Source organism: Phalacrocorax carbo, chromosome 16 (assembly GCF_963921805.1).
Source record: "Phalacrocorax carbo chromosome 16, bPhaCar2.1, whole genome shotgun sequence".
Classification (NCBI taxonomy): domain Eukaryota; kingdom Metazoa; phylum Chordata; class Aves; order Suliformes; family Phalacrocoracidae; genus Phalacrocorax; species Phalacrocorax carbo.
This window is the reverse complement of record NC_087528.1, coordinates 13,997,901-14,235,914: the sequence shown is the minus strand read 5'-3', so window position 1 is coordinate 14,235,914 and position 238,014 is coordinate 13,997,901. Positions and strand designations below refer to the sequence as shown.

The window sequence follows — 238,014 nt, the reverse complement described above, 5'->3', positions numbered from 1 at the left end:
CCACCCACCCACACTGCGTGGAGCCCCCCCGCCCCCCCCCCGCTTTCCCCGTCCCCACGAAGTTGCGCCACAGGCGGCGAAGGCAGAAGAATGAAGGCGTTCAAGTCACAGGCGTTGTTACAGCCTGACGGAGGGATTTTTTTCTGCATATTTCGGATTTAACTGTTACCTCCTCTCAAGCATGGAAGCTGGAGGCACGGAGAGCCAGCAAGGAGGGTGTCCCATGCCCTGGGTGCCCTTTACCCTGCATAAGGGCGTTACCTGGGCCGTGGGAACTGCTGCCGTACGCTCTGCACCAACGCACGCTGTCAATCTCACAAGGGATTGATAGTCCTCACAGTCACCAGAGAATCGCCCAGGCTTGTTTTTATTTCTTGTAGCTTCTACTTAGGGTTGGCTGAATATGACCAGGCCAAAGATCAGTGACATGCATGCTGAATTACTTGAAGCAAGCAATATCTCTGTTGGATGCACAGAAGTGTATACTGTGAGGAGGCCTGCTGCAGCTTTGGTCAGGGACCTCATTCCTCTGATTTCTAAATATAAAAAGGAAGGCAATGTAGGGATTATTGGAGCAATTGAATTATTTGTGGGGTTGCTTCAGGTCTGTGGCTATTGCATATATTCTGCCATATTACTGTTAAAGAACGAACATCTCCCAATTCTGCTGAAAGACCCAGATTCTTAATGTCGCTCTTGTCTGGCCTGTCTCTTCGGAGACACCAAAACGACTTTCAAAAGCCACTGGTTTTCAATAAGTGCCAATTTCTGGCCTGCCTTTATGAGGATGCTGGGTGCAAGACTGGGAGGAATGCAGCTGCGGCTGCCGGCTGTTCGGGCAGAGATCTTTGTGCACCTGCTGCATAGGAGCGGTCCCGCCCTGCAGCTCCCTGACTCACCTGGCCTCCAGTGTCACGGCTTTTGGCTCGCAGTTTGTTAACCTGACTTTCGGCAATGTCCGCTCGTTCTTCAGCCTCTTCCAGCTCATGCTGGGTCTTGCGGCATCGTGAAAGATTAGTGTTTGCCTGTTCTTCCTGAAAGTCATGTAGTGCCATCAGTGGCGCAGTCATGGACTGACATTGCCCCGGTACCGTTAACCCAACGCCCCGTGGCTGCTGCACCTCAGTAACATCACCGGCTAGTTAACCCTCACAGTCACAACCCCACATTGCCAGCACTCCGTGCATTTCTAGCTAGTGCTGTCAACAACATGGGCACTTAGCTGGGGGCAGAACAGTTAATCCTACTCAGTTCCAGCTGGGAAAATTGGCTTCTGTGGCTCCAAAAGTGCAACAACTCCAGGATAATTACAGCTGTGCGTGCTCTGTTGTGAGCCACAGGTCTTTACAAGGTAAGGAATATTCAAAGGCTGTGGCCATAGCTGCCTTGTCAAACTGAGTATTCAATTAGTTTAATGAACTTGGGAACTGTGGAAATCCCCACCCAGGGCCCACAGAGATTTAACGAATCCTGCACTCACAGCTTCCTCTGCCTGTTTCTTGTATGCTTTCACTTTTAACTGCAGCTTGTCCACCAGGTCCTGGAGCCGGAGAATATTTTTCTTATCCTCTTCAGACTGTGGGAAGTGAAAATCAAGTCAACCTCAAAGACGGACTGAGGTTTTTCATGTATGAGGGCAGAGGGTTTGAAATACCTGGTAAGTGAGCTCCTTCAGCCTTCGTTCATACTTGTGAGCGCCTTTAAGTGACTCTATCCCTTGTTTCTTCTCAGCATCAAGCTCATTTTCTAACTCATTAATCTGAAACACAGTATCATGGTGAAGACAGCAAGCTGCCAAGAGTGGCTGCTGATCATGTTGTAGGATGCTGGGAACCGGAGTTCTGCAGACTAAAGCTGCAGAGAAAGTGCAGGGCAGCTTCCTGCAGCTGCCTCTTGGGGCCAGACTAGTTCCACGCTCACCACGCTGTACTAGTAGTGACATGGCGTGTGAATCCATAGTTATTTATAGAATGAACTTAGCTGTGCATACCTGGGGCATTTATAATAAAAATTAGGCTTAAATCTGTCAGATAAGAGGAAATCAAAGCAGGGAAGGGAGGGTTCTGTTAATGTTCACCAGGTAAATGGGGAAAACCTGTTTCATTTGTGACCTCCAAGTCCAGCTTATCCTCATGACTAGCCCCTAACAACCTGTCATAGCTCCATGCCTCTTCTGCAGTGTATATAAGTCAAATCTGGACACCAATGGTTTTATTTCAGCCAGGATATCCCCTTTCAAAGCTAAAAGCACCTACTTCCCCATCAGCTGTGCTGTATGTAGGAACAGCTGAAGAGCGCAGCGAGTGAGTCAGGTGAATGGTCCGTCTAGTCCAGTGCTCTGCTGCGGGGGGTGGCGGCAGCATGCACTGTTTAGGGACAGCAAGGAAGCCTGGGCACTATCTACTCCCCTCACACTTGTCCAGCTTCCACAGTCATTAGATTAGAGGTGCAAGATGGCATACCTGTGCCTGTTCCCTTAAGTATGTCTATAAACCTGCTGATTTCTAATCCCTTTTTGAACCTCCTGCCATCTGCCTCCACAGCCTCCCATGGCAGAAGGTTCAGAATTTCACTGACCACTCCATAAAGTATTTCCTTTTATTTCTTTTAAACTGGTCTCCAGGTGAAGATATCCCTGCATCGTGTGTCCTCACTTCCCATATTGTGCATTTTGATGAATAACCATTCAGAATACATCTCGGTCACTGCTGTCATGATTCTGTAAACTCTGACCTCACGCCCCTCAGCCATTCCTCTCCAAACAGAAGAGTCCTAGCCTTGTTTGTCTCTCGTTATAAGGCTCCACCCACTCAGCTGCCATTCCCTGGCTGCTTCTCTGTCAGGTCCTTCTTGAGTTGGAGAGACCAGAACTGCACGTGGTACATTTAATAAAAGGGCAAGTGATGCTCTCTGTCTTGTTCTCAGCACCTTTCCTTATGAAGCCCCAAATTTTTTCTCTTTTGGGTTTTTGCTTCTACTGCACATTGAACAAAGAGTTTCTGAGGCCTGTCATGGATGATACTGAGGTCTCCTGGCTGAGCTGTAATTGCCAGTTCCAAGTTCAACCCCAAGTAAGTATGTTTTAAACTATTTTTCCCTAGATAAGTTACTGTATATGTCTGCCCTGATGTTCGTCTGCCGCCGTTTTTGGCCACTTGGTTTTTATGAGCTCATTCTCAAGTTCTTCACCCACTGTGCAACGCTTGATTACTCAGTGTAACTCTTGTCAAACCCACCGGAGATACCTGGGGTTGTCCCTGTTGTAACCTTCCCAAGAGGTTCCAGCAACCAAGGGCCCACTCAGGAGCTTGACCTTGGCCTACCCTAGTCTTCACCATACCCTCGCCTGTAGTTTCTGGAGTTGCTTCTTTCCACCCTTCAGTGCCAGTTGCTCGGCTTCATCCAGGCGGTGCTGCAGGTCCTTCACCGTCTGTTCCAGATTCCTCTTCATCCTCTCCAGGTGGGCGCTGGTGTCCTGCTCCTTCTTCAGCTCTTCGGCCATCATGGCTGCCTGGTTGTAGTGCACAGCTCTGTTACGAATATGCCTCCCTGTCCCTGGCAGTTCTGTGCCCTCCCTGGGAGCGATGCCCAGCTTCGCATTTGTGTACGGCTCCCCGCATCCTCAGCCAGTGCCCTTGGCTACGCTAAGGGTCTGTCGTGTAAAGAGGATCCCTCTTCCTCAGTGTCTGTATTTCTAAAACTACTTTACCTTGGAGGACAGGCAGGGTCAATGACAAGGAAAAAATAATTAAGGTGTGCAAATTTTTCAAGAGTCAGTGGAAATTAGGGGCATCCTGAAGTATCACCAGCTAGCACTCTGCATCTATGGGCTCCCAAATGATTTTTAATATCTGGCCATTTGGTGCCTGAACTTGCCAAAGAGTCAGACTCCTAAGCAGCTTTTGCCAGTAAAATAGCCCCAGGTATCTCAAACTACAATGAAAAGCTTGTGCCTGCTGACATCTTCAGCACCCGGCATGGGTGGCTGTCACCAGCGTGACGGGGCAGAGAGGGCAGAGAGGAGCCTGCGGTTCTGCCGCTGGCAGGAACCAGAACTAGACGCAGCACTTCAGGCCCAGGTGCACCGTGACTTGATGCAATAGTGTAATCATTTTCTGTTTAATTTCCATACACCCTTCCTAGATTGTCCTAAGATTTGTTTCTTCTGTGGAACTGCAGCCTTGTTTAAATGAAACATCTCTAGTCTCTCTTTTTATTTCTTACATGTCTAGCATTTGTATAGAAGCACGTATGATTTTAGTCTTAATTTCGGCTTTTCTGTGCTGTGCCTAAACAGTACTTGGTTCAGGCTACCCTTTTCCTGTTACAATTTTGCCACCATCTGTTCTATCCTGTCTATTACATTTATCCTGGAAGCAAAAGTGAGTGTGGGTATGGGGAAGGGGAGGCAGGATGCCTCTTCAGTACTGACTGCTGGCAGAACATGAGTAGAGGAGGTCTTCCAAGGCAAGCAGTAGGGCAGAGGCTGTGTGAGGCCCGTGTGGGAGGGACTGTGTGTCACCAATATTTTCTGTTCCTGCGTTAAAGAATTGGCTCTCCTCCACCTGATTGCTGCTTTTCTAAAGTGTAAAAGTGGCTACAGTATTATAAAATGAAAAAGAGGCAAGCAAGAGGACTCACATCTGTGATTGCTTTCTTTGCTTTCTCCTCAGCATTTCTGGCTTCCTGAATGCTGTCTTCAACTTCATTCTGTAAATGGGTAATGTCCACTTCCAGTCTCTTCTTGGTGTTGAGGAGGCTTGTGTTCTGTTGGGACAGTCCAAAGACAGGTCGTTCCCACCCCATTTCATGCCGCTCCCACATGCCTATTTTAAAGGAGATACCAAATACCTGTGAGTGGAGGAGCTGCACTCGCTCACTGGCATCCGTCAGCTCCTGCTCAGAAACCTTCCGGGCTCGCTCTGTCTGCTCCATAGCAGCTCGCATCTCCTCCATTTCTGTTGTTATCAGATTGTTCCTACGCTCTACCATAGCAAGCTGCTCCTTCAGGTCATCATTCTCTCTCAAAGCATCATCCAAATGGACCTGGGAATCCTTTAACAGTGAAAGCACTATGAGACTCAGGCAAGCAGAGCGAGTGGAAAAGACCTGTAGGACAGTAGCCCTTGTGGTTCCTACCTTGAGTTGCCCTTGCACGGATTTGAGGTGCTTCTGTGTCTCTGCTACCTGACAGTTGGCATGGTTCAGCTGTATTTCCATGTCATTCAGATCTCCCTCCATCTTCTTTTTCATCCTCAAAGCATCATTTCTGCTTCTGATCTCAGCATCCAGTGTGGTCTGCATAGACTCTAATACCCTCTGGTGATTCCTCTTCAGCTGTTGAATTTCCTCATCTTTCTCTGCACTCCTTCTATCAGCATCTGACTTCAGCTGGTTCAGCTCCAGCTGAACACGTAAGATTTTTCCCTCTTCATGTTCTAACGAGCCCTGTCAGGGTTGAAATAATATCATTTGTCTCTCTAGTGTCCATTACTGGGAAATGCCCATGCAGAATTCTGGCGCTCTGCAGGCAGTAACACAGATATATTTGCCTTACTGTGGACCTTTAGAAAAGGCCTAGCACTGAAAAAGCTGACTGCGATTCCCATACACAAGAGTCGTTATACCTCAGCTGGATAATAATCAGTGATTTAGGAATAAGACTCCTTAGGAAAATTCCTCTAATACCACAAGGCCTGGGCCCTGAGGGCTATGTTGACACTGCAGAGATAACAAAACATGTGAAAACATAAAATAGGACAGCCAAGCCTCATGCTCAGAAGAAGCTTGCCTTCTCTTGCAACTCCATGCTGAATTCTGCTTAGGGGTTCTGCACTTAGCCCTGCCCTGGTGACTGTGTGGGCATGTTCCCCTTCCATACAGCCTTTTCTCCCTGATGCTCATATCATCTTGCTTCAGATGTCTGGGAGTTAAAAGCCTGAGGCTGGATCTTTACATTCAGTGGACAGAAATAAGCACATCCAGAGAATGAAACAGTTGATGTAACGTTGGCATCCCTTTTAAGAACAGACCCTCCAGAGATGCCTGTTTCTCCTTTTTGACTCTAGAATGAGCCTATGGTGACTAATTCAGGATTAGATTGATGACATTTAGATGCATAAATTAAAGCAGATGGATTTGCCTGGCTATTATAACTCTTGCTCCTACTGCCTGCCCATCTAGTGAGATCTAAGGATTAGCGATGTCAGTTGTTTTTACTTTTTTTTCTACCTAAGGGGAGTTACAAGAGAAAATCAGGTGAGGCTCTTCCTGGTGGTAGTCAGCAAAAAGAGAAAAGGCAGCAATCAAAAGCTGATACAAGGCAAATCCTGACTGCATATACGGATAAAAATGTTTTCCCATGAGAATGATGCCGCACTGGAAAAGGCTGTCCAGCAATACTGTGAAATTTCCATCCCTGGAAATTCTAAAGCCTTCTTAGACCAGGCTTTGAGCAACCTAATGTAACTTTGAAATTAGCCCTGCTTTGAGCAGGAGGTTGGACTGAAGACCTCCAGAGATCCTTTCCAACCTAAGTTGTGTTTCTTTGAGCTATGCCCTAGGTATACCATGGGTAGCTCCATGAAATGCTCTCAGAGACATTTTGTAGAGAATTGGATATGGTCAGAGAGAAGTAATAAAGGCTTTTCCAAGAGACACTCAGGGCAGATAACAGAAGGCAGAACCCAGACAAGAGGGAACTGAAGGAACTGCAATCTAGCATAGATTGGGAAAAAAAGTAAGATTTAAAGTTACAAAGAGCTGAGGGGTAGCCAAAGACAGTAAGGAAGACTGAGAAATCATGGAATTGTGGGATCTGACATGCAGCTTGTGTCAGCAAAGCATGTCAGTGTACCAGTGGCACCTCCAAGGCTCAGCTGATCCCTAGCAACCTCTCCGTGCTCATCAGAGCCCATGTTCTGTGAAGTGACTCCTCTTTCGATGTCTCACTGGCTCCCATTCAGTGAAGCTGGAGGAACTGAAGAAATATAATCTTAATTCTCTTCAATGTTCAGCTTTCTTTGAACAGGAGGTGACATTGAGAAGACTTTTAAGTATGGATTAGACCTGCTCTGAAAACATACCTGAGTAATTTGACTAGAAAACAAAAACTGTCAGAGTTTTGAAATACAAATGACCTTTCCTCAGCCTTTCACAGGAGAAAATTCAAAGAGGTGGTGCAAAATGAGCTCAATTTTAGTCTGGGACTGAGTGTTTTTGTGCATGTTAACACAGCGAAGAATGCCACATTGGTACAGGAGAGGAGCAGTTCCTATGGCATTTGCTCTGCTTGTGCTCTTGTACTGCACCTTGTGCGTTGTGACAGTATTAGGATAAACAGGAATATATAATATCCAAATTTTGTCCATTCGTGGTCTCTCTAAGAACAAGCCCCTTTACTGAGGACACTTGCCTCTGCTTCTTCTAATGCTGCTTGAAGCTCACACTTTTCTTGCTCAGTTTGCTTCTTTGCTTTCTCCAGTCCATGGTTAGTTTTTCCAGATTCAGCAATCTGTTCAGTCAGATCAGAAATTTCTTCTGCAACACAGAAAACACACACACTTACCTCATCTTAGATAATGCTGTGTGGCAATGGGAGTGATGGAAGAGATAATGATGTAACATGATGCAGCAGCGAGGGGGAATAATAAGCCTTGTCTCATGTGCAATCATTATTTCTGATTATCTGGTATTTCCAGTTCAGTGTGCAATTTGAAAATGAGAGGGACCAACTGGAGTGAGCTCAGAGGCTAATATCAACTTCCTCTGGACAGTGGAATTACATCTCCAGAGACAGTCCTGTCTGACTGGTCTCCTTATCCTCAGATACTCCCCAGGAATCATTCAGCTCACTAAAGGGAACTGAGTTGTGTTTCCTTTATACAGTTCATTTGCATATTAAATGAAAATTTGTTGTGCCACAGCTGCACTGTTCTCTAATAATCAGGAGATAGACAACAGGCCTCCAGATTTTCTCTAATGTCAGTGACTGAAGTGGTCTGAAAAAATAGAGAGTCTGGTTTCATCATAATTTCTGTCCATTCAGTTAATTTAGTCCATATCCATGAATGGGATTATGATGGTGTGAAGGAGAGGGAATACCATGAGAAAGTAGGATGCTGTAATGAGCTGTAGGCATGTGCTTACGTGTGTGACTTTGTGATCAGATTAACAGGTAAGTCACCTAACCTGAGCTTTGTGTGAAAATCATAAAGACCAAGATCTTGGGAAGGGGCAGAGCTCTGGTAGCCCAGAAACGTGAAAGCATCTTAGGACTCATGGTTGATCCCAGCTGATAGAGATCTGAACTTACGCTGGAGGTTCTTGTTCTCCCGTCTGATAGTCTCAGCCTGGTCAACCATTTCCTCATAGGCATTCTTCATCCGGAAGATCTCAGTGCTAAGAGAGCGAGACTCCTTCTGGACAGCTTCCAGCTCAGCCTGACTCTCCTGGTACTTCTGCTTCCATTCAGCCAGGACCTGGCGTGACAGGAGCATAAGAATGACGCATTCTGCAACACTCCTGTCTCTGCATGTTTGCAGGACGAGAACCCAAGAGGCATGGCCTGTCTCACAGTCTTCTGCTTTGGACTGTTCTCTGTCTGTGACAATCAATTCACTGTGATACGTACTCTGGCTGTTTTGGTGGAAGCTACTTAAATTATCCTCTTCAGCCAGCACTGGTGCACAGCCCAAGCTCTCAGGCAGGAGTTTGGTTTGACACAAGCCTGGACACAATGTGGTTAGTCCAAATGAGGCTGTATGAGCCTTTTTACTATTGCAGGAGCCAGTGGTCTTGCACTCAGCCCACAAAGGTTGTGTTTTATGGGTTGTCTCCTGAGTTTGATAACACAGCCCTTCAGGGCATCTTTTTCATCACGTTCACCTAATCCACTCACACAAGGCTGGGCCAAGGCACAGGGCTGTGCAGTATCACCTGGTCAAACAGTGTTGGTTCTTTTAAATGTCACTAAAGGCAGTGAGGGCTGGAACTGTGTAAAGGAGTCTAAGGCTCTGCCTAGCCCAAACACAAGGCTGGCAGACTAGCACCAGGTAAAAGTCAGGGCTTGTTAGTGTGCATGTGAATACTTGGTTAGTCTGCTTGATCAAAGGAGGTATGGATCCCCCAAGTCTCCCTCATGAAGACTTCACGCTTTTTAAAACTATCAGAAAGCTACTTTATTGTTTGCTGCGGTCATCTGGGGTTACTCGCACTGTGACATATTATTACTATATGTCCTGTTATGTGCCCTTTACCATAGCTTTGCTTTGGATAAAATGTAATTTATCTCACTGTGAGTGCAGAACTTTTATAATTTCATAATTTGGCCTGGCCTATCAAACATCAAACAATGTTCAGATCTGGCAGGCTCTTTGAATGTACCTTGTCAAAATTCTTCTGCTTTTTATCAAAAGCTGCACAGGCTGAATTTGACCTCTCCACATCAATCATGAGGTCATCCACTTCCCCCTGCAGCCTCTGCTTTGTCTTCTCCAGTGAAGCACACTTTGAGTTGACAGCCTCAATCTGCTCCTCGGACTCCTGCAGGCGCTGAGCAAGCTTCTTTCTGCAGGATGAGACAATCAGCGCTGAGAGAAGGAAAATTCTGACATTCTAAGAAAATGTCAGGAGGGGAGTTTGGCGTGGGAGAGATGGGCAGAGAGAGTGACACAGAAAGCTGTGATGGTGTGAACAGAGAGCATCGATAGAAGCCTGGGATGACACAGCACACTGGAGCAGTGCATAGGCTGGGAGAATACTTACCCAAGGGGTAGACTATGCCAATGCGGAGGGGAACCAGAAACACACTTTGAATGTTGGCAGTGGCAAAATCAGAATGGTAAGTGTGATTTTTCAACTATTATGATTAAGTCCTTAGTTAATGCACCGGAATTCTCCTTTCTGTAGACACTCCCAAGCCTCTACTCCTTCTCCTCCTTTAAACCACTACTCGCTCCCCTTTTCAGACCTCTGCATATTCCCACTACAAGTATATTCTGTTTTCCTCCAGTGCCTTCTCACATTTATACTTAAATAACCTACTTGCTCCAGACCATCCCTCCACGTACTTGGCCTCCTCCAGCTCCTCCGTGCGCTGAATAGCGTCTGTCTCGTATTTGGTTCTCCACTGGGCCACTTCGCTGTTGGCCTTGGACAGGGCGCGCTGCAGCTCCCCCTTGGCTTCCTGCTCCTCCTCATACTGTTCCCGGAGCAAGTCACAGTCGTGGCGAGCAGACTGCAAGGCGTGGGCCAGGGCGTTCTTGGCCTGGGTAGTTAAAATTATACAAAATGTCAAAACATTAACAATTTGTGACTGGAATTTCTCACTGTATTTTTATAAAACTCCACACCTCACTGCCCGTGTGCAACAGCTGCTAGACTAACAGAAGGAGCAAAGGGAATAACGTTGGGGACTCTGTGTTTCAGACTTGATGCTATTAAAAAAGATCCCATCTCGTCTGGGATACTGTTCCTCAAACACGTCTGCACCAAGTGCTTAAGGCAAAGACACAAGAAATCCAGCAAGAGGCAAGGTGGGAATTACCTCTCAGGAACTTTCCCTGTAAGATTTTCAGGTAGAGTTTGATGTTTATCTGAATGTGGAAGGAACTTTAAACTGTTTTGTCGTATCTAACCCTGGGTACACCTGCACTCCTGCTCCCTTTCCTTTTTTTGGCTGCTGCTGTTTTCTTTGCCTCAGGGAATTCCTGTAGCAATAAGGTATGAACACAGAGCTATTTTCATTCAATTCTCTCATGTTTTTGAACTTCAGAAAGCTTGATGAGAAGGACTTAAACTGTATTCCTTACTTCATTTCTAATATCTCTATGTTATACTCCAAAGAATACTTCTAAAGTGTCACTGTTCTGATGCCACCACCTTCGTCTGAGGAGAAATCTTTATTGGTTTAGCTCATTGGTTTATTTTACAGTTTGTTGGTCTAAATTAAAAAAGTCACCTTATTTTCTTCCTCTAGTTGCCTCTTCAGCTCTTCAGTCTGCTGAGTGAAAGCATGTTTGCCTCGACTGCACTGAGAAATCAAGCACTCCTTCTCCTCCAATTGCCGAAGAAGTTCACCTAACAAGAAAACATTTATTTTTTTAGACAGAGATGTGAGACATAAAAAATGAGAAGAGCTAGCCACATGGAAAGTGGTTGCAAGGTATAACGGGGTCAAATGAAGGGAGAGTAACAACTTCCTTCCCACCAGTAGGAAAAAGCTATCAAAGAGAAATGTTGTACTGGCATCAAAGGAAAGGGGATGAACTGACCACAAACTCAGACATTCATTTTGATTGACAGTGCTTCTTTTGGTTTGGTTTTATCTTTCCTTGGGTGGCGTTTCTCTGACTGCCACCAGGAGGAAATTCTACAGTCTGAGTTTTGTTCAGATCACCCAGTGATGGATATATTACAAAATACCCAGGCATTCAACAGCATATTTAAGTACTTGGCATAGCACTATTACAGTTCATCTAGGGACACACCATTCTCAGTCTGTAGGTGTCTTTTCTGTGTGTTCAGATCATTAATTAGTCGCGTATGTTCATCATCTTTGGTTCTGACTTCATTGAACTGGTCTTCGAGAGCTCGGCACATCTTTTCCAGATTGCTCTGTTAAGAGATAGAAAGCATATCCTTCAGCTCACCCACTTGTTCAGAAGAACAATGGTAATGATTAGAAATGTCTCCTCCTGTGCAGTAACCTTGGCCTTGGAGATGGACTCCATGTTGCTGGCCAAGTCGTCAATCTCCATCTTCAGCTCACTCTTCTCCTTCTCCAGCTTCTGCTTCACCCGTTGCAGGTTGTCGATCTGCTCCCCAAGCTCAGCGGTGCTGTCCGCATGCTTCTTCCGCAGGGCGGCAGCCGTCGCTTCGTGCTGCAGCGTGGCCTCTTCGAGGTCGCGGCGCATCTTCTGAAATTCTGCCTCACGCTTCTTGTTCATCTCAACCTGAGCTGCCGTAGCCCCTCCTGCTTCCTCCAAGCGCTCGCTGATCTCCTCTAGCTCCCTCGAGAGGTCAACTCGTTGCTTTTCAGTCTTTGCACGGCTTGCACGTTCAGCCTCAATTTCTTCCTCCAATTCCTCAATTCGAGCCTGTGAAAGTTAACTGGTTAAATGAGGACTTCTGAATAGACAGATTTGGAATTATCCTTAAGGAATAAAGAGCAAAGATTCCCTTCCATTCATATCAGCATAGAGAGTGGAGGACCACTAGAAGTTTCACTGAATTGTGTCCTAGGAGATGCAATATTCAGTTTTGGAAAAACAGTGAATGTAAAATCTGACGTTTAATTTTTTGTTATAGCTCCGAATGGATTTATTATGTTAGGAAGGACTAATATTGCACTTTTCTGAAGAAATAGGGGATGTGGTACTGGAAAATGTAAAGGAATGTGAGTTTCTTAGAAATTTCCCAGAGGTCAGGCCAAAACAAAGTACTGTCCTCTCTCCATCAGCAAACAAGATGGAAGGAATCCTGCGATGAGCAACCGTGGGCTAACGGCACTGCAGAGAGCTGCATTTAGAAGGTGAGCTCTGTCCTGATCACGACAGATTATGTCACATTCTATTGTTTTCTTAGAAAAGTAATTCTCAGTGGCTTCACTACTGTTATAACACAGTACCTGATCCATTTTCAAAGCCTGCCATAAACTTCACTTAAGAAATTCCTTAGTTATGTATGATTAGAGGCCAGAGCTTCCGTTCCCTGAGATGGGAACAGCACAGGGCTGTAACAGAGCCCATGTTAACTGTTTTATTCATGTGTGGGAAAATATTTCTTTAGAGCAGTGTAAGAATAAATATCAATTAATTCTAAGGAACTTGTGCTCGGCTACTAAAAATATCAATAACTGTTAGACTTTACCTGAAGTTCCTTAATTTTCTTTTGCAACTGGGAACTTAGAGCCTGCTCATCTTCAATTTTACTTTGCAACTGGCTAATTTCAAAATCCTTTCTGTTAAAGAACAAGAATGCAAGTACAATATGGTTAAGATAAAATCTGAATTTTAGAATTCAGAGCATAAAAAGTCAGTGCAATACTTTTTTAGCCTGTCATCCATCTGTTGCTTATAATTCTCCAGATCCATGATGGAATCCTGAGACATTTTCAGATCTCCTTCCAGTTTTCTCTTTGCTCTCTCAAGGTCCATTCGCACTTTCTTCTCTTGTTCCAGAGATCCTTCAAGCTGAAATACATAAAACGTACTTTAAACACAGACATTATACTTTGAAAGTAACTACTCTTGATTTAAAAATCTGACTAGAGTTGGAAATTGATGAACAGAAAAAACGATCAGATCCTGCATATACGTCTCATCTCCACCTTTGCTACACTCACTGCACGATCAGAGCTGCCGTTTTGATTCGGTGTCAGACGTTAAGCTGTCCACATCTTGGCTGTGCACAGTTGAATGAAAATGTTCCAGTGGCTGCAGTTCCTAGCATACAGACTGCTAAACATTGACAAACTCCCAGTGTTCATAACTTCATGCAGTATATCCACAGTGCACAGTAAGAGACCACAAATAACTGCAGCAAACTTCAAACTGCCACAGTTAATTGGTTAAAATGGGGCACAAAAGTCTACAATGCTGAAACACCCAGTGATGAACATAGTTTAAATAGACAGAGAAAGATGAAAGGTGTGCCAGATTCCACAGCCTGTCAACCTGCAATGATTTATTAGCTGCAATTATTAGAGCTGGCTTGGCTGCTTTAGGTGTTGCTTATACTCCCAACTACAGATTACTAGTCTCTTCTAATCCATCAGAGCATCCACCTACACAACCCAAAACCTTTTTCTTACATCATCTACTTGCTGCTCCAGTTTGGTCTTGGTTTTGGTGAGTGTGCTGACTTTGTCTTCCTCAGCTTGCAAGTCATCCAGTGTCTGCTGGTGGGCTTCCTGGAGGGCCTTTTTCTCCTTAGTAAGTTTAGAAGTATTTTCATCCAGAGCTGCCATCTCTTCAGTAAGATTCTTAACCTGTTAGACAGCCAGCATCCGTACTATGAGGGCGTGCCTTGAGAAATGGCAGGCTGAGAACACAGTGAGTGCACCCTTGCAAAATCTTGCATGGATGTAGCTAAAATGCTCTCCAGTATTTTTCTCAGTGGTGGCAGTGAAGGGAACCTGTGGTTGTAATGACATCTCTGCTAGTATTGTCTCCACAGGAGGACTGAACGCTGTAACCACAGACGTGGGCTTTTGAGTTCTAACATATATCTCTCAATTCTGTCTCTTCACATTGATTGTTGAGATGTATGTGAAGAGACCTGTGCTTTTTCTGGGAGAAAATGAGTTAATGACCACCTGATATAGACTCTCCTTGCTACATTGACAGTCTGAACCTTAGAAGTCAGGAAGAACTCTCATGGTATCATCAAGTCAATGGAAGGAAAGGATGTCCATGCTAGCAGAGACCTGGGCTTCTTAAATGTAAGAAAGAGAATTATAAGGAAAAATTTGATATCTGCAAAATCAGTTCTCCTCAATGCATGTGAGAAAGGACCAGCCTAGCCATTCTGTGCTGAGCTACTCACAAGCATACTAGTCCTCCGTTACCCACAGGAGACACAGATATACTGGTTCTTTATGACTGCAAATAGCCAAATATAGAATTTCTCTATCAAGCACCATAACAACCTCTTAACTGTTTTTGCACTGTCACAGAAAATGTATTTTTCCTAAAAAGAATTTATGATTTTTACAAAAAAATTCTGTCAAAGGTGATTAAGTGGCAATACCGCTATCCTGCACCTTGGGGACATAACAACGCCATTCAGAGCACTTAGGAATGACCGCAACTTTCCACAAAACTGAAAACTCTCTGGGGTAGAATAATACCCTGACTCCTCTATCACCTTATTCTCTGTTGCATGCTTCTCCTTTTCCACTTTGGCCAGAGTCAGTTCAAGGTCATCAATATCTTTCTTCAGCTCAGAGCACTCATCTTCAAGTTTCCTCTTCTTTGCTGTCAGTTCGGCATTCGTCTCCTCTTCATCCTCCACTCTTTCACTTAGTTCTTTAATTTTAGCTTCCAGCTGGATTTTACTTTTGATGAGTCCTTCACATCTCTCTTCAGCATCAGCTAGATTTTCACTCTCCTGTCAGAACATATTGAAGGCACATTATATTTATCATAAAAATGACAAAGGCAACATAGGTTGTTCAAGCGCCATCTCTAGGAAACTGATTATCACAAATCAGGGCAAAATTTCCTATGCAAATCACAGTAATGCACACGATTCGATCATGAGGAAATTGTCCTGCTCAGTCATTGCTGGGAAAGTGGACGATAATCCCATGGTAGGGATGCTTCCTTTCAGCTGGCCAGATGGTTTGACTACAATACCATGCCACAGACTCACAGGGTTCTGTCAGAAGCCTGCAAGGGGTCAGTGAGATAAATCAGTAGGTAGCAAACTGGATTTCATGGAAGCATGATCTTAGATGTGGATTTGTAAAACATATAGCATTTCAAAGTCATCTTTCATAGAGTGTTTGATGATTCTACCTTTAATAAGCTCCTCCAACTCTAATGACACAGGTCAGACTGTGTCTCCCCAAACTTCTTCTCCCGTTTTATTCTCATGGAGCTAACCTGGCTCCCATCATTCTCTAACCTCTCTCTCAGCTAAGACAGTGTCAAGCTTGACCTAAATTGTAGCCTGCAAATTTTACTATAACTAGCATTTAGAGACACATGATTAACAGATGAAATTTTGTCTAAATTAATGCTACTATGGTGTATTGTAGGCAGAATCCCAGAAAAGGTATCTGTTGACTGCCAGAAGAGTTATGGCTGAAAACCATCACTGCAGTAACAGGAGATGGTACGTTTAATTCTGTCAGATTCTGACTGAAACCCATAGCGCAGTGAAAATCATGGCTAGTGAGTGTGAACCTCTGAGGACAAACTTGGAGAAGATGGTCCTTGAGGAATATTTCAAGCAGGGTTGATAAAAATTCTCCCAGGAAAATGGGACTTAGTGAGAAGTCAGGAACGACTCTTCCAATACTGAAAGAGTGAGAAACTGGGAGTTGAGAAAGAGTTAGACAACACACCTGAGGGTAATGGTCATATCTTAGGAGTTCTTTTGTGTTCTAAAAATCTGAAATATGAGTGCTTTGACAGGCATCCTAACCTGGAAGTTAGTTAATCTAGTTAAACCTGGGCTCTTGGGTTTTTTTGCTTACCATCCATGAATGGATTAAAGTGAAGCCTCAGATGCTTGTAAACTAGGTGGGTTCGGAAGAACAGAGCATTAATTACCAAGAAGGATACAAAGAAACTCAGAAAACTGGGTGAGGTTAAGTTGAAGTTCTGAAGAAGGATTCGGGTAATGAATCTGGTCTTCACCATGCACAGCTACAGCCTCACTGCTTGGAACAATACAGGACTCTTGTCAAAACCCAACTTGTTCAAAAACACATGGAAACCAGTGACAGGTCTGCTTGCATCAGACTGCCCTTGGCCACATAGTATCTTATTACCTTTTAAAACCTGACAGTATTCGTGTCTTATGCAATTTCAGTCTCTGCTCATCAGTATTCCAGAGAAAAGCACCAGTCTTTTTTCCACAGTTTCAGTCCTGTCTCTGACAGAAAAGCACCCCTGCCCTGGCTCTGTGTTATAATGGCCAGCAGATGTGGAAACAGCCTGTAACTCATCCAGAATCAGATACCATTGTTAGTAGCACACTGTATACACTGTGGAGCATCCGATTCTTCCACTAGTGATTGCTTAATAGTGAAGTGGGTTTACATAGGAGCCCAGTCAGAATTTTCTGTATTCCTACTGGTGGTAATGTTCTATATGTGCTTTGTACTCACTTTGCCTAGGTGTAAATGACAAGACCAAATACAAAGCAGTGGAGAATCTGGCCCTGTTACATGTGTGTTTATGAAGGATAATGGAAAAGAGAAGAGAAATAGCAGCAGAATAAGAGGAAATAAGGGGAATCTGAAAGTGGAGGTTACTCACAGTTTGAACCTGAAGCTGCAGCTCATTTTTCTCTTGCAAGAGGGTCACCATTTTCTCCTCCAGCTCCTTCCTCTTTGCCTCAGACTTTGCAAGCTCTTCCTTGGTTTTCTCAAACTCTTCCTTCATGTTGGCCATCTCCTTCTCAGATTCTGCACTCTTCAGCAAGGGCTTGATCTTGAAGTACAGCTTCATCCAGGGCCAGTGCTTCACATTCATGAATGCACGAACATTGTACTGGATGATATAAATGGATTCTCTGAAAACACATGAAAACATGGTTTATGAGGCTGGTGGAACAGTGTGATTATTGGCCATAAAGTATCAGCATTTTCCTCAAGGAACTTTTTCATGAGACTTTTTTCCTCACCTCCCTTGCTTTCATTAGTCATTTTAGGCCCTTGATTGCAGAATGGCTGGTTCAGTAGCATGAACAGTAACTATGTCTGGACAGAAGAGGGAGAAATACTCCAGAACAGACAAACTTCTCCGGCGTGTTACCTGGGAATCTCCAAGATTTTCCTCTCTGAGATTTTCCTCAGTCTCAAAGAAAGTGCAAGTGCTTGGGCCAATACCAGAGTGAAAACTGGCATCCTTGAAGTACTGCTGCTGAGATTGCAAATCTGGGAGTTACTGGCAAATGTGGGAGCAGCAGCTTGATGCTTTTTGGGTCACTCAAAATAGTAAATACCGTATTAGAAATTATTAAGACAGAAACTGAAACCAAAATTTAAAACTTTTTATGATAATAAATGCAAAAGGGTGTGGTTGATGCCATTAGTTCAAGGGGAGATTTGATAATTCCTTGCTGAGAAATCCAGTAAGAGCTATTGAATTCTTAGAAACTATCCCTACCTCAAGAAGCCCCTGAGCTACATACATTGTGCAGAATATTAGAAATAAAGGCAGCTGGTTGGAAGGGCATCCTATACGTTTATGCAGTCTTTGCTCCCCCTAGAGCTTTCACTTGTCAACGACATTTGAGAAAGTTTGTTTAGCTCTCCCAGTGCTGCCACTCCTACACTCTCAATTTTTGCGTGATTCATCCCATCTCAAAGGGAGAGATCTGAAATGGGAAGGCTATCTGGGATGGTCAAAAGTATGGAGTACCTTCTCTGTTTAAGGTAGAATTGTTCATCTTAGGTGATGGAGCCATGTAAGAAAATTAAAGAGAAGGAGAGCAGAGAGTGATTATATGCTGTTCCTTACAAACCAATGTAATCCAATGAAATTATCAGGCAACATGTTCAAAACAGACAGACCTTATCGCTTGTTCAGTTGGCTATCTCCATCACAGCGTTCTTTAAAGGTTGAAAACGGTAAGTGCATTCCTGGAGTAAAGGCTCACTGTTAAATACTAAATACCATGGTCCAGCTACATGGTCCAATTGCTAAATAGCCATTGCAGAATTTGGGAGACTATAACACAGGAACTATTTGTGCTTGCTCTGTTTCCCCTGGTCTTTCTCCAAGGACAGTTTTATTTTTTTGCCTGAGACAGTGTAGTGCATTGCTGGGATTTTGGTCTGACACAGTATGATTTTCTTATATTACCTTCTTTCATTCATCTTTTTAAATTCAGTTCTCATGAGGTACCCTCTGCATATAGCTTGTGTATGAGTGATGAGGCTCACAAGCTTCTCATCTCTCATCTCTTCTAGGAGTCCCAGGAGTCCTGCCTTGAAGAACACCTAGAACATAAAAGAGGGTTAAACAGTTTGAGGCTTAGGCAGGTACACAACCATTGGCAGCTGATGCAGGGCAGTTCAAGGCAGTTTTGGAAAAACACCTGCAGAATAAATGTTTAATAGATAGAGAAATTTTGTGGCAGTGTTGATATCAGTGTTCCTGTGATTCATGACAAGTCACTCTATGTATGAGCTAATCACATTATTGCAGTGTTATTTGATGCCTGCTCCAGCATAGCTTGTAGAAGATCTAGCTCATAAGTATTTACTAAAACAAGGAGTTAACTTTCAACTTAGTACTATATCCTACACTTTCTCTTCACTGTGCTCTACCCTTCTACATCAGGCTCAGGATTTGCTCTGTACACTGAATTAGAGGTGGCTTGAGAAGCATACATAATGATGACTTTTCAGCAGAGTAGGTGATTGGGTTTTTGTCCAGAGAGAGTACTGCCTTGGTCAAGCTGATCAGAGAATTAGTGTCCCACCTAACACTGCGTTGGATAAAGATAGACTTGTGTGTGTGCCTAAATCTCATGAAAAGTCTGACTGTCCAAACTTGTCTGAGCCTGTCTAACACGCACTGATATAAATGAGTTCAACTGGCAGGAGGAAGGTGCAGCATTACTTCTAGTTGCGGTCACGCTGGGTTGTCCTGGTAGTATGGTGTTCCCAGGACTGACAGTGCTACCCCTCACACACACCTCCAAAACCAGACAAGTTTTCTGTACTCCTTCTTGCTAGTGTGTACTTCCATTCTAGTCATTGCGAAGGCTGATTTCATATGCAAGAAATACTCTCAACAAACAAAAATTTTTGCCATTAACTATACCCACTCTTCCACAAGGACTTTACCTTGGTGTGACCAAATCTATATTGGTTGTGATCAACATCAATGGAGGAAAGAAGCTTTTCTGAAGCCTTTTTGCTGTCAATGAATTGGCCTTCTGGAATGGCTGAGGCATTAAGAATCTTGTACCTGTGGTAAGAGAGGTTGCAAACAGGGTGAAGAAAATAGGATCCATCATATATCATAAAATATACAGAAGCTGAGCTATCTGAAAGCGGCTGAATATGCCATCTGGAATTTAGACAGCCTTGGCTGAACAGAACGTGATGACAAGGGGACACGTCTATTCTTCAGAGGAATCTGTTGGCTGTGTAGCAACACAGTATGTTGTTACATGCAAAATTAATGTGCATACTTAAAGAGTGTCTGCAGGTCCAGGAATTAGGAAGATCATAGTGAGAACCTGTCAGCCTCTTCTCATCTTGTTTCATTGATCAGAGAATTAAAGTTGAAGATGACTTAAAAATGCTAACAAAGATCAGTGATACTCCAAAGGGAATACAGATCTTGCACAGCTCACAGTCTCTACAAGTTGTACCACTGAATCCTTGAGCTTGGACTAAAAATGTCATGGTATTATTCTGTAAATGCTAACAGCAGTCTTAGCATTTTGCAAGGTAACTTAATGATTGAGGTAATCCTGTGTCATGGACAGGACTACCTCATCCTTCTAAAGGGGTTTCTTCAGATTCATCAGTGAGCATGTGTGACTGTACACCGGAGCACTTCTTATTCTTGAGTCTACCTTGAAAAAGGATATGTAAACTCAGGATGGTGATAATGGTGCAGTGAATTTATTCTCTATTTTAGGCTTCCATTTTAGTTCCTCCTGAGATTCAATACATTTCCTTTGAACTATAAAGCACTTTGTTGTTCTGGCCATTATGGATAGATTTTTTCACCTGTCACATCGAATTATGATTTGACAATTAAGATCAGCTAATGCATTACTTAACATCAAGTTGCAGGGCATTTTCAGAGAGGTCTTGGGGCCTTTTCACACCGGTTCAACATGGAAGATGCTACTGTTATATTTAATTATAACAGCAGCCAGTTCTGATTCAGCACTTTGTAGCAACTGAGCTCACATGAACCAGTTTAATTGTCTCCATTTTAAAATGATGAAAACAAGGCACAGGATGCAGGCCAGTGACAGCCTTGGATTTTTAAATGCTTAGTCAGTGCGCTGCAAGGAGGGTGTGCTGACGAGTACCCTTTTTTTATCTATACTCTGGGAGACTTACAAAGAGCAGTCTATAATGACACTTAGTTCATTACACTACAAGAATTTTGCATCTCTTTCACTCACCAGGCATTGACCACAATTTAGAAATTATACTGGTTCTGTTGAATCAAGAAATCTATGGTCTGATCAAAGAGGGAAAGACTGGAGTGACCTAAGACAGTACTAATGACTTGGTTCCCTAAAAGCCACTAATCTAGTCTGATTCAGATGGTGTCTCTCCATGATGTCACCAGATTTATCATCTGAGTTGTGAGTTTACTGAGGCCTTATCTTAACAGACAGTAATAACTGAAGACCTACCGTTGCTTAAAGTCCGCATAAAGGATTCTGCTTGGAAATCCCTTCCTGCAAATTCGGATGCCTTCTAGAACCCCATTGCACCGCAGCTGATGCATCACCAAGTAATGGTCCATTTCACCTTAAACAAAATGCATCCATCAAGACTCTCCTTTTCTTCCAAAGAATCTCCATACGTATTAACATTCCAGAATGTCCTCCCTTTTTTTCATAAAATGCAACCAGTTATTGATTAAAGATGCAGGAAGTGAAGAAAGAACATGCCCTCATTTCATACAAGTTACAGAGAGCTGCTTCAGTGAGCTGAGCTTTACTAAGAATGCTAGGGTGGGCAGTGCTTGTGAATCACCAATGGCCAAAAGGCGTAAGGCCACATTGCTCAAAGATGGCAGGAGAGTGCTTTAAGACCAGCTGAAAAATCTTGAGCAGCATCAGCATCCTCATTTGATGCAGGTAGAGGTGGCACAATGTAGAGTGCAATACCGTCTAGACAATCAGCTCTTCATGTTAGGTAAGATTTTATGTTGGATCTGCCATGCAAGTATTGACCTTACTGGAACCTGATTAGATGTGATAGTTAGATCGATTCCAACACAGGAGTGGAGAAGCAGGTTGCTTAAAGCTCTCAGTCTGCCTGTAGAGGACAGTTGACTAAAATTGGAAGAATTCTCTTTCTCCTCCTAAAATATCTATTGGATATAATAATCAACTGTACTTCTAAGACTTATTCCCAAGTATTACAAAGTACAACTGGCAGAATAAAACCCTCTTGGAATCACTTTGTCATACAGAAATTCCCATCAGCTGCTGGAGACATTAATTAGTACTGAATGGTCCATACCCTTAACTTCAGCTTTTCAGTGTAAGCAATAAAGTTGTACCAAAGGGATAGTTAGAAAAGTCAAGCATAAGCAGCCTAAAATGAGCTAGAAATCGGAACATCTCCAGTTTCTCTTCCTTCACTTCATCATCCTTAATTGCGCTCACACGGTAGTACTTTACTTTTTCTTAAAAGGCAAAAGTCAAGGTTCCCTCTGAGTCATCTCTGTCAAAAACAATAAACTGAACATCAAAATGACAGCCGTATCTGGCAACATAATTCATTCAAATATGCTTTTCTATTTTAGTAGGTTCACTTAAATCCCTCTGTACACCTTCTCGACTGTCAGGACCCCAGTGGGAGTCCTCTTCCTTCACTTCAGGGTATGAAGTGTGGACATTTCCATTTGGGCTTCACTTATAGTCAGTGGAGTGAAAGAGTTTCTTCCAGGATGTGATTCATCTCATCCTAAGATAGATGTATGAAAAGGGCCAGATGAGCCATACCTTAAAATGCCAGCTTCTCTCCACTCAATATAAAAGGAGTTTAGAGGAGCAGCTGAAATGTGAATGTCGTACATATGTGTGTTGCTTAAATCGTGCTTGTGGTCTTCAAGGTTACAAAGAGAGACATGAACAGGAAAGGTAAGAAACATTCTGAAATTAGTCTTTTGTTTCCTCAGCAGATTAAGCAAATGCTAAGTTCCTGTTTCCTGGTTTTCCTGTTGCATCCACTACATTCTACCAGTATCTACCTTATTGTTCCGGTGGTATCAGACCTCATAACGGTTAGACTCCTAAAATCCACACAGGCAAGTCTCTCCCCAAGTATTTTAATTTAATGGCCATATGAAAATACTCCCAAACTTGACTGTTCTCAGAAACTAAACTCTTTGTGAGAGTTTAATGTTTAATTGAATAAAGGAAAAAAAGTAACTTTAGATCAGAATGCTTTCCAAGTGCTAGCAGCACCCAGAATTTCACAGAATTCTCCAAACGATATATAATTTCTTTGGCAGTTCTCCAGCTCAGTGAATCAGATCCTAACACTGAATATTTAAAAACTGGTAAGTGGTCTTGGGCTGAACCCAACAGTTCTGAGCGACACAGTTGTCCTTAAAGCTATGCATTTGTTAGGGATTTGCTAATGCCGTTACCCACAACAGACTATTTCATCAGCTGTAATCAATCCTATCTTTATCATCTTCAGCTCTGTACACAGATTAAGGAAAGATGGGTAAGTGTTGTGGGCCATGTAATACTCAAAATTTTACAGTCACAGCAAACAATACAAGAAGGTTTACTTGGGCACTGTTCTGCAGGCCAACCCCCATCTTCACATGCAAAGGGAGCAGTTCTGGAAGAAGTTGGTGTGGAAGCTAGGTAGGCCAATTCCTGTCAGCCCTTCATCTTTAGACTATAATGACAGACATACCAGGTGTCTTGGTCTCATTAGGAATCAGGCAACGCACAAAGTGAGGATGGGTACTTCTCAGGTTAGTCATCAACTTGTTTAGATTTTCCTGTGATAGAACAAAACATGGGTTTGAGCTTTGACCTACACAGCTTTTGCAGTTTTATTAAAATGCCAAGGTGTTATAGAAACACAGAATGGTTTGGATTGGAAGGGGCCTATGAAGATCATCAAGTCCAACACCCCTGCCATAGCAGGGACCTCTTTCACTAGGTCGGGTTGCTCCAAGCCCTGTGGAATATGGGGCATCCACAACTTCTCCGGGCAACTTGTCATAGTGTATCATCATCCTCTTTGTAAAAAATTTTTTTCCTTATGTCAAGACTAAATGTACTCTTTTTCAGTTTAAAACACTTGCCCCTTGTTCTGTCACTACAGGTCCTGGTAAAAAGTCTTTCCCTCTCTTTCTGATAAGGCCCCTTTATATATTGAAAGGCCGCAATAAGGTGTCCCTTCAGCCTTCTTTTCCCCAGGCTGAACAACCCCAACTCTCTCAGCCTTTCTTCACAGGAGAGGTGCTCCAGCCCTCAGATCATTTTTGTGGAAGCATGGATCATTTAAAAGGAAATTCACATACCCGGAACACAGCAGACACTGTCTGGAAAGAGCCCCCCTTCTTCTTAGCACCTTTCTTGCCACCACCATCACCTTGGACAAAGTAGATAGGAGGTGAACGGTTAGAGTAAGCAGTATGTTTTTTAGCCCTCACCTTCCTTTCTTTGCTTGTGGGCCAATAAAATAATTGCTTTTTAATTGTAAATAGTGACCCACTGCTGCATGAGAGTTTTGGTGAACTGCTGCTAGCTGGTTGTTGATCTGTGTATGGTATGTTTGGTCTCAGATGCATGATTCAGGTGGCATCATAATGTATATCGTTTTGGAGGCATGGAACACTATGACCTGACGTAAGTTTCATAACAGTGTACTCTGCTACAAGTCACACTGGTTTTACTTACAGATGTACAACCTTTTTTCTTTTTTTTATTAGGTGAAAGGTCACAAGAGTGTGGCTCTGCAGTGGACATTCGTCTATCAGTGCAGTGAGGTTTTCTTTAGAAAAGTCTCCTCACCCAATGTTCCATGTTCCAGGGATCTGTTCTGAGTTATGGCAGCCCCAAGGCAGGAGGAAAATGCTAGCCTCAGGAATACAAGTCCAAGCAGCTCAGTGCCTTTTCAGATTTTCTGCACCATTGAAGCAGATTAAATTGAGACTTAAATGGAGTCTTTGTGCTTTGAACTTCATGCCTTATCCAAAATTTTATCCCCACAGCCTTTTCTTCTCACCTTCCTTATATTGATGACACCTGCAAGGACTACAGCTGACTCATCCTATGAGCTTGCTCCTACGAGCTCTTATGAGCATACATTGGTATGTCATACAAACTGAACTGCAAGAAAGCCCCCATGCAGTACTCTCTTGAGCCTGAAACCCTGCTGTCCATATGCCTGATGGCTGAGTTGACTACTGCTGTATACTGCCTCTTCTTTTTTGCCCAGCTTCCAGGCTGCCAGAATATTGGGGGTTTTGGTAGAAATGTGTGTGGCCATTTTTGGTAAGGCAGACCTGTTGACTGTCCAACTTGATGGTCTTCAGCCACAAAAAAAAAAAACCCAAGAGACTGGACTGCTCTCTAGATGCCTTTAGAGGACTTCTAAATTATATTCTCTGTCTCTCCCATTTTCTCTTGCGACACCAAGACTGCTCAGCTATATATGCAATAGTTCCGTGGCCTTCCTTTAGTTCTTTCAGTTCACCTCAAGAAAAAAAATCTCTGTCCCCAAAGACTCTAAAGTGCTTGCTCTTTGCAGGTGTATTTGGCACCTGTCTAGAAGATGAGTGAGCATGCACATAATTCACAACACAGTAAGGCTGGAAACATACACCTCCTATTACTTTGTTTTGGACTTGCTGAGTTTTACTTCTCTGCACCACATGAAGGTGGTGTTTTCAGCAGTTCTGCATGTCGTTATCTTAGTTTTGGCGTATCTGGGTGCACACAGGAACAAGGTCACATTAGGAGATGATAGAGAGTCTAGAGTGTACCACAGAGAGGAGAAGCAGAAGTAGTCTTTAGTTGAGTCTTGCCTTATTGATCGTCATGAAAAAGCACTTACTTGTTTCTGCACCAGCATAGTTAGAGAAAAGGAAGGACAGCAGCTTCAAGGATGATTTCTGGTACAGCCCCACAACAGTTTCATTCAAGGGATCCTTGTTCTTGTCAAGCCAACCAGAGATGTTGTAGTCCACCGTGCCAGCATAGTGCACCAGGGAGAAGTGGGCCTCAGCCTTGCCTTTGACAGGCTTGGGCTTCTGGAAGTTGTTGGACTTGCCCAGATGTTGGTCGTAGAGCTTGTTCTTGAAAGAGGTGTCAGTTGCCTTGGGGAACATGCACTCCTCTTCCAGGATGGAGAAGATGCCCATGGGCTGGGAGAAATAGGAATACATGAAGAAAGAAAGTGGTGGGGAGAGGAAAAGTAAATAAAATGTCACCTTGCATATGATTTGTGGCTTATTTCAGCAGCTATAATTTGTACTGCACAAGTTCTTAATACATCACTAAGTTACTAAAATAATCAGGCAAACTATAATTAGTCTGTGTTGTTCAAGCTACTACCAGTGAACAGGGCAACTTGACAATACTATTTACATGCATCTTTGAATGAAAGGTTATATATATGTATATAAACATATAATAATTTTTTTCAGTCATCTTTATCCTACATCATTTGGAAACAGGTTTCAGCATCCTGTTTGCGGGACTGATGCTGTTGTGTATGTGTGTTACAGGCCATCAGGGTGCAATTTTCAGTGTGAACTTAATTTGATGGCTCCTCAGGAGTATGCACAGATAACTAATATCTAACACCTCCTGTTCTGTCTCCAGTGAATGTATATGATGGATCAGATTTTCCTCATCTTATATGGAGTGTAAATGGCACTTTAGAGTACCATAGACTTTTAATTTTTCTCAGAATTGTGTTTAAAATGGGAAGTGTTTCAATACAGAGAAGTAGGCACATTCTCAGCAACATCAGAGCTTTCATCTTAGCTACATTAGGTCTCCTCTGGTAGTGCAGATAAACATATCTTCTGGTTTTGCTGGAGACACTGATGTGACCTGCACTTCATTGGCGTAGAGAGAACTCTAGGAGTTCCTTCTTTGTATGAACCCCCCTTTTTAAATTTAATTTAATAAGATGCCATTAGATGTTCACGTCTGATAGGTGCCAGAGCTAGGAGCGGGGATCCTGCAGAGCAGTAGCAGCCACAGGATGTGGATGTAGGGCAGGAATGTCATGTTTTGGATAAAGATTTTGCCCTCTAGGTGTGGCTGCTGCATGAGAGCTCTGGGGTTACCATTCATTTTGCCTAACTGTAGGTGCCTATAAAACAGAATCTAGCTCTGAGTTAACTGTCCAGATTGCTCTTTTATAATGGAAGCATTATAAAGACATTTCACAGAATCAGGAACGTACTTTATAAGGTGATGATTTGCATCTTGGAAGTGTCTACTTCATTCCTGTCATTGCAAAAGAGACTACAGTATTAGATCAGTGTAGGTGTTCTGATTCCTCTGGCTCTAGTACTCTGTATTGCATAAATATGGGACACAAAATGTGTGGACACTGACCAGTAAGTGTGGATCTTGGGTGTTAAATATAGCAATAGGCAACAGGCACTAGCTGTGAATGGTGGAGCTGCCTGTAGATGCTGCCATGTGGTGGGAAGTGTGGGAGGTTAGCAAGAAACGTGAGGCTTGTGTGCAAAGGCATAACCATGGGTATAAATATTAAGCAGTGAATATGCACGTGGGATGGCTGAATCAGTCACTGGCCACTGGGCATGAATGACCATGCTGGAAGCAGATGCATGTATGCTCCTGAGAAGCGAGACTTTTGGGCACGTGCATATTGGATTTGCATGTGATACGTAAGTGCTGTGTACCACCACTAGACACTGGCTTGTAACATGGCAGTGAGAGGTTAATTCCCATGAAGATCCCCAGTGCAGTAGCAGTGGGCAGTGACAGAGGGGCCAGAAACTGTTGTGGTGTTGCTAGAACCAAGAACTTAATTCTATCTGTGACTGCAAGGAGTAAGACTTGAGGTTCATCATACTGTTAAAGGCATTCTTGTTAAAGGCACCAAATTAATACCATGTATCCCCTCTCCCTTCTACCACAGTCATGTTGTTCAGGAAATCATTGCTTGTGCAGAGGCAGCCTGTCATTCCAAAAGCTTTGTTTTTTATAAACTGCTACTTCATACGTGAGAGGGTCATTCAACAGTAATGTGTCAATTCATTAAGAATGACTGGACTAAAATAAATGATCGTGAAAGAAATGTGCTCTCCTAAAATGAAAACATTTCATCTACCTTCTCAATGAGCTCAATGCAGGCAGCCAGGTCCATCCCAAAGTCAATGAACTCCCACTCAATTCCTTCCTTCTTGTACTCCTCCTGCTCCAGCACAAACATGTGGTGGTTGAAGAACTGTTGCAGTTTCTCATTGGTGAAGTTGATGCACAGCTGCTCCAGGCTGTTGAACTGCAAATTCAAAATATAAAAAAATGCTAGTTAGTTTGGAAAAGTCATCAATGGGCAAGCATACCTACTGTAACTCACATCAAAGATCTCAAAGCCAGCAATGTCCAGGACACCAATGAAATGCTGTCTGGGCTGCTTCGTATCCAGCTGCTGGTTGATTCGAACAACCATCCACAGGAACATCTTCTCATAAACGGATTTAGCCAATGCACCCACTGAATTGTATACCTTTAAGAAACACAGCCACAGCAGTAATGAAAACTGAGTTAGCTTTAAAGTTGTAAGAGCTGTCTCAACAAAATGAAAAGCTGGTCAGCTCTGTAAGTACCTGTTGGACATTTTGTCCCTTAGTTACGTATTCATTCCCGACTTTCACCCTGGGATAGCATAAAGCCTTGAGCATATCAGCAGAATTCAGACCCATCAGGTAGCCAGCTTTGTCAGCCACTAGAATCAGAGACAGCAAATGAGTTCAAAAGAGACAAAGACAGGTGTCCTGGTCCTCTAGGATGTTTCTGTTACAAGGAGCCTACTTTCGGTGCTACTCAAATACACCTATTGTCAAGGGAAGCTTGTCTCCAACCCCATGGAGAATGTTTTCCTTTCAGCACAGGCAGTGTCTCAGCTGCAACACACTCCTGTCCCATGCCTGGAGGGCTGCAGCAATGCTTCATCATTACATCTCTCTGTTTCCTTGCGGAGACCAGATTAAATCATTGACTTCGTGGGAGTTACAACAAACTTAAAAAATTTAGTTTCTGGAAGGGATAATCATTCTCAGCGTGTTGGCACTGTATGGGACGGGGTTGCTGCCTTGTCTCCTGGTTCAGTTCACAAGCAAACTCTGCTGTCAACAGTACCTTCCGTGCTGTCCGGCTCTGCCTGCTCCTCCCGCTGCTTCTGCTTGAACTTCATGTTCCCATAGTGCATGACAGCCCCTGTCAGCTTGTACATCCCCACCTTCTCATCGGGGCTGAAGCCCAGGATGTCCACAGCGCTCTGCAGAGGCAACAGGCAACTTGGGGCAGGCCAGAGAAGCACAAGGGCTGAAGCAGAAGGTGCTGTTAACAGGCATGTGTGCTGCGATGGGAAGGTGGGGTGTCTCCCCCTTCCTCCCCACCACCCCGCCTGCACACCAGGCTGGCTGCGGGGTGGCCCTGCAGGTGCTCCGCTGTACTCACGTCCGTTGCCAGCAGCTCCTCGCTGTCGTCAATACTGGCAACAGTGACTTCTCCTTGGCTGACATAGGGGAAGTCGTAGGGGTTGGTGGAGATAAGGAGGAGATCTGCAAGTACACAGGATGCCTTTGGTGGCACTGGGGCAGGTTGCAGTGGAAAGAGAAAGCACTTGCTGAGCCAGCCCCAGCACCACTGACACGCACCAATGAGCTCCGGCTTCTTATTGGACATTATCTGGTAAAAAATATGATAGCTCCTTTCACTGGCCAGCTGGAAAGTCACTCTGGATTTCTCCAGAAGATCTAATTGAAAGAGAGATGCTGTTAGTCTCTTAGTAAGCCTGAGCTCATAAATGCACAAATTCTGCATGCACTGACTTGCTCCAACTCACAGGTTTCGATATCTGCAGAGGCCAGCTTGCCAGTTGTGCCAAAGTGAATCCGGATGAATTTTCCCTATCAAGCAGTACAGATCAGCCCATTGGTTATTGTGGCCAATGACTGAGACATGTATTACATGTCTATATTGCAACAAAGCTGAAGTGAACTCACAAAGCGTGAGGAGTTGTCGTTCCTCACAGTCTTGGCATTGCCAAAGGCCTCCAGCAGCGGGTTGGCCTGGATGATTTGATCCTCCAGAGTTCCCTAGTTATAGGAGAAAAAGCTTCTCATCAAGCTTCACTACTGGTTAATAACAAATATTGCAAAGGAGATATTACAAACAGATCATTTTTAAACTTCATATGTGATTTTAACCTGAAATTTAGCAGAGTTCTTACGCACTCATCAGCCATCGCTTATGAATATTGCCATTGATTTCAGAGGGAAGAGTGGTGAAAGACAGATCTGATTTTGTATCCTTCTTGTACCTGCTGACATATATTGGGTATCATATACAGAGTCACTACAGTGGAGCTCAGGGAGTTTGAAATCTGCACGAGAGAGGTGCTTCCACATTCCCATTCACAAAGGCCATGACATCTAAAGAAAATGTGACAATTCTGGGATTTTTTCTGGAGGTTACTCGAGCCCAGGACACACACACAGAGGTACAGCCTTTAGTAGGAAGCACCTAGCAAGGGAGAATATAAAGTTTTGCAAATGCATTCAAACAACCAGCAGCCTTTCAAAATGCAGAAATACATCTCCAGCCGTCCTTCAAAAAGAAGAGTGGGATAAGGACACAGCCTGAGACTGAAATACCAAACTTAAAAAAAGCAGAGAACAGAAACTCTTTGAGTTTTTTGCTGCATGACTACAGAAAGAATGATCAATGTGTAAAGTTTTGATATTGCATCACTCTTGTTAACTGCAAAAATATGGGAGGAAAGAAGCTTCTGTGACATTATGTCTCTCCTTTTCTGTGCAATACAGTCTGGGAAGCAGAGTCATCACATGTTGTTTTGAAATGCGAGAGCAAAGTTTTCTTGGGGTTTCTAGCAAAGTCATGACTGATCCCTACATAGGTCATGAAAGTGTTGTCAGGGATAATTTCCAAGACAGAGATGGAAAACAAAGAATGAGAAAAAAATAATCTGTTTTTATTCCTATGAAAGATTAACTGCACAGCTCAAGTTGCTGGATCTTTGTCCACGCTGTGCAGTGCAGCCTTTAACGTCTTGCAATGGAGAGGGAGCACCATTCCCAGCACTGCCTGCAGATGGCACAATGGGTTTAAATTAGTTTTTATTAGTCCCCCATGAAGGTGGACCCTGTAAAATCCAGGCAACACAGTAGCAAATAAAGCTCTATATGATTTTTTTTTTTAAATAAAAATCCCAAATCCCTAGAGTAATGCTCTCTTACATGTACCTTTCAGCTTTCTAAATGAACCTCCTCATTTAGGAGAAGAGGGGTGTGTGTCAGTGCAGCTGACTATACTAGCACCAAACCTCTTTTTAGTGCACAGCTGTGACCAGGGAATGCTTAAGGGAGCATCATGCATAGGGAACAGCATGGAAGATGACGTGCAATTCTTTATGCAGGTTCATTCTGGAGTCCTGTCTACAGGATGGGTGCCGGAGGCTGAGACGGCATTCTGGGGAAATGCTGTTACGTGCTTCCCTTATTCATATACTCTTGCCTGGTGTCTGATTTCAGCCTGCATCTGGGATAGGATAGTGGGCTGGATGGAACTATAACCTGAGTGTTTTATTTAATGTTCTTATGAAGAAGCACGTATTATTGTTACAGAGATTGTGAATACTAAAAAAATAGAGTACTTTGTGAATAAACTCAGAAGAGGGCAGGACAGGTTGTTGTCCGTCTGAGAGCTAGGTGATTTTCCTTATATCAAACATGGTCAGTACATCTCTCAGCTGTCACAAAGTTTTTCTGGGATGAGTCCTGGCATACTGAGCAGCTGGTGAAAGCTGAGCCCAGGAGATTCTGAAATTATGCTGATAGAAAGAGTGCTTGTGATGAACTTGCCTTGACCATAACAACCCATCAATCACAGACACCTGCCTCTGAGTGTGAAAAGAATATTCAGCCTTGGAATCTCCTTAGGCTTTGCTGTGCCCTTGGGTACTCAAATAGCACGCTGACACATGTCACCCGCTTTGATGCACATGCCATCTCACAGATAGTGGTGACACGCACTTGTGCCGCAAGGATGTTTGTTGCTTGCTCTGTGCTAGGGAATGAAGCCCACGCCTTGCAAATGCACCAGTGGGCTCAGGTTGCAGCAGCTGGGCTGCTCAGCAGAAAGGGGTATCAGAGTATGTGCTTTATTCCCTGGAAGGATCCTTTCTGAGGTTACCTGCTAACTGTCAGGCAAGTGGTCCCAGCTGTCCCAAACCTGTCCCTTTTCTTATGCTGACCCTTAGGCTGTTACGTTGACCGTAGGCAGGAGGACAAGCCAGGGGAAACTGCTACCTGATGCAACTGAAATGACTCTTCAACACAACCACTCTGGCGTTCAGAGTGTCTGCGCTTCCCCTGTCAATAGGAGTGAAACAGGAATAGGGACGGCACAATCGCGTGCCAGCGGGAACCGACTGCTCACTCAAGTGCTGTGGATGCGGCCGCTCTCATAGAACACTAATGGACAGGTACACAGTCAGTCAGCACAGAGGAAACTGCCACCTTACATTATCTTCCTCTTCCTGGTGAAGTCTTCCTCCATGTAAATGGAAACTGGAGAGAAACTGAGTCTTGGGCCTTTCCTACATTAATAAAATGTTTCTTTAAGTGGAGTTCCGCTAGTGTTCAGAGGGAAGGAGGCTAAGTGGCAGGGGTAAACGAGTGTAGGTGTGCTGCATCCTGACTGTCTCCTCAGTTGCACTATACTTGCTGCCTTTTGGTAGCCCTGCAACTCAAAAATATGCATTGATAGTTTCTGCTCTGCAGGCACAGTCTTGGGCAAACACTAGAAGGGGAGCCAATGACATACCTGCATTTTGCCAGGCTGTTGGTCTTTCTTCTTCTCGCCAGTAACTGCAATTGTTGCAAAGTACTGGATGACACGCTTTGTGTTCACAGTCTTCCCTGCACCGGATTCTCCACTGTTGAAATGAAAAAAATATTTGTTACAGGAAACAGTAAACGTTTCAACTTCTCTGTCAGCTTTGTCACACATACCAAAATATACTCACGTGATGAGGATTGACTGGTTGTTACGATCTGAAAACAAAGTAACAGAAAGAGATGTTCAAATGAGATGTGGAGGGCTTCTGTTCCTCAGCATAACTGACTGACTTCAAGGGAAAGAACTGTATTGTAACTGTATTTATCACTGTGTAACCAAGGAAGGTAAATTCTGCATTAGTCTGCACATGGGTGTTCTTGTGTGCAGAGGGATGGGGCAGCCCAAAATCTAACTCCAAACGGTGGTTCCTTATAAGGCTTTCCTCTACTGTTTGTTTTCTTTCATGTGTAGACCTTGGCTTAAATATTGTTTAACTGGAATCAGATTCTTTGCTGTGTTCTTTCTTTACTGCTTCTTTAAATTCCTTACTAGGAGAGTGGGCACAAAGCCATATAGCTAGCTACTGCCTTTCCTTCATTATCTGACAGCATAGAGGTCATTAAGATGCCACAGGCAGTCTCATGTTGAGTTGTGCTGTAGGACTATGGGAGCTGTTGCCATCAGGCACTGAGTAGAACAGTAGCTAAGATGCCTGAACTGTCAAGTGTTCCTTAACCAAACGCCCAGTTTGGTGTATATCAGGGCTTCCCATTCTTGCCAAATGACTCACCAGTCAGCATGAACTGGTAGGCGTTGTCAGAGATGGAGAAGATGTGTGGAGGGGCCTCCTGGCGCTTCTTGCCTCGGTAGCCAGCCACCACCTCCGGGTTGTACACCGGCAGCCACTTGTAGGGGTTGACAGTGACACAGAAGAGACCCGAGTAGGTCTGCGAGGAAGGGAGACACCACGTTGGCTTCCACGTAGCCTGGCAGAGCAGTTCCTCCCAGCTACACAAAGGAAGGCTGCTGCTGCTACTTACGTAGATCATCCAGGCTGCATAACGCTCTTTGAGGTTGTACAGCACAGCGGGTTCGTGGAGGTGGGTCATCATGGCCATGTCCTCGATTTTGTCAAATTTGGGAGGATTCATGGGAAAGACTTCATCATCCTTTACAGTCACAGTCTGACAAAACAAGAGGGGAACAACAGGAGATGAGATCTAAGCCAGGGAACTGCCTGAACAGAGTGGTCATGTATGAGTAACTGTTGGTATCACTTACTGTATCATCATATGTTTTAACTGTGACTTTACCACCTTCTCTACTCTGTATGGTACCTTTCACATACATTTGCTTTACATCCACTACAAAACAGGCTGCCTTGGCATCAAATGGGCGATTCTGGGCTTCAATTCTCTCCTTCTCAGGCTTCCGTAAATAGGGAGCAGCTTCTCCAAAGATTGCCATCTCTGCATCTGAACTCATGGCTGGAGTTGCTCTGCAGGAATTCAGAAAGGTTTCAGAGAGCCTGTGCATTTGTAATTTATATTTATCCAGAAAGTGGTCATGCTCAGTGACTAAAAGGAAGAAGAGGACTAATCAACATCAGGCACTTAACTTCTGTCTTAATTTTAAGTATCCACTAAAGAAGTCCTAATAAAGAAAGTTCCTTTTGTAGACAGAGGCTTATTGTCTTTGAAGACATCCCTCTGAAATGGGATGCCTGTGTGCCCAAGTGAGGGCAGAGAGAATATCAATCTAGAAGTCTTCAAAATCCTCTCCTGCTGTATCTTCACCTGCTATTCACACAGCTGCACAGCCATGTACTTCTCAAAGCCACACACACAAAGCCACTTAGATTGTTTCATTTGACATCTAAACATTTAGACACAAGTAAGATCCATAAATTAAGCAGATTGGCTCTCACACATAATTTCTCAGTGGAGATATTCCTGGCACCCTTCCACTTCCTATGTTTTAATATCAAGCAGGGAAAGTTCAACTAGTTTCTTCTGTACCAAGCACTGGAACAAATTGTGAGGGTCAGTCACCACCTATCTAAAGCCAAACCTGTTTCTCGTATGAACTAAATATAAAACATCTTTTTAGATCTGTGGCAAAATTAGTTAATAAAGGAATATAATGTATATTGATGGTAATAATTAATAGCATAGTATTATCTAGGTAAATAAGTACATGATATGACATTTCAAAAACTTTCAATTGCAAAGTACCTTTAGCATTAACATATTATATAGAGTAATACTCGTTATGAATCATTAAAAGACAAATAATGTGTACCAATATGTACCAGTTAGGGATTTGTCTAGTGAAAATATTTCAGAAAACTGCTTTATACTCAGTTTTGTTTTACATTTTTAGCAATATCTAGTAAAAATTCTTCAACACAAATAGATGCTACTGGTTGCTACAGCCAGAAGGACTGACATGGATCATTCAAGAGCATCTGGTAATAACACAGACAGAAGTAAGGTAGACAGGAACTAACATAAACAGAATGTTCTTCCCCAGGCAAGCTAATGTACAGGCTAGCAAAAAAAAAAAAAAACCAAAACCACCACCAAACAAAAAAACCCAACAAAATATTCGAAACTCCTGCGACTTCATGGGCTGTCTGATGCACTGTGGTACTAAAAAGGATCAAGAGACAGAATTGGACAACTCAGATGAATACTTCCAAGGTATCACGGTACTGAAACAATCAACATGGACTGATTTTATGTGCAAGAAAATTATTAAAGGAGTCTGCAGGTGTTTGTAATGCTGCTTTTGGATACAATGCTGTAGAAGTGCTGATCTCTCTCGGCAAAACCTTTCTGCTATGGGATATGCACCTTGCAGGATTCTGAGGCACTGCATCTCAAGAGTCTTTAACACCCAGGAATTTCAAAGCACAGAATCCAGAACCTTTGTCATGCTTTGAAATTGTTATTCTATGCATATAGAGCCCAGCATTTTTGCCTGTAGATTATCAGAAAATTTCTCGAGGGGCACGGTCTGTTAAACTACAGAATGTCTCTGATAGGAAATGGTGTAACATTTAGATCTTCATGCATTCACGAACAGGGAAGGCAGCCTTCTCTAGGAGAATAACCTGTACTTCCACCCCTTTCGGCTCCAATTTCAGCAAGCATTTTTTGGTATTAGGACGGAAGGCATACGTGTGGAGGGTTCCTTCTGTTGCTTTGGTGAACTTGCCCAGTCACTCAATCACTAACCTTCCCCAGAAAACCTAGAAACGAATGGCGCATATTAAGTTCTTCACGAAGGTGACTCCCTACATAAACAGACCTGTCTATCAGACAGGAGACAAGACTATCCCGAACTGTGTTCTGGTTTCAGGACCTGCATGTAAGCCGAAGTCAGCATATAATGCTCTAGACCTCTCCCCAGAGGTAACTAACAAGGCAGGATAAGCTTAGACCTTTCTTCAGTTGTAGTCTGAGCCTCCTCTCTGAACATAACCTCAGTTTCGGGCTTCCAGCAGTTGTGTAGATGGCAGGGGGTGAATTCTAATCATCTATAAATCCCAGAATCCCAGGTTGCACTGCCAAAAGACATTATTGTCACTGTCTCTCATGTCCTCTTGGCAAAGCTTGAGTATCTGTCACTTTCCCAGTAAATGGAGTATTTCCTACTGAGAACTGTGAATATGTTCATATTGATTGAAATAGCATGTATCCTTTTCAGTGAAACTGATTCTACAACATGGTCTTTTGCCAGCTGCCGTTGCCATTGTCTGGGTGAGCTTCACTCATTGCTCAGGATCAGTTAGCAAAACTACATGTCATTTACTAAACCCTTACCTTCAGAGAGCCCAGGAGGAAATCTGATTTCAGTATCTGTGTGGAATGGTTAAAGAAAGAACAGAGAGCGTTAAATCAAAAACAGTCCATTTTCTTGAGCATATGCTCTATCGAACCTTTATGCACCTTGTGTAGTCTCTCCCAACAGCCGAACTGTACACAGGGCCTTACAACTCTTAAGCTAGAGCCAAAGCCCACAGAAAATGTTTTCTCCCTCCCCACACTACCATGATCTGCAGAAAATAAATCTAATGTCTAGGAAAAGATCAGCTACATTACATATATTTTTCCAATCAATTTCAACTGCCTTCAAAATTAGTTTTCCTGTGCCTCTCATAGGGTTTGGAGGTAGCAAAGTTTGTAGAAGGCCTCTCCAAGGATTGGCATGGCATAGCTCCTCTGCTTCTGCTTGTGCTACCACACTGGAGTGGTTTGAGTCGTATCACCTTGACATTGCATGTAAAGCATGACCTGGAACGTTTGAAGCAGGGAACGAGAGGAAGATGCCCCTACATATTCAACCTCTTTGCAGAGCTGTGGAGATGCCATGGTCAGAGTATAAAGCAAGCAGATGGGACTTACCGTGAGATGCTGAGGTAACAAAGAACAAGGTTGCCTTCAGCTGTGGCTCTTTATATGTAACCTCCTGCCCACACAGCATTCAAGCGCTCTATTTTTGGTCAATAATAATCTACTCTTTAGTTGTAAATGTGTTGAAGCTCTGATCCCTCTGCTAATTACTCAGAGCCAGGATTGGTTTAAGGTTGTATGGAGTCAGCTGCACTGACCTGTTCTTTTCACATTGCTCTGTGCCAGGTTGGAGGATGCAGGAATCCAAAGACAGCTCTGATAATGCCAAATAAGGCCACACTTGGCTTCTGACTTCAAGAGCTTGCCTTAACCAACAAGATGGGCTTTTTTTCTAAATGTGCACAATTTTGTCTTTACAGACTATGATTTTAACAGATCCCATCATATCCTCTCAGTCTATCTGCACATGCTGGTAGTGAAGGATGAAGACTTAGTGAGGCAGAATTTTTCTCTCATTGAATTTCTTCGTACCACTGTATGGGGTGCTGGCTAGCCTGAAACCAGCCTCAAGCTTGGGACACAGTAAGACAACTTTTGTGGTCCAGCTTATGGACCACAAGGCAGACTTGCAGTACTGGCCTTTAGGTTTACAATACCTGAGGCGTGCAGGCATACTCAGGGTCTCAGCCTGTGGGAAGGAGCCTGGCTTCTGTGCCACTCCATTATCCTGCAGAGGATGCCATGGAGCAGCAGGCTGAATGTTGAAGCAGAATAAGTTTGACTTGCTCTGTAAGGGTATGTGGAAGGACAGCGTCTGCTCTTCTAAGGATTTCTGGTTAAGGACCTTTTTTGACACCAGAGGGACAGTAAGAAAGGGAGGAAGCCATAAATAAAAACATGCTGGGACACAAACCTGACAGGCAAATGGTAAGGGAGGAGGGGACAGGAACCAAACCTGGTCAGTCACATGACTCGATGAAGAGTGTGAAAATGTTTATTCCAGCAAGATTACTAGATCAGGGACATTGTCAGCTGTAAAGCTAAGGTAAAAAGGGGATCCAGAAATAATATAGACAGAGACACAGGCAGGACAAAACAAACATGGAGACAACAAGAAGAAGCAAACCTTGCCAGTCGTGCTAATTGATGGGCTATCAAGAAACTACAGGCATCACTTCCAGGAAGATCAACCTGGACTTCACAGCTGATAAGACTGTGAACCAGGGGAGATCCCAGACAGAGCTGGGGTGGGTGCAGGAACTGACAGAGCTGTACAAACCCATAAGGGAATGTGCAGGGGAAGGGGGAACAGAGAGGGGGGTAAACAAGAAAGGGTTCAAGGGGCCAATCGCATGTAAAATGGGGCCAGTCAGTGCGCTTGTCTGGCTGAGCCCTGCACCTGATCACCGCAGCCTCTCCTATCTTCTTACTGAATCTTTTCTTGACTATCTCTTTGTGTAATCTCACTCTCTATCCTGTCTATGCCTGTGTGGATGCATGGACTAAGTGCAGACTACTGGTGAGGCCTCTGTTTGTGTGAGTAAAAAACAGTGCCAGCTACTGGAGTGAGTCTGGGGTCACCCCTGGCCTGTGGTGTCAGCTGCTGGAGCCAGTGCTGTCTCAGCATCAGCTACTGGAGCAACTGGGGGTCTTTACCCATTTAGGTGGGAATGGTGTGTGTTGCCAAAAGCAGCTACTGGGGGACGTCAGGGTGAGTGAGAGGCTCAGTGCCGGCGGCTGGAGTGCGACCAGAATTAAAAACCCATGTGCCTGGTTCTGGCTGGTGGGGGGAGCTGAGCACCTGTGTCTTCCCCAGTCCTGGTGTGTGTGTGCATTCACCAGCAAACTTTAAGCTGGACCAGTAGGGGGGATGGTCAGGAGTGGGGCCTTGGGCCCACGCCAGGATATCAGGCAGGTGGAGGGTCCATGCTGGTATGTCCAGGGGGACTTGTGAATGTGGGGTGCCTGTGGGATAAGTCTGTGAGTGCTGCATGTTTGCAAGCATCAAGCTGGACCAGCCAGCAAGTAGGCAACTGTGGGGTGGGTCAGAGGGCTGGGGTCTGAGCAGGGGTGCTGCAGGGACAGAGGGGATGTTCTGGACTCAAGGGAGCTGCAAATGTGCACGTGCTTGTGAACCTGGTGAGTGTGTGTGTGTGTGCCTGCACTAGTGACCTCCTGCTCTGGCAGTCCCAGGGGATGAGGGAATGTGTCTGTGCTCATGTGATGTGGGTGCTGTTGATGGCAGCACCTTGGCTGTGGCAGTCTGTGTGACCACCTGTGTCAGTGTCCTCTGTGTGTGTCTGTGTGTCTCTGGGACACATACTCAGCTTTGCTGCTGGTTGAACCTACAAACAAGAAAGCGGCAGCTGCGTCTCTCACCCTGGGCAGAGACCCCAGGCCGCCATGCACCTGGCTGGGCACCAGTGGCCAGGCAGGGTTAATGTGCTGGAGTGGCTGGAGGAGGTGGCCACACGTTCTAACATCACTTAACATGCTCCATCACAGAGGTGCAATAGTTTTGGGAGGAGATGTGGGAGGCTTAAGTTTTTCACAAGCATTAACTGGACCCCTGGTAGATACCAGCTCGCTGTGTCAGGAGTGTGTAGGTGGAGACCTCATTCACAAAAAAACTCTAGTTGGACATGGTGATGGCTTTTGACTTGAGGATGTGCTGCCTGCCAAGTCATGAGTGTAGAGGAGGAAATTCCACTGTCAAGAATGGAAGAACATCCCCAGACAAGCATTACCTGCCCCTCAGAGGTGGCTGTCCACAACTGACACTTTGTCACTGCTGGGGGAACTTCCCACTTCACCACCAATACTAATAAGGTACAACCAGTGGGAGTTCACCATCATCTTTCCACTGCATCCTTGCCCTCTTGAAAGACTATAACTTATTTACTCTCTTTTTCCACCCATGCTTTTATTCTCCTTAATAATTCCTAATACAGAAGCAATCACACTGCTTTGTTTGCTATTGCTGTCCTTTAAGCCTTTCCCTGTTCATTCATCTCCTTTTGGGGTACATGTAGCTAGAACTGCATGCAGTATTCAAGCTGTGATTACTTCATGTACTTATACACTCATGTAATAGTTCCTCTGTGTACTCCATTCCTTTCCTAACAATGTAAAATTATTGATTTCCCTTTTTGAACCATTACCAAGCATAGAAACTAATGTTTTCAGAGGAATAGCTATTATATCTATTTTTTCTGACTAGTGATGGCCATCTTAGAACCCATCTTTTTGTGTAGAAATGGGATTAATTTTTTCTCATGGGCATCATTTCACATTGATTATTATTAATTTGGTCTGTAGCTTTATCACTCAATTACAAGATGGTTACAATGAGGAAAGCAAGGAATGAAACTCTCCATCCTTTTTCTTGAAACTACTTTTGTACAAAGAAAAATATTGAGAGAGTTTTGAGTTAGAACAAATACAACAGTACCAGAGATAACCAGAGCTCTGCAGGACCACCAGCAAGAAGGTGTCCAGTTATGCTATGGTTGCTTGCTATAAAATATCCAGAGGCCTTTGAATAAGGTTTAGCATGCAGAGCTAAACAGATGGATTTCCTAACCAGTAGGTTAGGAAGTCATCCCTACTTTTCTGCCTGTGTCCCAAACACTCCTGTATACCTTTCCCCGCCCCCCCCCCCACTTGGAGGGTAGAACTTCAGAAGGAATGTTGAGAATGTTAATCCACTCCCACATGGTCTTATGCATGTGCTGTGAGCTTGCCGAGAGCCATATAGCTATGGGAATGAGAGCTTGGGGTCTGAATTCCTCAGGTGACAGTAAGAGTTGATTTCAGGTCTCTCACAGCTTGGGTAAATGCTCTTACCATCAGATTATTTTCTACAGGAGGTGAGGTGGCAAAATAGATTTTTCATCATTACCTCATCTTTTCTTTATTTTAGAGGCAGAAGAATCATCTGCGAGAAAGTGGTTTAAACTTCAGAGGCCATGAAGTCTTATCACCTCTTTACAATATTGACCCAGCTCCCTATCTGGAAAGAGATGGATTTTCAGACGCATTGTTGTCATTGCTTCATGTTGGTTCAATCTAGGGAATGTCCTCACTTCATTTACACACTTCTCATTGGCTGCTTGTTTTGGATTATGGTCATGGTGCCTACTATTTAGGTGCACGGTATAGGAAATAAGGGCATCTGAGAGGGTATATTGGATTCTTCTACAGACAATGGACTCCTTCAAGTCTGACACTGCAACAGGCAGTGCTGAGACATGTCCTGTTTAGGCCTTTTCTCTTGCTTCTTGAGTCTTTTTTAGTATGTTTTTCAATGCTTTTACTACATTGGTGTGGGTTTTTTTGTTTTTTTTTTTTTTGGTTTTTTTTTTTAATGAGTTGTTGCCATTCTGTCACAGTCTGACCAGAAGTGTGAGGACAGACGCTGCGTGAAATGACAGTGATAACTACTCAGATGTGGAGATAGTATTATTATTGTATTTTTCTTGCTATCTTTCAAAGACTCAAATTAGCTGTGCTGGTTGCAGCACCAAACTTGTATGCACTTTTTCATTTTAGCAGTCTCAAGACCTGGTTTTGGTACCACGCCCCCAGTCTGTATTACAGGCTGCATTATTCATTATTTACTATATACACTTACATTTGCATTTTAATTATGTGTTTAACCATAGGGATAACAGAAGCATGATTACTCCTTGTCTTTTAACTGACTCATCTAATTCTTTTGTAGTAGAAGTGATTTTGCATTTTCTTCTGGGTATTTTTTTTTTAATTAAAACTGTTTATGGTGAAGAACCAATCCTTTCCAAAGGCACAGCCACACACTGGTGACCCTACACGTACAGAATCATCTTGACATCTGTCAATTAAGCAATTTTTCATCCATGTAGTGTGTACTGCTCTGGTTTTGTGGTGTTCTAGCTTACCAAAATACATAAAAACCAGTAACAGATCTTCATGCTATTATTGTTATTATTATTGTTATTATTATTATTATTACTTTTAACAGGAAAGTATATGAACTCATAAATATCAACACATTTTAAGTTACCTTAATAAGACAGTACAAATTACTGTATTTAGTTTGGTATATTAAGTATTCCAGTGTTTGCCTCAAATCAATATCTTGCTAATCTATTATTTACAGCACTAAATGTTACAAACATTTATAATATTTATAGAATTTTAAATTACTACCTGCCCACTGGGGGTTCCCCAATATTTCAAGAATTATTGAAAATCAGTATTAATGATGCTTTTGAAATATAGTGTCTGCTTGACAGATAGTCAGAACAAGTAAATTCAGAAGACGATGCAGAAAGAAAAAAGAAAATGACTGGTATGCAATAACCCCCACCTGAGGAATGACTAAGTAGACTTCGATTCTCCAGCTTGAAAAAGATTCAGTGGAGAAGGTAATATATCTGTATTATCTAAAAACTCCTAAGTGTCATAGATGTATTCAACATCTCTTTTATGTAAGAACTATGGAACAGCAAGTGAAAATAGTAGGATGATGGTTCAAAACAGATGAAAAGAGGTGTAATTCATTGCCAAAAGGCATGTGCAGGGGTCAAAGAGAATGACCACCCCAAGGGAGGACCTCTAGAATGAAGGAGAAGCAATAATCTTCCAGCATGGCTGGGAATTCACAAGTTATTAGGGGAGAACCTGGGCACATGAGAAACAAGGGACTGCAGGTGGTGCGGATGATGAGTTTCAGGAATAGAAGCAAACCATCTCCAGACTGTGCATATCTCCCCCAGCCAGGTTCTGAGATCTGCGTTATTCCCAAAGGAGAGTGTCCCCTGTCGATAGCCATCCAACAGGCCGGCTTTCCTGCAGCTGCAGGGCCATTACATTGAAAGAACAAGAGTATACAAAGACAAGGAAAGGTTGTATGTGTGTCCTTGAGCACGTTGGCTTTCTGGGACATCCCCATAAGGCACTGAGGAGTTAAATGACTCAGGGGTCCTGATACCTACCTTTCCTCCCATTGTATGAGTGGGGGAATAATGTCTCCTTTGGGCAAATGAAAGATAAAAGATTTTTTCTCTTGTGGCCAAGTAAAAATTTCTACTCCTAGTTAGATAAATTGAACCTTCAAAGCTTATTTAAGTTGAAAAAACAATGAACCAAATGGATTGCATGTAGAAACTCAGAAAACATTATGTACCAGGAAGATTTGTTGAAAGTACACTTTAAGTCAATTTAGGTAAACATACCAGGTGAGGTCTACATGTACTGTATATATGTATGCAGATATAGATATGATATTGCTGTGGTGAGTCTAGTGTCCATCTTGACTGATGTATGGTTGCTCATACTACTTATTTTCACAACGTATATGCAGATGTGGATTTATCAAAAGCATAAGTATGGCTGGAGTCTTTTACAGCAATATTTCTGTCAAGAAAAGTGCCACACGTTTATTTTGTCAGTTTCCAAAATGTGTTGTACCAGCTGATTCATCTGCATGGTTTCTATAAAATCTGCTATTCATGTAATTCTCTAAATTCTGCTGTTCACATGGGTTGATCAATGAAGGCACCATCACAAAAAACATCTTCATTAGTTCTTGTAATTCTATCTTTGTCAAACAATATATAAAATGTAAATGTAAGCCTGGCTTGGTAGCTGAAAGGTTAGATGCCATGCAAACCACAACCTGCAAAATTTGTGCATTTGATTGTCTTATAAATTCTTTGCTCTTTGTAGATAAAAGTGTGTTGGCTTTCTCTGTTACTGTGCTTCTGGCAGGACTCCTCAGTTGCTTGCATTTAGTGCAGGGGCACAACACCACACCTGTTCATGGCACTAAATGGCTTCGATCCCTCTACAGATACCCAGTATCTTTTCCATTGGATGCTCATGAAGAGATAATTTCCCAAGTGGCCAGTGATGTAAGCCTGCCTATACTAAGTCCCGAAACCACTGACTGATAAGCTGCTGTATCTGCAACTGCCTGACACTGTTGGGACAGATGGATATCTTGGTCTGAACTAATGTAGCTATTCTCATGTTTCACACCCAACCCCTTTTTCCTAGGCCTTTAAGCAGATACATATTTGTTCCTCATACCATCCACCTTTCAGACTTTTTATCACTGCATCTTAACAGATTATTTTGTTACTGTTATTGCAGTACACCAGGAAGAATGAAAGGGTAAGAGAGGCAACTATCTTGTTGTTGTCCCCCATAAATTTAAACAGCTTCTGAAAATACAATTTTTTTGGCTTAACCTTCATGTAGGTTTCTTCCATTACATCTTCAGTGATGCAAAGTTCCCTGGCCTTTAAGATCATTAATATGCACTGGTAATACTATGAGTCTGGACTGCATCCTTAAGTGTTCATGCAGGTCTCTGAAAGCCACAAAGATACTCTGTCATATACACTACTAGTGTTCGTTATGGGATAAAGCCTGTTCCCTGTGCTTTAAATTATATGTTTTCAAAGGTGTGTGGTACTGGTTCTGGCAAAAAGGCAGAAAAGAAACACCATCACAAGACGCAGAACTATGACATGACTTGCTGCATTTTAATGCCATGGTGACCCCACAGTTTCACTTGGTAATGTCCTGTTTATTGAAATCTTTTTGGCATACAGTCTCCTATTCCATGGGCAGAAGAGTGAGAATTCCTCCATAGCTCTTCTCAGATTAGACAGAATGATTTTTAGGCTCAAATGATCAGTGATGGCAGAATAAATGTGTATTCATGGAAAGATGTATTTTCAAATATGTTTTTGAACTCAGCAAGGGTTCCTGCATTTAATAGAAACAAATGTATTGAGCTTTGACAATATGTACTAAAAGTTCATCTTCTCAGCCTGACTTTAAATGACACTCTTTTCTAAAGAAAGCTGAAAGATAACTTATGTAGAGGGAAAAGAAAGTTAATCTAAATTTGTCAAAAGTGTATCATAATGCATGCTGATTTTCTGCATCACTGAGCATGAGTTTGACACTGCACCAAGGCCAAATGGAATTAATTATAATCTTTGAGGGATTCCTTTCTAAAAATATATTTGCAAGCTTTTTCCACAGCTGTCAACTGCGCCCAGTCTAGAAGAGCTTCTGTTGTAATACTGGAACATGGGCATTGAAGATACCTTTCAGCTAGCTACTGAATACCGCAAAATGGTCAATGATACACATCGTGTACTTTGGGGGAAAGGTGATCTCTATCCTAAATTTATTGTTCTATCTTTTTTCCCAGCATAAAGCAGTAATATGAACATATCTTCAGGTTGTTTCAGCAGTTCTAAAGTTGGCAGCAATCCATATTCTGTGCAAGTTACTGACAAGAACATAAATGACAGGATGTCTACTTCCCTTTGCCCTTCTCGAGGCAACCAAACTATAAAGCAATTCATTACCAGGCCATCATTTCTACCTTGGCATTGCAAAGGCAACAAACCACTTTTTCCCCAGGAAATTCTGGCAGCAGAAGCAGAGGCCGGAGCAATTGAAACAGTACAGATAATGTGTTCCCACTTAGAGCTGGTCTCACACCTCTACTGTCTCCTTGTACAACAGCAAATTATATTGCTTATTTGGGATGTTATCTAGTAGCAGCACAGAAAAAAAAAGGTGTGGGGAAAAAAACAGCTTGACTTCCATGCCATAATTGTTCAGCTAATAAAATGATGACGATTTTGTGTTCTGCCTGTTGCCAAATAGATAATATGAATAGTAACAAGTGGCCAAGACCAGAAGGGTTTTACGCAAGATTTCCAAAAAGGTGGGGGGAGGAAACAGCTGAAGTATGGCTGTGGTAGGTGAGCTCTTACTAAAACTGCCTTGCTTTTGCAGATCTGGAAGTTGTCTAGTACAATGCTATTTTTTAAAAAGTGTTTCAGGAAACTGTGGTCCAGTAAACCTGGTGCCTGGGAAAAGAGTAGAATTTGAGTACACACTGGTAAATGCAAATTATTAAATATAACATGCTGAGAAAAATCGCATTTGTAAAGGGAAGTCATATTGTACAGACCTAGTGGAGAATCAAAAATAGGTGGATAGGTGGGAGAACCAGCTGGTGTTTTTAAAAGCCACGTGAGAGGGTACATTACCCTTCTTAAAGAAGCTAAGTGTGTGTCTGTGTTGTTATATGAGATAGTTCTGAAAAGTGATCCTGGACAAGGACAGGCTGATAAGCGTTGCTGCAGTCATGGGTGTCCCTGGGGATGGTCTCCAAGTGTCTAAAGTGGCTTGATCTGAAGCAAATCCCAGGAGCAGCTTGGCGGAAAGCTCAGTCCAGCAGCTCTATTTATATATACATACATAGCATTAGAGCCCAGCACAGCCCTCCAGTACTGCCTCAAGGGGCCTTGTATCCGCACACTCCTTACATAACCTCACACCCCTCCTAAGTAATGTCCCATATACCCTTGCTGCCCTTCTCTGTAGAGCCTGCTAGCAGGTTATGAAACAGCTATCACTATTTTAAGTCATTAATGTACTCAGTAATGATCACCAGGGTGTCAGAAGGATCTTGCCTAGTGCTAAGGACTCCATGGCTTTTTGTAAAATACCTTCTACATCTGGGACATCAACACTGTGCTTTGCTTGAGCTGTTTCCTATTCAAAGTCAGCAGTAAAGACAGAGTGGAGAAGTGACCTTCTGCCACAGTCAAGATTGCTTTTCTTTACTGCCCTCCAGTTGCCCATACCTACCTCACCTTTCTCCTGTAGTCTTGACAGCAGTCAGCTGCAGAGACGCCCAGGTCACTGGGCTGACAGGGCTCTGCTCTTCTGGTGGCAACTCAGCACCACCTGGCCAGCCATCCAGTCCAAAGCCGCTCTCCAAGGCATCTTTGTGGATCCAAGTTGAATCCAGCTCCCTCAAAAACTGCTACTCCCCTTGCTATGAAAATATCTGGGATGGTAGATATAGGAAACAGTGGCGTTTGAGAAGTGTTCTGTAATTCTCTAGTTTTTAAAACTGGTTTCCTTTTCTTCCATATTTAATAGGGAAGAGCCTGCACCAACTCTTTTTAGCTCCCTTCCCCTTCTTCCTAGCTGAAGCCATTTGAAGGAACTCCTGGATACTCTTGTGACAGCAGTTCAGGAAGCCCAGGAATTTAGAGGAAAACGTAACATGCTGGATCCGATAGCCTGAGAGCAGCAAGACTGCTACAGCTTCATGCCCTCGGGTCCAACCAGTACCAAGGCTGCAGATGTGTTCCCAGCAGGCACACATGGAGCACATGTATATATCCCACGGTGGGATCGCACAGCTACACTGTGCACATTAGTGACAGTATTCACGCATACACTATCCCCATACTTACAGTACTTAGAGCTACAGGTTCCATTTCAAAGAAGGAATTAAAAAGGTGTGGTGTAGAGACAAAGGAGGTATGGAAAGGGCAAAAAGCACAAAATCCTTAGTAGGATGGTAAGGCTGAAATTTGCAACTTTCATACCTCTTAAAGGCCCGTAGTGTTCCTGTATGAACTGGAGCCCTATTACCAGACTTCATAAAATTAGAAACTTCAGTAAGTTGCGGACACTTGTTTGCAATTGTCAATACCTCTTGGTAACTCAACTTCCAACAAGTGTTTTGCAGAGAACCTGTGCCTAGCTTTCCACTCTCTACCTGCTTCATGGTCAAATACAGTTAGGACTCAGTTTATGGTAGTTAACAGTTTTTCAAAAGAAACCAACTTGACTTGCAAAGCTGATTTACACACTAGTCTTCACATACACAATATTGTGTATGTATTTCTCAGTCCCTCACCCTGGTTAGTCCAGGAGTTTCCCTCACAATATTCCAAAGGTTTAGTAAATCATTCTAACAGATAGAACACATTTGCAAAAGGACCAGTCCCCTCCCCATATTGGGAATATTGAATCTGGTATTTTGGGAATACTCACGGCTCAGCTGGCTCCTGATGACTATGCCATATGTTAAAGGAAAATACACCATCTGGATCCAACAACCTGAGAGAGGCAAAGCTGCTGCAGCTCCATGCCTCCAGATCCATCCCCCCGGTCCATGCCCCCATAGCAAGGTTGAAGATGCATTCCCAGGAGCCATAAACACACACAGAGCAAAAGTATATGCCCAGTGTATGTGCTTACATACATAAATACATCTGTACATATATAAATCTATATATACATACATACTTATGTACATATCTATGTACATATGTGGTCCTACAGATCACAAACAGATACTCAGAGTGCTTACGCAGACAAAAACAACACCAACAGCCTCATCCTGCCCCCCTCTCTGTCTGAGCAGCAAGGGGGTCTACTAGCGAGAATATAAATACATATGAACAACGTGGATCCCTCGAGCAGCTGGGCTCAGACACTCAGCCTGGCCAGTCACTGCCCCTGGATCACAGTCTCCCCAGTTGCTGGCACCTGGACATATAGACCCCGAGGCCACAGCCCTGTTCCAGTTGCTGGTACAGGCTGTCCCCACCCACAGGCAGCTGACCAGGGCTCCCTTGGTCCCACAGCCAACAACCCCCATGCTTTTGCCCCTCAAGACACAAGTGCTTCACAGCCTGGGCTGGCCCTTGGAGACCCACTCACCCCTTGCTCCCAGGCCATGTCACCTGCTCGCCAGCTGCTCTGGCTTGAGCGTCACTAGCTAACACACATCCTTGCAGACTCACGCTCGGCCCAGTTGTTGCATCATGGACCCATGGGTCCTCCAGCCCATGGTCTGACTGTGGGTGCTGCACTCACAGCTCATACACACCGAGTAGGGAACCCTCGCCCAGGACAGAGCTACTAAGGAGTTTAATAACAAGACAGGAGAGACTGCAAGGATCAGCTGAAGTGTACATACGGCCTGCAGCACTCCACAGCCAGAGGGGTTTTGCTGTACTTGCCACAGCACTGCACAGCCCTGTGACCACAGCAGCTGGTGTCCGTGGGTCATGACGCTTTCTCTGCCCCGCAGGAATAATGTTATCTGCTGCTGTCGGTGGGCTTACTAACTCCCCCTCCTGGCTGAGCTGCCCTGTTAGGTTGATAAAATGGGCCTGTCAGCCTTGGTGTCTGTAATGAACTGATACAGAGCCCAGAGTTTGGAGGGCTTTTGCAGCCCATGTTTTGTAATCCAGGGTTTAATCCTGTGTATACACTGCAAAGTAGATCGGAAAGATCCTGTTTAGAAGCAAAATCCTGCCTTTACACTGCCACGCAAGCAAAGCTATTTTCAAAGAAGGTAGCAACTATCTATAAAGTTTGTACCTGTGAACAGTAATGGTTTGGACTACAGTCTAGTTATAAGACCACATGCTTCCTCAAAGAAAAGGATGATCTGCTTGAGTCAGAGGCAGGAAAAAAATATCAGGAAAGGTAGGAAGTGGGGCTCCCAAAAGCCTGAACAGTTTTTTGGCAGGTAAGGGGGTTTCTCAGCAAGGAGACTTTTTACTGCTTTTTTACTGCTTTTGTATCTGTGGCATACATGATAACAGGGCTATCTACATCGAATAAAGGCTGCAAGCTGATTTCTCATCTTATTTTCTTCCTCTGAAAGGAACATGGTAGCAATCACAGGTGACAAACAATGCCACAGGCAATTTCTCAGGCGTCTGACATGTGACTCTGGGAACTGGTTTGGAGATACGGTGATGCTCAACTAGGACTGCAGTCAGGGGAAGCTGCCCTGTAAAGCTATAAAATGCTTATTGAAGCCTTGAAATCGAATGCTAAGTGTTGTGACTACTTTTGACAGTGATTACATATCAGTGATGAAGCAGTAACATACATCTTGTTACTGGATTGCTGCTGAAAAAAATAGCTTTGGAAACTTTATGTGTATGTGTTTGTGTATATATATACACACACACATAGATACATATGTATGCGTAAATTGCATACAGTAAATAAATAAGTAGTATTTCATACATGTATCTTATAACCTTGGAAAGCCTATGATGAATTTAGTACTTCTGTCTTCAAGCTGGGCTTGAATAATACTCATTAGACAGAAAATAAAGGGTGAAAAATCACTGAATAGCTCTCAGTCACTGAATGCTGTCTTTCATGTGTCTCAGATTAAGAATCAGACCTGTGGAAAACAACTAAAGGCTTTAAACCTAATACATAATCAGAAGTGACAGATTATGGTAGACTGAACACCAGCCATGATTCTGTCTTTTCCTAACCACTCCCTGGTTAGGAAGCTTAATAAGTTTATTTTTTTTTTTAAAGAGGAAACAGGAGGGTTGTGAATGACTGGAAACTACTTAGAATGATGATCAGTTCTGAGACCTGCAACATTATCTTGTCTAACCTGTGTTCCCTGAGAAGTACAGTGGCTGTAAGATTGGCCTGAGGCAGTGGTGTCTCAATGCCAAATGGCAGAGCTGTTGTGGGCTATATCGTTCCTCTCAGAAGAAGCCAAATGAAAAAACTACAGAAGTCTACAGTAAGGGAAGTGACTACACTGTGCTGTTTATCATATCCTTCTGCTCTGGACTTCAAAACACAGCAGACAGCACCACAGCCTCATTGTCCAGTTAACACTGGGATGTGAAAGGAGGAAGATGATATGAGACCTGAGAAGATGGGAGAGAGAGAAAGAAAGTTTTAGGGTATGGCCCAATTCAAAGTGAAGACAGTTGAATTTCCATGGTGCTTGGGAACTCTGACAAGTCATCAGGTTCATCGTACCAATCAAAGAAAGAGTTGGGTAGGCCCATGTAGCACTTGTGAACTGCCAGCCATTCAGTAGTGCCGAATTCAGTAGCAAATGCAGTCATCCTTTCCCCAGATGAGTATTTTCTCTATTATCCTACAGAGGCCATTTTGACATTTTGCACTGTAGATAATGATTTTTTTATTCCTGAAGGCATAGAAGTGCATCTTCAACAGGAATGGTTGATTTGGCTTCTCCATTTATCTTATTTCCAGGTGGAATATAACAATCCTAAGAAGGTCTCAGTGGATCAAATCTCTTCAGACTGTGGAAGGACAAGTGCTCTAAGAATTAGATTATGACAAAGTGACACCTATTTATCCTTGTTTTCAAAGAGATGAGCATGAATTCCCTGATGTATGCTGATATCTACAAAGAATGAAACCCTGCATTTTGAGTGAGGCCAACCTAGGCAAAGTTATCTGGATTACCCTGGAGACTGCATAGGAGCTAAGTGGCTGCTTGACCAGCTTAGAAGATTCAGGGAACTTTTGGGACAGAATACAGACAATGAACGACTATATGAGGTAGCTGGTTGTGCTGCCCTTGGAACATTGGTTTGCACATCACTTTCATGGATGGAAATTAAAAGTAGATCCCATTTTAGGTTTAAATGCCCTCTAAATTATGTTTTAATGTGTCTTGAGGGACTAAAGAAGTTTAACCCCAAAAACGGTCTTACTGCAAATAAGACACATGATTTAATAGAATAATCAATTATTAGACTGGATTACTGGAAGTTGCAATAAATTCTCATTCTTTGAACAGAACCTTCGAAAATTAAAATCTGTTGTATTCCTAAAGCAGAAGTTATAAGGGATAATTATGTTCTGTTGCAAAGAAATTATTTTCTCCCTTAAGGAAGTCTTAGATGAAATTTCATTGTGAGAATGAAGCAGGATATCTGATTAGACCACTTTACAGTGGCTGAAACTCTTTGAGAGTACCTGAAGCAAGATTTTTAATGGAATGAATTTAAATTTGTGAGGAAAAATGTAAACCTTAATTCAGGATAATGATTAAAATACAACAGTGAACTTCTCATTATTTCCATGGGAAAATCTCTACAATTTTTATTGTCTAGGCATAAATTATCTAGAGGCTGATGAAGAACTAAACAGTGATTACAAAATCAAAGTGATAGAGTTTCACATTTTGTGCAGTTCTCTTTCACTTTGCACCACTGGAGGCATTTACTCTTCATTTTCTGCCTTCTTGCCAATTTCACGGCTCTTTGCTCGGAGCTTGTTGACCTGCGACTCTGCAATGTCAGCCCGCTCCTCGGCTTCCTCCAGCTCGTGCTGGATCTTGCGGAACTTGGAGAGGTTGACATTGGACAGCTCCTCCTGGGGATAGGAAGAGAGTTAAAATAGGTTTTAAAATGTTTAATAATGTTCCTACTGTAACACTGCACTGGACATCCTGTGGTATTTTGCCTTTACATAATAAAAAAACCCCCCAATACTGTGAGCTAGTATGTAATTGTGTCTAATACTTCTAGGGGGAATCCAAAGAAACAGCTTAAATGCTAAATGTTTAGATAAATAATAAGATATACTAGGAATCCTCTCTGGATATGAAGTGCTAATGCACTTTGGATTTTTTGAATTATATATAATTAAAGCTGTTTCCATGAAATAATTTTTTATTTATTTACTGCTATAAAATTATGTATTGTAATTTTGGAAGTTTTTTTTCCCTGCTAGGCAGAAATATGAACCAAAGAAAGTAAAAGGAAGCAGAGACCTACCCCTACAATGCTGACATGAGCCTTCGCTGCTCTTCCCAGTGATGCAATAATGCTCACAGAAAATGTATTCTACACCCCTCTAGACCCCTGAACTGTTTAACCAAAACAGCTGTTCAGCAATTCATGCCTTAGTGCACAGCAAGAAAAAGACAAAAAAGGGTTCAAACAGAGCTACGCAGGGAAAAACACCAACACAGAATTCCACTTCCACCTGGATGGAGACTCTACACACAACAATACTTACAGCCTCCTCAGCTTGTCTCTTGTAGGATTTTACTTTCATTTGAAGCTTGTCCACCAGATCCTGGAGCCTCAGAACATTCTTCCTGTCTTCTTCAGACTAAAGAGAAGAACAAGAAAGAGAAGCATGTCTTTGCCCCTCCTCTTTAGATGCCCTCTATATGAAACAGAGAGTAACATTACTTATAGACCATTGCTGTCCAGTAGGACAGAGGTGATAAGCTGGATCTTCCTAACGTGACCAGAAAGACAATTTGTTCTGATGTTCTCAGACTTCTTTTTAACTGCGTGACTCAGGACAGAAAAAATCCCTAAGGACTACATTTTGGCTTCCCACGAGAGGGTATGTCAGCCCAAGGAGGCCTCCTGCCTTACCTGGTAGGTCAGCTCCTTCACCCTCCTCTCGTACTTGCGCACGCCCTTCACGGCCTCAGCGCTGCGCTTCTGCTCAGCATCAACCTCCCCTTCCAGCTCCCGCACCTGCAATGAGAGGCCCATCTTTGGAGCTTCCCCGCTGGCTGCTCACGTGACAGGCTTGCACGTGCACGAATACCAGCCCTACGCACTCTGGCCTCCAGCTTCTGGATTTGCTTCTTGCCTCCTTTCAGCGCCAACTGCTCAGCTTCATCCAGGCGGTGCTGCAGGTCCTTCACCGTCTGGTCCAGGTTCTTCTTCATCCTCTCCAGGTGGGCGCTGGTGTCCTGCTCCTTCTTCAGCTCTTCGGCCATCATGGCTGCCTGAGGAGAGCAAAGGGTCAAAGCCATTTTGGGGCTGGAGACGGTTTGGGGGAGAATACATCCACCACCAGCGACGAAAGGAGCCCCCGACTCACATCTGTGATGGCCTTCTTGGCCTTCTCTTCAGCATTGCGGGCTTCCTGGATCGTATCCTCCATTTCACCCTGAATTTGGGCAATGTCTGTTTCCAGCTTCTTTTTGGTGTTGATCAAGCTGGTGTTCTGTTGAACATCATCAGAGGTTTGTTTTTGTTAGCTCATTAAACCAAATCAAGAACATCACAGGACTGTGAATAATTTCAGACATAATTAGTTGAAAAATGGGTACCATGGATTTTTTCTGGAAAATTTGTCACTGGGGAACAATGCTTTCTTTGTCTCCAACAATTAATTTTAATTTGAATAAGAGTACTTAGAAATATAATCTGTGCCACATCTCATCCACCAAGGCTGGCATGGGAAAGTATTAAAAATAAAGTGAGGGAAGTCAGTGAAATGCCTTCTCTTCAACATAATTAGGGGAGAGTAATCCACTCTTGTCAATTGAAAACAAAAAATTTGTAATGTAGATAGGATGGATTCTTTCGTGAATCTTTTCAGCATTTGAAACCAGACACTTTTCAAAGATTTCAGCATTTGACTGCTGGAAGACTGCTATGCCATGTCACTTGTGTCAAAGTCTGCTTGACATGGCCTACATCAAAGCCTGGAGTTCATTCCCATTTTCTTGCTAGAGTGAACAAGCATATTTTTTAAGAAATATAAGGATTCCCTAGTGCTACCTTTCAACTCAGCAGGGAACGAATGTTGCTGTAGTCTCAGAGTTTCAGTCCCTGACTGCTCACATGGCAGATCATTTGTCATGTGTGACTAAAAATCTGGGCCCTGTGACTAAGTGTCTTTCCTCTGGAGATTATGTTAGGATGCAGAGAAGGTAGAAGAATGGGTTTCATGAAATGCAACCTGGGAATACAGCCAGCATACACTTTTTCAGCAAAGACCTCTTTTAGTCTCATGATGATTATGTAAGAAAAGATAACTTGCCTTTGAAGTCAAGCCTCCAATGGTGATTGGATGGAAGCATACTTTACCAAGAGTGCAATTTCTCAACAAGTGACCTCACCTGGGTATGGAGGAGCTGAACTCTCTCACTTGCATCCATCAGTTCCTGCTCAGCCACTTTCCTTGACCGCTCCGCCTGCTCCAGGGCTGCCCGTAGCTCCTCAATTTCAGCCTGCAACAGGTTTGCCCTGCGCTCCACCATGGCCACCTGCTCCTTCAGGTCCTCCTGTGTCCGGAGAGCATCGTCCAGGTGTATCTGGGTATCCTGTAAAGCCATTGAAATAAATTATAAGCAGATTCAGAGCTGTTTGGCACTGAAAATATCGGTTAAGGCATTTCTTTGTAGACAATTCCTCTTCAGCGGACCTTGAGCACCCCCTGTGTGTTTCTCAGGTTCTTTTGTGCCTCTGCAGCCTGGCGGTTGGCGTGGCTCAGCTGGATCTCCATTTCATTCAGGTCTCCCTCCATCTTCTTCTTCAGCCGCAAGGCTTCATTCCTGCTCCTGATCTCAGCGTCCAGGGTGCTCTGCATGGACTCCACAATTCTGAGGTGGTTTCTCTTCAGCTGGTCGATCTCCTCATCTTTCTCTGCTATCTTCCTGTCAATCTCAGACTTCACCTGGTTGAGCTCAAGCTGGAGGCGCAGGATCTTCCCCTCTTCATGCTCTAGGGAGGCCTGAATAAGAGAAAAACATTGTGTCAAGGAAGGGATTTCTTTCCTACAGCTGTTCTCTTCCAAACTACCTCCTACTCAGAAAAATGGGACTGTTTTGCTGTGGATGGTGTGGAAAGTGAGGCCTTGACTTTCCTTGACAGTCCCAAGCTTTTACCTCTCGCACTGCTCCTCAGTTCCTCTGTTTGGAAAACAACAATTTTGGGCATGTACCTCAGCTTCCTCCAGTGAGGCTTGGAGTTCAGACTTCTCCTGCTCAATCTGCTTCTTGACTTTCTCCAGTTCACGAATCGCCTTTCCTCCCTCCGCAATCTGCTCCGTGAGGTCGGAAATCTCCTCTGTGCAAACAAAGACCCACGGCACGGTCAGGCCCAGAGCAGAATGGGAAGGGCCCTGCCACACCACGGTGACAGGCATCTGTGCAGAGCTGGAGGCACAGGCCCCTGTGGAGCGGTGGGTAGTGGTGGATCGTGGGAAAGCCCTGCCAGCAGCAGAGGGCCAGGGACTTACGCTGCAAGTTCTTGTTCTCACGCTTCAGCGTTTCCAGGTGGTCCAAGGACTCCTCATAGGCATTCTTCATCTTAAAGAGCTCCGTGCTGAGAGAGCGAGACTCCTTCTGGGAGGCTTCCAGCTCAGTCTGAGTTTCCTCATACTTCTGCTTCCATTCTGCCAGGATCTGAAGAGAAGGAAGACCTTGGTACGGGATGTGGCAATCAGGAGGGGATGCTCTGCCCAGGAGCCCCACATCTGGAGCCCAACAGACCTTGTCAAAGTTCTTCTGCTTCTTATCCAGAGCTGCACAGGCAGCGTTCGATCGCTCCACTTCAATCATCAAGTCCTCCACTTCATTCTGCAGCCTCTGCTTTGTCTTTTCCAGGGAGGCACATTTGGAATTGATGGCTTCAACGTGTTCCTCTGCATCCTGCAGGCGCTGTGCCAGCTTCTTCCTGGGAGGTGGTAAGCACAGGTTGAGGTGAAGAAGCAATTGGAAGCCTGTGGTGTGCTGCCAGCATGTTTTTCACAAGAGCACACTTAGCCACTTGGTAGTGTGTGACACCCATTTAAACAGAGGTGTAAGACCCCTCCCACCCAGCCACTGTGATTCTATGTTTGAATCCTGGGGTCCAGCTATTCACTCTCTGCTATTCACTCTGCTGTGCGCATTGGCATCGCTCTGCTATTCTGCATCTGAAGGGCTTTGCTGGTTCTGCTTTTCCCCAGTTCACACCCGCTCTCGGTTATATTTTCTGTCTTCCTGCCATCCCACCCCAAAGTAGAATGTCAGCTTCTTCCTGACAATATCACAGTGGTCTCCTCCAATTTCTATTCTTAGTCTCTGCCAGCCTTCCCCATATTCGTCACGTACTTGGCCTCCTCCAGCTCCTCCGTGCGCTGAATAGCGTCTGTCTCGTATTTGGTTCTCCACTGGGCCACTTCGCTGTTGGCCTTGGACAGGGCGCGCTGCAGCTCCCCCTTGGCTTCCTGCTCCTCCTCATACTGTTCCCGGAGCAAGTCACAGTCGTGGCGAGCAGACTGCAAGGCGTGGGCCAGGGCGTTCTTGGCCTGTGGTAAATATAGTAATGCAACAATGAATGGAAATGTCCTGGGAAATCTCTGGACTGAAATGCTGATGGACGCTGGATTGTTCTGCTCTGGGAATGATAGCAAGCTATGGAATGAGGCAGGAAGAGCAGGGAATTTGCAAAAGAACTAATGGATAGGCTTTAGGGTAGTGGGTGCAAAGCTAATATGAGAAGAATTGCACTGCATTACCGAAATGGTTATTTTTCCTCCTCTCATCTTGTTGATACTGTAATTTCATGCATTTATGATAAGCCTTCTCACCTTTATCTCTTCCTCTAAGTGCCTCTTGAGTTCCTCAATCTGTTGGGTGAAAGCCTGCTTGCCTCTTGACAGCTGAGAAATCAGAACATCTTTTTCCTCCACCTGGCGTGAATATTCACCTTTGACAGTTCAGACAAGTAGAAGAACCTTTTTTATGACTTATTTAAACATGTTAAACTTGATATTAAATGCACATTAAAAAATTTTTTATTTAAACATAATTTAATTTCTTTCATGGAATCCTAATCACTGATACCTATCCATATCTCTGAGTATGCCGAAGTATTTATCTTAGAAGTGCATGAGGTACATCATGCTCTCTTGTCCAATACCTGAAAAGTCTTACTGTATGTTTGCACTAACTCCTGTGGTCACTTCAATCCTCATGCTTACAGAACAAGTACTATATTGTGTATGTGCTCAGGTATATCAACGTCCTCTCCTGAATGTCTCCTGGGGAGAAGAAGGATGAAGTCTAGGTTATGAGATAGATGAAGTCTTCTTTGAAACTCCAGTCATAGAATCATAGAACAGACCAGGCTGGAAGGGACCTTGAAAGGTCATCTGGTCCAACCTTTCATGGGAAAGGGACCCTAGATGAGACATCCAGCACCCTGCCCAGTCGTGTCTTGAAAGCCTCCAGTGATGCAGACTCTACCACACCCACAGGGGGTTGTTCCAGTCCCTTAAACATGTTATTGGTCCTGCTCCAGGATGTCTGTATCTCTCTGGTACTAGGGAGCATAGCACTGGACACAGCACTCCAGGTGTGGCCTCACATGTGCTGAAGAGGAGGAAGGATCATCCTCCATTAACCTGCTGGCAACACTTCTCCTAATGCAGCTCAGGATTCTGTTGGTGTTCCTTGTCAGAAAAGCACATTTCTGGCTCATGTTCAACTCAGTTTCCACCAAGACACCCCGGAATTTTTGACACTTTTTTTAAAGCCACAGGTCATATACAGTATTCTTGTAAAAAACACAAATGTCTTACCAGATTCTGTTTGTAGCCGAGCTTTCTGAGCACTAATGTCATTAATTGTGCGCTGATGTTCCTCCTCCTTTGTCTTAATCTCACTGAGTTGATCCTCTAGGGAGCGACACATCTTCTCCAGATTTGCCTGTTTGCATGAAAAACAGAATGAAAGATAACTGTGGTTCAACACATAATTACTGAGAAATGGAAGTCTTATGAAGGGAAAAAAAAAGAAGCCAATGATTTAGAAGAAAAGTCAAAATGTCTGGTTAACTGATATTTATCTCTATGAAATTTGCACCCCTACTTCCAAGATTTGTATAATTTATTAAAATACACTCCATTTTTCAACAGATGAAAAAGAAGGGACACTGTAACATGAGGAATTGTTTTAAATTTCTGTTGGCTCTTAGGGATTATGTCATTGAAGTATTTAAAGGAGGAAAAGAAAAATAGGAATGAAAAGGGAAGGGTAGGGTAGGAGTAATTGCTATTTTAGAAGAAACAAAAAAACTGATAATGTTTTTCTGTAAGGTGTCCTTCATTTCCCTATCATAATATTCCAAACCAAGCAATGAGACGCTATAGTCCTTTATGTTAGGTGGTTCGGGTGAAGAGTTTTAGCTTTCATGCAAAGGATATAATATATTATTATGCTAATACTGAAATGTATGAACTGAAATTCAAGCTGTAAAGTGTAAGTATTTATTATAAAGTATGACTAACTTAAACGTCTACATTAAAATATGAGTAGCTGGTTGTCTTTGAATTACTACAATGAAATATTTGCATACCTTGGCTTTGGAGACGGACTCCATGTTGCTGGCCAAGTCGTCAATCTCCATCTTCAGCTCACTCTTCTCCTTCTCCAGCTTCTGCTTCACCCGTTGCAGGTTGTCGATCTGCTCCCCAAGCTCAGCGGTGCTGTCCGCATGCTTCTTCCGCAGGGCGGCAGCCGTCGCTTCGTGCTGCAGCGTGGCCTCTTCGAGGTCGCGGCGCATCTTCTGAAATTCTGCCTCACGCTTCTTGTTCATCTCAATCTGAGCTGCCGTAGCCCCTCCTGCTTCCTCCAAGCGCTCGCTGATCTCCTCTAGCTCCCTCGAGAGGTCAGCCCGATGCTTCTCTGCTTTTGCCCGAGAGGTTCGCTCTGCCTCAATTTCCTCCTCCAGTTCCTCAATACGAGCCTGGGGAACATTAGGGACCCTTCGCACCCAGGCCCTCCTCCTACCTGAGTCGAGACTGGGTGAGAGAGGGGAAGGGACACAGACTTGCCTGCAGCTCCTTGATCTTCTTCTGTAATTGCATGCCCAGGGCTTGCTCATCCTCAATTTTGCTCTGGATCTGGCTGATTTCAAAGTCTTTCCTTTGGGCAAAGAAAGCCATGTTAGTGCCTGAACAAAACCACCCAAGCGCCCCAGCCCAGCACTCAGGTGCCCCACAGACACACTCACTTCTTCAGTTTCTCGTCCAGCTGCTGCTTATCATTTTCCAAGTCCATTATGGAATCCTGGTTCAGCTTCAGGTCTCCTTCGAGTTTCCTCTTGGCTCTCTCAAGGTCCATGCGCAGTTTCTTCTCTTGCTCCAGGGACCCCTCCAGCTAAACAGAACAAGACCATCGGTGCTCTGCCAGCCACGTCTCACTCCATACCTGTCCTGTCCTTGCTCTATGCCTGCGTGCTTACATCGTCCACTTGCTGCTCCAGCTTGGTCTTAGCTTTGGTCAGCGTATTGACTTTGTCCTCTTCTGCCTGCAGGTCATCCAGTGTCTGCTGATGGGCCTCTTGGAGGGCTTTCTTCTCTTTTGTCAGCTTGGCAATGGTCTCGTCCAGGACTGCCATCTCCTCTGTGAGGTTTTTCACCTTTGAGGAGAAGGCAGCAAGTGTAAAGAAAGGAAGTAGATACAGAAGACCTGTAACAGCACAGTGCTCTTTTTTTGGAGTGAGAGGGACAGGTTGTGCCTCATACCTTGTTTTCAGTGGCATGTTTTTCCTTCTCAACCTTGGCCAGCGTTAACTCAAGGTCATCAATATCTTTCTTCAGCTCTGAACATTCATCCTCCAGTTTCCTCTTCTTGGCTGTCAGCTCAGCATTAATTTCCTCCTCATCCTCGGCTCTTTCAGTCACCTCCTTAATTTTGGCTTCCAGCTGGATTTTGGTTTTGATGAGCTGGTCACATCTTTCCTCAGCATCAGCCAGACCATCAGCTTCCTGCACCATTCAGTCAAAATAAAGAGTTTTCAACAATTATCTTTTCTTACTGGTTTTCAGGCAAGGAATTATTCGTTTCAAGACAGCTTTACAATGTCTTTTTAATTAAAACTCATTATTATAAAGGTATGTATTTTTTTTTACTGCCTCCAGCCCAGAAAATAAAGGAGTATATTATAACACAATAAATGTAGGCTCTTAGCATTTTTTTAAAACTCTTTCACTGCTCATGCACCACAACATTAATTTGAAGATAGACTGTGGAATCAGACATGGCAGTATCTCCCCTGTATCTTTTCATCATTTTAGTTATGCTGCATTTGACTGGAGTGGAAACTGGCACAGAGTTATGCTGACGAGAACTATGTAGGCAGATTTTTTAGCATACAGTGTTTAAAATCTGAATGGTAAATATGCCGACATTCAGGTGAGAAAATCTTATTACAACTCCCACAAAACTGTTTACTGAGCATGAATTTAATTTTTGGTTTTGGCAAAATTTTGTGTTAAGATCACTGTTTCAAAGGCAGTAGTTGAATCAGGCATGTTTTAGCCCTTGCGGACAAGAAGAACAGTTTGGAAGGGAGACTGGTGTTTACCAGGGCAGTATCAATTACCTGAATCTACATACATTCTAAGATGCAAATTACTAAGAAGTGATTTTTATTTTCTACATACATATTGTTCTTTTCCTCTTTGTTCTAGTGAAGAGCAACGATACCATCCAGGCAGAAGCCTTTTAAAAGCTCAGAAAGATAGCAGGGTAAGGGTTTGTCTCATATAGATTTAGATACCTGCCATGATATCAAGATGCAGTCCATTTAATTAAAAGAAATGCACATTTTTGGACAAACTTTATCATACTATAAAAGGATGAGTTTCTCATTGCTGAAGATGAAGAGAATCTGAGGCTCAGGTGTAGACTTTTAGACTGTAGACATCAAAATGGGGTCAGACTAGTCCTAATCCTTGCTGGTAAAGACAGTTTTAAGGGGATTGTTGTTGCTACCTTTTTATTTCTAAGGAAAAAGGGGAGGACTACACTTTCATCAAAGTTTTTCCTGAGGAGACAGGGACCATAAATGCTAGAGGAATGCCTGACACTCTCAGCCCGTCCTACTCCACCTGAATCCACTTGTGATTCTCCAGATAAAGGGTGTTAATAGGACCTCCAGACTTCCTTCATTGATCAGATGATTACATATCAACATTATATAGTATATAATATATAATGTTTAATAAAGACATAATTGCTGCTGTAAGTTGCCATGTATGATTTAAAATATCAAACTGTAATCTGTAGTATTTACTAACCAGAAATTGATTACATCTCCCTTGATTTAATAGTGTAAGGAACCAGCTGCAATAATTCATTGCAAATTTATTAATATTTGTAGATTTCAGCTCAGCTTTTCTATGTTTTTTCTTCCTATTGTATAAAATATGTGTATACTTTTAAAATAAATACCATTTTGGGCTAAAGTGTCTGTTACTGAGACATTTGGGATCATTTTACACATGACATTACAAGCCAAAAACATTAGCAATACTCACAGCCTGCACTTGGAGCTGCAGATCATTTTTTTCCTGCAGCAAAGAAACCATTTTCTCCTCCAGCTCTTTCCTCTTTGCCTCAGACTTTGCAAGTTCTTCCTTGGTTTTCTCAAATTCCCCCTTCATGTTGGCCATCTCCTTCTCAGATTCTGCACTCTTTAGCAAGGGCTTGATCTTGAAGAACAGCTTCATCCAGGGCCAGTGCTTCACATTCATGAAGGACCGAACGTTGTACTGGATACAGAAGATGGACTCTCTGAAGGGTAATTAAAAATAGGTTATGTTACATATTTTCAAATTTGTAATACATATTAGTTGGTATATTGATATGTATAACATGAAGTTCTACATATAATACTTTATATAGTTCTGTATTTGTGTGTATACAAAGTATTTATTATATATTATTCAATATGTATTTATTAATAATATGTAGTATATTTAATATATATATATTAAATATAGATCTGAAGAAGACTCCCTAGTGTGATGCAGATTGTCAACCCCTATGGACAGTTTTGAAGTCCTGATGTTTGGCTCACTTTCATGGCCAAAGAAAAGTAACACTTCCAGAAGCCGACTTGGTCCCATGGATGTTATCCAAGGGAATAGGATATTTCTGTTTGCTACAAGTATCTGTTTGTCATCTTTGATTATGGTGACCTAAAATAATTAGCTTAGACTAGGTATCTGGTTTCTGAATGTAAATAAAAAATATCTATTTACTGAATTTAGCAAAAATTAGTACTAAGGGTGATATAAGTTAAGAACTATTTGTTTTTTTTCTAAATCTGGATTTTATACTGCTTCATCTACTGTCAGAGTGTACTCCCAAATACATCCAGACTGGTAAACTGAATTAATGTGAAATAAATGGAATTTGGCAATAAGCAACATATTTTCAGGTCTGTTCATGTCATTGGTATCTGATGAGGACTGGCCCAGCAAGCCAATTAAATATTTACCTCCTTTCCATCATTTTCCTGAACTCCACTCTCATCAGGTAACCCCTGCACATAGCCTGCGTGCGGGTGATGAGCTGTGCCAGCTTCTCATCCCTCATCTCCTCCAGGAGTCCCAGCAGCCCAGCTTTGAAGAACACCTTGAGAAAGGAATGTTGCAGCAGGTCACTGTCAGCTATTGCAAGCACAGTACATCAGCTGAGCAGCGTTTGTACCTTGGTGTGGCCAAATTTGTACTGGGTGTGGTCCACATCAATTGACCCAAGGAGCTTCTCAGAAGCCTTCTTGCTATCAATGAACTGTCCCTCTGGGATCGCACTGGCATTAAGCACCTTATACCTATGGGAGGAGGTAGAACGTGAAGAAGGTCAGATTTCTGAAAGCTCAGTCAACCCTGTACCAACTGATACCATTGTTAAGGTTCTTTGAAGGGGGAATCAAGAGTGGAAGAGAGGTGATGAAGTCTGAACTCTGTTCCATTGTTTAGGAATCACACTTCGATGGGTAAATAAGTTTTTAGGAAAAAACTTGCACTTTCCTTAGTCCAGAAAGTCTTAACACAGAATGGATACTGCTTTCCATGGGTAACTGCTGACATATTTCACATGCCCTATTATCTAATGCCTTGTCTCCAAATGAGAACTTCATGTGCAAGAGCAAAATATGTGGAGGGGAGAAGCAATTCTTCACCCAAAGTAGTGGCAGTACATACTATCTGAGTATTTTCCAGTCGATATATAACAAGAAGCAAGATCTTTTCATTTGATTCAGTTTTCCAAAAAGTTAGTCTAGACTATTTTGTAGCTTCTTTATTCACATTTCTGTGCTGATGGCTGCAAGTCATCTTATTTCTCTACCCAGAAGTTAACTAAGTCTAAACTAGTCAACATAATTTCTGGAGAGTTAATTAAAACATGCTTTATCCCATACCACAATATGAATCAAGGACAGGAATAAATTATTTCCCTTTGAAAATGCCTGTTCTTCTAGTTAGGTAGAGAAAGAAACTGGATGACTAACTCGGACAATTGATTTTTTTATGCCTAAAGGTAGGTACAATGAACCCTTCCCATAACTCCCACAGTAGATAAAAAAATTAGGAAATGCAAATTATTCAGCATTGGTGGATATGGTGGAGGGTGGATGACATGGAATCTGACCTCTGTTTAAAGTCTGCATAGAGTATTCTGCTGGGGAATCCTTTCCTGCAGATTCTAATCCCTTCCAGCACGCCGTTACACCGCAGCTGATGCAGCACCAGCTCGTGTTCCATAGCACCTAATAAACAACATAATGAATTGGTACTTCATTGTACTGCACAGAGAAGAACAGATTTATCACATCTTTGAACTTCAACAACTTACCAGGTGTCTTTGTTTCATTAGGAATAAGGCATCGCACAAAATGGGGATGTGTGCTTCGCAGATTGGTCATCAGCTTGTTTAAATTTTCCTTAAGAGCAAGAGCAAATACTTGGGTTTAAAAATGTCACTTACACAATCCCAATATTAGATGGAGTAAAAGCACTGCAATGAAATAATGATCAGTATTTTTTTATTACAGAACTTTTGGGCAGTTCTGAAAGAATACTTCCAAGGATTCAGTTAGAATCCTTCTTTATTAAGCAGCACATGGCTTTATCCTTTCTGAACATAAAGATTTTATATATTAGATCTATCTAAAGCTTTTCTGAACTGAATTTTCTATATTTTTTTCACAATGTGGTAAAATTTATAATGATAAATCTACAGTACCCGGAAAAGAGCTGAGACAGTCTGGAAAGAAGAACCCTTCTTCTTGCCGCCCTTCTTGCCACCGCCACCACTCTCTAAGCAATCACATTTTTTAAAAAAAGAAATGAACAAGAAAAGCACACAGTTAGAATCTGAAAAAATTTTGTGCATTTGTCTTAAAAAAATAGAAAATGTAACAATATGATAAAAATTTGCAGATGCATACAGTTTTTAAAGTTACAATGGGAGACTTGAAATTATCAGATGATAGAATGAAATCAAATTACTTCAAGCTGAAGTTAAGAAAAAGCAAACAGGAAATAAAATGTAGCGTTTTGCATAGTAAGGTATGTAAAAATTGAATAAATTGCTAGTGAATATACCAAATGCAGTCTTTACACATCTCTATATCTAAGGGTATGCACAACTTTAGCAGCATGTTGATACATTTGATTGTATTCCCTGAAGTATTTGGGAATGCCCCATATTGCAGAGATCTGGTTTATCAGCTAGCCTCTGTTAATGCTGTAGTACAGCTCTCTGGTCTTACAGCCTACAGATCTACTAAGGTCTCTAGGGAAATGTAATTCTTTTATGAGTCTGAGTGTCTGACTTCTGAAAAGTAGATGAGGTTTTGGGTTTTCAATTCTTGAAATGTGAATACTATTGTAAAATATTATTGTAAGATCTTTTTTCTGTAAGTTATAGTAGAACTGACTTCAAAGAAATCACCTGCTTCTGCCCCACCAACAGAGGCAAAGAGTAAAGCCAGTGTCTTCATTGATGATTTCTGGTACAGCCCCACAACAGTTTCATTCAGGGGATCCTTGTTCTTCTCAAGCCAGCCAGAGATGTTGTAGTCCACCGTGCCAGCATAGTGCACCAGGGAGAAGTGGGCCTCAGCCTTGCCTTTTCCAGGTTTAGGCTTCTGGAAGTTGTTGGACTTGCCCAGATGTTGGTCGTAGAGCTTGTTCTTGAAAGAGGTGTCAGTTGCCTTGGGGAACATGCACTCCTCTTCCAGGATGGAGAAGATGCCCATGGGCTGGGAGAAATAGCAACATGTGAACGAGAAAGAAAGTGTGGAAGCAAGAAGCAGAGAAAATTTATATAACAGAGGGTAATGGAAGATAAAAATTATACAAATGTATAATGTAATTCCTCAGAATGTGTGATATCATGTTTTTCCAGAAAGGGCATTTTGTTAGTGGCATTTTGTTTGTTCAGTTATATGAAAACAAGCTCACCCATAAGTTCCATGATTGTGAAGTAATAAAGAGCTACCATGTAGAAATTCACTACATGCACGTTAGTTGAAGATGGAAGGCAAAATTAATGCAATTAGCAGCATTCAGATGTAAGGAAGAGTTTACACTTCCTAAGGGCTTTTTCTTGGAAACAAGATAGAAAATTTCTTTAAACATATTAAAAAGAAGTTGCTCAGTGTATTTACTCGCTCAACACGCATTAAAAAGAATACACTCTTTAGAGTAAGAACTCCAGAACAGTGACTAGGACTGAAATTTTTGTCCCGGGTAAATCATACGTACTATGCGACAGAGTCCCACAGGCAGTGAAGGATCAGACATGTAAAAATGTCTGTGAAATGGTTGGAATTCAGAAAAAATCATGTTATGTGATGCTTTAAGTGTGAGTGCCAGACATTACAGTCATCTAATTTGAGCATAGATTCCTTTTATGTTTTACATCTGGAAAACTATTAAATATGTAGGGCCCAAGAACCTTCTCAATGAGCTCAATGCAGGCAGCCAGGTCCATCCCAAAGTCAATGAACTCCCACTCAATTCCTTCCTTCTTGTACTCCTCCTGCTCCAGCACGAACATGTGGTGGTTGAAGAACTGTTGCAGTTTCTCATTGGTGAAGTTGATGCACAGCTGCTCCAGGCTGTTGAACTACACAATTATGAATAGAGATTACCATGAATGTAAATTTAGAAAGCTAGGGATAAAGAACAGTGCTGGCTTTTTGTATCAAATAACAGGAGGATCTCTGAGTGTTCCTTCTTTACTCAGCCAGGAGTTTGGACCTTCTGTCAGTGTGTCTCTTTTGTCAAGCTAAAGTTTATCCATCGGTTTATGACCCCTAGAATCTTAGGCCACCTTAGTATTTCAGACTTGTCAGTTTTGATTTCTACTAGACTGGGCAGATTTCTACTAGACTTGTCAGTTACAGAAGAGTCCACAGCGCAACAGTTTATCCAACATTTCCAAATGCTGATTTCAAAACATGTCCCAGGTCTTCTAAGCTCAAATTGCTTCTGTGGAACTGGTGACTCTGCATTACCAAATGCATTACCAAATGGTACCAAATGCCATGTTACTCTACTGTTTGTAATCAGTTAAAAACTGCATTTATGGATTTCATTGGCATATATGCAACACAAAAAATCTATTCCCAGTTAAAAACGTGTGGAAATCATGATGGTTTAGATGCAATCTGAAAGGACCAAAACATTGCTGAAAAAAAAAAAAAGCATAGTTTCTTCTCAAGTACTTTGGCTTAACTAGAGTTAATTCTAAAAGCATGGTAATAAAACTGTGTTCCTTACATCAAAGATCTCAAAGCCAGCAATGTCCAGGACACCAATGAAGTACTGTCTGGGCTGCTTCGTATCCAGCTGCTGGTTGATACGGACAACCATCCACAAGAACATCTTCTCAAACACAGCCTTTGCCAGAGCACCCACTGAATTGTATACCTAAAACAAAAACAAAAAACACAGAAGGTGTGTAGTTATCATGCAGAGCAAAGGAGGAAGTCCAGAGGATTTGTCCACAAAACTGGGATTTTTGTTACCTGCTGCACAGTTTGACCCTTGGTCACATATTCATTCCCAACCTTGACTCGGGGGTAGCAGAGGGCCTTGAGCAGGTCTGCTGAGTTCAGACCCATCAGGTAGGCAGCCTTGTCAGCAACTGAAGGCCAAATAGATCAGTTGTTAAGGTATCAGCAGACATTAATGTCCATTTATAAGACATCTTAAAAGGCAATTCTAGTAAAGATTAAAAGATTAGTTATGATAAAAAAGTAATGTATTTGTAGTTTATCATAAGCAACACTGCCCAGTAATTATGGAACATTTATGCGGGCTATTTTTTCTTCACCTATTCTTAGTTTATTTTAAATTTTGAATGAAAAATCAGTTTAGAGGCACATAGGTAGGAAGACTTCTCAATAATAAATGCTGAAAAAGAAAAAAGAAAGATAAGCCTGGGATAAGATCAGGTTGCACACAATTGCAGATCCTCTTGGAAGAAAATACAGTGCAATTTGTTTCAGTGACCTGTGGTAGGGCAACTTTAAAGACACAATACTCAAAAAAGCACAATGCAGAGTTGTCAATTAGGTCTTTACAAATCTACAGCTAAACATAGGAGATTAAGGGCTATTTTTAGAAGTGCATCCTCAAACAGAAAGTTGGCATTTTTCCTTTTGCTATTGCTTTTACTATTGAATTCAAACTCTGCCAGCAGGCATAGTATGGGAAATTGTTTGTTCCAGAATGCTTATGTAATTCATATGAAATAATGATAAAAACGTATCGCAGATCGCTGCATGAATGTTGGGCATGACCTAACAGCCTGAAATTGTGTCAAGAGATATTTAGGCTAGAAACTGGGGAAAAATTTCCAGTGAGTAAGGATAGTGGACCTACATGGAATGGATTGCATGTTTTCCTCACTGTTTTCAAAAGCAGATGAAGAAAGAAAGATTGCACAGTAAATGGAGTCCACAGGGGGTGGTGAAGATCAGTTGCCACAGTCCTTTCCCTGCTTTATGAACAAATAAAACTAGCAAAATAACAGATGACTTTGCCACACTGAGAAATCTGTTCACAGGCTCGGAGTAATCCTCAGGATTACTCAGGAGAGGATTACAGCATCTGTGCTACAGGACTGATTTCAATGGCATCAGTGCCAAGTACACTGCTCCAAATGTTCCCAAGATTTGGTCAGCAAAATACCATCACTTATGTAGTCTCAGCTATTATTTGTAGCCTATTCTACTATTACTATTCATCATTATCAGTTTCATTGATATTGTATTCCTTCATTTATGTCTTAACTTTCCTAAAACACCCCAACCAAACCACACACACACAAAAAAAGAATTCAAGAAAAAATTGTTTATGATCTATGCAAATAACTCTCGTTTCATGGAAATGCTTCCATTAACTTTTAAAGTAATGCACTTTTGAACAATTCTAGGGAAAGCAAATGTGATAGACGTATCTTAGTTGTCTTATTTTTCAAACAGAAGTCCTGGGACATACTGAGACTGCAGAAAACATAGAACGTATTAGCCACAGGGGCAGTGCTAACTGATGTTCCTTTGTAACCTCCCTTGTAAAACGGAGTAGCACAATGATCTCAGTGCAGGCATTGTGAGTTGTCTCCAGAATATGGGATTTGAAGCAGAGTGGCTTCAGCATTCTGGCTTCTTGTCACCTGGAAACAACATCATTAGAAGGTGACTACAGCTGATGGTAAATGATAGTATCTACCTGGGTACAAAACCTTAAGTCAGTGAGCAGTGGCTCCCGGTTCTGTGCCATTCTGCAGAGCAGCAAAGCTTGCTTTTCTTCTGCCTGACTCCTACTGTGTCAGCCAATGGAAGTGTGCTTTAGGATTCACCGGACCTTATACTTGCATGGTCTAAAATAAGCTGCATCTTGCACTGTGCTGTGTTCTTGCAGCTAAGTCTTCTGGTTAGGACATGCTTATGTTCTACAATACAAGCCTGGGGAAATGCACAGGCTGAGTCAATATTTCTGACCCTGAATTACTGCCTGTATTAGTGCATGTTCCAGTATATACTGTGCTCCGGTATACACGTATAAATACCGGTTTATATACTTCTATATAGAGATGGTACTGGTACCTTCTGTGCCGTCCGGCTCTGCCTGCTCCTCACGCTGCTTCTGCTTGAACTTCAGGTTCCCATAGTGCATGACAGCCCCTGTCAGCTTGTAAATGGCTGTCTTCTCATCAGGAGTGAAGCCCAGGATGTCAATGGCACTCTAACAAAAGAATCACTAGAGTCAGTACCGTGCCCATTAATGGTCAGAGTCCACCTAAGAAAACTTCTGGGCATTACTTACGTCCGTGGCCATCAGCTCTTCCTGGTCATTAATGCTGGGAACTGTGATCTCACCTTGACTCACATACTGATAGTCATATGGGTTGGTGGTGATCAGTAACATCTCTGAAAAGAAGAACAAAGCACATAACGATCAAATGCAATTGGCACGTAAAGGAGTTAAATGTTGTCTCGTGACCTTTGTCTGCAGAAGTTAGTGATCTTTCCTACCAATCAGCTCTGGCTTCTTGTTGGACATGATCTGATAGAATATGTGGTAGCTTCTTTCTGCCTTGAGCTGGAAAGTGACTCTGGACTTCTCCAGCAGATCTGGCAAGGATGGTAGGTCAGAGTTAACACAAGAACTGAGGAAGGCTGGAAGGAAATGGATCAGTCCAGGAGGGTCACTTACATGTTTCAATGTCAGCAGAAGCCAGTTTTCCCGTGGCACCAAAATGGATTCTGATGAATTTACCCTGAAGGAAGCAGAAAAGTCAACCAAGATCAATTTACCAGTTCTCACTGCAAGAATATTTGAGTCAGTGTGCTGATACAAAAAAAGTAATTTTGTCCCAGGCAAAAACTTACAAAGCGAGAGGAGTTGTCGTTCCTCACGGTCTTGGCATTACCAAAAGCCTCCAGCAGTGGGTTGGCGCTGATGATTTGATCCTCAAGCGTCCCCTAAAATAGAAATCTTATCATCATGATATAGTTCATAAATAAATTTGGTAATTGCAAGTTTCTACCCCTAGGACCTCACCTGCATTTTGCCAGCTGGCTGCTGCTCTTCCTTCTTCTTGTCCCCACTCGCTGCAATTGTTGCAAAGTACTGGATGACACGCTTTGTGTTCACAGTCTTCCCTGCACCGGATTCTCCGCTGCCAAACCAAGAGAGAAGCAGAGAGCGTGTGGTCAGGCAGGAGGTCCCCTGGCACCCGGCAGCCCCTCAGGGACCCGAGCAGGGAGTGTACGTACGTGATCAGGATCGACTGGTTCTCGCGATCTGTGAAAGAGGCAGAATGAAAGATAGTGTTAGCGACACTAAGTAATCAAGCTGCCCATGTGTAGTCAAAAGAGTGGATTATACAGAATACTAATTCATTCTCTCCCATCCATGGAAAAAAGTAGCAAACAAAGTCAAGCAGTATTTCTGCAGTTGGAGAGTGTATAACTTTGTACAATGAAGTGCAAATAATACACAGTGCTGAGTCCATGCATGCTTCTGGGTCAGTTTCACTTGAAATTCATTCCTGCATAACTCGATCAAGTTCTCAGTCATACAGCTCTGTGATGTTTTTAGCTGGCTTGTCACAAGCTCCACTGAGATCAGTGGGCTATTTGGTTTAGATTGCTGTGAGGGAGGTCAAGCAACTCACCAGTCAGCATGAACTGGTAGGCGTTGTCAGAGATGGAGAAGATGTGTGGAGGGGCCTCCTGGCGCTTCTTGCCTCGGTAGGCCAACACCACCTCCGGGTTGTACACCGGCAGCCACTTGTAGGGGTTGACAGTGACACAGAAGAGACCCGAGTAGGTCTGCGAGGAAGGGAGACAGAACGATGATTTTGGAGATCTGAGGAGAACTGCAGATAAGGAAGAGGTGAATGATGTTCTGGGGAGACCAGGGTAGTGAAGGAAAATAAAGTGGAAGAATGACCTATCAGAGAATGGGTGAGATGTACCATATGACAAGGAAAGGTGAAATCGGGAAGTAAGAAGAAGGAGAGGATGTAGACAGCAAGAGGAAAACATGTGCAGGAAAGAAATAAACAGAAAAAGAAAAAGTCAGGTAGCTCTTGAGAGATATTGGAAGGTGTCAACTCCTCAAAAGCAGGAATCATCTCCTGCTGCTGCTACTTACGTAGATCATCCAGGCTGCATAACGCTCTTTGAGGTTGTACAGCACAGCGGGTTCGTGGAGGTGGGTCATCATGGCCATGTCCTCGATTTTATCATATTTGGGAGGGTTCATGGAGAAGATTTGATCTTCCTTCACGGTAAGAACCTGTGAAAAAGAGAAAAATACATATTTGCCATTTAAAAGTTCACTGTAGGATTAAATTATATTCTTAAACCTTAGATTTTTTTTTACTCACTTCTCCACCTTCGGTCTTGACAGTGACCTTCCCTGATTCTTTGCTCTGGATTGTGCTTTTCACATAGGATTCCTTTGCATGTACCACAAAGACTGAAGTCTTGGCATCGAAAGGCTTGTTCTGGGCCTCAATTCTCTCCTTTTCTGACTTTCGGAGGTAAGGAGCTGCCGCCCCAAAGATGGCCATCTCAGCGTCTGATGACATGGCTGCTGTTTACTAAGGGTAATGCAGCAACGATCTATGAAGGTAGAGAATACATTACAATAGTGCATGACTCCTACTGCATAGTCGATTCGATGATGCTCTGCTGTATGTATAAACTGATTGAACTGACTCTTTCATTTTTCTGCTAATTCAGAGCTCTGTTCTAGAATTTTCTTTCCTTTATTTCTGTTTTATGTAGCCATACCTCTAGGATTACTGGACAACTGCATTTACAGAGGAATGGTTTGGGAGGTTTTTTTTTTTTTTAAATTATTATTAATTTATTTTTAAAAATAATTTTTTATTTGCTAAATTAACAGGATAAACACATCCTTCCCAAGGTTCCAAAAACTGCACTCACTAGATATTCCCAATTCTGGAACTGTGAAATCCCTCTCATGTCTTTTTTGTTTGGTACCTTTCAAACTATGAGACCAGTTTACAATAAAACACTGGAAAAGGCACAGCACACTGGATATGCAGACAGGTAATATTATTAGCACTTCTCTTTAAAGACATTCCCTTGGGATTAAATAGCCCAAGTTGTCAAATATTTCAATTTTTGCACAGATCCAGGTACTAACAAAAAACCTAATATTCTCCCCTTTGATCTTTTTCATAACAGAAACTGAGTAATCTTGCATTCGTTCACTATTATTTAAAAAAGAATTAACAGTAACCCTGTTTATTATTGCCAAACAATTGTCTTGATTGAAAAGTTTCATGCAATTATGAAGCTGGAATTTAGGTATATTGTTCAAAAACTTAATACTGTTCCACATTTATCCCCTTTTTTTTAGCCTAATTTTATCTAGATTCATCATCTACAACTTGGGTTGTGAGTAGCTTTTCCAGATAGATTCAGCAGCTCGTTTCTCCATCAATACTTTCACCTATGGCAGACCTCCAGGTGAAAATCAAATAATTGGTTAATGTTTCCTTGAGAAACTGTTTCACTTTCATTGCAGGAAAGATATACTTAGAATATTTTTTTAAACTCTTTTCCGAACCCTTTCTCATTTAGCAACCTCAGTACTGCAGTTTGGTCATCTCAACAGAAATATTATTTCAATAATGATTACAGTATTTTTGTACATTATAAAACTCATTCCACTCGGCATTCCACTGCTTACACATGAAAAAAGTTGCTTTGCATTTGCTCCAGCAAAGCCAGACTTCATGACACAACTTAGTGTTATCAGTTCAAATGCATGGGTACAATCCCTTGACTGAGTGTTTTGTTTTTAACTACACGATTTTCCACTTCATTAACATGTTATTAATCAAATGAGACCATTTCACAGAATAGTTACATAAGATTGTAAAATGGATCCAGTCTTTCACCAGCAGTTTTATCATTGCCTAAAGTATCTCACATTCTCTTACAAGATTTCTAACAGGAACAATGCTAGCTTTTTATATCTATTAGTATATACTATGCTTGTATATATTACGTTAGTATATATTATAGTGTGTTAGTGTATATTATGTATATTGTATATTGTATTTTTAGTAGATATTTTATGCTATTATTATGATGTATCTTTATGGTATTATTACAATGTATAGTATATACAGTAGATTAGTATATATTATGTTATCTTTAATATATACATAATATGTAAATAGATAGCCTTTTTAAAGTATTTGATGACTATTTTGACTGTTTTATATGATTTTTCCTGAGATTAAGTCTATGCTAACTCTCCTCCACTTAGTCAAAGCATGCTAGTTATATTCTTTACACATGATAGCTTGGTGACATTTTATAATTTTGAGGGATATATTCCAGTGACAATATTTGATAAAATTAATATAAATTAATGTAAATAGTAAATATGAACACCTAATTTTCCTTGGTGCAAATATTTAAAACTTTGAATTTACTTGCTGTTCCATCTCTCTTTTCTCGTTATTCAAGTAGGTATCATCGTCTCTTCATTTCCCTGTGACTATTAATATTTGCTTATATAATTATATCATCATTGTGCAATATTTTCATAGGCACAAACAAGCATATAAGGAAGCTCAGACTGAAATACTTTCTTTTAGCACTTTGGTGTTTTGACACACAACATTCTAACCCCATTCCCCAAGCTTCCCTGTGAAAAAAAAAGAAAATATTAACATTATTTAAATACATATGCCTTTTCCTGTTGCTTCACAGCTAGTGGCTAGTGCCCGTGACCCTTAATGATTGAGGTAAATGAGGTCTTTGAGAATCTTTTGGCAAAGATATCACCAATCCAGACCAATTTTCATACTGTATTTCTATAATGGACATGAATATAAAGAAGAGAGGGATTGTCACCAGGCCTGTGTAGAAGTCCTACCTTAGAGCATCTCAATCTGTCCTAAAGAGTGGATAAATCAAGATCTTACCTTCTGTGAGACAAGACGAATGACTTGCAGACTGGAAGCTGGTCAGTACTGTAAAACAGAATTAGTGACTTCTTACTGCCGCACAGAATTCCAGAGAAAAGTTACAGACAGAAATCCTATGGATGCCTTGAAAGCAGACTGAAAATCCCAGCTGACACTGGCAGTCCCCCATTGAATGAATGTGAGTGTCTGTAGGAATGCACTGGTGCTTGTGGAATGCAGTGCCAGTTTCCCTTCATCCCCCACCTCCCCAGTCCAAAGTCTCTGACGCTCTTACCTTAGAGATTTCTGAGGAAGGACAAGACACACTGATCCCAGGGTACTTTTATAGGGTCTAATCTGCATACGTAGCCAACACCTCCTCTTTCTTAGGTCAAAACATTTTTGGCAATCTTCACTCCTTGCAGAATTGCCATTCATATTAGAAGTGAATGGATATAATTAGACATAACAGGTCTGTGAATCAATCTCCTATAAATAATTTTACAAGAGAGCTTGAGAAGGGGGGTGGGGAACAGAAGGGTGTGCTAAAGGAGATGAAAGGGGCTACACTGGTACTGTAATCCATTGGATGCTGACTCAAGCAGAGAAAGTGAAGAGTAAGAGCCAGTGTATTGTAATAGGAAACATGTAGGGATGAAGAGGAGAAGGCACAGGCTCGTGCATGCTGCAAGTGCTCTGAGTGTGCAGTGTGGAAAAGCATGAGGGGTCTTACTGAGATGCAGGATCACTGTTAGAGGGAGGAAATCCCAGTGAAGGAGGAAGCATCTGAATAGGAACAGAAGTCAGAGTGAGAAGCAAGGGGTGATATGAAGGACCAAGTAGTAAAATGGACCAAAGCTAAAGCAAGAGAAGGGGGGAAGAATGAGTCTGAAGGTAGTGATAAGGCAGGATATGTGATTAAGGAAGAGGAAGTAAATAAAGGTGTGATTCCACAGGGATAACAGCAAGTCACCAGGGTCACAAGGACCAATAAAAGGGCAAAACAAGTTAAGTCTAGAGTTGAAGACAGAAGCATCTAAGACTGAAGTCACGAAGTTAGATTCCAGAGAGTAGGCATAGAAATCCAGTTCTTGTTTCTGGGGCTGAAGGGTTTCAAAGATCATATGAACACGACTATGGAACTGTTGTACTGAATTTAAGACACGTTTCCCACTGGAAGCAGGAGAAATAGGTGCTGTCTCAACATAGGGGAGTCACTCAACACTACTTTTGCAGGATAAGTGTGCTAGATGGAGGGAAGGATTAACAAATTTACATTCTCTAGGAGAGAAACAGCCATGTCCTGTTTAGTCTGGAAGAGAGGCAGTTACTCTGCTCCAGAGCAGAGGAGCTGAACCCCATGCTATTATGTGAGAAAAACCAGTCTACTGTGGTGATCCCCGGGATGTTCCCCACCCAGATTAAGGAGGGGATTACACATATTCTGCAACAGCACAAGGAGAGGAGTGATGAAGAGGGCAGTGGAAACGTTCACTTTATTGAGAAACAATTTCATCCCCATACAACAGACTGTGATTTTGTTTTTTCTTCATGTGTTGGTCTTCACTGTCCGAAATACAGTTCCTGTGACAAACAAGGCAATCTGAACTGAGTCACATCTCAGCAGCTTCGCCTGATCCCATAGCATACTGCCTTCCCACTTACAACACCTGTTGTGCTCCACTCCCTCTTAGCATCACCTACTCAGAGGTCTGGATAAGAAAGTGGGGAAATTCCTTCCTCCTCTTCTTCCAGCTGACTGTGTCTCTGTGATGGCACTGTAATCCTGGGGGTGGGGAGGAAACCGGCAGAGGTCAGATTCACATTTGCAGTAAATTCACACTGAAGAGTAAGACTAAGTCCCATGGTTTAACCCTAGAGCTAGATCCTCACCTGAGTGTAAAACAGCACTTCTTTCATGTCTAAGGTAATTACACTGTCTGAGAACTGGAATTCCCTGTGAATTTCAGGTATTTCAATGACCCTGTATGTTACCTTATTTTTGCTATTGGCTACAAAAAAGAGAAAAACCTAATGGTTTTCCCAGAGTCATATGTAATTCTGGCATAAATCTGACAGGTGGTTAAAAGCCTTTATTTGCAAGAATTCTTTCAAATAATAATAATAATAAAAATCCATAACTTTCTGAAGACTCTAAAGGACTTACGAGAAATAACTTTTTCAAAGTGTTTGTCAAAATAATATTGAAATTGAAAATTTCCACAACCTGGTCTGTTTTCACTTATGTTTTTCCCTTGCTCTTGTTTGCATTTATGTTGTATAACAGAATATAATGTGACTACTGGTTTTCCATCTGTATGTACTCTTGCTTTTGCTTTTTCCTTTTTGTTGTTTTAAAAGCAAAGTATTCTTAATTTGGAAAAACTCTGTAGCAGTCAGAGAAAAACTGAAACTAAGACTTTGTGAATTGGAAAAACTTAGAAGAAATACAGACATGTAAAACCTGGAGGTAAAGAAACATAGATGTGTATGTGTGCCTGGGGGATTAAGCCTTGTATTTAATTTATTTTACCTCCTTTGGTAGTAAAAGAAAAAAAGTCATAATAATAATAAAAAAATAATGTTGGCAGCTCATAAAAAATGCAGTTTTTCCCTCCTTCAAAATGTCAGGAAATCTTTTGCTTTAATAAAATGGTTTTGTTTCAACCAAGCAGAATTAAAACAGTAATAAGTTTTTACAGCCTTTCACAAAAGGCATTTTAGCATTTTTTTGCCAGCTATAATATTCTCTCAGGGCCTCCCCTTCCCTACCAAATCCACTGCAATACCCTCCCTACTACCTGTACAAGTCAGGTCTTTCTACTGTATACATGCACTCCCCACTTGCTCAAGACTTCCACCAACAACCCATCACAACAAATGATACGCAGACATGCTGTCATACCTGTGAGGTAGGTGCCTGAGATCCCATTATCATTGACGGACTTGAGCTAATGGAGTCTGGAGAATGATTTGGTTGTCCTCCTTAGAGTGAACTAAAATGTCTACCTGACTCTAACAGTAGCATCTGCAATGGGAGTTTAGACATTCAGCTCACTCACCTATGTATTGATTTAGGCAGGAAGCCGACTAAATGAAGCTATTTAAGTTTGGAATGGAATCTCACCCACACATGTAACAAACCCAAACCTAGTACTGCACATGTATCCATCACTGAAATTCTTCTCTCCTTGTGGCCAATTCCTGCTCATTTTGCCCTTTTATTAATTCTGAGTGTCTCCATTTTAGCAACAGTTACTGAAGAGAAAATTGCTGTACTGCTGCTTGAGAAAGGGGAAGCAGCAGTTGTCTGAGCACAGCGTAATCTATAAATCCTTCTAGAGAGGCTGCAGTGAAACGGGAACCCTGAGCAGCCTCTTCAGCCAGCTCTCAGACCTGTTTGAAAGGTTGTGGCTTCTTCAAAAGAAAAATGTTTGAGGCAGTTATAAAGGATAAGTTTTGTTCACCATTAAAAATTTCTCCTTTGTATTATAACTAGTTCATGCTTTACCTTAATACCATGTTCACTTTGGGCTAACAATGCAGCTTTCCAAGAAGTCAACAATGAAAAATTGTAATCTCTGATATGTGTCAGCCAGAGAGCAATTGCAATGGATTGCTGTTGAACGCCTACTAAACAAAGTACCTAACTGAAAGGGCATAAAGACTAGCTGATATATGATACATTCCAGAAAAAAGAATAAATGCATATAGGGGACAAAATAAATCATTTCCTATTTTAGGCATACTCCAGAAGTTGTCTGGGTGTCTGTTGACATCACAGACACTTTCCTATCTACCATCACCAGTACTACACAGGCAATGTCATTTCCAACTGGTAGAAGAAAGGACCAAATAACCATCATGCCACTGTATTTTTCTTCATCCCCTACCTTTGACAGTCTCCCCCATGCTCCCCTCCTTCATCCTGCTGCCCCGACGCGGCAGTTGTAGCCAACCTGGGCAGCACCACGTCTGAGCAGAAGATCCCGGAGGCAGGGGCTGCAGTGTGACCGGTCTGTGGGCGTCCAGCAGAGTGAGTGGTGTCCATGTTGACATGCAGCACTGCCACAAGGACAGGCCTGACGCCGGCAGGGCCCTGAGCTTGCCGCGGGGCCCTTGCCCTGCCCTGCCCTGCCGCAGGCTGTGCCACGGGCGGGGAGACCAGGCCAGAGCTCAGGCAGACGCTGCGTGTGAGGCATCGGGGCAGAGCATGGGGTGACCAAGGCTGAAAAACTAGCGAAAAGAGAAAGGGAACTATTGAAATTCCCAGAGAGCTGAACAGACCACCAAAAGGGGTTTTAAAACCAGCTTGTAGCTGGCATTCACTGGCCTACCTCCCTGCACACTTCCCCTGGCAGAGCCCCTGCCCTCAAGAGCCAGCTAGGGTGGTGGACATTGCCCTACAGGATTGGGTGGCGTGAGGCACTGACAGAGGCTTCCCATCTCTCCTGCTGTGCTCAACCACCAGCTGCCTGCCTCCCACTGCTCTCCTCCCATGCCCTACTTCTCTGGTACGGGAGCTGGACATAGGTGAGCAGCTACAGGGAGAAATAAAAATGATCTCTCTCCTGGTGCATAGCCAAACAAGTGCCTTAGCAGAACAGCTTGTTCACCTCCTGCCACCCTTTCTGAAATATGGCTGTGTGGTGGGTTGACCCTGGCTGGACACCAGATGCCCACCAAAGCTACTCTATCACTTCCCCTTCTCAACTGGACAGAGGAAAGAAAATATAATGAAAGGCTTATGGGTTGAGATACGGACAGGGAGAGATCACTCAGCAATTATTGTCATGGCAAAACAGACTTGACTTGGGGAAATTAGCTTAATTTATTAACAATCAAATCAGAGTAGAATAATGAGAAATAAACCCAAGTCTTAAAACACCTTCCCCCCACCCCTCCATTCTTCCCAGGCTTAGGTTCACTCCCACTTTTTCTCTACATCCTACCCCCTCACCAGCACAGGGGAACAGGGAATGGGGGTTGTGGTCAGTTCATCACACATCTCTGCCACTCCTTCTTCCTAAGGGGGAGGACTCTTCACACTCTTCCTCTGCTTCAGTGTGGGGTCCCTCCCAGAGGAGACAGTCCTCCACCAACTTCTCCAACATGAGTCCTTCCCACAGCCTACAGTTCTTCACAAACTGCTCCAGCATGGGTCCCTTCCATGGCATGCAGCCCTTCAGGAACAGACTGCTCCAGTGTGGGTCTCCTGGGGGGTCCCAAGTCCTGCCAGAAAACCTGCTCCAGTGTAGGCTCCTCTCTCCACAGGTCCTACCAGGAGCCTACTCCAACACTGGCTTCCCACAGGATCACAGCCTCCTTTGGGCACCGACCTGCCCTGGCATGGGGTCCTCCATAGGCTGCAGGTGGATATCTGCTCCACCACGGACCTCCATGGGCTGCAGGTGGCACAGCCTGACTCACCATTGTCTTCACCACAGGCTGCAGGGGAGCCTCTGATCCTGCATCTGGAGCACCTCCTCCCCCTACTTCTTCACTGACCTTGGTGTCTGCAGGGCTCTTCCTTTCACATGCTCACTCCTCTAACCAGCTGCAATAGTGCAGGGTTTGGTTTTTTTTGTTCCCCTTTCTGAAATATGTTATCACAGAGGCACTACCACTGTCACTGATTGGCTCAGGCTTGGCCATTGGTGGGTCTGTCCTGGAGCTGGCTGGCATTGCCTCTATCAGACACAGGGGAAGCTTCTGGCAGCTTCTCACAGAAGCCACCCCTGTAGCCCCTCCACTACCAAAACCTTGCCAGACAACCCCAATACGGGCTGGTACCAAAACCTGTCATGTATTAATGGAGGTCTCTGATGAACCCTTAGAATAGTGGGCATATGTTAGCACACTGACAAATCCTGCAATGGGCGATGCTTCTTCTCACTGCAGCTGGGCTGTGCTTAGCATTACCAGTGTCGCAGGGACAACAGGTGCTGCTTGTACAAAGCATACCACAATAACCTGAAGGGTTCAAGGGGGCACTAAAAGCACCAGAGATGCTCAGCTAAGGTGGATCCTGACCTACCATTTCTAAAAAGAACATAGTAGAGTCTCTTCATAATTCCAGCTGTCTTCTGCTGCCCAAATGTAATTTACCTGTTTCATTAAGAGCCCTTATCTTTTGAAGGCAGTGCTTTTTACAGCACTTGAAGGCTTGCTGGAGGATTAGAAAGATATCCAAAAAGGACACACAAAGGTCAGCTAGGGATTGACAATCCTGGCAGGATGGCCAAAGATGTTTAGCACTTGCTTTAAATAAACAGCAAGTTTGAGGTAGCTGCTAAATCTTGTAACATATGCCAAAAATACCAACCAAGTCAATCTTGCACTCTTTCTCTGTGGCTTGGCAAAACCAAATCTATTTAACAGTAACAGGAGTCCCTATACAGAGTCATTTCTAATTTCCCAGAGCCCTTAGACACACTGAATGTATTCCCAGACCACCTACTTTACTCACCTGTCTGTGAAGTGTGATCAGTAGTTAGACACCTTATACAATCAATGCTGTACTTTATCTTATGTTACATTTGCAATCAACATGTAAATGTTGAATGTATAGTTCAGCTTCATACAAAATATTATGTTTTGAGTTAATAATTTGTTCTTAGGAAAATTAACAGGCCCAGTATGTTGACAGTATGACAATAATCAGGCAAGAGAGTTAGCCTGTAGACAGAGGAAGGTGAGCGGAAGGGGTGAGGAGAGGAGGGAAGAGAGAAGGCAGGAGTGCTGGTGGACCTAAGTAGGGCAGGCAGAGCCACTAATCCCAAGGCTTGAACTGGGCTCGTGGGCTAAGTAAAGGGTCAGCTCATTTTGCTCATAGAGGATCTTGTCATAGTGCGGCAGCCTGCTATGAGGGTAATGAATGCATCACCCCCTTCTCACTGCCTGATTTCTTGTGGATGGCTGGAAGCCTAACATTTCTTACAGCATGGTGAATCTGGCCACGGTGCTGGCCTTAGCTGTCAAGTTGTGGTAACAAGCATAGACTCCTTCCACCTAGTGTCAAGGCTTTGCCTTAATCATTCAGGGAAAAGAACTAAATTTTTTAAGCAACTGCCCAGACTGGAGGCTTCCCTGCACTGGAACTTGTTGTGTAGGTGGGAAGATAGTGGTGGACCTGTGTGGTAAGACAGTGGCACTACATCTGACAGAGAGAACCAGCTTGCTTGGCTGGCATATTCATCTAGAAGTGAATGATCAACAGCAACAGTCACTGACATGTCACTCCTCTTCTATGAGGAGGCAGCTATACTTTTGCTATGGATATGGACACCATTTCCTAGGACTGTTCTTGGACGGCTCTGCAATAGACTTTCCCTGGACACAGAGAGAAAGAGAGAGTAAAGACTCCTAGAAAAGTAGGGGAGGGCTTGACTCAAATTATAAATATATTAAATATACTGTGATGGTTAAATCAAAGGCCCACCAATTCTAGGACACCATTCAGTCCTCTAAACAGATTGTGAAATAAATGGCAATGCAGTGTGAAAAACAAATGAGGGGCTTGAGGAAAATCGCCCTGTTTTTTCTGCCCCTTATTTACACAGTGAGTCTTCCCTGGGGTGAAAAGGCTCTGAATCCAGAGGCTGTGGCAAGTATCACTCCTTTATCCAGCCTGGCTGTGCTGTGTTCCCACACAGTGTGGTAGAAAGAGCCTCCAGCCATGGTCACAATGTCCCTTATATTCTCCTTCAGAGAATCCCATCTCTGCTGGTCCACTACATTTTAGACAATAGAGGATATTTCAGAGTGATGACATTGGTTTGTGAGAGCAGGAGACTTAGGAGACTGTTCTGAGCAGGGATCTCCTTAAGGTGAGACTGTTCAGCTTGTAGATACAATTCAGAGAATAGATGTTCTCCCAGGAACCCTCCCTTGGTACTTTTCTCCTCTGGCACATTCTTTGAAGATGGCATTGCTCACTGCAAAACGTATTGCCATGACGTTTGTCTGATTTACTTCATGGTTTTTGGATGACAAGCCATGGTGACTGCCTCTCACAATTGAATGGCACAAGGCAGTTGTCCATTGAGCACCTTTTCCCTGCTTTGGTGGTACAGGCACACTACTACATGTGAGATACGTACTGTGTATATTTGATAGTCCTCACTCAGTTGTCCCATTAAGCTGACCATTCAGCTGTGTTTCTGTCCAATATTACAGAACATTACCATGATGTAAAAGCTTGAAGAAAGGATTGTTTTACTTAGGCCTTTGCATGAGATTCCTTGAACTTTGGCTGGAATCGCCTAGCAGTATATGTGAAGTTGTCTGGGACTTGGCCTGTGTTGAGAACTGGTCATGGAGCAGGAGGGCATGCACATAGGGAAAGAGGGGTAAGGTATGTTCTTATCTAGGAGCAGAGATTTTTTTTCCCACCTCAGAAAGTTTCTATTGCAAGGCAGAAATCTGCCAGCGTTGGCTCTAGTGATCTGCCAGCTTACTTCTCCCCTATTACATTCTTCAGTACCCCAACAGTCTGCCCTGTCTTTACCACCAGGTTTTGGGTCAGTGAGGTTCCTGAAGCTGATCAGTGTAGTTCCTCAGCCATGAGGTGCACAACATTGTCAATCATAGAATCATATAATATCTCAAGTTTGAAGGAACCTGTTAAGATCATTGAGTCCAAATCTCTGTTCCTTGTAGGACCACCTAAAAGTAAACCATACGACTAAGAGTGTCATCCAGACACTCCTTGAACTCTGACAGGCTTGGAGCCATGACCACTTCTGTGGGGAGCCTGTTCCAGTGACCCTCTCAGTGAAGAACCTTTTCCTATGTCCAGTCTGCATTTCCCCTGATGTAGTTTCATTCCATTTTCTCATGTCATGGTATTTGGGGGTCATGTTGAGGGCCATCTCTTGTAGTGTTCTTGACCATAGGGCCCTTCCCAAGATTTAGACCTGTGAAGATTAGTGTTGGGTGTATGACTGATCTCTCTCCTTTACTTCCAAATGAGGAAAGCAGTATTCTGTACCTAACAGTGCATCTTCTCCCAGGGCTGCTGCCCTGGACAGTGTCTGACTGTGTGGGCTTGAACTTTCAGGGAAGACCTATACTACTTCCCTCTCATTTCCACAGGCCATCTTTCTTCAGGGAGTCCTTCTTCTAATACAGGACTTCCTTCCGTTCTGCTTGTCCTGGAAAGGAAGATAGTCTTTCATCCCTCTTGATGTCCAAGCACAGACAAGTTGTCTGTGCACATCAGGACACAGAGAATATAGAAAATCCTGAAGAGTATGTCTGGTTTTCACAGAGGCTCTTTTGCAAGTCTCCCTACAGCAAGCACACATGCAAGGACTAGAAAAATAAAGCAGTGAGATGAGATAACTCTTGGATAGGTGTCTACTCTCCATGAGAATGTGACAGGTGAATCTCACCCGCAACATTTTATTTCATCATGAAACAATGCTTGATTCCTATAGAAGGCAGTTTTTAAAATGAAGTACATCAACAGAAGTAAAAGATCTCCATCCTCTGTTGATAGTTGCTGCACCTCTTTTGTTCTAAACTTTTATGTCCATAAATTTTTATGTTAAAAATTTCTTTACTGTCTAAAAAGGTGATTTAAGTAAACCCTGTGTATCCTTTCTTTTAAACTGAATCAACCATCTCATATAACTTATTATATTATTATCTTGCACTTAAATATTTGCTTCTAATATTGCTACTTAGCAGAATTGATGGTAGAGTGTGACCTCCTCTTGTTTCACAAAGAGCTTGCTGGAAAAATGCAGAACCCCCAAATCATGTGTCCTGGTTTGGCTTGGATAGAGTCAATTTTCTTCACTGTAGCTGGTATAGTGTGTTTTGGATTTGGTATGAGAATAGTGCTGATAGCACACTGATGTTTTAGTTGTTGTTTGGTAGTGGCTAAGTGTCCCTAAGTAGTCTCTATACTAGTCAAAGACTTTTTCAGGTGCCTATGCTCTGCCACAGACAGAAGAGGCTGGAGGGGAGGGGGCACAGCCAGGACAGCTGATCCAAACTGACCAAAGGGATATTCCATACCATATGATGTCCTGCTCAGTATATAAAGCTGGAAGAAGGAAGGGAGGAAGTTGGGAGTGATGGTATTTGTCTTCCCAAGTCACCATTGGGCATGATGGAGTCCTGTCAGCTAAGATCCCAGAGTAGGAACTCAACGCTGTTCATAAATCTTGCATTTTACCCACCTCTCCACCTTCAGTCTTGACAGCAACCTTCCCTGAGTCTTTGCTCTGGACTGTGCTTTTCACAAAGGATTCCTTTGCATGTACCACAAAGACTCAAGTCTTGTCATCAAAAAGCTTGTTCTGGGCCTTGATTCTCTCCTTTTCTGACCTTTCGAGGTAAGGAGCTGCCGCCCCAAAGATGATCATCTCAGAATCTGACAACATGGCTGCACTCTACCGAGTGCAGCACAGCATGGGGCTGAAGTGGAGAGACATACTACAGTGCTGAGTGAAGGAAGAATGCCTTTGTACCACACACCTGCCTCTCCCCAGAGCTCTACTCTGCCTATTCTTGTGATTTCCCTCTCTGTCTTATCTGCTTTTCACCCTAGATATCCTTTAATTTATTTAGATCCTAAAGAAGATAAGTGTCTTTGATTTACATTATTTTAACTTTTCCTTATACTGGTTTATATGTTCAGTTCTTTAGATCTAGTAATGTTTCAGTAGGCTATACAGAAGAATTGGATTGATTGTCACAATATAAAATTCTTCTATATGAAGCAGCTGAGATAAGAGAATTCATCTTACTGAAATTATGAAAGCCCACTTACAGCCTTTCTGTCTTGCACAATTTAGACCATGTAATTTGTATCATGGAATAACATAAGGAAAAAGATGGAAAAAAAATCTGTTATTCCATAACAGATGAAATAATATAAGGAAAAAATGTGGAGTAAGCTGAAGCACAGGTGTGAATTGTCTATGGAAAGCTTTTTCCTCAGAAATCAGAGTTTTAGCTTCTCCAGTTGTTCTGCTTTTTCTAGTTCAAGCTGATCCTTTAAGATTAACTTGGACCAAAAGGGGAAAACTCATTAAAAAAACAGAGGGATTTGACCAAATCTTTACTATGTATGTGCTGTTCATTCATCTCCTCTTTCCTGGATTTCTGTTTACAGACAATATCCTGTTAACAGTTCTATGTGGTAAGAGGTCAACTATTTCCCAGCAGGTACCAAACAAATGTGACCAACCCAGTGGTGAAAGGAAATTTGCTGGTTTAGGCAGGTAGAATAGCATTGCACTAGCATGCACAGATGTAAAAGGATATGGGAAGTGCCTGTCTTGGAGAGTCTATTTCTATGGAGTAGGTGAATCAAAGTCCTACCTCTGGTGATACCAGCTGGGTCTCAGGTTGGAAGCTGGTCAATAATTAAAAACAGAAATGACAGCTTCCTTCTTATTTTTGCACAGAATCCAGGGATATGTCACAGGGCAAAAATATGCCAGTGACTTGAAAGCAGAAAGAAAATCTTTACAGAAGGTCCTTTGAGGAAAGAGGTTCCAAAGGCAGCAGGAATGCAGTGGGATTCTGCCAGCACTCACCCCTCCATAGTCTTACCTTGAAGCTTTCTGTGGAGACAGGACAGACTTGTCCTACCAGCACTTTTACAAGTTCTGGTCTGCACATACAACTCCCTTCTCCTCTTTCTTAGGTCAGAAAATTTTTGGCAAAGCATTGTTTGGCAAACTTGACTAAGTGCATGACTCCCATTCATGTTCATGGATATATTTAGAAATATTTGAAGTCTTACTAGCTATGTGAATGAATATTCTATAAATACTTTAACTAGGAATCTGAAAGGAGGAAGTGGTGTCCAGCAAATAGAGCAGGACACAGGGACTTGGAATTGTTGGCTACTCTTCTCCTGACTCTGAACTGCTGTTTGACACGTAAGATTTGTGTGCCTCAGGACTCAGCAATAGTGAGAATGTTTACTATTACGAAGAGATTTGGGGAGTTTCTGTTCTGAAATATTATAGAAATAAAGAACAGGAACAGGAAGTTTGGTCAACCATATCATGCTTGTGTTACTGCACCTATTTACAACTCCTTAGCTTTTTGCTGGCTACTTTCAAAAGGTCAGAGAAGACTGTTTATCCACCTTGGTTCATACATTTAATTACATCTATTACTTCTTCTGAAGTATTGCCAATCAGCTACAATTTGAAATTGGATTTTAAAGGTATTGTTTTGCTGTTCTCCACATCTGGCTGTGCTGATTTGCTCAGATGTATGTCTAGCAGAAGTTTCAGTAAGGTCAAATTAGCAGTGATTACTGGCATTTTGCACCCTTCATCTTTTAGGTTTATTGGATGTTTTACCTTGCCAATTTGCTCCTATTGCAGAGACCTTGGACAGTGGCTATAGTTACCAAATGCAAGAATGGGGTTTAGATCACAAACACAGCTTTTCCAACCTTCCCAAACACAAACACAAACTCCACAGAAATTTAGAAAACTCCTGGGGGGCTCCAGGTGTTGACATGTCTAACCTATGGATGTAGACACAGCTTCTTTTTTTCCCCTTAGCAATTCAGTGCAAATCCTAGGTATTCTAGGTAGACTTATTCTGCCAGAAGCCTCATACAGTAGAAATTATTAACAAAAGTAACCTAAATCTCACCCTAAGATTACAAATTTATATCAAGAAGGGAGTTTTTTCTTAACGTTGAAATGCCTTCTCATTTCTAAAACAAACAAGCAAACAGAGAATCATTAGTTTAAGCAAAATTCATGAAGGTTTTGCATACTGATTACATACAGAAAGAAGAGCACTTGACTTGTTCTGATACATCGATGGCAGTGCATTGTGTGTTAAGACAGGCACGTTGTTTATCTATGTACAAATAGGTTCAGTTGTGCAGATAGCTTTTAAATTAAGCATGATCGTTCCCAGTGAAACTTGGGAAGATATGCATTAAGTAATTGGGAAAAGAAATCCACTCACATGGCTTTTAGCAATTCATAGGGCATTTTAAAGGTATGGCCACGTTAGGGAATGTGGTGTGGCCATATCCTCTGTTGCATCAGACAGCAGAAAATTTATAACATATCTTGTGGGAAGGGTGTAGGGGGAAAAGACACAAGTAGAACACTCCAGCTGCTCTATATAATAGAAGTTCGAGGTCCATGAGTTTTCTGGGAATGCCTTCTGGATCCTGCAGAGTTGTAATTTCCTTTACAAAATGTTGGGTATGATCTGCTATTTGAAGTTCTTCCATGGAGTTAGGATGAGGTGCTGTACTCTGTGCCACATTCTGAAGGCTCACGGTCTCTCTCAAATGTCTGGGAGGTGAAGCGCTGTAAGAAGGGACAGAGAAGATGATCAGTCTTCTCAACTCACTGCTTTAAAGAAATTTTGTATGTTTCCAACACTGCATGTCCAACTGAAACATCTGAGATCAAGTATTCTGATGCTGCCAATGTCTTTATGAACAATAAATGTAGAGATTTTATAGTTTCTGTTTGAAAAAATAATATTAAGCATTTGCAGAAATGTCATTGAAGAAAATGGAAAGGTCTTATTCATCTTCCAGGATGCAAAACAGGATAAAGGGACAGAAAGAAAGGATAGATTTTCCCTTCATCTTCTAATGTATTATGTAATTGTTTAACAAAGGACAGACTCGACTGTTCTTTCTATGACACATGAAATTAAATCAAAGTTGGATCCATAGTTTTTCGATAAACTTGTCTATGACTGTTGACATAGTGACTTCCAAGTTGCACAGGAACTGAAAGCTTAGCAGCTGAAATCCATATAGCTGTAAGAAACCTCTCATCCTTCTAATTCTGATTACGGCTCTCTTTGACCCTGGCAATATCCACTTTTACAGTTGTTACTGTGTTTATGGGTCTAGTAGTAGCTGCAAAATGATTCTTTATATTGCAGCTTCCTTCTTGGGTCCTCTGCACATGTTATTTAAAAAGGATGACTTGGAATCCAGTACACTGGTTCAAAGATCACACAGTATATCATAATCTCTGTCAGTTTGACTTGTATTTTGTTTCATCTCCCAGGGTAATGGGAATCATCTGGAAAGGCAAGAGATTTGAGAGGGAATGACAGATGAGTCGTTTTTCTGTCCCCTGTGTCTTTAACTTCCCTTGCTAGAAATCTAATGAAGGAACATCTTCTACAACATAAGGCTTTCGTCTGCATAGTTCAGGAAATGGTCCTAGTTCAGGAACACCTGGACACGGTCCTGTGCCCCCTGCTCTGGGTGTGCCTGTTCAAGCAGGGGGTTGGATGGGATGATCTCCAGAGGTCCCTTCCAACCCCTACCATTCATTGATTCTGTGATTCTGTGAAATAGGACCTCACACATATTGTCTCTGCAGTGAGTACACTGTCAGGTCCCAAAGCGTCCTGGGACCCTTAGTTCTTGTGGATTGCCTTCCCTCTCCATCTAGCTCAGAAAAGTGAGAATGAGGAGACTCTAACCAGTCTGGAAAGAGATTCTATCCATTATCTGTCTGGAAAGAGAACATGCCAAGGCAGAAGCATTTCTCCTTGCTTTGCTGTACAAGAGATGAGGTGCTCCTCTTACTCCTATCCTGATCCTCAGCCTCCTGAGGGGATAAAGAGCAGTAAGTGAGCTGTTCCTCCTTTGCATAGGATGATTGGGCCTAAAGCTCCCTCTTCCATCTGCTGAGTGAGACTGGTTATACCTGGGGTGTTAACCCCAGGCAGAAAACATAAAAGGAAGGCAGTCACAGAAGGCATCTTCAGTCCCAGCCAGGAAACACTTCCCTGGTCTTCAATATTGAATTTCCTGTTCCTGAGGAGACTCTTAGAGAAGCAAGGTTCTAGTCAGAAAAAGGCTTTCCTGAACAAGGTCCATACCCTACACTCAGCACTTTCTGGGTATAAAACAGCTGGTGGAATGGAAAGGCACAACTATCAAAAGTCAGTCTGGGAATTTTTAAAGCTCAAGCATCATTCTTATTTTGGTGGTACATTGATGTTTTTTCCCCCAGCCATCAACATAAGGATGCAATAGAGAATGAACAAATGTTATGGCAACAGTAGACAACATCATAATGCAAGTACCTGCAGAATATAAGTCAAAGCTGGCTGGATCTATAGTATACCCTCAAGTCTAGATTTTTATTGCTTGCATTAATCTCTCTAATCTTCATTGTCTAGAAAAGAAGAAAATAGCAAGTTGTTGTTACTATTACCAAAAATGTCAATTTAATGTTTTGTGAATTTTCTGAATAATTTTTCATGTTTATGACATTATCATGGTCCTGTTAAACTCAAGACTTTTTGCAGGGTTTGTTAAACTGGGATGGCATAATGTCAACTTGCACTTCAGCCACTTTCTGCTGTTTTCAAGATTTGAAAAAGATTGTTTAAAAATTTTTCACTTACGGATGGAAAAAAGATTCATAAACACAAGGGAGTAACTGTTCTAATTCTCCTGTGATTGATTGTAGAGGTGAACTTCATGCTACTGACCAAGTCATTGATCTTAATCTTCAACTCGCCATTCTTATTTGCCAGTCTCTGCTTGACACTTTGCAGGTTTTTGCTTTCCAGCTTCTGTCTGCAGTAGAAAAAGAATAATAACTTCACAGAACCACAAAAATGTTAGTGATAAAGGACCTCTGGAGCTCCCTAGTGATGTTTTCGAGTCATGAAAACATCCCACCTCTCAAAAATCTGTTGCCATAGTGCACTACCCTCTTTCTGAAAACTAATGTCCAGGCTGAACTTTCCAAGATGCTACCTGTGATTTCTCATCTAACACTACCACAAAGAGTTTGTCTTAATCACTTTTTAATGGCATGTCATGTAGTTATAGGCTTGTATACCAATCCCCAGCCTCTTTGCTAGACTAAACTCCTTGTAGGTTGTGTGTGCTGACCAACTTGGTAGCCTACCACAGCACTTTCCACTTTCCCCATATCCTTCTTGAATAGAGGGAAAATAATACCTTAATTCAGTCTGATGGTGACACTCTTCCTATTGTGACCTTGTCCTGGTTTCAGCTGGGACAGAATTAATTTTCTTCACAGTAGCCAGTATGGGGCTATGATTTGGATTTGTGCTGGAAACAGCAGTGATAATGTAGAGACGTTTTAGTTGTTGCTGAGTAGCGCTTACACTGGTCAAGGACTTTTTCAGCTCCCCGTGCTCTGCCAGGGGCACAAGAAGCTGGGAGGGGACACAGCCAGGACAGCTGACCCCAACTGACCACTGGGATATTCCATACCATATGACATCATGCTCAGTATATAAAGTTGGGGGAAGAAGAAGGAAGGCAGAGGGGAATGTTTGGAGTGATGGCATTTGTCTTCCCAAGCCACCTTTACGTGTGATGGAGCCCTGCTGTCCTGGAGATGGCTGAACACCTGCCTGAACATGGGAAGGAGTGAATGAATCCCTTATTTTGCTTGCATATGCAGCTTTTGCTTTACCTATTAAACTGTCTTTATCTCAAGCCACGAGTTTTCTCACTTTTACTCTTCTGATTCTCGTCCCCATCCCACCAGGGGGGAGTGAGCGAGCGGCTGCGTGGTGCTTGGTTGCTGCCTGGGGCTTAACCACAGCAAGCCTATTATATGGTTTGTTTCCTTCACAATAAGAGTGCACTGCTGGCTCATATTTGCATTTGTCATCTGAAGATTTGCCGAGGATACACCCCATACTGTCATTGTCCAAGGTACTGATGAAAATGGTGAAGAATATGGGCCGCAGCATTGAACCACTGTACTTGTTATTGACAGCTAACTGAATATCAAGCCATCCATTACTGACCCTTGAACTCAGGGGTCCAGTTAATTTTCAAGAAACCTAACAGCCCACCTATCCAAAGCATCCTTCTGAATAACATTGCTGTTGGGCACAATGTCAAAACCCTTACTGAAGTTCACTTCTTTTTTCTCTCATCCCCCTATCTATTTCTTTAATCATAGAAGCAATCTCTTCCAGCACATTTATTTTTCCTTCCTTCAGTTCACTTCACTAGGTGTTCTGTAACTTTTGAGTGTTTCTTAAATTTTTAAAAGTTACAGAGAGGAAAAAGAAAAATGACATAAACATTTCTTAGAAAAGATTGAATTCTCCCTAGCTTACAATGACCAGAGGTGGGGGAAAAAAAGGAGAAGGAACAGGGAAAATATAACCAACAATTGAAAATTAATTCATTTTCAAAGCAAAAGCAATTTATAAATGATTAATGGAGCTACTTTCAATCTAGTCAGCACTTTGTATTGGTTTTTCTGTTCTTCAGGTGACCCTGGATCTAGATGAGTGAAATTCACACAGATTGGAACAACCACATGGTTCATTATATTTTTTGTTTAATTTCCATTTTATCATGTTCTGTTTTCTAAAAATCTGATTTAAGTGATTTTCATCTTGTAGAAATAAAATGAATAAACATATAAGTCATAACTGACCTACAATTCAAAAGTTTGTAACTTAAATTTTCTTGGAGTTGTAACTACAGGTTATAGTGTTGCATGGACATTGTTCCAGGTTTTGCTTATCTCAGCAACCTGTTCCAGCACTTGAATGCCCTCACTGTTAAATTCTTTTGGTTTTATGTTTAAATGGGATTTCCAATGTTTCAGTTTGTGCCTATTGCCCCTTGTCACATCATACCAGAGAAAAGTCATTGTGATATGGTGTGACATGGTGATGATCTCAGGCTCCCCTCCTCAGCAGGACAAGGGAAGACAATAGGATGAAAAAGTTCATGTGATAAAGACAGGGAAGGACTTTACCAGTTACTGTGACAGTCAAAACAGACTCAGCTTGAGGAACAGTCATTTAATTTTTGCCACTTAAAATAGATTCAGTTAATGTGAAGCAAGGACAAAAATTAAAACACCACCTTCTCCCCAACACTTCCCAGACTCAACTTCGCTTCTTCATTCTGCCCCCTCCTCCAAGCAGTGCAGGTAAATGGGGAATGGGGGGTAGCAGTCAGTCTGTAACAGTTTCTCTGCTGCTCCTTCGTCTTCATACTTTTCCCTTAGTCAAGCATGGGCTCTCCACAGGCTGCAGTTCCTTCTGCTTTCCACCTGCTCCAGTGTGGGGTCCTTCATCAGCTGCAGTGCGGATATCTGCTCTACCATGGTCCTCTCCATGGGCTGCAGGGGAGTCTCTGCCCCGGTTCCTGGAGCACCTCCTCCCCATCCTTCTTTGACATTATGGAACACAAGATCAAAAGCCTTGCTAAGGTCAAATTGAACAACAGACACTGCTCTTTCCCTATTCACTAAGCTAGTAATTTCATCACAGAAGGGCATTAGGTTGATCAGGCATTATTTCTCCTGCTGAATACTCCCAACGATCTTCTTGTCCTTCAATGTATATGAAAATAGTTTACACCAGGATTTGCATCAGTTTCCCAGGAGTCAAGGAGAGGCTGAGTTGCATGTAGTTTACAACTTCCTGCCTTTATTGAAGGTAGGAGTGACATTTGCTGTATTCCAGTCCTCAGGAACCTCCCTAGTCACCATGACCTTTCAAAGATTATCAGTAATGTCTTTGAAATGACATTAGCCAACTCCCTCAGCACTTGTGTATGCATCCCACCAGGTCACATGGATTTGACTGTGTCCAAACTCTTTAATTGTCTAATTTAATTCTACTGTACTAAGGGTGTGTCTTTATGGCTCCATACTTTGCCACTGGGATTAGGATTCTGAGACTTCTGAAGATGTATCTTAACAGTGAAAATGAAAGGCTCTCAGTACCTTGGCATCCTCTATGTCCCCTGCCACCACATACCCTGCCTTATCCATCAGCAGACCCACATTTTTCCCTACTCATCTTTTGCAGCTGATATACCTGTAGAAGCCCTTCTTGGTCCCTTTGCCAGATTCAACTTGAGATGGGGTTTATCTTTCCTAACCTCATTCCTGTCTTTATATTCCTCCTGGGACACTTGACCTTGCTTCCACCTCTTGTGTGCCTCCTCTTTTCTGTTTGGTTTTAGTCAGGGGTTCATTGCTCATCTATGCCACTATGACTTTTCCCTGACTTCCTGCATGTCAGGATGACCCAGTCTTGAGCTTGGTGGCAGTGATCCTTGAAAATCAGCTCTCCTGGACCCTTCTTCTCTCCAGGACAGTCTCTCATGGGATTTTTCCAAGTAGATCCCCAAACAGGTGGAATTCTGTTCTTCTGAAGGCCAGGGTTGTGATCCTGTAATCTGCTTTTTCCCTCCTCCCAGGCTCCTGAACCCCAGTAGCTCATGGTCACTGCAACCAGAGCTGCCCCTGACCTCCACACAAAATTCTTTCTAGTTTCTAAGTATCAGATACAGCAGAGCACCTTCCTGTGTTAGTGCCTCCATCACCTGTGTCATGAAGTTATCATAAATGCCTTCAAACCTTCTCAACCACTTGTGGACTTGTATGTGCATTTGTATTTCTTTTCCAGTAGATTTGAGGGTGGTTAAAATCTCCCATTAACTTTATGTCAGTTGTCCTCTCCAGGTTCTTGTTTTGATCTCTATTTAAATATACAGCACAGACATTTTCTACTGCAAGAAAAAAAAACCAGTGGTATGTGACTTAACTCTATGTACTGGGCATCTGTGGCAAGGTGTTGGTAGCAGGGGTTGCAGGGATGGTCTCTGTGAGAAGAGACCAGGAGCTGCCTCTCTTCTGGACACAGTGAGATGGCTGGAGATGGCTGAACTCCTGCCTGCACATGGGAAGGAGGGAATGAATTCCTTATTTTGCTTGCATATGAAGATTTTGCTTTACCTATTAAAATGTCTTCATCTCAAGCCATGAGTTTTCTCTCTTTTACTCTTCCCATCCCACTGGGGGGGATTGAGTTGCCGGCTGGGGTTAAACCACAACACATGCAAATGTGAACATGGAAAAACAGCTAAAGGTCACTCGGTACCAATGAAGTAGTTTTTCTTGGAGTGCACAACTGAACTGTAGAAATAATCTTCCCAGAAAACTGTGAAGGTCAAAGGGTAAATGAGTTGAAAAGAATTAACAAGTTCTCTTGTGGTTTTATTTTTTTTTTAATTTAATAAAAATTTAGCAATTATTCATAGTAGTCCAGGTAGGCCATCCTGCTCAAATATCTAAAACACTATCTTTATTGCTCTCTCTGGGCCTTATCCAGTTCCGCTAGCTCCTCTTTCAGATGAGGGATGAGAATAGCCACTGTATTCAGGTGTTATAAACTTATATTGTAATGTGGCAAAAATCTGGGGACCTGTTTTGTTTTTTTCTGAATTTCCTTTTTGGATTATTTCTGCAGATTATTTTACCCTTTTACCAGTGCTGAGCAAGGGGAAGGATCACCTCCCTCGACCTGCTGTTGATGCTTTTCCTAATGCAGCTCAGGATGATCGACCACCTTTGCTGGAGGGCACATTGCTGTCCGCCAGGACTGCCGCCTCCTTCTCGGCAAAGCTGCTTTCCGGATGGTTGGTTCCCAGCCTGTGCTGGTGCGTGTGGCTATTCTTTCTCAGGTACAGGGCTTCACACTTTCCTTTACTGAACTTGATCTCAGCCCTCTTCTCCAGACTGCTGCTAAGGTCCCTGTCAACGAGTCCTTCCAATTGTGTATTGTGTGCAAATTTGCTGCAAGTGTGTTTTGTCCCATCATCCAGTTTGTTAATGATGATCTTAAACACTACTGAACCTGTATTTACTGGCCCTGTATTTCCTGTATTGCATATCTGCAATTTTGTCAGTTGCACCCGTGTGTTTTGTTAAACTAGGGGATCCCAAAGTTCTGTATCTCGGGGTTGTCACTGGATAGCACGCATAACATGGGACAATCCAGAGCTCATGCTATGGTAATACTTCTTCTGTGGGAGGATCAGGATGCCAGCTCGCCTGCCAATCTAAAACAGCCTGCAGTTAGCCTGCACCTTTACATTGCCATTTTCCACTCTCTGGATTCCTAGGATCTTTATACATCTCATCTCAGTCTGGAGCATGGCACAATCACTGCTTTCCTCTCTGGAAATGCTAAAACTTTCATATTAACAGCTTAGAGGAGATGCATGTTATTCTTTGCAGGGCCAAGCAGACATGATGGAGAAATTTGGTGATGTTTTTTGAAATTGTTGTTACTGTCAGCATGTCTCATTGTTTTGCTCCAGTATGACTCTACATATAGACATGGTACTTTGCTCCCAGAATACAATATGGAGCACACCACCTGGTTCTCTCCACCTGGCAGCTAAGGCCCAACGTCATACATTAGTTCACCCCAGGATCTGTTCCACACAGACAGTATAGCTACTGAACAGGCCACCTATAGCCTAATGCATTGTAATGCAACACATGCCTTCCTCATCACGCTATACACATTCGCTGTAGTGAGCTGTAGCTTAGTCCTCATCGTACTGAAGTCTGTGAACTGGAAAACTGCAAAAGAGCTACTGTATTTCAGCAACAGGGGAGCATCACACCAAATGCCATGCTATGTACCTACTTGATCCTGTTGGCTCTGCTATCACAACCAGTATTCAGAAACACTTTTCTGACCAAACCTAAAAAGAAGGTTAATTTGATAAAGCATTTAGGACTAATTTTTTTTTTTTTTACTTTAACACTTTAATAGTTCTAATTTCCCTTTTGTTAAATGAAGTGTTTTAAAGGGAAATTTCCAGACTGTCAGGTTCCAATACTCTCTGACCAGGCTTTTTTGGATATTCCACACAAATACAGCTTAAAGTTTTAACACCAAATTTAGCTATCTGAAGATATCTGACAATACATAGTATTTTGATTTAGCTGAGTGATACCGCAAGGTGTGGAAATCACAACACAAACATAATATAGTAATTACAATACACAGCTGAATCACAAGGCAAACATGATTTCCATTACCAGTCTCAAGATGCTCACCATCATGATGCCCCCATGACATGGCATCCCCACTCACTGGGAAAGAATATGTAGATTGAAGCCAGCCCAAGCCTATCGCTCCTTTTGAAGTTCATTTTGCTTATTGTTTGATTTTTATACTCTGTTTTGGCCTGAGTCACATACACATTTTCCCACCACACCTTCAACCCTCCCATGTGGTCTGACAGGCTCAGGAGGATTACACTTTCTACTGGTTGTTTTAGGGAAAATCATTTACATAAACAGTTGTGCCACTCAACTGATACACCTGTTTTTCTAAAGCAAAGGTCCCCTTTGTGTTAAGTTCACATAGTTGTGATCACTTCCCACATTCTTTTCTGAGCTTCCTGAGCACATCGTCATTGCTTACACCCTCTGAACCTTCTTCTGTTGTGGGGGTTTGTTGATTGGTCACACAGGCTTGTTACTTGAATTGATGTTATTTAATGTTTTGATTGTAGTGTATGCTTCTATTCAGAAGGACCTTGACAGGCTGGATATATGGGAAGACAGAAATTTCATTATATTCATCAAAGGGAAACGCAAATAATATGCACAGGTTAGTATCAGCTGGGTACAATCCAAGGGAAGTTGACGCTCCTGGGAGAGAGGAGTGGTGTATATGTTTGTCTGTTTTAACAAAAAAAAATCCCCCAAACCAAAACAAACAAATGAAACGAAACACAGAAAGTGTTCCTACAAAGACAAGGTGATTATGAACAGAAATACAGAATGGCCTCTGAAATTTACGATAGGATTGCATTCAGTCTGTGAATCCACATGCCATGTCTAATCAAGGTTCAGCTAGACGATGCAGAGAGATAGTCCTGAAAGAGCCAGAAATGTTTGGACACAAAAAGAAAAACAAGCAGGGTCCTGCCAATAATTGACTTTCTGCCATTTCTGTTTCCATCTATGCAGGGCTGGACTCCACTGGCACTAGAAGCAAAACACAGCACAGACAAACAAGTGATTGAAAGCCATCTCTGGGTATAGAATATCCTGCGCAGCGATGCGGTGTAAGCAAGGCACTGGAGTGCTGACATTCCATACAGATGAGGGGGGACTCGGGTATGCTGAAAATAGATCCTTCTTGAGATGAAGATCAGGCAGCTGCCTCACTCTCTGCCAGCTCTGAAGATATGACTTCCCTTCCCCCATGCTGATTGGGGCCAGAAAGGACAGACAGATAATTTCAGCAGTTCAGATGCAATAAAGTTTAAACATCTCAAAATTCTCAGTTTATGGCCTGCCCTTTCCAAGACCCCCGAAAGAAATTATCTTCCCCATGTTCATTCTGCTGTGGAGGTGACTTTCACATTTCAAGTGGGAATAACTGATATGAACAACACACTGTTCTTAAAGGAGCATTTACTCATAAGTGATACAATCTGCATGCTACTATCCTCATCCAATATTGCCTACTGATTTTAAGTTAGCACGCTAGACAGTCAAAGACAAAAAAGTCAGCATTACTGTAATGGTTGCAAGAAATCTGTGAAGTTTATCGATATGCAGGTGCAACACAATAACTCGTGCAGGCCCTGGTATGCCCGCAGTAATACTTTCTGAACTGTAAAATTCCCACTGAGTCATTTTGGTGCTTGGACTCTAGCTTATTTTAAGCTCTAATTCGTTAACGTATTAGGTGCTGTTTCCTTTTTCCCATGTCTGATGTTATTGCTGGACCTCTAGATTCTCCCTCTTGGGCTCTTCGTTCCAGACTGTAAATTCTGACCCTGCCCTTCACCGGTGTGATCTGAAGCTTCTCTACTCTGCCCAGTCTAACTGAGTGGATAATGTTAGTCATTGCCCAGGCTGAATCTTCTCTGGGCTGGCCGGAGTCTCTGCTTCCACCACAGCAAAACAGAGAATTCCAGCCTTACCAATGCTGCTGCCTTATGTGCCTTTGGGTCCTGTCCCTCCTCATCTCCATCAGCTTTGATGAACAGAAAGTTGTTTCACTTTGTTTTAGTAGGGCAGGATATTTGCACAGGACCAGTAACCATTACATTCCTTGGGGCAATCCGTACCATGTAGTGTCTATTAATGGTTAATCATTAAGTCTGCCAAGAGGGAAGGAGTTGGAGCTTGAGCCTATAAGAATGCAGCAGCATCTCTCAGCATGGGCTCAAGAAATATGCATGGCTGGTGTCCCAGGACAGGCAGCAGCTCTAATCAACTGCAAGTGGGCACTGCAAAGCAGCAGTAGGATATGTCTCTCTGGTTGGTATGAACAGGTTCTTTTGCTGACCTGTCATGATCAGACCAATACCATAACTTTGAGCATTTACTCTGACATGGATTCTTCATTTGCTTGACAGTTACCCATTGTTGTATCCAATTTTCAAAGTACTGGCATTAGTTCTTTCTTCCGCTGTTATTCCTTACTTCCCCAATCCATCACGCCCTCTCTGAACAGTGGAATTTGGCTTATATTTTCTTTGTGTGAGAATGTTTTATATCTGGGGGACTGTAAAATAGATTGTGCCATCTCTAGTGCTGGCTTGGAATGGGAAATGCACTGGTGATGTCCTTTCATAAACAGGATGAGGGAAAGATTTTAATGTTTTTATTCAGAATTTTCCACTGCTTTTGGGTGCAGCCAAAGACATAAAAGGACTTGAAGAACTTCAGTGAAGAGATTGGAAATCATGTTAAAGAAACTCATGCCCTCAGAAAGAGACGTTTTTTCATGCTATATAATTTTCCAAGACACAAAGAAGCAGTGACAGGAGTGGGAGAAAGGCAATAAGGAGAGGACCTGCCAGCAGCTGGTAATACCTAGTAGTCTGTACAGAGACTTGGATTGGAAGGCAGGAGAAAGCTTCTGTATGTGAGAAAGCAGCTGCAACATTGATTGGTGACCCTTCCTCTTCTTCTTCCTTGGCAGAGCCTTCAAATTCTACATTCCATCCCTCCAGACCATTTTCCATGTCCTCTTTTCCTCTCTCTCTTCCACTCCCCACTCCCATTAGATACAGACCCTAGAGAACCTCACTTCTGAGAGTGTGATGGTGGGACAGATATCACTTAGAAGATCTGTACCTACAGACCTTTTAATGTGGCTTTCTGGCAGAAATCTGAGCTTCTCCTGCCTGCACAATAGTTATTTGCATAACAAAACCCCACAGAACTTCAAAGCCATAGTAGACAGACAATCTGCACAAAATGATTTGCTAAAATACCCTTTGAGTTGCAGCCTTCTAGGTTTTCTTGGGCAGGATGAAAATGCAGTAATAGGCTCTGGTGGTAGTGATCCCTCTTTAGCTTCACATTCTCAGCCTTCATCTCTTGTTTTCTCCTTCTTCCACTAAATACTGTCCAACACATACTGGCAAACATGTCTCTCTCCAGGAAACAGAAGTCAGGTTTCAGACAGCCAAATACGTGAGCTATAACTATTCTGAAGATTTTTTACTGAAGAGAGGAAAAGTTTGTTCAAGTGGAAGAACACAATGTTCTTGCAGTTAAATGGAATTAATGACATTTCAAATGTGTTGAGGTAATTGCTTTTGTCAATTTTCCTCTTATAGCACTGGAAGGCCACCTGTATGTGTCCCCGGTCTTCTGATCCTTGCTTTACCAGTCCCTTTCAGGCTTTGCAAAACTCAAGTGCAATTGTGAATTCGGTCCTGAATTAGGAGGGGATAAAGAATATCCGCTAAAAGCACACCAGATATGAATGTGGTCGTAAATTCATGGCCACTAGTAGAATGATTATATGACATGGATTTATTTATGTGACCATTATGCAGTCACGCAGCAACTGCATTTCATATAGTGTCTTGTCACTGAAAAGTGCGAGAGTGGCTGTATGTACCAGGGTTTGGAGTCTACAGATTTTCATGGTAGCTATGATTAAGACTGAATCTCTCTCTGAATCAAGATGGGTTTTAATTGACCTCCTAGAGATAAAAACCAGGCTATTATCCATCCTTTAAGTCACAGTTACCAGTACATGCATTTGTTTAATTCCATATTTCTCAGTTACATTTCATTTCCAGTGAAAATTCACCTTAGAGGTGTGCCAGAGATTTGATTTGGGGTGAAGGGTTGAAATATGAATCTTATTAGAGGCCATCAGGAGCCTTGCATAAGATACTGTACACAAGGAGTCAGTGATCTTGAACAAGGCATGTCTACTCTGTTGGCCATTGTACTTAGGGCTTGAGAATTCCATATGTTATTGACATAATCTTTAACTTACAATATCTATGAGAGAGGTAAACTGTGTCCGCATCAAGGGGTGGAATGTCTAGATCCTGACCAGGAGCCCACTGTCCATGGAAGAGTCAGTGTTCCACGCCACAGTTAACCTGAGCACACCCAGGCCCATGCTGTGCCGTGCTGCCCATGCTGCATGGCCTTTGGGCTGCGCTGCGCTGCACAAACCCCTTGGCTGAAGGGCACACTTAGCCAGGTCATTTTAAGGGAGGACCCTGCAGGCAGCTCCCTCTCAGTGCTCATGATTACATCACCTGTGTGGCCTTGCCTATATCTAAAAGTGCAAAAAGAAATTATCATGTGGAGATCCTTTATGAATAGAATTGGCTTTTTGGAAGAAAGTTGTAGTAGCATGAATGACCTGAAAACAACGAACCTCTCCACAGATGGGGTCTGTGCAGCGTACCATGGGAAAAGCCACCCTGGGTCCATCTGATGCTGCACGAAACACAGGGTGCGCAGCATCTGAAGGGATATAAATTTACTTGGCATCTATGTTCCTCTTTTTATTCTGTCATATCCAACTGGATATTTTGTTAAGCCATTTGTTGTTGGACCTTTCCTATAGAGATCCAGAAAGAAACCTGCATTGTCTATCTCCTCCTGCCGGCCCCTGCAGTACACCATTGGACATCGAGATTCTGCAGCTTGTTGACACCTCATCTCAGGCCATGATTGCATCCTGAGATACTGTGGAAGTCCTCCTTTTGAGGGCTAATTAGAAAGAACATGTTCTTTTCTCAGGGTCAAAAAGAACTCTCTGAAAACCTTTTTTCTTTCTAAGAATGTTTCTACTACTCTTAAAAACAAAGGTGTGCTAGGACAGGTTGCTTAACTGCCTTTTCTACATCTGGTGGAAGTGAGTTATTGTATTAGGAAGTGGGAGCAGGATGAAATTATCTATATCTACCAATCTGAGTGCAGAAGAAGAAAGGGCTGTGGCCTTCCCCAGATGCTTTATGGTCTGTGGAAGATAAACTCAGATAAAATAAGCAGTGTGATCAGCATTTAAATCATGGCAGACTTCAGAATACAGTAGTTTGGCATTCCAAAAGCAAGTGAATTTCCAACTTGGTTTTCATCAAATTCTTATTCTTTCACATTCTTTCCTGTTGACCGAGGATCGCAGTGGGACTTGCCTCCTGTACAGATTCAGCAATGTCACCAGCTCTTCAGTAAAAATATGTCAAGCCAGAGCCCGCTTCCTTCCTATCTGTTGTGACAAGCAGCTTCCTCTCACCATGCCTACCCACAACAGATCCATGTGTGAGGACCTTCTATGAGATTATGTCAGAGATCAATACTCTTTGGTCCTTTTTGACACCCCACATGAGGAGGGTTTAATGTTTAATACGAAATTTACTTATTTGAAGATATTTGATGTTGCATGGGGTTTTGATTTAGTAATGATACAGCAGTGTAATGAAATCACAATACAAACACAATGAAGCACTTGAATATAGAGTTGAATCACAAACCAAATACGATTCCTGTTACCTGTCTCTACGTATTCACCACTGCTGGGTGGCCCCTGTCACCGGGAAGGAATACCTTTCCTATGCTGCTTACAGAGTTGTTTCCCCACTCTATCATGACCATCAGGGTATGATACAAATAAGTAAGAGCCTGGCTGAGCAGCTGGACTGATGGGCCAGTGGAGGTGGCCCAGGTGGTGACACTGTGAGTGTCTGTACATTTCCTCTGCCCTTTCCTGAAATGCTGTTCTGCCTCAGGCACTCTTCAGCATCACCCACTTGCACAGCTTTTCTGTGAGATTTTGCCAGATTTTAGGCTTGCACATTTTCATATTTTCCCAAAGCTTACTGGGTCATTAATGAGGAAATAATTTTGGTGTTAGAACACAACTTGTAGTTGGGTTTGAACAAGTTTATGACAGTGGTAAATAGTAAGCAGTCTACTCAATTCTGATCTTTCTTCACAAGATTTCTGAGAGAGTGGTCAGTTAGATGCTGTGTTATGAGCTATAACTCAGAATTTTCGTTATTCCCTTCTCCCAACAGTACATTTCCCACAGTTCTATTGCAGGCACATGAGTACCTTATGGGAGTGCAGTGCTTGGGAGCCTACACAGCAGCAGAGTTTCTTTTTTGGGGGCATCGTAATAGAATAGGTGATGTAATGGCCCCCAAAGAGAGCAGATCCTTGACACAAACTCAGGCTTTGTCTGTATTATTAAACTAAAACTGTGGCACAAGCCACCCAGAGGCCAACAATCTTAGTTGCAAAGCTTTGTTTTGTCCGTGACATCAAAGGAACCAAAGATACTCCAGAGGTCCTGCCTTGGTGTGCCAGAAATACTTGTGTGGGCAGCCCTACCCACTGATTGTCCCTGGTTCAGTTACGCTGTTGTTGTCTGAAATGTAAGTGGCAGAAGGCTCATGGCAAGAAGATAAATGTGTAAGCATTGTGTCCAGTGTTTTTGATTCTCTGTGATGCAGAGAGAAGCGAAACATTATGGAGATGGGAACAAATCTCAATACAGGGTGTCTTTTTTAGTTTTTCAAGCACTGCAATCCTGTCCCTTGTAAGGTATTGTTGTCACCTTTCTAGACATGATATAAAGAAAGAAGATGTACCAGCCCCCACCGTCCTAGGAAGTCAGAGCAGGACTATAAGTACTAGTATGATCTCTAATACGATCAGGAGTTTGAAATAGTTCTGGTACAGCTGTGGATATGTTAAGGCTGCTGTATGAGCCCCTTTAGAATACTGGATGTGGTACTTGCCATTTCTGCACAAAAAAAGAAACTTGTTCAGGCTGGAACCAATGCAGGAAAAAAAAGTGATCTGGAAAACAAACTACTGAGTTAAGAAGTAGCAAGTAAAAGAGCTTGGTTTCTTTAGTCTAGCCAAAGCCAAATCTTTCAGTGAAAAAGGATACATGAGGAGGGCTTATTCCAGTGGAAGGAAAGAATGTTTTGACCTAAAGAACTGCTTTTACAAAAGCACTGTAAAACTGCCAAAACATAACAGAGTCACATGTAACTCTACATGTGAGTTTGGTTTCTAAAGACTGTTTTGTAGTCTTAGGGCCACCAAGATGGTCAGGAGACTGGAATATACGTATAAGGAGAAGCTAAAAGAAATGGGTTTGTTCAATGTGATGAAAAGGAGGCTAAAGGGAGATCTTACTGATATCTACAGCTATCTGATATGAGAAAGAGCAGACACAAGCTGGAACATGGGAAAGTCAGATTAGATATAAGTGAAACTATTTTTACCATGAGAATGAGTCAAGGCAAGAACAGATTGTGCGGACAGACTCCATCTGTGGAGGTGTTCAGGACTTGACTGAACTAATCACTGAGCAAACTGATCTAATTAGGCCTGCCTTGAGTAGGGTGTGGGACTAGATGACCTCTCCAGGTCCTTCCAATCTCAGCTATTCTATATGATTTCATGATCCCAGCTGCAGAGCAGTCTAAACAGCACAGCAAGGCTCTTCTACTTAGGCAAGAAGCAGCATGCAGATGGTTCAGGCACCTCTGCATGGTATTGCAGACTGCAACGGGCATGCAGTAACAGCATGGCACACTGAGGTTAGCTTGTATCTTGCTAGTCAAATAGCATCAACACTAACGTTATGAGCCAGTCACTGAATTAACCTAGGGTCTATGATAAACTCCAGCAGCTTTGCTGAAAGCCTTGCTGGTGTGTCCCCACTGCCTGTAGCAGCCTGTGAACAGGATTTGCTCAGCTGTGAGCAGGACCAGCTGTGCTGCAGTTACTCCTTGGCATGAGAACCCAGTGAGCTTCTGAGGCTGTGGCTCAGTAGCCATGGTATGGGTGCACGGAGTGCTTTGCCTGCCAGGTGCAGGCTCTGCCCAGAGCCACAAGCAGTGGCTGCGTCTGACGGTGCCCGTGCACAGCTTGCCCGCCCATGGAAACAGAGGGGCATCCTCCCTCCCAGGGCCCAGAGGCTGCCCCGGCTCCAGAGCAGAGGCACGTGAGCTCCAGGCTCTCCATGCATGGCCTCTTTGCCAGGTGCTGACCCCGAGGGGGACCTACCTGCCTTGCTGCTGTGTGATGGCTGGTTGTGCCAGGCCTGTCAGGACATGGCAGTTGCTCTGGGTCAACCCAAAGGCCAACCCAGAGCAGTGTCTCCCTGGCAGCAGCTGGGAGCCTCGCTGGTGTCTGAGGCGGATGAAGTATGGGAATTATGAGAATAGGCAGATGCACTGAAGCTTTCCCTGAGCACTGCCCCATTCCCCCGGTGCTCCTGGCTCAGGCACTTCCCAATCCTGATATGTTTGTTCTTTGTGTGGTCAGGGGTTTGCACCTGTTTCTCCTTCTATGGATTTGTGTGGCAGCGTTTTGAATGAACGGAAACATTCAATAGCTACGCTAGTGGTGGTGAGGAGCTGTGCAGGTTAACTATGACTGGATTGAAGAATCCCATCTTTCTGTCTTTGGCCACCTGCTGATTCCACTTGATGACCCTACTTCCTGTGCAGGGAAATTCAGTCATCCATCCACCCCCTATTATTGTCCTCTCCTGATTTTACAGACTTATATCTGCTGCCTGCCTCCTCTCCAGCTGAAGGGCCCAAGGCATTTTCAAGTGCTGAAAAGATATTTCAGGTGCCTGTGCCAGACGACACTGAACACTTTTTCCAGTGGGAGGGACCCCTGCAGGGTGCTTGAAAATATGTTTGTATTGAAGAGATTAAAAAGTTGTCTCTCTCCCCAGTTTACATAAAATGTACAATGTTCTCCTCAAAATGAACTCGCTTATACTGGGAGAACCCAGTAGAGCCTGAATTGGTATGAAAATCTCCTCGCTCAGCAATTCCAACACAAAACCATCCCTGGGGACCCCAGCTGAAGTGCCTTTTTTATGGTTATTGATATCACTGCTCACAGTGGTCAAGTTTCAGAAGAAAGAATCTAATTTTTTGCTGACATTGTAAAATTTGAGGGGGAGTTTAGAGGTCTCTGGGGAGTAAGTGAACCATTTGGCTCAACCAGCTGCACAGGGAATATGATCTAGGCCAAATATAAAAACTTGCAAATTTATATATTTGTTTTAGGTGTTGGAAGTTCATTTGAAGTGATGGTTCTCCTTACAGCCATACTTACATACGCCTGTCCCACACCATTTATGGTATCCTAATGTTTCTCCCCTGGACTGGCCTTGCTGTTGCTGTGAAGAGTCTGAAGCCTTCCTAGGAGGGAATCTCTCGGTCAGTGTGTAGGCAGACTAGTTTTTCCTCAGAGAACTATGGACACTGTTGACCATTACCATGTTCAACTTTTCTTTCTGTTTCATCATCCCAGTTCTCCCATAGGTATATGGAACAATATTCATACCTCTCTCTGGTAAGAAAAGAGATTCTTGCACGCCAGAGTAAACATTTTCATCTCCTATGTGATAAAATTGTTCCACGGAGAGAGATTTCTCCTCTGCTGTTTTTGGACTGGGAGGTGGACCAATTTCCTTCTTTGGCAGCAGAATTGTGACTGTGAAACCACAGAAAGAGTCCTTATATCCTATTGGCCTAACACTTACCTGCTCGCTGTGTCATACAACAGGAAGGAGGTCTCCTATGTGGCATCAGATTTCTGTAGGGAGCCAGGATCATCATGAGTTGGGCTCATGAGAGGTGCCTGCAGCAGCGTCTTCGTCCTCCGAGTCTTCAATATCAAGGGTCTTAAGAGGCACTAACTCAGAAAAATTATAGGGGAAAGTTTTATCCTCCATGTTTGCATGTTGTCATGGAAGATTTCACTTAAGAACCTACTTGATGCTCAAACGAGTTCTGTCCTCTTTCTGTTCAGCCAGGAATGCTACATCAGTGCCAGAGGAAACAGCATGTGCTCAGTGGTCACAGAAGTATTGCCGGAAATTGGATGGCATTATCAGGAACTTGACAGTGTACCACAGGGACTGGAGAAGACCAGGCTGTTGTTGACAGTCGCTTGCATATAGCTCAGGGAAGGTGCTAGGCTTCCATCAGTTCATTCTTGCCAAAGCAGCAGTTCCCTCATGTCCTCAGCTGAGATGTCCACGTGGCAGTCCTGCCAGCAGCAAAGGGCTTGTTAACATGCCCAGGAAACAATCCATGCATGCAATGGCTACTTGGATTGTTTGGGAACAGCCTGTGGCATGGCATCTACTAAACAGTGGATTATCTGCATAACAAGGAAGTTTGGCACCTTAGAGTTTGGCTTCCACATTATGCAAAGCATTTGGACTGCTTCCAGCACAGGCCAACCATGCAGTGCAGTAGGAGGGAGGCATGCACAGGGCAAGTACTTCAGAGCCAGGACAGGGTACAGACTGGATGCTGGTACTAGCACAGCTTTGTCTTCTCAGAAAGGACCTTAAGTATGCTAGAAAGGTGTTTCTTAATTGTGACTGTCAAATTGCAGGTGACAATGAAGCCTTTCTAGGCTGCATACAAGTGGGCAATAAAGTATGTTTATGTGCGAGTGTGTTTGTCTCTGTGGCAATGTACAGGGGTTCCCCCAAGCACCTGCATTTTCTATTGCCTTGAGCCAAATGCTGTGCCATCTCTCCTGCTGGGAAATTTCCCAGATGGCCAAGGATGGTTGGCCTATGGCAGAAGGCTTTTACCAATAGTCCTCTGAGTGCATACTGGGCTGGACACTTTGTCACAAACATGCCATTTTGGTTGGTGCCTCTTCTTTTTATTTTGATCAGTTTACTTTCCATCAAGCTTCCTCCTTGTCAGCACAGAGCAAGTAACTCATGTGGCTCATACAGAAAAGGAATAGTGAGGTTTGTGCCTTCCCAGCCAGGTCAGCCAGAGGAACTTTCCAAATATGCTCATCATTCACTTGTTAGCTCAGACACTGCCAGAATATTTTGAGCAGCAAAAGCCCTGGCAGCCCTGCCAGCTGAAGGGGTTCAGCTGGCAGGCTGGCTCTCTGGTAGGGAAACACTCCTTTCCCCACCTCACAATTCTCAATGTCTGACTGTTTTCCACTTTAGCCACAGTTTCTCTGCTGCCTTTGATCCATGGCAGGGAACAGGGCTGAATATGGCAAGACTGCCCTGGTTCCAAGCCCAGGTCCAACCAAGTAGTGAGGCTGAGCAAGTATTCCCAGAGGCACATGCACACAAAGCACACATATGCATCACATATGTACATATGTACACAGCTGGCCACACAGATCAGCGTGGGTGAACACACTCAGCACTTGCACAAAGAGCACAAATGGCATCATCCTGTTCCCCTCTGACACTTCAGGATGAAGGTCCAGTAGTGGCAATATAGATACACATATGTGCACTATGAACCTGCCAGTACCTGGTGTAGACACTCAGTGTGCCCAGTAGCTGTCCCTGGATCCCAGTCTCCCCAGGCCACATGATGTGTTCCTCATGGCTTGTAAGAAGGCAGCTCTGGAAATCCTTACTGAAGAGGGACTGGAGAGGTGTTAGGTGTCTGAAGGAATGGGAGGACTTTCCATCTTTCCTTCAGGTAGCCTGTGTTTGACTACCTACTGCTGTCATACAAAACAATGTTTTGCTGCTTTGTTTACAGATATAATTTTTAGGGTGTGGCTTAATGTTTTCTCTTACAGTTCTGTTAACAACCACTGCTTTTATTTTCTCTTGTGCAAAACACTGGCTTCCCCAGCTCCTTTGAGTTACACCTTGTTGAAAACTGCAGCCTGTGATTTTTCCAGAGGTGCTTTTTATGCCTGCATCCCAGCGGCTCCAGTTATCTGATGAGTGTATTTTTTTGCAGTTGTCACCACATCTTTCATTGTTCTGGGCATGCCTTTCTAGAGTGAGGATAGGTGTGTTATTGCTTAACTGTACTGCATGATGGGTCAGTTGCTGTCATTCATGTGGATAAAACCCTTCCATGTTGTTCAGCAAGCTCTAGATGACTGGATCATGCAAAGGAGCAAATGAACTGCAGTTGAATATTCCTTCCCTTGTGTTGGGCTTGGCTTCAGTGCGTACATTCCCGATGGAGGTCAGTCCTGCCATTTGGAAGCAGGGTTGGTGCCTGATGTGTATTGGCATCTGTCTTGTGCCTGATCCCCAAAATACTACGACATTACTCATTTCCTCAGTTCAGAAAAGGAATTGGACCACCTGGACCCTGCTCCATTCACAGATCTGAGTTAGAAACTACAGCCTTGGGCCATGCCTGCATGGGTATCTCATGGGATTTTCTTTCCTAGGTCTTTTGTGATAATTTTGTCTGGTTGCAGGAATTGTATAGCAAATTCGTGCTGTGGCTGCACTGTGCCTAACAAACCTTTCCTTGGTATCAGAAGGTCGTTTGGCATTGTAAGCCTATGCTGCTCTTCAACCCAGAGGCTGTACTGACTCATCTTTAATTTCTGCCTGGTTTAATTTCATAGAGTCTAATTCTCTATTTTTGTTTTATTTATATGACTTCTGTTTCAATTCTTTTCTTAAGGTGCAGTTAATTTCGATTTCTCACTGTACCCTACACTTCTTAGTGTGGACTCTGTCCTTTTTATTTTTTTCTTTTTTTTTTTTCCTTTCTTTCTGGGATACTTATACCTATATCCTTTCTGAGGTTGTTTTGCTGGGAATCCATTCCTGCCAATCTTTCCCATGTGCTTATTAGGATAGAAATCGCTGATAATGTAAGTAACATTTATTTGAATATAACTGAGGCTGATCCACACTCAAGACTGATTAATTCTGATAATAGTTGTGAGGTGCTTCAGTAGTAATACTCGATAAGCAAATCCTTATGCCAAGCTTCTGCCCTCCTATGCAGAGGAAAGCAGCTCTTTCTGATACTGCACATGAACTTATTAAAGGAACAGACAAAATTAAAAGTAATTTTGCCAAAACAAGGGTGCCTATCTCTCCTAGCCTCTTCTACTCTGAACTTTCTTCACAACTGAACTGCCTACATTGAATCCTATTGTCCCAGGCAAATGGAAGAATCTTAGATCTGAGATGAAAGTAACAGTGGTGTGGACAAATCTTTCTCATCTAAACAGAGGGATGATGAGCTACCATCAATAGACAATTCTGTTTGATAATATTTTTTAATTTTTAAGAATCTAAACAGGCATAGCTCTGCACTGGAGTGGATCTGGCCTCAAGCCGAGCGGTGGCAGTAACCTTATGTTACTGCCACTAATTTTTTCCACCAGATGCATAGTTCCAGAAGCACTGACTAACAGTGACCTTCCATGCCATGCACTGCTCTGATTTGTATGCCTACCTTAGTGGCAGAAAAGTGAGAGCAGTAAGGGCTTACTGAAAGCTGGTGTGCCAGTACTTGAAGAGTATGCAAGGCACAAGGCCAGCCTGTATGGATTTAGAGGTTTACTAGTGAGTCAGAGAAGGGCAATTTTGTCTTTACCATATCTAAAGGCACCTTCACAATGACCCTCCAGCCAATATTACACTGCACTGTGAACATTTGAGGCTGCTGTGATGAGATCACGTTGATGACGCCCCACCCACATGCAGGTGCCTATCAATACATGCGGTGATAGAGGAGCAAGGCAGTCTTAGCACTGCTTCAGCCTGAGCATTGAGGCGCCACCGTTTTGCACACACTTGCTGGCTTGTAAGGCATGACTTTATTCTACAAAAGCTGTGCTGGTATTTCGGCAGTGAATTTTCTTTCTTCCTTTTTTAGAAGTATCTGTTGACATAGAAATCACACCTGCTGGGATGTGTTTTCAGATTCACTCCTGAGTGTCTTTTAAAGTCTGATGTTACACTTGCCATTTCTGTTTCTCTGGCATTGATTTAAGCACTGGTTTTATGCCGCAGAAAATAATTCAGTTTCTTCAGGTTTTAATTCATTTAGCAATATCGGGTGCATGCCATCTATTTCTGTTGAATTGTTACTCTTCTATTTATTCCAAAACCTCTTGTATAAAAAAAGTGGGAAGATCCCAATTGTTCTGTAGTGAAAAATCAACTTTACTGCAGAGGCCTTATTTTCTCCTGTACACTTTTTACAGCCTGATCATCTGTTAGCTTTTTAAATGCTCCTGAAATCTTCACTGCAACAAAAAAAAAACCACACATAAGCAACTCCCATGGGGTTTCTGGTAATATAAAGCTAGCTCCACAAGCTGCTTTCATTTAAAAATATTTTTTCTCTTAATCACATCAATAAAAATTATTCTTGGTGCAGCACCTTGCTATCACAGCAGAGTAGGTGTCTATGAATGGTCTACATAAGAACCAATATGTCTTCAAACAGCCATTTCCAACCTTACTGATGGAATCAATTTTACTCCACCACTATGAACAATACTTTTTCATCTTCCCACTTAGCTCTACCGGACATAAATCCTGTCAGATAAAAGAACAAACTGTGATTCATAAGGAACTAAAACTCTTAGGATCTCCAGAAAAATAACAAATTAAGTGGCCAGATCTTATAAATCTATGGAATATTCAGTACACTTTATTTGAGAAACATTCCCCATGAGATTTGCAACTTTCAGATGCTGTTATCGGCCACGGTCTCAGTATGAGCAGGGCATGCTGGAGGGATCAGTGCGCCCTGTGGACCTCTGATGAACCATCTGACAGGGAATGCCCAACCTCCACTGCAGCAGCATTTCTGCTGCCCTCTGTGTAAAATGAGATCTCCCAGGAATGTTAGCACCAAAGAAACAGAATTGCTGAAACGCCGATTGTTCAGAGCAAGACTTCTCATCCCAACACTTCCCAACACTAAGATGCAGCTGGGCATAGGACTCTGGAGATGGTAGGATGCACTTTACTTATTAAAACCTCTCTTTCTCCTGTTGACTAATGAAATGCATGCTTTTAACATTCCCTTCCAGAAGGGTCTAGTCCAAAGTGGTGTTGTGCTATGTAGTAAAAACCAAATCCTTTAATGAGCAGGAGATAAGACTAGAGGTATTAGCTGATTTTCAAGGAAAACAGATTGATGAACAGAACTACCAGAAACTTAAAAATTTTCAGGGGGAGATATACAGAGTGTGTACAGGGCAATTTTGGCCCTTCATGACATTGGCCATGGCAAAGGTAAGCCAGCATTTCTGGGGATAGAAGTTACTTGTAAAGACTGCCCTGTCCCACGCACCAAAGCACGGAGAGACTGTGAAGATCTTTCTGGCTCCTAATTGTACTCTCTTGACTCTGCTCCATGGTTAATTTTTGCAATGCATTTGTGGTATATATTAACGGAATAGAAAAGTCTGCCACATAAGAACGTAAAATGTTTCACACTTATCTTTCAGAAGAGAGAGCAGGAAGAGAGGAACTACAACTCCAAAGGTAGCTCAGCACCACTTAACTGTGAAGTGGAGAAGAAGGTAAAAAATAATACCTGGGCAGGTGCTGAATGAATGTCAAAGTTGCACGATTACTTAGGCTCCTACTCTCCAGCAAGCATCAATGGAAGACAACTGGAGAGTGGGTCCTGAGAGAGGACATGACATTAATAATGTCCTTTCCCATCACTCACCAAAGCAGCTGAGGAGCTCCTGTTACAGAGCAGGTGAGTAGGGTGAGAAGGCTGGGTGGTGTCTGGGTAGAACAGGCAAAAAGAGAGGCAACAGGTGGTAGAAGGAGTTGAAGAAGGAGCATGATTTGGAGCAAAGGGAAATCATACTTACTAATATAGTGTAAGCTTGAGAAAGTGACTACTTCTCCAGAAAAGGTCTGAGAACATGCTGATCAGTTGCAAATGCTAACAGATAGCAGAGGTGCCATAATGTCAGCCAATTAATATGGTTTTGTTGCCTTGATTTTGAATGTTGTGAATAGCAGGAACATACATATTGTCCTTTGAGCCGTGGCTACATTCTTAGGTCTAGCACAAATTACTTGTGATCCAAACAACAGTTTGTACACACAGAACATCTCCTGGCAACAGATTAAGATGCATGCAGTTACATACAGAACTATTGTGGGTTATCTTGTATTATCGTTTTCATGACCATTTCCTCCTCAATTCAATGAGGGTTCATCCAAATTCTCAGATCACCCCTTGGAAAACTAGATTTTTCTCTGTGTTCATCCTAAGCCCTTCCTTGTTTGATTTCAGTGGTTCCATATTGCAACATGGAGGCATGGACATAATCCATCCTTCATTAAAGCCATATTTTTGGCTACCCAAGGCAGGTTTCCTTCAGGATAAGGCAAACATTAAAAAGCGTTTTGGAATACAGTGATTTCACATAACAAGAGAGAAGGAAACTCTGAACATTTCCAAGACCACTTAAGGATGGGAAAAATTCCCGCCTAGCTTAAATTCTAATACTCTTTTCACACACTAGACACACTAGTCTTCCATGAAGATCATCACATTTTGGGACTCTGTATGTAAAAGCATTACCAGCATACAAAGTAGTAGAATGTCATGCAATGCCCAATGTGTAAACCCACTGTCTCAGCTCTCCCAGGGGTGCCCCACCATCTACCTGCCCTCCCAGTCCCCACCAGTACCTCTGCTTTCCCTAGGTACACCTCCCTTCAGTGTTTCCAGCCATTTCTTTTGGCACCGTTGCTCACAAGGCCTTGTGGTGTGAGGAGGCACCTGACACGGCCTCCCTGATTGTCCCTCCTGCAGTGCCAGGACAAAGCAGACATTCAGAAACCAGATCTGTTTCCCAAGGCACTCTTTTACCAAGCGAGGCAGGCATTGAGGTACTAAGGCAATGGGTATGAAATGGGTGGGTGGACAGTGGGTTCACAAGAGCAGCGTGGATCCCCCTTCTGGAGTGTATGTACAGCTGTTACAGTCACTCCCAAGGGAGTTCCCTACATCCCTGTGTTCTTATCACACCTCTGGCCACTGAAGCCATGGTTCTGCACCTAGGAATAGCAGCTACCTACACCGTGACTCAACTACTTGAAGAGGGATGATGGTGTAACTAGCAAATGTTCTCACAGATGATCAAAAGCAGCAGAGTTCAAGTCCAGAACAACAGCTAGGTGATGCTAATTTGGTTGTCCCCTTCCTTCCTTCCTTCCTTCCTTCCTTCCTTCCTTCCTTCCTTCCTTCCTTCCTTCCTTCCTTCCTTCCTTCCTTCCTTCCTTCCTTCCTTCCTTCCTTCCTTCCTTCCTTCCTTCCTTCCTTCCTTCCTTCCTTCCTTCCTTCCTTCCTTCCTTCCTTCCTTCCTTCCTTCCTTCCTTCCTTCCTTCCTTCCTTCCTTCCTTCCTTCCTTCCTTCCTTCCTTCCTTCCTTCCTTCCTTCCTTCCTTCCTTCCTTCCTTCCTTCCTTCCTTCCTTCCTTCCTTCCTTCCTTCCTTCCTTCTCCATTTTTTTCTCTCAGTCTCTCCCCCTGCCTTACCTCCATCCTTTCTCTCTTTCACTCTCTGTCGCGCTGTTTCTCTGTCACTGGGGAGGAAAGCACTTGACCATAGGGTCAAGGCAATGTTTCTGGGTCTGAAGTGTATGGCTTGGAAGTGCTTGGAAAACAGCAGTGATGAAAATTATTATGACAAGATATTGACAAGTCATGTCTGATAGTAATCATGTTTTTCCCAAGATCAGTTACCTTTGCATCAGCAGTTCTCAGGTCACAAGCAGTCTGACTCCAGAAATAATGTGTCAGTGCAAAATGACTCCTGCCCTCCGTCTAGCGCAGCAAATCTCAAAGTGAGGAGAAATTCATTTTCCTTACCCCTCCCATTAATATTGTGCTCTGATTCCAGGAAGTTGCTGATCATGTTTTATGGGATGGCTGCTGGCAAGGCCAGGTCAGCCCAGTACAGTGTGTGGGACTCCTCTCTATTTCCCACACCTGCAGTTTGAAGTAGATAATCGGACCAAGATGTTGTCATTTAGGGAACCTGCAACGCTACCTTTCTTCACGTTGCGCACTTAGGAACAAGTTCTGAAGCCATAATTTCTTACAGGTGAGAGAAGAGTCCCAGCATTTTTAAGTGCTTCAAGTGCATCATGATTCTTCCACAGTCAGGCCAGCTTGTTAACTTTTGATGGTCATTGTAATATTGTCCAAGGGGAACAGGGATTTTAGGCATCAAAAATTGGTCCCCAAAGTTGTTGCGCTATTTGCTAGTCAGTCAGCAGGTTTAAAAAGGTACCCGTGAAGCTGGAAATACTTCTCCACGCTTTTACTGAGCCACAGTTGCAATGCACTAACTTTGGAATTAAGCTTTTGTGTTTGGCATTGCTTGTTCATTTGTACGTTTAGAGAAATATGTGCTTTAGTACAAACAGAATCCTTTTGCTCCCTTTCAAGGTGTGGAAACAAAGGTTATGCCTGGAAAGAAAGAATCCCACCTATTCCTTGGGAGCATACTGTGGGAAGGGAGAGAGCAGAGGGGTGGTTTCTCTTCCTTGGTGCCCAGATACTGCTGGCATTGATGCAGATGTCACAGCTTCACACATAAGGATGCTGTCTCTCAAGAGCATCACTTACAAGGACACAAGAGTCAACACAGGCTGTCATCTTTTCTTTAAATATATTCAGCTGCTGCTTAGAAAAGTACTTCCATATTTAGTTATAACATGGGTGTATTCCTTGGGTGTAGTCCTCAGCGTGTTTGGGAGAGGGAGGGCCTCCTAATCCTGAATGCTGTTGCTGCAAACACACTTGGTCAGTGCTTCCTGCTGTCTCCTCCCCACCTCCCCTCCAGCAGCTTCAGATCCCTTCCCCAGCAACTTCACGGCTTCTTGAAGTACTCCCTGGGAATGTTGCAGTGTAGGGCTAGCCAGGAACCTTGAGGGACCCATGAGTGTGCCTGTAGTGACAGAGAGCCAAGTCTCCTTTACCATTCCTGACATCTGCTTGTAGAATCTGTCCTTAGTGGCTACACGATGGATGCACCAGGGTCAGTGCTGCCAGAACGGCTCTTGCGTTTTTTAAGGTTCAATGCTGCTTCCTGTGTAGGTAATTAGGCAGCTGCCTTTGTTAAACACCTATTCAAGATAAATGAGGCACTAATGTTACTGTAATTGTTATCTCCTAGTGGGTACAACGCTCTTTGCTTCAGGGTAAGGTCACCAGTGGTGTACAGACTTGCCATTTGCTCAGACTGCACAGCCCCCTCACGGGTGGGTTCAGCAGCCATCCTTTCTGCCTTGAAGCTCTTCTTCATGGCTTTACCTTGCTTTTATCCTACCCATACATTATATTCTGATTTTAATTGTTTGCATTGTTACCCCTTGAGGGATAAAAAGTCAGTGACTGTTGACTACTTCTTTCCACCCAGTGTTCAGTTCGCTTATACAAAAAACTCATCCATTGCTGCAAAAGTTGCTGGCAGTGTGAAGCTTCCATGTTTAGTCTTTCCCTGTATTCTCCTAGTGTCAGACTCAGATATTTCTTCCATGCTATCATGTTCTCAGAGTTGTTCTCATTTCCAGTTTTAGATAATCAAAACCACTTCCTCTTGATAACTACCCTTGTAAACCTTGTAAAACATTAGTTTACAATTTCTTTTCTTATAAAAAATAATTCTAACTCCAGATTACAATTCATTGCTGGGAAACACTGAAGTGTAGTGCAAAAAAATGTGTTTGCTGTGATGACTGTAACTGTTAGAGTACCTGGAATAGTACATTTTCTGGATCTTACTCCAGAAAATAAATAGATTTCTGGAGCTTCCTCTTGAAATTAATTGTTTAAAAACAACCAGAACATAAGTAACTGCAAAATTGAACTGTAACAACCAAAAGTACTGCTTATGCTTTCTATGCCAAGGAATCTACAGTCTTTATTCTCTAGACATTGACGTGGGTACAAAGACTAATAACATAAGAAAGTGACCAAGAGGTTCACATTTTGTGCAGCCCTCAGGTCACTTTGTTGCCTCATGGCATCCTCACTCTTCCTCTCCAATCTTCTTGCTGTGAAACTCCCGGCTCTTCACTCGGAGCTTGTTGACCTGCGACTCTGCAATGTCAGCCCGCTCCTCGGCTTCCTCCAGCTCGTGCTGGATCTTGCGGAACTTGGAGAGGTTGACATTGGACAGCTCCTCCTGTGAGGGGAGAGGGAGTCGGTGGTGAGGAGCCCAGGGCACGGGTTTCACTCCTCCCGCACCTGGGCCTCGCCGGGCTGCAGCCCTTCCCTGGGGGAAGGCACAGATCTCCAGCCCCCACCCACCACTGCTTACACATAAGCCTCACACAGACCTCCTCATCCTCTCTTATTCAGGACCCCACTGTGACCACCTTCACCAGTACTGTGTCATGCCTGAGAAGCAATTTTGCCCCTTGGATTTGTCATTTGTCTAATTATTCTCCCACTTATTTGGTGCTCAGGTATTAGGGGGGTTTCTCTGGATGTCAAGCCCCTAAAACCCTTGATTGTTAATCACCAGCATTTTCTAAACCTGTGATATTTATCTCCTCACCACCTGTGTGACACCTACAGAAAGCAATGCTTGCCCATTCTCCAAGCAGTACTTACAGCCTCCTCAGCTTGTCTCTTGTAGGATTTCACCTTCATCTGCAGCTTGTCCACCAGATCCTGCAGCCTCAGAATATTCTTGCGGTCTTCCTCAGACTAAAGCCGTTGGCAAACAGGAAAGAGAGTGAATTTTTGGTTTGCCACCATTTAAGGTCAACAGCTCCTCTTGGGGCTGGTGAGTGCAAAATTTGTCTTGCTGTGAGAAAACTGGGTCAGCCCAAGGAGGCCTCCTGCCTTACCTGGTAGGTCAGCTCCTTCACCCTCCTCTCATACTTGCGCACGCCCTTCACGGCCTCAGCGCTGCGCTTCTGCTCAGCATCAACCTCCCCTTCCAGCTCCCGCACCTGCAATGAGAGGCCCATCTTTGGAGCTTCCCCGCTGGCTGCTCACGTGACAGGCTTGCACGTGCACGAATACCAGCCCTACGCACTCTGGCCTCCAGCTTCTGGATTTGCTTCTTGCCTCCTTTCAGCGCCAACTGCTCAGCTTCATCCAGGCGGTGCTGCAGGTCCTTCACCGTCTGGTCCAGGTTCTTCTTCATCCTCTCCAGGTGGGCGCTGGTGTCCTGCTCCTTCTTCAGCTCTTCGGCCATCATGGCTGCCTGAGGAGAGCAAAGGATCAAAGCCATTTTGGGGCTGGAGACGGTTTGGGGGAGAATACATCCACCACCAGCGACGAAAGGAGCCCCCGACTCACATCTGTGATGGCCTTCTTGGCCTTCTCTTCAGCATTGCGGGCTTCCTGGATCGTATCCTCCATTTCACCCTGAATTTGGGCAATGTCTGTTTCCAGCTTCTTTTTGGTGTTGATCAAGCTGGTGTTCTGTGCAACAAGAACAATCACAGTGTTTCCCCAACGGCTTTATATCACATTTAGAAAAAACAAATTGCTTATTTTAAATTACAGATTTATTAATGTTTTACATGAAGAATATGCAGTGCTGATTAATAGTGATGATAACTACAGAAGAGAGTGACATATAGCTGTTAAAAATGAAAATAAACTTGATGATAATGTCAGTTTTCTAAGAACTGTAGATATTATAAATATTCAACCCTAGAATTTACCTGAGTGTGGAGGAGCTGAACTCTCTCACTTGCATCCATCAGTTCCTGCTCAGCCACTTTCCTTGACCGCTCCGTCTGCTCCAGGGCTGCCCGTAGCTCCTCAATTTCAGCCTGCAACAGGTTTGCCCTGCGCTCCACCATGGCCACCTGCTCCTTCAGGTCCTCCTGTGACCTGAGAGCATCATCCAAGTGTATCTGGGTATCCTGGTAAGAGAGAGAAGACAGATTGTGAGGCATATATTTCCGATTTTATTTACTCTTTTCACATCAATATAGAACTGATAGAATTGTAGCACAGGAAAATTTTTCAGGTTTGGTTCAGAACCCAGTGAGCACATGTTTCATTGTGCCATACCTTGAGCACTCCCTGTGTGTTTCTCAGGTTCTTTTGTGCCTCTGCAGCCTGGCGGTTGGCGTGGCTCAGCTGGATCTCCATTTCATTCAGGTCTCCCTCCATCTTCTTCTTCAGCCGCAAGGCTTCGTTCCTGCTCCTGATCTCAGCGTCCAGGGTGCTCTGCATGGACTCCACAATTCTGAGGTGGTTTCTCTTCAGCTGGTCGATCTCCTCATCCTTCTCTGCTATCTTCCTGTCAATCTCAGACTTCACCTGGTTGAGCTCAAGCTGGAGGCGCAGGATCTTCCCCTCTTCATGCTCTAGGGAGGCCTGAATAAGAGAAAAACATTGTGTCAAGGAAGGGATTTCTTTCCTACAGCTGTTCTCTTCCAAACTACCTCCTACTCAGAAAAATGGGACTGTTTTGCTGTGGATGGTGTGGAAAGTGAGGCCTTGACTTTCCTTGACAGTCCCAAGCTTTTACCTCTCACACTGCTCCTCAGTTCCTCTGTTTGGAAAACAACAATTTTGGGCATGTACCTCAGCTTCCTCCAGTGAGGCCTGGAGTTCAGACTTCTCCTGCTCAATCTGCTTCTTGACTTTCTCCAGCTCACGAATCGCCTTTCCTCCCTCCGCAATCTGCTCCGTGAGGTCGGAAATCTCCTCTGTGCAAACAAAGACCCACGGCACGGTCAGGCCCAGAGCAGAATGGGAAGGGCCCTGCCACACCACGGTGACAGGCATCTGTGCAGAGCTGGAGGCACAGGCCCCTGTGGAGCGGTGGGTAGTGGTGGATCGTGGGAAAGCCCTGCCAGCAGCAGAGGGCCAGGGACTTACGCTGCAAGTTCTTGTTCTCACGCTTCAGCGTTTCCAGGTGGTCCAAGGACTCCTCATAGGCATTCTTCATCTTAAAGAGCTCCGTGCTGAGAGAGCGAGACTCCTTCTGGGAGGCTTCCAGCTCAGCCTGTGTTTCCTCATACTTCTGCTTCCATTCTGCCAGGATCTGAAGAGAAAGAGGACCTCGGTATGGATGTGGCAATCAGGAGGGGATGCTCTGCCCAGGAACCCCACATCTGGAGCCCAACAGACCTTGTCAAAGTTCTTCTGCTTCTTATCCAGAGCTGCGCAGGCAGCGTTCGATCGCTCCACATCAATCATCAAGTCCTCCACTTCATTCTGCAGCCTCTGCTTTGTCTTTTCCAGGGAGGCACATTTGGAATTGATGGCTTCAACGTGTTCCTCTGCATCCTGCAGGCGCTGTGCCAGCTTCTTCCTGGGGGAGGTGATAAGCATAGCTCACTGTTAGCAAGCAAGGACATATTTTTACTGTGTTGCTTTTCTCAACAGCATACTTAGCCACTTCAGAGTCTGTGGTCCACATCCTCTTCTATTTGCCTAAATACTACATGGTTTCTATCTGCTATTCTCTGTCTCCTGCACATATGTGCCTCTTTTTTTTTTTCCTTCCAACTCACATGCATTACATGATGAATTTCCTATCCTCCTGCCATCCCACCCCAAAGAAGAAAATCAGCTTCTTCCTGACAATATCACAGTGGTCTCCTCCAATTTCTATTCTTAGTCTCTGCCAGCCTTCCCCATATTCCCACGTACTTGGCCTCCTCCAGCTCCTCCGTGCGCTGAATAGCGTCTGTCTCGTATTTGGTTCTCCACTGGGCCACTTCGCTGTTGGCCTTGGACAGGGCGCGCTGCAGCTCCCCCTTGGCTTCCTGCTCCTCCTCATACTGTTCCCGGAGCAAGTCACAGTCGTGGCGAGCAGACTGCAAGGCGTGGGCCAGGGCACTCTTGGCCTGCAGCAACAGAGTATTGGGGCAATGCATGGAAATATCCTGGGAAATCTCCTGACTGAAACGTTATTGGATGCTTTTTTATACTTCTGTGGACGTGATAATCGATTCATTGGGGAAATAAGCTGGGAGTGAGGAAAAAAAAAAAAAGGATAAACTATGGGGAATAGCTAACTTATGAAGACTTGAGCTGAATTACCTAACTAGATTTTTCCTGTCTCATCATGATAGTTCTGTACATGCATAAATGTCTAAAACACTTATTAGCGAGGAAGGATAAAATGGAAAAGACACAATATTGAAATCCTTCTCACCTTTATCTCTTCCTCTAAGTGCCTCTTGAGTTCCTCAATCTGTTGTGTGAAAGCCTGCTTGCCTCTTGACAGCTGAGAAATCAGAGCATCTTTCTCCTCCACCTGGCGTGAATATTCACCTGGAAAAGTTTGCAGATACACAAGCCTTTTATTGCCATTTGTGACAGTATTGTGAACATTTAGGGCTGTTAATTATGTCATTAGCAGACCTTGCAGAAGCTTATGTTGCCATTTCAAGCATTTCTCATTACAGGGGAGACAAAGTATGCGGGAGAGATCATTGCTCAGAAGGGTCATTTCTGCAATAACTCACTGACATTATTCATTTGCAAATAAGAGCTGTGTATGTCTCACCTGATTCTGTCTGGAGACGAGCTCTCTGAGCATTGAGGTCATTGATCATGCGTTGGTGCTCTTCTTCTTTTGTCTTAATCTCACTTAGTTGATCTTCCAGTGTGCGACACATCTTCTCCAGATTTGCCTGTGTATCAACATAAGGAAGGGGAAGTATTAACCATTCACATTCTTAATAATAGCAGGTGGAGGAAGTTGCATTCTATAGAATTCTATTGGGGCAGAATTGTATTTGGTATAAAGTATTTGCGTACCTTGGCCTTGGAGACGGACTCCATGTTGCTGGCCAAGTCATCAATCTCCATCTTCAGCTCACTCTTCTCCTTCTCCAGCTTCTGCTTCACCCGTTGCAGGTTGTCGATCTGCTCCCCAAGCTCAGCGGTGCTGTCCGCATGCTTCTTCCGCAGGGCGGCAGCCGTCGCTTCGTGCTGCAGCGTGGCCTCTTCGAGGTCGCGGCGCATCTTCTGAAATTCTGCCTCACGCTTCTTGTTCATATCAATCTGAGCTGCCGTAGCCCCTCCTGCTTCCTCCAAGCGCTCGCTGATCTCCTCTAGCTCCCTCGAGAGGTCAGCCCGATGCTTCTCTGCTTTTGCCCGAGAGGTTCGCTCTGCCTCAATTTCCTCCTCCAGTTCCTCAATACGAGCCTGGGGAACATTAGGGACCCTTCGCACCCAGGCCCTCCTCCTACCTGAGCCGAGACTGGGTGAGAGAGGGGAAGGGACACAGACTTGCCTGCAGCTCCTTGATCTTCTTCTGTAATTGCATGCCCAGGGCTTGCTCATCCTCAGTTTTGCTCTGGATCTGGCTGATTTCAAAGTCTTTCCTTTGGGCAAAGAAAGCCATGTTAGTGCCTGAACAAAACCACCCAAGCGCCCCAGCCCAGCACTGAGGTGCCCCACAGACACACTCACTTCTTCAGTTTCTCGTCCAGCTGCTGCTTATCATTTTCCAAGTCCATTATGCTGTCATGGGCCAGCTTCAGGTCTCCTTCGAGTTTCCTCTTGGCTCTCTCAAGGTCCATGCGCAGTTTCTTCTCTTGCTCCAGGGACCCCTCCAGCTAAACAGAACAAGACCATCGGTGCTCTGCCAGCCACGTCTCACTCCATACCTGTCCTGTCCTTGCTCTATGCCTGCGTGCTTACATCGTCCACTTGCTGCTCCAGCTTGGTCTTAGCTTTGGTCAGCGTATTGACTTTGTCCTCTTCTGCCTGCAGGTCATCCAGTGTCTGCTGATGGGCCTCTTGGAGGGCTTTCTTCTCTTTTGTCAGCTTGGCAATGGTCTCGTCCAGGGCTGCCATCTCCTCTGTGAGGTTTTTCACCTTTGAGGAGAAGGCAGCAAGTGTAAAGAAAGGAAGTAGATACAGAAGACCTGTAACAGCACAGTGCTCTTTTTTTGGAGTGAGAGGGACAGGTTGTGCTTTATACCTTGTTTTCAGTGGCATGTTTTTCCTTCTCAACCTTGGCCAGCGTTAACTCAAGGTCATCAATATCTTTCTTCAGCTCTGAACATTCATCCTCCAGTTTCCTCTTCTTGGCTGTCAGCTCAGCATTAATTTCCTCCTCATCCTCGGCTCTTTCAGTCACCTCCTTGATTTTGGCTTCCAGCTGGATTTTGGTTTTGATGAGCTGGTCACATCTTTCCTCAGCATCAGCCAGGCTATCTGCTTCCTGGTGGGGAGACACTGATTTTGTGTTTTAGAATACTTGAAAGTTTCTCTTCTTTGTGTTTTATCTTAGTGAATTGACATATGTGACAGCTATGTGTGAAATAGCCCTTCCATTGCAACAGCTCAACAATGTCGTCAATTTTTCTGTGTGGGAAGTATTTATGAAGTAGTTATGCAAAGTTTGGAATGAGTTCATTTTCCTTTCACTCTTTTCAAAATATCTCTCAGAGTTTGTAGGTGTGAGATTATGTCATGCACTTACAGGCATCCAACGAAGAGAGCATTTCTGTTATTAAGTTTGCACTGGAATGAACTTGCGAGCTTTTTGCTTCATATAGAATAATCAGTGGCTTCCCTTTTGTAAGTCGTGCTGTACCCAGTGTTACATGAGGAAGTAAAGGGTTTATTACTCTCAAGAGAAAAACGTATATAAAAAAGAATATCACTCTTCTACGTTCATTAAAATTACTGCACATAATAAAGACATATTGGCTTTTGAAACACATGCGTATTTGTCACATTTCCAGCATATCTGTTGGAGTTTTCAATGCTGATTTCAGCCGGCTTTCTATTCCTTCAGTCTTTGGTATTTCATTTGAATAGCTTTGTCATAAAGGAGTTTAACTGAGATACCTTTATAAGTAAGGAGACCAAAATCTGTGTCTAATTTTCTCTTTTAGACTGAGGAAAAAACCCTAGGTTTCCCATTTTCTAATTGAAGACTCAAATCACTATGTAAATAGGGGAAACGTGAATAATGTATTTGGTAATTTCAATGCTTTCAATAATTTTATGGGTAATTTAGAATTGCTTTGTAAGATGGGCTTTGAATATCAAATATCGTTGGATTATATTTTAAAATAATAATGTATTTTTATAAATTTGATGTGCCTACAAGGTTCATGGGATATTGTTAATAACACATTTACCACATGACATATGATGAAAGTCCAGGTTTCAGATGGAAATCACTGCATTACTCAGAAATGAAAGATTTTGCTTGATTACTCACCTGCTTTTTATTCTGCGTTGTACTAAATTATGTCTAAATAATACAGAGATGTGAAGTGCCTACCCAGAGATGGTGGTTTAATATTATTATACTTACATATGATCTCCAAATTTGATATACACATTTTGCATTTAAGGGTTATGGATTAAAGCAGGATGGGCAGGACTCGGGCAGCCATTTCACCAGGGAGGTTCAACATCTGCCTGTATCAGGGTGTATCTACCTGTTCCTTTTGATCTTACATGGCAATACTAAGCAGTCCTGAGAACAGCAAAAGACCATAGAACAATCCCGGAAGATGAGACTTTTGTTCAGAAGCAGGAACTCTGGATTAATTTCTTTTTAGATTGGGAAGAAATTGCAAACTGTATTTCCCACATCCTGAATAAACAATCATACATTGGTTACTAAGTGGCTGAATTTACAAGCATCAATTTGAATTCTAGGTTATATTTACTGTCCAAAATGAATTAATCCTCATGAGAAAGAGCTACTGCCTGCAGGACTCACCTGCTCAAAGAGAGCTGGATCTTCAGGCACAACACTCTCCTGAGTATTTCATCTTGGCTACCTATAGACAGCTTCTTCCTCAGAAAGCAAGTGCACTGACTCCCACTTGGAGGTCCCTACCTCTTTGGACTTGCTGTCAGAAGGCTCACCATGCTACTGTGAGACACTAGTTACTTCAGATTTGCAGTCAATATGATGCATAATTCAACAAACAATTGACATTTGGTCATCTAGAATCAGACCTTCTGCTTTTGAAAGAGCAGTGTTTATGTAGACTCCTCTTCTGAGTGGGAAATAGTGATACTCACAGCCTGCACTTGGAGCTGCAGATCATTTTTTTCCTGCAGCAAAGAAACCATTTTCTCCTCCAGCTCTTTCCTCTTTGCCTCAGACTTTGCAAGCTCTTCCTTGGTTTTCTCAAACTCCCCCTTCATGTTGGCCATCTCCTTCTCAGATTCTGCACTCTTCAGCAAGGGCTTGATCTTGAAGAACAGCTTCATCCAGGGCCAGTGCTTCACGTTCATGAATGCACGAACATTATACTGGATGCAGAAGATGGACTCCCTGAAGCATAGTTAAAATGTACGTTGAAAATTTTCAGTATGATAAGTGCCAACACTTTCCCCCAAGTACAGTGACTTTAACTGAAGATGAGGAATGCCTACCTCCTCTCCACCATTCTCTGGTACTCCACTCTCATCAGGAAGCCCCTGCACCTGGCCTGTGTGCGGGTGATGAGCTGTGCCAGCTTCTCATCCCTCATCTCCTCCAGGAGTCCCAGCAGCCCAGCTTTGAAGAACACCTTGAGAAAGGAATGTTGTAGCAGGTCACAGTCAGGTAGAGCAAAGCACAGGCACACAGTGAGAGAGTCAGGGAGGGTTTGTACCTTGGTGTGGCCAAATTTGTACTGGGTGTGGTCCACATCGATGGACCCAAGGAGCTTCTCAGAAGCCTTCTTGCTATCAATGAACTGTCCCTCTGGGATCGCACTGGCATTAAGCACCTTATATCTGTGAGGAGAGAAAGAGGAAGAGAAGGCTGGTTTTTCCCAACCAACACACACGAGCTACTGAAACCCACCAGCTCATTTATAGCTATTTTTGACAACAGAGTCCAGCACGTATGGGTCTGTATGAATGAACCAACATTGTTTTCAGTGATGCCGAGAAGTGCAGTGCTCTTACCTCTGTTTGAAGTCAGCATAGAGAACTCTGCTGGGGAAACCTTTCCTGCAAATTCTGATGCCTTCCAGCACACCGTTGCACCGCAGCTGGTGAAGAACCAGTTCATGCTCCATGGCACCTAGCAATTCAGAGCATAATCAAATACCAGTTTCCAGTGCGGAGAGGAATGGCTGTATCAGAGGAAGTTTTCTTTCTTTTCTGCTTGAGCGTCTTACCAGGTGTTTTTGTTTCATTTGGGATGATGCAACGGACAAAATGGGGGTGAGTGCTGCGTAGATTGGTCATCAGCTTGTTTAAGTTCTCCTGTGGGAGCATGATTCAGTGTGAGTTCATATGAAAATACAGGAAAACTAACTCTTTGAACTTTGCATAAAAAGCCTATCAATGGAGATGCACTGGGCTGAAAATTATCAACTGATAATACCTCAGTCAATAGGTCAATCCCCTCTGATTCAGAACATTGAACATCACCTTTTAGGATAAGATAAAAAGTTGCCATGAACCCAATGAGAGATAGAGGGATGAGTACTTAATAGCGTTTTATGGGTAAATTGTTTATTTTAAGTGTAAGTTTAGGACTTTACAGTGTCGTTTCTTCCTATATTTTTTTTCTTTTTTCATGAAGCTCTGGACAAAAGTTCTTTGTTTGTTTTGTTTTTCCTTTTTTTTGTTTGTTTGGTTGGGTTTTTTTTACTGTGGCTGAGCCGGTTTAAAGTGCAGTTTAATTCTAATTTGCATAGTTGAAAAGATAAGGTGTGCACTTACCCGGAAAAGAGCTGAGACAGTCTGGAAAGAAGAACCCTTCTTCTTACCACCCTTCTTGCCACCGCCACCACCTCCACTGGCCTCTGAAATAGTGAAGATAATGAAACATTTATGGCTTTGGTGTCCATTCATGATTCCACAATTTTGCAGAACCACTGTGCAACAGAGAGATGACATTTCAGAAAGCTGACCTGCCTCTCCTCCAGCAGAGGCAAAAAGTAATGCCAGTGTCTTCACAGAGGATTTCTGATAGAGTCCAATGACAGTTTCATTCAAGGGATCCTTGTTCTTCTCAAGCCAACCAGAGATGTTGTAGTCCACCGTGCCAGCATAGTGCACCAGGGAGAAGTGGGCCTCAGCCTTGCCTTTTCCAGGTTTAGGCTTCTGGAAGTTGTTGGACTTGCCCAGATGCTGGTCGTAGAGCTTGTTCTTGAAAGAGGTGTCAGTTGCCTTGGGGAACATGCACTCCTCTTCCAGGATGGAGAAGATGCCCATGGGCTGGGAGAAGCAGCAAAAAATAACAGTGATAAAATACTGATCTGCCTTCAGAAGGAGCCTGCAGTAAGACACAGGAAACTGAGAAAGGGATTAAATTTTTGGATCAAAAGTGGGACAAATCTAGGTTAAGTTTTGCACATACAGTTCTAGGGAAAATATGAATTTGTCTCTGAAAATAATACATTTCAGAACTGATAGTGTCACAATGATCATACAAATTTTTCTCAATAATTTAGAGACTCTGATGAATCAGAAGGATTTTTTTTTTGCATTAATGCCTTCCCAAAACACATAATCTACAAAAAATAAATTTGTGTAGATGAAGGAGTTTTACTAAAATTGACCTTTGTTCAACAGATCAATGGATCTTTCAGCTACCTACTGAAACCTTATTTTTTTATGAGATATTGCTGTCTTTTCATTCCTATACAAAAGGATGTTACAAAAAACAGTGTCAGCTCATAGTGGTGATTCCATTCATCCCTGTCCTCCAGTACCTATTTTCTTTATACATTTGTGATTCTATTTAGAAATTGTGTTTCAGAAATCACAGTATTACTATTGAAAACATAATCATAATACTGAAAATTGTGTCTGGCTTTCTGAAAAGAGGTCTTTCATCTTTGTAGACTAGAAAACACACCTACCGAGAATCCTTGACATCAGATTATGTGTGATCACACTAATTCTTCTATTGCCAAACAAAGAAAATGATAGTTAATTTTTAAAAAATGCATAATAATGTAGTTAATGTGTAGCCTAAAGTTACTTCATTTGTAGCCTAATCACAAAGCTCCTTAGATATCTCTTTCTGAATACATACAATATTTGAAATGAAAAGGTACTTTTTGAATAAAAATAGCCAAGAACATAAAAGGATAATAACAGGTAGGTTTGTGAAGCACTAGGGCAATAAAAAGTAAAGCTTAAGAAAAATCCTACAATTCCTTCATAAAAAAGAAATAACAAAATCTTAAATGTAACAGCATACTTTTTCAATGAGCTCAATGCAGGCAGCCAGGTCCATCCCAAAGTCAATGAATGTCCACTCAATTCCTTCCTTCTTGTACTCCTCCTGCTCCAGCACGAACATGTGGTGGTTGAAGAACTGTTGCAGTTTCTCATTGGTGAAGTTGATGCACAGCTGCTCCAGGCTGTTGAACTGCTTAGTGCAAAGAAAATATTTGCTTATTCTCATGATGAACTGCCTGCATCTCTTTCTCCTGTGCACTCAGAATCCCATGGAGGGGTGCCCAGTTAAAACAGAGAATTTTGAAATGTTAAAACATCCCAGTAACTATTTTTAAAGACATTGGGGTATTTTTTTCTCTTTCTGTTTTTTTTCCTCCTGAATGATATTTATATATATAATTTATTTTTAAATCAAATCCCAAAATGATTTGGAAGTCTTATCCCTATCAAGGTGCAATTTACATCACTCTTTCTCTTGTATTATGTAAATTTTCCCATTGCCTTACAAAAACTATTAGATGTTGTCAGTGTTCACCAGTCCTGGTTTGGACTCCAGTACTTTCCCCAACTGTCTATAGAACTTGTCTGTCTGCACTAAAAGCAGCCAACACATTCTTCATGTTGGAATCACCCTTTGGCTCTTCAGAAGCAAAGGATAAATATTGCCAATTTTCCTAAGTCTTGGCACAATTTTGAGTGGGACTTAACTCTACCTTTCTCTTTCTACACCCTGTAATACTGTATCTTTGGTATTTGTGTGCTATTTTTCAATGGTTTTTTTTTTAATATTAAGCTAAATTTATTGAAAATCTACAACATTTGTGCTAATTAGGTAAAAGGCAGCTGCTTTTCCTTGTGTATCACACAAAGCTATTACATGCAGATTCATTGAAGTTCATGGATTGTGCTGGAGAAAAAAGCAGTGACATATACAAAGAAGGAAGTAATTTCCAGAAAATAAAAAAGTAAGCTTTTTTTTTTTAAAAAAAAAAACAAAAAACAAAAACAAAAAAACACCCAAAACCCAAAACACAAAGCTTGATATGAAATCGCAATCAAATGGAATGTTTCCAAAAAAATTGATCATAATTGTCTAGTCTCTCTTGAGCCCTAATTGCCTTTTCAGGATTTTACTATGATTTCTGTGGTACTTGCATCAAAGATCTCAAAGCCAGCAATGTCCAGGACACCAATGAAGTACTGTCTGGGCTGCTTCGTATCCAGCTGCTGGTTGATGCGAACAACCATCCACAGGAACATCTTCTCATAGACAGCCTTTGCCAGAGCACCCACTGAATTGTTCACCTAAAATAAAGAAGAATGCAGCAGAAGAAAAAACAATATCTGGAGCAACTAGTAAGTGATACAAGCCAGAGGTTCCCAGTCACCAGCTGGTTGTTACCTGCTGCACAGTTTGACCCTTGGTCACATATTCATTCCCAACCTTGACTCGGGGGTAGCAGAGGGCCTTGAGCAGGTCTGCTGAGTTCAGACCCATCAGGTAGGCAGCCTTGTCAGCAACTGTGCACAAAAAGAGAGAGAGACAGTTCCAGAGGAGAAGTGACCAGTGTAAGCGGATGTCGTCTAAGACGTAGCTGCAGGTTTCAGCACTGCAATCTTGTCATAGCTTGAAGGGAAATTGAGAAGCGTGAATATTGTGTAAGCAGAGATTTATGACTTTATGAAAGTAAATTGGAGCAAGATACCTGAATACCAACTGCCAGCTCTATAACTGTTTCCGTTATTAGGAGTTCTAGATTTTGTTAATACCTTCTGTGCCATCGGGCTCTGCCTGCTCCTCACGCTGCTTCTGCTTGAACTTCAGGTTCCCGTAGTGCATGACAGCCCCTGTCAGCTTGTAGATGGCTGTTTTCTCATCAGCTGTGAAGCCCAGGATGTCGATGGCGCTCTGGCAACAGAATTAGTCAAACTTCTAGGCCATTAAATGGAACTTTCACCATACCAATATGCTCTGTTTCACTTACATCTGTAGCCATCAGCTCCTCCTGGTCATTAATGCTGGCAACAGTGATCTCACCTTGACTCACAAATTGGTAGTCATATGGATTGGTGGTGATGAGGAGCATGTCTGTAAAGAGGAATAGGACATATCCGGGCATAGGAAAGAAGATATAAATGTTAAACATGTTCACGTTATATCAAACAATTTATAATACTTCCTACCTATTAACTCTGGCTTCTTGTTGGACATGATTTGATAGAATATGTGGTAGCTTCTTTCTGCCTTGAGCTGGAAAGTGACTCTGGACTTCTCCAGCAGATCTGGCAAGGATGGTAGGTCAGAGTTAGGCCTAAGAAAGTACACTGAGGTGGAAAGGGAGGAAGCAGTGTGATCAGGTCAGGAGGTCTCTTACATGTTTCAATGTCAGCAGAAGCCAGTTTGCCTGTGGCTCCGAAGTGGATTCGAATGAATTTGCCCTTTAGAAAGGAAAGAAAAAAGGCATTTTGAAATTTCATGAAGACTGTAAGTATGTAACCTTACATTCTCCATAGAGGGCAGGATCTAAACTTAGAAGAGGTTTAAATTCTTTTTTTTCTTATTTTTCTTAAAAAAACCAAAACAGAGCAAAATTACTTCAGGAAACTGTCTCTACTGGCAATACTATGTTATTTTTTGGTGGATAACCTGAATGCAAAGGAACAAGAAAACCACAAGCAAGCCTTTTACTAGGTCATTTCAAACAAGTGGATGTAGAGAAAGTCAAGATGTAGCCTTTTCATTTTTTAATCAGATAGGATGCTGTAAAGATAGATTCTGGTGGTGTAAATGTTAAATGAGTTTTTCTGATCTTGCAGAAAAACAGAAGGCAGCTGTTATTTTCTGAATCGTGTGGACAGGGGCAACGCACCCAGAACATAGAACTTAAGGCTGAGACTGTGTACTGGTATTGTGATTTCTCAATGACAATCAGAGCTCATCTAATAAAATTTTTGAATGGCTTTTTGCACTAAAATGATCAAAAGGACAGGTCACAGAGTAGTTTGGTTTCTGAAAGGAAGTCTTGAAAACATCCTTGTCCCTATTCCTTCCCACACAACTTGTATCAAGGTCTGAACAGTCAGATTAATAGATCTGCTCGTTCCTTGTCTAAAAAACAAGATATTCGTATTTTTGCTGATCTGATGCAAACAATTTCCATCCTGTCTGTCTTTTCCTCGTTCTCTCTCTACATCCCTTCCTTTTGCATTTATCAATTTATAGAAATCTGTATCTACAGTATGCATGACAAATACCAGGAGTATGTGTGTATATTCATATTTATAAATATATGCATATTCATAATTATTAAAAACTATATATTTATACGTATTTACATGTGTAAACACTTTTGTAAATATGTTTGCTGTACTACACTTTTAAAGTTACATTCTTAATTAGATAATATATTTAGATACTTTTTAGTTGACAAAAATATGAGGAAAGTATTAGTTCAATGAATAAAATCACCTGACCATAAACTTCAGAAGTGAGAGCTTCTGCTCTGACATTCATGTTCACTTGTAAATGTCAACTAAACTGATCAAAAACTCACAAAGCGTGAGGAGTTGTCGTTCCTCACGGTCTTGGCGTTTCCAAAGGCCTCCAGCAGTGGGTTGGCGCTGATGATTTGATCCTCAAGCGTTCCCTGCGGGATGACAATTATTCAGTTACAGCATTTAGCTGACATGGCAATTACATCGCAAGTGGTCAGTCTGTTCTTCCTGACTCACCTGCATTTTCCCTGACTGCTGCTCCTCCTTCTTCTTGTCCCCACTCGCTGCAATTGTTGCAAAGTACTGGATGACACGCTTTGTGTTCACAGTCTTCCCTGCACCGGATTCTCCGCTGCCAAAGCAAAGAGAGAAGCAGAGAGCGTGTGGTCAGGCAGGAGGTCCCCTGGCACCCGGCAGCCCGTCAGGGACCCGAGCAGGGAGTGTACGTACGTGATCAGGATCGACTGGTTCTCGCGATCTGTGAAAGAGGCAGAAAGACACTTTGTAAATGAAGAACATAAAAAGACTGACAATGCAGTAAATGTAAGTTATGACAAGAAAAATTTCTGCATGCTTTTCACTTTGTTTACTAGTAATAGTTTTTTAAAATTCAAATCTTTGCAAAGTAATGCTTTTGTGTGAACAATGAAAATCCTTGAAAGGCTTTTCAAAGTAACATTTACTTCTTCCCTGCTGCACTCTTTACAGTATTTTTGCTCCGGCATACAGTAAATTCTTCCTGATTTTATTGCTTTAATTTTCTGCTACACACACTGTATTTAGAGCAGCAGTAGAGAAAGGGATAGTAAGAACCTATAACAAAGGAATCATGAGCGTGGGTAATAATTCTGAACTGATGGGCACAGAGGAGGAAAAGAAGGAGAGGGTGGAAGCAGAACTAGCAGCAATATGCAATTCTGATTGATTTTTTCATGTCATGGTTTTATCAAGACAAATCTGGACATTTCTGATATTGATGTTTCCTGTAGCCCTTTGATGAACTAACTTCACAACGTTAGAAAGAATTTTCACATCACATATGGATCTCATACTATGTTCACTTTCACTCTTTCATTATAGACATAATTATATTCCTTGCTCCACCTGATCCATTTGGCTTATTTTTTTTCCTGACACACTGGCTGCCTGTAGTAGCATACTTCCCTTTTAGAAATACTGATGTGAAAAAATCCTGTTAAAATTAACAGTGATTAATGCCATGGCTGAAGTAAAACTCTAATGATGTGCTAAAGAAAATATCAGCATATTTATCAGGGAAAATGTGTGATTACTTTTAAAATGTCTTTTTGATTGAATCACTCTGACAGCCACTCACTCACTGGCTAGCATGAACTTAAAACAAGCAAAATGCCAAAACCCCTCACTGAATACAGGGGAGTTTTTCATTTAAATAATATGAACATAGTAAAACACACAACACTATGTATGCATCAGAACCAAGAAAGATTTGAAAAAGTCTCCTGATATTGCTGAGTCAGAACATCCCTGCTGAGAATTTCATGGTACAACCCTTCTGAGGCAGATGGAGCCACTCACCAGTCAGCATGAACTGGTAGGCGTTGTCAGAGATGGAGAAGATGTGTGGAGGGGCCTCCTGGCGCTTCTTGCCTCGGTAGGCCAACACCACCTCCGGGTTGTACACCGGCAGCCACTTGTAGGGGTTGACAGTGACACAGAAGAGGCCCGAGTAGGTCTGCGAGGAAGGGAGACACCACGTTGGCTTCCACGTAGCCTGGCAGAGCAGTTCCTCCCAGCTACACAAAGGAAGGCTGCTGCTGCTACTTACGTAGATCATCCAGGCTGCATAACGCTCTTTGAGGTTGTACAGCACAGCGGGTTCGTGGAGGTGGGTCATCATGGCCATGTCCTCGATTTTGTCATACTTGGGAGGGTTCATGGAGAAGATTTGATCATCCTTCACTGTCAGGGTCTGTCAGACAAAGAAAGTGATGCATGTCATCTAAGATCTCAGAGTGGGAAGTCAATGATGTTCATAAATCTTGCATTTTACCCACCTCTCCACCTTCGGTCTTGACAGTGACCTTCCCTGATTCTTTGCTCTGGATTGTCCCTTTCACAAAGGATTCCTTAGGATGCACCACAAAGACTGAAGTCTTGGCATCAAAAGGCTTGTTCTGGGCCTCAATTCTCTCCTTTTCTGACTTTCGGAGGTAAGGAGCTGCCGCCCCAAAGATGGCCATCTCAGAGTCTGATGACATGGCTGCGCTTTATGGAGTGGCTCGTCAGCAGAGATCACTGTGGAAAAGCAGATATGTTGCCCAAATGAGTCAATGTTTTTTGTTGCCACACAGATTATTGAAAAACTTAAACAGTCATGGAATGTATGATTTGGGAAGAATCTCAGGCAGGTCTTTAGTCCACCTCCCCGTGCAAAGCAGGACAGCTACTGGATCAAGTTACCCAGTGCCTTTTCTAGTGAAGTTTTGATTATCTCCAAGAATGGAGATTCGTCAGTCCCTCTGCATCCCTCTTTATTGTCTGACCACCCTGATGGTGAAATTTTTTTCCTAATACTGGATGCAAATTTCTATTGCTGCAATACCTCTGTTGTCCCTCATGCTTTCATTCTGGACATCCAAGAAGATTCTGGCCCTTTTTACTCTATAACCATACACTTTATGTTGAAGATGGCGATAGACAACCACTTTTTCTTTTTTTCTCCAGAGTGGACAAATCCCACCCTTTCAGTCTCTCCTCATACATCATTTGCTCCTGCCGATGTTGGAATCTCTCCACTGGACTCAGTCCAGAATGTCAATGTATTTCTTGTCACCAGGGCACACCAAAGTAGACACAGTGCTCCAGATGTGGGAGCTGAATGCCAGGGAGGAATCACTTCCCTTTACCTGCTGACTACACTGCTACGAGTGCCTGACAATGTGCTGTAGGCCTGCATTCCCCTAAAGGCACACTGCTGACATATGTGCACCAGTGCACATGACCCTTTTCTGCAAAGGTGTTTTCTAGCCAAATAACAGCCAGCATGTCCTGTTGTATGAGGCTCTTCTTTCCTACATGCAGGGCTTCAGAGTCTTTTAAAATTAATGAGGTTTTGTAAGCTCCAGGCTGAAGTCTTTTGGGAGTCCTCTTAAGGGTAACGTCTCTGTGTAGCGTATTTGTGAGTCCCTTGGTTTGATCTCATCTGCCCAGTCCCTGAGGATGCATTTCATCCATCATTTGGGTTGCTAATGGTGATGATAAATATCAAGCTCCTAGAACTGACATATTTCTAGCACTGATGTGTTCTATAATGTGATTCAAATTTTGAAAAGTGTCAACTGAAAATTTGTATCACTTTTTACATTTCTAGACATCTACATAACTTTGGAAAATGACTGTGTCATTTATGCCTTGTTAAGCTGAGTAGGACAACTTCTACATTCTTTTCATATTCTGTATTGAGGGCTCCCAACCCCCCCTCAAAAATGTTATTTTTCCAGTTAGATTGATAGGCCACAGAAGACTGGAGCCTTCACCAGGAGAATTTAAAATGAAAGCACCTGTGGAGGAACGCCATAAGGATCCTGTGATTGAATGTGGCACAAATAAAGCACTTGCAATTTTGTAAGCTTTAAAAGCATGCTGTAAATGCTTTGTGACCTTCTGCAAGTAAATATTAAGGAATGCGTTCCAAAGCAGAACCGAACCATCGCAATGAGGAACCCTGCCAGAGGAAGAGGATGTTCACACTACCTACCTGGACTTACCAAACCAAAAAGCCCTCATTAAAAACCTTGCTTGCCTATACACAGAAGAGAGGTAGGTGAGTCCAGAAGGTGTTCTGAGGACTAACTAGTGCATGATGTCTTTTGCTGGTGGTCTGAATCATTCACTGGAGTTGTTTGCTTCTCATTGCAAACAGTTTAAGCAGCCCAGATCATAATATCAGTCTTTGAAATAAGGTGTGCGCCTTCTCACTCCATGTCACTCAAAGGGGAGTTTTGGGGGCCAGAAACACCAAGGGCATATTCTAAACAACTTCACACTTACAGCAACTGCCAGCCTATTTGTTGTCCTGCCATACTGATGTGTGTTGCCTTCTTGGTGGCACATCTCCAGCAGAAAGAAAGGACCTGTGATGAAGAATGCCTTACGGCCTTGTGGCAGGGGCAATTGTCCAAGGCATGAATGGTGCAAATCAAACCCCCTTAGGCTAAAGGAAGCTTGAATTCCAGCCTCCTCATTTTTTTAGCATAGGTTCTGATTATAAAGTGGGGTTTAGGTGTGTACAACTGCTTTCCTACTGTTAAAACCACCTGTGAATGTTAACTGTGCTGTAAGCTGTACTTGTCAGTACTAGCTGGGCCCCCTTTGCTTATCAAATTGTGTCCTTTAGGTGTCTTAGAGATACAAACAAATTGTTTCTGTGTTTAAACAGAGAGATATGCCCAGGTCTATATTAGAAAGAATCCTGGGTGTAGGCAATAGAACAGTTTCAATGATCACAGAAGGTCATACCGGAAATATTAGAGATCTATTCTGTCTGAATGAAATAAGACTTTTTTCCCCCCATGTTCCATGGTCCAAGAACTTAGACAGTATATGTTGTAGTTAAATTCTTATTTGATCTCATGCTTAAATTTTAGTGTGGCTTTCAGCTTAAATCAAATGCACTGGTATTTCCTTGGCAATGGCAGAAATCTGTTGCAAGTGACTTAATTCAAGGAAGTAGTACGTGAGCAAATGGTATATAAGTAGAGATATTACAGTAAGTTAAAATACTGCATCACAAATTATTTCTTTGTATGCTAATTTTTGTGAAAATAATTCTATGCAGAGTTAGAAACCTTAGTTCAAGAATTTACAAATCAATTCTGGATATCTAAATGCAGTACATGTCCAGTAATAGAAGCATATGAGTTCCTAGGAAGTTAGACAAACAGGCAACTTATTTAGATGTTGTCATGACTTTCATAACTTTTAGTTACCTAAATAAGACAACCAAATATTAACATTTGCAACAACTCCTAGTATCATTCAGATCCTCCACTCTGTTTTGTTTCAGAGGAATAGAAGCAGTACATTTTTTGTTTGTTTAGTTGGTTAGTTAGTTTTTGCATTTTACCATGTTTCTTAGTATGACACCCACATGCAGATTATAACCCTGCAGTATCATCTGAAAAGTATTTTCACATAAATTTTCAGCCAGTATCATATACAGTATTACATACAGTTTGTTACAAACCTTTAAGATTTTGCAATACTCTGTGCTGTTGGCTGTCTCTATGTATCTGGACTTTGTGCCAGAACAGATCATTTACCTCACTGATCCATAATTAAATATGAGGAATCTCCAAGAATCATTTCCTGGCATGACATCAGTGGCTAGTGGCTTCAAGCACAGCCACTTTGGAAAGCTTGCTTGCCATGAACAGCCTACACAACCATCAGCATGTTGTATTTACCATAGCAGAGCAGCAGCCAGGAATATGTGGGCATATAGCAATTGCCCACAAAATTATACAGAAATTTGTCATAATGAAGAAATCTGTTCTACAGAAGTCTACCACCTTTTTGTCTGTCCGTTTAGTGTGAGTAAATTAGGCTCTTACCTCTTAGGATATGAGAAGATGCCTTGCAGGCTGGAGGACGATCAGTGCTGTAAAGCAGAAATGGCAACTCCCTCATTACTGCTGCACAGAATTCCACAGGCAGGTCACAAAGTGAAAATGCCAATATGCTTTATCTTACAGTTGCAGACACAAATACATGCTTTATCTTATCCTTGCAGACACAAATACATACACCAGGAGAGCAGGGCTGAAGTGGGACGTATGGAGTGCAGGGACACTGTGCCTTTCTGCCAGCCACAGACATGCACTTACCATGAAACTTTCTCTGCACAGCCCAGATTCAAGGAGTCTTTTATAGAGTCTGGTCAGCACATGCCACAGATGCCTCCTCTGTCTTTGGGCAAAGCATTTTTGGCAAACCTTGTTTTTGGCAAAGTATTTTCTGGCAAACTGAACTAACTGAAAACTGGAAAGTGATGTTACTAGATATAATTAGAAATTTTTGGTCTCTCATTAGCTATGTGAATAAATCTCCTATAAATAATATGAGAAGACTCCTAAGGAGGGAATTTCAACTAATGCTGACTACAGGGATGAGGGTAACTTCTAATAACTGTAGGCCATAGATGCTCCATGAATCTGAGCTAAGATAGCAGGGACAATCATTCACTGGGCAAGCATGGTGACATTTGGGTGCATACCTTAACTTTTTCTGAGGCCACAGTAAGTCTGATGACAGCTGTCCTTTTACAGAGCTCTCTACTTACAGACCTCGGATATGAGATGTGGATTTTACTGTTGTCTGCACTGCTTATCTTAATCAGATTATTAAATATTACTCTGCTTCACTTCTTTCACTTGTAACATAATATAGCACAATGTATCAAGAAGAATACAAACTAAGTGTTCATTACATTGTATTGCATGTCTGGATATAAATATAAAATAACATTCATTTATATGTCTTCCAATATTCTGGAAATCTTGAGTTTGGAGATTCACAGGAGAATAAGTGACTGTGTTCAAGAGCCTTTGTTAGATTTTTGTTCTTTTGGTTTAATCAGTTTAGGACCAATTTTACTTTTTGATGTCCAAAGAAGTCTCTGGCAATGACATTTATAGTTTAAAATAATTTACTGAAAAATACTTTCTTTACTTTAGTGCTTCTTATTTCCCTAGCAATCCCTAGTTTTCTATAATAGAAAAAAAATCAGTAATCCCTCTCCACATAACAAGGCAAATAGCACTAACCTATCTTATTTCTCCTTGTATGGAAATCATTATTTAGTTCTTTTTAGCTTTGACATTCTCCCCTATAATTTTCTAGTTCTACCTTCTCTCTCTCAAGCTCTGATGACATGCAGTGTTAATACTGCACCTCCATAATCTGAACATTGTCCATCACTATATTTGTTAGGGTTGCTTTTCCTGTGTACATTACTTTGCACTTATCAACATTCTTTGCCCAGTGTAAGTATCACAAAATTCTTTCACAGCTCTTCTCAGTTCACTTTTTCCCACTGAACATAGTTTTGTATCATCAAGGACATTCCTGAGATAACTAGACATGCTTTTCCAAGGCCAGAAGTATTTCATTCTTAGCTGACAGAGCTCTAACCCATAAGCCTCAAATATATGAAACACCATACATAACAACAGGTAATTTTAGTGTTCGCCTTTACTGATGCATATGGTCAGGATGGAGTAGTAACTGAGATAAAGAAAGTGCCAGAAGGACTGCACGGATCAATAAGGAGCTCATAGCAAAACTCAAGATGCAAAAAGGCAGCACACAGAGGATGGAAGCAAGGACAGGTGACCTGGGAGAAATAGAGAGACACTGTCTGAGCATGCAGGGATGAGGTTAGGAAAGCCAAAGCCGAAATGGGGTTGAATCTGGCCAAAGATGTCAAAAACAGCAAGAAGGGCTTCTATAAGTACATAGGTGACAAAAGAAAGACTAGGGAAAATGTGGGCCTATTGCTGAAGAGATTGAGCATATGACGGAAAAAGCTGAGGTACTGAATGCTGCTAGCAAGACCTTCATGAATCCTAGGTCCCAGAGAGCAGGGAGAAAGTCTCAGCAAGGCAGACATACCCTTGGAGGAAGAGGATCAGGTCAAGGAATACTTAAGCAAACTGGACATACAAAAGTCCATGGGCCCTGAAAAACATCCACAAGTTCTGAGGGAGATGGCTGGTGTCACTGTGAGGTCACTCCTGATAATGTCTGATGAAGCATGGTGATCAGCAGAAGTGCCTGAAGGCTGGAGAAAAGCAATCGTCACTCCTATCTTCAAGAAGAGCAAGAAGGAGGGCCCAGGGAACCACAGGCCAGTCGGCCTTACCTTGAAACCTGGAAGGATTTGGAGCAACTGATCCTGGAAATAATTTCCAGGCACCTGAAGGACAAGAAAATCATCATGAGTAGTCAGTATGGCTTCACGAAGGGGAAGTCATGCTTGATCAACCTTATCACCTCTATGATGAAATGACTGGCCTGGTAGGTGAGAACAGAGCAGTGGATATTGTCGACCATAACTTCAGGAAGGCCTTTGAAACTGTCTCCCATAAGATCCTCATAGAGAAGCTGTTGAAGTATGGGCTGGATGAACAGACAGTGAGGTGGATTGAAAACTGACTGAATGGCCAGGCTCAAAGGGTTGAGATCAACAGTGCAGAGTCTAGTTGGAGACCAATAACTAACAGTGTACCCTAGGGGTCAGTACTAGGCCCAGTCATGCTTAATATCTTCATTAATGATTGAGATGATGGGGCAGAGTGCACCCTCAGCAAGTTGACTGATGACACAAAACTGGGAGGAGTGGCTGATATACCAGAGGGTGAGGCTGCCAACCAGAGGGACCTTGACAGGCTGGAGAAATGGTCTGGCAGGAACCTCATGCAGTTCAGTAAGGAACCTGCACCTGTGGGGGAGGAACAACCCAGGTACAAATATTTTCCAGGGGTGGCCCAGCTAGAAATCAGCTTCACAGAAAAGGACCTGGTGGTCCTGGTGGACATCAAAATGAACATGAGCCAGCAATGTGACCTTGCTGCAAAGAAGGCTAACGGTGTCCTGGGCTGCATTAGGAGAAGCGCTGCCATCAACTCAAGAGGTGATCTTTCCCTTCTGCTCAGCACTGATGAGGCCACACTTGGGGTACTTGTGCAGTTCTGAGCTCCACAATACAAGAGAGATGTGGGCATACTGGAAAGTCCAACAAAGGACTGTGAAGATGATTAAGGGACCGGACCATCTCTCCAATGAGGAAAGGATGAGAGAGCTAGAATTGCGGGATCCTGGAGAAAAGAAGTCTCAGGGGGGATATCATCAAAGAATATAAATACCTGGAGACAGGGTGTAAAGAAGACGGAGCCAGGCTTTTTTTCAGTCATGCACAGTGGCATGGACTAGAAGCAATGGGTACAAACTGAAACACAGGAGGCTCCATCAGAACATTGGGAAACACTTTTTTTCACTGTGAGGATGACTAAGCACTGGAATAGGTTGTCCAGAAAGGCTGTGGCATCTCCACCCTTAAAGATAGTAAAAAGTCATCTGGCCATGGTCCTGGACAGCTTCTAGGTGCCCCTGCTTGAGCAGGGGGACTGGACCAGATGACCTCTAGAGGTCCCTTCCAATCTCAGCCATTCTGTAATCCTGTGATTCTATGAATGATTTTGGGAAAGTGAGTTTTCATACCTGACAAGCTGGTTAAATCTGTAAAAGCTCATTTTATGGAAATAAGGATATACAAGGAAAAATATTTTTACAGTGACGGTGGTGGAACACTGGTCCAGGTTGCACAGAGAGGTGGTAGATGCCCCATCCCTGGAAACATTCAAGGTCAGCCTGGACAGGGCTCTGAGCAACCTGATCGAGTTGAAGATGTCCCTGCTCACTGCAGGGGGTTGGACTAGATGGCCTCTAAAGGTCCCTTCCAACCCAAACCATGCTATGATTCTATGATCCTATATAAAAGAGAAGGACATTTTCCTTACAGAAGAAAGCTATGCTTCATAAGAGTGTGTTGGTTCTTTTTTTAAGGAATACACAAGCATAATCAAAACATCTTCAGTGAAGTCCCTCATAATCAGTTAAAGAACGAAGCCATCAGAAGAAAGGTTATTCTCAGGATTTATTACATGTAAAATGTAGGAAACAATGGATATATATCAGAATCCCATAATGGCAAGGTTTGTAAGGGACCTCTGGACATCATCCCATCTAGCCCTTGCTTGAGCAGGCACCCCCAGAGCAGGGGGCACAGGACCGCGTCCAGGCGGGGGGTGAATGTCTCCAGGGAAGGGACCCCACAGCCTCTCTGGGCAGCCTGTGCCCCTGCTCTGGCACCCGCACAGGGAAGGGGTTTGTCCTCATGTTCAGGTGGAACTTCCCGTGTTCCAGCTTGTGCCCGTGGCCCCTTGGCCTGGCGTTGGGCACCGCTGAAAAGAGCCCGGCCCCATCCCCCTGACACCCACCCTTCAGATATTTATAGGCACTGATGAGATCCCCCCTCAGCCTTCTCCAGGCTGAACAAACCCAGGTCTTTCATCCTTTCCTCACAAAGGAGATGGTCCAGCCCCCTGATCGTCTTGGTAGCTCATTATAAAATCGGATTGAATTGGTTCTCACAGTAGAGGAACTTTTTCAGTAGAATCCCATAGTGAGCTGTGCTGGAATATGTGTTGTTACGTACTTATTTATAAATGATAAGTAGGTAAATAGTGAAATAACAAATTTTGCTCATGACAGAAGCGTTCAGGTTACCCATAAATAAAGATTATGGTTCATTTGCTTGACATATAGCTGAATGGAGTGGCCTTCAGTTGCCTTCCATGACTGCCCAGTCTGGGGAAAATAGGTGCCAGGCCAAGAACAGAGGTGTCAGACATAAGCGCCCTCAAGAAGACCATGGATCCTGCTGTACTCATGAGTATTTGAAGCATTTTTCAGTGCATCCAATACTCGTGTCCTGATGGAGGAAAAGTGCTCATATGTATATGACATATCCATACAAGCAGCTGGACTGCTTAAGTTTCATGCTCTACTGTGTCATTTGTTTATTCCTCTAACATTAGACAGGGCCTGTCTCTATGGAACAATACTTGGTGGTGGTTGCCTTGACTGCTGAGCAGTTCAGCCAGTCATGACTGGCCTTACTGACTTTTGACTGGTGCTTGTCTGGTCCACCAAAAGCGGAAGAACCAGTTGGAGCTTTTTCTTATTTTGTGTACTTGGACATTCCCTGTTGGGTAGGTGTTCATCAACATTGTTCCAGACATCACTCAGCTATCAACTACAAAGAATAAGTGCAGTTTTTCAGATCCCTTTGGCCCACAGTTTGATCTAAATACAGTGGAATTTCAATGTTTTTCAATACTTGCATTAGCCTGACTTTTTTGCCCATGACCATCTTTCATAACGTAAGAGTCAATGCCACTCTTGTTCCTCAACATGAACTACAAGGTTAGAAGGTAACATAATATGTCTCTCCTAGCATCTAGGCACCACATCCAGCCATTACTTAAGGTGCCAAAAAATAGGGAACAAGAGGCTAGCTCCTGACAGTGAGGGATGTAGGGAGCAATAGGTTCATTCTCATGTTTTGCATGGAAGGCCTGCAGGCTTTGGAAAGCCTCAGAGATAGAGATAACTGGTGCTTGAAGAATTTTGGCAGATGGTGCAATAAAAATTGATATAAACAATATGGATAAGATGGATTACCATTACTGGTGTCCTGAGGTTCAAATTACCTGGAACTGCTTCTTCCCAAGGAAAGGGAAACTCTTCAGGTGTGCCCTTCAAAGCCATAGAAGTACAAACATTTTCAGCAGAGCAACGGACCTCACTAAGGAGTTTCCTGTTGCATGAAATATGCACCCTTTCAGCTATCAACGCTATATGCTACCATCAGCATTCACTCCTTGTATCATACCCCGATATATTATTTATCCAGTCTAGATAGGAATTGTTAAATTTACCATCACTATGGTGTTTTCTGCTTTGCAATGTCTTTTCCCTCTCAGGATGTTATAGTTGGCATCATTTTGGTTAAATGAACCCAATATCACATTTTTTCAATTTCAATTTCAATCCCAAGGAACTTTCTGTTGACATGTCTTTTCTTCACAGGGTGTGACTCTCACCTTCTGTTTCCTGCTTCCCTGGTAATACAGGCTATGCCAGTGCAGGACCCTTTCTTTTTCCTGTCTTTAGCAGAAGTCCAGGAATTCCTAAGGCCTCTCATATGAAGGACTACAGCTTTCTGTTATTTATGCTTGAAAAAGTGACTGTGGCTTTCTCTTCTTATCCTCAGAAGATTCAGTCAGATTGTTCAGCAGAGAGCTATAATAGCCGTTATCTGTCACTGTCACTCTCGGTTTACCTCCCCATTGGATAAACTTAAAGTGTTGCTAAGATAATTGTGGCAGTTTACTGAATCACTGGAACAGCTTACTTCTGACCAAAAAAAAGGTTTTGTTCTCCTTGTTCTTTCCCCTGCTCTTCATTTTTGTTCATTCCTGGAAGGGGAGGAATTGGAGAAGAGAAGTGGCATCTCCCACTGTATGCAGACAAAATTTGCCATTAAAACTCACTTCATCTTGACAAGCTGCTTCTTTAGGTTCAGGTAAAATTTCAGTGTTTACAAATCTCTGCCATTTCAACTTTAAGCAGCTAAGTGAGTTTGAAAGGCCAAGTGAGTTCATTTGTGAACGCTCCCACTGAAACAGTAAGCATTTAGGTTTTTTCCTAATCCTACTGAAAAAGAAAAAAAAGTCAAACATTTATCACTAAAACTTATGCATTCATTTGAGCAATGTTTCCTTCCATCTTTCAGTTTTGTTAAATAGAGGACTTAAATTCTGTTAAATGTTTAAGAGGACTCTGCACTGTTACTACAATGAAACGTAACTACTGCTGCTTGTTCCTGTTTCCACACTTGTGTAATTTGATTGAGTAGAGTGGGATAGTACTGGAGAAGCACTGACTTGCCACATTTATAAAAGGCATCCAGGTAAAGGGTGACCAGACAGGGCGTCTGCCCTCTGTTATGGGAAATATCTAATGAATGAAACAAATTTTGAAGCAAAAGGAAAAATGAAGTAGTTCCTGCCAACCATTATTTTTCTGTCATTCTTGTTTCCAGTCAGCTCTGCAGGGCTGGACACCACCAACACTGGAAGCAAAACAACACAGCTGAAGGAGAAGCAGCAGATTAAAGACAACACTGGATACAGAATGTCCTGCACAGCAATGCAGCTTGGGCAAAGCATTGGAGTGATGATATTCCCCATGGAGGAGATGGGATTTAAACATGCTGAAATAGATCTTTCTTGAGAAGATCACAGAATTACAGAATGACAGAGTGGCTGAGGTTGGAGGGGACCTCTGGAGGTCATCTGGTCCAACCCCCCTGCACAAGCAGGGCCACCTAGAGCCAGTTGCCACCTAAAGCCAGATGAGGCAGCTGCCTCACTTTCTGCCACTCTGTGAGACAACTGCTTCTCCTCCATGTTATGTCATTATTGGAAAGAGCCTGAAAATGACAGGCCATGTTTTTGTGCAGTTTTAGTCATGGAAGTAAGTGGAAATGTCTCAAGAATGCCTATTTCTGACCCCGTGAAACCCTCCATCACATATGAATCCTAGTCGTTGCTCATATGATGTGAATGAATATCTGTATCAGGATCTTCCTAGCCCAGGATTCTGTCTCTGCCACTTGCCAAGAGGAGATTCCCAGTTGGAATACGTGAACAGAGCAGGTGCGTAGTGATCTTGCTGAGAATACTCCCACACTCCCTCTGATTTGTTGCTTGGAGACATTGTGAGCTAGCCATAGTGTCTTTGTATTTTACATCTAAAACTAATTTGTATTCTATGACTTTGTCCATTTCCTGGCGCTGGGTGGCTGTATACCAGAAGGACACATCGTACGTCACTCTGGTGCAAAACCCGATGTATTTTATAGCAAAAGATCTGGTTAAGAAGAAAAAGAAAATCACACTTATACAGTTTCAGCATGGTAAAGAACATGGAGCTTTGACTGAGATGAAGAGATACGGTTATATCTAGCAACGTTATTGTTTAAAGCCCCAGAAGACATGGTGGTCATCAACAGTAAAAAAGATTCTGCCACTATGGGTACAATGAGGGGCCACTGCACAATGTGTTCAGCTAACCCTGGAAGTGAAGATGTGATTGGATCCATAGGTGACGTAATTCTGAAAAACTCTTACCCCAGATATCATATACTGGAATTGTCACTTAACCTACTAATATCCAGCTCATAAAGGTATTTCTGAAACTCTGAGGCCTACAAACATGTCTTAAATAAAAAAGAAAAAAAATTAAGAAAAAAGGAGGCAGGTATTGCTGTTGGAGAGCTGTATCTGAGCTTCCTGCTCTAAATGACAATAAGAAACATAAACAATAAGGTCACATATGAGATGAAAACCAGGAATTATTTTAGGGCAAAATGCATAAATATATGCATATATGCATAAATAAATGCATAAATATGCATAAAGCTCCCTTGAGGGAGAAGCCAGGAAGAGTTCAACTTAGCAAAGGCTTACTATTGCAGGGCAAAAGTTGAGGTGGGAATAAATGCTGTGAAGAAATCTGTACAACTCTCCTAACAGCTCTTGTCTGGTGCAGAAAAGCTTAGGTCCATGCCTGGGGCAGAAAAGCTCAGGTCCACCCCTGGAGATCACTGATGGGTTCCTGTTTGCTGCCCTGCTCAGGGAAACTGAAGCTGTGAGTGAGCTCCCACACCTGCAAATGACTATGCCAATGCCCAAGCAAACAAGAGCTGCGTGCCAGGGAGAGGAAAGTAGAAGAACGTAAAACACCTGACTCAACCGTCCTGAAAGAACAGGTGTAAGCTTACTGAGACAACTGGGAGAAGACTGTGATGATTACCCTATGACTAAAATAACAAATACACTCCTTGTAATATGTGATTGCAGGCCAAGGGACACGTTACCTGGCCTGACAGGAGACCAGATAGCCTTGAGGAATTATTTTAGGGCAAAAATGCATAAATATATGCATATGTGCATAAATAAATGCATAAATATAACCATTTCAGATTCACAGAGGTCAACACTGACATTGTTTTTGCAAGGAACTGGAACAAGTTAATGTCAAGAAATTCAGAATCCCAGACATGGTCACATTACCTCCAGCTTGAAATGAGGACATGTACGAATTGTGTGATTCTTATTAAGGTATTAATCTGACTTCAATATCTGGGATAAGAAAACAGGTAATTTTTCCTGTTTCCCAGGAACTGGGATACTGACAGTCACTGTGCCTGAAGAGTATGCTGGCTTAAATAAAGCACAAAAATCTTCATAGAACCAAAATTCTGGTTTTCCTGGCATGTGCATACGCTGAAGGCTAAAATGAGAGCTGAAATGATAACTTGATATTTGATCCATGTGAGCTGTGTGACACTGGGTAAATACTACTCTCCTGTATCAGTTCTGAGGTAGAATGAGAGCTTGTTGGCAAGAATGCCCGAGAAACCGAGTTCAGAGCATCAGTGGAATCACAGGCGCGCTGGAGGCTTCACAAAGAGGCAGAATGATGCTGAGTGCATCAGATGACATTTGGAAACTGCTGGCACAGCAGTAGTGGCACTGCATAAAACCCTGATGACCATCTCAGCCACACATACTGGAAGAACGAGACAGCCTTGTGCTTCAAGTGACCCCATAGAGGAGCTGCTCAGCAAACCCCTGCTCAGCTCCAGACCCAGGGCAACACGCTGCAGGGTCACCACGTCTGCCCAGCTGCCACACACTCATGCCACCATACTTGCTCCTGCCTCTGTCTGATATGGCACTTTGGTGGCCCCTCAACACCCTCAAAGGCAGGTGAGCATGTCTCTGGCCTGCCGTCAGTCTCAGTCATTCGGCTCCCACTCTCCATGATTTGCCAGCACAGTGTTCTTCCTCCGGAGCTGCTCCTTTGCTTCTGGGTCTTGGGCAGTGCCCAGGAGGCACTGACAAGGCAGCCACCTGCTTTCAGGTGGGACAGATCCTGCAAAGCAAACCCATGGTGTGCTGCCTCCCTGGGCTCTCTGTCTCACGCACTTCATCTCAGTGGCTTGCCAAATTCGAAACCAACAGCAGCCTGGAGCCAGTAACACTGGGCACGGCACAAGCTGTCTTGCCCAGGCAAGAAGGTGGCCCCAGCAAGTCCTGGCTCCAACAGCTTTCCATCTACTCTAAGAATGCACGGAGTGCTTTGCCTGCCAGGTGCAGGCTCTGCCCAGAGCCACAAGCAGTGGCTGCGTCTGACGGTGCCCGTGCACAGCTTGCCCGCCCATGGAAACAGAGGGGCATCCTCCCTCCCAGGGCCCAGAGGCTGCCCCGGCTCCAGAGCAGAGGCACGTGAGCTCCAGGCTCTCCATGCATGGCCTCTTTGCCAGGTGCTGACCCCGAGGGGGACCTACCTGCCTTGCTGCTGTGTGATGGCTGGTTGTGCCAGGCCTGTCAGGACATGGCAGTTGCTCTGGGTCAACCCAAAGGCCAACCCAGAGCAGTGTCTCCCTGGCAGCAGCTGGGAGCCTCGCTGGTGTCTGAGGCTGTGTGGCAATGTAAAGCAGTGTCTGCACACTTTTCACATATTTTACTGCCTTGAAACAAATGCCCTTCAATTCCTCCTGCTAGGTACACTGCCACCTGAGGGTGAATTGTGTGTGCAAATGCATCTGAATTTCACTCAGGAAATTACATTTTACTGTGGTTTTCCCTTTGAGTGCTTGTTCTCCTCCTGTGAACCTGTGAAATATCCCAAGTGAACAAGTCTGGCCACCCTATGCCAAAATCATATACCAATAGTTCTCTCACGGCATATTGGGCTGGACACTTTGTCACAAACACGCCATTCTGGTTGGTTCCTCTCCTTTTTATTTTGATCAGTTTGCTTTCCATCAAGCTTCCTCCTTGTCAGCACAGAGCAAGTAACTCATGTGGCTCATACAGAAAAGGAATAGTGAGGTTTGTGCCTTCCCAGCCAGGTCAGCCAGAGGAACTTTCCAAATATGCTCATCATTCACTTGTTATCTCAGACACTGCCAGAATATTTTGAGCAACAAAGACCCCTGCATTCCTGCCACTTGATGGGATTCAGCTAGCAGGCTGGCTGTCTGGTAGGGAAACAGCTCACAGTGCTTAATACCTGACCATTTTCCACCTTAACTGTAGTTTCCCTGCTGGCTTTGTTCTACAGGCAATCTGTTGTTGTCCAGCTATTTCAGAAATGACACAGCTCCTTTGCCTGAACACTTGGGTGTCTTTTTATCTAAGGAAGATGACAGGTTAGCCTGTCTTGGCTTGCCTTTGACTAACTGCCTTTCATCCACTTTTCCTTGTAGTGCAGACTGTATTGCTGACCCTTACCTCTTGCTGAAGGCCAGAGTATGTTCTTCAACCCCCTGCACAATTATTCCTTTCCCAGACCTTGTCATTCCTAGGCCTTGCTCCAAACCATGCATGGTGTGTACATGGTCTAAGAAAGCAGCTTTGGAAATTCTTCCTGGCAATTTTTTAAAAATTAATTTGGAAATGTGATGTCATAGTTTAGCCCCAGTCAGCACCTAAGCACCACGCAGCTCACTCCCCTCTGGTGGGACAGGGGAGAGAATCAGAAGAGTAAAAGGGAAGAAACTCATGGGTTGAGATAAGGACAGTTTAACAGGTAAAGCAAAAGCTGTGCATGGAAGAAAAGCAAAATGAGGAATTCATTCACTCCTTCCCATGGGCAGGCAGGTGTTCAGCCGTCTCCAGGAAAGCAGGGCTCCATCACGTGTAATGGTTACTTGGGAAGACAAACACCATCACTCTGAATGTCCCCCCCTTCTTTCTTCTTCCCCCAGCTTTATATACTGAGCATGATGTCATATGGTATGGAATATCCCAGTGGTCAGTTGGGGTCAGCTGTCCTGGCTCTGTCCCCTCCCATCTTCTTGTGCACCTGGCAGAGCACGGGGAGCTGAAAAAGTCCTTGACCAGTGTAAGCGCTACTTAGCAACACCTAAAATGTCTCCACATTATCACTGTTTCCAGCACAAATCCAAAACATAGCCCCATACTAGCTACTGCAAAGAAATGTAACTCTATCCCAGCTGAAACCAGGGCATGTGGATAAATGCTTTTTCACTTCTTGATATTTTAGGGAGTATTGAAAATGAAGCAAAATGCAGTACCTGGTAAACAATGTTAACTTTCTAAAGAGTATTCCTTCACATGGGCAGGTGTCACCTCAAGGTATGGTTCCACTAGAACAAAAGTTCTCCCTACCTTGTTATCTGGCCCCAAAGAATATTGAACTCTGGCCTGGCCACTGTAATGGATACAACAGGTCCCAACAGGAACACAGCACTCCAGCAAAATGAGTTTTCAATGGGCAACACTTAGACTGTCTCATGATTCACAGAGGCATTGAAGGCTGGCATGACTGGTGGGAGAATCTTCTCCAACTTCACTGAGAATTCCTTGCCCTTCTGGATCATTTAGGAAGTCTGTTGTACATTTCAACCAGAATGGTATTCAACCAGAACAGGGAATGTAGAGAAACTTCTGCCTTTTTGCCTACAGGCAGGCAGTGAGATTTGGCATGAGAAAGAAGCTGCCTTTGTTATCCTCAGAGTTTACTTATATTTTTGATGGGGAGCTTTCACTACATATCCCTGAGCCTTGAACTTTATAACTCTTGGCCCTGAGATAACTACCAGAGGTAGAATGTGATTATTCTTAAAAGTTGTCAAGGATCAGTGAACAGTAATGTTTTGTTTGAATGAGAAGCAGATGCTATGTCTTGCCAGGGGAGGAACCATGTACGTATGTGTAAGTTAGGGGCTGATGTCACAGAATCCCATAATGTCACGGGTTGGAAGGGACCTCTGGAGATCACCTCGTCCAACCCCCCTGCTTGAGCAGGCACACCCAGAGCAGGGGGCACAGGACCGCGTCCAGGTGGGTTGTGAATATCTCCAGGGAGCAAGGCTCCACAGCCTCTCTGGGCACCCTGTCCTGTGGGATTAAGGTGTTTGTGTTTAGTGTGGATGCAAAAGAGACTGTCCTGAAGGAAGATTAGTGTTTAACATACCCTAGGCAGGCTAAGCTCTTTTTAGTAGCACATCTCCAGTGCACTGTACTTTGTTGTGTAAGGTTTGTTTTTGCCTGAGCCATATATTTACATATGCTGCATTATCACTTGTGTCCTATCCTTGGAACCAAGGCTATTGGTAGAAGGGGTAGGAAGTAACAAGCAGGTATTCTGGAGGGTCTTATCCCACTGTTTACAACTCTTTCTGCAATACCTCACCTGATGATGTAAGTGTCACAAACCACTAGTGGTGGTAAGAACTCACTAGGACCTCCTGGCTAGGAAACGCAAGGTATGTGCATCCTTGGCCTGTCATGCCTTGTTGAAGGGACAATGCCTGTTTTGGTAACTCCATATGTCTCGGGGAAGGAGGGGATATGTGCTAACACCACCACCAATTGTGGCACTCAGCAGTTGCAGGGGCTGCAGACATTCTTGGAGGAAGGTGATGTTGACGTATTTCTGGAAGAAGTTGATCAGATGACACAAAGCATTGTTATCATAAACTTAGCTATTCAAGGTAGTTGCATCAACCATGAATTTTCTATAATGAACAAAGGCCGTATAAAATAAGATAACAAAAGGCCTTTCACTTCTTTACAAGAACAAAGTGACAGTGCTGCAAATGTAGGAGTAAATCCCACAGTGGAGGAATCCTTTCTAAGTGAAGCTCCTGACAAACTCATACACACCACAGGAGAAAGTATGGTCTGCAAGATGTCGGCCACCAGCAGGCTTATGATGAACTTGTTCATCCAGTTAGCTCAAACAGGTTGTTGTGAGTGGCTCCAGAGGAGAACTCACATTTCCATGGAGAATTCCTTGTGTTGCTCATACCATGTCTATAGTCTCAGTGCTTGTTACTTTTCCTTAATAACAGAGGTCTGAGTTGTGTTGCTGCTGGCAACCAGGCTGTTAAGACCACTGCTGGACTAGCCATAGGCCACTGCATGAAGGTGGTCTTGAATCTAGTCCTCAGTGTTACTGGCTCTCTATGGAAAGCAGTAGATAAGTAGGCAGCAAAGTGATACAAGAAGTGCTAAGCAGAAGCTAGGATTTGTTTGGGAATTCACCCCTTTTGCAGTGAATGCTGGTGTGCTTGTGAGTTAAGTGGCAGAAAAGTCATGTGCACAGTGTGCAATAAAGATCAAGGTTGTGCAAATCCAAAGAGGTGTCACACCACAGTGTCCTGCAGCCCATGCACAGAAGGAAGACAGTAGACCATGCTCAGAGGCCACCGCTCATGAGCCACAGCAGTGGTGTTACCAAGGCTGCACCACATGCTCCTGTGCCCAAGATGTGGTTACAAAGATCTTGGTTAAAAGATAATGTAGATGTTGCTGTTGAGTAACCACTCTGAGGAGGCAGTATGCTTGAAGAGCGGTCTTCTAGGTGCATAGCTGGGCCATAGGTTGTTAGGATACATCCTGTTGTGTCTCCCACAGACACTGCGGTTTAGCACTGTGAACTGTCACATAAGGAGCTGTTTTATGTGTGCCAGGTGGCACAGGAAAATTTATGTGCTGTTCCCTCATGTAGCAGCTGACAAAGAAATGCAGAAAGGCATTAAGTTTACTTACCACTGCTTGCTTTGCTTCTACACACGACACTATTTATCTTCCCCTTCTCCACACAGCTGTTGATTTTATAGATGTCTATCACATCCTCTTCTTCCATCTGAAGAGATCTTTGTATGGGAGCAGTTCTCTGTCTCCGATATTACTTGAGACCCTTCTCTGCACCTTTTTGGGATGGCTGCCAAAACTAAATTCAATACTCAAGCTTTGGGCGCATGAAGGATTTATACCACGACATAACGATATAGTCTGATCTGTCATCAATGTCTTCTTTAAAAACGGCTATTTTTCCATTTGTGTTGTAAGGCTGCTTTTGGGATGACAATTCAGAGAACCATCAAAAATATAGAATCGTAGAATCGCAGAATGGTTTGGATTGGAAGTTACCTTTAGAGGCCTTCTAGTCCAACCCCCCATGAAGCGAGCAGGGACATCTTCAACTAGGTCACGTTGCTCAGAGCTGCATCCAATCTGACCAATCTGTGTGGCCTCAACAACCTCTCTGGGCAACCTGTTCCAGTGTTTCACCACCCACATAGTAAAATTTTTTTCCTTATACCCAGCCTAAATCTACTCTCCTTTAGTTTAAAACCATTACCCATTGTCCTGTCACAACAGGCCTTGCTAAAGAGGTTACCCCATCCTTCCCATCATCCCACTTTAAGTACTGGAAGCATGCAATAAGGTCTCCCCACAGCCTTCTCTTCTCCAGGCTGAACAACCCCAACTCTCTCAGCCTTTCTTCACAGGAGAGGGGCTCCAGCCCTCAGATAATTTTTGTGGCCTCCTCTGGACCTGCTCCAACAGGTCCATGTCCTTCCTGTGCTGAGGGCTCCAGAGCTGGACACAGTACTCCGGGTGAGGTCTCACCAGAGCAGAGGAGAGGGGTAGAATCCCCTCCCTCACCCTGCTGACATGAGCCAGCTTATAGTCCACCAGTACCCCCAAGTCCTTCTCCACAGAGCTGGTCTCCATCCCATCATCCCCCAGCCTGTGTTGATATTGGGGGTTGCCCTGACCCAGGTGCAGGACCTTGCACTTGACCTGGTTGAACCCCATGAGGTTCTCACAGGCCCACCTCTCCAGCTTGTCTAGGTCTCTTTGGATGAGATCCCGTCCTTCTGGTGTGTCAACTGCACAGCTCAACTTGGTGTTATCTGCAAACTTGCTGAGGGTGCACACAATCTTGCTAAGTCATTGATGAAAATGGTAAACAGCACTGGTCCAAATACGGATCCTTGAGGGACACCACTTGTCACAGGTCTCCATCTGGACATTGAGCCATTGACCACTACCCTCTGGATGCGACCATCCAAGCAGTTCCTTATCCACTGAACAGCCCACCCATCAAATCCATATGTCCCCAGTTTAGAGAGAAGGATGCTGTGGCAGACTGTGTCAAAGGCCTTACAGAAGTCCAGATAGATGACATCTGTAGCTCTTCCCTTGCCCACTGATGTAGTCACTCCATCATAGAAGGCCACTAGGTTGGTCAGGCAGGACTCACCCTTGGTGAAGCCATGCTGGCTGCCTCAGATCATCTCCCTGTCCTCCATGTACATGGCTTCTAGGAGGATCTGTTCCATGATCTTCCCCTGCACAGAGGTGAGGCTGACAGGTTGGTAGTTCCCCAGTTGTCCTTTCTACTCTTTCTAAAGATAGGCACAATGTTTCCCTTCTTCCGGTCCCCAGGGACTTCATCCGACTGCCGTGACTTCCCAAATATCATGGAGAGTGGCTGGGCAACTACATCAGGCAGTAACTACATCTGGGGCTCATCAGGTCCCATGGACTTGTGTATATCCAGGTTCCTCAGGCAGTCATGAACCTGATCTTCCCTTACAGTGGGAAGGTTTTACCACCCTTGGTCTCCATCCTATGGTCCATTGACTCAGGAGGGGTGAGGGGAGAGGTTACCGGTGAAGACAGAGGCAAAAAGGTTGTTGAGTATCTCAGCCTTCTCCTTGTCTGTTAATGCTGGGTCACCATTCTTTTTCATCGGGGGGGGGTATGCTTTCTTTAACCTTCCTTATACCAAGACCTTTTTCATGAATAAACAATGTCTGCGTTGTAGAGAAATGACTAGTTTATAAATGTTAAATACAAATAACCTAAATTTCAGCTGACCTGTTAGGCAGTCATCCAATTATTCTACGTCATGATATTCCATGCAATTTTAGTGTCACAAGTAGATCCTGCCATGATTTTGTAATTTTTAAAGTCCTTTTTTTCCAGGCCATTTATGCATATTTTGAACTGCACAGGTCCTAACTCACATTTCTGTGGGACTTTGGTGGTGGCTTCCTGCCTCAGCTAAGCACTTATTTCCATGTTTCATGTCCTGTCCTTGAATTTACAAGGTAAATATTTCTTTCCATTCAAAGCAACTTTTGCCCATGTCATGTGGGAGCATGCGTATACTTTTCAAAATCTCATCATGCTGTATTGACTAGATCATTTTTATCCATGTCCATGTTGATTCCCTTGAAGTCAGATGTATTATGAGACATGGCTTTCACGTTCAATTTCTGTTCTTATTGTGGTTTCTACCAGTTTGTCTTACGCAGATGTCAGATTGACAGATCTAGTCCACAATCAGGAAAATTTTAGAAGTCTAATATCACAGGTAGAACACTTTTCCCCCTTAAGTATTAAGCATGATTTAAAAAAACAGGTCACTTCGACAACAATTCAATCGGCTTATTTTGGGGTGTTTTTTAATATTCCTGTGTATATAAAATGTGCTGCAACAGATGTGTTACTGTTCAATATATTATTTTCTCCTACAATCTGAAGTATCTAATGGAGACCTCAAGTTAACAAGTTTCCTCACATTTTTCCTTATTAATAGATGTTCTTTCTGGACACTTCCTCCTTTTTGAAGTAAAAACCAGCACAAATTTTTTAGCTTTTCAGCTTCTTTTCCTTTATACTTAAATTCTAACTCTTTTTAAATGCATTCTTTCACACAGCCCTTCTGCTCATAAAATGCTTAAAATAATAGACATATAAATATATAGACACATATTGATGCTTGAGATGAGACCATCTGGATCATCTTTTAGAACCTTTTCTCATATTGGAGTAGATTAGTCCCAATGATGCAGTTAATGGGATCACTCTTCAACGATAGTTTTCGTTACTTTCAAGGTTAAATATTGAAGTTGTCAGAAATGTTGTAGCAAATACTGTAACACTCAGACATGCAGAAACATATCTGCTATGATATAAGCTACATTAAAAAGCTCACAGATAACACAGACAAACATACCAACACTTCTAGATAAATTGAGTTTTGTGCTTCTTTGGATTATCTGATACTCCAGATTATTTTATTCAAAAATGTTCTCCGTGGGATTTGTGGTTTGCAAGTGCTGTTTTTGTCCGCACTCTCAGTATGAGAATGGCATGCTGGAGACATGAGTGCACGCTGTGGACCCCAATTAACTGCCTGACAAGGAATACTCAGCTTCTGCTGCAGCAGCATTTCTGCTGCCCTCCGTCTAAAATGAGATCTCCCAGGACTGTTAGCACAAGCCAAAAAGAAATGATGATGCTCTAATCTCCTACAGCAAAACTTCTCATCCCCACCGTTCTGCTAAGATGCAGCCGAGTACTGGACCGTGGCAATGGTAAGGACATACTTTGCATATAAAAATCAGTAAGAGTTAGGTCAGATTAAATTAAAGTGAGGGAATCTTTTTGTATTTCTTGGAGGATGTTTGTGTCATACTGTGGCTGGTATGATGTGTTGCCTGATAAGGAAATGTGTTTTAGAGATCTGCTTTGTCACCCCTAATAGGCAATTCCATGCTGGTGCAGTAAAAAAAGTGGGAAACATGAACTGACCTCTAGAAGAAAGTTACTAATGATCATAACTAATGACGGAATTGATCGCATCCTCTAGGATGAAAAGCAGTTCAGGATGTTCATTGCATGGGCTATGAGAGATGCAAAGTAAAATCCATGGGGCTAGAGCATAAGCCCCAGGATAGTGCTGCTGGTGAAGGCTCGGGGAGTTGTTGGATTGGTTGGTTGGTTTTTTTTTTGTATGAATGGCTGGCTCTTCTCTCTCCATGTCCTGTGCCTCTATTCTTAGTGCTTAGTGTACTTGTGATCTTGCTTCTATTCATTGAAATCAAAGTGGTTAATTATGCTGGTATGGAATATCGGAAGTTGCATTTTTGTAAAGGTCATGCCATTCTTTTCCAGTGTGGATTCCAAGCAGTTTTCTGATAAGCTACAGTGACAGATAACCTGCAGTTAAGTGGAAGGTATAATTTCACTGAGCAGTGGACAGGAAGGCAAAAACTATGACTTGGGGTGTTAGTATAAGCAGTTCTTGAGAGTGCATCAGAGTTCGCTAATTATTCTCATCTTACCATTACAGAAAACCTGAGAGGATGACATCTTAGCAGTGTTTTAGATGAGGGTGATATAGAGGATACTTCCTTCACCACACACTAGAGCTCCAGTTACAGGGAAGATGAGTAGGGTGGAAAGACTGAGAAGTTAATAGGAAGAAGTCTGAAAATGTCTGAGATGTTGGAAAGTGAAGCAGAAATGACAGAAATCAGTGCTCAGAGTTCAATATTAGAAAAAGCAAATGACCATCTTGTAGTGAGAGACAAAAAAAATATGAGGATGTATGATTCATCTACAGTAGAAAATTAAAGATCTTTGTATGGAAGTATATCAACTTCATTTTAAAACCTGACTTCTGAGGATATAAATAGAAGTTATACAGACATTGCATCTCTTCTGATACAAACTTTTTCATCAAAAATCTCAAAAATCATAGAACTGTGCAACAATCCAGGTTGGCAGAGACCTCAACAGATCATCTGGCCCAGCATTTCATGGGAAAGGGAACCTAGATGAGATTATTCAGCATCCTGTTCAGCTGCATCATGGAAACCTCTAGTGATGGGGACTCCACCCATTCCCCTGTGGAGGTCATTCCAGTGAATAACTATTCTTACTGTAAGAATTTCTTTCTCACATCGAGGTGAAACCTCTCCCAGTGCAACTTGCACCTGTCATCCCTTATCCTCTCCATGTGGCTCCTTATGAGGAGGAAGCCTCTGTCCTCTTTGTAGCACCCTTTAAGTACTGGAAAACTGTGACAAGGTCACCCCTGCCAGCCATCTCTTCTCCAGGGTGTAAAGACCTAACCCCTCCAGCCTTTCCTCACAGGGCAGGTTCTCCTGTCCTGGCAAGTGCTGAGTAGAGTGAGATCATCACATCTCTAACTCTGCTAGTAATGCCCTATGGATGCAGCCCAGGATTGAATTTGCCTTCATTAAAATGGAAATTTCAATATTTTCTTAGCTCACACAGGGCTTCAGGTCTATTTGCTGGGATATAGTGTAGCTGCCCTGCACAATATACCTATGTGAGCAGGATGGAGCTGTAAGGGGAAGGACCATGACCTTACTGCTCTTTCCTTCATAATCAGTTGCATGATGGTCACTTCACACTAACTGTATCTCGAAGAGTTACCTGCTTATAAAATAACATCTCATGCAGGGCTTAACGTGCCATCTCAGCTCTCCCAGGGGTGCCCCACCATCTACCTGCCCTCCCAGTCCCCACCAGTACCTCTGCTTTCCCTAGGTACACCTCCCTTCAGTGTTTCCAGCCATTTCTTTTGGCACCGTTGCTCACAAGGCCTTGTGGTGTGAGGAGGCACCTGACACGGCCTCCCTGATTGTCCCTCCTGCAGTGCCAGGACAAAGCAGACATTCAGAAACCAGATCTGTTTCCCAAGGCACTCTTTTACCAAGCGAGGCAGGCATTGAGGTACTAAGGCAATGGGTATGAAATGGGTGGGTGGACAGTGGGTTCACAAGAGCAGCGTGGATCCCCCTTCTGGAGTGTATGTACAGCTGTTACAGTCACTCCCAAGGGAGTTCCCTACATCCCTGTGTTCTTATCACACCTCTGGCCACTGAAGCCATGGTTCTGCACCTAGGAATAGCAGCTACCTACACCGTGACTCAACTACTTGAAGAGGGATGATGGTGTAACTAGCAAATGTTCTCACAGATGATCAAAAGCAGCAGAGTTCAAGTCCAGGGTCAGGTAACAACAGCTAGGTGATGCTAATTTGGTTGTCCCCTTCCTTCCTTCCTTCCTTCCTTCCTTCCTTCCTTCCTTCCTTCCTTCCTTCCTTCCTTCCTTCCTTCCTTCCTTCCTTCCTTCCTTCCTTCCTTCCTTCCTTCCTTCCTTCCTTCCTTCCTTCCTTCCTTCCTTCCTTCCTTCCTTCCTTCCTTCCTCCTCATTTTCTCTCACCCCCTCAGTCTTTCTTCTTAATCATTCTTAATCTCTTTCTCTCTTCTCATCTTTCTTTCTTTCTTTCTTTCTTTCTTTCTTTCTTTCTTTCTTTCTTTCTTTCTTTCTTTCTTTCTTTCTTTCTTTCTTTCTTTCTTTCTTTCTTTCTTTCTTTCTTTCTTTCTTTCTTTCTTTCTTTCTTTCTTTCTTTCTTTCTTTCTTTCTTTCTTTCTTTCTTTCTTTCTTTCTTTCTTTCTTTCTTTCTTTCTTTCTTTCTTCCTTTCTTTCTTCCTTTCTTTCTTCCTTTCTTTCTTCCTTTCTTTCTTCCTTTCTTTCTTCCTTTCTTTCTTCCTTTCTTTCTTCCTTTCTTTCTTCCTTTCTTCTTTCTTCTTTCTTTCTTTCTTTCTTTCTTTCTTTCTTTCTTTCTTTCTTTCTTTCTTTCTTTCTTTCTTTCTTTCTTTCTTTCTTTCTTTCTTTCTTTCTTTCTTTCTTTCTTTCTTTCTTTCTTTCTTTCTTTCTTTCTTTCTTTCTTTCTTTCTTTCTTTCTTTCTTTCTTTCTTTCTTTCTTTCTTTCTTTCTTTCTTTCTTTCTTTCTTTCTTTCTTTCTTTCTTCTTTCTTTCTTTCTTTCTTTCTTTCTTTCTTTCTTTCTTTCTTTCTTTCTTTCTTTCTTTCTTTCTTCTTCTTTCTTCTTCTTCCTTTCTTTCTTCCTTTCTTTCTTCCTTCCTTTCTTCCTTTCTTCTTTCTTTCTTCTCTTTCTTCTTTCCTTCCTTTCTTTCTTCTTTCTTTCTCTCTTCCTTCTCTCTTTCTCTCTTCTCTCTCTTTCTCTCTTTCCTTCTCTCTTTCTTTCTTTCTTTTTTTTCTCCATCTCTCATTCTTTCCTTCCCTTTTCTCTTTCTCACCCTTCCTCTCTCCCTCCTTTTCTCTTCCTTCCTTTCTCTAAGCCTCTCCTTTCCTGTCGTTGGAGAAGAACACACTTTTGACCAAGGCAATATTTCTGTGGCCTGACCAACATGGCCAGTAAGTACTTAGAGAACTGGAAAGACGAATCTGGCATTTTTGGCAAGAAATCTCTGTACGGATCCTCTTTTTGAAGGTTCAGAAATACTTTCCTCGTATCTTAGTGCCTCTTACAGGGCTGTAGCTTTTGTGTTCATGAGACACACCACAGTCTTCCATGCCCAAACTGTTTAAGGTCAGAGAACTCCATAGTCCATATGTCATAGCAGCTCTAGTGGAGCTCATCAGCTGCATCTATTTTAAACTTTCTCTTAGAGATGTTTATTTATTCCTATTATGGACCCATGTTTTTCCCAGATCAGTTACCTTTGCATCAGCACTTCTCAGGTCACAAGCAGTCTGACTCCAGAAATAATGTGTCAGTGCAAAATGACTCCTGCCCTCCGTCTAGCGCAGCAAATCTCAAAGTGAGGAGAAATTCATTTTCCTTCCCCTCCCGTTAATATTGTGCTCTGATTCCAGGAAGTTGCTGATCATGTTTTATGGGATGGCTGCTGGCAAGGCCAGGTCAGCCCAGTACAGTGTGTGGGACTCCTCTCTATTTCCCACACCTGCAGTTTGAAGTAGATAATCGGACCAAGATGTTGTCATTTAGGGAACCTGCAACGCTACCTTTCTTCACGTTGCGCACTTAGGAACAAGTTCTGAAGCCATAATTTCTTACAGGTGAGAGAAGAGTCCCAGCATTTTTAAGTGCTTCAAGTGCATCATGATTCTTTCCACAGTCAGGCCAGCTTGTTAACTTTTGATGGTCATTGTAATATTGTCCAAGGGGAACAGGGATTTTAGGCATCAAAATATGGTCCCCAAAGTTGTTGCGCTATTTGCTAGTCAGTCAGCAGGTTTAAAAAGGTACCCGTGAAGCTGGAAATACTTCTCCACGCTTTTACTGAGCCACAGTTGCAATGCACTAACTTTGGAATTAAGCTTTTGTGTTTGGCATTGCTTGTTCATTTGTTCATTTAGAGAAATATGTGCTTTAGTACAAACAGAATCCTTTTGCTCCCTTTCAAGGTGTGGAAACAAAGGTTATGCCTGGAAAGAAAGAATCCCACCTATTCCTTGGGAGCATACTGTGGGAAGGGAGAGAGCAGAGGGGTGGTTTCCCTTCCTTGGTGCCCAGATACTGCTGGCATTGATGCAGATGTCACAGCTTCACACATAAGGATGCTGTCTCTCAAGAGCATCACTTACAAGGACACAAGAGTCAACACAGGCTGTCATCTTTTCTTTAAATATATTCAGCTGCTGCTTAGAAAAGTACTTCCATATTTAGTTATAACATGGGTGTATTCCTTGGGTGTAGTCCTCAGTGTGTTTGGGAGAGGGAGGGCCTCCTAATCCTGAATGCTGTTGCTGCAAACACACTTGGTCAGTGCTTCCTGCTGTCTCCTCCCCACCTCCCCTCCAGCAGCTTCAGATCCCTTCCCCAGCAACTTCACGGCTTCTTGAAGTACTCCCTGGGAATGTTGCAGTGTAGGGCTAGCCAGGAACCTTGAGGGACCCATGAGTGTGCCTGTAGTGACAGAGAGCCAAGTCTCCTTTACCATTCCTGACATCTGCTTGTAGAATCTGTCCTTAGTGGCTACACGATGGATGCACCAGGGTCAGTGCTGCCAGAACGGCTCTTGTGTTTTTTAAGTACTACTTCTTGCCCTTCAGGAAACAGGCTTTCATTTGTTTAAAATTTCAGACCATCACACACTGTGTGGTTGACTTGTTTATTCTCTGTTCAGCCAGGACGCAGTTAGTATCTACATTCCAACTCATCCATTGCCTCAAGAGTCAAACAGGTAAGGTGCAATCTGGCATTACCATCTATGCTTTTTTTCCTCTGTAGAGTGCTATATTTTGTGATTTCTTTAAAGCTGTAATGCTCCCAGAATTATTCCCTCTTGAAGGCTTATCTTACATGATCAAAACTAGTTCAATGGGCTTTTTGTATTTATACATAAGTCCACATTATCCCTGGCAAAAAACTTATTATAGTCTTATATTAATATTTCAGTATTGGAAAACTCTGTACACTACTGTAGCAGTTCCTAGCTTGTTCTGGTGGCTCTACACCCATAGTAAGTCCTTGTTCACACTTACATCTATCAATCTGTTTATCAATCTCTATTTGATTTACAACAGGAGAATTCTGTCTTAATATTGGCTGTTCTGCCTAAAAGAGAAAGTAGGGAACTGCAGTGTCCTCTTATTGAAATACATTATTTGTTTTGCTTTTGAACTGACTGTTAATAATTTCTTCCATAAAAAAGCTCTGTCTGCTCTTTAGTTTTGCTCAATAAAAAGCCAAATTGTAGAGCTGGTGATCTTTACCTGCCTGTTCAAGGAGGGCAAGACCTCAGTCCTTACAAAAGTTCCTCCATGAGGAATCAGAGCCATCCAGATGTCTTTGGGGCTCCAGATATTTTTTAATGTGGCAACTAGCCTATAAATCCAACTTGCCAAAGTGAGATGGGGCCAGCAAAGAGAGCTTCTGTATACTGCACCCATTTAGAAACAGGAATTCCCAAGGCAGAAATATTTTTCCTGCCCCAGGACAAAGAACCTCTACCATATTTGTCCTGATCCTCTCCTGTTCCTGGTATCATTCCCTACCCAGTGATGTAATAGAACACAGTGGAGAAATAGCAGAGACAGGATAATTAAAGTTCTACTGGTATTCAAAGGTTGAAGTGAAACAAAATATTTAATTTGAAAATTAAAATTGATGAAAATTTGAAAATTAGTTTGAAAAAGAACTGCAGAATTGAAATGTAACAACCGAAAGTACTGCTTATGCTTTCTATGCCAAGGAATCTACGGTCTTTATTCTCTAGATACTGACATGTTTACAAAGACTAATTACAGAAGAAAGTGACCAAGAGGTTCACATTTTGTGCAGCCCTCAGGTCACTCTGCTGCCTCATGGCATCCTCACTCTTCCTCTTCTATCTTCTTGCCATGAAACTCCCGGCTCTTTGCTCGGAGCTTGTTGACCTGCGACTCTGCAATGTCAGCCCGCTCCTCGGCTTCCTCCAGCTCGTGCTGGATCTTGCGGAACTTGGAGAGGTTGACATTGGACAGCTCCTCCTGTGAGGCGAGAGGGAGTCGGTGGTGAGGAGACCAGGGCACGGGTTTCACTCCTCCCGCACCTGGGCCTCGCCGGGCTGCAGCCCTTCCCTGGGGGAAGGCACAGATCTCCAGCCCCCACCCACCACTGCTTACACATAAGCCTCACACAGACCTCCTCATCCTCTCTTATTCAGGACCCCACTGTGACCACCTTCACCAGTACTGTGTCATGCCTGAGAAGCAATTTTGCCCCTTGGATTTGTCATTTGTCTAATTATCCTCCCACTACTTGCTGCCCAGCTACGAGTGTGACTTAGTAGGTTGAGAAAGCCCCTGAAGCCTTCTGCTGCTGATTACTAGCAGAGATTCATGAACTTCAGTTCACTCCAGTCAGTGCATGCGGCTCCTGGGTTGTTTAGTGTGACCTCCTGTAGAAATCAGGCTGCAGAACTTCCCTCAGTTCATCCCTGACTGCGGGGTGCCTAGAACTCAGCCAGGCGTCATGACATGACAGGAGAAGAGGATGGCCAAGACCGTTGTGTCTTGGGAGTTTCTTTCATGCTCCTTTCCTGGTATTCTTACTCGTCTCAATGAGTGTGTTACTTACAGCCTCCTCAGCTTGTCTCTTGTAGGATTTCACCTTCATCTGCAGCTTGTCCACCAGATCCTGCAGCCTCAGAATATTCTTGCGGTCTTCCTCAGACTAAAGCCGTTGGCAAACAGGAAAGAGAGTGAATTTTTAGTCCCCCACCATTTAAGGTCAACAGCTCCTCTTGGGGCTGGTGAGTGCAAAATTTGTCTTGCTGTGAGAAAACTGGGTCAGCCCAAGGAGGCCTCCTGCCTTACCTGGTAGGTCAGCTCCTTCACCCTCCTCTCATACTTGCGCACGCCCTTCACGGCCTCAGCGCTGCGCTTCTGCTCAGCATCAACCTCCCCTTCCAGCTCCCGCACCTGCAATGAGAGGCCCATCTTTGGAGCTTCCCCGCTGGCTGCTCACGTGACAGGCTTGCACGTGCACGAATACCAGCCCTACGCACTCTGGCCTCCAGCTTCTGGATTTGCTTCTTGCCTCCTTTCAGCGCCAACTGCTCAGCTTCATCCAGGCGGTGCTGCAGGTCCTTCACCGTCTGGTCCAGGTTCTTCTTCATCCTCTCCAGGTGGGCGCTGGTGTCCTGCTCCTTCTTCAGCTCTTCGGCCATCATGGCTGCCTGAGGAGAGCAAAGGGTCAAAGCCATTTTGGGGCTGGAGACGGTTTGGGGGAGAATACATCCACCACCAGCGATGAAAGGAGCCCCCGACTCACATCTGTGATGGCCTTCTTGGCCTTCTCTTCAGCATTGCGGGCTTCCTGGATCGTATCCTCCATTTCACCCTGAATTTGGGCAATGTCTGTTTCCAGCTTCTTCTTGGTGTTGATCAAGCTGGTGTTCTGTTGAGCAACAAAATATATTGTCCAGCTAGTTCCAAACCTGAACACTTATGTTAGAAATTTACTGTTTAAATATAAAGTTATAATTTATATATCCAATATTAGCAATGTCCTTCAGATGATGCATTTTTCAAGTGATACACAGTTAGATAGTGGAGAGTGTGCTACGCTTTAAGAAGCATCTCTGACTACTCTTAATGTCATCCTACTCATTTAGCTATAATCCAATTCTTCATACAAGGGTAATAACTCTTGTTCATGTTATTACAAGAGATGCTTTAAGAATGTGCACCAATGAAAAATATGGAATGGGAAAAAACCCCTGGCTTTTGAGAGTCTCAATGTCATGAATCTAACCTGAGTGTGGAGGAGCTGAACTCTCTCACTTGCATCCATCAGTTCCTGCTCAGCCACTTTCCTTGACCGCTCCGTCTGCTCCAGGGCCGCCCGTAGCTCCTCAATTTCAGCCTGCAACAGGTTTGCCCTGCGCTCCACCATGGCCACCTGCTCCTTCAGGTCCTCCTGTGACCTGAGAGCATCATCCAAGTGTATCTGGGTATCCTGGTAAGAGAGAGAAGATAAATTCTAAGGCTTCACACACTGTTGCACAATGTAAATTACCACCAGTGTAATAATTATTATGGTTGTATTTTATATATATGTTTATAGATATATTATATATTTATATGCAGAATTAGTATGTCAGTATATGCATAGTATCTAAGAATGCGAGTAGGAGATTGATACATGGTATTTTCTGCTGTCCCAGGCTGAGTGACAGCCCTGCCCAAATTTAAGGCTGTGCCTGAACTCCAGCTGACACTGGTAGCTTAGAAGATGTAGCAAACTAGACCTTTGTCTCTTCTTGTGGCAGAATAAGGAACCTTCTACCATCCTAAGTGCCCCTATATAACAGACACAGTGTTCTGAGGTTGAAAAATCAAGACCACATGAGTAACTGACAGGATCCAGGAAAATCAACCATGTAAAGTTGGTCTAACCATCCACTTGCATTAGAACCAGAACCACCAGAAAAGCACATATTAGTAATTTGAGATCCCTCACAGAAAGGCACCAAAACACCCATTTACCATCCAGACAATTTCTCCAGAGGTTTGCTGCCTACAAGAAACTTGCATTTGTGATGTCAATGAGAGGCTGCCAAACCCAGTGAACCTTTCAGATTATCATCTGCTCCTACTATTCTATGTAGGCTTTAATGATATTACAACAAGGCAATTTATAACCATCAGAAGAAACTGTATGTTCCTTGGGGAAACGTTAAAAAGATCTGGAACACATGTGATGTTCTCCTTTATCCTCCCAGTCAAAGGAAGGTGTCCAAGAAGTAGGAGGAAAATTGAACAGGTGAATGCCTGGTTATCTAGCTGGTGCCATATTCAAGGTTTTGGTTTCTGTGATCATGGATCTACCTTTGAGAATCTCGGTCTGTTGAGAGCTGATAGGATTCACCTGACTAAGTGGGGCAAGAGGGTCTTTGCCAACAAGCTGACCAGAGCTTAAAACTACAGATTAGTCTGGAAAAGAAGAGGCTGAGGGGAGACCTTATCACTCTCTACAACTACCTGAAAGGAGGCTGTAGTGAGGTGGGTGGTGGCCTCTTCTCCCAAGTAGTAACTTGGGATAGAACAAAAGGAAATGGCTTCAAGCTGCGTCAGGGGAGTTTTAGATTGGATATTAGGAAAAATTTCTTCACTGAAGGAGTGGCCAGACATTGGAACAGGCTGCCCAGAGAGGTGGGGGAGTCACCGTCCCTGGAGGTTTTCAAAAAAGATGTAGATGTGTCTCTTCAGGGCATGGTTTAGGAAGCATGGTAGTGTTGGGTTGATGGTTGGACTTGATTATCCTAGAGGTCTTTTCCAACCTTGACGACTCTATGATTCTATGATTTTTACACTTAGAACGGGAAGGGAATGGAGTTTTGAGTAACAGATAAGAGCCTGGGGCTGCTGTTGGGTTATGAAGCAACAGGGGAACATCTATTAAATGCTCCACAGGAATTAGGGTTTTTTCCTCTAAAAAGGAGATATGGTTGATAGCCCAACTGAAGTGTCTCTATAGCAATGCACGTTGCATGGGTAACAAACAAGACCAGTTGGAAGCCACTGTGCAGCTAGAAAGCTAGGATCTAATCATTGTCACCAAAACTTGGTGGGATGAATCACATGACTGGAGTGCTGCAGTCAGGAGCTATAAACTGTTCAGAGGGGACAGACAAGGAAGGAGAGGTGAGCAGGTTGCCCTCTATGTAAAAAATGGATTGATTGCACGAAGTTGTCTTTGAAAAACAGTGATGGCCCACGTTGAGAGTTTATGAGTAAAATTTAGAGGCTAAACCAACAAAGGAAACATCATGGCTGGTGTGTATTAGAGGCCACCTGACCGAGGGGAGCCTGTTGGCAAAGTATTTTTACTTCAGCTATGGAAAGTATAACAGTGCAGGCTCTGATCCTGCTGGGGACTTCAATCACCCTGACATCTGCTGGAAAAGCAGCATAGCAAGCTGTAAGCAGTCCAGGAGAATCCTGGACTGAATCAAGGATAATATCTTCATCCAGGGGATAGACAGACCAACTGGAGGAGAAGCATTACTGGACCTGTTGCTTACCAACACAAATGAACTAGTTAGAAATGTCAAGATTGGTAGCAGCCTGGGCTGCAGTGATCATGCCCTGGTGGCATTCAGAATGTTGAGGTATACAGGCCAGATGAAGCACAAGGTCAAGGCCCTGAATTTTAGGAGAGTGGAATTTCAGTTCTTTAAGGAATTACTGGTTGGGACCCCAGGGATAAAGAAGAAGAAAAGAGTTTGCAGCTCTTTAACATTTTTCTTACAGTGCAAGAGCTCTCCATTCCCATGTGTAATCAATTAGGCAAAGAAGGCAGGAGAACAGCATAGCTGAGTAAGGACCTCCGGGTCCAACTAATGTGTAAGAAAAAAATGCATAGGCAGTGGAACCAAAGACGTGTATCCTGGGAAGAATATAGGGATGCTGCCTGGATGTGTAGAGATTGGATCAGGAAAGCTATGGCACAGCTGGAGCTGAATTCCTGTTGTATTAAGCTTTTGTGTGGCTTCACCTTGAGTATTCTGTGCAGTTCCAGGCCTCACAGTTTAAGAAGGATGTTAAGGTACCTGAATGCACCTAGAGGAGGCCAACAAAGCTGGTGAAAGGGCTAGGAGCTATATCCTCTGAGGAACAGCTGAGACACGAGGTTTGTCTTTTTTGGAGAGAGGCATGCTGAGGGGAAACCTCATTGCTCTCTACAGCCTCCTGAGGAGAGGACGTGAAGAGGGAGGTGCTGATCTGTCCTCCTAGGTCTCAAGTGACAGGGCATTGTGGATGCCCCATCATTGGAAGTGTCCAAGGTCAGGTTGGACAGAGTTTTGAGTCCCTTCCAAACCAAACCATTCTATGAGTCAATGATTCCATATTAGAAAAGCAAGCCACCTGTGTTTACATCCTTAACCTAACATACCTTGAGCACTCCCTGTGTGTTTCTCAGGTTCTTTTGTGCCTCTGCAGCCTGGCGGTTGGCGTGGCTCAGCTGGATCTCCATTTCATTCAGGTCTCCCTCCATCTTCTTCTTCAGCCGCAAGGCTTCATTCCTGCTCCTGATCTCAGCGTCCAGGGTGCTCTGCATGGACTCCACAATTCTGAGGTGGTTTCTCTTCAGCTGGTCGATCTCCTCATCCTTCTCTGCTATCTTCCTGTCAATCTCAGACTTCACCTGGTTGAGCTCAAGCTGGAGGCGCAGGATCTTCCCCTCTTCATGCTCTAGGGAGGCCTGAATAAGAGAAAAACATTGTGTCAAGGAAGGGATTTCTTTCCTACGGCCGTTCTCTTCCAAACTACCTCCTACACAGAAAAATGGGACTGTTTTGCTGTGGAAAATGAGGCCTTGACTTTTCTTCACAGCCCTAAGTTTTATTTCTCACACTGCTCCTCAGTTCCTCTGGAAATCAACGATTACAGGCATGTACCTCAGCTTCCTCCAAGGCAGCCTGGATTTCAGACTTCTCCTGCTCGATCTGCTTCTTGACTTTCTCCAGCTCATGAATCGCCTTTCCTCCCTCCGCAATCTGCTCCGTGAGGTCGGAAATCTCCTCTGTGCAAACAAAGACCCACGGCACGGTCAGGCCCAGAGCAGAATGGGAAGGGCCCTGCCACACCACGGTGACAGGCATCTGTGCAGAGCTGGAGGCACAGGCCCCTGTGGAGCGGTGGGTAGTGGTGGATCGTGGGAAAGCCCTGCCAGCAGCAGAGGGCCAGGGACTTACGCTGCAAGTTCTTGTTCTCACGCTTCAGCGTTTCCAGGTGGTCCAAGGACTCCTCATAGGCATTCTTCATCTTAAAGAGCTCCGTGCTGAGAGAGCGAGACTCCTTCTGGGAGGCTTCCAGCTCAGCCTGCGTTTCCTCATACTTCTGCTTCCATTCTGCCAGGATCTGAAGAGAAAGAGGACCTCGGTATGGATGTGGCAATCAGGAGGGGATGCTCTGCCCAGGAACCCCACATCTGGAGCCCAACAGACCTTGTCAAAGTTCTTCTGCTTCTTATCCAGAGCTGCGCAGGCAGCGTTCGATCGCTCCACATCAATCATCAAGTCCTCCACTTCATTCTGCAGCCTCTGCTTTGTCTTTTCCAGGGAGGCACATTTGGCATTCACAGCTTCAACGTGTTCCTCTGCATCCTGCAGGCGCTGTGCCAGCTTCTTCCTGGGAGGTGGTTAGAAGAGCTCATAACATGAGGACTGAAATGGACATAGTTTATTCATTTTCAGCACAGGGCTGAGGCCCTTGGTAGTAATTGGTCCCCATGCACATGGTGCAGAACCTATCTCAGTCAGTCAGTTTTCTTCCCTTTTTCTTTCCCCAGGGCCTAGCTATCTGACTGCCCACACCACACATGGCCTTTCTCCTGCATTTTTTGACATGCAATTTCTTTGCGTTTTTCAAAAACCACACCCCTAATAGTACATATTCCTGTTTCATATAACTCCTCCTCAACCCACTACTAGGCTTTCACATCTCAGTATCTCAGTGGTCTCTTCAGATATCCCTTATTGATTTCTGCCAGCCTTCCCCTTATTCCTCACGCACTTGGCCTCCTCCAGCTCCTCCGTGCGCTGAATAGCGTCTGTCTCGTATTTGGTTCTCCACTGGGCCACTTCGCTGTTGGCCTTGGACAGGGCGCGCTGCAGCTCCCCCTTGGCTTCCTGCTCCTCCTCATACTGTTCCCGGAGCAAGTCACAGTCGTGGCGAGCAGACTGCAAGGCGTGGGCCAGGGCGTTCTTGGCCTGGGTAGAGAGTGGTATTGGGACAAGGAATGGTAATATCCTGGGAAATCTCTTCCAATGGATTAATATAACACTGCAAACATGACCACTGGAAGGGAGTAGCTGTTTGCAGTGAAGGCAGAAGTAAGCCTGGAGTAAAAAATCCACTAACTGCATTAATCATGAGGTTAAGAGCGTTTTCACTGGCCAGCTGTAGGAAAAGTCATCACCTTTATCTCTTCCTCTAAGTGCCTCTTGAGTTCCTCAATCTGTTGGGTGAAAGCCTGCTTGCCTCTTGACAGCTGAGAAATCAGAGCATCTTTCTCCTCTACCTGGCGCGAATATTCACCTAGGCAACATATAGACAGGATATATATTCATTGCATTCATGAACCAAACAAACTGGTATAGGATGCTCTCCCATTCCACGGCACAGAGGAGTCTCTCACACCTGATTCTGTCTGGAGACGAGCTCTCTGAGCATTGAGGTCATTGATCATGCGTTGGTGCTCTTCTTCTTTTGTCTTAATCTCACTCAGCTGGTCTTCCAGTGTGCGGCACATCTTCTCCAAATTTGCCTGTGGAAATTACAGAGAAAGATCAGTGTCTGGGCACACCCTTATTCTGAACACCATGATCCTCACTAGAAAAATTTGAACACGTGCAAGCTATGTTGCTCATTGGTTTCAGAAGGTTAGAAATACAGTTCCATATAGACATAGAGAGTTATATTGTAACCTGACCATATTTTAAAAGATGTGTTTCAACATTAATTATTTTTAAGTTGTTTTCAATATATTTTTCAGTACCTTGGCTTTAGAGACGGACTCCATGTTGCTGGCCAAGTCGTCAATCTCCATCTTCAGCTCACTCTTCTCCTTCTCCAGCTTCTGCTTCACCCGTTGCAGGTTGTCGATCTGCTCCCCAAGCTCAGCGGTGCTGTCCGCATGCTTCTTCCGCAGGGCGGCAGCCGTCGCTTCGTGCTGCAGCGTGGCCTCTTCGAGGTCGCGGCGCATCTTCTGAAATTCTGCCTCACGCTTCTTGTTCATCTCAACCTGAGCTGCCGTAGCCCCTCCTGCTTCCTCCAAGCGCTCGCTGATCTCCTCTAGCTCCCTCGAGAGGTCAGCCCGATGCTTCTCTGCTTTTGCCCGAGAGGTTCGCTCTGCCTCAATTTCCTCCTCCAGTTCCTCAATACGAGCCTGGGGAACATTTAGGGACCCTTTGCACCCAGGCCCTCCTCCTACCTGAGCCGAGACTGGGTGAGAGAGGGGAAGGGACACAGACTTGCCTGCAGCTCCTTGATCTTCTTCTGTAATTGCATGCCCAGGGCTTGCTCATCCTCAATTTTGCTCTGGATCTGGCTGATTTCAAAGTCTTTCCTTTGGGCAAAGAAAGCCATGTTAGTGCCTGAACAAAACCACCCAAGCGCCCCAGCCCAGCACTGAGGTGCCCCACAGACACACTCACTTCTTCAGTTTCTCGTCCAGCTGCTGCTTATCATTTTCCAAGTCCATTATGCTGTCATGGGCCAGCTTCAGGTCTCCTTCGAGTTTCCTCTTGGCTCTCTCAAGGTCCATGCGCAGTTTCTTCTCTTGCTCCAGGGACCCCTCCAGCTAAACAGAACAAGACCATCGGTGCTCTGCCAGCCACGTCTCACTCCATACCTGTCCTGTCCTTGCTCTATGCCTGCGTGCTTACATCGTCCACTTGCTGCTCCAGCTTGGTCTTAGCTTTGGTCAGCGTATTGACTTTGTCCTCTTCTGCCTGCAGGTCATCCAGTGTCTGCTGATGGGCCTCTTGGAGGGCTTTCTTCTCTTTTGTCAGCTTGGCAATGGTCTCGTCCAGGGCTGCCATCTCCTCTGTGAGGTTTTTCACCTTTGAGGAGAAGGCAGCAAGTGTAAAGAAAGGAAGTAGATACAGAAGACCTGTAACAGCACAGTGCTCTTTTTTTTGGAGTGAGAGGGACAGGTTGTGCTTTATACCTTGTTTTCAGTGGCATGTTTTTCCTTCTCAACCTTGGCCAGCGTTAACTCAAGGTCATCAATATCTTTCTTCAGCTCTGAACATTCATCCTCCAGTTTCCTCTTCTTGGCTGTCAGCTCAGCATTAATTTCCTCCTCATCCTCGGCTCTTTCAGTCACCTCCTTAATTTTGGCTTCCAGCTGGATTTTGGTTTTGATGAGCTGGTCACATCTTTCCTCAGCATCAGCCAAAGCATCAGCTTCCTGGTGATAAAATAAAGGAAATGTTATTTAATGCTCAAGTGATAGATGTGTATCACTAAGACCTTTGAGATTACTTTTGAGGAAAAGTTTACTGTGCAATTACATTACAAATTATAAATTTAGAAGAATTTTTATGATTTCTCTATTTTTTTTTTTTGTCATCAGATACTGTGTCTAGCTCCATTTCTTTTCACCTTGTTTACTTCAGGTGTGTCAGTGGACTACTTGGATTTAATTGATGTTTCCCTTTACTTCTTTAGAAAGTGAATGCATTTTATAATGTACCATATTCAAATTTATGTGGAAGTATTGAGACATGTAAATAATTCCACCACTGAGAGAATAGTTGAGGCTCCCATTTGTAATTTTATACCCAGCAAACATAGTCAGTGGACACTGGAACAAGATTGATCTTGACCTGAAATGGACACTTCAGCTCAAGAGTGCTACCTAAGTTTCCAAGAGGCCAAATGGCATTGGAGACAAACACGCAAAGCTTATGTCATAGCATAATGGGCATCTATGTCTTCTGGAAGCAGTAGCTGTGCCATAAGAAATGGCACTAGGCTCTTCATTCCAATAACTGAATTAAGGCAGAATAGTTGGTCAGCTGAATCACTGCCACCAATCTCCTAAATACACTACAGTGACTATAATGAGACTTTATGACATGAACTCACATAGAGCTATATATATGTAGGCATTAAGACTAAAAAGTCATTCTTTAGCTTAAACTCTACTTTGTAATAGTGAGTCTGCGTGGGGAAAGAACATGGCCTGAATTTCCCCTTTATTTACATGGTATTCAGATTAAAATATTTTTTAAGGACATTTAGTGTGCAATTTGAGAGTTCTGCAGTATGAAAGAACAGTTAGATCTTATTTACTCAGTTCCCCTCTAAAAAAAAATATAAAATATTACTCACAGCCTGCACTTGGAGCTGCAGATCATTTTTTTCCTGCACCAGTTTCACCATTTTCTCCTCCAGCTCTTTCCTCTTTGCCTCAGACTTTGCAAGTTCTTCCTTGGTTTTTTCAAATTCTTCCTTCATGTTGGCCATCTCCTTCTCAGATTCTGCACTCTTCAGCAAGGGCTTGATCTTGAAGAACAGCTTCATCCAGGGCCAGTGCTTCACGTTCATGAATGCACGAATGTTGTACTGGATGCAGAAAATGGACTCTCTGAAAGGTAAGTCAAATTAATAGTAAATATTTAGACCATGATGACACAATAAGCCAAATACGGTGAACCTAATTTGAAGAAATGCCTACCTCCTCTCCACCATTCTCTGGTACTCCACTCTCATCAGGAAGCCCCTGCACCTGGCCTGTGTGCGGGTGATGAGCTGTGCCAGCTTCTCATCCCTCATCTCCTCCAGGAGTCCCAGCAGCCCAGCTTTGAAGAACACCTTGAGAAAGGAATGTTGTAGCAGGTCACAGTCAGGTAGAGCAAAGCACAGGCACACAGTGAGAGAGTCAGGGAGGGTTTGTACCTTGGTGTGGCCAAATTTGTACTGGGTGTGGTCCACATCGATGGACCCAAGGAGCTTCTCAGAAGCCTTCTTGCTATCAATGAACTGTCCCTCTGGGATCGCACTGGCATTAAGCACCTTATATCTGTGAGGAGAGAAAGAGGAAGAGAAGGCTGGTTTTTCCCAACCAACACACACGAGCTACTGAAACCCACCAGCTCATTTATAGCTATTTTTGACAACAGAGTCCAGCACGTATGGGTCTGTATGAATGAACCAACATTGTTTTCAGTGATGCCGAGAAGCGCAGTGCTCTTACCTCTGTTTGAAGTCAGCATAGAGAACTCTGCTGGGGAAACCTTTCCTGCAAATTCTGATGCCTTCCAGCACACCGTTGCACCGCAGCTGGTGAAGAACCAGTTCATGCTCCATGGCACCTAGCAATTCAGAGCATAATCAAATACCAGTTTCCAGTGCGGAGAGGAATGGCTGTATCAGAGGAAGTTTTCTTTCTTTTCTGCTTGAGCGTCTTACCAGGTGTTTTTGTTTCATTTGGGATGATGCAACGGACAAAATGGGGGTGAGTGCTGCGTAGATTGGTCATCAGCTTGTTTAAGTTCTCCTGTGGGAGCATGTATAGCAGCTTAGATTAGAAAAAAATACTTGTGTACTCTGTATCTAGATGCAAAGGGACTAATATAATGAAACTTACAAGGAAGAAGCTTTCAAATTCAAAATTTAGATTTAATCAAACCTTCTATATACTGAAGTGTTCTCATTAAAAGAAAGTTTAAAATTTTACACCTTAGTGTATACACGTACTGTATAAAAGTTCTAACAGAAACTTTATAGGATTAATATTTATATTTTATCCTGGATTCTGAAAAACGTTTTTCACAAATAATGTGAGTGACCTTTTAAAAGAGATACAGGGGCTCAACTGAAGACTGCTTGAAACAAATCCCAAATGTGAATAGATTATTACCAGGAAAAGGCAGTGAATAACTTCTGCTCACTTCATATTTATTATTGTTTCATCTTAAAAACAAGGTCATGAGAAGAACAGATTAGACAGCTCAGATTTCAAACTATGTACGTCACTTTACAGATAATGAAATTCATACTTTACCCGGAAAAGAGCTGAGACAGTCTGGAAAGAAGAACCCTTCTTTTTACCACCCTTCTTGCCTCCACCAGCACCACCACCACTAGCCTCTTCAAAAACAAAAAGATTTTTTTTAATATTATCTTTTTTGTTGCATCATTATATATCATAAAGTTGGGAAAACAAAAAGAATTTTAGAAAACTGACCTGCTTCTGCTCCACCATAGGAGGCAAAGAGTAAAGCCAGTGTCTTCACAGAGGATTTCTGGTACAACCCAATGACAGTTTCATTCAAGGGATCCTTGTTCTTCTCAAGCCAGCCAGTGATGTTGTAGTCCACCGTGCCAGCATAGTGCACCAGGGAGAAGTGGGCCTCAGCCTTGCCTTTGGCAGGCTTGGGCTTCTGGAAGTTGCTGGACTTGCCCAGATGCTGGTCGTAGAGCTTGTTCTTGAAAGAGGTGTCAGTTGCCTTGGGGAACATGCACTCCTCTTCCAGGATGGAGAAGATGCCCATGGGCTGGAAGATAGTATAATAAAGAAGAGAGAATGCCTGTAGAATAACATCATCACAACTTGGTCTTAAAGGGAATATAGTAAAAGACAGGAAGATGAGAAACTAGGCAATACCCTTGCCATGAAGAAAATTTCTTTCTAAAAAGTGAGTTTATAAGGTTCATCTGCTTGACTCACACTTTGGCACAGTGATTCAGTAATTTTTTAAATGCCAAAACCCATGTTAAAAAAATCAGGAGGAGAAATATTATATTTAAAAATATATTTCATGAAAATGTCCATTGTTTATTCACTTCAGTTTTGTATTTCTAATCAACTCCCTAAATTATAAGGAACTACAAGAAATCTCTTTCGGTTTCTTGCACTCAGAGGTCAGGCACTGACTGTATTGGGCTGTACATACTTCACCATGAACCATCTAGAAAAAAATGTTTTGTCCAGATAACTTTATTCCAGAACCTTAAGTAAATATTATTATTTTATTTGGGAGTTGTTTTTGGAAAAATATCCTTTAACCAAGCAAGCAGAGATAACTTTCAGACACAGAAGGCATGTGACGAATGACTTCCATAGTTATCTGTGGGCTTTGTAACATTTCTAATGCATAATAAAAAATAATACAGACCAAGAGATCAACAACTAAAACTGAATGCATGAAACTAACCATAGAAGAGACCTTTTTCTTTTTTTTTTTTTTTAATAACATTTAACCATTTTCGTTTAAAATAATGAGTTCTTGAAATCACAAGATATTTTGCATTAAAAATTTACCTTCTCAATGAGCTCAATGCAGGCAGCCAGGTCCATCCCAAAGTCAATGAATGTCCACTCAATTCCTTCCTTCTTGTACTCCTCCTGCTCCAGCACGAACATGTGGTGGTTGAAGAACTGTTGCAGCTTCTCATTGGTGAAGTTGATGCACAGCTGCTCCAGGCTGTTGAACTTCCCAGTGAAAAAACAAACAAACAAACAACAATGACCCATTGTCAACATGCACTGTTCTTGATTGTTCTCAACCCTTTCTAAATCTCCCCAGGTAAAACACGACTGTATTATCAGGACTGCATTGTAGCAGGACCTATATACAGCTCTGCAAAGAAATACCTTCATATTGAAATTTATTCCAGAGCAGATATACCTAATGAATCTCCTAAAACTCATAAAGTACCTTGACATTTTTTTTGTTCAGCCAAAAAGACTACTGTATGCCCTGACTTCCAGTTTTTAAACACTTACTACATCTGATAAAACACTTATCTATTCATTCCTTGGTCCTTTAAACAGTTTACATGTTTTTAATCTGTTATATGTTTGCCAATGGGTCTCCAAATCATAGTTCTGCTCTAAAAGTTCTTAGATAAAATTATTGCAATTATATTGGGGTCTTTTAAATAATTAACATTGAGCTTAAATTGTTAAAATGCTACAACATATTAAATTGTTTTTGCTACTTCTACATGAAAACCATAACTCTGTTCTTGTACTGATGAAGCTGATGATTTTGCTCTGTCCCACAAAAGAAAATGAAGGGTTTTTTTTCCAGAAAATTGCAAATGACTAGCATGTTAAACCTTCAGAAGAATATTACTCGGAAGTTCTCTGATGTAGCAATCTCCCCTGCAAAAGCATTTCTCAAACCTGCAATCCTTACATCAAAGATCTCAAAGCCAGCAATGTCCAGGACACCAATGAAGTACTGTCTGGGCTGCTTCGTATCCAGCTGCTGGTTGATGCGAACAACCATCCACAGGAACATCTTCTCATAGACAGCCTTTGCCAGGGCACCCACTGAATTGTTCACCTAAAATAAAGAAGAATGCAGCAGAAGGAAAAACAATATCTGGAGCAACTAGTAAGTGATACAAGCCAGAGGTTCCCAGTCACCAGCTGGTTGTTACCTGCTGCACAGTTTGACCCTTGGTCACATATTCATTCCCAACCTTGACTCGGGGGTAGCACAAGGCCTTGAGCAGGTCTGCTGAATTCAGACCCATCAGGTAGGCAGCCTTGTCAGCAACTAAGTAGAAAGGCGGGGAGACAGAAAAATTAAGACTAACAAGACATGAAACATTTTGTGTCAAGCAACTGCAATATTGAATGTCCTTGTGATCAAACTCTGCTTACTAGATCTCAGAGAATGCATGAGAGCCATTAAAACAAAAATCATCTTTGTTCTGAAAGCTTTTCAGAGCAGTACACCTAAATGTTATTTGTGTCTTTAAAAATCTACACAGAAGCATCTAGAAACAATGTATTTATTAAAAATTCCTCCTGAGAGCTGAAATTCATAATTTCAGTCCAGAGCCAATTGGTATCTATAAGCCAGCCAACAAAACCCCGAACTGTTATCAGGTTGGCCACCTGAGTGTAATCCAAAACATACACTTAGATACTTGGGCTACCTGTATTCTCTGGCAGCAGCTATAATCCTAAAGCGGAATGCGTTCCAAAATTAGAGATAACAATTAGGAAGTGGTAATTTCTGGAGACTTATTGGTATAGCCGTATCAGAGAGGCAGGCATATTCATTCATTCAAGATCAAAACCAGAAAATTCAGTCTTGAACCTGGCCATCTGAGGGCATTCTTTGGAAGAAGTAGACATGGCTTAGTAATTTTAAATCTTGTATGCTTTATATAACATTTAGTGATTAAGTAGTCAGCTGAGAAGTAGAAATCTAAGTAAATTCTTCCCTAGTATAGTGTACCTATGCTTCACTTAGACTGATATTCAAATAATACTAGTGACAGTTATGGATTTGAATCTCCAAAGGAGAAGAAAGAAATTTAAGGAAAGTTCCTTTTTACCTGGGCAAAAGTCCTAAATAACCTGTGATTTGTGAAGAAGTTATAACACTGAATTCAATGCATCTATTTTCTTTCAAAAAGCAACAGAAATATATTTTCTGAAAAATCGTTCTCTTCTCAGTGGGTCTTTAATATAAACTCACTGAGCAGGCTGTGCTATCCAGAACTGTGGTAGCCCAGGAAAGAATTATGGACACATAAGCAAATTATACTTCAAATAAAGATTAAATATTAATTGAAAAAAGCTTATATGTTGGATGGCAGTTTCATGCCTATATACTAGGTCCACCCGAACACTTTTTTACCCATTTCCACTGTTCTTTTTCTCCATCTTCCAAATACTGAATTATTATTGCTATTTCTAACAGGTCAGCCACAGACTTTGCTAATACCTTCTGTGCCATCGGGCTCTGCCTGCTCCTCTCGTTGCTTCTGCTTGAACTTCAGGTTCCCGTAGTGCATGACAGCCCCTGTCAGCTTGTAGATGGCTGTCTTTTCATCAGCCGTGAAGCCCAGGATGTCAATGGCGCTCTGCAATGTAAACCGTAAAATAAAAGCTTTGCCTGGGAGACATGAAGATAGGTACAACTTTTTAAATTGTTACTTACATCTGTAGCCATCAGCTCCTCCTGGTCATTAATGCTGGGAACCGTGATCTCACCTTGACTCACAAAGTGATAGTCATATGGGTTGGTGGTGATGAGAAGCATGTCTGAAAGCAAGAAGAGGGGACACGTGGGCTTAGTGTAGTCAAGCAAGTAATAGCATTAGCTGATGTTCAGCGATCTTCCTCCAGGGTAATAATTCCTCCTACCTATTAGCTCTGGCTTCTTGTTGGACATGATCTGATAAAATATGTGGTAGCTTCTCTCTGCTTTGAGCTGGAAAGTGACTCTGGACTTCTCCAGCAGATCTAAAGGGAAAATTTAGTTGTAAAGAAGAAGAAACAGCAAAAGAAGAAAGTAAGTAGAAGATAGGAAGAAAAACAAGGAAGGAAGGGGAGATGGTAGGTGAAAAGGTGTTGTATGGATAGATGGGTGACAGGATGGATTGCGAACAGTACAGAAAAGTGTCTTACACGTTTCAATATCGGCAGAGGCTAGTTTTCCTGTGGCACCAAAGTGAATTCTGATGAATTTGCCCTTTAAAGGAATAAAAGTATCTTAAGATCTGCATAGCAAAAATATATCTGAAATGAAAAGATTTGTCATTTACTCCACTGGGCACAAGATTTTTACTTAGAGACATGTTTTTAAGAATCAGCCATGTTACCACCAGTAACGTAAAGTTATCTTTCACATTTTTTGGCCATGAGATAATCAACTGTGGCACAACTGTCTAATTTATGTATGCTGAATATACAAATGGGAAGGGATGGGTGGATTTCCTTAGTCAAACTCTTCTAACAAAATCCTGCATACAGCGCAGTCATCTTAGTGATATGGAAATAGCCATTTAATGAGTTCAGCTGCTTAAATCCGTCTTGCTATCAAATAAGCCGTTTCACTTTCTGATTAATTAAATTTTAAATAAAGGAAGAATATTATTCAAGTAGAATCTCTCTCTCCCCACACTGCCTTTCTTTCTCTCTTTCTCTCTTTCTCTCTTTCTCTCTTTCTCTCTTTCTCTCTTTCTTTCTTTCTTTCTTTCTTTCTTTCTTTCTTTCTTTCTTTCTTTCTTTCTTTCTTTCTTTCTTTCTTTCTTTCTTTCTTTCTTTCTTTCTTTCTTTCTTTCTTTCTTTCTTTCTTTCTTTCTTTCTTTCTTTCTTTCTTTCTTTCTTTCTTTCTTTCTTTCTTTCTTTCTTTCTTTCTTTCTTTCTTTCTTTCTTTCTTTCTTTCTTTCTTTCTTTCTTTCTTTCTTTCTTTCTTTCTTTCTTTCTTTCTTTCTTTCTTTCTTTCTTTCTTTCTTTCTTTCTTTCTTTCTTTCTTTCTTTCTTTCTTTCTTTCTTTCTTTCTTTCTTTCTCTCTTTCTTTCTCTCTTTCTCTCTTTCTCTCTTTCTTTCTCTCTTTCTCTCTTTCTTTCTTTCTCTCTTTCTCTCTTTCTTTTTCTCTTTCTCTCTTTCCCTCTTTCTCTCTTCATTTCTCTCTTTATTTCTTTCCTATCTTTCCTAATCTCCCTCCCTTTCTTCCTTTCATTCTGTCTCTCTGCAAACAGAAATATAAGTAAAAAACCCTATTGTTTAAAAGTGCAATACATTATCAGAGAAAGAGGATGTGACCTGTTATTTTAATTTGTATCTTAATGCAAAACACTTACTTTTATGCATGAACTTACTGTGTTTTTGAATCTGGAGAATTACCTTTAGGATGAATAGTAAATTCTTGATAAGAAAATTCAGTGTTACTCTTGAAAACGGCTGAACAACAGAAAAGAATAACTGCCATACGCTACTGTTTACTATTTTTCAGGAATCACTTGGTTACACAACTTACAAAGCGTGAGGAGTTGTCGTTCCTCACGGTCTTGGCGTTTCCAAAGGCCTCCAGCAGTGGGTTGGCGCTGATGATTTGATCCTCAAGCGTTCCCTGCGGGATGACAATTATTCAGTTACAGCATTTAGCTGACATGGCAATTGCATCACAAGTGGTCAGTCTGTTCTTCCTGACTCACCTGCATTTTCCCTGACTGCTGCTCCTCCTTCTTCTTGTCCCCACTTGCTGCAATTGTTGCAAAGTACTGGATGACACGCTTTGTGTTCACAGTCTTCCCTGCACCGGATTCTCCGCTGCCAAAGCAAAGAGAGAAGCAGAGAGCGTGTGGTCAGGCAGGAGGTCCCCTGGCACCCGGCAGCCCCTCAGGGACCCGAGCAGGGAGTGTACGTACGTGATCAGGATCGACTGGTTCTCGCGATCTGTGAAAGAGGCAGAAATACAGTACTTAAAATTCAAAGAACAACACAGAAAGAAGGAAACCAAGTCAGGGAAGTGTAATATTTTCATTTCCATACTGTCAGCTTGACTTAAAAAACCTAACCAAACAAAAAAAACCCTACAGCTCACTGAATGCAAGGGTCTTTTTCATTTAAAATAGTAGAAACAATGATGTGAACATAGTAAAACACACAACACTATGTATGCATCAGAACCAAGAAAGATTTGAAAAAGTCTCCTGATATTGCTGAGTCAGAACATCCCTGCTGAGAATTTCATGGTACAACCCTTCTGAGGCAGATGGAGCCACTCACCAGTCAGCATGAACTGGTAGGCGTTGTCAGAGATGGAGAAGATGTGTGGAGGGGCCTCCTGGCGCTTCTTGCCTCGGTAGGCCAACACCACCTCCGGGTTGTACACCGGCAGCCACTTGTAGGGGTTGACAGTGACACAGAAGAGACCCGAGTAGGTCTGCGAGGAAGGGAGACACCACGTTGGCTTCCACGTAGCCTGGCAGAGCAGTTCCTCCCAGCTACACAAAGGAAGGCTGCTGCTGCTACTTACGTAGATCATCCAGGCTGCATAACGCTCTTTGAGGTTGTACAGCACAGCGGGTTCGTGGAGGTGGGTCATCATGGCCATGTCCTCGATTTTATCATACTTGGGAGGGTTCATGGAGAAGATTTGATCATCCTTCACTGTCAGGGTCTATCAGAGGAACGAGATGCATGTAAGTCAACTAAGAGCTGAGTGTGAGAATCAAATGGTAACCTTCAGACTTGTTCCTTACTCACTTCTCCACCTTCGGTCTTGACAGTGACCTTCCCTGATTCTTTGCTCTGGATTGTCCCTTTCACAAAGGATTCCTTAGGATGCACCACAAAGACTGAAGTCTTGGCATCAAAAGGCTTGTTCTGGGCCTCAATTCTCTCCTTTTCTGACTTTCGGAGGTAAGGAGCTGCCGCCCCAAAAACAGCCATCTCAGAGTCTGCAGAGGCCATGGCTGCGCTTTATGGAGTGGCTCGTCAGCAGAGATCACTGTGAAAGAGCAGATATATTGCTCAAGTGTGCCAAAAAGTAAGCACTTTTTAGTAGAAAAAAAGATGGGAAAAGAAAGATTCTATATTAAAAATATCCATAGCAGTTTTGGAAGTAATTGTATATTTTTGCATTGCTGTGATTCAACATTTATAGAAGATGGGAAAGGTATATTTTGGGACATCATTTGGCTTAGGGTCTACTGATTTTACTGCTGATTTCACTGCTGAAATCACATTTGAAATATTGCATCGTCACTCAGTAGTCAAGTATTTAAGCACTGTACTGTGGCATTAATAATCTCAAAATTCCTTTCACCTCCTTAGGCACTGTTAAAATTCACTTGAAATTGATTTAATACAGTTTCTTCCCAAGTGGTACTAATTCAGAAAGCTCAGAAGGCTTGTACACCACTGTCTTGAGTGACATACGGAGAACTCAGGCACCTTAATGGCTCAGTTTCAGTCTCTAAAAGATCTGTATCATTGTATTAATAATACAATTACTTGCTAATTTCAGTGAGTCCTTGAATCCAGGCATAAATGGCTATGAAGCCTGTCAAAAGAAGAGTAATGTTATTCCAGAACACACTGACATAGCTCAATTATATTATCTTCTTTTGCTTTAAAAAAAAAAAAAAAAATTCACAGGAAAAAAAAAGCTAAATGCAAAGATTTAAAACTCAACTCAGGAATTTAGAAAAATAATGATTTTTAGAGTCCAGATTAATTTTCCTGAAAAATTACTTTTTCTCATTTCTTTTCTAGAAAAAATCAGTGGGTGTCTTAGGAAAACATTTTTTAATTTATATCCTGTATAGAGAAAGGTACCTAATATTTACATAACCTTTAATATTGTGTTATATTTGTACTAAAATGAGAGAGTAACTAATTCTTTATTTTCCCCTGAAGGAACAGGTGGTGGCTTACAGAGGAGGAGGGCTGCAGCTTCCATTTTTTGTGAGGTAGAGAACAGGCAGAGCAGTAAGGGTAACAAACATTGTGTTTCACAGATATGACAGTCAGAGCTTGGTTGCTCATATTACAGCTCTTCCTACTTTTACTTCTGTAGTGAATTCATGGCAATTTTTTGACAAAATATTATGTTAATTCACATGCTCTGAGACAAAACGTTACATCTTGTGTTTTTTCCTACTCTACTCATCCAGTTCTACTTCTGTGACAGCAAAGATGGGAAGCCAGCATGCCTTACTCCCTGTTAAGTCAGTTAAGAGAAGTTAAGAATGTTCCCATCGGGATTTTCTGGTCTGCCATCAGTGGACAGAGACTTCAAGCACAGCCACTTAAAGATTGGACCAGATGATCTCTTGAGGTCCCTTCCAGCCTGGGCTGTTCTGTGATTCTATGATTCATTTGAAAACCTTAGCAGCCTTGGGCACCCCACCACCTTCTACTGTAATCACACTGGGTCTGAAAGCATAGGGTGAAACAATGGCTGTTCACTCAGCCGCACAGAAATCCCACCCAAAAGGATCCTTCTCTGCCCTCCAAGAGTTAATAAATAAGATTCTTACCTCTTGTGATTCCAGACAGGGGGCTTGCAGGCTGGCAGCTGCTCAGTGCTGTAAAACAGAAATGGCAACTCCCTACTTATGCTGCACAGAAATCCACAGTGAAAATGTGCAGGTGCCTTGAAAGCAGATTTAAAGCCTGAGCTGAGAAATTCGGTCCCCTCCTGGAAATGAGCTCGGGAGGCAGCAGGAATGTTGTGGCATGTAACATCCCCTTCCTGCAAGCCTGCGGACCCCATTCACTTACCTTGAAGCTTTCCGTGGAGCCAGGGCAGACTGGTCGCAGGGACATTTTATACAATCTAGTCTGCAGATGCTACAGATGCCTACTCTTTCTTCGGTCAAAACATTTTTGGCAAACCTTCTTTGGCAAAGCATTGTCTGGCAAACTGAACTAAGGGCATAATTGTCATTTGACATGACTAGATATAATTAGAAAATTTTGATGTCTTACTGACTATATGAATACATCTCCTATAAATAATTTGACAAGGGTGTTAAGGAGGGAATCTGGACTAGTCAAGGCACTTGGAGAACTTGGATACAGGACTTATGGATTCTATTGCTGGCTTTCCCACCGACTCACTGTATGACCCAGAGTGGATTGCTTGGTATGTCAGTGCTGCAGCCATCCCAGCTGTACAATGGGGCTGACAACATTTTTCTTCACCATGTGATGGTGTGAAGCTTATGAGAAATGCCTAAGAGCAATACTTTAAGCAGGCTGCTAAGGGGGAAGCAAGTATTACTAAAGCATTTGGTGACCGTGTTGGTAAAATTCTGAAATTAGAGCAGCAATCTGGGTCCTTTAGTGCAATAGTGCTTGTGCCTGATAATTACAGATGTGGCAAGATGTCTAGCCAAAAGACAAAGATTTTGTCACAGCAGTTGGAGGCTAGGGTCTAGCTGAACTACGGAGTTGCAGAGAGATGTGAGGTCAGTTCTGAGGTATGAAGAAGAGCATACATACACCTGTGCACACATGCTCATCTGTACACTTTGCAAAAAAAGCGGCAGATTCTTCAAGAAGTGTTGTTGTAAGCCTGTGCATGAATTTGTGCTAAGGGAGATGTCATAAGGTATGCTGTGATTTCTGCTGTGTAGGTCAGTGCAGCTGAACAACAGATGTTCCTTTCTTTTCTTGACAATGTTTTAATTCAACAGAAAGTACCCATATTGGCAATATAGGAAAGGACCTCAGTTCTTTCTTATGCCTTTTTTCCAAGTCTGACCTGTCAATCCGTAGCATAAATAAAGCAAATTGCTGAGGTAAAGATTTGGGCCTGTAGAAATCTATGCCATTTAAATGTTCATACCCCTTTTCAACAAGTAGTTACAGGTAGTGAGAGTCTATCTATCAACGTAGATTTTTTCCATTCCTGCAGAAATTTCTGCTCCTGCAGAATTCCAGTGCCCTTCCACCATCCCAAAGCTCAACTCACACATCCAGAAGACAACCTAGGTAAAAAGACTTGCAGTCCTCAGTTTACCCATCAATACACAGCAATTATTTCCAATTCCTCTAACATAAACCACAGTATCAGATAAAGCCTGTCTCCCATATGCATGTTCCCACTTTCAAATTCACCAGTTGGGAACAAAGCAAAGGCACCTTTGCCCTTCCCTATCCACAACTCCCAGAACCTAATATCTTGCACATTTACACATTCATACAGTTCCTGCAACAAAAGCTATCAATAAGTTACTGCCTAAATCAGAGCACTAGAGGTGGTGGGTAGTCCTGATAGTCTGAGAAAGGGGAATTTGCTGGAAGTCCTGGAGAGTGACTGATCCAGTTTTGGGGACACGGCACTTGAGCTGCTTTAAATGCTGTCAGATCTAAACACACTCTTCTCCTAGTCATTGACATTTAAGTTATTGAAAGAGGTCAGGGACACAGGGACAAGGTTAGAAAAACTGTGCATGGGATCCAGCCTAACGTACAGCATCTGGCACTGCCATGTGCATTAAGAGTTTGCTCCAAGAAGGGCTCTGACATTGCAGAACCCACATTTTGGGTGTCTGGGCCCCAGCCCGGAACCCAAACCTGTTCCAAACTGAGGTTCTGGGGTGCTATGTGGTGTCCAGCAGCCCAGTGGATTATTGGTCATGGCTGAAGAAGGGACAGGAGGGCCTTGGCAGATCACAGCATGGGGTTAAGAAGGCCGTGGGAGGAGTGGGGGTGGCTGAGACCTCTACCAGGACATACCAGATGAGGGTTTTCTCCCATCAGGTTGGGGAGGGAGCTCTGGTGTCCCATTCCAAGGTAAGCTCTAATAGCTGAACTGTAAAGGCAGCATCCTGTGGCAGCAACAGGTTAAGTATTAAGTAGAATGACTGAATGTCTTGCATTGGAAGGGACCTTCAAAGATCATCTATTCTAACACCCCTGCTGTGGGCAAGGACATCTTTCACTAGATTAGTTGCTCAAAGTCCCATCCAACCTGACCTTGAATGCTTTCATGGTAGGACACCTGTAACTTATCGGGGAAACTTGTTCCACCCTCATTGTAAAATATTTCTTCCTTATATATTCAAAATATACCCTCTTTCAGTTTAAAGCCATCACTTTTTGTCCTGTCACTACAGGCAGTGATAAAATATCTTTCTCTGTCTTTCTTATAAGCCCCCTTTAAATATTGAAAGGCCTCAAGAAGGTGCCCTTGAACCTTTCTCATCTCCAGGCTGAACAGCCCCAACTCTCTCAGCCTTTCTTTATGGAAAGGCACTCAGATAATTTTTGTGGCCCTCCTCTGGATCCACTCTAACAGGTCCATGCCTTTCCTGTGCTGGGGACCCCAGAGCTGAAGGGACTATTCACGTGGGGCTTCACTTAAGCAGAGCAGAGGGGGAGAATCACCTCCCTTAATCTGCTGGCCACTCTTGATGCAGCCCAAGTTGTGGTTAGCTTTCTGAGCTGCAAGTGCACATTGCTGGCTCATGTCCCATTTTTCTTCCTCCAGTATCCCTGAGTTCATTGAGTGGCTGCTGTTGCTTTTCTGTGAGATCCTGCTCTCAGTGGTACATAGAAATTCTGTCTTATGCAGTGCTGTCAGGCTGAGACAGAGTGCCCTCAGGATGTGCCTGGATCTCCAGGGGCTATGTGGAGAGTCTAGCTGAGTGTGACTTTGGGCACTGAAAATGTTTGAATTTCCAGTGGCCAATATAAAACCGAGTCTTCTCAGTAGAGCCCTTCTCGGGTTTTGCTGGTGTGTTGCACGGGATGTGGACCCAGCTGTGTAACAGGCAGGAGTGAGGCACATGGCCAGGCACCTCTGGGATGAGGGAAGGTCTGGTTTAAAAGGGAGTGGACAATCAGTCAAGGTGTTTCCACGTGTTGACATTCACTTAGCAGTGCTTTTAGGATGGCGAGATTTGATGTACCATCAGGTCTGTTCACAAAAGAGTTTAGAAACCAAATGCCTTCTGTGGAATTTGTCCCAACCCCGGGGTAGCTTATCCCGTGTGAACCAGGATGTGGGAAAGAAGAATTCCTTCCTCACTCCCTAATAGCCTCTCAGTAGTCAGGAGACATTTCCTCTAACCGCAAATCATTCAGGTTTTTTTTTAGTTAAAGGTCAAGTGGGTTCGGTCAGTGTTCCCAGGAGGATATAACTGAACTCTCTGTGCTATTCCACAGGTATATAGCAGAAAATACCCGTACGTCGTTTTATGAAGGTGTTGCATTACAAGTGCATGAAAGGTGTGCCCAATTTCCAGTTTTACTTAAGGAAAAATTAGAGCATTTTGTACATTTTTTTCTGTGTAGCATATTAAGAATATCAGGGAAGATAATTGAAACAATACTCATAAAGATTCTGAAAAAATAGTGGAAAATATTATATCCTTAACTGTTGTATGCCACAGTCCTACAATATCCATATGAAAGTATATATGTAAGTCAACCATTATATTCCTTTCAGCTTATCTGTACATGAGCAACATGCTGTTTGCTAATATATTTCACACTCCTAAACTCAGGTGACACCCTGTATTGTTACAAATAGACTTACAATGTTTTTTCTGTTTTTTTCAAATACTCTGAATTCTCTGGATTTTTTAAAAAAATTTCATCTTTACTTAAAAGTCTTCTTTACAGAACTATCTTTTTACTGAATTGTGTTATCAAATTCAAACTATAAACGGGTTTCCCCACTATGATTGTCTTATATTGTCCAAAAACAATGCAAAAAATTCAAAGTACAAAATTATAAAGAACTCTTGGTTAGCTTATGGACCCTCACACAATTCCTACATGCTGAGTGAAATGTATTTGGAGGGAGTAATAAACATTTAAACTTGGTGATGTGTATGTGCACTCAGGCACGATGTCAAATTCAGTTGATTTTCAATGTGCAGAGAGAGGAATATAATTATGCTTTCCCAGAAAAGCTGAGGAAAATGCCTATACACTGAGCTCATCTAAAATATGAAGGCTTCTCATGAAAGAAACTGTCCCACTGCCTTTTCCAGAAGCCACAGGGTCTAGTGCAGCACTGACCTATCTTCTCAGTACGACCTTGAAGTGAGCCTTTCAGGGCTCTTTTCAGGTTACAGCAACAGCTGAGAAAAGAAGTAGCTGATTCCCACTACTGCCAGGACTTAATGGAAACTCAGCAGGGGATGGCTGGACAAATTAATTCCTTTGTATATCCTCTCTCTGATATTAATGTCCCCTGCTCTTTGCCCCCATTCCCAGGGTGACATATAACTGAACCCTTTTCCTTGTCCCTCTCAAGTCTCCTTCTGTGTACAAGTGTAGTTTCTGAGGCAAATAGCACGGCAAAATTTTGCAGTGCAGCAGGTTTTGCTTCACAAGATGCAGGATCAAGAGTAATGGAGAAGGCCACAGCAGGATATGTTTTTAAAACTGAAACTCTCCTGTATGTTTATTCTTGGGCTAACTCCGGTCCTATTCAACAGCAGCTATTTTTGTTCACTCACTTAGGTATAATTGAGGCAGTACTATGTGCATTGAAGAAAGTGGTCTTATATTTGAGTGAATTATGTCTGTGCTATAATTCAAAGAGAAAATTAATTGCAATTAGAAGTGTCTTAATGTTGTTCTTATAACAACACCTTTGGTCAACCTGAATAGCAAGGAAAGCCATAGTTCCCTAGGATGTATCATATGAAAGAAACTGCACCACTTTGTTAGGCAATGCTGTAAACATGCTCCTGCAAAGCACCGAGCATCTTGGCAGGAATGGAAAGCTCCATTTCTTCCAAAAGCAGGTAATAAATTAGAAACAGCTTAGATAAGAGCTTGAGAGGAAGTCAGCCTCATGTATTGGAGGAAACTTTCAACTAGCTGATTAACTCAATGACTGATTAAACTCCAACTCCCAATTAAAGTACAAGTATTTCCTTATGGAATGATACTTAAATAATGATGGTTTCAATGTCAGACCAAAGAAACAGCATAAGTAAATAGGTGGAAAGCAAAGCTAACTTCACTGGTCTGGATTTAACTTACTCAACATTGTGTGGTTGACACAGATGCCAAAGTCAGAAGCCCAGCAATCATCAGTCCCCTATAAGAGCCAACAGCCAAGGAAGATTGAAAAGGCATGGGCAGGCAGCAGATATATTCATTCACTTCAAGCATACTACAGGAAAATCTCTGCTGTGAGTGTTCTTGACTACCATATAATTACATCCCAAGCTACTAGAAGAATTTTCAATATAAAAAGACATTTGAGGTCTTAGTTGTTTAGGAGGACCTTAATCAGTCCGTGCAAACCTGATCATCTTGGTCTCCCAGGTCACAGCTGACAGCCCCACCTCAGTGACACCTCACAGTTCATTTCCTGTTCCAGAGGAATCCCCTTGCTGACGTTAGATCTGACACACTGAGAAAATAAAAAGAAACACGTTAACATGTTTATGTTTTAAATTGCCGGTTGTCTTCTACCTTCACCTCAATAAGAATATATAAAAAGGGATAATCCTTTACTTGATGCTTTAGTAGTCAGCTGTAAAAGACCTTGCTCATTGAAAGAAAGAGCTATAGACCATTGAAAAATGTTGCCAACAATTCACATTTTGACTAAACAAAACAAAAAGTGTAAAGGAAGGGAATCAAGATGAAAAATGTAGATTCGTTATGTATCTTACTTGAAAGTGCATTGGTAAAATCATTCCAGAACAACATGGTTTCATGAATAATTTGTTCGTATGTCAGAATTTTGCCAGAACTTACCACCCATGATATTAGCACAGTGCTGCTTAAGTCTTCCAAGAGCAGATTTTTATATCCGCAGCCTCTCCACAGAGACTGGCTGGCTATTTACAGTGCTGGGTAAAAGCACTCGGTGCCCACAACAAAAACTGACTTAGCAGGGGCTTCATCAGTATTTTCATTAGTGTTTTGAACAGGGAGAAGACACAAAGACAATAGAAACACAGGCAAGAAATATTGAAGAGTAATTTAGCTGGAAAAATTGAACTAAAACATATGGAAACAAAAGCCTGAAATATTCTTTGGTAACCTTGGCCAAATACCAGTGATTTTTTTTTTCTGCAGCTTTCAGTCAAAAGGCAAAATATTTCACTGATTTTTTGCTGCCCCCCCGCACCCCCCGTTCCTTGGTTGCAGGCTAAGGATTTCAGGAAGTAATCTCAATGATGACTACCAACGAAAACAGACTAAGCATTACATTCAAGTTTCAAGACAAAGTGGTCAGGGAAAAGTAATTTGGACTATGCTTGTAGAGGTCAAAGATGGGGACGAGCATCAGATGAAGATCACTGAGAACCACTGGATACCCAGGGCTTCTCTGTCACTGAAACTACCCATACAGATAGCACTTCTTTAATTTTCTGCAGCTGGAAAGCCATGGTGAAATCACAGAAAGTTTGCAGGCAGCCTGTTCTGGAATGTTCTTCTTCCGTAAGAAGCAAAGATGGCAAAGACTCATGGTCAGTCACTTGGCCACTCCCTTGAGCGTACCCTGAAGGGGTTTGAGCTACGCATCCTTTGTGGCAGCTTGTTTTTTCTTTCATAAAGCTGATCTTTCTCCCACCAATGATTAATTTATATTTCCTGACATGTTGGCCTGTAAGGATCTTGCAAAGAAGGCTATAATCCAAAGTCCTCAATCCTATTTCTTGTCTGCTCTAAGTTCACACGTGCCGGAGAATTACACGGGAGAAAAGTCCACCTCGTGCTGTGTCCTTGCTAGTACACTGCGCTATGCCAGGGAACATTTGCAGATAGGGGAAGACAATCACTCCTACTGATAAAATATTAGTGGATTCCCTGTCAAGCTGTTGACCTGTGCCAGATACCAACCTCCTAAGCAGATTCAAAAGCATAACTGGACAGCTGGCATTTTCTGGGACCATTCCCAATACAGCCTGCCTCCAGCCTCATCATTCTTGATATGGAAATGGTTTACTCCTATAAGCATAAGCAGTCCTATGCCAGCTGGCCGAAGTTCCTGGACATGCTTCATTTACCAGCGTAGCAGCAGTGCTCCTGTAGAAAGGTTGGGAGCAGCCACAAAGGTACCTGACCTTGGGAAATGAGGGACCTGCTGGACGAAGCAACACTACCTTGATGGAAAAAGAGAAGGAAATGGCTCCTGCCTCTGTTCGCTTTCTGACATGTTTCCACCTCTGCAGAGCAGGACTCCGCTGCACCTGCATGCAAAGCACAACAGAGTCAGAGAAGAGGTAGAATGAGAGTAGACCAGGGATACAGGCTGTCCTGCACAGCGATGTGGTGTGGGAAGGCTCTGAGGTGCTGACATTCCCTACAGAGGAGGGGGGATTTGGGCCTGCTGAAAATAGAACCTTCTTGGGATGGGGAACAGGCAGCTGTCTCGCTCTCTGCCGCCGCTTAAGGCATGGCTTCCCCTCCCCCATGCTCTGTCCCTCTCTGTGAGACCAGGAGCGAGAAGTCACCTCTTAGCAAGGCAGCACAGGTCAGGTGGGAAAGTGGCAGCCTCTCAAGACTGCTAGTCTCTGTCCCATTAGGACACCCCACCCCACACCCCCACTCATGATTTTTTCTTGGTGCCATTCATCTCGTGAAGGAGAAACTTGAGCTATACACACACTAAATAGGCGTGTGGATGAGGACAGGGACCCCGTGAAATATCAAGCCAAACAACTTCAGGCTCTTTGTAAAGGTGTAAGGATTTTCATAGTATATCTTGCAAATGCCTCATTTGGAAGCTGAGGCTCTATGGGCTAGACAAATGGCTTGCTGTGACATTTGAAAATTGCCTGGAGTGTTCAAGGAGTAGCAATCAACAGCTAATTATTACCTGTTTTATATGTGTGTATATATATCTGTTGAATATATATATATATCTCTTCTATGTAACTGTTAGCTGTTACATATGTGTTATAGCTAATAGATATAAAACAATACATATATTATAGCTAATAAATATATGCTATAGCTAATTATATAACAGCTGGCTGGCAGCTGTCAATGAGAACAGTACCCCCGTGGTTCACAATGAGGCCCTTCCTACCGGTTTAATCCTGGTAGTCAGGTAAGCTCCGCACAGCTGTTTGCTCACTTCATCCCAGTTGGACTGGGGGTAAAAAGTGTGAAAATGGGCAAGCTGAGATAAAGACAGTTTATTAAACGGTAAAGCAAAAGCCATGCACACAAACAAAGCAAAATAAGGAATTCATTCACTAGAGGCAGAAGTTTAGGCATTTCCAGGAAAGCAGACTCCTTCAGGAATAATGGTGACTTGGGAAGATAAACAATATCATTTCAAATATCCCCCAATCCCTCCTTCTTCCCCCACCTTTTATTGCTGAACGGAACATCATATGGCCTGGAATATCCTATTGTCGGTTGGAGTCAGCTGTCCCGTCTGTGTCCTCTCCCAGCTTCTCGTGTACCCCTAGTCTATTTGCTGGTGGGGCAGCAGCACAAGAAGCAGAAAAGGCCTTAGACTCATAGAATCATTAAGCTTGGAAAAGGCCTCTAAGATCACACCACCTTGGTCTTCTAAACCACGTCCCAAAGTGCCACATCTATGCAGTTTTTGAACACCTCCAGGGACGGTGACTCCACCACCTCTCTGGGCAGCCTGTGCCAATGCCCGACCACTCCTTCAGGAAAGAAATTTTTCTGACTATACAATCTAAAACTCCCTAGAAGCAGCTTGAGGCCATTTCCTCTTGTCTTATTGCTAGTAACTTGGGAGAAAAGAGCAACAGCCACCTCACCAAAACCTCCTTTCAGGTACTTGTAGAGAATGTTAAGGTCTCCCCTCAGCCTCCTCTTCATCAGGATAAACACCCCCACCTCCCTCAGCCTCTCCTCATAAGAATTCTTCTCCAGACCCTTCCCCAGCTCCGTTGCCCTTCTCTGGACACGCTCCACACCTCAATGTCCCTCTTGTTGTGAGGGCCCCAAAACTGAACACAGTATTCAAGGTGTGGCCTCGCCAGTGCTGAGCACAGGGGCACCATCGCTTTGCTACTCCTGCTGGCCACACTCTTCCTGATACAGGGCAGGATGCTGTCGGCCGCCTTGGCCACCCGGGCACTGCTGGCTCATGCCCAGCCGGCTGTCAGCCAGCACCCCCAGGGCCTTCTCCGCCGGGCCCTTCCCAGCCCCCCTGCCCCAGGCCTGGGGCGCTGCCTGGGGTTGGTGTGACCCAAGGGCAGGGCCCGGCACTGGGCCTTGTTAAACGTCACACAGTTGACCTCCGCCCATCAATCGAGCCTGTCCAGGTCCCTCTGCAGAGCCTTCCTGCCCTCGAGCAGATCAACACTCCTGCCCAATTCGGTGTCATCTGCAAACTGACTGAGGGTGCACCTGATCCCCTCATCCAGATCATTGATAAAGATATTAAACAAGACTCGCCCCAACTCTGAGCCCTGGAGAACCCCACTCGTGACTGGCCACCAACTACATTTAGCGCTGATCACCACAACTCTCTGGGCTCGGCCAGCCAGCCAGTTTTTACCCAGCAAAGAGTGCACCTGTTCCAGCCATGAGCCACCAGCTTCTCTAGGAGGGTGCTGTGGGAGACAGCGTCAAAGGCTTTGCTAAAGCCCAGGTAGACAACATCCACAGCCTTTCCCTCATCCACTAGGCAGGTCACCTGCTTATAGAAGGAGATCAGGTTGGTCAGGCAGGACCTGATTTTCATGAAGCCGTGCTGGCTGGGCCCGATCCCCTGGTTGTCCTGCACTTGCCTGGTGAGTGTCAAAGCATCAAGCCTCCAGTCATCTGGGACCTGCCCTGTTAATCACGGCTGCTGATAAATGTGGAGAGTGGCTTGGCAATCTCCTCCACCATCTCCCTCAGCACTCCCAGGTGAATCCCACCCAGCCTCATAGACTTGTGAGTGTCTTGGTGGAGCAGCAGGGTCATAAACTACTTCCTCCTGATTATGGGGGGTTTGTTCTGCTCTCTGTCCCTGTCTCCCAGCTCAGGGGGCTGATTAGCCTGGGGATAACTGGTCTGACTATTAAAGACTGAGGCAAAGAAGGCATTAAATACCTCAGCTTTTTCCTCATCCTTGTTTGCAACGTTCCCCTCCGCATCCAGTAGAGGATGGAGGTTCTACTTGGCTTTCTTTTTGTTGTTAATCTATTTGTAAAAACATTTTTTGTTATCCTTGACAACATCGGCCAGGTTGAGTTCTAGCTGGGCTTTTGCCTTCTAATTTTCTCTCTGCAAGATCTAACTACGTCTCTGTATTCTTCTTTAGTTGCCTGCCCCTTCTTCCAAAAGTGGTCAACTCTTCTTTTTTTCCTGAGTGCCAGCAAAAGCCCCCTTTTTAGCCAGGCCAGTCATCTTCCCACTGGTTCATCTTGCGGCATTTGGGGACAGCCTGCTCCTGTGCCTTTAAGACTTCCCTCTTGAAGAAAGCCCAGGCTTCCTGGACCCCTTTGCCCTTCAGGACTGTCTTCCAAGGGACTCTCTCAACCAGTGTCCTGAACAGGCCGAAGTCTGCCCTCTGGAAATCCATGGTATTGGTTCTGCAGACCCTCTCATTACTTTGCCAGGAATCAAGAACTATATCTTTTCATGGTCACTAAGCCCAGGATGGCTTCCAACCACCATATCTCCCACCAGTCCTTCTCTTCTTGTAAACGCTTGCGACTCTGTGTATGCACTGTTCAGCAATAACTTTATCATCCCTGTGTTATCAACACTGTTTTCATCACAAATTCAAAACATGCCCCCATACTAGCTACTATGAAGACATTTAATTCTACCCGAGCTGAAACCAGTACACATAGTTAGTAACTTCTGGCACAGAAAAGAACATTCTAATGGTGTCTCATTTCCTCTTTTTGAAGTACTGCAGCAGTGCAATATCCAACCCACCTGTAGAAACATTCCTTTTTCAGGCTCAGCAGGCACGACTATCAGTCCCACTCAACTGAACAGACTATACTGAAACCTGATGTCTGAGGATCATGTTGTCAGTAATCCCCAACTGTTATGAGATTTGGTGGCTGTTCAAACTAATGGCAAGAGTTAGCTTTACTCTAATGTAGCAGGTGAGCTGAAGCTCTCTCACCTTTTCGGGGAACGTGGGGTCTGTCTCCTTTTTTCACCTGAGTTTCCTATTGCACCTCTTTCTGACAATGCTGCTTCTATCAAATGGCACTGAAGTCTGCCCAATACCCAGTAAGCTCCAATGGGAAGCTTCTCCTAGCGTCTCTTCAGCCTGTGTGAGCCCAGCCTCTTGCCGTTCCCCTACAGATGAGCTCCAGAGGTGATGTCTGCACATTAACTTGATTCCAGCTCTAGTAGGTAGAACAATCGAAACCATTCTCTTTTAGGTTACAGTAAGGACCTGGTACCAGGTTTCTGAAAGAAAAAAAAAAAAAGCCTCAAAATCCAAAACCTACTAAATGAAACAGGCAGACACTCCTTGTTTCTGAGCAAAACACAGCTTTATTACAAGAACACAGAACGGCAGTTGGGTGTTTAACTAGGAGAATCAGGTTTGTGCCAATCTATTCTAGTTGCACAAGGAGACAAGCCTGAGTTCGCTGACCTGTGCTGCCTTTGTGTGAGGATGGCAGCAGAGTTAAACCTTCAGGTGTGTCCTTTGCAGCTGAAAGTTGGGACCAGTGATAAATTCTCACGCCCTTTCATGTGAGATTGCCAGAAAGCTGCAGTTGCAGACAAATGATTCTTGGGAGTGTGGTGCAGTCTGTGCAATCCCAGCTGATAAGGACTTGTGCTGGCATCTGACTTATTGGCACAAAAATAAAAAAACACCAGTTCAGAGAAACAATGATCTGGCCTCAAAACTCTCTGTAAAATGTCTTTTCTCCACTGACTTTCTGCATAAGGTTTTCTTACTTAAATGTCCCTCTGTGGTTCCTTTTCTAGGAGGCTGGGCCCCAAGAGCTTCCTGCAGAGCAAATACAACACACACCTCTTTCCTATGGGACTAGAACTACATTCTCTGAAGTTCATATAGTATACAGGGGAGTATCCTTTACTCCTGTGCCACAGTTATGCACTCAGTAATGAAATGGTAATCCATCAGCTGCAACTTCAAACAAAGAATGGGACTTGTCAGGTAAAAACAATTGCAGTTAACTGAGTTATTCTTCTTCCTAAAGCCAGTTTTGTACTTTCAAAATGCACTCAGACTGCCCTCCAGCTCTTGCAAATACATAAAGGTCTTTTGTGTACATCCAGGGACATAAAATTCCCAGCTCCATCAGATTTGCTTTTTGTTGCCCTTGCATCCAGAATTCTTCTGTACCACAGTGAACACACAGAGTCAGTGTGTAAAACATGCCAGAGATATTCTTAACTATCTAATGCAAACTGGAACCAGGTGGTGAGAAAACAGACTCCAATGATAAGCAGGGCTACCTTACCCAGCACTGTGCTTGAGCTACTATAGTCCCAGCTAGACAAGGTAGAATTGATTCGTGATGGCAAGCAAGCCCAAAGCCTTTCTCAGTAGGAATTCAAGCTCCCAACAAGTAGAAGGCAACGACCTGCCTTTACATCTTTCACTATTTCCTGACTGTAACAATAAAATAAAGTCTCTGAAGGAGCCACAGGATCAGAGCAGCTGTGTCACAGGCAAGAGATCTGTCAGCTTTGTTCCTGTATCCCTACAAGATATTGGGATAGTATATATTATGTGAGTATTTAGGGGAGGTGGTCTCAGCATAGGTGAATCATGAACCTCCATCATCCGAAGGATGTTAGAAAACTAAGTAAACAGGTGCATTTTGGTTGGAAAAATGAGGGCACTGGGCTGGAGTCTTTTCTGTCAGCTGCTGGCTGTGAGTTACCCTAAGAAAAAGAAGGTCACACACAAAAAGATAAAGTTTTTGCTGAAGCCATCAGCAGGGCAGGTGGACAGCAGGCCAGAGCTACAGCCCACAAACTTATCTCATGGGGATGGCAGTGAAAAGCCAGTAGGGATGCCAGGATCCAAGAAGAAATGATTTTCCCCATGTCATGAACAGGCCCTCCCTTCACACCCGCTTGTACAGTCTTTCCGTAATTGCTAGAGTTATTAGGGTCCTGGCATTAACCAGATGCTGCTCTCCCAAGTGATGGGATGTTGGAGAAGAGGCAGTCAGAGTGTGCAAGAGCCTTCTGGGCTCTGTGTTTGCAAACTGGCTGCTGGTTGATAGAGAGGCCTCTGAGGAACTGACCCCAATATGAGGGTCTGAGTCCTGTCTTGGTGTGTCAGGGATACTTGTGTCGGCAGCCCTCTTGCTGCCTCAGTATGCTGTGGTTGTCTGGCCTACAAGAGGTGAAGGCTTGTAATAGGTCTAGTCGTGTCCTGCTGAGAAAATTTCCAGTCAAGATATCTTTCCTGATCTGCAATACAGGAGGATGAAAAAGGTAATGAAGAAGTAGAATGGATGATAATTCCTGTACTTTTACTGGACTGGCAGGGCAACTTGTCAGTCTTTCTGCCTTAAAATATATCTTGGGCACCAGCATTCAGTAGGTGTTGTTGAAAGTCAGCAAATACAAATATGTTAATTAAAGAAACTAGTAGGAAATCCCAAAATCAAAGAGCTTGGTTTTATATCTCCTCTATCTTGAACAGTACCAGTTCACCAGAACAGTGTCACCGGTTTCCCTGTTGCCCTGGGACAGATATACCATCAAAGTCCTTTTTGGAAAATCACTGGGTTTTGTGTGCTGCTTCATGAGGAAGCAACAAGAGCTATGAAGTCACTTTTTAAATTGGCTGAGTTCTTATGATAACGCTGCTGGGACATTGGGAACACCTATCAGCCTTGTAGGAGAACCTCTACTACTCATTAAATTCCTTGCATTTAAAGACAGTCAGAGATGAACCAAAATAGCCATGATTGCTGAGCAATCTGCACCATAACATGAAAATTCAGACTGAGTTGGTTGCTGCCTTGACAGCTGACGTGGTAACTTAATATTTGATCCACATGTGCTGTGTGACACTGAGGTAAACAAAACACTGCCCCATCAGTTCAGAGCTAAGATGAGAGCACAGCAGCAAACAGTGACTGAAGATAATAGGACAGAGCATCAGCGGAAATCACGTGTGCTGTGGGTTTCCCAAACATGCACACTGATGTCGAGTGCACCAGCTGTGGTACTTTGGAAGCTGTTAGGGGAGCACTGATGACTCTGTATAAAGCTCTGGTGACACCTGCTTTGAAAGAATCTGTACTGTCCCAGACAAACACATTCAGAAAATACTGACTCAAGCCATATGGGGGGCAAAGAGAATTTGTGAGGCCACAGGGGAACAGAGAAGCTCCCTTGAGGGAGAAGCCAGGAAGAGTTCAACTTAGCAAAGGCTTACTATTGCAGGGCAAAAGTTGAGGTGGGAATAAATGCTGTGAAGAAATCTCTACAACTCTCCTAACAGCTCTTGTCTGGTGCAGAAAAGCTTAGGTCCATGCCTGGGGCAGAAAAGCTCAGGTCCACTCCTGGAGATCACTGATGGGTTCCTGTTTGCTGCCCTGCTCAGGGAAACTGAAGCTGTGAGTGAGCTCCCACACCTGCAAATGACTATGCCAATGCCCAAGCAAACAAGAGCTGCGTGCCAGGGAGAGGAAAGTAGAAGAACGTAAAACACCTGACTCAACCGTCCTGAAAGAACAGGTGTAAGCTTACTGAGACAACTGGGAGAAGACTGTGATGATTACCCTATGACTAAAATAACAAATACACTCCTTGTAATATGTGATTGCAGGCCAAGGGACACGTTACCTGGCCTGACAGGAGACCAGATAGCCTTGAGGAATTATTTTAGGGCAAAAATGCATAAATATATGCATATGTGCATAAATAAATGCATAAATATAACCATTTCAGATTCACAGAGGTCAACACTGACATTGTTTTTGCAAGGAACTGGAACAAGTTAATGTCAAGAAATTCAGAATCCCAGACATGGTCACATTACCTCCAGCTTGAAATGAGGACATGTACGAATTGTGTGATTCTTATTAAGGTATTAATCTGACTTCAATATCTGGGATAAGAAAACAGGTAATTTTTCCTGTTTCCCAGGAACTGGGATACTGACAGTCACTGTGCCTGAAGAGTATGCTGGCTTAAATAAAGCACAAAGATCTTCATAGAACCAAAATTCTGGTTTTCCTGGCATGTGCATACGCTGAAGGCTAAAATGAGAGCTGAAATGATAACTTGATATTTGATCCATGTGAGCTGTGTGACACTGGGTAAATACTACTCTCCTGTATCAGTTCTGAGGTAGAATGAGAGCTTGTTGGCAAGAATGCCCGAGAAACCGAGTTCAGAGCATCAGTGGAATCACAGGCGCGCTGGAGGCTTCACAAAGAGGCAGAATGATGCTGAGTGCATCAGATGACATTTGGAAACTGCTGGCACAGCAGTAGTGGCACTGCATAAAACCCTGATGACCATCTCAGCCACACATACTGGAAGAACGAGACAGCCTTGTGCTTCAAGTGACCCCATAGAGGAGCTGCTCAGCAAACCCCTGCTCAGCTCCAGACCCAGGGCAACACGCTGCAGGGTCACCACGTCTGCCCAGCTGCCACACACTCATGCCACCATACTTGCTCCTGCCTCTGTCTGATATGGCACTTTGGTGGCCCCTCAACACCCTCAAAGGCAGGTGAGCATGTCTCTGGCCTGCCGTCAGTCTCAGTCATTCGGCTCCCACTCTCCATGATTTGCCAGCACAGTGTTCTTCCTCCGGAGCTGCTCCTTTGCTTCTGGGTCTCGGGCAGTGCCCAGGAGGCACTGACAAGGCAGCCACCTGCTTTCAGGTGGGACAGATCCTGCAAAGCAAACCCATGGTGTGCTGCCTCCCTGGGCTCTCTGTCTCACGCACTTCATCTCAGTGACTTGCCAAATTCGAAACCAACAGCAGCCTGGAGCCAGTAACACTGGGCACGGCACAAGCTGTCTTGCCCAGGCAAGAAGGTGGCCCCAGCAAGTCCTGGCTCCAACAGCTTTCCATCTACTCTAAGAATGCACGGAGTGCTTTGCCTGCCAGGTGCAGGCTCTGCCCAGAGCCACAAGCAGTGGCTGCGTCTGACGGTGCCCGTGCACAGCTTGCCCGCCCATGGAAACAGAGGGGCATCCTCCCTCCCAGGGCCCAGAGGCTGCCCCGGCTCCAGAGCAGAGGCACGTGAGCTCCAGGCTCTCCATGCATGGCCTCTTTGCCAGGTGCTGACCCCGAGGGGGACCTACCTGCCTTGCTGCTGTGTGATGGCTGGTTGTGCCAGGCCTGTCAGGACATGGCAGTTGCTCTGGGTCAACCCAAAGGCCAACCCAGAGCAGTGTCTCCCTGGCAGCAGCTGGGAGCCTCGCTGGTGTCTGAGGCGGATGAAGTATGGGAATTATGAGAATAGGCAGATGCACTGAAGCTTTCCCTGAGCACTGCCCCATTCCCCCGGTGCTCCTGGCTCAGGCACTTCCCAATCCTGATATGTTTGTTCTTTGTGTGGTCAGGGGTTTGCACCTGTTTCTCCTTCTATGGATTTGTGTGGCAGCGTTTTGAATGAACGGAAACATTCAATAGCTACGCTGGTGGTGGTGAGGAGCTGTGCAGGTTAATTGTGAATGTTTTGAAATGTATGTGACACTAAATTATCTCCAAAGGATGATTACTCTCATAGTGGAAGCACGCTTTAGGCCGGTAAACATAATCTCTGGACAATCTGGTTTTTTGACCCTTTAGCAGACTAAATTGAGGCAGAGAGCTGTTCCTATTCCACCACGCAAGTAACTTTCACATTTATGTTGCTGGTTTGGAAGGACTGAATGACATCTAATTTGATATGGACATCTGCACTGTCTTGGCCTGAGCAATTGTGTCAGTAATACATCCCTAAGGATCCCAGACTATACAGTTATTTTTATGGATGTTAATATCATTGCTCCTTGGGGTTGGGTTTCAGCAACATGGAGTTTGTTCTTCACTGACATCTTAAAATTTGAGGGGGAGGTTAGAACTCTCTAGGGTGTGAGTGTAGCTTTTGATTGTCAGCTGCACAGAAAACATGATCTGTGCCTATAATAAGAACACAAGGATTTATACAGTTCAGGACATCATAAGTTCATCTAAACCAATAATTTTTTTCTGCATTCAGGAGATTATACACATGGAAAAATGGGTGTTTATGGTACTTTAACTTTTTCCTTCTGTGTTGGTCCTATGATGGCTGTGCAGAGCTTGGGGTCTTCCTGGGAAGAAATCTCTGCATGAATACACAGTGGTGATTTTTTCCTGACAGAGCCATGAATGCTTCTGAATATGTATTCCATGATACCACCCTATTTGATCTTCCCAGACCTCACTGCACTTATTGCCTAGTAAATTCATCCAAATACTTACAACCTTTTTCTGTAAGAAAACAAGTTCCTTTGTGTCAGGGGGTGAAAACCTTCCTAGGATGATGTGATGAAAGACTTCCTGGAGGAGAGATTTCTCCAATGCTGGTTTTCCATGGAGAGACGTAGACTCATTTTCTTCTTTGGCAGCAGGAGTGAGGTGGCAGAAATGTCCCCCTTGTCTGGTCTCCATGGAATTCACCTGGAAAGAGGTCTGTTATGTGGCATCAGAGGTCCTTAGGGAACCAGGATGGCCACGTTTAGGGCACATAACATGTACCACTGAGAAATGTCTGCAGCAGCTTCTCTTCCCCCCCAGTCTTCAGTATCAAAGATATAACAGGCACTAACTTATCAATATTGTCAGGGAGTTTCCTGAATTTTACCACGGAAGATTCCACACAGCGATGTGGCCCATGCTTAGATGTGTCCTGCCCTCCCTCCACTGCATCATTACCAGGCTGCTTTTGGGAAAAGGATACAGAGAGTGGGGGTGTGGTTTGGGAAAGCTGTCCCTACAACAGCACAAAAGAAAGAAGAACAAGCCTTTGCAGACATGTGCTGGCTCCCCACACTGTGGGGCTGGACTCCTGTGCACTCTTCTGCTGTACCCCAGATCCACTGAACAGGGAGGTGTGGGAAAGCCTAGGACCTCACTGCCACAGTCAATATCGTTCAGTCAGCCTTAGGGCAGAACAGCATCAACATGCTTCTCCTAAGGGGGCAGGGATGGCCGGAAGGGAAAACTGGGCCAGAGAGGAGACTTAGAGCTGCTTTGCTGCTCTGGTCCAGTGCAGCTGCAGTAACACACCTCCTCCAGGGTATGAAAGCAGCACTGACACTGTGTCAATCTAACAGTCTTTTCCATTCCAGACAACAATTCTTGTCCCTGCCATGGCAGGACAACCTTGTTGTGGGTCTCACCCTAGCTGTAGGGAAACAGGGCTGTTAATGGTGCCTTGCATTTAGTTCCTGAGAGGGTGCTTGCATCAGTTCACTCTAGTCAGAGCAGCAGTTCCTTCATGTCTTCAGCTGGGATGCCCATGTGGCAGTCCTGCCAGAGGCAGTCCTGTGGCAAAGGGCATGTTAACATGCCCAGGAAAAAATCCATACATGCCATGACTACTTGGATTGTTTGGGAAGAGCCAGGGTGACATGGCATCTGTTAAACAATAGATTATCTGCATAACAAGGAAGTTTGTCTTCTGTTTTATGCAGAGCATTCAGGGCTCTTCTGATGCAGCCAGCGAAGTGTTAGGCATGTGCAGGCAGAATGCGATTCCGCTTTTAGTCTCACAAACAGGAAGTACAATGTGGCATTAATGAACCTGTTCTGTAGCATGGTATTGTGTAACCTCCAGTGTGGGGCTCATCCAAAAGAGAATGCAGGTGGGTGCCAGAGAGTTCAGGGAGCAGTAACCTCCTGCTAATAACATAAACAAAGAGAAGAAAAGTAAGGAAAAAAAAAAAAAAAAGAAATTATGTGCCATTGTAATTCTGGAAAGAAGCCATTGCATCAGTCATTTTAGAAGAACAGATGAAAAGGCACAGACAGTCAGCCCAATATTCCCACCCCTTGTTATAAAGTAAATAATTAGAAGGCACGCATTTCTCCCCTAAGCGTGAGAAATGATTGGCATGTAATTAAAGTTTTTGTTAAATGATTTTTGTGATTTACAGATTGCTATTGTTGAGTGGGCATTTTGGCACGTTAATTTGTCTACAGAATAATAATAGTGATAGAGTTTGTGTTCTACAAATTTGGCCAGACAAAGAAACTTGACAAGTATCACTATCATTTATTTGTTATCCATGACACTGCCAAAACTTCTTGAGCAGAAGGACATTGTACTTCTGACAGTCCAGCTGGGACCAAAAACAATGTTGAGCTTTAAATGAAAATCAGGAACACTGTCAGTTGGAAAACAGAAGAACAGGAACACAGGACTAGACACCTTCTCAGTCTGTCTGTATCAATCAACATGTCTTAAAATCAATTCTGTAATCCCATCAGGTCCCAAATTACCACCAGTTATAATGAAGAACAATACAGGAATGGAGAAAAAATTATGCTATGGTGCTCACCACTGCAGTGACCAGAATTTGATGGCATCTTTCCAGTTAGCAATTTCTATAAAATTTACTTGTTTATGTCTAAAATTCTCAAAAGATGAATGTAGCATGTATGTGTTTGAGGATCAGAAATGTACCTCTCATCCTCAAAATGAATTAGCATATGGTCTCTTTATGTTCATTCATTTACTCCTAATATTTTCCTTCAGCCTAAAGGGTTTTCCCCCGCACTTTATTTTTTTTCTCCACAGTAGAGAAGACAAATGACAATTGGACTTGATGATCTTAGAGGTCTTTTCCAACCTTAATGATTCTATGATTCTATAAAACAAATCTGTCTTGTATCAGCGTCATCTCACTTGATTAAACAAGCCAATCTTTTCAAGTCACTCATCATAATCTAGTTCGTCCATTCTTATGATCATTGTAATAATTCTGAACTGCACTTGTTCCAGATAAACAAATCTTTCTCAACTGTTTCAATGCTTGTTTTATTGAGATGACACAATTTTCCCCATTCTTAAGAACAGCTATTACTTTTTTTATTTCTTTGCTGTAGTTGCTATAGTTGTCTCCCAGTTTGATAGATTCACATGTCATAAACAGTTTCTCAGGCTGGAAAGGATCACAGCCACATTTTCTACTTCACAGGAAGGTGTCTTCAGTACAGGCAGCAGAACTGGCATACTGATAGAACTTGCTGTCTTCCAGCTGGAGCCACATGCAGCAGGAAGGCAGAAGTCATAGGTCAGATAAGAAGGAGCCAGAGGCACTCAGAGTACAGGAGAGGGACCTAGGGTTTAGTTCCTGTTCTTTCAAATATGCATACCTTTAATGTCTACAGTTACAGAAAAAAAAAAAAAAAGAAACAAACATGCAACACAGGTTTTAATGCTGAAAGGCATTCTGAAGGTTATCTCAGCTATGTATCCTCAGCTATTTTTTTATCCCTTAACAATTGCATCAGAAGTTGCAATCCCTTTTCAACTTTTTCTACAGTCCTTCTTGTATCTGTTGTTCCATGTGCTTTTTTACCACCCCTAGGAGAGGGAGGGAGACTAGGGGTTTTGTTTTTTATTTATTCTGTGTTTGGCTTTTACTGGCCAAAGCAGCTTTATCAGACATCTCATGCCTTTTTTTTTCAGGAAAGCTTGTAACAGAGTTATGACAGCAGTGACAACATTCTCCTACACCTCCTAAAGCCAGAGTTTCTGTCACAAGGATCAAGGCATATCTCCTTATGGCCCCCATCCCCCCATTGCCCCCTGGGAAGGATTCCTTGCATACTTGTTAGCCAGGTCTAAGTCCGAATCAGTCGTTATACCCAGCTCAAGTATCATACTCCTGTTTGCAGGAACCCAAAAGAGTTGATTTCATAACGTGAGCTAATATTTTAATACATATGAAAATCTTCCCAGTCTTTGCCATTTTGCTACATCATCATTCTGTCTGCAGAATGTCTTGTCCCTCTTGTGTTTTCATCAGCTATTGATAGTCAAAGCTTTATTCTTGGGCTTTTCTGCATTTGTGAAATTATAGGATCCAGTTAATTCTGGGCTCCAGGTCTAATAAGTAATATTATTATTCTTTAGTCATTCATAAGCCTGGTGACAATGTTTGTCCATTTGCCTATGGAATAGTAGCCTACACTGATCTGTCAAAACCAAACTATGCTTAAATGTTCTGTGACATTCTGAGAGGCTGTCAGGATAGAAGAAAAAAAGTAAGTAACTTTAGTAAAATTTCTGAAGTCCTAGTATTTCCTTAAAACACACAGGTGTACTAAGAATGTAAAGACTGAGATCAAAATACTAAAGAAACCCTCTCTGCTGAAAGAGTAGTAATCACACAGTCATTGTCAAAATGGAAGAATGTACTGTGTTGTGCAGCAATGCGTTGAGATGAGCATGGCCATTAATATATGGATGGTAGATTACAGAGTTTTCATAGTGAATTTTCAGGTGGTCCCAGAAGCTAAGAGGCTGCAAATATACCAGAAGGTGGTGCTGAAAAATGACACTGGAAAAACGAACTGAAACAGTCCCTTCAGACAAGAGCTGTAACTCCATAAGAACAAGTACAAACTGTTCAAATTACAAATAAACGATGAATTGCACAAAATGAATAGCAACTGGTTAGGTCTCATTCTGAACAGAGAGAAGCAGAAATGCTGCTGCAGCAGGGGCTCGGCATTCCCTGTCAGGGCTCATCAGGGATCCCACAGGGAGCACTTGTCTTAAAATGGACAATTGTTCAGTCAAAGCAATCTTACTTTCACAGCAAAGAGGGAAAGAAATCTCAGCAGCACATGCTGTGACAGATGCGTTACACTGACAGTGCTCTCCATTGCAAACTAGAGCGACTATCAGGCTTCTGTAAGAGAGCAGATAAATGAGGTGGAACAAGAGAGACAGCGAGACAGAGAGCTGTGGTGTAGGCAGGAGAAGCCAAAAAGCAATAAGGAGGTGAGTAAAAGGAAAGCTGGGTTCAAGCACTGTGGGAAAGCCTTTACTGCTCAGCAGTAATTCTAATGCCCACCTTGTTCAGAGAGAAGTATTCCCAAATCAGTCCTTTTAGTGACCTGACAATCACTCACTGACAGTGTTTTCCACCTCCTCCCAAGACTTCCAAAGCTGTTTCTGGATAAGATACGCTCCTTCAGTGATGATGCTGGCACTGTAAGAAGGACCATGATCTCACTGTTCTGTGCTTCATAGTTGTTTGTGTAAAGGTAACACTCAGACTATCTGTATCTCAAAGAGTTACCTGCTCATGAAATACATTCCCATGCAGTGCCCAGTGTGCACACACTCTTTCAGCTCTCCCAGGAGTGTCCTAAACACTTTCTGTTCTCCCAGTCCCCACCAGTACCCTTGCTTTCCCTTCCTTTGTTGTTTTCATCCATTTCTTTTGGCACCATTGCTCACAAGGGCTTGGAGCGTGAGGAGGCACCAGACACAGCCTCCCTGCCTGTCCCTCCTGCAGTGCCAGGACAAAACAGAGATTTAGCAAATGGATCTATTTCCCAAAGCACTCTTTCAGTGAGACAGACACCTTCGTACCCCTAAGGAAATGGGTGTGAAATGGGTGAAAAAGCAGAGAATATGCCCAAGACTGATAGATCTTATTTTTCAGAGGTTTCCAAAAGACTCACCTCCATTCTTTCTTCTGAAATGATACATCTACTTTTAAGGATTGCAAACCTCTACTCATCATTGCTTAAGTAGTGTTTATTCATACTAGTACATTCTTTATTCTGAAAGAGTCCAGCAACATGTGCAAATGGTGAACATTCCCCACTGTGAAAAAAACCTGTGATTATCAAGCCTTAAATTGCATCTCAGGAGTCAGATACAGTTTCCTCCTGGGCATCAGATTGCTAGGGTTAAAGCAGTTTCACTAGTTAGTCTTACAGAACTAAGTCCCTCAAGAAAAAAATACTTTCTGTGGAACTGAGATGTGTTCATCTAAGTCTGATGATAGGAAAGGGAATGGAGCTCATATATGCTAAGAAATACACATCATTCTTTCACATCAAGATTATTACGGACTTGAAAGTCTATGCAATACAAACAAGGTATCAGCTGCATCTATTTTAAGCTTTCTCTCAGAGATGTTCATTTATGCCTATTATGGATCCATGCTTTTCCCAAGATCAGTTACCTTTGCATCAGCACTTACCAGCTGACAGGCAGCCTGTCTCCAGAAATAGTGTCAACGCAAAGTGACTCCTGTCCTCCATGTATGGCAGCAAATCACAAAGCAAGGAGAAATTAATTTTCCACCCCACCTCTATTGATATTCCATTTTTATCCTGATAATCCTCTGTACTTTATAGGGTGTCTAGTGGAGTTCTGCAGAGTGCATTGTGTGGGAATTTTGTGTTTCCTGAATGTATAACAGAAAATCCACCTGACAGTTTTATTTTTTAAAATTTGCAGTTTTCCCGTACAAAAAAAATTTCCACAATATCAATAATTTGTGCAAAACACTGTAAGACAATAGTTTATTAATAAATAATAAAAATATTTTATTTAAAATATTTGTGGTTGCTTTAAAATAAATATGTATCATCTAGTCCATATTCTTTGTGACATCATCCAAAGTAAACAGAATGGATTATGGCTAATTATAAATTCCCCAAAGTATGATTAAAATCTTTGCCCTTCAGCAAATAGATATAGACCTCAACCTTTTCTACACTTCACATACAAACTTTTTTACGGGTTCTCAAGAACAAAATGTAAAGTAAAGGCTTCACAGCCTCTCCTTTCTTTTACTCTGTGTTGTGGAAGACTGTGGGATGGTTCCAACCACTTTCAGTCCCTCTGGTGCTATTAGTATCCAGATACCTAATGTTATCATTTGTGCCCAATGACCCTTTACAGAGTTGAACTTGTCCTCTATAACCTTAGGTGAAAATAAATTATATAAAATCATGGAGTCATAAAATTATGAGATCATACGGGGTCTCAGGGAATTACCCAACCCTTCTGCTCAAAGCAGGGCCAACTAGAACAAGATGCTCGGCTGGGTTTTTAATATCTCCAAGGGTAGACACTGCTCAATCACTGTGGGTAACCTGTTCCAGTGTTTGAACACTCTCACAAAATAAAACCTTTTTTTCTTATGTTTAAGTGGAATTTCCTACATTTCAATTTGTGCACATTGCATCTTGTCCTGTCACTAGATAACACTGAGAAAAGTCTGACTTTGACTCTTCCCCCAATCAGATATTTACATACATTGATATCATCCCCTTGAGGCTTCCTTTTTTTGAAGCTAAACAATCCCAGCTGACTCAGCCTCTCTCAGAAGTCAGATAGCCCAATTCCTTAAACATCCTTGGGATCCTTCACTGGAATTGCTCAAGGATGTCCATCCCTTTCTTGTACTGGGGAGCCTAGACATAGGCACCGCACTCCAGATGCTGTCTCACCAGAGCTGAGTAGAGGGGCAGGATCACCCCTCTCAGTCTGCTGGAAACATTTTTTTGTAATAAAGCCCAGGATACCGTTGGCCGCCTTTGCCACAAAACCACATTGCCAGATGACATTCAACTTGGTGTCTACCATGTCCTTTTCTCCTTTCTGGCCAGTGATCCCCAAACCTGTACTGGTACATGGGTTTATTCCTTCTCAGGTACGGGACCTTTCATTTCCATTTGCTGAACTTACGTCAGCCTGTTTCTCCAGCTTGTCAAGCTCCCTCTGAATAGCAGCACAACCATGTGGTGTACCAGCTGCTCCTCCCAGTTCAGTATCGTCTGCAAATGTGCTGAGGGTGCACTCTGTGTCCAACATCTAGGTTGCTAATGAAGATGTTAAAGAATATTGGCATTTTTTTGACCCCTGGAGCACGTTATTTTTCTGATAAACATTTTTTTAAAAAGCCAAGAAAGTCAACACATGAAGGACATTAATACAAACTAGCCCTGAGCTACAACAGAAGTGTGACACGTTGTTCCAGACATTTTAAACTGTCAGAAGCTGAGTTCAGGAAGGCAAAATGGTACGTCTGCTTTTGCTGCTATGCCAGTGACTGTGTACCCTTGCGCAATTCATAATTTTCCTGCAGAAAGACTGATACAAACAGTTACAACTGAATTTTGATCTGAAGGATTTAAGACTCAGATCAATCTGACATCTTGGGAGGGTGTTCTAACTTGCTGGAAGGACAAGCTTATTCAACATCCACTAGTATCGTTACAGAACATTGACCTCAAGAGAGGATGCTTAGTAACCAACTCTCAGGATCATACATGCTGGATCCCATATCTTTTAGTTGCAGTTATAATCTGCTGGCTCTCATGACTGCCAACATATTCAATAGCACCACAGTTCAGGATAGGTGACCTCTGCCCTGGAAGCATGCAACAGACCAGCATATGAATCACAACCTTTCACTCTCTGTCTGCTTCATTAAGTGCTTAAACTGATCTTCAACGTTCCATGGAGTCAGATCATTTCAATGTTGTAGCAAAAATATTTTTTCAGGATTTCTCTTTTTGTTGATGGAGAAAATTTTGCTGTAAAAAAAATGCTGTTACAATTCTGTAATAACCAGTACACCAAAACAGATGTTTATGGTTATAAACAGGCTGATTTCCTGAAAAGACAGTCCTTTCCCCTGTGCAAGGTCTCACATCGATGTATATTCTCAGAACAAATCTTTGTCTGTTCTGTGGCAACGGAAATTTCTGTAACTCTCAGCAACAGCCCACAGGAAAACATCAGGTCTCTGCCATGTTTTCCAGGTCACAGATCTTCCTCTGCCTACGAGATTCTCTTTCACAGTTGAGCGTCCCAGCCATTTCCCTTGCACACACAATGCCGATGGGATGTCACTATATTAAACTATGTAACAAAGTGGTTCTAAACATTTTCTCTGTTCATCACAAGATATTATGAGGATTAAAATTATCTGTCTAGATCAAATAGTTAAGAAATGCCAGAACAAAAAAAAGACACTGGAGAGAAGGACTCAGATAATCTGATACATTTAAATTGTGTGTAAAAGAGTCCACTGGAGAAGGACTTCCTACAAATGGTGGGTCTTATTAGCTCAGTTCATGCTCCATAGCAAGAGTTCATGCTGGATCAGCAGTAGTCCATTTGACATGACATGTTAGTAAATCATGAAAGAAATTCAACACCATATTTGACAGTTAAAGAGGAACAGGTGCATCGCACTAATGTCTTTGGTCTTTGGCAAATCTTCAGGAGTGTTTAATTTCATTTCACAACAAGCAAAACAAAGTTGAGCATTTTTCAGATTGACCAGTAGCTTAATTCTCCTTTAACAGGTCTCTTTTAACAAATTTTACTTCTATAGTTACACAATTAGGCATACTAATAGTTTCAGAGTGGGACCATGAACATAACCAACTGAGATAAAGTAGCCGGTAAAGAACCAAAGCCATCCTAACTTGTCTTTTTTTTCATCTCAGTCTTGAACATGAAAGTGAAGCACAAACCTATGTAATGTGTTCTCATGAGACAAAGGGACACATCCAGTCAAGACACCACTGGGCACCAGATAACATAATTATCAAGGAAAGATCATTGTCCGCCATTACCAGATTCTTACTCGGCATGGATACTGCTTTATGAAGGGCATGCAAAGAAAACCATAGGGAATAAAAACCAAAAAGGACTGAGGAAGATCATGAAGAGTCTAAATGTAGAGTTGAGTAGAGAAACAAACCGTGTGGTCTGGTAAAAGTTTCCTGTGAAAGAACAGAAAATAATCTGAGTGTGGAGAAAAGCCAAAGGAGTTGCTGCCAGGTGACAATGGGGGTCATAGCTCTCAGAGAACAGGCATGAACAGAGGACAGATTGCAGGAACTGTTTTCTAGCAGGTAATTCAGGAAGTAGTTCTGATTTTAGCTACCACTTCTAGGTTGGGCCTAACTGCTTTCAGTTTAGCCTTGGTTTGGAGCACTGAGTGACTGATCTGCTCAGAAATGTACCCTTTCCACCCAGCATGACAGATTCCTGAGGATACCAGCGAGTAACTAGATGCCACAGGAGCTCCAACAGGAGTCTTTGCACCTACCTTAAGCTCCGTCTGTTGGTGGGAAGGTAATTAGCTTTTGCATTTCTTTGTTGATTTAGTTCCATGGGCAGAATCTCTCATGCTAGACATTCCCTCAGACAGGCAGCCAGATCCACCAGTGACCCACAGGAGGGAAGACAAAGTATCCTTTGAGTATGCATTTGTTAATAAGACAAATCACCTGAGAGTGAACAGCAATACTATACTGAGAATAACTACATGTTGTCCTTCCTGGTGCCTCCAAAGATGTCTGATGGATATTTTACTGTGTTCAGTAATTATATTCTTGGCTACAATTTCTTCAAATTTGGGTTCCTTAGAAATCATTCTTGAAACCTTTTTAAAACACTAGTGCTTCTTTTTCCATACTTTGTGTACTGAGGTGGAATGAAAAGTTAAGTTACAGAACAGACTGAGTAGTTTTGAAGCTGCTGTCTCTCCTGGGAAACCACCCTCCAAGGTACTCTGATCTTGGCAAGTTGCCAAGTTCACAAACCTCCTCTTTGGACACATGTGGAAGGAGTTTGGGTTTGGATTATCTTTGAGCTTCCAGTATCTAAAATTCAGATTTCTGAGTCTGCCAGACTCCTTGCACAGTCAAAGGAGAGAAAACCTGAGACAGGTCCCTAAGACCAGATGCACTGCCACACTTTATGGCCCACTCTCTTAATAAACTGACAACAGCCAATTAGAGAGTAATTACAGCAGCAGTAAATCAGATATTAGTGGAAACAATTCTTTACAGTTAAATTTTCTTTATGGGCAGTTCAAATCAACTCAGGAGGGGAATAAAGGAGAAAGCTCAGATTCCAGTACATTGATTCAAAGACTATATTTACGATATATCATCACCTCAGTTTAACATCCTATATTTAGTTTCACCTCCCAGGGCTAATAGGAATTATCTAATAATGTAATGAATCTAAGAAGAAATGGTGGCTGAATTGTTACTTTATTGTGTTCCACTTCATTGGCTATCTCATTTGACATGTGAAAATTAAAGTCCTCTACCCCTGGCTTCCCATCCTATGAGCAATATTTTACTTTTTTTTTCTTGGGAATTAACAAAAAGATAATCATATGAAAAGAGAATACTCCAGTATTTCCACAGGAAGAAACTTCAGATCCAGCAGCAGGAAATACTGCTCTAGCCAACTGTGTCAAACTTCCCATTTAGTGTCAAACTTCCCACTTCTGACCCCCGGAGAAGGCAGAAAAGGCCAGCCAAAAGCTATTTGAACCAAGATCATTATTCTAAAACCAGCACGGTCTGGCTGGTGGAATGAAAACAGCTCTTTAATGGCACTGATGGATGGTGCCATGCTGCCAGAAACACCCATTCTGATACTCCTCTGCGGCATCAGAGCTGCCAGACATGACGCTGCTGTTCTGCTTGAGAGAGCTGGTGCAAGCGTGCTCTAAAGCAATCTACAGAGCTCCAGAGGAGAAATGTAGAAAAAGCAAACAGCACGTCTACTGCCATGGCCCATTGTAAAGCGCATTTGTTATTAGTGTCCCATACCTACTCATACTGTGAACCAATCTCAGTAGGTCTAGCATATAGTTGATTAATATACCACACACATGCAGGAAAGCACTTATAAAGATAAACATACCATTGTTGCCAGGTTGGAGTTTTCCTGCCAAAATCAACATAGCTGCCTACTCCTTTGTCTCAGATATTTTAAGTATGCTTTTCCCCTTTTATCCTGCCTTAAGTGAATGCAAACTGTGTGTGAACTGCTTTTTGATAAAGGATGATTTTCTCAGGAGCAAACAGGTGTGCACTAACTTTTACTATGAAGTTCCCCAATGCATTAAAACAAAGGTCTTTACCCTTAATTTGGGCTGATGAACTTTCCTTTTCCTTACACTATCTACACGCATTAAACTGGTTTTACAGCTGAGCTCCAATGTAGATTACACAAAGCTTTCTTCAGGATCCTGAAGAAAGACTGAAGTAAGGTTCTTCAGTATATGTTATTTGCATTTCCCAGATATGTCAGCTGACATCAGAAAATGCTATTACTATCTCTATAAAACATCCTTTGTTAGGTTATGTTTAATTCAGTTGTTCTTAGTATGTAAGTTATGTTTCTTTAAGCACAGCAACGGGCTTGGAGGACTGAAATGCTGCTGTTCTCAGGCAGCACCATGCCTCATCAGGGTGGAGTAGGTAACGGAGGCACAGCATGGTGCCAGAAGTCTGAAGCCTAGCAGATACTGCAATAGCCAGGAACAGTAGCTAGCCTGATGCAGGAGTGCAGGAAGGAATAACCTCCTGGACATTGGTGGGACTCGGCGGACCTTGCTGTTCTGAAGAGAGACATAAGGATTAACTAAAGCCAATTTGGATGCAAGGACCTGCCCGCAGGTATGCTCTGGACAGGTGGACAGTTGTTGATATGCTTTTGTTTGTTTTGTTTGAAGACCTGTTGTCTTCTCTAGTCTGTTTTTCTGTTTAAAAACATATGAGCAAACAGGTGATATGCTGCTATGCCTGACTTCTTAGTTTATAAGGCTTTTGGGATTTCATGGCAGCTCATTATGTTTTAGGTAGTTGTGCCCCAAGCTGTAGCTGTCAGAAGTTCATCTTATTCGTGCTTACATATGGCTCCAGGTCATGATGGATCTTGTGGAACGTGATGAGATTGACATTGGACAGCTTCTCCTGTGGACAGAAAGGGAGCTGTGAAAATGAAAAGGCTGATACTGATTTTCACCTACCTGTAGCCTTGGAATTCCTGAAGGAAGGGAAAGGTCCATAGCCTTTGTTCCCTGTCTCTGTCTTTCTGGTTTCTTATCTAGAAAATTCACTAGAAGTTTGATGGAACTGCTTTTTATTTACAGAATAATACTAAATCTCTATTTTCTAACCAAATGCAAATAGCAGTAATGAGATTAAGGACATGCTATGTTGTATCTTAGAAGAACTTGTCAGATCAGAAATTTGGTGCATGTGTGTGTGTGTGTGTATTTCAGAAATGAACTAAAAAGAAACCATTGCTGGACACCTAAATATCTAAATATCCTGCTTCTGATGACCCAGACTTGATGACCTGTAGAAGTAACATTCTGTTTGATGGTCTAGGCCTGTTGAATTCTAGCAAGGCATTCACAAAAAATAAATACCTGTGAATGTACACAGACGGAAAGTGTCTGTCTCCAAGAAAAGAGACAAGAGTAAACACCATCCACATTCTCATCCAAGAAGTTACCAAACTCCCCTTTTCTGTCTTTCTGCCTGCCTGCTTTCAATGACAATCTACCTCTTGCTGACTGGTACATATTTATTGAATAGGTACATGTTACCTCTGAATGAAATACTCAGATGATCATGAACAACTTTTATTCAAGACGAAGACTGGGACTTTGAATTTCCACGTTGGTAGGAACCTTAGGCCACTGTGCAGTTTAATCTTCCACTCACACAGGACTAACACCAGTTTTAGACCTGGTTGCTCAGGGACTTGCTGAGTTTTGAGCATCCATAAGAATTAAGGTTCCATGGTCTCTCTGGGCTCCTGTTTCAGCACTTAAGCACTTTCATGGTGAAAATATTTATCCTAATGGCAGTCAGAATTTTGCTGATGCAACTGGTGCCCTTTGGGCACTCATCCTGTGCACCTCCGAGACAAATTTGTCTCATTTTTGACAACATATTTGACCACTGAAGACACCAGAAAGAACTCTCCTTGATAAATCCATGCTGGGCAGTTTCCAATCAACTACTTCTCCTTCATGTGCCTTGTCATTACTTTCAGAAGGATCTTCCCAGTGCCTGAATTAAGGCTGACTTGTTGTGGCTTCCTAAACCCTCCATCTTTCCCTTCTTTGAGATGAGTGCTTCTCCAGTCATCAGAGACTTTTACCACTTGTCATAACCTTTCAAAGTTAATATAGAAATTGCAATGGCCCAGATGTCTCCGCTGAAGAAACGTATCTCACTTGTCACCAGACCCTGTATTTAGTCTATAAGTGTACATCTGTAGGTCGTGAATGTGCCTTTTCCTGATGACAAATGTCAAAAGCTTAGAGGTTTTGGAAGTCTCCATCAAGTGTAGCCTCGGGCAATCTGTCCTTCCATGTAATGCAGGGTTCGCGCTCTTGTACCTCCAGGGTCTCTCTGAAGACCTGCTGATCTCTTGTTTGGCATTCCAGAAACAACACAACCTGCTCACCTCCTCTTGCGGCTCCTTCACCTGGCAATTCATCACCTGAACCAGAATGTATCAGCCCAGTCCTCAAGGAAGTAAAACTGCCCTACAGTGAGACAAACCCATTTTGCCTCAGGAGCTCTATTTTGACTAAGAACTCTAAAGTGCTGGAATGATTGCTCCACCTGATGCTGGAAACACCACCATTCTGCACCACTTCTAGGAGGCTTTTGCTTGAGAGGTTCACTCTGCCTCAGTTTCCTCCTCCAGTTCCTCAATACCAACCTGGGGAATGTTAGGGACCCTTCGCACCTGGGCCCTCCTTCTACATGGCCTGAGACTGGGTGAAAGAGGGGAAGGGACAGAGACTTGCCTGCAGCAATGTGACCTTGGAGCAGGCACCGAGGGGTGATGGGGTGGGGGCGGGCCACCTCCCTCCAGCAGGACCCAGAGAGCAACTGTTCTTCCCATAATGGGGTCACCAGGCATTGCTCTGAGGGTCTTTTCTAGCTGAGTCTTCAGAGTGCTGGTGTGCTGCATGGTGTGCAGCAGTCCTGGCTGAGGAGGGGACAGAAAGGTCTTAGCAGCTCAGAGCCCGGGGTTAAGAATGGGCAGGAAGAAGCAGGGCTGCAACAGAGCCCAGGTGGTGATGGCACTGCCTTGAACCAGAGCCCTGGTTCTCCAATATATTTTCCCAGTTTATAAAACGGATATTTTAAATACTCTACATAAAGACATATTTGCACACACTTAACTCCATGAGTGAGCAATACCTATAGCATTGTAATCTTTCTCCTTTCCATACATGATCAACATGCTGTGTCTGTACATCTCGACCTGAGAATTGTGACATAAGGAGTAGTCATAACTACTAAAAGCATTGGTTTTTTCTATGTCTTTAGTTCATAACTCACTCAAATTTTCCAGCCTTTGCTTTTTTTAAAGATCAGTTGGTTTACGTCCTTTTATCCATTCAGACTCGTAACAGCTCAAAACTGAACACAGTTTTCCTTAATGTGAAGCAAATTTCATGACCTACAATACACAAAAATTATTCAAAAGCATTAAATTAGAAAGTATCAAGGAAGTTGCAAATACTTCACAGTCCTTCAGAATCTGCTACACTTAGAATCAAAAGGATTTGAAGAGAATTATAGCTAACCATGTTAATCTGTATATACATTTCTAGTTAAACATTTAATGACACTGAACTCAGCTGAAAATACAAAAACTCCTCATAAAAGAAGGTATATAAATTTGCTTTTTCTAGAAGCCAAATGGTCTATCGCAGAACTGTTCACCTTCAGTCCAGAACCTTGAACTGAAGGCTCAAAAGAGCTAAAGTCTATTTCTGGGTTACTGCAAGGACAACAACAAAAAGAAGTAGCAAGATCCACCTGCGATCAAGACTTCACAGAAATCCAGTGATTAGATAGTAGAAAAATTTTCTCTTTAGTAGGATCTTGTTTTGACATTTGATGTTGTTCTCTGCTTCTGCCCGCAGAATAACATTTAACTGACTCTCCTCCTCCACAGAAAAGATACCGGTATTGAACATAATCAGAGAAATTAGTACAAAATCATCAGCAACCACCTCATACTGAACTGAATTGAAGAAAAGTGAAGTAAAACAACATTAAAAAATAGGTAATTTTAGAAGACAGTTTTCTAAACAGGGACAGACGGGGAAAATAACTGCACTGGCCTGTCAGTATTAGGTAAGCTACCACTCACAGTAGCGTGAAGGATCAAGGAGCCTATGACAAATGCAAACAGATGCAGAACTTATCTTCCCCTTAGGCTATCAATGACAGAGTTTCATAAGGTCTTTAATTGGCTGGATTTTAATATGTATATAATATATCATACTGAGGAAATTTCCATTTAACATGAAAAATAAATGCCACTATCAGCTTAGCTTCAATGGGACGAGACCATCTTGCTTGCCTGTGTAGACTCAGACATTTGTAGTACATTAGGTTTGACTTCTGGTCTAACTTGGTCTTCTAGACTTGTCTTCCTATGGAAAGAGATAGGTACCTCTGTAAGTGATTGTCATGTTTTTAGCTGGGATAGAGTTAATTCTCTTCACTCTAGCTGGCATAGTGCTGTGCTTTGGACTTAGTATGAAAACAACATTAAGATAACACACTGATATTTTGGTTGTCGCTGAGCAGTGCTTGTACTACTCAAGGACTTTTCCAGCTTCCCATCCTCTGCCGGGGGCACAAGCAGCCGGGAGGGGAAGGGGCACAGGTAAGAGAGTGGACTCAAACTGGCCAAAGGGATATTCCATATCATGTAACGTCATGCCCAGTATGTTAACTGGGAGGGGCTGGCCAGGGGAGGGAGGCAACAATCGCAGCTCAGGGACAAGCAGCGTCGGTCAGCGGGTGGTGAGCAGCTGTAGCGGGTTTTGTTTTGTTTTGTTTTGTTTTTCTATTTTATTATATTATCATTATTGTCATTATTAGCACAATCACTATTATAATTATTATTTTATTGTAATTATTAAACTGTGCTTATCTCAACCCACAAGTTCTTTTGCTCTTCCGATTCTCTTCCCCAACCCACAGGGGTGGGGGGAGTGAGCGAGCGGCTGCAGGGTTGCTGACTGGGGCTGAACCACGACAGTCCATTTTGGCCCCCAACGTGGGGCTTGAAGGGTTTGAGTTAATAACAGTTGCTGGGCACAGCATTGATTCATCTGTTCTTAATATTAGTTTGTCCAGTCTCTGCCATGCTGATTGTAAAATACACGTTAAAAATTGTTGTTGGTTTTTGTAGTTTGCTGTGCTCTGCAGTGATTAGAGATGTTTTGCCTGGGAGATTTGTTATTAAAATACTGGCCTTGATCGTCTTGCATGGAAGCTGTTACTGTACTCCAGCTACCACCTCATAGAGACAATTAGCAATTATACCTCCTCCTCTGAGAGGTTTTTGATGGAGGAAATACAGAATGGCACCTTAGCTACCATCTTATGTAATGTCTCCTCCTTCATTACAACTTTTCAGTATCTTGAACATCCTTGGGTAGTTAATATACATTTGGTGGTATTGCTTTGGCAGACGGTGTCAGTTCTGTCTAAGGTTAATAGGCAATTTAAGAATATAATCCAGAGATCTGCCCCAAGGCTCGATAGTTATGCGTGGCAGGGTATGTGGGATAGTATAGGCAAATGCCTAAGACGGTGGGCACCCCCCGTGACGTGGGACTTCACCCCTGAACAAGTGCAGAATCCTGAAAAATTAGTGGAATATTTGGAGGAAGTATGTTGTCACCCTGGCAATTCCAGAGAGATACAGATCACTGCAATGTGCTGGGGCCTGGCTCATGCCTATCGAGCCCTATTTAACACTATTCAGTACCCCCAAGGGAAAGAGAAGGCCTCTCGATCTAAAAAGACAAAGACAAGGAAAGTGACAAGCACTGCGGCCACTCAAACTCCCATGGCAGACAATGCAGCTACTCAAACCCCAGTGACAAGCATTGCAGCTAAATCAGAGGATCAACCCGTGCCAGTATCAGTCACCCCTATACTCAAGAAAAAATCTTGGAAGAGAAAGTAAACTCATTTAGAAAGAGATTATGAAGAACCAGGGCCATCACAAGAAGAGGAGGAGGAAGAGGAAGAATGTGTACAAGAAGCGCAAACTTCCCGATCCCTATGCTTGAGTGAGTTATGGGATATACGGAAAGATTTCAGCCGTCGTTCAGGCGAGCACATTATCACCTGGCTACTCTGATGCTGGGATAATGGGGCCAGTAGCCTGGAATTAGAGGGGAAGGAAGCCAAGCAACTGGGATCCCTTTCTGGGGAAGGGGGCATTGATAAAGCAATTGGAAAAGGAACACAAGCCCTCAGCCTCTAGAGGCGACTCCTGTCAGGTGTGAGAGAAAGGTATCCCTTCAAAGAAGATACTGTATTTCACCTAGGAAAATGGACAACTATGGAGAAAGGTATCCAGTACCTGAGGGAACTGGCTGTGCTTTGAGGTGATTTATGGTGAACTGGACAATCAACGGTCATCCAAAGATCCAGACAAAGTTGAGTGCACACGACCCATGTGGGAGAAGTTTGTACGGAGCGCACCATCCTCATGTGTAAACTCATTGGCAGTGATTTTGTGGAGAGAGGACGAGGCACCTACAGTGGCTGAGGTGATTGATAAACTCCCAGATTATGAAAGAATTCTCTCTTCCTTGCTCGTCTCTGCTGTTGAGAAACTGTCCCGAGAGGTCCAGCAACTCAAAGAAGATATGTCCTACTCCCCACCAGTACGGACCAGTATCTCAGCCTTTAGGAGTAAGCATCCCTTTGCTCAAGACAAGGGATACACACGAGGGGGCACCCTATGGTTTTACTTGCGTGACCATGGAAAGGACACGAAGAAGTGGGATGGAAAACCTACCTCGACCCTAGAGGCACGGGTACGTGAGCTGCAAGGGAGAACAATTACTCAGGGGAGTTTCTCCAGGAAAGCTGCTGTTCCAGTTTCCAGTGAGCAATTCCCCAGACAGAGGAGCAGAAGCACTGATTTTCTTTCTGATCTTAATAGAGACACTTGTGATTCATATTTACAGGGAGTGATGAACACCATGATCAGGAATAGAGGGGCCCTGCCTCCAGCCAGGTGGAGGAAAGGGATAACCGGGTTTACTGGACTGTGTGGATCGATGGCCTGGCACATTTGACCCACAGGAGTATAAAGCTTTAGCGGACACTGGTGCACAGTGCACCCTAATGCCATCAAACTATATAGGGCAACGGTGTCTGGGGTGCATTAAAAGTGTGGCCTGCAGGGTGAGGGAGGTTATCCTCTAGTGAGACCACATCTGCAGTGCTATGTCCTGTTCTGGGCTCCCCAGTTCAAGAAAGACAGGGAACTAGTGGAGAGAGTCCAGCGGAGAGCTACAGGGATGATGAGGCGACTGGAGCACCTCCCTTATGAGGAAAGGCTGAGAGACCTGGGCTTGTTCAGCCTGGAGAAGAGAAGGCTGAGGGGGGTTCTCATCAGTGCTTATAAATATCTGAAGGGTGGGTGTCAGGAGGATGGGGCCGGGCTCTTTTCAGCGGTGCCCAGCGCCAGGCCAAGGGGCCACGGGCACAAGCTGGAACACGGGAAGCTCCCCCTGAAGATGAGGACAAACCCCTTCCCTGTGCGGGTGCCAGAGCAGGGGCACAGGCTGCCCAGAGAGGCTGTGGGGTCCCTTCCCTGGAGACATTCACCCCCCGCCTGGACGCGGCCCTGTGCCCCTGCTCTGGGGGTGCCTGCTCCAGCAGGGGGGTTGGATGGGATGATGTCCAGAGGTCCCTTCCAACCCCTGCCATTCTGGGATTATATGAACTCCATGCATATTTTATGGGCATTTTTTTTACATTTTACAGCGGTGGCCCATAGATCACCCTGTCATAGGAAATACCATTTGTGTATATATCAAATGATGGGAAGCAGTGTAGTGGTTAATAAGGATGTATTGGACAGTGTGAGACTAGTGCATGACTTAAACTGTAAGGAATAAAGAGTGGAGATGCTTTTGGCTGGGACACTGATAATGGAAGCTCTGATGAGCTCATCATTCCACTATTCTGTCTGTATTCACCAACACTTCATCTAGACAATGCAATGAAGAAAGACCTCGTTGTACTAACAGATTCCATTTTGACAAGCCAGCAATGTAATTCTAGCACGAAGGAAGCAGAGGTAGTCCCTAGCTGTATCAATGAAGAAATTTTACTTGTCACAGTAAACACTGAATAAACATGATGTTTCATGCTATAATTATGTCTACAGCTTTCTATGAATCCCAGAATGTATTATTCTGCTTCATCTGTGCCTCTGAATCCATGTTCACTGTCTGAAAGAGACACTAGTGTGCTTTTGATAGATGTAGCAAGTGGTCTTGTCTTAATAATCTAGCCAAAATTAACTCTAAATAGAGATTATGTTTAAAAAAATGGGACTCATTTAAGAGAAAATAACTCTCTGAGCTAAATGAAAGAAATTGAACAAAAGGTTCTGGATCAGAATTTCATTACCAAAGAGGCAGAAAACAAGGTATGTTACACATGAGTTGTAGTCCCTGACGGGCTCCAGCAGCTTTGCTGTAAGCCCTGCTGCTGTGTCCCCACTGTGCATAGCACCCCATGAGCAGGATTTGCTCAGCTGTGAGCCAGCCCAGCTGTGCTGCTGGTCATACCTTGGCATCTGAACCCAGTGAGTATCCAAGGCCATGGCTCAGCAGCTGTGGGATGGATGAGTGGAGTACCACACACAGTGGCTGTATCTGCAGCTGTCTGTGCTCACCCTGCCTGCCCGTGCAAACAGAGGGGCATCCGCCCTCCCATGGAGCAGAGCCTGCCCTGGCACCAGAGCAGCAGCACACAGGCTCTCTGTGGCACAGTCTCTTCTTGATTGATCCCAAGTTGGACTTGTAGCCGTTGGTCAGTAGTAATAACAGCAGTAATTTTAAAAGGAAAATACAATTTCTCAGAGGCTCATGTCACATGGTTACTGCAAGCAGAAGGTGGGAAGGACATCCCCTGGAAATGCATGAAACATCAGTAATTTTGAGTTGGAAGCATACAGGGACACAAGGTAAAGTTACTCCTTTCCCTGCCACACATGAAGTGTGCAATGACTTCTTAAATAAGCCAAGCTGAAATGGGGACCCTGCAGGGACTGACTTGTTATGAAAATGGCTGTTCTATACTGGGCTTAAGAATATAACAGCAAATACTTCTCTAAGGACCCCAGCCCAGTTATTTTTATGGATGCTAGTGTCACTGCTTCTTGGAGTTGGGTTTCAGCAGAAAGAAGCTAGTGTTTCGCTGACATCTTAAGCTCTCTGAGGTGTGAGTGAAACATTTGCCTCTCCAGCTGCACAGGGAATATGATCTGAGCCAAATATAAGAACTGAGGGATTTATACATTTGTTTCAGACACTGTAAGTTTGTTTTAAGAAATGATTCTTGCTGCACACATGCACACAGACCTGCATGTACCCACACACCACTTAGAGTGCTCTAACGTTTTCCTTCGAGGTTGGTCTTACTGTTGCTGTGCAGAGCCCGAAGTCTTCCTGGAAGGAACTCTCTATGCAATATACAAAATGGCTGCTTTTCCCACAACTTTTTCTGAACATAGCCATCGTGATCATCCCCTTCTGCCCTGTTTCATCACGTACCTAGCTCTCTTTGGTAAGAAAAGAAGTTCTTTGGCACAGAAGAGTGAAAACTTCTCTCAGCTGGTCAGATAAAAGAGTGTTTGAGAGAGATTTTTTCACCACTTATTTTGCCCTGAGATGTGGATTTCCCACCTCAATAGCACCATTGAGGTGGTAGATATGCTTTCCACACACATTCTTTGTCCTCTCTTGAATACTGCTGGAGGGAGGTTTCATACATGGCATCAGTGTTACTTAGGGAAGAAGCATCATCATATGGTAGGCAAAGCACAGCTACTACTGATAAATGACTGCAGCAGGTATTTTGTCCCTTCAGCATTTATTACCAAAGGTCTTACAAGCCTTAACTTAGCAAAACTGTGTAGGAATTTTTCCTGAAATTTACAATGCAAGATATCACTTACCAGCATGGTCCACGATCAGAAGTGCTTTGCCGTCCCTCCATTACAGCATTACCAACCAGTCCTCAGATCATTTAGGAAAAGGGTAATGTGAATGCAGTTGTAGTTTTGGTTACCCATCCCTGCAGGAGCATCAGGTGAGGAAGAGCAACCGCTTCTCATTGCCCATAGCAGGAACATTATGGATGGTCTGAACAGCTGTGCTTGCTGAGTTCCCAGTATTTGTCCACAAAGACACCGTTCTCTGATCAAACAAAATTAATACATAAAACGATCAAAGGTCAGGAACTGGTGTGAAAGTTAAAAGTTCAGGAGGAATATTAGTATGAGCAACTCTGATAGCCCCTTTCCTCCTCAAAGCAATAAAGGACATAGGCAAAAGATGGCCAAGTTCCCTGCTGCAGCGTCATTAGAATAGAATAGAAGTATTTTTAGAATTATGTCATAACAATTGTCCAAAGGAGACTACTGTACTTAATTTGTACAAAGAAATGGAGTTTGTTCATGACCAGCCAGACATTGCCTCATACTGGCATCTAGGAATTTCTGTTATTCAGAAGACAAAATGTTTGAGAATTTAATGAAATTTTTGCTTGATTTGTTTCTGTAACTCAAAATAGCTCTTGAATAGAAAAGAGCTCTTCTTGACCACATATGTATCTTTTATAAGCTAAATGCTCTTTAGATGTCTTCTCTGTTTGCACTGATACCTGAAGGAATGTTTTCTAAATGTGCCTGAATCTTAATAACTCAGACTTTATTCAACAAGAAGGCATAAGACTGACCTGTAGGACAATTTCCTTTCCTGAATCCTATCTATTTCAAAGGGTTCTTCTCCCTTCTTCTTTGACTGATTTACATTTCAACAAGCTTCTTACTTGTCAACACTGACTAGTTAATTAGTGGTTTAAAATAGATAAGAAATGCTAAGATTCACGTCTTACAAGCCAGTCAGACTGTGGAGCTTTCCAAACATGCTTGTTATTCACTAGTTATTTAAGACACTGCCAAAATATCTTTAGCCATGGTTATTGCACTTCTTCCAGTGCAGCTAAGGCCAGCTAAAAGGTTAGCTTTATCATAACAAAAAAAGCCTAGAGGAGGAGTAGCATAGGAACACTGAACAAGCGACGAGTGTCACCCTCTGCTATAATAATTAAGCCTCAACATTACTAATAGAGGAAAATGACAACTGCCTAAATTCTATTAAATGCAACAATCCTGACTGCCTTCTCTGTAGCACTAGTTAAACTTCTTGTTACTGAAATAAGTGCCAGCTGGAACTGTTCTATGTTCAGTGTTAGGTGTTTTGTTCACTCATGAGCAGCCTCAACCTGAGGAGACAGGTGCCTTTTTTCTCCCTAAATCTTACATCTCCAGGAGGTGTAGTCAGATGTATGGTGTGGGAATGCCTAGTGATTACAGCACATGCTGTGATACTGAAATAGCTGTGCTGGGGGCTCTCATTAGCCTGAGTGACCATCAAATAACATGCTATGACAATGCTGTAATTATTAAGATATAGGCCACTTCATGTAGAACAGTATTCAACTTTCAAGATTTGTGGGCCAGAAGAACAGCAGACAAGGGAGTACAATTAGCAGACCAGGGCATGTTTCCTGCTAAGATGTGACTTCTTAGGAACATATTGTGAGGGAGACCTGCACCTAAAGATGCTGAGCAGATTTGCAGCTGCAGTAAAATTGGCTGATTTTTATATTAGCTTGTTTGACAGTTAATTTAAGCCACGTTTTTGTGACAAAATCAGGGGTGTTAGAGGGTATAAAAGGGAAACATATTGGGATGGAAATGGTGGAAAAAGGAAAAAAGGTAAAATACTATACATTTTTTATATGGGTAGGATAGCAGGAGGTACAATGATTTCAAGCACAAAAGCAGAGTAGAGTGCGATTTCACACAGAGTTGCTGTAAAACAGAGACTGCACTGAGAGAAGTGGTTGCAAATACATTAGATAAGTATATCCAGGATGAAAGATTGCTCAGGCAAGATTCATTATCCAGGAAGTAAATTTCTGCTTCTAGATGTTATCTAAACAGGTTTGGTATACATTCTAAGAGCAGCAGGACAGAACATGAACACACTTGTTCACAGAGGGAAAACATCACAGGTCAGCGTTAACACAACATGAGGGAAATAAGACTGGAATTGTTAAGTACTTCAAGTTCAAATAATATGATACCAGACTGGCCAGTCACTAGCAGACCGTGTAGCTGAAAGCATTCAGCTCAGCTCACACTGCAAAAAAAAATATTTTACAATAAAGCCAGAATAGCAAAAGCTATAGTTGATAAAAGACAAGATAAAGACAGAAAAGTACAGGATGGAATGAGAAGAAACTGAAGACATGAAGAAGCCCCTTAAAGATCATCAAAGGAGATCTGAATCCTTGAAGTGAGAATTAAGGCCATTAAGCCCAGAGATTTCTTCAAAATATGAAAAGAATGGCCCTGCACCAGTTTTTGAATCAAGCTCATGGGCCATAAATTTATGTCTTTGATTATCATATAAAGTTAGCTAGCCTACTGTTAAATAGGACTTCCTAAAACTTCTAATCTATCCTCCAGCAGAATGACCTAAAATCCACATAAAGGCCAGGTAAATGTCAGGATGCTTTCATAGAATCATAAAACCACAGAATTATTAAGGTTGGAAAAGACATCTCAGATCATCATGTCCAACAGTCAACAGGTGCCAAAGTCAGAAGCCCAGCAATCATCAGTCCCCTATAAGAGCCAACAGCCAAGGAAGATTGAAAAGGCATGGGCAGGCAGCAGATATATTCATTCACTTCAAGCATACTACAGGAAAATCTCTGCTGTGAGTGTTCTTGACTACCATATAATTACATCCCAAGCTACTAGAAGAATTTTCAATATAAAAAGACATTTGAGGTCTTAGTTGTTTAGGAGGACCTTAATCAGTCCGTGCAAACCTGATCATCTTGGTCTCCCAGGTCACAGCTGACAGCCCCACCTCAGTGACACCTCACAGTTCATTTCCTGTTCCAGAGGAATCCCCTTGCTGACGTTAGATCTGACACACTGAGAAAATAAAAAGAAACACGTTAACATGTTTATGTTTTAAATTGCCGGTTGTCTTCTACCTTCACCTCAATAAGAATATATAAAAAGGGATAATCCTTTACTTGATGCTTTAGTAGTCAGCTGTAAAAGACCTTGCTCATTGAAAGAAAGAGCTATAGACCATTGAAAAATGTTGCCAACAATTCACATTTTGACTAAACAAAACAAAAAGTGTAAAGGAAGGGAATCAAGATGAAAAATGTAGATTCGTTATGTATCTTACTTGAAAGTGCATTGGTAAAATCATTCCAGAACAACATGGTTTCATGAATAATTTGTTCGTATGTCAGAATTTTGCCAGAACTTACCACCCATGATATTAGCACAGTGCTGCTTAAGTCTTCCAAGAGCAGATTTTTATATCCGCAGCCTCTCCACAGAGACTGGCTGGCTATTTACAGTGCTGGGTAAAAGCACTCGGTGCCCACAACAAAAACTGACTTAGCAGGGGCTTCATCAGTATTTTCATTAGTGTTCTGAACAGGGAGAAGACACAAAGACAATAGAAACACAGGCAAGAAATATTGAAGAGTAATTTAGCTGGAAAAATTGAACTAAAACATATGGAAACAAAAGCCTGAAATATTCTTTGGTAACCTTGGCCAAATACCAGTGATTTTTTTTTTCTGCAGCTTTCAGTCAAAAGGCAAAATATTTCACTGATTTTTTGCTGCCCCCCCGCACCCCCCGTTCCTTGGTTGCAGGCTAAGGATTTCAGGAAGTAATCTCAATGATGACTACCAACGAAAACAGACTAAGCATTACATTCAAGTTTCAAGACAAAGTGGTCAGGGAAAAGTAATTTGGACTATGCTTGTAGAGGTCAAAGATGGGGACGAGCATCAGATGAAGATCACTGAGAACCACTGGATACCCAGGGCTTCTCTGTCACTGAAACTACCCATACAGATAGCACTTCTTTAATTTTCTGCAGCTGGAAAGCCATGGTGAAATCACAGAAAGTTTGCAGGCAGCCTGTTCTGGAATGTTCTTCTTCCGTAAGAAGCAAAGATGGCAAAGACTCATGGTCAGTCACTTGGCCACTCCCTTGAGCGTACCCTGAAGGGGTTTGAGCTACGCATCCTTTGTGGCAGCTTGTTTTTTCTTTCATAAAGCTGATCTTTCTCCCACCAATGATTAATTTATATTTCCTGACATGTTGGCCTGTAAGGATCTTGCAAAGAAGGCTATAATCCAAAGTCCTCAATCCTATTTCTTGTCTGCTCTAAGTTCACACGTGCCGGAGAATTACACGGGAGAAAAGTCCACCTCGTGCTGTGTCCTTGCTAGTACACTGCGCTATGCCAGGGAACATTTGCAGATAGGGGAAGACAATCACTTCTACTGATAAAATATTAGTGGATTCCCTGTCAAGCTGTTGACCTGTGCCAGATACCAACCTCCTAAGCAGATTCAAAAGCATAACTGGACAGCTGGCATTTTCTGGGACCATTCCCAATACAGCCTGCCTCCAGCCTCATCATTCTTGATATGGAAATGGTTTACTCCTATAAGCATAAGCAGTCCTATGCCAGCTGGCCGAAGTTCCTGGACACGCTTCATTTACCAGCGTAGCAGCAGTGCTCCTGTAGAAAGGTTGGGAGCAGCCACAAAGGTACCTGACCTTGGGAAATGAGGGACCTGCTGGACGAAGCAACACTACCTTGATGGAAAAAGAGAAGGAAATGGCTCCTGCCTCTGTTCGCTTTCTGACATGTTTCCACCTCTGCAGAGCAGGACTCCGCTGCACCTGCATGCAAAGCACAACAGAGTCAGAGAAGAGGTAGAATGAGAGTAGACCAGGGATACAGGCTGTCCTGCACAGCGATGTGGTGTGGGAAGGCTCTGAGGTGCTGACATTCCCTACAGAGGAGGGGGGATTTGGGCCTGCTGAAAATAGAACCTTCTTGGGATGGGGAACAGGCAGCTGTCTCGCTCTCTGCCGCCGCTTAAGGCATGGCTTCCCCTCCCCCATGCTCTGTCCCTCTCTGTGAGACCAGGAGCGAGAAGTCACCTCTTAGCAAGGCAGCACAGGTCAGGTGGGAAAGTGGCAGCCTCTCAAGACTGCTAGTCTCTGTCCCATTAGGACACCCCACCCCACACCCCCACTCATGATTTTTTCTTGGTGCCATTCATCTCGTGAAGGAGAAACTTGAGCTATACACACACTAAATAGGCGTGTGGATGAGGACAGGGACCCCGTGAAATATCAAGCCAAACAACTTCAGGCTCTTTGTAAAGGTGTAAGGATTTTCATAGTATATCTTGCAAATGCCTCATTTGGAAGCTGAGGCTCTATGGGCTAGACAAATGGCTTGCTGTGACATTTGAAAATTGCCTGGAGTGTTCAAGGAGTAGCAATCAACAGCTAATTATTACCTGTTTTATATGTGTGTGTATATATATCTGTTGAATATATATATATATCTCTTCTGTGTAACTGTTAGCTGTTACATATGTGTTATAGCTAATAGATATAAAACAATACATATATTATAGCTAATAAATATATGCTATAGCTAATTATATAACAGCTGGCTGGCAGCTGTCAATGAGAACAGTACCCCCGTGGTTCACAATGAGGCCCTTCCTACCGGTTTAATCCTGGTAGTCAGGTAAGCTCCGCACAGCTGTTTGCTCACTTCATCCCAGTTGGACTGGGGGTAAAAAGTGTGAAAATGGGCAAGCTGAGATAAAGACAGTTTATTAAACGGTAAAGCAAAAGCCATGCACACAAACAAAGCAAAATAAGGAATTCATTCACTAGAGGCAGAAGTTTAGGCATTTCCAGGAAAGCAGACTCCTTCAGGAATAATGGTGACTTGGGAAGATAAACAATATCATTTCAAATATCCCCCAATCCCTCCTTCTTCCCCCACCTTTTATTGCTGAACGGAACATCATATGGCCTGGAATATCCTATTGTCGGTTGGGGTCAGCTGTCCCGTCTGTGTCCTCTCCCAGCTTCTCGTGTACCCCTAGTCTATTTGCTGGTGGGGCAGCAGCACAAGAAGCAGAAAAGGCCTTAGACTCATAGAATCATTAAGCTTGGAAAAGGCCTCTAAGATCACACCACCTTGGTCTTCTAAACCACGTCCCAAAGTGCCACATCTATGCAGTTTTTGAACACCTCCAGGGACGGTGACTCCACCACCTCTCTGGGCAGCCTGTGCCAATGCCCGACCACTCCTTCAGGAAAGAAATTTTTCTGACTATACAATCTAAAACTCCCTAGAAGCAGCTTGAGGCCATTTCCTCTTGCCTTATTGCTAGTAACTTGGGAGAAAAGAGCAACAGCCACCTCACCAAAACCTCCTTTCAGGTACTTGTAGAGAATGTTAAGGTCTCCCCTCAGCCTCCTCTTCATCAGGATAAACACCCCCACCTCCCTCAGACACTCCTCATAAGACTTCTTCTCCAGACCCTTCCCCAGCTCCATTGCCCTTCTCTGGACACGCTCCACACCTCAATGTCCCTCTTGTTGTGAGGGCCCCAAAACTGAACACAGTATTCAAGGTGTGGCCTCGCCAGTGCTGAGCACAGGGGCACCATCGCTTTGCTACTCCTGCTGGCCACACTCTTCCTGATACAGGGCAGGATGCTGTCGGCCGCCTTGGCCACCCGGGCACTGCTGGCTCATGCCCAGCCGGCTGTCAGCCAGCACCCCCAGGGCCTTCTCCGCCGGGCCCTTCCCAGCCCCTCTGCCCCAGGCCTGGGGTGCTGCCTGGGGTTGGGGTGACCCAAGGGCAGGACCCGGCACTGGGCCTTGTTAAACGTCACACAGTTGACCTCCGCCCATCAATCGAGCCTGTCCAGGTCCCTCTGCAGAGCCTTCCTGCCCTCGAGCAGATCAACACTCCTGCCCAATTCGGTGTCATCTGCAAACTGACTGAGGGTGCACCTGATCCCCTCACCCAGATCATTGATAAAGATATTAAACAAGACTCGCCCCAACTCTGAGCCCTGGAGAACCCCACTCGTGACTGGCCACCAACTACATTTAGCGCTGATCACCACAACTCTCTGGGCTCGGCCAGCCAGCCAGTTTTTACCCAGCAAAGAGTGCACCTGTTCCAGCCATGAGCCACCAGCTTCTCTAGGAGGGTGCTGTGGGAGACAGTGTCAAAGGCTTTGCTAAAGCCCAGGTAGACAACATCCACAGCCTTTCCCTCATCCACTAGGCAGGTCACCTGCTTATAGAAGGAGATCAGGTTGGTCAGGCAGGACCTGATTTTCATGAAGCCGTGCTGGCTGGGCCCGATCCCCTGGTTGTCCTGCACTTGCCTGGTGAGTGTCAAAGCACCAAGCCTCCAGTCATCTGGGACCTGCCCTGTTAATCACGGCTGCTGATAAATGTGGAGAGTGGCTTGGCAATCTCCTCCACCATCTCCCTCAGCACTCCCAGGTGAATCCCACCCAGCCTCATAGACTTGTGAGTGTCTTGGTGGAGCAGCAGGGTCATAAACTACTTCCTCCTGATTATGGGGGGTTTGTTCTGCTCTCTGTCCCTGTCTCCCAGCTCAGGGGGCTGATTAGCCTGGGGATAACTGGTCCGACTATTAAAGACTGAGGCAAAGAAGGCATTAAACACCTCAGCCTTTTCTTCATCCTTGTTGGCAACGTTCCCCTCCACATCCAGTAGAGGATGGAGGTTCTCCTTGGCTCTCTTTTTGTTGTTAATCTATTTGTAAAAACATTTTTTGTTATCCTTGACAACATTGGCCAGGTTGAGTTCTAGCTGGGCTTTTGCCTTCTAATTTTCTCTCTGCAACCTCCCACTAACATTTGTTAGCAAAGTATTCAGGAGCCCTAGTCTTTGCACAGGGAGAAGGGCAGTTCTTAAGGCAGGATATACTCTCAAAATACCCTGTGTAATATGTATTAATATAAATAAAGTTTAAAAATCCTGATAGTTGTGGCCCTAGCAGTTCTAAAGTTGGAGCACCTATTTTTTAAGTAGAGGGTTTTCAGTTACTGATGGGGAACCATATTATTCTTCCCAAGTTGTCAATCCAATAAGCTGCACTGTATTTAAGAAGGAAGACAATGGGTATGAGGTGGGTCTCTTTGTTCATTCACCAGTGAGTTTATGCTATATGATTAGCCACATGGTGAAAAAGATGCAAGGTCAGAGAGATCCACAGATCTTGTGGCAATTTATGGGAAGGCAGTCGTGTCTCATACGGAACAAGTCATTACATATGTTCAAATATTATGTAATGACTTAAAAATCACAATGGATCTGGTACAGCAATATGTGTCCATGACCTGTAGGTTTCAAATAGATGTTATATGATAAAAATACATTAATATTTTAAAAATGTGCATGCATGCCTTTCAGCTGAATATTTGAAGGTTTGAGACATAAAGGGAGAGGTTGAAATAAATGATGTTGCCTATGACATTAAAAACCCTCAGAGCTAGGTCATTCAGCTTTTATGGATGAGTAGGTTAACACCTTTTTTTGTGGGTAAATAGAGTAGGCATCAAGGAGATATTACAGGCTATAGGCATTGGTAGATCTGTGTACTGTGTCGTGGTTTAGCCCCAGTCATCAACCAAGCACCACGCAGCCACTCGCTCACTCCCCCCAGTTGGGATGGAGGAGAGAATCGGAAGAGTAAAAGTGAGGCAGCTCATGGTTTGAGATAAAGACAGTTTAACAGGTAAAGCAAAAGCTGCGTGTGGAAGCGAAGCAAAACAAGGAGTTCATTCACTCCTTCCCACGGGCAGGCAGGTGCTCAGCCATCTCCAGGGAAACAGGGCTCCATCATGCGTAACAGTTACTTGGGAAGACAAACACCATCACTCCAAACTTCCCCCCTTTCCACCATCTTCCCCCAACTTTATATACTGAGCATGACGTCATATGGTATGGAATATCCCATTGGTCAGTTTGGGTCAGCTGTCCTGGCTGTGTCCCCTCCCAGCTTCTTGTGCACCTGACACAGCATGGGGAGCTTTGACCAGTGTAAGCGCTACTTAGCAACAACTAAAACGCCTCCACATTATCACCACTGTTTCCAGCAAAAATCCAAAACATAGTCCCATACTGGCTACTACGAAGAGGAAGAATCAAACAGAAAGAGAAACTGTAAGTTTTTGCGTAAGGATCAGAAGAGGTTCATTATATTCTCATCAGAGACAGCCAATAGATATTTAAGTGTATCCAGTTGAGGTGATTTTGAGAGTAGCTCAGTAACTAGAGATTTTGTCTACTTACTTCATGCTTCCTCACTAATTATGGTAACTAAGAAAAATGGGATGCTAAGGTTTTGAGCAGACTGGAGAAAACTTAACAAGGTAGCTGTGCCCAATCAGTATCCCATCTGTAAAATTGACTTATCACTCTAGACAGAGCAGAATATCTCTCTCTGCGGGGTTTACAACTATTGACAAATCAAATTTTAAAAAGAATTTTCAGGAAATTAGTCTGCATTTACCACTGATATGGCACAACGATTTGAGTTTAACTCAATTCTTTCTGGGTAAAAAAGGGAATTACATTTTAGAGATCAGTCAGCTGACTCTCTGTACAGTACTTGTTCTTGCTACTCCTGGTAGTTCATCCACAAAATGCAGCCTACCATTTTTTCCATAAAAAGAGTTCTGGAACAAAATTTACATTTTCTTGAGCTGATTTGTACACTCATTTCAAAGAAACAGTCTTTGTGTGATCTGCAACTTGCAAATGCTGTTGTCAGCCATGCTGTCAGAATTAGAAGAGAAAGCTTGGAAAGATCAATATGGCCTGTAAACCATCAGTGTATGAGGTATGATGTAGGAAGCGTAACCTCATTCTGCTATTCCCTGGCTAAAAGGAGAGCTCCCAGGAATGTTGGCAGATGATACGGAGAAATGCCAGAACAGTAATCCTTCAGAGCAAATAATCTCATTGCTACACTTCGACTAACATGTTGCTGTGAACAGGACCTGGAGATGGTAAGGATACACCTTCTTTATTAGATTTGATAAGTATTAGATCAGATTAAATTAATTACAGGGAATACCTTTTATATCCCTCATGGAACTTGTCTGTTAAATATGGAGCTTAACATGCTGTGTTCCTTCTTAAGATGTCCTGCAAGAATCTGTTTGAATGTTCCCGATAAGACTTAGTGTGCTGGTGTGTGTGTGGAGATGGAATTTTGAACAGATTTCTTGAGATAACCCAGTAATTACCATTACTAATGTGAGTTGTGGACTAATTCTCTAGGAGGAAAGGCAGTTGGGCCCAATAATTTATGTACATATGTAAAAGGCAATGTCCGGGGCTAAAAGTAAATCTCCCCAGAATATTATTGATGAAGACTACCTTGTGCTACAGTTCATACAAGGCAGCAGCTGAGATGTCCATCCTCCTCCTTAATCCTGCTCTTGCCTTCAAGAACTAATATTTGCAATGCATTGTGCATTTGTAATTTAGCCTTACTACGTGAAAAGGGAAGCAAACATTTCATGTCTCCGTATAGGCAATTTGGAAAAATGGCCTTGCATACACATGAAGTCTTGTCTTTCCAGCAATAAGTCTCTGTTTCACACACAGACTAAAGCAACTTAGTCCCTTGGAAAGGTCCTGAAACGGCCAACTGAGAGTAGAGAGTTGGGTAAATGTTCAACCTGTGATTGAAAATGGGCAGTACTGAATGTGAAGCCAAGGTAAACAATGCATACACCTCCTATTTCCACAGCAAATGTTAAGTAACTCTTAGGTGACATTCAGAATGCCATTTCCTTCACACATTTAAGCAGCTGAGTGACTCCAGTTACAGAGCAGGTGAATGAAGTAAAAAGAAGCCTCTGAGTAAAGTGTAGAAAGCAAAGGGACAACAGGTGGCAAAAAGAGTCAGAGGAGGACAGGGAGATGGATGGAAGGGAAATAAGGGTTGCTAGCATTATATTAATATTAGGATGCAAATGACTCAGATCAGGCAGATTATCGTATCTCTGATGTGTGACTCAGACACTATAAATGGAAAGTACAACTAAACTATGCTTTGCCTGAACTTTGTGTGAATATTTCCTGTCCACCTTAAGCTCTGAAGACCATTTCACTCAACCACTGCTTTACCAAGCATGCAGGCAGAGCCCTTGCCTTCTACATCCATGTTGTCAATTCCGTGATGCTTCCTCAGGCTTTTCTCCAGCTAGCCTGTGTCCTCCTGGAGCAGGGTGACCTCTAGGGGCCTCTGGGCAGAGCTGGCATGGAATGAGCGTGTCAGTGCTTTGCCCCACAGTCTGCCTTGCACATTTGCAAACCTTGGACTCTGCTTATTAGTGACCCCAGTCTGAGGTCTTTATGTTTGTTGAATCACATATTCCTAGCACTATTGTCTTGTCTTCCAAAGGGCTAGCCAGGTAAGTAGAATAAGATGCTTCAATAGACTTATTCCTTTCTCTCTTTCACAAGAAAGATATGATCTTTTTCAACTAGTAGTTTCTTCTGGGGTTTGCACAGACGTGTAAGTCATGAAGAACTGAACTGATAAATTTGGTTTGTCAGAATTCACTGAGTAGAAGTTTCTTTCTGCAGAACAGGAATATTTTCAGCTAATGTTATTCTCTCAATAAAACAGTGCTTATTTACTCAGCAGGCACATCACTGATGTCCAGATTCTTATAACTCTAAGAGTCTTTGCAATCCATTCAGCTCCACTGGGGTACACCAGCTGCATCTATTTTAAACTTTCTCTCAGAGATGTTCCTTTATGGTAATTATGGACCAATGTTTTTTCAAGGGCAGCGACCTTTGCAGTACTTACCAGCTAGTAAGCAGTCTGACTACATGGGGTGTTTATACAAGCTGATTTTAATCTTCAAGGTATGGCATCAAACTATAAATACAGGAGAAATTAAATATACTTTCATTTAAATCACAGAACACATGAATGAATGAGAGATATTTTCCCAATATAAATAAGGAACATTTGCAGATTCACAAGAACTAAAGAAGTATTTAAGAAACAATATTTATTATTCAACTTTTTCTGGACATATGCAGCCTGGTGGCATGTACAGGTTGATTTGTTCCTATTAAACACCATCATCACATTCAGCGTGTTAATCATTAATGTAGTTTAATATTTTACTTTTCAAAAAATTAATAAGAAAACTTCAATTTTAATTAAGGAGTACTTCTGTTCAAAGAAATAATCAGATCAGATTGTAAAGTCTTTGTAAATCTTCATTGCAAAATAATACCATGGCTCCATATATCAATGCTATGATGCTTGCTTATTGGATTCTACCAAAATAATTTTTCTGGTCACTGAACAAATGGAAAACAGACAGAAAACAAAGAGCTTTGTTATAACATCAACTAAAAATGTTTTTGCTTAGTTACTAAAAAAATAATTTTGAACTGACAAAGGTATATAACTTTCCCCAAAATTATACTGACTGTATACAGGTTTTTATGTCTTCAGAAATGCCAGCATAGAACATGTTGGCCAGGGATGTTTCTTCAACAAAAGAAAACTCAACTGCCAGTATTTTTCTTCATAGACTTTTTCCTTTATCCAAGATTCTTACAGTGACCTTACATGTTGTTTAAAAAACCGAAGATATGATCTTCCTTATACAATGCCATTTGCTCAAATTGTCTTTTACTACTAAAGCAAATGAAACATCTAGTTATAACAATGTAATAACTATTGTTATGGTTGCTCATATAATCATAATTGTAACTATTTTACACATTTAAAGATAGCCTCAAGCCTATAAATACTAACAATAAAAAGGCAGCATATATTCTTGTCATTTTCCCCACCCCTAACTCCTCTGGTGTCTCCTTCTCTTTGGTGTCATCCTTACCTGTAGCACTCTTCCAAGCCCAACATCTATCAGTTTTTCTTATTTTTATTCTCCAAACCTAACATCAATTTGCTGCTTCTTCCCAAATGTCCTCTTCCCTTTTTCATATACTTTCCTTTAACATATAACCACACCTTTCCAGCCCATATTCGAGATATTTGAACCATTGCCAATTCTCTCCTTATCTCACACCTCCTATGTGCATGTGCATTTCCACACAACACTTATGGTTATTTCTGCCTCCACTCACTTCTCAGTCTATTTTCATGTTTCCTTCATGAGCCAGATGGAGCTGCAGCTGGCTTTTTATGCTCATCAGGACCTAACATCTACCTGAGGATGCCCATGGGAAAATATTGATTGACCATATGTTATGCCAGGCCATTCTTCCCTTGGAGACCTAGGTGTCTGGCAGGCTCATGCTGGGACAGCCCATTACCATCTCAGTAGCTGTACAATAAAGGAAATGTCACATTCTGGCCACAGACTCCTCCTTGGAGAGGGGAGCCACAAAAGCAAGGACATGAAGTGCAGCTCACCTAAAAAAGGCAAGTGTCTGCTCTTGGCCTTCCAAAGCCCTCTCCTCCTGCAGTCCTGGCTAGCTCATTGCCACGTGCCAGGGGAGAAGTAGAGGAAAGACTTCAGCCCTGTCAGCAAGAGGAAGGACTGGATTTTATGGCACTGCAGCAGGAGGGCACTCCTGTGCCTGCAGACTCGGCTGCACAGAGACTCCCAGACTGGACTGCCCCTTTGGGGCAGGGGCGGCGTCTTTGTGGTTGGGTGTCGCCCAGCCCCTGCCTCACCTGGGTCCACACATGTTGCCATGCTGCAATAAGCATAATTGCACAGGGAGTCTTTGAGCATGTCTTCGTTAATGCTCAGTGTCAAACAGCTGTTGTCACACAGCTATTGAAACAAATCTCCCTGCTGTCCCACACTTTGATTTGCATGACAGCTGTGCTCCAGAGGCACATCTAAAGTGCTTCCGTCACAGACAGGCATTCAGCTCTTGGGACTCCCATCCTTTCCCCCTGAAACCCATTTAGTCTAGGTGCAAGGTCCTCAGCATTTGCTGTTCTGCCCCACTGATCTTCTCCTGTCGTGCCTCTCTACACACTAAGAGAGAGACAGCCTGTGTTTCAAGTGTGTGCTAGTGACCGGCCCTGTCTCTCACAGCAGCCCTGTCTCCCAGGGGGCTGGTCCTGCTGATATATCCCAGGCGGAAAGGGGAAGCTGATGTGTGAGTGCTCTTGCCCCAGCCCCAGGCTTCCTCTGCAAGAGAAAACCTCAGGACAGGACAGTGAGATGACGGGCAGGATTTCTTCTTCCCCTGTAGCCACGCTCTGCTTTTGTGTTTGAACGGTGAAGGTCCAGGTAGGCTTTGCTTGGGCTCACAGTGCCACTTTCACATCCACTTCACGGGGAAGAATAGCGTGATTACCTGTGTGTTTTGAGCCAGCAGAAAGGTAGACTACGGGAATGACTTGTCTACTCTTCAGGTTGAAAAGGGCTTTCTCTGTTGCCCTTGCTGGCCTAAGAGTCTCTGAGGTCCTCATCGGTGGAGGCTGGATCTCATGGTCATCCTAAGATGAGTGAGAGTGATCCAGAGCCCTGGGCCTCTCCTGGTACCTGCGCTATGAAGGTCCAGCCAGATGACAGCTGTCAGAAGAGGTGCTGCAGTCGCTCTCCTCAGGCTGCTCTACCAGGTATGCAGCGGAGTTGGAAGGGACATTGATTCCTGGTGTTGGCCTTTGGACAGTCACATGCTTCCAAGCACCTATGTAGTGGCCTTTCTCAGCAGGGTGCGCAGTACAAATAAGGCCCTACACACTGAGCAGTGGCTGCTTCTCTCAGCTCAGGGACTTTTCTGCCCCAGCATCGTGACCCTAACATTTCCAGGCCTTCCTTGGCCCATTCACCTGTCTTTGTTCTCTTCCAGTGGTGAACACGTGAGACTGGGCTGACACACCTGGTTTGGGTCAAGCCAAATTTTAACCCATTTGGTGTGATTCAATCAGAATAGGCGGGCCAGGAAGTTTCCGCAGCGTTAAAAGCCCCCGTTTTTAAGTGAGTCTTAGCTGCTGGTCTGTAGCGGGCCAGCCACCCAGAGGGGGGTCCCCCTCGACGGCTCCATGCTGCCACCCGCCGGCAGTGGGTGCCTTGAGCAGTGGGCCCGGCCGGCTGCTGCCTGGCTGAGCTCCCCGGGACTGACAGGAGCCTGCTGGAGCCCCACGGTGAGCAGAAAGCTGATGGAGTCTGTGTCATCATAGCAACAGGCAAATGGTGAGGTGGTAGGCACAGCCACCATCCTAACTGTTGTCGCTGGGCCCTACAGCAGCACCCACCCTGCAGTCTCACTGCAGCTGGCTGTGCCTCCTTCATGTGTTGCCACTGCCTGGGGCAAGTGTCCCTGTGGGATGGTGGGCCACTGCCTCATGGCACCCATGATCTCCACCTGGGGTGATTGGGCAGGCAGATACTTTGCTGTCCTTGCTGGCACTTACCCCATGGGTGTGGCCTTGACAGAGCTGGCAGGGTACTTAACTACGAGACTGGATCAGATTTTTACACTGGGCACATGCAAAAATATAATTGATCAGTGAAAAAATGTTAAGACCTGATTTAAGTACGCAACTGAAAGGGGCACACCAGATTCCTTCTGGCTTCCATCTATAGGATGGAGATGTGCTGCTGAGGTAGAACCTCCAGGTATACATCCCAAAGCTTTAGGTCCACCTGTGGGCTTCAACTCTGTATGGCCAGTTCCTGAGATAGGAAAGGATCTGAAAAGTCATTTTACACATTTCCAATGAACAGTGCATCTTCTTGCAGAAGCGCAGTTTGCCCGTTTCCTTCTATACAAGGTTATCTTAGAAATTCTCAAAAAGAAAACCAAAACCAAAAGGAAAACTGCATTTGACAGAGGCCCAGACCATTCTGTCCTGTACTCCTTTCTAACAGGGACGGTCCCACATGCTCAGCTGGTGCTGATACATGCTCAGGATTTCACAGAAACCTGCGCATTGTCTGTTGAGTATGATTTTAAAGTGACCCTCAAATCTCGTCTACATGGAAATTCAGGCATCCTGACTAGTGGGAACACAGAAGAAGCTATTTCTTTGCTATGGGCAGTTTGGTTTGGTACATACCGTACATGTGGATTTCAGTTCCCATTCTAAGTCTAATAATACCAATCACCTCATCTTTATAGAAAAGCCTCATTAATAAAACAGTTAAATTTTTTATACAAAATACTTTCTTGTAACAGCCTCTTTTGTGTGGTATTATACTTACACTCCCAATGTTGCTTTCTGCCCTCAGATTCACAATTCAGTCTTTCTTACGAATGGTAGTGTGGCAAGGAGGGAGCCTACTGTGAGTTATCAGCATCCCCGTGTCTTTGCCAGTAGGTGTACGGTATAGCAGGGATTCCTTCCTACTTGGTCTTGGTTTTGCTTGGGCTTGTTTTCATCTATTTCTTTATCACAGCCTGCTTCCCTTTCCCTGGCTCCCAACCAAAGTTTAAAAGGTGCAGAGTAGCTTCCCCTGCCTCAGTTATCACAAAAGGTGATTTGTTATTATGCAGTGACCCCCAAGGCTTATCAGACCTTTGCTGTAGATGGCGTTCACAAATCTTAACCTAAAACAGGTTAGGCAATAGTTGTTTGATGACTACGCAGTTATTAAAACAAGCTAAAACAACTTTAGGCCCAGACAAGCCCTAACACCATGTCCTCCCAGGCCAATACAACCCCCCAAGCCTTTTGCTACTAATGGAAAAACATCACATTTACTGCTAGTAATGGAGATATTAAGGAACTGAAGCATCTTAGGATAGACCATAGGCCATAGAGAAAGGTCAGGTATTGAAAAGGAGGTGTGAAAAGAAGGTAAACTGATGGCAAAGACAGTATCAGAAGACAAAGTCAGACTGGTTTCTGTTGTGGAGCATGAGTGCAGAGAACAAAATGGAGTGAAAGTTACCTGACGTCTACTAGGGAACCATAGGAAGGCTTCTACTGTGCCACGGGAAGGGAGTGTTAGGCTGACATCACTGCTGGACGTTAAATGGATTTACTAAGCTCTGTGTGGCTGAAAACTGATCAGCTCCAAAAAAATTCACTCTCATCAATCTTTCAGATAGCAACGACAGAGACGTCAGGGGTTTCTGATTTCTCATCGTCATGCTGACAGAAGGACAATCTTAAAATTTCTGGTCTGTTGGTAAGTTTGCATCTCAGAAACAGATAGTTGAAGACTCATTTTGATAATTCTGTCTTAACCATACAGACATGGAGCTGTGTTGCAAATCAGATTTCGTGGATATGACTCCTCTCGCCATGGGCTAGTGAGAGAAGCTCCTGGTTGAGGCCTACTGTTTCTACAATGCCACTACGGCAAGCACCACATTGAACAGCAGGGATCTCTCATCAGCAAAGAAAAATTCCCCCAGGCAGGGTAGTGTTTCAGAGGGTAGCATGCCAGAGACTCATCTTTGATAGGCACTGACCTGATTTGCAGGAATTAAAGGAATTGTCACAGAACTGTCACCAGCCTTCTCC

At 43.2% G+C, this 238,014-nt stretch overlaps 3 protein-coding genes across 6 annotated transcripts; all 3 read right to left on the bottom strand.

The window, feature by feature from the left end:
• Positions 1-751: 751 nt before the first annotated feature.
• LOC104049508 (myosin-13) lies at positions 752-33,981 on the bottom strand. Its single transcript, XM_064467261.1, has 39 exons — positions 33,778-33,981; positions 33,537-33,680; positions 33,287-33,443; positions 32,684-32,711; positions 32,482-32,593; positions 29,640-29,732; positions 29,480-29,543; positions 29,292-29,390; positions 29,092-29,195; positions 28,771-28,909; positions 28,239-28,357; positions 27,989-28,138; positions 27,740-27,910; positions 25,478-25,787; positions 24,829-24,846; positions 23,940-24,010; positions 23,324-23,411; positions 21,073-21,190; positions 19,532-19,655; positions 18,543-18,679; positions 16,992-17,247; positions 14,869-15,111; positions 13,814-13,990; positions 13,048-13,193; positions 12,871-12,961; positions 11,709-12,098; positions 11,490-11,616; positions 10,961-11,079; positions 10,071-10,267; positions 9,385-9,568; positions 8,315-8,480; positions 7,415-7,539; positions 5,140-5,448; positions 4,852-5,055; positions 4,642-4,767; positions 3,341-3,511; positions 1,655-1,759; positions 1,481-1,576; positions 752-1,034 (listed from the first exon to the last, which is right to left on the bottom strand). Exons 1-39 carry the CDS (start codon positions 33,979-33,981, stop codon positions 780-782), a joined length of 5,937 nt encoding a protein of 1,978 aa, XP_064323331.1. The 3' UTR covers positions 752-779.
• A 17,568-nt stretch (positions 33,982-51,549) lies between these two features.
• LOC104040438 (myosin-1B) lies at positions 51,550-136,171 on the bottom strand. Of its 4 annotated transcripts, XM_064467253.1 has the most exons (40): positions 74,309-74,322; positions 74,032-74,079; positions 71,446-71,683; positions 71,211-71,354; positions 70,729-70,885; positions 70,328-70,355; positions 70,113-70,230; positions 69,941-70,033; positions 69,765-69,828; positions 69,584-69,682; positions 69,375-69,478; positions 69,155-69,293; positions 67,070-67,188; positions 66,822-66,971; positions 65,995-66,165; positions 64,987-65,296; positions 64,276-64,349; positions 63,886-63,973; positions 63,682-63,799; positions 62,737-62,860; positions 62,525-62,661; positions 61,560-61,815; positions 59,763-60,005; positions 59,480-59,656; positions 59,249-59,394; positions 59,070-59,160; positions 58,592-58,981; positions 57,816-57,942; positions 56,823-56,941; positions 56,344-56,540; positions 55,741-55,924; positions 55,488-55,653; positions 55,191-55,315; positions 54,672-54,980; positions 54,367-54,570; positions 53,340-53,465; positions 53,074-53,244; positions 52,883-52,987; positions 52,512-52,607; positions 51,550-51,863 (listed from the first exon to the last, which is right to left on the bottom strand). In XM_064467253.1, exons 3-40 carry the CDS (start codon positions 71,647-71,649, stop codon positions 51,711-51,713), a joined length of 5,826 nt encoding a protein of 1,941 aa, XP_064323323.1. In that variant the 5' UTR covers positions 71,650-71,683; positions 74,032-74,079; positions 74,309-74,322; the 3' UTR covers positions 51,550-51,710. The 4 variants fall into 4 exon arrangements, with proteins under 4 accessions (XP_064323323.1, XP_064323324.1, XP_064323322.1 ...); XM_064467254.1 differs by lacking the exons at positions 71,446-71,683; positions 74,032-74,079; positions 74,309-74,322 and adding exons at positions 132,487-132,727; positions 136,045-136,171; XM_064467252.1 differs by lacking the exon at positions 74,309-74,322 and having other exon boundaries at positions 74,032-74,132.
• A 24,488-nt stretch (positions 136,172-160,659) lies between these two features.
• On the bottom strand, positions 160,660-181,623 carry LOC104045605 (myosin heavy chain, skeletal muscle, adult-like). The gene is made up of 40 exons (XM_064467249.1): positions 181,599-181,623; positions 181,355-181,402; positions 179,577-179,820; positions 179,347-179,490; positions 179,097-179,253; positions 178,736-178,763; positions 178,523-178,637; positions 178,345-178,437; positions 176,991-177,054; positions 176,727-176,825; positions 176,521-176,624; positions 176,305-176,443; positions 175,004-175,122; positions 174,757-174,906; positions 173,877-174,047; positions 172,800-173,109; positions 172,617-172,702; positions 172,022-172,109; positions 171,807-171,924; positions 171,509-171,632; positions 171,288-171,424; positions 170,942-171,197; positions 169,773-170,015; positions 169,489-169,665; positions 169,258-169,403; positions 169,079-169,169; positions 168,600-168,989; positions 168,242-168,368; positions 168,021-168,139; positions 167,615-167,811; positions 167,047-167,230; positions 166,795-166,960; positions 166,498-166,622; positions 165,993-166,301; positions 162,849-163,052; positions 162,366-162,491; positions 162,100-162,270; positions 161,909-162,013; positions 161,670-161,765; positions 160,660-161,080 (listed from the first exon to the last, which is right to left on the bottom strand). The coding sequence occupies exons 3-40, from the start codon at positions 179,781-179,783 to the stop codon at positions 160,925-160,927; spliced, it is 5,841 nt and encodes a 1,946-aa protein (XP_064323319.1). The 5' UTR covers positions 179,784-179,820; positions 181,355-181,402; positions 181,599-181,623; the 3' UTR covers positions 160,660-160,924.
• Between the last annotated feature and the right edge of the window lie 56,391 nt (positions 181,624-238,014).

What these genes read in the sequence shown, in the direction of transcription:
- LOC104040438 (XM_064467255.1), bottom strand. Translation starts at nt 132,690, where the DNA reads ATGTCATCAGACTCTGAGATGGCCATCTTTGGGGCGGCAGCTCCTTAC. An exon ending in TCAAGACCGAAGGTGGAGAG is followed by an intron (nt 132,402 to 132,486) that starts GTGGGTAAAATG and finishes TTTGTCTGACAG; the next exon opens with ACCCTGACAGTGAAGGATGA. An exon ending in TGAGAACAAGAACTTGCAGC is followed by an intron (nt 118,537 to 118,708) that starts GTAAGTCCCTGG and finishes TTGTTTGCACAG; the next exon opens with AGGAGATTTCCGACCTCACG.
- LOC104049508 (XM_064467261.1), bottom strand. Translation starts at nt 33,981, where the DNA reads ATGAGTTCAGATGCAGAGATGGCAATCTTTGGAGAAGCTGCTCCCTAT. An exon ending in AACAGCCTGGCAAAATGCAG is followed by an intron (nt 29,733 to 32,481) that starts GTATGTCATTGG and finishes TCCTATAACTAG; the next exon opens with GGAACTCTGGAGGATCAAAT. An exon ending in GCATTGAGCTCATTGAGAAG is followed by an intron (nt 25,788 to 27,739) that starts GTAGATGAAATG and finishes TATTTCTCCCAG; the next exon opens with CCCATGGGCATCTTCTCCAT.
- LOC104045605 (XM_064467249.1), bottom strand. Translation starts at nt 179,783, where the DNA reads ATGGCCTCTGCAGACTCTGAGATGGCTGTTTTTGGGGCGGCAGCTCCT. An exon ending in AGAGCCCGATGGCACAGAAG is followed by an intron (nt 175,123 to 176,304) that starts GTATTAGCAAAG and finishes CTTTCTACTTAG; the next exon opens with TTGCTGACAAGGCTGCCTAC. An exon ending in ACAAATTTGGCCACACCAAG is followed by an intron (nt 171,425 to 171,508) that starts GTACAAACCCTC and finishes TCCTTTCTCAAG; the next exon opens with GTGTTCTTCAAAGCTGGGCT.